The following is a 288,358-nucleotide window of genomic DNA, read 5'->3' as shown; positions in this document are numbered from 1 at the left end:
ACCTTGGATACGAAGACTAGGGTCATTCTGGGAGCTGTTGAATAAAAGGGAGACTGAGTCATGTGACTAAGAGGGAAGCTGGTTGCACAGAGCAGAAAAAAGAATCCTAGAGAGCTTGAGGGCATAGCAGAACCCAGGTCAGACAACTTTGCTGCCCTCCATCTCTCTCTCTCTCTCTCTCTCTCTCTCTCTCTTTCTCTCTTTCTCTCTCTCTCTTTCTCTGTACTCATTGTACTCATTGTGACCTTGGGCAAAGACACTCACCCATTCCGCCCTGTTCCATTTCCTCATTAGAAAGCCTGAGAAAATAGCAATTATCTGTTCATTTTTCAGGAAGCCTTTAAATAATTAACATTTATGAGGAAGCTTTGAACTCCTCAGATATGAGTTACTGTGAAAATATTATTATTGTTTTTAAAAATAATATGTGCCATCTCAAGCTGCGGCTGAAGTCTGTTATCTTATCCTTGGGGGTAGCTGTTTGTAAGCCAATTAATTAGAACTCAGTTTCTCTGGGTTTTTAATTTAGATGTTAATAAATTCAATAATTTTTATCCATTTGTTGTTCTAGATAAGAACCTTTGGGAATAACTTCTCATTTATGATAGTGACCTGGGCAAGAAGGCTCATAAACTACACAATAAAGGCCTTAGATATGAAATGATGAACATTACACTATGAATGTAGTGATCTCTTAGGCTTCCAGATTAACAGGCCCACACTCCACCCAAACATCACTGATGAGTTGAACTAATGTTCTTATAAGAAATGTAATCCTTGTGTAGTCTGATTTCTTTTGTTTTATTTTCCTTACCCAATTATACTGATCTTTTGCATTTAGCTGACTTGCCTCAATCTTTATCCAAAGGAAAGAAGGTAGAGACTTACAGGAAAATGGCTCCCATTGTGTCCTCCTCCCCTTGCTCTTTGTTTTATCCCCCTCCTAAGCTAAGAGTTAGGTCCTCTGGAAGGAGAAGGCTTCTGCCGTATCCAGGGGCACTATCTGTAACCTCTCAGAGGCTGTCTTAGTCTTTGGACCTACCAGTAACATAGATCCTCACTCAGCCTTTTACTAATATCCCTCAAAACCCCCATTTCAGACCTCTTTATGGATCTAGGACCCTTCAGAGAGGATGCCACAATCCCTCTAGATATCACTGTTGCTCTAGTTTGGATCTTGAATTCTTCCCGTAGTCTTGTGTGTTAAAGGCTTGGGCCCCCAGTTAAAGGCTATTGGGAGATGACAGAAACGTTAAGAAGCAGGGCCTAGTGAGAGGTCATTAGGTTATTAGGCAGATGCCCATGAAGGGGATTGTGAAAGACACCTTGGTCTCTTTATCCTTTCTTTTAGCTCCTGGCCATGAAATGAGTGGCTTTGCTCCTACCATACTCCTACCATGTTGTGTTACCTCACCACAGGCCCAAAAGCAACAGAGCCGATTGATTATGGGCTAAAACTTCCACTATCATGAGGAGAAATAAACCATTTCTCTTTATAAGTTGACTGTTTCAGATACTCACTATAATGAGAGAAAGCTGACTACTACAAACATCTAGCTTTAAAGCCTCTGCAGGAAGGCAGGGTCCGACCTTCCTCCTCTTCTCCAGCCTTCTCCTTTTCTTTTACCTGGCTTAAGCTTCCCTCTCCTCCCCTAGCTTTCATTAACTTGCAGGCTCTTGGCCATTCCTAGTAGACCACAATTATCTAATCAACAAAAAAGATTTGCCACTAACTCTGTTACTTGTGCAGAGACTCCAGACACAGGTGTTACAATTGGCATGTGTGTGGGAGATGGCTTTCTAATCAACCTTTCTGTCATGACTTTGTAAGGGCACTATACAACAAGTATCATTCTACAAGCACAGACTGCTGGCATGAGGTAGGTATACTGTGGGACTGAAGCTGGGAGAAACACATACACCCGGTCCTCATGGCAAGTAGGTCATGGTTTCAGTTCTTCCTTGGCTCCAGTTTTAGTGCGCAGATACAAACAGCACCTACAGACCCAGAATCAAACTGAATGGAGAGGGAGGGATTTGCCTTTGAAAGTGAGCAGCATAATCAGACCATCTGCCAAGCAAAGAGGTGAGAAAATAAATCCCCGTGGGATTGGACACAGAAAGCACAGTGAGACAGCTCAAAACCTCAGTCATATGGCGGCTTCCTTCTGGCTGTGTGTGCAGAGCCTGCTTCTTGGTGACATAACATGACCCTGATAACACTTGCATGCTTAGACCACCACCTCCGGCCCATGATTATTATCAGGCACATTTTAGATGGGGGAGAGTGGAGGAGAAAACTGAGCTAGGAGAGCAGGCTTTGGAGGAACCTCCCCGCACTGCGTGGGGACTCCCCCCTCCAATGTCAACCTGTCTCCCATCTTGACAGACCTAACCATGCTACTCTTGAAGGTTCTAGTTTCTTGTAATAGAAATTGAACTCCATTGTCTGGGAAGTGTCAGGCCTGTCCTTCTCCCACCTCTCCAGTTCGTTCTTACCATGGACCTCTAGGAGACTCCCAAGTATGTCACCTAAGCACTCTCCTTAACCTGCCCCTCTTCAGACAGCTCCTTCCTTGCCTCTTGTCCCTGGCTACTTGCCACCTATTCTTCTACATGCCCCAGCTAATCTCTCTTCTCCCCTGTCCCAGGCTCCTGGGACTTCACCCCAAACCCTCATAAGCCACTTCCATAGCTTTAAGCTCCCCGTATCTGTCTCCCTCTCTCCAGGGTGAGCTCTGAGAGGCAGGGCTGTGACTCGTCCATTGTATCTCTAAGATCTGATCCAGTTAGGAATCCTCAAGGAGCAACCTAGTTCACTTACTTTTCTTTACTTCATACCCAAACAGGGAGAGATATGATTTGGCTAAGGTGTGTGTGTGTGAGTGTGTGTTTGTGTGTGTGTGTGTGTGTGTGTGTGTGTGTGTAAATTGTTTAGAACAGGATCTGACATGTAGGAAGTGTTATACAAGCCTTTGATGTCATTCTTAAGAGACTATTTAACCCCTTGAAGATATGGACTCTACATTCCCAGATCTCTACACAGTTTCTGGCACACAAGAGCAAAACAATCTCATGGAAAGACTCAGGAGTGATACAAAGCTGATCTCAAATCCTGGCTGTGTGATTTTGAATGAGTTACATGTTAACCATGAAGCTCAATCTCATTATCTGACAAGCTTACAAGTTGGATGTGAGATTTGGAATCCCTTATTAGGGATAAAGGATTTGTTTGTAAAGCCCTTATTAGAATTGTGTCTGGTCCCTGGTGGACACTGGATAAATGCAAACTCCAGTATTATTGCAGAATGAATGAGGTGACAGGGAGTGGTAGACTCTTCAGGGCTGGAATTACATTAGTAAATCTTCAGGCACCCCATATCCCTAAGGCCAGGTCCAGTTATGTAAACTACAGAGCCTAAGGAAAGATGAAAATGTGATTCCTTGTCTAAAAATTACCTAGAATTTCAGGACAGAGCCAGTGGGATGTTAATCTTAGTCCAGACCTTCCTCCTGCCTTTGGGTTTGAACCATCTAGATTCCCAGCACAGTAGAAGAGTTACTGGGTCTGGTGTTGGAGACTGGCTGTCACAAGAACAAACTTGGCATGAGGGTTTCTGAGTTCTTGGCCTACTCTGAGGAGTGATTTTTAACAAAAAGTGACATTAGGCACCAAAACTCTCTGGGCAGGGGCTCTTGTTTGAAACCAACACATCTCATATCCATGGCAAAAGTTTTGAGAGGTCTTCTAATGAAATTTTGGAATCTGCTGGACAAAGTGCCTGACACCTGTAATCCTAGCTACTCAGCAGGCTGAGATATGAGGACTGCAGTTCAAAGCCAGCTTAGGCAGCAAAGACCCTAAGACTCTTATCTCCAATTAGGCAGCAAAAAGGTAGAAGTGGAATTGTGACTCCAGTTGTAGAGTGCTAGCCCAAGGACAAAACTCAGGCCATGTGTTCAAGCCCTAGATCCTGCACAGGGAAGAGAGAGAGAGAGAGAGAGAGAGAGAGAGAGAGAGAGAGAGAGTGAGAGAGAGAGAGAGGAAGGAAGGAAGGAAGGAAGGAAGGAGGTAGGGAGTGAGAAAGGAAGGAAAGGAAAGAGAGGAAGGAAGAGAGAGAGAGGAAGGAAGGGAGACAGAGAAAGAATTAGATGCTGAATAAATTTTTGGAAGACCCACAGAACATAGACTCAGGCCTGCCACCCCCTGACCCACCCCAGCGCCTCAGGTTTATCCCTGTGGTACTGGTTCCAAAAAGCCTGGCATTCCTGTTGTTGCCCAAAGACTGAAATCTGAAGAAACCCCAGGAGGCTTTACAGCTGCCCAGCAGCCCTGAGGCAGGAAACTAGCTTCAAAATAGAGAATCCTCTGAAAACATTGGCTAGAGCTCAAGATCCTGCCACTATGCAAAGGACAAAGAACAGCTCCCATCTCCATGAAGGCTTCCAAATCAAACACCAGGACATCTCATTGGCAGATTTGATCTATTCCCTAATGCTCTACAGGCAAGGGAGTTCAGGAACAAGCTGCCAAACAAATTCCTGAACAAAAGAGCCAATCAGTGAACCAGTCAGGCTCATCAGAAACTCTCCCTAAAATCTTCTAATGTTTAACTCCCAAGTCTTTAATGTCCTCACTAAAGGTCAGATCTCACATGACTGGATTTCAGAAAACTCCATGGCAAATTTTTCAGGTAGTCTTCTTCCTTTGAATGATGCAAGCATGCTCTAGGAATCCCAGCCACAAGCACCATTTTAACATGCCAACATATCTACAACAACCAAGGCTACCTGGAATAATGAGGAGGCAATTAAATTCCACACTGTCCTCCACCCTTGTCTTTGGGAATACTAGATAGATCAAAGAGCCTGAGACTCAGGTATGAGGGATCTTGCTTCACGATGCTTATTTCCAAAATCTAAATGACTGGAAATAAAGGATAAATATTCACTTGGTTAAAAAAAAAAAAACCTTGTCTACAAAATAACATTGTAATGATAGGAATTTCTAGACATTTACCACTTGTCAAAACAAAAAAAACTCCAATGGGTTAGGACCTATTTTTAGCTGAGCTGTGAAAGCCAAGAAAGAATCTCAGGAATATTTGTGAAATTACTGGAGAATTCATTTTCACCACACACTGTTTTTAGGCAAGCATTTTTTTAAAATAAATGACTCATATGGCATGGGATGATAAATTCCCTCCAGGAACCTGACAGGTACATTTTCTGTCTCTCTGGATGATAATCTTGTAAGGAAGATAATTCTGGGGGGTTTTATCAATTAGAATACTTTTAGCTATATTTACAGACCATTATAACTGAAAAGACTTAGACAATAAAGACATTACCTCTTACATCAAGAAGTCTGGAGACAGCAAGTTCCCTGCTTTGTTAATTCCATGCAATCAAGCCAATGAGGACCTATTCTTCCTATTGTCCCACTCTTCTATCTCCATGTCACCTGATCTTCTCAAGGTGACAAGATGGCTACTCATCACCAGTCTTCACTCACTGGCATCAGAAAGAAAGACAACCCCTCTTCTTATTTCTCTTTTTCTCAGAGGGAAAATCTTTCCCAGAAGTTCCCTAGAAGACTTTCTTTACTAGATCTTTCATCAAGACCAGGCCACATAAGCACTCCTAGCCATGAGGAAGCCTAATGGCATTTTCTACCCCCATTGTGTATGATGTGCTCAACTAGAGACGAAACAGGTTGGGTAAGGCTTCTGGCTGAGCAAAGAAGCATTACTCCTGTACTTCATACCTCTCTCCTGTAGTCACAAGTCAATGCTATGCATGCAAAAGTTGCTCAGCAGATACAAAGCGAAGAAATAAAGTATCCAAGAGCCAGTAAGGGCCAGTGCTCATTCAGCTCACTCTGTTTCCTTTGGTGGCAATACAGCAACCTCCTTTGAAGGCACCATGAACCAGTTGCTATTCTCCTTTCATGGCCAGGAAACAGCTAGTGAGGCTAACATGGAAAACAAGTAGGGGAACATTTCAGGTCTATCATCCTCTTGTTCATGGGAACATGAGGACAGACTTGCCCAGGCAGTGGAAGCTTGGAGAAACCTGCAGAAGAAAAGCTACCAACAAGCCAAAGCTGTCCCTACAGAGATGTGAGCCTTTCCTGTGCTTGACCTCAGATATGGAAATAGGAGAGCTTTGATCATGTTGCTGAGGAAATCAAAGAGAACACTCTTAGTTAAAACAAGCACTTCAGGGGCTGAGAAGGTGGCTCAGTGGTAGAGCACTTGCCTTGCATGCATGAGGCCCTAGGTTTGATTCCTCAACACCACATAAGCAAGAAGAAAAAAGCTGGAAGTGGCGCTGTGGCTCAAGTGGTAGAATGCTAGCCTTGAGCTGAAGAGCTGAGGGACAGCGCCCAGGCCCAGAGTTCAGGCCCCACAACAGACAAAAAATCACCAAAAAAACCAGGCACTTCACAGAGGTCCTTTCAGGGAGCTAAAGCAAATGACTTTCAAGAGAAGAGAGCAATAGTTCAGAGCCACCAGGAGTCACCCTAAGAGCTCCATCCCCAGCATGGACTTATGCTTATAATGTGGATAAGGAAGGACTCACTAAAATGTCACAGTTTCTTCAACTAGCAGTAAGGACAGATCCCTTCAAGGGTCCCAGTGGCCTGGTGGCCCCTGACTAGCATCCTTTCTGTATACCCCTTGCTTCTTCCAAGAAACCAGAGTGAAGTTGGAGACTTCACCAGAGAACAGTCCACACAAGGAGACCAGAAATGGGCTTTACCACAGGTAGTTTTGAGGTGAATGCTGGGTGCTTCCATGAGGGCTTTCAGACCATTTGAGTTAGAAGGAATTCAAAGACTGTCTAAGTGAAACTGTGGCCCCTGAGAGAAACACACAGGTACTTTGGCTCATTGGAGAGGCTAATGAACCCATGCTCTGTTCCTAATTAGTTGTATAATGTTGGACAAGTTAATAACCTCCTGGAATGTTGGTTTCTTCATTGGTTCTCCTTCACTCAATAGAGTTAATAGCATTTACCACAGTGCTATGGAGGAGGGCATCAGCCAAGATGAGCGATGTGGGGGCGGGGCTTCCTAGTCCTGTGACCACACCCCTGTCCTACCTCCTCCCTCGGCCTGAGGAAAGCTGTGGTCTGGGCACTAGCACTGCATGGACACTCCTCCCCAATTCTGAGGCTGCTGGCTCAAAGCGAATAGGGGAACACCCTTAGGAGTGCCCATCTTGGCAGTGTGGCATCAGCCAAGAGCTGGATAATATGGGCTGGTGGTGAGTTAGAGTCCTTGAGGAACTCACTCCTATTCAGATGCACACATGTTTGGGGCTATCTCTTCTTTGTCCCCATTATAAATGGCAGACCCAGCGCCTTGGGAAAGATGACAGTCAGTGCTGCAAAACCTATGGTTTGCTTCTCCTGCCTCTTCCAATCCCACCCTGAGCCTGCCTTTCTAAAGGATCTGTACCTTCTTCCAGATTCTATCACTCTGGAGCAGTTCTGGCCCTCAGGGATGAGGGAAACCATCCTCATCTGTCTCTTGCCTACTTCTAAAAGGTTCTAAACAAGGTATACCTGTATTCCAATTATGATGCCTAACTTCTTTTTTAGGGGGGGGGAGGGGTCCAGTCGTGAGGCCTGAACTCTGGGCCTGGGTGCTGTCCCTCAGCTCTTCAGCTCAAGGCTAGCACTCTACCACTTGAGCCACAGCACCACTTCCGGCTTTTTTCTTTTTGTTTATATGGTGCTGAGGAATCAAACCCAGGGCCTCACACATGCAAGGCAAGCGCTCTACTATTGAGCCACCTTCCCAGCCCCATGATGCCTAACTTCTATGAAGTTCATAATATTCAAATAGATAATAGAGCTGGAGGCATAACCCAGGAGTGGAGCACATTTTTAGCATGCACAAGACCCTGAGTTCAGTCCCAGCACTATTGACTGTAGAAAGAGAGAAGAAAGAAAGAAAGAAAGAAATAAAGAAAGAAAGAAAGAAAGAGAGAGAGAAAGAGAGAGAGAGAGAAAGAAAGAAAGAAAGAAAGAAAGAAAGAAAGAAAGAAAGAAAGAAAGAAAGAAAGAAAGAAAGAAAGAAAGAAAGAAAGAAAGAAAGAAAGAAAGAAAGAAAGAAAGAGAAGAGAAAGAGGAAGGAAGGAAGGAAGGAAGGAAGGAAGGAAGGAAGGAAGGAAGGAAGGAGGGAAGGAAGGAAAGGAAGGTCAGTCATGTGGGGAAGGACAAATAGCCCACATGGCCCTTCTGGAAGAGCATCCTAATGCAAATTATTGTTCATAGGGATGAGCTTTTCTGCCCTATAGCTTCTACAGCAATGCGGAGGGTTCTTACGTGTCCTAAGCATGGTACACTAATCAATACTAGCTACCCTACTTCTAGTTATCTGTTCCCTGCACATTTCTCATTTGAATTGGAAATAACTCCTGCAGAAGAAGCTTCCAGAACAAATAGAGATATGCAGAGCCTGTGGGGGAGCCTTGGGGTGGCAGCCAGGATTCCTGTTTATGCCTCCTCATGGGACCTCAGTGGCAGCATGATGCCTCCAGACCCTCCCGAGCTGGGTATGCAGACTGGATCTTCTCACAAGGGACTTGTGAAAAAATTACTTGAACCGCAGATGTAAATTCAAAGCCCTTTGTAAAGGGCCACATAAATAACTCCTCACTTAGGTGATCGTCATACGTATATGAAATGCTATAGATGGCAGAAAAGAAATGTTCACTTCAAGCAGACACCCATCTCCATGGCAGAAGCAGGTCACAAGGTGAGGCACCTGCCATGTACTGAGAATGAGTCAGTAGAGACCCTCTCTTTGTTCTTCATTTCCCTGTCATCTCAGATGAGACAGCAGGGGATACGAGCATTCCTGGAGTACTAAGAATCTCCAGCAGCAAATCCCTTTAAAATATTTAAAATAGCATTGATACGGGATGTTTAGGTGGCTCTGATCTACTGATTACTGTCTTCAATTCTTTGAAAAGTGCAAGAATATAAGACATATGCATTATTTTGTGTTGTCAGTTTTTTTTAACTCCTTTCATTGAGCACCTCTAGAGACTTCTGAAGAGGGAGTCATCTTCCACTAATAAGCATGGTGTGTTAGTGAGATACCATTTAGTGGAATGGCTCAAGGCCAAATTCCCTCTTCCTACCCCTTCCTACCCCTCCCCCCTCTCTAAGATACAATATAAGATACACTTGGCACTGGTGGTTCATGCCTGTAATCCTAGCTACTCAGGAGGCTGAGATCTGAGGATCAGGGTTCAAAGCTAAACCAGGCAGGAAAGTCCATGAGACTATCATCTCCAATAAACTATTCAGAAAAAGCCAGAAGTGGTGCTGTGGCTGAAGTGGTAGAGTGTCAGCCTTGAGCACAAAGGAGTTCAGGGACAGTACTCATGCCCTAAGTTCAAGGCCCAGGACTAGAAAAAAATAAGATTATGTATCTTTCCTCCATTTTGATAGAGCAGTATAGCTAGCTTTTATCCTTATTGTTAGCAATGTATAGATAGCTTTTATTCTTATTGCTATTAGAAATAGCTGGGGATGTTGGAGCATCACAATGGAAAGGAACATTTTCAAAGGGTATGCTGTCAGCCAAAAATCTGGCAGGCAAGCACACAGAGCAGGCAGGCTACTCCCTTTTTTCCCTAACCCAGCAGGCCATACCCCTCTACTCACACTGGCTGAGCCATTCACAACCTATAGAACGATGAAGTGTAATTAACAGGATGTAACTAAAATTCAAGGAGCTTCTAACAAGATGTCTGCATTAAAGTCCTCAGAAAAAAAGGATATATGTAACCAAAATGTAATTAACAAGGGCCCAGCCACCTGACCAAAGCAGGAATCTGACAGAAAAACCATTCTCTAAAGATTATCAGAAAGGAAACAAACTACTTTGATAGAAAAGACACTTTATCTCACATGGTGAAAATATTTTTTTTTCACAAGTGCAATATGATTGTATAAAAGCACGCCGTCCTTAGGAATGAATTCTGGCTCTAAGCTGAAAGCAAACACTAAGTGCCATCTTGGTGACCTGCCAACTCTATTCCAAAGTGAGACAAACAATTCAGTCAGACCAAAGCTTTGACACAGTGATGACAAAATACACAAGAACCTAACAACATTTGATCCAAAGGTAAGTATTATGGGAATGAAACACAGCATAACTGCAAATACAGGAGAGATTTAAATCTGGTAAGAAAATATATGAACAAATTTTGTGCCAACAAAGCTAGAAATTTAGATAAGCTGAACTACTTCCTAAACAACTCACTTCACTGATTTAGAAAGAAATAGAAGGCAGACTTTCAGGTTTGAATAGTATATTGAACACAGGCATCTAATTTTCTTTTCCTCCCTAAGCCCAGCTAAACCTATCATAAAGGATTATTTTTTTGAAGTTAAAAAGAAAACATTGGAAATCAGGTGTCTACATGGTGACTAAGTTAGCAGTCCTATAAAGAATGAGTGTGACTAAATACTAGTGGCTCGTGCCCGCAATCTTAACTACTCAGGAGGCTGAGATCTGAGGCTAGCAGTTTAAAGTCAGCCAGGGCAGAAAAGTCTGTATTTTGATTTTGACGAATATTTCATTTTCATCAGGTTTCAGAAACATAAACTTTGGCTCAAATTGAGAAAGAATTTGCTACCTCTTCAAATGCCCACTTGTCTACTGAGTTAAATGTAGAATTAGAATTCAGAATAAGGCCTCTGCCAAGGTGAGACATGATCCCAAGGACTCAGGGCTGTTTGTCAAAAGGCATCAGAACTAAAGAACTATAGCAGTTTAACATTTATAGTCAAGAATGATATAGACAAGAACTCTCTTAAACTAGATTAAGCTGATCTCTGGACTCTGTCCACAGGAAGTCCTTCATTGACCTACAGGGTGTAAGTGATCCATCCAGACTCAGATACTCTAAGATACCCTTTTCTCCTCCTTTCTGGGCCCATATATACTTCTTAGATGTCTGTGTACCAAATGGAATCACAGTTGACATCTTTGAAGCACCCATATCCCCCATTAAAAGCCACCATAGTGGTCAGCACTTTGGCTCAAAACCTAGAGCAGCCGGTGCTGCTTTAGCCACATCCACCCACCTATCACCAGTTCCCCTAAACACCCCAGCTCTCCACTTTGGATGGACTCTGCTTTTTTAGCTGACCCCACAGTGATGGAGTTCCAGAACCACCTGCTCAAGTCGAGTCTTTGGCCTCCTCAAACCCAGTTTTCCTTGTTTTTTCCTCATTGGCTCTCCTTCACTCCTAACACTTTCCCCCCTGAAGCTATACAGCCCTCCATGCGGCCCTCCCCCACTAAGAATGGGAAGCAGTCAGAGGGAGGGAGCAGCCTTGAAGGGAGACTGTCTCTGCCGTTGTCATTTAGTCCTCACAACTTGTAACTTATTTATCTTCCACTTTATTCCAGAAATGGGTTAAGAAGCCCTGGGAGACTACATAAAAGACCAAATAGCTTGAATGAGGCGCAGAAGTGAAAGAAGAAAGAGAAGTAACGGGGCACATAAACCAAGATTAAAGTGCAAAAATGTGCTACGTAAATTCCTCCTTCTGTGTTGGGCTATAACTAGGTCTCTAAAATCTCTGCAGCCTGGCGGTTCTTGGAGGCCGCCCTTACCATGTCTGGTTCACAGGGTAGGGGAAGTAGATCAGAAGGGGAATAGTTCGTCCAGTGCTAAACAGCTGGGTGGTGGAGGGTATGATTTGAAGCTCGGTTTGCCCGTATGGAAGATCAACCCCAAATCTTATATTTAGAGCAACCCCAGTGTCTCCAGTGTTGTCTAGGACCAGAGTTTCTTCCTGCCAGACTTATCCATCAGCTTACCAGGGCCCTCCTCCAGTAACAGTGATGTCACCTAGATGAGGAAGAAAGAGAACCCTTGGCTATTTTGACCTTGTCTCTCCCGGGAATGGAGGGAGAGGTCATGGCAGCAAGGGAAGCAAGTTTCTCTCCTAGCTCTGTCCTTAGTGAGAAGCAGAAACCAATCAACGTCTGGGATCAGGGGAGAAAAGGGGAAACCCTTCAAGATGTCATACTCTTCTATGAGACTGCCTTGTTCCCTGTTTCACCCTGAAGGCAGCATGCAACTAATAGGCTTGTCATCTGGGGAGATAACATTAGCCTCATCATTACGTTTTCCTAAATAAGTCATTTTGAATTAATTACACTGCACTCTGAAAGAATTAGCTCTGGTTGACTTTTCCGTTCCTGCTGATTATTGACTTGGCAGAATTCATTAGGCCTGTAGATACACCGGAGTGTTTGTGTGTGCACTGGGTAGAGACGAACTTGTCTTTCCTGACATGTTGGTGCTGGAGGTCCACATGCATCCTGGAAGGCTCTATTCTACAGTTGAGCAGCATGACCTTGGGGCCATCTGTGGCTGCTCATGGGGCATGGCCTCTTAATACTAGACACTGGCCTTGATAATTACACGCCAGGTTATTAAGAGCCTGATCACTGGTTGGTTTTGTACTTTGCTTCCCTCTTGAGGTCTGTTGGGAAATCGTGAATTAGCATGTCAACTGCTTTCCTCTAGATTTGAAAGTGGTGCTGGTGGCTCACACCTATAACCCTAGCTACTCAAGAAGCTGAGATCTGAGCATCAAGGTTCAAAGCCAGTTTGGTCAGGAAAGTCCATAAGACTCTAATCTCCAATTAATCACAGAAAAAGCCAGAAGTGAAGCTATAGCTCAAGTGATAGAGCTCTAGCCTTGAGTAAAAGGAGTTCAGTGATAGCACCCAGGCCCTGAGTTCATGTCACAGGACTGGCAGGGAAAGAAAGAAAAATAAAAATAAAGAAATAATGAAAGAAAGAGAGGAAGGAAGGAACGAAGGAAGGAAGGAAGGAAAGAAAGAAAGAAGGAGAGAAGAAAGGAAGGAAGCAAGTAAGGAAAGAGAAGTGGGGAGTCATGTTTTGAGGAGAGGGCAGAAGAATCAAATTTTTGGGCCTGGCAGGAATGTGAAGTAAGAGAATCACATGGACAGTTACAAGCCTGGGGTCCACCCCATCCACCTCTCCAAACTTCAGGGTTTTTCTGTGGCAAATGGGAATGCTGATACTTCTTTCTAGGGTCCATAGATAAATTTTAATGGAGTATTCACCACATGTCAGGACAGTGTTCTAGACACATGAGCCCATTCATTTAACCATGAGCTCTATGAGCAACATACAATAATTATTATCTTTCTCAGATACAACATCTTACGGACCGAAAGGTCAAATAACCAATTGTCCCCAAACCATACACTCAAAGAACCACACAGCTAGGAGGAGGCAGAGATAGATTCCAAAGCCACGTGGTCACCTCCACAATCTTAGCTCTTCCTTTCCTTTTTTATTAAATGAGATAGCACATCAAACACATGTAGACAATTCTGACACTTAGAAAAACATTCAACAGTCATTAGCTCATATTGTCATGAAGTATGCACTTTGCGGGGATGGAAAGGCCAAATTTGATTGGATGGGACTCTGTTACCCAAGATCCTCGCCCAAGATCATGGTCATGAACACTACTTCAGAGCCACACCTGGCATCAACATGAATAATCTTCCCATTGAATATGAGGTCTAGTGTACTGGAAAGGAAATCAGATATGATTTTCTAACTCAAATCCCTCCCGTTACAGCTGAGGAAACGAAGTCTTGCCAAAGTCATTGAACCAGAGAGAACAGAGCCTGTCGGTTTATGATTGTTCCTTCTAAGTAAACTCAATGACCCACATATTTTTTAGAGATGAGAAATTCAGCCTGGGGCCCTCATGTAGGCTTGGCAGGTGCTCTCCCCCGGAGCCACACACACATCCCAGTGTCTTATGCTCTTACTGCATATTGCTTTCCATACATTTGTATGTTGGTCTCCAAGGGTTCTGAATGAACAACAAAACAAAAGCATTTGTGGATGATAGATTGAACTTAGTAATCAGCATTCTTTAAGTGTAGAAAAGAGCTCTGGGATGCAAAAAATAATAAGGTCACTGAGGACCTGGGGAAGGAGGGTAGGAGGATAGGAGAGTACTGAGACCTCTCAATTCACAGTCAGGTGAATCTCTGTGATTAAGGAAATAAGTCAACCTGTGTTCAGCATGGCCCAGTAGCTGCTACAAGGGGTCACTGGAAGAACCCTCCATGCAAGACCCACAACAGAAGTTCTCCTTCATGGGCACTGAGGTCCAGAGAATGTAAGAAACTTCCCTGACAATCCTGGACAGTCAATGGCAGAGCCAGGATGAGGTCCCATCATGACTCCAGCCCCTACAATTATGGTCATCTTTCCAGCCACTAAAGTGTAGTCTCTACCAGCCTTAGGACAGCCACTAAGCTGGCTCAGAAACTATCCCATGAAAAACCCAGAGACTATAAGGCCAAGAGTCTATAGGCTGCTGGTCTCAAAGACACTAAGTTCAGGGGCATGAACACATCTTGAGTAGTTCCTGGAACATCTTTCAAGCCCCATTCAGCTTGGTCCCACCATATGGTTAGAAGTAGAACATAGAGAAGGATAACAAATTAAAGTTCTGCAGAATTCCAAATGGAGAATAGAAGTCAATAGAGCATCCTTACCCTGTCTAAGGGAAGAAGATCAGGCCTAAGATCCTGGGGATAGCTGTGCTCTCTCTCTTCCAGAGTTCAAGGAAGGCCAAGGATAAGTGAAAGATAAGCACAAGGCCAGTGGAGTTCAGACTCTGCTGGTGGAAGAAACCTGGGGAAATGGGTCCATTAAAGAGAGACTGGCTTGACGACTCTGGGTACCAGGAACTCAGTGAAGGATTTCTCCCTCTGGAGAGTAACTACTGATGTTCGAGACAGCCTGCAAGACATGCCTTCCATGTGTGATTCCACACAAAGGTCTGCCCCATTCCAGAGTTTAAGGAAGTACCACCTTCTCCAGACACAGTAAGAAACAGGGTAGAAAACCATCCTCTGCCTTGGACTGGAATGTGCCTAAGATAAACAGATGCGTTTAGTGGCTAAAGTCCAGCCCTTCAGACCTTTCTCTCTGGTCAGTCCTGGCCTTCTCTCTCTGCCAGACTAGAGGTTTTTGTTGTATAGGATATATGCACATTAGCATGTTGAGTTAATGGCTCAAGTGGTAGAGTACTTGCCTAGCAAGTGCATGGCCCTGAGTTCAATCTCCCCAAATATAATAACTTCTATATCCCAGGTCATCATGACTTTGCATTCCTCAGATTAATCCTCTTAATGAATTAGAATGAAATCCTTTCATCGTTATATAATCATAGATGATGGAAATATTAACTACAATAAGCAAACAAATGTCAGCTCCAGCCAAAAACATTGTCATCCTCCAGGATTCCTCCCTTCTGCTTGTATAGATCCTATGAACTCTCTTTTCAAAACATATCCAGAATCCAACCACTTCTTACTTTATTGCCTCCACAAATTTGTACTGGTCCACACTGGTCTATACTTGTCTTCCCAGGTTGTGCTGCTTCTCAATTCCATTCTCAACAGCCAGGCCTGTCCTTGAGAAAGTCCAGGCAAGTGCTTGTCACTCTAGCTTGATTTCCTCCAAAGACTTCTGTCCTACTCTATGCTGTTATAACAAAATATATGAAACTGAGTGATTTATAAATAATAGGTGCTAGTGGCTCACACCTATAATCCTAGCTACTCAAGAAGCTGAGATCTGAGGATTTTGGATGGAAGCCAGCCTGGGCAGGAAAGTCTGTGAGAGTCTTTTCTCCAATTAGCCACCAAAAAGCTAGAAGTAGAGCTATGGCTCAAGTGGTAGAGTACTAACCTTGAGCAAAACAAGCTCAGAGACAATGCCCAGACCCTGAATTCATGCCCCAGCACCAAGCACAGAAACACACACACTAATAATAATTAATAATAATAATAGTAATTTCAACTTATCCTTTTGCTGATAGGTGGTAGATTCCTGGATTGCTACCCCCATGATACTCTGAAGTACTCTACCCACTCATCTCCTAGTTATAACTTTGTATCTAGTTAAGTCTGTTACATTGAATTCTTTCTGCTTGAATAACTAGTACAGTTTATGTCTACCCATAGATATGGCAAACATCCACATTCAGGATGACCACGTACAGCCACCCTTACCTAAGTAATCTGCCTGTAACCCAAGTACTGAGGAGTGGTCAGGGCTCTCAACCTTCACAGCCTGGGTCAGTAACTCCTATTTCATACTCTTCTGCCTCACCTTACCTCAATGTCAAGACAAGATTGAGCACATGACTCCTGTGTCCTGACAGCTCTCTACCTGGCTCTGTCACTGCTCCGGTCACCTTCCAGTGATACCACACATTTTCCCACTTATCTCCCTCTTCAGATTGTGCTGATAGAGACAAGGCTCTTATTTTACTCTTCTTTGTTGCCCTACTACCTTGCATACCTCCCAGCACATAGTAGGTGCTTGATAAGGTTCAATGGGCCTAATAAGCATTTGATAACTCGGATATTCCAACATGCTTATGAAAGCCCTCATTTTATTTTTTTTTTATTTTTTGGTCTTGGGACTTGAACTCTGGCCCTGGGTGCAGTCCCTGAGCTTTTCAGACCAAGGTGAGCACTCTACTACTTGAGCCATAGCACCACTTCCAGTTTTCTGGTGGTTAATTGGAAATAAGAGTCTTACAGATTTTCCTGCCCAGGCTGGCTATGAACCATGATTCTCAGATCTCAGCCTCCTAAGTAGCTAAGATTACAGGTGTGAGTCACCAATGCCCAGCTCATTTTCTTTTTTTAATTTAACTTAATTTTATTGTAAGGGTGATGTACAGAAAAAGCCCTTATTTTAACATGCTACCCAACCTGTTATAATTTTAATAGCTCTTTAATCATATGCACATACGGGGAATGAAGAGTAACACCAGGCTGACTGGGCAAAAGGAGCCAAGTATTCTCCATTTGCCCCAGTGTCTGCTTGGCACAGTTCTGCGATCACACACACAAGTGGGGTAGGTTGGGAAGTAGCGTACGGGGTAGGACTGAAGAGACAAAGGCAAGGGGGAGAGGCAGGGCTTGCAGTGGTCTCAATCAGTGGACTCCAACACAGATTCACTAAGTGCGAGGTCCCAGTAGTGTTCAGCCCCATGCTTTTTGAAATGCTCTCGAGCCATGTTCTCTGTGGGGCACTGTTAAACTTCATCTCTGGTCCAAAGCTCTGGTCCTTAGCTGTACTCTCCCAAACCAGTAGACATTTGTTGGTTTTCTTCACAGCTTTCGGTATCCAGCTCTTCCTCATCACCTCCCTTTGTGTTAGATGTCGGTTCTTCCTGCTTTATCTGATGCGGCATGAGATGTTTAAATGTCTTCTGGGCAATTGGGTCCCCTTCCACGACTACCACGTTGACATCCTTGTGCAGTACCACCACCCCTGTCAGGTACAGTTGCCCAGCATTGGCCTCAATCTTGAACTTCTTGGATAGATTGCTCAGATTTTGAACTCTCTATACAAATATGTGTACCTTCTGTGAAATGTCTTCTTTTAAGCTTTTGAATTTTCTCAGCCTTCCTTTGTTGTGCAATAGGTTTTCAGACAGTATTGGCCTCTTCGTGAGCTTTCTGTCTTTTTGACATCTGAGCTCTAACATGGGTTTCTACCTCTATGAGATCTTGAACAGTTTCTATTCTTAAGACTTGCATCAAATTAGAAATTCTCACATCAGGCCCAGCCTGATTCTCTCCTATAGTTCCTTCTGTGCTTCCCTCCCCTCCTTGTTTGTCTCTGAAGTTTCTTCTGTTTCTTCTTGGTAAGATACTGGTGTATCATTGTCAACTGGAAGATTGAATTGGACAAGATGTTCAACAAGATTTGTGATTCCAAACTGATCCTCTCTCTTGGGATTTTCTTCTGTAAGGTCAAAGCCACTGGGGATTATGTAAAAGTCCCACCACTCAATTTCAGGAATCTCTCCTTCCTTTAATTCTTTCTTAGGAGCAATGAAGTTAAGTCTAGTTGAAGTAGTTGAAGTATACATTTTTTTAATCCAGGTGGCAGTAAGACAGAGAGAGAGAGAGAGAGAGTCAGAGAGAGTCTGCTTTAATCACTACCATGCAAATTGGAACTTGCAGATGTGCAGATGAGCTGGTCCCCGTGTGTCTCCCTCCCCATAATGTTGGGCTATAATTACGTTTGCAGGAAGTGTGCATGTTCTTATTTACATTTCGAAGTCAGTGTTGGCACAGTTGGCACAGTTCCCAAGGAAGCTTTCCTAGCTGAACCCAGTGGAGACTGTGGTCCCCAGAAAGCAACTTTGCTCTGACACAAGGATCTTGTCAGCTGAGCTTGCTTTCTCCATCTCAACCTGTCCATTGCTTTTTCCCCTCTTCCTTCCTCTGCTCTCTCCTTTACCCTTCCCTCCCTCACTGCTAGTAGGGCATCCATTAGAATCGCCTGTGCAATAGATAACAACCCCATTATGGCTGCTGCTAGAGCTTCCCCTGTGTAATTAGGAAGTGCATTGTTGTGTAATTCAGAAATTAATTAGCAGTAAATGCTTCAGGAATGCAGGTGGAAGTGGGAACCTACTGTGCTCCATCAGCCATGCAGCTGGATTGCTTTCCCGAGCCTAGGGAGCATTTCTGGGCTCACAAAGAACACAGTCTGGACCTCTGAGATGCTAGGAGGCTGGTACTCTTCTTCACTGTTCATGATGACAATTCAGCTGCAAAGACCACACATGGGCCACATGTGAAAACTCATTAGTGCTGGACAGCAGTCACAAGAAATATCTCTCAGCTCCCCAAAGAGCTCTTTGGCTTCCAGCCCACAGAATGGGTAGGATCTGTGTTTCTAAGCGTGGAGTTGCAGGATCTCACCTTTGTGGAAAGAAGCCTGAAATTACTACCCATTAAAGTACCATTTTATTTAACCTAGACAGAATCATGGATTGAAGGTAAGAATAAGCAAGGAAGCAGGCTGATCCCTGGGCCAAGCTGCTCTGAAACGTCCAGAAAGCTCAGGCCTGCCCTTCCCAGTCCTCTTGCCTTCTCTCATGCTGTTCTCTCCCTCTCTCTCATTTACCAGGGCTCACACAGTATCTACACTATGCTTGATAACGAATATTTCCTGAACAAAACAAATGGATGAATATGCTTCCATCTGTCACAAGTAATGGGAGAAGTGAATTGAATAAAAATCCATTATATTCATGTATCAAAATACCACAACAAGACACCTTTGTTCACGTCATATACACTAATCAAAAAGAGAGATTCCACCCGTCAAATTCCTCCCTACCCTACTTGAAACTTGTGTTTCCTGAGGTGACATTAACTTCTCTCTCTCCTCTTGGCTGGCCCTTTTTGTGCCTCTCTTACTTCACTTCTGTGATTGCTGGTTTACTATTGGTACTCCAGTATGAATCTGTCTCTCCCACTGGATGGCAAAGACTTACTTATTAGTGCCTCTTGCAACTCTCTGGGCAAGTGCTGAGCCTGACCTGTGGGGGGGGGGGGGGCATTAAGAAATGGTTATTGGTTGAATTATTGAGCAGAATTGAGAGGATAAGTTCATGCCTTGAGAGCCCAACCCACTCTTCCCTCCCTGTCCCCCCCACACACATTGGTGAGGAGCTTCTACTCACAGTGGCTAGGAGGAGCCTAGGGATCAGGGTGGAGTGTCCTGTGACCACTGGGCAAGACTACTATGCAAATCGATGCAGGAGCATCTGTAGTGTTCTGGAACAGACTCCCTAGTAATCCCTTGCAGAGCATAAGCAGGATTATTTCAGCTACAGGATGGTTTTGGCTTGAATTTCATTACCAGATCATTGCTCTCATCTCATTCCATTCAACAAGCCTAAATTGAAGGCTTACAATATGCACAGAACCATGTACAATCCTGGAGTGTTCCCCATCTGCCTTGCTCGGCTTTTGCTAATGGAGCCATTCTCTCCAGCTGAAACTCAGAAGGAGAATCACTTTAGCTGGGCCCCTCCCCTGGGCCTGGGCCTTTAGGGCACAACCCCACCCACACTGGGAAAAAGGAACATTTGGTGGGAAGGTTCTGAGAATGATAGTGAAACTAGGCTCCTCTGTCTTGAAACTGACCAGGATGGAAAGGAAGCCCAGAGGCAAACTTCAATCTACAAAAGAGACACAAACTCTGCCTCTAACAATAACTACAAAAAAGCCCAATAATAACAACTGATACTTATGGGACATGCGACACTGTTCTGTGTACTTTTTGGCATCTGCTGATCTTCACAACAATTCTGTAAGGTGTGAATTTGTTATTATCCATTTTACCAATAAGGAAGCTGAGGCAGGGAAACCGGCAGACCTGGTCTATGACGTGTATAAGAAATCTGTTTTAAAGTGGAGACAGTGAGTACGTATGAGCGAGGGAGTGAGTGAATGAGTGAGTGAATTAATGATGTGACATTCCAGCCCAGAGAGTCTAGACTGCAACCTTTGTCTTCTCTTCACTGTTTAGCTTTCTTTTGATGTGTAAGATAATTTACTAAAGGTCTGGAGAGTAGTCTAGTATTCTCTCTTGTGATTTTTCCATCGCAGTTAGCAGGTGTCTAAGTGTGTGCTGTCTGGCCTCCGGGGATGGCTATGACAGAGGCAGTCCTAGGGGAGTGGTCCTTGGGTTTCTCCTTTAAAGTGGTGCTGGGGCTGGAACCCAAGGCCTGATATACGATAGACAAACACTCTACCAATGAACTACATCCGAAGCTGGAACTACAGGAGGGAACAAGAAGTAGTTGAGGAAGAAGGTTCAGGAGGGATTTCTGGAGCCAGGAAGGACATGCTTTCACCTAGAGAAAGGCTCAAGGAAAGAAAAGACCTAGTGTGGGGGCTAGGTCAGGGGTTTTTCAATCCAGACAATCCTGAGCCAATAGGTCCATCTAAGGATGGGCAGGCTTGGGCAGCAACTGAAGCAGAGTGAAAATTAGACACCCTTTTCTCATTTTCCAGTGTCCTGTAAACCATTCTGCATGGCCCTGGAGACAAGGGAGTAAGCTGAATAGAATGGGAACTCTGCGTGACATTTAATTAGACTGAGAAACAAGTAGAACAAATTCACAGTCAGTGTTCTTTTGAAAAAGTGCAAGTATTAATTATTTGATGGCATGGAAAAAGAGGAAGATTATTGTAGATTATGAAGTGCAAGGTGTTTTGATCTCCATTCTAATAAACCAACTGTAAGAAAAATAGATGTTTAAGTCAATCAATGAAGTTTGAATAAAGACTGGCTATTAGATGTGATTAAAGAATTACTGTTAACTAGGTTCTATAACAGTGCTGTAGCTATGTAACAAAATGTCCTTTCATAGGGAAGCATAAAATAAATAGATATCTGTGATTCACGTTAGCAAAAACTTCTTTAACATTAAAAAATAAGGCAAAATAAAAAACATTGCTCAATCTATAGTAATATATAGAGTCCAGCATACTGTTGTTTTACTTATATCAGACTTAAATAAATATGAAATATATAAATTTATACAAAATTTAATTTCTTCATCCAAACATGGTGGCATGCACCTGTAATCCCATCCCTTGGGAGATCGTGACTGGAGGATCATGAGTTCAAGACCAACTTAGGCTATATAGAAAGTTCCAGGCCATTCTGGAATATACTGCAAGCCCCTTTCTAAAACAAATTAAGCAAAATGATGATAATGATGATAATAATAATACTCTCTATAGAAATGAATATGTATAGAATTTTGGGAATCTCAACATTAGGGAAGCTGAGGCAGGAAGATCAGCAGTTCAGCCTTAGCTACTTAGGCAGACCTTATCTCAAAAGAGAGAGAGTGAGTGAGAGAGAAGAAAGAGAGAGAGAGAGAGACTGGGATTATTGTTCAGTGATAGAACACTTCCCTAGCCTGTGCAAGGTCCTGGCTTCAATTCCCAGCACTTAAAAAAGTGACATTAAATTATAGGTGCTGCTGGATGGTAAAAGACAAAAAAAATATACTTGGATATGAAAAATTATACAGGACTCGTGACATTCACACAGTGAGACCAGAGGAGGATATTCTTAGGAGAAGATCACAAGGGCTTAGTAGCTAAGTGCATATGATCATATAAAATGGTATTTATTGAACTGCACTCCAAGAAATGGAAACAAGAGGGTTGTTTGTTGTTGTTATTTTGCTTTACTTTCTCCTTTGTCACTCTTTTTTATTTCTGTACCTTTTGTGTTCTATGTAAGTTTGTCTGCTTGGAGGAGGGTAAAGGGGAACACAGAAGTGGTGGGACAAGGGGTGAACAAATGCAGCGGTGATACTCACTAGGTACTATATTGAAAATGAACTAGACAACTTGTCGGGGAGGAGGGTTGAGAGGGAAAACCTGGGAGAAAATGAGCAAAGAGGTGCCACTGTTCAAAAAGAAATGTAATCATTACCTGACTTAGGTAACGGTAACTCCTCTATACACCAATAAAAGTAACAATGGAAAACAAATGAAAGTTTAAAAAAATAGGTGTGGAAAGACCCTCACTCAGCATGCAAGAGGCTCTGTGTTTGATTCCCAGCATCATAAAATAACTGAATTTATAATATGCAAGCATAAAAATAAGAAAAAGTGTCCGTGTAATCCGGGCTCTCTCCTGCTCTGCTCCAGAGTATAAAGGCAGGGAGACACCATCAGCTTTCAGGATGGCTTAAGTAACTCTGTGGCTGGGACAACTTCACCTTATTTCCATCCCCCAGAGGGCCCTCTATACTTAGTCAACTAGTGAACTACACGCAGACATCGTGCAGACTGCAGTCTGCATCTTGCAGACTCCCAATGGTCACCCTGCCTCCCTTTCCCCCCACTGGTAAGCTCTTCATCTTGGTGGTTACCATGATCCTTCCCCAAGACTAGAGGCTCTGAGATGGGACACAGGCACGGCATGCTGCCTATCAGACACGACTGATGTGCAGAGTCTAGGATGTGTTCTGCCTTCCTGCTTTGTGTTCATGAGATGATGCTGTAGATGGGGTTGCTTACTAAGAACAGACATTCTTCCCTACAAGTTTTGCAACCTGGAAAAGTCCAAGATCAAACAGATTTGGTGTATGGTGAGGGCCCATCTCCTAGCTCCCAGACATCTGTTTTTTTCTCTGTGCCCTCACGTGGTAGAAAGGAAGCAGGGGCTTTCTGGGGCACTAGCCCTATTGCTGAGTTTCCACTCTCATGACCTAATCACTTCCCAAGATTGCATCCCAAGGTTGCAGCATCACATTTAATAAATTAACTTGGAGAAGAGGACACAGACTTCATCTACAACACCTACTTTGCCTACTTTGTGACTTCACAGTCACAAAAAAAAACTAAGACTAGAGGAAAGGTAGCAGGTAAGTCCCCTTAAGTGGGTCCTTCTAATACTACCTTTTCTGAGGTTCAAAAGGAAGTAGGTGGTAATTCCCCTGCTATTATGTGAACTCTTGAGCCATACCTGTGACTTAAATGACATGGTTCATGCACAAAAGGGAGGGTGTGTAATGACTGGGGGTTTCCAGGGGGAGAAGAGCATTAAAGAAGTGGGGAATTGGAGGGACAGCCATGTCCTGGGGCCAGAGCTCAGAGTAGCTGAGGCTCACCTGAAACAGATATCTAAAGCTAGAAAGAAAGAAAGCAAGGAAAGAGGAAGGAAGGAAGGAAGGAAGAAGGAAAGAAAGAAAGAAAGAAAGAAAGAAAGAAAGAAAGAAAGAAAGAAAGAAAGAAAGAAAGAAAGAAAGAAAGAAAGAAAGAAAGAAAGAGAAAGAGAGAAAGGAAGGAAGAAGGAAGGAAGGAAGGAAGGAAGAAGGAAGGAAGGAAGAAGGAAGGAAGGAAGGAAGGAAGGAAGGAAGGAAGGAAGGAAGGAAGGAAGGAAGGAAGGAAGGAAGGAAGGAAGGCAAGCCATGCAGGACATCTAAGAAGCTAGGCCAGTTGGGCTCAAAGCACAAAGTCTGAGTGATTAAGTCTAGTGAAGCAAGGAAAGCCTGGCTGATGAAGGAGAAAGCCTCTGTTCCTGAGGCCTGCTGCTCCAACTCACAAGAGCAGCTGGCATGGAGAGGAGCCAGGAGCCAGAGCAAGACTGCCCAGGTGGGGCGGGGGAGCCTCACTGCCAATTGACAGGGTGTGATGCATGCACAACCCTGCAGAGCCAGCCTGGTATATCCTCCTTCCAGAGCCTGTGGATGGGCTGTCTGCCTGATCCTCCCAGCCCAGTTCCAAGCTGCTTCTGTGATTGTGCATAATTACAAAAAGCTCTGCCTGGGCAGGTGGATGTGAGGAGAAAACGAATCCACAATTCTCAGCAGGCAAGGGAAACTCACCAAAATGGTTCTGATGCTGTGGAAGTACACAGAATAGTAGATACACACTCCAACTGTTTCTCATCTAAAGCAGATAGGTGCTTCTCTGTTACACATCTCAAAGGAGTCTAGGAGTTGCCTGGTGACCTGTGTTTCTTCACATTCTCTGATGAAGAAACAACGGATGCCTCCAGGAGTGAATTGCCCCTCTCCCCCCACGCTAGGGAGGACCAGAGTACAAGAGAAAGAATAACCCAGCCCTCGGGGATGTCTCTCCGTGCTGACCTAAGCTCCCCGCTGAGCTGCTTCATTCTCCTCACAAAAGTAGGGGAAATCTAGGGAGTTCCCAAGACTGTGCACAAATCAAACCTACTGACAGGGGGTCAGCACACTGGGCCTTTGCTTCCTCTGCCCCTAGCATTGTGGAGTCCTGGCTTCAATGTGTCTACATAACAACAATGTCCCCACTGGATTCCTTACTTTCATACACTGCTGTGTTATCTGTGAGGAAACAGTGTAAACCATCCTCTACTGGAAAAACAAAGTGAAGCACCTGCTGTACAGAGCCTCTTGAGAGAAAACAGTGCTTACGGGTGTTATTGTTTGAATGTGAGTGTGACTCCCAAAGGCACATCCATTAAAGGCTTGGTGCCAGGGTGGTGTTATTAGGAGGTTGGGTGAGGCCTCATGGGAGATCTTTAAGTTATTGAGTTTGTGCCTCAGAAAGGATTGTGGCATAGTGGTACAAGCCTGTAGTCACAGTACCCAAGAGGCTGAGGCAAAAGGATCATAAACCAGCCTGGGCTACATAAAAAGACCAATGTAAAAAAAGTATGGGAGGGGCTGGGAAGGTGGCTCAGTGGTAGAGCGCTTGCCTTGCATGCCTGAGGCCCTGGGTTCGATTCCTCAACACTACATAAACAAAAAGAAAAAAGCCAGAAGTGGTGCTGTGGTTCAAGTGGTAGAGTGCTAGCCTTGAGCTGATGAGCTGAGGGACAGCGCCCAGGCCCAGAGTTCAGGCCTCATGACCGGACCCCCCCAAAAACAGTATGGGAATATCCCAAAGAAACCCTTTACATTGTACAGTTAATATATGCTTAAAATAGAAATGGAAATTCTTTTTTTATTAGTATATATATTATATACATTATGGTTAGCTCATGACTATAATCCTAGCTACTCAGGATGCTGAGATCTGAGGATCACTGTTTGAAGCTAGTCCGGGCAGGAAAGTCTGTAAGCCTCTTAAAAAAAATTTTATTGGTGATCTACAGAGGGGTTACAGTTACATGTTTCAGGTAATGAATACATTTCCTTTTGAACAGTGTCACCTCCTCCCTCATTAAGACTTTTATCTCTAATGAATCACCAAGAAGCCAAAAGTAGCACTAAAGTGACAAAGCACTAGACTTGAGCAAAAATGCTCAGATACAGTGCCCACGGCCTGAGTTCACACCCCAGGATTGGCACACACACACACACACACACACACACTTATAAAGAAAAGGATTGTGGGCTTCGCCTCTCCCATACACACATGCATCCTCTCTGTGTCCTGGCTCAGATGTAATTGGTTTGCTCTATCATGTACCTCCACCATGGTGTTCCATTCTCACCAGGGGCCCAAAGATAATGGGAGACTCTCTGGTCTTTACAACCTCTAGACTCATGATCTAAATGAACTTCTCATCTTTCTAAATGTATTGTCTCATGCATTTCATTGTAGTGACAGGAAGTTGACAATACAAGGGGTAAGGAATAAACTGTGCCTAAAAGCACCATCTCTTAATGTGGGAAAAGAGCAGGAAAAGGAAGTAAAAGCAAACTAGGATTGTTTAAGGGAAACCCTGTAGTTCTGGGGTCTTCAGCCTACTCTATGGCTCTATTGGAAAGGAGTGTGCAGAACAATTTTCCCCTGGATTCTAAGACATCCCCTCTCCCCCCCCACACAAAGCAATGCCATTTATGTAATAAGATATTTTATCATTAAATTATTATCTAAAGTAGATTTAAAATAACACAAAACTACGGGTTGTATATTGATTCTAATACAGGGGGCTCGCCTGTTAGGATGGTTCCTTTTACGTTTTTGACTTACTAATATTGTGAAAGCAACACATGCAATAGGAAGCATACCTCGTCTTGGATTTGGATCTTTTCCTCAGCTAGCCACTGAGCAACAGGGATAAGCCTCAACTTCTTCCCAGTCACCCAATCATAGCCAAGACTCCAAAATACACTGTGTTGCCTGTGGTTCTTGGACACAAACATTCAATAAGTTCCATGAGATATTCACTGCCGCTCTCAAACAGGTTTGTATCCAGTGACTTTGCCTGACTGTATGCTAATGTAAGCACTCTGAACACATTTAAGATATGCTGGAGAGACTGCACTGTTTCCTGAGTTAGGTCTCCTCGATGCATTTTTCTCTCTCGCTTTTCAAAAGTTACTTTATTGTTATTAAGGTGATGAACAGAGGAATTACAATTACATGAGTCAGGCTTCCTAGCCTGCTTGCACAGACCAGGCCAGTGTCTCTGGGAACACTGATAGGCTGGAACCATATGAATAACCAGTCGTTGCCAATTGAGGATCATTGCTCATAAGACTATAAAGAAAGGGGGGAAAGAGTCAAGCAAGGTGGTAGAGATTGTTGTCGATGTCCAAAACATTGGTCAGACCAACACGCAGCACAGCCACTGGAAAAGAGAGACAAGCGAGTTAGTGGTAGCTTCTAGACCCGCAGGGATGCTGTCCCCATACACAGCCTCCTGTCCTGTGGTATCACTTTTCATATTTCCACCCTCCAGTAAGTGCCTTGCTTCACCATAGCAAGTCACATGCATGACTGAAGTCACTAGTTCCTAAGCCAGAGCAGCACTGAAATGTGACTTAGAAAAAAATCAAGACCCAAAAGGGGTTTCCAAAATTAGATGCGTGTATACAGTTGACCCCAAACACCCACAAGTCCCTCATCTGTGCGTGTAGACTGTCACAGGTTGAAAACATTCCGTGAAATAATTGCATCTGTACTGAATTGGAACAGGTCTTTTTTCTTGTCATTTATTCACCAAACAATACAGTGTAACAACTATTTGCATAGCATTAACATTGTATTAGGTATTATAAATAAGCCACAGGAGGATGTATGTAGGTTATATGCAAATACTATGTCATTTTATATAAGGGACTTGAGTATCTGTGGATTTTGATGTCTGAGGAAAGTCTTGGAAACCATTCTATGTAGATACTGAAGGACAATTGTATTCATATACATATATATTCATATCTATATGCATATGTAGTCTTATATTCTAATATATCTTTGCCTGTATTCTCATATATATTTCTTATATGTGTATATATTCTTATAGACAGTCAACATTTCATGTAGATGCATATATATATTCCTAGATATGTATATATTCTACATATACACTAATTTTAGGTTCCACACTATTGTTGAGATGTCTGCAGTAGCTCACAGATAGGATCCTAGAAAAGTATTTCCTAGATCACAGAAAGGGGATCTATAACACCACCACTCAAGAGAAAGAAAGAAAATGGTTGAGTTCAGACAACCTGGTAGGGCCAGCAATAATCTGGTCCTCTAGCTCCCTGGCTTCAGAAGTAAATCAAAGGCCAATGCCTCTTCCCTGAGCTGGACCCATGGGACATGTCCCTGCCTCCTGCTGCCCCCTCCAGTCACTGTGGCCTCTACTGTCTAGAGCTACAGCCCTCCACAGAGAAATGACTGTGTATGTACAGCATTATGTGACTGTACACAGTCAAAACACTCCTTCCCTTCGTATCTTCATTCTACTTGTTGTGATTTCATTATTTTGTTTCCTACATTCATCTATATGTCAACCCAAGACACCTGCTCCTAGAAGTCAGACATTTCAAATCACACTGACTCCCTGCAGTTCCATCCAAATGAACAGAGGCTTGCATCTTTGAAATTATTTCAAACATAGCTATAGCTTAGCTTACGATGGTAATAAATAAAATGTTCAACAGGCTGCCTGAAAGACAATCACCTAATCCCTTCGCACCCCAGCCTACCTACAAGCATGGTATTTACACTAAAATAAGATAGTTAATAGGAAGAAACAAGGCTTAGCACCTATAAATTCCAAGAATCTTGAAGCAATTTATCAAACTTCTGGTCATTTACCTCAGCTAGAGAGAGCTGAACAATGCCATCCTGGTCCTTGTCCAAAAGCTTGAACAGTTCTGAAACACCAGAGAAGGAAAGAAATTAATCAGATAAGTTCCTGGACTTTGGAACAATCCGGAAGCTACCTCTGCCCACCCATCCCCACCTGGGACCCTCCCATTTCTCCTAATGTGCCCTTCCTCACTCCAGCTCTTTCTTGGCCCCAGGGGCCTAAGACAGCAAGATCTAGATCTAGCAGCCAGGGTGAGGTTTTGTGGCAGCTGACATTACCTCCCTGAACTCCTACCCCCTACAACATACACTTAAATGGAACAATCCAGTTGTCAGCACATATGGTCCCTTTGGCCTCTCCACCTCCACCGGTTTCCTGGGCAAAACTTGCAACTATTTTGATGGAGGATGGAGTAAGGATAATCCAGTCCCTAGCTCTGTCTCTTCCTACCTGATCTTTTCCCTCCCATGAAATGAAACTTCTTCCCTCAATAAGCTATTGTTGATTCATTTCACTAATAAAAATAAGGAATAGGTGAATAAAGATGAGCAGATTTAAAGAAGGAAATGAAACCCCTTCCCTCAATAAGCTATTGTTGATTCTAAGCATCCTAAGATGGAAGGTAAACACCTATTGCTTTCCAGACAATGTCCTAGCCCTTCCCTAAGCATGGATAAGTTCTAAATAGAGCTTCATGGCAGCACCGATGCAAATAGACACTAACAGCATGCAAGGACAGCATGGCGCTCATTCACCCTGGCCTAGTAACTGCACACAGCAAGTGCTCTGTAATCTGCTCGGCTGTGTTCCAAATCTCGAACACAAAGCAGCCTCAGTTTTCCTCAGCCTCCCACTGCCCCAACTTGCCCCCCAGAATCCCATCTATTGTTCTTTGGACTCTGGGCCTCCCAAAGGCAATGTCTGGTCCAGGCTGCTGGCCCTACCCCCGACCACTCCGACATTTTGCAGGGTGAGGATAAAGAAAACATTGGCTTACTGAAGAGGGTCTCCAGACGGATCATGCAAGCAATGAAGCCATCAAAGTCGATGAGGAGCTTGCTGCATGCATAGCGCATGGCAATGGTCTGCTGCACCTCGTTGTTGAGGGTGAAACCTGAGGCAAAGAGGACCAGGGTCACAGGCAGTGTAGAGGACTCAGCACTGTCCCCAATGACACCTCAAGAGACTCACATAGCAAGGGACTTCTGTGACTCTATATAAATCTATAAACAGGGCCTAGCTATGGGGTTCGCAGAAGGTGTCCTATCTTCTGGTCCCTCTTCTTATCTATGCCCCACCAGCCCTGATTCAGCCCTGGCCACAGTGGCCACAGCAAGTAAAAGTAGAGAAGGCAAAGGCCTATGTGTTCATTGGGCCTTGCTTGGCCCCTTCAGAGCCCCACCTCTGTAAATGCTGTCACCTTCTCAGTAAGACAGAGTGCTTATCCTAAAATACTATGTTACAGAGGATCCAGTAGCTTCCTATCTTCCCTGAGTAGATACAGAGCTCAATAAAGCTCGCCCTTCTTTCCTTCCTTTCTTCCCTCTTTCCTTCCCTCCCTTCTTCCTTCCTTTCCTCCTTCCTTCCTTCCTTCCCTTCCTCCTTCCATCCTTCCATCTTTCTTTCCTTTTCCTTCTTTCCATCTGCTCATCTTTACTCACCTTCTCCTTATTTTTATTAGTGCTAACTTGCAGAAACAATAGGTTTTATTGTGACATTTTTATGCATGTACATAATGTACTTTGATCATCGTCACCTTCTTATCACCCTCTCTTATTCATCTTCTTCCTGCAAGTCATTTCCTTCTTTTTCCCTTATAGACCCCCTTCCATTTTCATGTATTTAAAAAAAAAACCTTGTTTCTGCATATAGGAGAAAGAACACATTTGTCTTTCTGTGTCTGGCTTACTTCCCTTAATATAATGATCTTCTCCAATTCCATCCATTTTCCTGTAATGACATAATGTTGCTGCTGTTTATAGCTGAATAATACTCTATTATGTATACATGGACAATTGAGTATAAATGTGTATAATATGGATACACACACACACACACACACACACACACACACACACACACACACACACACACACACATATATATACAATTGAGTGTGTGTGTATGTGTGTCACAACTTTTTATCCACTCATCTTCTCAATAAAATGTTGTTGCTAACTCACTGGTATCCAATATGAGGGAACTCCCACTGACAATCATTAGCAGTCATCATCATGAGAAGAACTATGTTAATTGGGCACTTCTGGGTCCTGACACTTTGACAACAGGACATGTCCTCACCTGACATCTTGAGGGCTGTCCTCATCTCATGGGCATTGATGGTCCCTAAGTGGTTGTAATCCATTTCCTTGTAGATCTCCTAAAGCCAGAGAGAAATTCTAGATGAGAAACAGTAGCTTGTAGCCCCCAGACACTATTTCTCTCCACTTTGCTTCCCTCAGAAGTCCAGGGATAAACTCAAAGTAGACTTCACTGACACTTTCCAGATATATTCCATAATAAAGAAGAGAGCTTGGGCTGAGATTTTCTGTGATTCCTTTGCCCTCTGAATGGGGCTTTCAGTGCAGGAGCTGGCAACAGTATCTCTCATTACCTTCTTGTTCCTTCCTGAGCAATGTATACAGGTTTTGATGGGGTTGACTATAATTAAAGGTCTGATTAGATTAGTGACTGAAATAGGCCATGAATGAGTGTCATAGAGAATTAGAATGGAGGAGAGGGGCCAAGGCTTGAAGGATGCACATGGGGGAAAATACAATTACCAGATACTTCTGAATCTTCAGCCAGAGTGTCTTGAATTCCACAGGTCCCAAGGTACCTGTCCCATTGCTCTAAGTACGTTAAGGATCAGTATGATGGAGCCCAAAATCTACACAAATTTCATGGACGTCTTTTTCTTGTGAGTTTTCATGAGTCCCTTAAGGTCTTAGTAAACATTCCATGCCTGCAGCAAGCAGGGTAATAGGAGTGGATGGTGGGAAACAAATTCAAATAAAGGTAAAAAGTCAAATGCTCAATAAGACTCTCCTTTGGAGGCCAAGCACAGGAGTAGGGACTAAAAGACAAGTTACCAGCCTAAAGACTGAGCAATACCATTAATTCATATTGAATGTCTTCATCGTCTTGGGTGATAGAATGGCTGGAGCTACATGACCTGTAAATTCATTTTTGTTTCTGTGACTGACTATTCAATAATGACACTTTGATGGAAGGTCCACTGTTACCAGGAAAATCAACAGGAGGAAGCAAGAGAGATTCTCAGCCACATGGCCTACTCATAGGACATAATAAAACCAAAACTTATGGAAAGTTCATGTTGAATTTTCCATGTCCTGCTTGTTTTCTGCATGAATATTTATTCTTCTCTGGGATAACTGTAGGGATTTGGTTTTGAACTATCCTTACCCTCATAAAGCTAAGTCACTTTGAAATGCTACCCTTTTCTCAGCCATCAACTAATCAATAAAGGCAAGCATGATACAGCACATTAAATAATTCTATGTCAAATTCCAGCATCTCATTTTCATGAAAGTCACACAGGGTAGATATTGTTATTCCATTCCAGGAGAAGAAGTATATTCGAAGCATTGATTAGCTTCCCCTAATTTATACACTTAATAAGTAATGGAGTCACTATTTGGACCTCTGTGTGTTCCAAAGTCCTCATGTCAGAATACCTGTGGTCTTCATTTCCAGATAATATTGCCCACAGAGAACAGACCTGTTGGATCAGAGTCTTTAGGACAGAAATATAGGCAAATGTACTTTCAGTCTCCATGGGGGAGGAATAATTGATGCATGCCATAGGACTTGCAACATCATTCATGAAAGAATCCAGTCATAAAGGACCACTTGTAATAGGAGTCTACTTCTATGGTATTCACAATAGAAAAGTATATAGAGGCCAGGCACTGGTGGCTCATACCTGTAATCCTAGCTATTCAAAAAGCTGAGATCTGAGGATTGAGGTTCAAAACCAGCCCAGGGAGTAAAGTCTATGAGAGTCTTATCTTCATTAATCTACCAAAAAAGCCAGAAATAGAGTTGTGGTAGTATGCTAGACTTGAGCAAAGGAATCTCAGGAATAGCACCCAGGCCCTGAATTCAAGACCTAGAACCTGCAAAAAAGAAAATAAAAGAAAAATATAGAGAGATAGAAAGTAGTTTCCAAGGGATGGGGAAGATGAAGGAAGACTGGTAATATAAATACAGGGTTTCTTTCTGGGATGATGAAAATGTCCTTACCAAGAAAAGCAATGAATTGTACACTTTCAGGTGGGTACATTACTTGGTATAGGAATTATATCTTAAGGAAATTTGTTCTGCTGCATGTTATGACTCTGAGCCACTGTCCCTTACTATCTCCACTGTGAAACAAAATCTCCTTAGAGGTATCATCACAACCCTCTTGGAGCCATGAGAGACACAAATTCCTCCAGGTCCTCACTCATGAGTAGGGTGATAGCAAGGTTCTTCATTCCTCTCAAAAACTCTTACCCATTGCTACAGACTGTTTCTATCTTCCTACTTTCATATGCTGACCCCTAATCACAATGTGAGAAGTTAGGGGTTGGACCCCTTGAGAAGTAATTGAGTCAAGAGTGAAATCTTTGTGGATGGAATTGTGTCCTTATAAAAGGGACCCCAGAGAACTCCCTTGACCCTTTCACCTTGGGAAGTTGTAGCCATGAACGAGGAAGCTGGTACAAAATATGCCCATGCCTTGATCCTAGACATCCTAGCCTCTAAAACTGTAAGGAATAAATATTTTTCTACATGCAAGCCATGTATTTAATGGTACTCTGTTATAGAAAGCAGAGCAAACTAAATGGCCATGTTTCAACAGGAAAGAAGAATTAAATTAGATCAGAAAGAATGGACATGTTTTATCACATGTGATCATTCTAAACTATTCATGATAGTTGTCCAAGGTCCATGCTAAGATTCTGAAACAAAGGCCAGACAGCAGAGGAGAGTCAGAAGGGGCTGAGGGAAAAGGGTAGATGGTGAGGGTGGTTCTTAGCAGGAGGATCACTGGGACTAACAGTGTAGAGGAGAAGGAAGAATACAAAGGCTGCATGCTTGCTCTCTCAAAATGATCTGACTTTAGACAAGCCACTTAAACATGGCAGGCCTCATTTTCTCTCCTGTAAAATAAGGGTATGATTCCTGATGTATGCTCAATAATTGTTTCTTTCCCTTCTCACATTCTCCCCCTTTTCTCGGGTACCAGAGGCTCATGCCTGAAATCCTAGCTACTCAGGAGGCTGAGATCTGAGGATCACAGTTCAAAGCCAGCCCAGGCAGGAAAGTCCGTGAGACTCTTATCACCAATTAACCACCAGAAAATGTAAGTAGTACTGTGGCTCAAGTAGTAGAGCACTTGCCTAGAGCTGAAGAGCTCAGGGACAGCACCCAGGCCCAGAATTCAAACCCCATGACTCACACACACACACACACACACACACACACACACACACATTTAAAGGATACATCCAACAGACTGATCATTTCCCAGCAAGTGTTGATACTGAATCCATCAAATTTTATGTCTGTTCCTGGACATTCAAGTACAAAAGAACATGTGAATCAGAATTGTTTGAAGATAGAGGAAATAGATGATTTCTACAATAGGAAAGCATCTAAGAGAACATGACTCTACTCAAAAGGAAGAGCACCATGGCAAGCTCAGGGCAGACATTACCAGTTTCCTGGTGCCCCAGATATGGTATGGACAAGTACCAGCATAGCAGTTCAACCTCTGAGCCTTCACTTTGCTGCTTAGGAACACAGCCTTGGAGAATTAATATTTCTGAGCCTTAGTTTCCATTTCTATTTAAATGAGAATAAAAATAACAACAGTGTCAATATTTTCCCTGAGGACTGACTAGCTGGGATTTAATTGAGACAATACACATGAAGTCTTAGCCCAGTACATGATAAAGTCTTTATAAAACAGCCAACTTGTATTGAACAAAGTAATGTTCTAAGCCTTGTATATCTACTTTTCAGAATAACCTCATTTGACAGATGCTACTAGTGTCCCCATTTTAAAGATAGAGAAATCAAGATCCAAGGAGGTCACCTTATTAGCTCAAGGTCACATCACCAGCAATGGACAAAGCTGGGATTCACACATAAGCCATGAGCTTCCACATCTGTGCTGTTCACAACACACAATAGCTCTATGACAGCTGTCATCCTTATTTGCTAAATTTCAGGTATCTCCCTGGAATTCTAGTCAGCCCTGGCCTCAACCCTTACCTTCTGTACACCTAGGAACCAAGGTAGGTACCAAAGATACTGCGGCCCTCTCCCATTTGCTCTGTTCTTCTTGTCAACAAGGACCAAGAGAAAAGCAGAAGATGGAAGAGTGGTCCGGGGTCAGGCCCAAGACTCAGAACTCCCGAGGGCTACCCAACCATGTGTCCAGCTTCAAAGGGGGGAAATTAGGCCATGCCCATTTCCCATATTGTCACTCCAGGACCTGCTGCAGTAGGTGAATGATAGTCTGGGGAACTGGAGGACTGAACCTGGCCCATCCCTGTACCAGAAGCAAAAGCAGCTTGGCACTAAGGCTTGAAGAGGAAGTATAAAGCCTTCCTCAGGGGGCAGTTTGACCCCCAGGTAGCCCCTGAGGGGCTAGGAATTGAACCCCAGGTCATGTGCACACTAGGCAAACACTTTACCCCTTGAGTCATACCCCCAGACCAAGATGTCACATGCTTTTAAAGTCACAGGGCCTCCCTAACTACAGACCTGCGACCTGCAGAGGTTCCTTCACAACTGACACTAGTCCTTTTGTATGAAAGCCTTACACAAGTCATCTTTAGCCTAGCTTCATTACTCCCCTAAGAGGGCTACATTTTAAATCATGGTTTCTTGGTAGTGGGCAGTCTGGCTTGTCTCCAGTGCCACCCTAACTTCTGCCCAGCACCCCCTTCATGGCCTCTCCTGCTTTGCAGGCCAGAACGAGGACTCTAGGTGTCAGAGGCCAAAGCTACTTCTCACCTGAGTGCTTTTGACAACTCAGTTGCCCCCCTGTTCAGCTTCACCCCATCATCTCTCAAAGATGCCCGTCAGCTTTCTGAGAGGCCCTCGGGGGACTTACGTTTGGATAACACATCATTCAGAACTCTCTTGAGCTGATTGGCACCGATTTCAGACTCCTAGAAAAAGGAACCCAAATGCAAACATGTCAGGACTTAACCTTGCCTGTCCCTGGCCACACAGCTACTTCAAGACATTAATAGAGTACTTCCTCCACTCTCAGATACCATGCTCACTGGCCCTGTGACTTTAAAAGCATGTGACATCTTGGGCTGGGGGTATGACTCAAGGGGTAAAGTGTTTGCCTAGTGTGCACATGACCCTGGGTTCAATTCCTAGTATCATGGGAAGGGAAAGAGAGAAAGCAGAAAGAGAGAAAGGGAAGGAAGGAGGGAGAGGGAGGAAGAGAGGGAGAGAGGAAAGGAAAGGAAAATAAAGGAAAGGAAAGGAAAGGAAAGAAGGCAGAAAAAAGGAGTAAAAAGAAAAGAGAGTGGAAGGGAAGGAGATGGAGAGGGGGTAGGGAAAAGGAAGGAAGGAAAAGGCATATGGCACCTTGAAAAATTCAAATTCTCTGTTTCTTCTGAGGTCCGTAGTGCCCTGATACCATGAATGCAGTGCCCAGCAGCACAGGAGCCTGCCCCGGGCTTTCTCTGATGGGATTTTGCTCAGAGAACAAATTTCAACAAATAGCAATAATTGGAGCCATCCAGGTATGCCACACATTCAGTGTAAATCCTTCATACACCTCTGCATGCGAGCTACTGCAGATGAAGGATGACGGGCAAACTGGGAAACGCTTCATACCTTTGCCGTGTCACCTGCCATTTCCCTGATATGATGACTCGGGTTCCTAGCTACCAAGTGCAGAGTTGTGACGATCTCACTCCAGAATGCCAGATTTTTCCCACTGCACCTGTGGGGGTTGCTATTCCATACAGGAGCCTACTCCGGACTGGGGTGGAGACTCGGAGAGGGGTAGGAGAGCCCATATGTATTGGGGATAAACACCCGCCCCAACCCTGAGAGAACATCCATGCCCTGCCCCTAAACAGAAGATGGTCTTCAGGCCAAATGGTGAATGAGGTGCAGAGAAGGAGCACTGGATTGAGCTGGCTCCAATCTGCACTCCACCCCTTACTCACCCTTGGTCTAGTCGCTCCCCATTCTCTCATCCTGCCAGGGCCCAGCACTGATAGAGGAGACCAGAGCTGCACCCAGACCCATCTCTTACAAGGACCCCTGGCCTCATTCGGGCACAGGTTGGTCATAACACCTATCATAACACCCGAGGTCCCTCTGGGAAACCTCTGGTACAGGGTATTTGTGTCTTCCAGGAAAGAAGTTGAGATAGTAAGGGGACATCTGTACCTTAGCCCTGACCCTCTCAAGGCTGGGTGCCCTTGGCCAGCTCTTCAACTTCTCTGTGCCCTGTCACTTCAAGAGCAGAGCTCCAAGGTGACCGGTGCTGTCTTCTCCGCAGTAAGGAGCAATAGAAAAGCAAGGTGAGCTTCAGCCACAGGCCACCAATAGGAACTTTACTTTTCTATCGTAGGGGAGTGCTAAATAAAATACAGTCCCTTGTTCAGCTGAGGAGACAAGGCTTTATTAGCAAAAGCACTGGCCTGCGCCTTTACCTAAAACACACTGACTCGTGTTTTCGGGTGCTCTCTCAACTGACTGGTAGTGCAGAAGAATTGTTCAAGGGCTCTTTTTTCTGCAAAGGTTTCTGATAGATCTGCTTCTACTGCTCTCCTTTTATTTTTCTTTTTGATCAAGGTCTTATATTAGCTAGGCTGGCCTTGAGGTTCAAGTAAGCTTTCTGCCTCAATCTCTCCAGTAGTGGGAACTATAGATATACACCACTATACCCGTTTCTATGTCAGCCTTAAGTCTAGAAAGTTCCCCAGAGCTTCTCTGGGGAGTAGACCCTCTTCAGGGTCCTTTTTGGCTCTTTATCAACCTCTATCTCCCCGGCCCAAAAGCAACACCAGTCAATATTTCTGGGGCCAGAAGAGATACATTGAGTCCTGGGTGAACTCACCCATGGCTACCAAAATGAAACGCAATCAGCAGGCCAGGGGATGGAGGAGCAACAGGCAGCTCCCAGTACCCAGGTTGTGGGCTTATACCCAGGCCTAGGATTCCTCAGGGTGAGCTACACAGGCGCGTATCCAGCCCATGTGCCTTTCCAATCCCTTGCCAGGTTAACTGAGCTGCCGTCCGCTAACGCTGGGCAATTCCACCTCTGAAGGATATCGATTTAGAGAGCTTTCGCTGCCCTGGCTTTCTAGTCAGAGGCTCCATCTATCAGGGCCAATTTACAAACAGAAAGGTTTCTGGCAGGATCCAGAAATTCGGCTTTTCTATTTTCTCAAGTCAGTCAACGCAGCAAGAAAAGTGGCTTCAGGGTGATGATTACTGTCTCCCAGAGGGGCAGGAAAGGCCCGCTATCTTCAGACAGGATGCAGTGACAAATGGCAGGCACCGACGTGGGGAAGGTAGAGAAAGCCTCCCCCTCGGTAGTCCATGAGATGGAAGGGAACACAGGCGGCCACGGCCTGAGTGTGCTCTGGCCCAGTATGGAAGCTGCAGCTGTCCACCCTCCGCTCACCTTCCCTGCCAACTCCTCCAACAGGCTCCAGAGCTGCTTATCTCCTTGATCCACCTCACTGGCATGTGGCTAGGAGAAAGGGCAGGGACAAAGTTAAAATAGGAATTGTTAAATGAAAGACTCACACTTCATCCAACCATCCATTAGTATCTATTGGGCCTTGTACTAGAGGCTACATGGAGGCTTAGGCAAGAAGGCAAGAGCTACCCAAGCCTAGAGTCTTATAATCCAGCAAGGATGCAGTTCCAGGGCTAGGTTCCTCTATGAATGTGAGGAGAAGTGAGCCCTACCACCTCTATGTTTCTAATTTCAACCCTGAATCACTTTCAGAGAGCAACAGAAACACCAACACAAAGGTGTCTCAAGTCTGGCTCCGTAGACTTCCTACCAATGACCTTCACAAAGTCCATGAGCTCCAGAAATTGCATGAAAATCTGGGGTCATGTTTATATGTGATCCCCTAGCTTGTATCAAATTCTCAAAGAACCACATGATTTTAAAAAGTAGCTAAGAATACAGATGCATAACTAGAATCAGGGCTGATATAGCAGAGTAGCCACTCATTGGATTCCCAAGGACTCTGAATATCCATTGCCTTAAATCTAATATTAAAATTAACTAGACCTATTTCGTTGGGTCATTTTGAACATCAAATGAGAGCAAATCTGTGTCAAAGTCTTTAGACAATTACAAACCGTTACACAGGTGCTTTTAGCCAGAGGCTTGTTGATATAACAAGGGACTTCAGCCAAAATAAAGCCATTTCTCCCCCTACCCCTGCAACTGCCACCACCAGAGAAGACAGAAAAGTCACAGCTTCCCAGATGGCTCAAAGAGTTTCCAGAAACCTGGGTCAAGTTCTTCCAAAATCATCCCTAAGAGAAATCTGAAAGGCACAAGATTGCCTGAGGCTGCTTACTAACATAAGCAACTATTTAATGTAACTGTAAGCTCAGCCACTGGGGTGCTTTGTGTAGCATCTTCATCCAGAGATACACCAGTCTATTTGGGTGGACAGTAGAGGGATCTCAGGCCTGAACTCCATAAAAAGATAGTCCTTCCATATTCCTGAGTCCTGTGCCACAGCCTGCTGTCTGGACACAGTGTGGCAACAATATGCAGAAGCTTCACACATCACCAGAAGAAAAAGACAACACTCCTAGAACTACACACACACACAGGCTTAGGAAATGTGTGGCTTTCCTCTTTTTTTCTCATATGCTCTTATTGTTTGTTCTCCAAAAGACTGGAGATCAATCCAAATACTGTATCTATTTCCCCCACTGATTATCCTGCCCTGGACACTCAAGCACACAGTGAGTGCTTTCTATGTGGGTTTCCTGACTAGCAGTGGGAGATGCTAAGTTCTCTTCTCCTCCAGGGGTGAGGATGCATTACACAAGTTGCATTCCAGTACTGATTCTAGCTCATCTTCATCAGGAAGAGCCAAGGCCTAGAAAATAATGTGGTCTGACAGATAAAATGTTACCATCCCTTAATATATAAAGACCTCAAATACATTAAAAAAGAAACCCAAAAGAGCTACCATCCAACAGTGTCAGAGCTGGACATACTAAAAGACTGCATACCTCATGTGGGTTTCCAGCTACAACATTTCCAATTTCCCTGAAATGTGAAGAAAGAAATAAACCAGACATGAGGCAATAAAAAGTTCAGCCAATGGCATAGTGTTTCTGGAAGTTTTTGACCATACTAGGAACTGACCTGCTCACCCAAGATGTTCAGTTCCTAAAACCTGCATGAACGGACTCCCTCCCTTCACTCCTCAGTTCTCACCTCGATCTGAATTTTTCATCAGAGACAAAAGCTTCAAGGTCAATAGAGTTCCAGTGAGTTCTAGAATGTTCAGCTTGCCAAACTCTGGGGAATCTTCTCACCACTTACCTCAGTTGCCACTTCTCTTTCCCTGAGAACCTTACTACAAGAACCCCTGTGGAAATGGCCTTCTAGAGAATAAGCCAGCACACAACTTAGCTCTTAAACACGTGTATGTATAGTGTGTGCTGCTGCGCATATGCAGTATGCAGTGTGTGTAGAATGGGAGATAGGATATATGGTGAGGTAGATGATATTCTAGAACCTACATGGCAACTGGGTAGTGTGTGATGTGTCTGGTGTATGTGTTTGTATGGTATGGAGGTATATAAAACATTTATGAGTATGTATAGGTATACTATGTAAGGTATGTGGTGTGTATTACAGTATGTTTGTGGTATATATGTATATATATGTATGGAGTGTAGTATGTGGTATGTGTGGTATGTGGTAGTGTGTGGGACATGTAATATCTGTGCATGATGTACATTGGATATGTATATTGTGTGGTGTGTGTATATTGCTTATATGTGGTTACACAGTATATATTGTATATGAGTTTGTTGCATGTGGTGTGTGTTGTATGTGTAGTGTGTTCCACGGGTGGTATGCATGATGTGTGTGGTGTGGTGTGTTCCTGGTGTGCAGTGTATGTGACAGTACTAGTGGGGTGTGTGTGTGAGGGAAGGTGGTCAGTACCTCCCCCAGACCCTGTTTTCTGGCTCTTGTGTCCCCTGCTGGATGGTGGAACCCTTCTAACCAAGTGGATCTCCATGCCTTTTCTCCCAGCCTTGGCTTTTTATGTAAGGAACTTCCTTAATGAACTACACAACAAAGTGCAGGGGGTAGCAGGGAAGGGACGGGGGACCTGTGGTGTTTCATAAGCTTCCCCTGGACAAATCAGCTACAAGCCAGGGGCCAGTCACTCAGGGACAGGGCCTAGTACCTCCATCTGGCCATTTCCCTCTGCTCTCTCTGAACTCAACAACCATCCCTAATAACAGAGTGAAAGTTGACGCACAGGGCCTTGGCCTTCTTCTCCGAGAAGACCCTCAAGCAGAAATCACCATCCTTGAAGGGTTCAAAAGTAGATGGCACCACCAGATACTGCCCAGGTGGCAGCTGGGCCCTGCCCGATACCTCCCGCAGGTTGATGTAGGTGCTGGAACGGGTAGAGGGCTGGTGGCCCAGGAAGAAGTCCCAGCCCAGGTGAACATCTGTGTGACTCTCCAGCTGCACAAAGGAAAAGGCAGATCAATTTCTCCCCACACCCCAAATGGTAAAAGCCAATCATTCCTATTTTTTCCTGTTTAGTTAGGGATCATTCATTGTTACCACCCCATGCCGACAATCAAGAGGCCTTGGCTTCTCCTATGAAATCACTGTGTCAGTCATCAAGTGTCTTTTGAGCATTTTTGAGGCACTGACCTTGACATGTAACTTCGGCCAGACCCTTTGCCTTCCCTGTTAAATGAAGGGTTGAGTCCCGGGCTCTAATATGGGTTGTTTCTCTTCGGACATTTTCCCCATGATTCCAACAGACTCTTAAGCTGCAGCTGTCCCTACAGTTGTGACATTGACCCTCTCAGTACAGACCTAAGCCTGGTAAAATGACTGTCAATCTCCTGTAAAAGTCTCAGAAAGGTAACTTGCTCCGAAAGGTAACCAAAGTGGTTAGGCTGCTCTGAAGGAAGCAGGCAGCAGCTCAGAAGGAGATAAGCAAAGGAGGAAATCAGGTCCAGATCAAGGCCTCTCTCAGGGCCCTGATCCCCCTCTGAAAAAGGGGGAAGATAGCCCTTCACTCATCTACTTGTGGGAAAAGAGGAAGCTATTGGTGTGGGACACAGGCTAATTAGTGATTGCAGCAGGCTCTGAAAACACAGGTGCCCACATTTTATGGCTATAATGAGGCCTCCCTGTAGTACAATATCCCTACCATCCATCTCCATCACGATGCCTTTGACAGGTGCTGCCAAGCTGTCAAGCCGTGACTTCTGTGTGGCCTGGAGATAGAATTCCCATCCTAAAGTATTCACTGTCCACAAGTGGTCACCAGACCCTCTTTGGCTCATAGTTCTACTGATGAGAGAAGGAAAGCAAGACCATCTTTCTCCTCCCACTCCTCCCAGCCCTGATGATAGCAAAACAGAACCTATAGGGACACACTGAGGGCACCATGAAGTGCTTTTTGGAGTTCCACTGTGTGTGCATACAACCCCTCATATAAATGGAGTCTTTGTAATGGAAGTCACCATGAACTGTATTGAATCCAGGTTTGGCTTAAAATACTTTCTTATAGTCTCTCAATAATAACATGCACTTGAGAGACAAGGGAAAAGTAGACCAGTTGCCTACAGCCTTGGCATACTGTATAGACTTAAGTCTGTAAATGGGTTGATTAATACCACTGACCAAGCCCAGAAACCTGGAAAAGTAGGGAAAGGACAGATGCATGACTAAATGTTTAGTGCAATTGATTCCAGTTGCTGGAAGCCCCACAGAGTACAATGTTCTCAACCCTGGCCACAACTACAGTCATCTGGGTTGTTTATAGACCTATGATACCTGGGTCCTCCTACTCTGATGGTTCTGTTACAGTGGAGCTGGGATACAGACTGGACTTGATATTCATTTTAAATACCCCCCAAGTTGCAGCCAAGAAGATAGCCACAGGGCTGGCATACACTGGGGCTTTACTTTATGCTGGCTGTGCACTTACGGCCAGCCATGCAGCTCCCTACTCAGGAGAGCCAGAGAGGCTCCATTTTTAGTCAACTGAGATACAGGTAAGTGTGACCATGTAAGTGGGATGGTGACCCTATGACTCCCTAACCCAGTCATACATTACTGAGGAGCACAAGAAAAATCAGGAGCCAAGAAGAGAAAACTGGTACTTCCTTTTCTAATCAGAACATCTTCTCTGTTGGCCTACACTGTTTTAATTACCTTGTTCAGATCAGACCACTAGGAATATAGGTAGGGGAAAGGATGGAACATGCTCCTCTCCTTTGGGGCCTGATAGATGAAACTTGGGCTGGTCTTCATCAATTGTCAGAGCTTCCAGCTCACCAGACTATGCAGCGTCCACAGGAAAACCAGCTTCCATCACAGGAAGCAGGTGCAGAGAGCCTGTCCCAAAGACCATCAACTTCTTTCTTACCAAGGGAAGACATCTTTCAGTGCAGGACTCACATACCTCTTTGGGAACCTGCAGGTAAGAAGGCAAAAGCAGGTTACCCAAGAGCTTTAGGTCCCCCGTTTGTGCTTGTGCATCCCTCCATGTCTAGCAGACAGATTGCAATCAAGTGTGAAGAGAAAGTTCATGCTAAGGAGAGAAAATAACATTTGTGAAACTAGGAGGTCACTGATAAGTTACAAGGCCATCTAAAGGCCTGCTGAGTCCCCGTGATCCAGGAGTAGAAGACTCTACTTTTTTTCTTTATTTTCTAATTGTATAATCTTCCAAAATCCAAAATCCCTTCAGAGTGGGAGTTTAATTAAGAGCTAATGTCTTCTTATAAATCAATAAACTCCCAGATGGAGGACTTAGCAGAGGGAGGGATTTCACTTAACATGAGCCAATAATTGATTCTACCTTTGACCATGGTAAGTGATCAGAAAACAGGCATGTGACCCAAGCTGGGCCTATTAGGTGCTTCTCTAACACTGAAAAAAAATTGAAACTCAGGAAAAGAGGCCCATCTTTCATGCTAGTGATATTAGGAGGTCAATCAATTTAGACTAGCAGAACAGCATTGACAATTGTGATGAAATGTGGGAGAAAGTCCAAGTAGCAAGTGAGACCTCTGTCCCAATCATCCCACTCCTGCCCTTAAATTTGGTTACCTAAGATAGTTCTTCTTCACTAGCTTAGCTTGAGTAAGGCTCTCTTATTATAAGTAGAGATGTTGACTCCTGTAAGAGGTGAGCTCATACATGCAGAGTGGCAGCGCTACCATACCCACTACATCCTTCTCCCTCCTCTGACCTGTCACAGAGCCTGTTTGAACCCGAAAAACAGGAAAGGCAAGCTGGTAGTTTAAGTCAGTGGAAAACTGCCTATAACCCTGAGAAACAACTAAATTCAGGGAAGTTAAGATCCGCTGGAATCCTTGTAGCAGAGACAGAACAGTCCAGGATCACTGTCACTCCTCTAAATTTTGAGTTTAAATCAAATTTACCCATGCAGAGGACCTGGCTGGCTGGGTAAGCAAAGACTTGGCAGGAACCTTCCTCTCTGTGCAGGCCTAAAAGCCTTCCCTAGCCCAGCAGCTACTTACCTAACTACCTCGGCTGTCTTTCCATCAACAACACAACCACCATCCTGTGGTCACTACGTTCTGAGTCCACCCTTACCAAGAGTCGCCAAGGAACTAGACAAGAGCAGAGCGGCAGGAAAGCAGGCCTTAGCGACTGCCCATGGAGAGCTGGGAAGGGCAGTCAAGTACGAAATGCAGGATCCTAAGTGCAAATGACAGGCTGCCTGCCGGACAGAAGTCTGCTGTCACTACAGGAAGATAAAGGGGAGAGAAGGGAGGCCAGACAAGGAGAGCACTTGAGCTTTCCGAGGTCATGGCTGCTTCTCAGTCAGTGACAGATTTTCAGTTTCCAACTGGACTCCAAGTCCAGACAGGTAGCGCTGAGGAGGGAGACATAGGGATATGAGTGTGATAACCCTACTTCTTAGCTTCTTTCTATACCCTAGCTGTCCCCTATAACTTGTTACACCCTGGCTGCTCTCTGTATCCCACCTGTTTCCTACAGCTCAGATGTTCTCTGTAGTCCTGTTGACTACAATCCCAGCTACTCCTCACATCCCAACTTCTCCACCACTGGTCCAGCTACTCCCTACACCCCAGCTTCTCCCTAAAATTCCTGCTCTTCCATAGACTCCAGTTCTAGCTATTCCCTACACTCCCACGTCTCCTTACTACCCTAGCTACTCCCTATACCCAAGCTGCTCCTCATACCTTCAACTACTCTTGACAGCCCCAGCTACTGGCTACATTCATTTCCTCAACTTAACTTTAAAACAGCTAGTATTCACAGATGTCATGTTCTGAATTATAGGCTCCTGGCCATCAGAAGACGGACCACAGATCACACACACACACACTGGAGTATTTTATAAGTAACTACAGTTTGATGCCTGTAAATCTGATACATTTTAGATATTATTTATGAACTCAAATACCATGCCACACAAAAGCCATCTCAAAAGAATGCTTTGTTGATCTGTCTGTATAAGGTAGAACTCATGAATGAAGAACTGGTGCACCGTCCCTGAGCCAGCTGCACAGCTACCATGCCAGCCCACTGCCCCACTCCAAAACTGTCGCCTACTCTCAAGTGTCAAGAAACACATGGAACCCCCTTGGGATGGACTGCTTCCTTCCTCCACTTTTGAAATCTTCGTCATCTTCTGAATCTCCAGTCAAAGTCTCTCCCACATGGATCTGAGATACCCAGCCCTTATATCTGTCTCATCATGGCCTTCCCTGTGGTCAGCTGAGTGTGTCTAATGTCCCCATCTTGATCATGAGCACCCTGCGAACTGTAACTGTAGGACATTTATCTGTCCCCCTAACTCCCAGAGCCACACCTAGCACATAGTAGGTGCTCAGTAAAATTGATTAGAGTAATATCTATACACAAAAGTCTACCTCAGGTTTTTATGCCTGTAAGCTATGAGTCTATGTTGGACTAGATAGAATTGGAATTGCTAAGCTGGACAATTGGGCCTTATTTATTTTGTTATTTTTTTCCTACCATAGAGTAGAAATTCCTTACCAATTTCTATTCTTGTTTATTTTTGTGCCAGTCTTGAGACTTGAACACAGGGCCTGGGCACTGTCCTTGAGTTTTTTTTACTCAAGGCTAGTGCTCTCCCACTTGAGCCACAGCTCCATTTCCAGCTTTTATTGGTAGTTAGAGAGAAGAATCTCATAGATTTTTCTGACTCTGAACCATGATTCTCAGATATCAGCCTCCTGAGTAACTATGATTACAGGTGTGAGCTACGAGCTACCAGTGCCTGGCCCCCAACTCCTATTCTTTAACATAACACACACACTCACACACACGTGCACGTGTGCAGATGCACACACACTCACTTACTCTTTCCTCTCAAGCCCTGAGTTCAAGTCTATGATAAGTAAAGGAGCAGAAGGAAGATGGCAGGAGCTTGTCTTGATTTCTTATTACAATGCTTCCTTTTCAGGGATTAATTTACACTGAAATGTTAAACCTCCAGCCAGCTTCCTGATTAAAACTGTATTTTTGCCTCAAGAAATTCATTCTTAATAAACTTAAAAAAAAACCTCACCATGAAACCCTCTGTTATGAGTATTTGCCTATAGAAAGAATATTCCTGGCTAGGCTGTAAAGACCTGAAGGTCTCACTTTAACTCATAACTTACCTGTGAGACAAGTCATTGGGTGGGAACTTACTAGGAACAACTACCATATTGAGCCAGGGGCTTAAACCTGAGAGCAGAATTACTTGTGTTCCCCAATCCAGAGACACCAGGACCAAAAATAACAATGTGGCTTCCCATCTGATGCCTTGTGTATGCCAAGGGCTTCAAGGTTGTTCATGGAGACATGTATATTGGGCTCCCATATCCAGTCCCAGTCCTCTTGCCCACTCTGTATTGTCACAAATCACTCAAAGCTCCTGTCCCCCTGAGACACCTCTGTTTGAAAAGTCATCTATTCCATGCATTTGCATGGAGCTCTTGATGACAGGTAAAATGCAATGAATTGTACATATCTCACTGTTAACAGCAGAGACTCACATCAAAGGAATGACTCTCTAATTGTGGAATTCAGATCTCAGGATGACCATTAGGAGAAGAATTTAGAGGAGCAAGGCTAATGCTTGATCAGGAGTATTCAAGCAACAGGAAAGATGCACCCCAATAACTGGCCAAAGCCTTCAGACATGAGTACACACTAGAGGAGGAACACAGCTCAGCAGTACCTGATAGACAGCATAGCCGATGCTGAGCATGCCCTGCCCCAGCCTCTTCTGTCGCCTGCGGTTCTTCTGCATCAGACCAAGTACCACTGTGCAGCAGGGTTCACCGATGCCCTCTTCTTGGTCCTCATCCACCTCATCCAAATGGATTTTGAACTGAGGATTGGTCCAGTATGTGGCTGGAAGTCCCCCGGTGATGCATTTCCCCATAGGGGAAAGAGAGGATGGGGAAGAACAAAAATAGAAGGGAAGAACCTCAATCATCCTAATAGAAGCATCTCTGGCTAGACTGTGCCTGCTGAGCAGACCTTGGAAAATGATCTACCTGTCTCCCTGTCACTCATACACACACACACACACACACACACACACACACACACACACACACACAGCCCATAGCACTTGGAAAGTTAGCACTTGCCCACTTAATGACCAATCAGGAGCCCAGACGTGCTCGACTGGAGCTTTTCAAGATCCCATGAGCCCAGGGATACCCTGAGCTGTGATAAGGAGTAACCTCTGAGACCTCCCAGACAAATGGGGCATTTGTTCCTGTTCTCAGCTGGACAGCACCAAGTAGGAAGAGGGCAACTGCATGTCCTGGGGACCCAATCTCAAGAGAGTCTAGCTACCAAGGAAACCTCTGGTTGACAGGCTAGAAAGCTACATGATTGGCATATGTTCTCTTTCAGAGAGTTTTCAGCTGGGATCCCAACCCCAGCATCCCTGAGAACAAATCCTCTGTCCACTGCCCCAGGGCCTCACACGAGCATGTCAGTGTTTGACACTCAGGAGGAGACGCATTTCCTTTAAGACAAGTTATTTCATAATGCATGAGAAATCAGAATGATCGTGAAGCAGCATTCCTGCTGCACCACCTTTGGAAAGGCTCCTTTATTTCATGCTATCCTTTGAAAGACAATCTCTCCAAAGAACAGAAGCACATAGATGTCAGAAGGAACAGCTGATGGCACACAGCAATTCTGACAGAGTTGAGGAGCAAAGCCTGATAGAAGAAGATAGGCCTAACAGGTTGTTCCCTTCCAGGGCCTCAACAATTTCAATAATGATGTGCCCGGGTGGGGAGTGGGGGGGGGGGGGCTGGGGATGGGGGGAAGGTGGGTAGAAAAGGTTGGGAAAGGGAATGGAAATTTTCGTTTTGGGAGGGAGGAGAGTTGTTTTTGTTATTTTATTTTGTTATTTTTTTTACATCTTCTAAATAAGGGTTTCACTCTATGCAATAACCATCGCATTTACAGGTGACCAAGGGCAGTTGGTGGTTAACAATAAGATTGCTTATTCAATTTTACCTTCCCAGCATCTTCACTTCCAGATTTCTTTTTTTAAGTGTAAGGCTCAAGTATAGGATATTAAAGCCAAATGTCTGCCGATTCCAGGAGAGACAAGAGAATGTAGTAATCTTCTGTACTTACATCGTTACCCAAAGGCAAGAGCATTCCATTTCTTCCTGACAGCTACTTGGCAGCACAGATGGGATTATGATTTGGTACATACAGGTACCTTGGCCTCCTCCCCCTACCGTTTTGAGCTCCCAGAATGATCCATGCAAATTTCCTCTGCATTTTCCAAGAGCTTGCTAATGATGAGCATATTTTAATTTCTCCCAAATGCCGCATTACAGCAATCCCTACATTTTTTTTGTTTATTTCTTAACAGTACCAGAGGAAGAGAATGGGCCATAAAGATAATACAACCCATTTGTATAACTCTGCACAGTTTACAAAGTGCTTCCCTATGTGCTTCATATTACAATGCTCACTGAGACCCCATGAGCTGTAAGGTAGGAATTAAGTACCTTGTGTTGAGGACTGGGAAACTGAAGCTTGGGCAAGGGAAATGTCTCTTGGGTCTCACAGCCTGCTAAACTAAGTATCAGGGCAGGACACAGGCTCCCCGTTTCTGTCTGTCACAATCTGCTCCCTGCTCCTAGATAGGGTTGGAGAGGGACCTCATCCTGCACCCACACAGGATTTCAGGATGATTCAACTTCTGCAGTGCTGAGCACAGCCCTGCCATGAACGAGCGCTAAGAAGAGCATGGTAGGCCCTGCCCTTTGCCTATACACAAGTCTGAAACACAAATCTATAACAGAAATCAGCATAGCCCACAGCTGGGAGTGTGGAGATGGGGAGGTGGAAAGTGGAGAGAGCAGAGTTTACTTCCTCCTGAGAGACATGGGGTCGCGGAACTGCTTCTTCAGATGCTGTCTCAGTAGAGTCAACCTAGGAGGAGCCTATTGGGGTACACATTAGTGACTTTTCATGACCTCTACTCGCCTTTGATAAGGTGATGAGCTAAGGTTAGCACAGAGGCCAAGGCTTGCACCAAAATAGACTTCCCAGGACTGAGCCCTGTGTGTGCCATCCCAACCCCCTCCCTCCTTGACTCAGGTATGCACACAACGTAAAAGGGCTGCCATGCTGGGTGCAGTCTGTAGAAATAGCCAACCTTGTCCTCTAGCCCTCGATTTGCCCGCCACTCTGTCCCCAAGCTCAGCAGGATGATGTCAGCCAGGTGGGTCAGACAGGTCAAGGGAAGAACAGGAGCCGTTAGCCGGGTTAGTAAGACGCGTGCCTCTTGGGAGTAGGGATGAAGTAGGTGGGTGAAGAAGGGGAGATTTGAACACAGGAGCTGAGATCAGGACTTAAGCCGTTAACTGCAATGCCACCGTCCTCCTTGTCCTTCCTCCTAGCCAGAGGAGGGAGGGAAAGCGGGGCCTCAAGTACAAAGGCATAATCCAAAGAGTAGCATACAATGTCCTTCAGATCAAAAACGACGTGCCAGACAGCCCTTCACTCACCTGGGTAGTTCTGGCAGCCCCCAGCAGTGGAGCCCCTAGTCCAGCGGCCATTGAAAAGCACCAGGTTCCATTTGTGCACTTCCTCGCTGCTCAGAGAGTCTGGAGACAGGTTGCAGATCTCCAGGCGAGAGAATTGCTTCAAGAAGTCTGAAAATGACATCCTGGGGGGTGAAAGGAAAGGGGCAGAGGAACCAGAAGCTGTCAGTCAGGGAACTGGGCTAGAAGGATGACTCAAGGCACACCCGTGAGACTCGGGAACAAACCCTGTGAGTAGCCTCAAAGCTGACTTGAATGAATCTTTTCTCACCCAATGACGCAAGCAGGCAGAAACTATCATCCAAATCCCCCTCTGTGATTAGCTTCTCAGATCCTCCAGAAACCTCCTCACATCTCTGAACTGTAACCTGAAGAAGACTCCAGGAGGTAATGTGCATACAGCCCCTTCCTCTAGGCGGGGTTAAATCTAAGCCTAAAGATCCTGGTCCTGGGCTTCTCAAACATGTCCAGCTTAGAGAGGTCTAAGCTTTCCTATGTTCAAGATGTACCATGAATCTTCTTCCTGAGCACCTCTAGTACAAGAAGGTAACCTGGGTAGATGGTAAGGTAAGTTTCAGGCCTAAAGTAATGGAAGTAGTATTCTGGGCTCATTAGAAAGGCATGTAGGTAGATGATCAGGCCACCATAAGTGCCCAGAAACTTGGTTTTCAGTATTGTAGACATGAATAGAAGGGTAGAATTATACCAGGGCAAGAAAAGATGTAAGAGATCCTGTCACAAGAAGGGCAAAGAGAGAGAGAGAGAGAGAACAGGGGAGAGAAGAATGGAAGTCCTCATGCCTGGGACTTGTTACATTTTTGGATGTCCTAGAGTCTGGCCACACACACACACACACACACACACACACACACACACACACACACACACACATACCCAGCACCCAGACCAGTCTTGGCATGAAGCAGCATTAGCATCTCACCAGAACTCGCCATCCTCAGCCTTCTTGTCCAGCTCTTCCTTTCTCCTGGGATCTATGTAATTCCACTCAGGGGCACTGGGAAAATGAAGTTGAAGGTGGTCATTCCTGAGGAGCAAGCTAAATGTCCTCCCTATACCCACAAAAAAAAGCCAGAAATAAGATGCCTCCAAACCAGCAGTGGAAAGCAGGCTAGGCTGGGCATGTGGAACTTCCCAGGGGGATGAAGGGATGGGGCTGAGAACATGGGCACTGCAGGGTAACCCTGGATACGCAACAGAGACATCAGGGACAGATCTCATTTTCACTTTGGGGGCAAGTTTTCCATTTCCAATTAAGATTCCCTGGCCCCTGACCACAGGAATGAAGAAGTTGAAAAGAGAAGACATAAGAGATCCTGTCACAAGAAGGGCAGGTACTCCAGCGCCAATTAGTAAGTTGTCATTTCCATTGGTTTGTTGGTGTGGGGAATATATTATGAGAGATTCTGACAAGCACTAGGTACTTGGACACAGTCCACCTCCTGAGCCTGCAAGAAAAACCACGAGGTTCAGTTTGATGGCAATTTCCTTGTGATAATGCCACCTGTAAGGCCTCCTGCTAGTAGCCTTTCCGTTGCAGTAGCCATGTCCATTGTTTAAATGCCATCTTGAGCTACCTGACCTTTGCGACGTTAGCGTTTCCTGAAATACATGTACAGTGTCTAAATAATGGAGCTGTATTAAGCTTCCATCTTTAGAAAACTAAAAAGGCAAACCTTTCTCTGAACACTTTCAGCAAAGCCAAACCCTCCTTCCTCATCATAGAAGCTGGCACACCCAAATCCAGATTACCCAGTTAGAGCTGGCTTCTAAGAGCCCAAGGTTTAATGAAAGTCTTCTTTGGGCTTTTTTTTAATTCATTGAAACATTGGTTTAATCAGAACTGAATCAGCATAAGCTTGTTCTAAACAAGGATTAGGGGACATTAGAGAATTTGAGCTCTAACCTAATCTTGAGTTTGAGTGTTTTCAAAATAAATACCCTCCCTACCCCACCACAAACACACCACATAATAGCTACTTGGGAAGAGGATCATGGTTCAAGGTTAGCCCAGGCAAAAGTTAGTGAGATCCTAGCCTCAAAAAACAACCTGGGTATGGTGGTTCATGTATACAATCCCAGATCATACAAAGGCAGAGGTAGCTGACAAAGGTAAAAGGGCAAGACACTATCTGAATAATAAATAAAAGTAAAAGGACTAGGAACATAGCTAAAATGACAAAGCACCTTGTCTGGCATGTGTGAGGAGTGTGTGGACCTGAGTTTAATTCCCAATAGTTAAAAAAAACAATCTAGCCAGACATTAGCTGAACTTCCAGATTTGCACCTCAGACATTAAACACATTGCTTCTTCAGTATCCAGGATGTAAAAATCCTAGACTTCACTCTGTCTCCCCCACCAGGCTTTGTTTCCACACCTAAATTCTTCCCAGTCTATGAGGACCCTGCGTGGTCTCATCACAGAGAGGAGATAAAGCCCAACAAATCCTTTTGACAGTTGCACACATTGCTATCAGTGAAAAATAATGGCCAAAACCTGGGGTTTAAACTTTATTTGGCCATTTTATCCTTTTAGGAATGTTTGCTGAATTGAGGTTTGGGGTTTTGCTTAATCTTAGGCAGTGGACTGAAAAGTCTTTCATACAGGTTCCATATCCACAGGTTCCAATGGCACAGCTTTTTTCTGACACAGACCAGAAGGTTTATGCAGGAGTTCTAGGCAGTAACAAGCAGTAATGATGCCATCACTCAATGTGATCAAGTTCTCTTCTGAGGCCTTGGTGATGTCACGGGATATGGATGGACAGAGCTTAAGCTTTTGACTGTTGAAAGCTAAAAGACTGGGAGAGAAGCAGTATTCCGGCCATTCTCATTAGGTGCCTGTTGGCCAATAAAGCTAGTGCATTGCAACTTCAACCATGGTACCATGAACCTCCCCTGGGCCAGCTGTAGTAATTGGATGGAAACTACTTCATGCCCTCTCCATCCTCCCACATCTGGGCCCATCATTTCCAAGGTATAGGAGTCTTAGAACATCACCTCTGATTGAGTTAACCTCACCAGTACAGAAGGTATCCAATAATTTCCTCGATAGCAAATGATCAATAACCACCAGTCACGAGCTCGTGGAGTGAGCTCCCATTCATGGCTGCCTACTGGAGCCCCAACCCATGATCTCAGTATCATGGAGAAGTTTGGTTTTTGTCAGAGGAAGCAGTTTTGTCCAATGGGAGGAGAAGAGCCTGCATAATGGGTTTGACCTTTGGACTACCACTGTGTGATTGATGGAAGAACAGGTGAACCCTCTGTGCTAAACAAAATTCAAAGAAACTGTCACATTTTCAAAGGCCAAAGAAAGCCAAAATTAAAGAGTATAACTAAATGGTTTTATTTTGCTTTGGAAGCATTTAATAACCTTTCCGGAATAGGCTGTGTAACCTGTGAACAGAAAGTACTGCAGAACTCACTGGATTGTAGTCCTCATCACCTCTCAGGAGCAGGGAGAACTGGGAAGGTAAAGAAAAACTTACTCATCACTCCAGGCTCCTGACCACTCCACTTCACCCCATGGGTTCCTGAGTCTGATCAGCTTCTCCAGACGGCCATGGAAATCCACCTGCAAGTTCCACACACACATACACAAAGCATCTGCCTTACATTCATGTCTCACCTGACAATATATGCACTCTATGTGTCTATAGAATTCTAGGAATTCTAGGTCCCTAAATGATGATACTTCTACTTTCTTTTTCCTTTTTTGCTTTTTTTGCTTGAACTCAGGGCCTGGGCACTATCCCTGTGTTCTGCTAAAGACTAGTGCTCTACCACTTTGAACCAGAGTTCTACTTCTGGTTTTTGAGTGGTTAATTAGAGATAAGAGTCAAGCACCAGTGGCTCATGCCTGTAATCCTAGTTACTCAAGAGGCTGAGATCTGAGGATCATAATTCAAAGCCAGCCTGGGCACAAAAGTCCATGACACTCTTATCTCCAATAAACCACTCAGAAAACTGGAAGCGGAGCTGTGGCTCAAGTGGTAGAGGGCTTGCCTTGAGCTGAAGAGCTGAGGGACAGCGCCCAGGCCCAGAGTTCAAGCCCCATGACCGACCAAAACAAACAAACAAAAAAAACGGGGTCTCACAGGGACTTTTCTGCCTGGGCTGGCTTCAAACCTCAGATCTCAGCCTCTTGAATTATAGGCATGAGCAACTGGTGCCCAGCTCCCTTTTATTTTCTTTTAACCTATTTTTTCAGACTTTTATCCAGTGCTCTATTTTTCATAATTAGTTTGATTAACTGAAGAGTAAATCTAGTACAAATACAAGTTTGTCAGCTTTAACTAGTATTTAGACTTCATACCCAATCATGTTTGACTTAATATTTTCCCCTGCTTAAGGCTTGTGCTTTACCATCTGAGCTACAACTCCACTTTCCAGCTTCTGGCTGATTAATTGAAGATGAGTGTCTTGCAAATTTTTCTTCCTGGGCTGGCTTTGAACCACAATTCTCAGATTTTAGCTTCCTGAGTAGCTACAATTACAGGCATGAGCCACTGGTGTTCAGCAAGACTCAATTCTTAATGTCTGAGACAGTATAATAAAAAACAAATGCCGATATCCCAGCAAAAAGCATGTATTGAGGATAGACTGAAGCCCAAGCATGTGCTAAGCACTTTGAATGCATTATTGCCTCGTTTAAACTTCCTCATGCGGGGCGTTATTATTGTCTTTATTTTACAGATCAAAAGTCAAGAGACTCTGGAACTTTCCTGATCATTCCACAATTACCTAGTGAGTACATGGTGAGTGCAGGATGGGAATCCAGACAGCTTAAACCTCCAAAGCTTAGACCTGTGAGTACTGACACTGACTGCGACAGCTTAAATACAGCTTGTCCCTTCCCGGACTCATGTTGACATTTGCTCCCCACTGTGGCAGTGTTTGGAGGCAGAGCCTTCAAGAGATCATTAGATTATAATGAAGAAATGAGGCCTTTCTAAGGGACTGGGTTAATTCTCATGGTAGTGAGTTCTCACTCTCTCAGAACTTGTTTCTCTTCCGAATGTGCCCACCTATCCTTCCAATTTTTGCCACATTATAAAATAGCATAAATCTTTCACAACCACTTAGTCTTGGACTTCCCAGCCTCCATACCCATGTGTTCAATAACCCTCTTTTCTTTTTAAACTACCCAGTCTTAGGTATTCTGTTATAGAAACAGAAAACAGGCTAGGATTTTTACCTTACCCTACAATTTATTGAACACCCAAGTATGAGCTGCCATCTACCTCTGTACACCTCTATACACATGCTTGCATTTCTATACACACCCAAACACAATGGTCTATTAGGACATGATCATCTTAATTTCCTTTATATAGTTCCCTAGGACCTAGCTCAATGTTTTCACATGTATATTCGAGTTATATTTCTGGAACTGAATTGATTTTAAAACCACATTCATGAAACAGAGGTACATGAAATGAGTATTTCTGTCATTACAATAAACAGTAAGAGCTGGAATATCCATTGCATGTGTCTTCTCATTGGCCATTGGGAAACTCAAAGTAAAATCAATTTCCCAGTTGTAGCACTGCCTTTATCCCACTTGGATAAATTTTATCTTAGTTGTATGCTTTGATTGTATCTGTGCTTTTGATTGTAAACAACCTTAAATCCATTTGACTGAATATAGGAGATTAAAAATAATGAAAATATAGGGCATGCTTTTACTTGGGCTAAATAATTATCTACATACTTCTCATTATTGTATCTTATCCTGAAATTTGGGGAAGGAATTTACCATTCATTTTTGGGAGACTCCTATTAGTTTCTACTGCTTTCTCTGTAGAGCATAATTTTACTGGGATATGTATAAAATGTAACCAACAAACTTTCCTGGCCATACCGTGGAAGAGACCTTGCACTTTATTAGACTCAGAGAGCTAGAGCTCAGAGGGGTTAGGTAACCCATCTCTGAGAAGCTGAGAATGAGCCCCATATCTGTCCATGGCTCTGTGCATTCAGAGACTGAACTCTGAACCTCTTAGTGATGATCTCCTCAGGAGTGCCCTGAATTTGTGGCATTAGCCCTTCCCCCTTCTCCTGCTTAATTTTACCTCTTCAATTCCAGTGACAGAGTATGCATGACTTTTAACCAGCTTCTGGCTGGTGATAGCTTCTGCTTCCACTGCACTGGAGACCTGGGTCAAAAAGGAAGTTCACTTAGCACAGCTGAACCTGACCTCGTTGGAACCAGCTCTATGATGCTTTACAAAGACACATCACATGGGGCACCGGTGGCTCACACCTGTAATCCTAGCTACTCAAGAGGCTGAGATCTGAGGATCTCAGTTCAAAGCCAGTCAAGGCAGGAAAGCTAGTGAGACTCTTATCTTCAATTAATCACCAGAAAACCGGAAGTGGCACTGTGGCTCAAGTGGTAGAGCGCTCACCTTGAGCTGAAGCATTTAGGCCGAATTCAAGCCCAGGGCCAGCAGCAACAACAACAAAAAGACACATCACACAAGGTGGAGGGAGGGCTTTGCAAAGACACACTACAGAGGTAAAGCAATAAACTACAAACAAACAGAGCCTTCTCCATTCAACCCTCTTTAATAGACCAGACAGGTGCTGAGTGGTTGCCAAGCCTGGAACATGGCTCAACCAACCAACCTTTAAAAAGGCCACCAGACATTTATTCTCTGAGCTTGGCCCCTGATACCTACTCAATGGAAGGAGATTATCTGAAATGACAGTAAGAGAAGAAAAGAGAGCAGTCAGAGGGTCAGATAACAATAGACCTGTGGAGATGGTGGCCTCTGGCCTCTGGTCTCCACAACCACATTAGAGGTCCATATAGCTATCCCTTCCTATCAGGCCATGACTCTGCCTGGTTTCAGAACCTCTTCCTTTTCTTTCAGGAAACTCTATATCCACTGAATATTGTCAAACATCATGTTGGGTTTCCAAAAATCTCAAGATTATTTAGCAAAAAGAGGTATATTCTCAGAGCTGTATTCTCAGGGCAATTCTAGCTATACATTAGGGACTCTAACAGAAGGAAATTGGGATTCCTACAATGCAACTATTCCCAATCCCTAGCCACTTGTGAGATCTTCACCAGCTCCCACATGCTGTAGACCATTATGTCACCCGATTTGCCTATCAAGTCTTAGACTTACCAAAAGCCTTCTCAGGCCTGTTAATTCTGTCCCATCCCTCCCCTATCACACCTGAAAAGAGGGGACAAAGAATAATGTCCTGGCTCACATCGATGGAGCAGCCGAGCAGAGATCCTGCATGAAGGGCTTTGCGGATGATATGGTACAGATTGCCCGGTGCCTTCTTCAGATCATAAAACTCAGAGATGCCACCTGTGAAATCTTCGAACCCTTCTATTGTGGATCCTCCAGCAAGCGCTTCATAAGAACCATTGAGCCTGTTGGAAAAGAAAGAAATATGCACCACGCTCTGCCATTAGCAACCAAGGAACAATCCTACAATATTATGGTCCAGAAGGTTGAGGAGAGCTTTTTGCTGATTTTGACTCCAAGCCTGGAACATGCTCAGGCTACTATTTCACATGTCCAGCTCAGTATCTTACTAGATCAATTGCAGACACCCTTACACAACTGGCTTGGATTTCTAGGGGGTTACAGGCACAAGCAGGGATGAAGGGGACCTTCCCTCAAGGCTGAGAGACCTTGGCTGAGGCTTGCTTTAGAAACAGGACTAGAAAGGACCTGAATTACAGGAAAGAGGATTCATAAACAACACTAATTCAAAGAACCAGAAAGTGCATCTTTGGTTATTAAATGTCAAAACGAAGAGACTTTGTTAAGTTTGGGATCGAAGCACATTTATTTTCTTCTTCATCATCACGTTTTAAGAATTCACAATGTCCTAAGAATTGAGGCTGGGCTTTGAAAGGGGAAAAAGCTATGGCCTAGCGAGGCAGGTGAACTGCCTGCCGTCCACATATTCATTCACATAGCTAAGATCTTAAACTCCCAGCGCGGATTTTGCTATCTCTTCCTTCTTGAAGGATGCTTTCTCTCTAACTTGTCCAGTAGTGAAAAATCTTGGTTATACCACCCTGAGTAGGAGTAGGGAGCCAGGTGTGGAAAGGGGCCAGGGAAAGCTTTCGGGGGGACCCTCAGCCACATAGCTCCCATCTTGCCCCCACTTACTTGGCATAGGCTTTCTCCAGCAGAGCGCTCCAAAATTCATTGCCCTCTTCAGAGTGGAGGAAGAGCAGCTGTCCATTCTTGGTGGGCAACCTGTCATCAATGACCACCTCCACCCACTCTCCAAACTGCCAGAACTAGGGATGAGAAAGCACAAGGCTGTTCGCCTGAGGAAAGATGGGCAAGCTCTTCACTGGCCCTCAGTGGGGTCTGTGTTGTCAGTGGCCACGTATTGGGTCTTTCGCAAACTTCAGGCTCCTTAGGGAAAGGATCTATGTCTCCTCATCTGTAAACACAGAGCTGCCACATGTCCCAAGAAACAACTGATCCACTCTTTTTAGTTTATAGGTAAGAGAATATTCTCCCACATCACCCCCAAGGCAACACTGGGTGACTCAGACTCCCTCTTCCGATCCTAAAGTACAAAGTGCTTTCCTCACGGCCGTGTAGCCTGGAGGATACAGGAACGGTATAGACACAAGGATGATGGGATGGATGTACTCCAGTGTGCAACAGAATCTCCTGGAGGGGTTGTTGAACACGGATTACTAGCCTCACCCCCTGAAGTTTCAGATTCAGTAGACCTTAGGGTGGGACTTAAGATAGGGAATGTAGTAACAAAGACCATAAACCAAGCCCAATACCTGGAAATGAAAGATGCCTGCATAGTTCTTTTGGAAGCTCTGGTCCTTGGGGACTACTCGATAAAGCAGCTTCTCGTTCAGGGTGAGGGAGGCAATGGCTGCCAGAAGCCAACAGTCACCTGCAGAGCAGCACAGGGGACACACATTGGTCAGATCGGGCCTTCACTGTCTTGGTTCCTCCATGTCTGACTTCATCTTTTCTTGTTGCTATAACAAAATTCCTGAGGCTGAGTTAGTTACTTATAAAGAACGCAAATTTACTTCTCACATCTCTAGAAGTCAAGGTCAAGGCAACAACAGATTCGGTGTCGGGTGAAAACGTCTCTCTCTTTCCAAAGACTTCCCTATCTTTTGAAGCCTCTTTATAAGGGCACTAATCCCATTCAGGAAGGTATGACTTACTCAGACCCTAAGGCCTCATCTCTTAATGCTATTGTATTGCATCTTGGTTTCTAACATATGGATCCAATACATACATTCACACTATAGCAACACTGTTAATCAAGTGGGCAGATTCTCTTTCTCTTATGTATGAAATGCACAGGTAGCAATCATCTCCTGAGGACTCACATTTTTGCTGGGTTATTTGTGGGGGAGGGTCGTTGTTGGTTGTTATTGTTGTTTATTTAATTAAGAAGTACAAATTCTCTACTCCTCCACTCCTTCCTGGCATGTCTGCTAGGCACTCAATCAATGGGGTCAAAAATGGAGAAATTAGTCTTTTGGTCTCTGCATTGGCAACTAATAAATTTGATTGAAGGAGCATGTGTGTGTGTGTTCCTTGCTCCTATGGCCTTAGATAAAAGTCATGGACTCAGTGTGATTTTCTTAGTGTATGGCTCCTTTGTGTTTCAGAGTTCACTGTGAGATCACAGTACGAGTCTCTATGCTTTGTTGCTTATAATGCCCTGGAGGTACTCATTAACATCAAATCATCATAATATGAAGTGGAAGAAATAAAAGTCAAGAGAGGTTAAAACTCCTCAGTGTTGATCACTTTGAATATTCAACTAAATTCAGAAACAAACAGAAGATCTTCATCTGTGTGAATCAGACCTCACAGACCACTGCCACTGGATGCTGTTTCCTGGGATGTCATCGTCACGTGTTAGTGTCCATATGAATGAGTGACACAGGCACCAGGCACCACTGGCTTTAACCTCTGCTTAGGGGGTGCCATCTTGGACATGATATGACTTTGCTCACATTCAGGTCAGTGTTCTTGGCACAACATCATCAAGGACCCAATGTCCTTGAGTGACCTTTACATCACATGAAGGAATATTTCCTCTTCCTGCCTAACATTGTCTCTTTCCAGTTTCACTGCAGATCTCTCACCCTGAGTCTACTAGGGTGTGGTGAAATCCCTGTTTCTCTTATTCATTTGCTTTGTATAACTCCAGAATCATGCCTGTGCATCCCAGCCTTCATCTTTCCCATTAAGAAGTCTGAACATTTTCCATGTGTCTTCAGACGGAAAGTCCTTTCAACATTTTACAGGCCACCCAAGGTCCTTATCTAACTCTATTTTCTTTTTGCCTTCTGGACAAAGTTGCATATATAATCCAGGTGTGAGCATACTATACTTTTCATTGGTCCAGTTGTTTGAGCAAATAGCAAACTAAGACCCAGGACCAACCTCTGAGGATCACCTCCAATAGCTCTATCACCTTATCTTTCTCAACAAAGAGGCCCATGCTTTGGTCTCAAACTAATTTCTTTCTCCAACCATCACTGCCTCTCAAACACACACACACACACACAATACAAATTTACTTTTTGAAAAATTTTTCTGATCCAGAAAGCATCTTGTTCAAGCTTAGCGGTGTGGCCCATGCCTGTCATCCTAGCTATTTAAGAGGCTGAGGTCAGGAGGATCATCATCCAAGGCCAGCCTCGATCCATTAATTCATATTTGTCATCCCAGCTCTGTAGGAAGAGTGTCCAAGATCATGATCCAGGTTGGCTTGGGCAAAACAAAAAAAATCATTTTTCAAATGATGAAAGCAAAAAGAGCTGGGGGATTGGGAATGATTCAAGTGATAGAGTACCTTCCCAGAAAGGGGTAGGCCCTGAGATTAAACCTCAGGACCAATTACTCAATCAAGAAAAAGGAAAAGAAAGCAGACTATTCCTCACCTCCCTGGTCACCAGGCCCACATCACCAGCAAACACCATCCTTGGGTCACGTCAGGTCTTCAACATGAGGTTCAAGATGACACAGAGCTAGGTGGTACGGATGGCAAGCATAGACTAAGCTATTCCCAAAGAATGGGTGAAATAAGAGCTCCTCCTTCCTATTTGGCTTCTCTCACCCCAGTTTTCCTATGAACACCTGTAATGACATTATTCCTTGGTTCACCTGTCCTGCGTTGCTTAGAAATGAAATAAAAACCCTTTGCAGGCAGGGCATCAAGATCCTTCATAATATGGCACCAACCTACATCTATCTCTTTCTCCTGCAATACCCCCAACATGAGTCTAATCTTCCAGTCAAGACTGAGTATGCCCAACATGAGCCCTCACCTTGTTTACTGCCACTCCTCAGGTGTTTGCAGAATCCTTGCTTCAGTATTGCCACCAACCTTCCCCTCCTCCATGAAGCTATCCTGACAATCACCCTTCCATCAGAAGTCACCTCTTATTTTGTGTGTGTGTCCTAAAGACCCCCTTTAGCCTCTCTTACATACTTTTCACAAGCTTCCACAGACCACAGTCAGCACACAGCCTAGACTCTAAACTCCATTCACACTTCCACTCCTCCGTAGTACCTTCCTGGAGCCTCTCCCGGCCTGCCTCCCAGCCTCAAGACTTCCCTTCCCTGAGGGGAGGGGGACAGTACTTCTCCAGGCCATTTGATAGAATCTGTCTCTCCTCTCCATTTCTCTGATTGATTCCTGCAGAGCAGAGATATGGAGTCCCTCATTCCAGTATCCTCAGTAGATGGCAGATAAATGTCTAGGGCAGTACATTTTTTTAATAAATAGAAACAAATAAGCCAATGATGAAACAAATTAATGAGTCATTTTGTTCTTTCTCAAAACTCCAATACCACATTATCTATATTTTATGCCTAAATTTTCCAGGTCTAGGCCAAAGTAGGGTCTCATGAGGGCATGCAGTGGACCTGCTAGAGTCCTCCTCTGCCAGAATCAGGGTCTTTGCGGTCTAAAGCTCTGTAGTGGGAGAGATCAACAGGCAGGATGGACTCAGATACACAGCCCTTTGGGAGTGGACAGGGTGACCACTCTGCCATGTCTCTGAATCAGGTGGCTTCTCAAGGGGACCAGAGTGTCTGCATATCCCTCATTACAGGTCCCTTCTGATGTGAATTTCTTGCTCCCAATCTAAGCTCCTTCACAGCTCACTCAGAGCAAACCCTACATTATAATGAGGCCCGTCAACAAAATATCCATCAATTGCTGACATCAAATAGGCCTGACCAGCCAGGGAAGGGTTTAATTTTCTCTTCATCCTGCTTTACTCCTGACTTTTCACAGAGTCTATTCAGTCACTGCCACAAACCCAGAGGCTCTGAGGAGATGCCATGGGTGTGGAGACATTTGGATTCCTGCCAGAGAGCATGTCTGTTGAAATCCTATGACAAGTATGCTTTTTCTAGAGGACATGGACAAATGAATGTGATCCCTTTCTAAAAGCCCTCTTGAAAGGAGAGACATGGATTCTATTGCACAAAAATATTTTAGAAACTGCTACCTCAAAGCCTATGATGCAGTTATGTGGGCTTTTCTCAATAAGGACATATAGCCTTGATCCTTGAGCACAGTTTTAGTTTACAAAAGCAGTCAAGAGGCTGTTGGGCCCATATAAAATGGCAAGTAAAAATGAGTACAAAGATGCTGGCTGCTGGTGGCATGTACCTGTAATCCTAGTTAGATGGGAAGTTGAAGTCTGGATGATCAGAGTTCAAAGCCAACCCAAGCAGAAAAGTCTGTGAGACTCTATCTCTAAATAATCATCAAAAAGCTAGACAAAGAGGAGGGGAGAGGAGGGACTTTTACAACCTTTTCAGATAAATTGCAGTGAAATATGCTCCCCTTACTGGAAAAAAAATCAAGTAAGATATAGGTTAGAAACTTGCTTCTGGCATTTACTAGCTGTGTGAACTTGAGAAAAACACAGCCTCTGCACCTTGACTGAGTACCTATATGAAAGGTGTAATAACAATATCTACTGAACAGGTATTGTTCAATCAAATGAGATCAATAAGAGCTAGAACACAATGGATAATAATTAAATTACAGTTCCTACTGCCAAAAAAAAAGTCTGGGAAGTGGTAACCACTAGAGTAAGGAGCAAGCCTAACTGAGGAAGATAATACACAGATCTAAGAAAATGAGGACTGAAAGCTGACTATTGGATTTAGCGGTGTGGAGATCCTTAAGTATTGTAGCAGAGATACTCACTAACTGCCAAATTCAAGTGTTCCTCATCTATCTCAGCCCTGTTGCAGAGCTATGTGTCTCCTCCTGGCCTTATTGGCAATGAAGAATGAATTTGGCTCTTGGGACAAAGCGTTTAGGATCCAGTACACACGCCTTTAGCTCTCTAGTCTCTGAAGCTATGATCCAGATGTCTAGTGCAGAAATGGTGTGCACCCAATGTGTGCACTGATGTGTCATCTCAGCGGCACTCCCAGCACTCAACTGAGACTGAGTCAGCCCAGGAAGTTCCAGTGTACCCTGATGGGTCAGGAAAAGAGACCACACAATACCTAAGTCGTAAGTCCAGAAGGTCAGTAAGGACCCAAAAAAGACAGTGCCCAGTGCCCAGACTAGCTGGCCCTTCCCCTCACTGCCAGGTTATTTTGGCCTTCCTTATATCCAGGCACCATCTTGGGGAAGTGGAAGAGTAATTGTTTAAGAGGTGAGGCGCCATCTGCCTTAGTCTGTTAGGGCTGGTATAACAAAACAGTATCCACTTGGTGCCTTTCTCATAGCTCCAGAGGCTGGAAGTCCAAAGTTAGGATGTGGGTAAATGCAGCGTCTGTTGAGCTCTCTTTCTGGTTTGTAGAGGAGGATTTCTCACTGTAACTTCATAGGGTGGAAAGCACAAGAGAGCTCTCCAGAACGTCTTTCATAAGGGCGCTAATCTCATTGGCGAGGGCTCCATCCTCATGACCTAATTGCCTTCCCAAATCTTTACCTCCTAATCTTTACCATCACATTGGACTTCAACTGGACAGTCTAGAGCATTCTTCACATGGAGTAACTGAATAAGGAATTTTATCTGAAAGAAATGAGAGCCTGAAACAGACAGAGACAGGATGCCTTTGATAGGCTAGTTTACAGTTCCCTCCCCTTCATGAGTATGGAAATTGGGTCTCCCTAGCAAGCTGAAAATAGTTGCAAAAAATGAAGAATGTTTCACTGATTGTACATCTAAACATAATGTAAAGATTTTTGACCTTGTTAATAAATGGTTGTACTTTTTAAAACCCATTCTCAGTATTTTAGCACAGCTGAGGCATCCTGCGCCTGCTTTTCCTTATAATAAGATTCAAGAAGCTTTTATGCACAGGGCATTTATTTAGCTCTGTGCTTACCGCTAAGCAATCACAGAAGCCTCCTTCTCACCCTCCTGTGGATGAACAGGCCTTCTCAAGCCCTTAGCATGTAATTTATACCATTTGGATGACATCGAAGCTTAGTTGGAAATCACCTTCTCTGGCTAGACTAGAAGCTGACTGGAGACAGATTGTGGGCTTCAGGCTTCTCACAAAGTACAAAGTGTTTACTGGATAAGTTCACTTCAAAGTAAATTTGTCAGACATGATTTGCAAACTTATACTTTGACTACCAGCATGAAAGTGTTATGATCCTGCCCATCTAGTCGCTGGTATTTCAAACAGGGAAAGAGAAGGCTGCTTATATTATGTAAGTCCAGAGTAAGACCTTGAACTTAAAGCTACTCTCTTGGTTGAATCAAACTCTTACAGTATAGAGGTAACTCAAACCCAGCTCTGTTGATATTTAGAAAAGCAAATACTTTTCTTGTGCAGGCTGTCTTCTGTGATGTGGATGTTGAGCAGTGTCCCTGGCCTCTAGATATCAGTAGAAAACATCTTCGCCCATATAACGGAAAATGTGTCACTGCCTAATATCCCATGTGTAAGGGAAGGGAAAGCACACACACCTGTGTGTCTCTGTGTGTGTGCCCGCGTGCATGTGCACGGACACACACACACACACACACACACACACAAGAAATACGAATGGCCAAAAAAGCCATGAAGAAATTTTCAACATCCTTAACCATAAAACAACATGCAAAAAGAAAAATATTGACACTGAGACTCCATCTATTAAACAAACAACAAATGCTGGTGAAGATTAGGGAAAAGAAAACATTATCTTCTGTTGTTGGAAATATAAATCACTGTGACCAATAGAGAAATCCGTACTAGGATTCCTCAAGAAGGTAAAAACAGAGTTACTATATGATATCTTGGCTGTATATCAGAAGGAATACAAGTTAGCATACTCTAGAGGCAGCTGCACACTAGTTTATAGCAGCGCTGTTCACAATAGCCAACTTGTGAAATGAGCCTAGGTGCCCAACAATCACTTGATAGATAAAGAAAATGTGCTTCATGTACACAATAGAATGTTATTCAATAATAGGTAAGAATGAAATAATGTCATTTGAAAGAAAATGGATAGAACGTGGGATCATTATGTTAAGCAAGATAAGCCAAACTCAGAAAGACAAATTTTGATGTTTTCACCCAAGAATCCAGACAGAAGGAGGAGGAGGGGAGGAGGAGGAGGAGGAGCATGAGGAGGAGGAGGGGGGGGAGGAGGAGCAGGAGGGGGAGGAGGAGCAGGAGGGGGAGGAGGAGGAGGAGGAGGGGGAGGAGGAGGAGGAGGAGGGGGAGGAGGAGCGCAAGAAGGAGGAGGAGAGGTGGAGGAGGGGGAGGGGAGGAGGAGGGGGAGGGGAGGAGGAGGAGGATGAGGAGGAGAAGGAGGAGAGCGAGGAGGAGGTGGAGGAGGAGGATGAAGAGAAGGCAGAGAAGGAGAGAAGGAGGAGGAGGGGGAAGAAAGAGAGGCCATGATTATAAAATGGGGACTTCTAGGGCTGGGAAGGTGGCTCAGTGGTAGAGCGCTTGCCTTGCATGCATGAGGCCCTGGGTTCGATTCCTCAGCACCACATAAGAAAAAAGAAAAAAGCCAGAAGTGGCACTGTGGCTCAAGTGGTAGAGCGCTAGCCTTGAGCTGAAGAGCTGAGAGACAGCGCCCAGGAGTTCAGGCCCCAGGACCAGACCCCCCCCCCAAAAAAAAAGGGGGACTTGGATAAATTTGATCAAAGTACATTATATGCATACATGTAAGTATCATAATGAAACCCCTTTGTACAACTAATTTACACTAATAAAATTTAAAAATTGTGAGTCTATGACACCAGAGTATTGCTTTGCACTATAAATGTCACTGATTTTAGTGATCTTGGAATTTGTCTATCATACAGGCCCTTCAAGCCATATAATTATACCATTCCCTGTTCCTTCCCAATCACACTGATGGTGGCCCTCATTCCTGTAAACATAGACAAAGCTAGGCATTACTAAGCCTAGGTGACAGTAACTCAATTAGGTCCTTTATGTCCCCAGCCTGCAGGTCAGCCCCTCCTCTGTGGCCATCTTTCACCCAAGGTCCAGAGGGCCCTGACATCTTGTTTCAGCTCTCTACAGCCTTTTATAATCCCTAGGGCTCCTGTTGACTCTGAGATCATTCTAACCTGGCCCTCCAAGGACTGTAGACACCTGTTATTGGTGCTTGTACAAGAGTTCCCAAGTTCCTACCCATGAACATCATAAGCATTTGCCTCCATTTAAATTCCAGTCCTCCCAAGATCATTTGCTAAGTCACCCTCATCTCGTACCATCCTCCAACCATCTGCAGAAGACATGTGATGTGGATTTCTCTCCCTTCAGACTTATGAAGTCACTTGGGATGTCTTCAACACTCATTAGCACTTAACCAGTGTCCTTGTGAGCTGGACAGTAAGGACACTGCAACAAGAGAGCTCATGAAAAACATGGTCCCTACCCTTGAGAAACCTACAAGCTTGGATGCATAGAAATAGCACATACTTTGGGCTCAAGAGCCTGTGTTCACATCTTGCTTCCTCTAGAACCTACAGAAGTCACTGAGCTCCTGGTCTTCAGCTTTTCCAACTGTAAAGTGGGAAGTGGGTCTGCACCTCACAGCTTGATGTACAAGATCAATTGATATGGAACACAAAAAAGGGTTGTTTCAAAAGAAATTCTTAGATATATTGATTTATAATCAAGTACTATATCATGATATTCCATTTGATATGGAACAAGATGATTCAGTATAGAGCAAAAGAACAATCTGTAGCAAGAGAAATGTTTAGATACATAGGTTTATAATCAAGTACTGTATAATGACATTCTGGCTGACCATGGGCATATATAATAGGGTCTCATACAATTACAGTGGAACTGGAAAATTCCCATCACTTAGTAACACTGTAGGCACTGTAAGTGCTCATTTACCCATTACTCATGTGTTTGTGATAAGGCTGGTGCAAACAAACCTACTACCTTTCCAGGTCTATAAAAACACAACACATGCAATCATGTGTAATACCTAACAGTTGGTAATGACAACATATGACTATGCTGCCAGTTGATATGTTCATTCTATTATCATTTGATCCTTGGAGTGTACTCCTTCTATTTATTAAAAGCATGTATCATAAAACAGCAGCACATGTTAAAGCAGCAGCAGCCCCATACATCTTGTGTTTACCTCATCTTTTGATGGCATCATGAGGCCCAGCCAAAGAACTGGCTTATAGCATTTGTTTTGTGTAACTTTAAGAGGCTGATATATCAACACCTTTTCCAGAAATTCTCTCTATTGCTAAGTGATGCATGACAGTCTGTATAGGTTCCAGTTGAATAGTGGGGCATAAAAGATATAAAAGATACAGAGGAGTGTAAATGTAACTGCAGGTGTGGTATTTTTTCAATACTTCTTGAATATCTTGATTAATATTCCCCTGTGGGTGGCCAGCCTTTCTGTCCCAAGCCTCATCTGCTAGTACAACTTCAGGGAAGTGAGACACTGAAGAAGAGTGACCTGTGGGCTTCAAAACCCCACGCAAGGGTGAGTTGACCAAATAGACTGAGGTGTGCACAGAGGACTGAGGGCCTCTTGGCCTCCGCCCCAGCTGAGACTCAGAGAAAAATCCATATGGAAAGAAGCTCTACCTGAATCCAGGCAGCTCCATAGGGTTAAAAATTGGGAAGTATTGGAAAGACTGAGGAAAGGGATGACATTGTCCAAAAAGAAAACATATGCTTCACCTGACTTATTTAATTGCAACCACCCTGTATATCACCTTTATAATAGTGGCAAGACACAACTGGACAGAGATGCCTTGCTGTCTCTTCAAAACCCCACTCAGTTCCTCTGTGGCCTGAACAGAAAAAGGATAGGACAACTCCAGTGAGATGCCAGCAGGGAACACAAGAAGAAGGACCATGGTAAGAACCTTGCCAACATTACCTTGGCAGACAGGGCCCGTCTACAGGTAACTACAGACCCACCCAGTGCCATCTTGGAATGAGAGCGAATGGAAGGATGTGAGAAGCCTGACAGTTATCCCAAAGGGACTGAGTTATGCTGGAAACTGTTTCAACCATTGAATTGGGCACCGTTATAAGCTGGGTTGGACTAAATTTAGTTCCCCACTTCCTTGGCCAGGGCTTCTGAGGAAGATCAAAGCAGTTTTAGATCTAAGACTGGCTCAGTACCAAAGAAGGGGCGGGTGGAGCTCAGCAGAGTTGTACTTAAGTAGCTTTAGTGAAGTCTCTCCAATGAGGGACCACATCTCTGTTCACTATGGGAAATTCCATGGTCTCCCTGTGTCCAGGACAAAGCAGGACCTTCATGGAATTGCAGGTGGAGCTTCTGCCAGAGCCTCTGGCTATCTACAGAGGTCTCCTACATCAAGGGGGCCAAAGGAAATGCTTCTGAGAGCCACAGCTCATAGCAGCAAACCTACCCCTATATGGGGATTGCTCTGTACTAAGTCATCATCCTGTCACCACTCTCCCAGTAAGTCAGGTTTAAATTTCCCTTTCTTTGCACTCCCTTTGAGCCTGCATCTGTCCTTGAGGTTAATAAGCCCTGTACATCTGAAAGCTGCCTTCCCATGATAGATCCCTTGAAAGTAGAATTTAAGTAGGTTAGGCCAATGGTTTCTGGACAAGGTGAGTTCCTACAAAATGAAGAAGAGAGAGAGATAAAAATCAGTTCTAGGTTCAGCCCTTCACCCACAAGGTTTTCTCTGGAATCACATAAATGACATCCTCATTAATATAATGCACAAAGCGAATGTCTTCCCCTGACTGAAACTTCCAGTGCTTGGCTGAGGTAAAGTGTATATGTAATAGCCATTTGCCAGGTAGATAAAGTGGAAGCTCTGAGCAATATAATGATCTCCTAAGGTCAGACAGTCAGTGCCAGAGTTAGTCCAGCCCGATGATGAGTTTGCTGCCTCTCCCACACCCTGCAGTGGGCATTCAGAAGCTAAGACAAACATGATAATACTATTTAAAATAGATAGCCAACAGTTGGGCACTGGTAGCTAATGCCTGTAATTCTAGCTACTCAAAAGGCTGAGATCTGAGGATCCTGGTTCAAAGCCAGCTTGGGGAAAGAAAGTCCGTGAGACTCTTATCTCCAACAGAAAACCAGAAGTGGAGCTGTGGTTCAAAGAGGTAGAGTGCTAGCCTTGAGCAAAAGAGCTCAGGGACAACACCCAAGACTGAGTTCAAGCCCTATGACCTACTACGTGTGTGTGTGTGTGTGTGTGTGTGTGTGTGTGTGTATGTGTGTTGTATGATAGATATAGATATAGACATGGATATAGATATAGATATATCACCATCAGAAATCCATGTCCCCCTTCCAAGGGGAGAGGAAAATTTCAGGAATGATGTCTCCTCCTTCAGTCCCTGCATAACTTCTCAGCTCCCCTCTTCCTCACTACCCACCTGCTTCCAAACACACCTTCTCCACATTCGCTTGTTAACACTGAATTCGCCCTCTCATCTACCTCAACTAATAGCACCTAATTACAGGTCAATCACTAGAATAGTCACTACTTCTTAGAGGTACGAAGATAAAAATTAGATGTGTTGTACTTAGCTCAGTGGCTGCCACATAACCTTCGACAAACTTCTTTATTATTAGCTATTATCACCCAACACACAATTGACTAAAAATGCAGGGGGATCTAAGCAGACATTCATTGAGTGTCTACTACCTATAGGAAAGCAAAACCTGTACTAGCAGTAGGAAGTTATCCGTGTGTCCTCCATGCCACCATGGCTCTCTCTCCCAGCCACCTGCCCCTACTCCAGGTTTCCCCCTTTCACATAGACAACCACTGGTTTCTCCATTGTAAAAATCGGAGAATCATTCTTTTCCCTTATCCTACCAATATCCAACCAAGTCCCAAATGCTTTAGAGTTTATTCCTAACTAGCCCTAGAATCCCACTGGTTTCTCCAACACCACTGCCATTGCCTCCTCTCCCACTGAGATTATAAGTGACCCTTCTTTCTTCAAATATTCATTGTCCAGGGGCTAACATTAAAAGATTGCAGAAAGAAGCACAATTATGACACAAAAATATTGATGAGTTTGCACTCAAACATCCATTCCTATTTAACATTGGTAAATCTCATAACTACCAGCCTCACTAGCCAAATACACCATGGGCATTGGTTATGAAGGGATTGCTACAACTTTTTTTTTCTTTTTTCTTGTATGACAATCCAGACATGTGGTAGAGAAGGAAATTCATGTACTTCTGGAATATAAATTGATAATATGTTTAAAGACTAAAAAGAAGTGTTATTTAATTTTTATTGACAGTGATTAGTTGTACAAGGGTGTTTAATTTTAACAAAGTCCATTCATGCCTACAATGTTCTTGAACATAATTACCCCTCTACCTTTCTCCCTCCTCCTCCCACCTTCAAAACCAATCTCATCAAATTGCCTTATTCCATATTCATACATGTAAATAAAATATTTTGTTTATATTCATAATCTCTCTTCCTTTACCATTTGTCTGCTCCCTCCCACTAATGTCTACATCCCAAATAATAAGTGTTTCAACTTCCTAATATTTGTTTTGTTAAAGTGCATGTTAGTTGTTCAGAGGTTTTCTTCACAGTTTCTCACACATGCATGCAATATATTTTTGTCAGATTGATTATATAAATGTATGTGTGTATACATATACACACATATGTGATATCATATATATACTCAAATGAATATATTTATATCATAGGTCTATCATCCACATATGAAAAAGAAAAATATGCATTCTTTGTCTTTCTGCACTTGATTATATCATTTAAGATGATGGTTTCCATGTCCATCCATTTCCCTACAAATGACATAGCTTCACTCTTCCTATGGCAGAATAATATTGTGTATATATGCCACTTTTCTTGATCCATTCCTCATTTATAAGACATCTGATTTGTTTCCATAGGAGGCTATTGTGAATAGTGCTGCATCGAACATGAGTAGCTTATGTTCCTTTAGATAAATGGTATTGGTGGAGCAGATGGTGGTTCTATTTTTAGCATTTGTGAAGAAGCACCAAACTGATTTCCATAATGTTTGCATGAGCTAACAATCCTATCAACAGTGTGTTAGTATGATCTTTTCCACATCCTCACCAACATTTGTTTTTCTTAGTGTTATTGATGATGGCCATTCTGACTGGAGTGAGGAAGAATCTCACTGACTCTTTGATTTTAATTTTCCTTATGATCAGGAATGTTGAGCATGTCTTCATATTTGTTGGCCATTTATACTTCTTTCAAGAGGTATCTGTTCAGTTTATTTGCCTATTTATTAATTGGGTAGCTGATTCTTTAGGGTTTTAGATTTTTTTTGGGGGGGGGTCCAGTCATGGGGCCTGAACTCTGGGCCTGGGCACTGTCCCTCAGCTCTTCAGCTCAAGGCTAGCGCTCTACCACTTGAGCCAAAGCACCACTTCTGGCTTTTTTCTCTTTGCTTATGTGGTGCTGAGGAATCGAACCCAGGGCCTCAGGCATGCAAAGCAAGCACTCTACCACTGAGCCACCTTCCCAGCCCGGTTTTAGATTTTTTAAGCTCTCTGTATATCCTGGTTATTAGATCCTTGTCAGATATAATGTTGGCAACAATCTTTTTCCATTTTTTAGGCTACTTTTTCAGCTTAGTGACTATTCCTTCACTGTGCAGAAGCTTTTTAGCTTGATGCAATCCCATTTGTCAATCCTTTCTTATTTGCTGAGCCACTGTAGTTCTAGTCAGGAAGTATCTGCCTATGCCAATTATGTTCTAGTCTTCCCTACTCTTTCATGTAGTAGTTACAAAGTTTCAAGTCTTACATTGGCATCATTAATCCACTTTGAATTGATAATAATACAGGAGGAGGAACAGATCCACCTTGAGCCTTCTGAATGTGAATATCCTGTTTTTCCAACAAATTTGTTGAAGAAGCTATTTTTTCCCAAGATATCTTTAGTTCCCGTGTCAAAGGACAGATGATTGTAGGTATATGGGTTCCTTTCTGGTTCTTCTAGTCTGTTCCATTGCCCTTCAGGTCTGTTTTAGTGCTAGTATCAAACTATTTTTGTTGCTATGGCTCTATAGTATAGCTTGAAGTCTGGGATTATGATACCTCCAGCATTATCCCCTGTCAGGATTGCTTTGGCTATTCAGGTTCTTTTGTACTTCCTGTATAAATTTTAAAATTGATTTCTCTGTCTATGTGAAGTATAACATTGGTATCTTGATGGGTATTGCGTTGAATTTATAAATTAATTTTCGCTGTATCGCTACATAAAGCGCTTTCCATCTTTTTTTAGTATCATCTTCAATTTATTTCACCAAGGATTTATAGTTTTCATTGTAGACATCCTTTCACCTTGGTTAGTTTTATTTTTAGGTTTGGGGTTTTTTTGAGGCTAGAAAAAGTAAAGTTATTCTCCTAATAGTTCTCTCATCATGTTCAGTACAGTATTGGTATACAGAAAAGTTTCTAATTTTTGTATGTTTGTTTTATAAACTGCTACATTGCCAAAAGTGTTTATCAGCTCTAAGAGCTTGGAGTGGACTTGTGGTCCTCTACAAATAAGGATAGTTTGACTTCTTCCTTCCTTTTTGGATCTTTTATTTTTCGCTCTTTCTTATTGCTCTAGCTATAAATTCCAGTATTGTATTGAATAAGAGTAGAGAGCATAGGCATATCTTTATTATTTCTGATTTTGGAGGAAATGATCCTGGGTTTTCACCATTTATCTTTGATGTTGGCTAGAAGTTTGTCACATACATAGCCTTTATTAGATTGAAGTACATTCCTTCTATTCCTACTTATTCAGTGATTTTTACCATAAAATGATGCTGAATTTTGTCAAAGGCATCTTCAGCATCAAATGAGATGGTCATATGATTCCTGTCCTGGATTCTGTTTGTAAGTGCTGTACTATATTTATTGAGTTATACATGCTGGCCTTATCTTGCATGCCTGCAATGAAACTTACTTGACTGTGGTATAAAATCTTTTTTTGTTAGTTGATGGACTTTGTTAGCAAGTATTTTATTGAAGATATTTTCATCTATTTTCATTAAAGAGATTGGTCTGTAGTTCTCTTTTTTTCTGTTGTGTCCCTATGTGGTTTGGGCATGAGTAATTCTGGCTTCATAGAACAAGTTTGGTAGGGACACCTCCTTTTCTATTTCATGGAAAAGTTTGAGGCGTATTGATGGTAGTTCTTTTTTAAAGGTCCGATAGAATTCAACTGTGAAACTGTTGGGCCTTGGGCTTTTCTTTGTTGGGAAATTCTTTATTATTGTCTTAATTTCATTGATTGTTACAGATCACTTTAAGTGTCTTATTTTCTTTTGGTTCAATATTGGTACGTTGAAGCTATTTAGAAATGCATCCATTTCTAATATATTTTCCAGCTTATTTGAATAAAGGAATATAAAGTATTTCCTCATAAGTGTCTCAATTTAGCTCTTAATTATTATAATACCCCATTTTAACCCTAATTTTATTTACTTGCATGATTTATCTTCTTTTGATCAGACTTGAGTTCATCAATTTTTAGTATCTTTTCAAAAAACCAATTTTTCATTTCATTGATTTATTTCCTAATCTTTGTTATTTCTTTCCATCTGCTGGTTTAGGGTTTAATTTTTTCTTGTTTGTTTTTAAGTGCTTAAGGTGTGTCTTTAGAGTAATAATTTGAGATCTCTCTGTTTTATTGGTATAGGTGCTCGTAACTATAAACTTTCTTCTTAGAACTGCCTTTCTGTATCCCAAAGATTCAGGTGGGTTGTGTTTTCATTGGATTCTAGAACCTTTGGATTTCCCTTTGTCTCTTCAATGACCCACTCATCAGTCAGCAATGACTGTTATTCAATCTCTATGAGTTTGAATATTTTCTTTAATTTATTTTGATGTTAATCTTTAATTTTATTCCATTATAGTTTAACAGAATACAGGGGCTGTGTCTATTTTCTTATATTTTCTGAGACTTGCTTTATGTCCTAGAATATGATCTGTTTGGAGAAAGTTCCATGGGCTGCTAAGAAGAATGTTCTGTAGATGTGTATTAGGTCCAATTGGTCTATGGTGACATTTAAATCTGAGGATGCTTTGTTTTTTGCCTAGATGACCTAGCTTTTGGGGAGATTAGGGCATTGATGTCTCCCACTATTATTGTGTTATGCATCTAAGTGTGTTTTTAAGTCCAATAATAGTGTTTGTTTAACAACAAACACTATCAAACAAAAACTTTGATATTGTTTTACTGTTAGTAACCCCTCCAAACATTGTGTGGAAATTCAAGCCCTAATACAAAGTATTAGGAGGAGACTGAGTGATCATACATACACACACACACACACACACACACACACACAAAACCCACACACACTCAAGATTATCTGACCTTTTAAATGTGTCTGACAGAAGGAATCCTCCCTCCCCTTTATTTCCTCCCATCTTCCACCAGAACTCGTTTGTCCCCTCCAGAGGACACAACAGCCAGGTACTACTTTTGAGATGAGACAGCAAACCTGAAATACCTTGATTCTGGACTTCCCAGCCTTCAGAGCTTTGTTATAGCAGCATAAAATGGACTGAGACGATAACATTGAACATTTTGCTATAATCTCAAGATTTCATGAAGTTGATGAAAATGATATTAGAGATGTGCTTCAATGTTACTAATGAAGGAGAACTTGACAAAGTTAAAGCAGTATGGATGAGGAAGAGAGTATGACACAGCTCTAGCAAGATTAATATTCGAAAAGGAAATGGTCTAAGCACCCACCACCATTTGAGAAAACCCTTAAGAAAACTCAAAGAGCCTTTGCACATTTTCATGATTCTGCATGATAGTCAAGCAAGAAGTAGAGGAAGCTTTGTCCCTCTGTCTTGTAATATTTTCAGACAAAGCACCTCTCAGAAAGTAATCAACTGATTTATCCTTGTTCTAAAAGCTACCTCATAGCTACAATTATCACATGTGTGGTAGAATATAAGACATTTTCCATCATTTTTGTATCAGGTAATATAGCGTATGCCTTGCAAATGTAAAGCTCTGAGTTCAATCCCAAGTACTATTAATTAATTCATTCATTCATTCATTAATTTTCTCGTATCATTTTTCAAAGTAATATACTAAATCTTTTGAAAAATAGGTAACTGGATATGTAGGTAGTTTCAAAATATCCTCTACAACTTGCTTTCTAGTTACAAAGGAGTAGATGGCTGAAACTGTGAAGAACTGATCAACACCACCTTGATCCAGTAGTCAGAGCAAACACATGATATTATCAATATTGAGAAGAAGAGATACCATGTGCTTCCAGTCATGGTGCATTGAAAAGGTCAAATGCTACCTAATTGCTATTTTTAGATGAAGTCCATACTAACTAAATCTTTTTAAAGAAACATTTACTAAGAAATAAGGAAGAAGAAGGAGGAGGAGGAGAAGAAGAAGGAGAAGAAGAAGAAGAGGGAGAAGAAGAAGAGGAAGAAGGAGGAGGAGGAGAAGAGGAAGAAGGAGGAGGAGGAGGAGGAGGAGGAGGAGGAAGTGAGAGAAGGAAAGAAAGAAGCAAGGAAAAAAAGAAAGTCTTCTATTTTGCTTTGTTGTCCTGGTTATCCTCAAATAATGAGAGCTCTGCCTGAGGTTCCTATATTCCACACACCCTGGATTAAAATGATCTTTCATGTATGTCCTGAGGCATAGAGTCCAGGATTCAAGGTGCTATGGAATCTAGTCACTACTCCACACCTATTGCCTCCTTGCTTGGCCCCTTCTTTCTGGGGGTTGGGCAAGACCTTTATTCAGATCCCCATTGCCTGGTGCCCTCTCTCTCATTTCTACAAGGAAAGGAGAGACAGTGCCTACCTGTTTACCACTGTCTCTTGTCACAAGAAGAGCCTTTATAAATATGTAAATAAATGCAGAGTTATAATAGTTCTTCCTGATTCTGTCAAATAGATTCTGTCAGATAAGCCACATGTTTCTTTCCTTTTAGAAGCATCTCAACACCAGCCTGAATCTACCACTGTTCGATGCCTTCTACTGTGACTGTCAATGAAGAATCTAGAGGCCCTTTCTGAATACCATCGGGTTTTATGGTTGCATTATAGCAAACTATCATTGTTCTAGAAGCAAGATTTCAGAGTACATCAGTTTTATGCATTACATGTCTAGGAAGTCTTGAGAGCCTAAGGTGCCATGTTCTAGGTCAGGTGCAAAGACTTGGAATCACCTTTAGAAGAAAGATACAATATCAAAGATTAGACCTAAGTCTTACTGCTAGTTTTCTGAGCAATGGCAGTGTGACTCACTTACTTAAAGCAACTATAATTTTATGTCCTCAAAATAATGGTGACGGTACTACATGTAATAATAAAGTACACTAAATGATCCACTTCTGTTGCCCCCCACAGGTCGCCTCGCACCTCCAACTCCTGGTTCCCATGGTGACCCAGGAGGGGCCTCGCAGATGTGACAGAGATCCCACAGCAGTGCGGGGCAGCTCCGCCAGGAGAGCAGCTATAACACATCATGACATTTGCCCAGGGACAATTTTGAACTGGGGGGGTCTGCTTTGTCCAGGAACTACAGAGCACCCCCAGGGAGTTAATGAACTTAAAATGAAAAGGAGAAAAAAAAGAACATGAATAAAAGTTTGGCCGGCCATCTCTGAATCAGAACCATCTTGCTTTACATGTTTTGAATGGAGAAGAAAAGAAAAAGAAAGGAAGAAAGAGGAGAGGAGGATAAGACAGAACAAGGGGAGGGGAGGGAAGGGAAGGGAAGGAAAAAAGGAGAGAAGAGGGGGGAGGGGAGGAGAGGAAAGAACAGGAGAGTTGAGTTCACAGCCAAGAGAACTTGTTCTAATTATGTCATGATTTCCTAATTATGTTAGTATTTCCTCAGGTTGTGTAGGTAGCCCTCCACATCAATGCTAACCTGATTCCTGTTATTGTTTAAGAAACTAAGAAAGTAGACTCAATGGCATAAAGCTAGGGGATTTCTATCTTTCCCTGCCCCTATTCCCAGGTTCAGATCAAACTTTTAATGAGGTTTTGAGGGGAAGAACTATCTGTTAGATTATAAAAATGGAATTGATTCACCAGAGAGAGAGAAATCACTATGTAAACACATCCAGGCTTTATGTAAATATAACTCAGAGCCAAGTTCAAGGGAAAGGGGTTGGCTTGCTTACTGGGTTTAATTATAATACTCTTTGGATTAAAAAAAAAAAGACAAAATGTCAGAAGCCAGGTGTAATGGAGGAAAAAAATGAAAAGAAAAGTGGTAAGATTCAATGATCAGATCCAGGCATAACTGAAATCCATATAGTGAGACACAAAAATGGAGCATTGCCATGTGTGTTGGGTATGGTGCTAAAATGGCTAGAAAGTTCATAATACCCTTAAGTGCTAGGAATATTTAGTGCTAGGAATGTCCATCTGAGTTCTTGAAGTATGTATAAATATTAAACACAGGGTAATGGAAATTCCCCACAGCAAGCTAAGGAGACTTTTTAACCCCAAACATGCTGGGATGAAAGGAAGTCAACTAAGATATAAGAATGCAAGAAAACCTTTTAAAGTATTGTGAATAGAAAACATGGTGGTTTTAGGCTGGGAAAATATCCTGATTGTGGTTTGTAAGAGCAGAAAGAATGCAAGGAGAGAGGAAAGAATGTTTTTGAGGGATCAGTGGAGGCAACTCTAATTAGCAGGGAAACTACAGAGAAAATCATATCAGCCAGCAGCCCATGCAGGTATGCTGAAGGTGCATCCACTAACAATTTTCATTATGAGCTGAGCAGACATAATGGTGTAGACCTGTAATCCTAGCAATCAGGAAACTGGGTAGACACATCTCAAGTCTGAGGTCAGCCTGAGCTTTGTAGTGAGACTCTACCTCCAAAAGATTTTTTTTCCTCTATAAATTCATGCTCATGTTGAACATATACCAAATATGATTGTAGGCCCCAAGGATCCAACAACAGAAAGAAAATCTTTGAAGTGATGGAGTGCACATTTTAGTGAAAAAAGGCAATAAATAAATGTATGTGCCAAATGAGGATAAATGTCATGAAGAAAATAAAGTAGAAGCCAGGCACTGGTGGCTCACTCCTATAGTCCTAGCTGCTCAGGAGGCTAAGATCTGAGGATTGTGGTTCAAACCAGCCCAAGCAGGAAAGCCCATTAGACTCTTACCATCAATTAACCACCAAAAATCTGGTAGGGACAAGGCCTAGGCCCTGAGTTTAAGCCCCAGCCCCCCTCCTCCCACCATACACACATACACAAAACCAGCCTCCCTATGGAATTCAATTTGTAGACCCAAACCTAGGATTGCTAAGTGAGACAGAAGTCAAACAGTCCCCTGGCCTAGGGCTACCACCTTTTCCAGAGGTTCACAGGATGGCTCCTAGAGAGCCAGAGACTCACCTCTACCTTCTCCTACAAACTAAGAAGTTGCTGGGATCTTCTACAATTTGAACAGGTAAAATTGAATAGGAGCCCACTGACAAAATCCCCTTCTGTGAAAGAAATGTCTGCCCAGTAGACAAACAACTGCTTGACATTCTTACAGGATGGAACTCTTAACTTGTCCTGTGATGGCTCCCTGTGGCAAGTCAGGATACGCTCTCAAAAATAGTGCTTCTGAGTGCATAAGATTTTAACACATGACTATAGAAAAATAATATAACTGTTTCACTGCTTATATCTGTACCAGAAGGAAATGAGGGGCTGGGAAGGTGGCTCAGTGGTAGAGTGCTTGCCTTGCATGCCTGAGGCCCTGGGTTCCATTCCTCAGCACCACATAAGCAGAAAAAAAAGCCGGAAGTGGCGCTGTGGTTCAAGTGGTAGAGCGCTAGCGTTGAGCTGAAGAGCTGAGGAACAGCACCCAGGCCCAGAGTTCAGAGTTCAGGCCCCACGACCGGACCCAAAAAACAAAACAAAACAGAAGGAAGTGAGCTAGTGAGGGTTAGTGGAACAGACAATGAAGAATTCTTTCATGCTCTTAACATACTGCTCAATATGCAAGTCCTCTTGTGACACACCGTCTTCAACTCACACTAAAGTATAAAGGTTGTCCGGAGTGCCTTGGTTCTGAGTAGAAAGGACAAAGGTAATTTTGGAACAGAATTTGAGCATACCAAATCCTCTCAAAAGAGAAGAGAGAGACAAGAGATGGGGGCGGGGAAGAAGGGGAGCGCTGAAGGAAGGAAAACATCCCATTAGCAAGCAAACTTTCCCCACATCACAATTAAGCCCACTGGGTCACACAGAGCTGCATGTACAGAGTTCCCTGCCTCCCAGAAGTCTGACCCCATACTCTCTGGAATCGATGAGCAGATTTGGGCCTTTACGTTCTCTGAGGCTTCCCTGATTGCTTATTAAAAGTAAGCATCCTGTTCTAGTGAATTGATTTACTTCGCTCCAGTCCTTGAAGGATGCTACAGATCAAAAGGTGTCTGGAAAAGCACTCTTAAGGATGCTGACACTACTCCCAATTACTGACAAGCATGTGTGCCAGGCCCTGTTCCAGGAGTCCAGGCCCTGCTCCGTAGGGGAGCGCCGGCTTATAGAGGAAAATCAATGTGAAGGATGCATACAAGAAGGCAATGAATTTAGGTCAGTGCTATTGGTTCTTTGTCTTTAGGGATATGTGAAATAGTCTAGTCACTCTCCTTTCAAAACAGGAATAGACAGAGTCTAAAACGCTACTCGATAAATATAACAAAAGATGGAAAAGCATCAGTTCCACAGAGGTGAAGAGAAAAATGAGGTCAATAGAAAATAAGTGAGTCAGAAGAGATAAGATAAGCACACGTAAGCACAAACACACTGAGCATAAGACTCAGAGGGAAAAGTAAAGAAGGCAGGATAGAGGGGGAAATCTCCATACTTACCAAGCCTTTCAAAGTGGAGCACAGCTCCCTTAAGGAAAATAAACCACTCAAAGGGCTGGCCTGGGGATTTAACTCAGTGATAGAGCACTTGCCTATCATGCAAGAGGTCCAAGATTTGATACCCTAATGAGAAGAGGGGGAAAAAAGAACTATGGGGGGAAGGCGAGAGAAAGAGAGAGAGGAGAGAAGGAATGAAGGCAGGCAAGCCAACTAATACATAAAAAGCTTGGATAAACATTGCAGTGTGTTATTCTGAAAATAATCTAATTTCTATCTGCATTCATCAAACTTCACTTACCAGAGACTAAGATCTTCTACTTTTGTAGAAGACATGTAGCCTTGGGACCCACTGACACCTAAAGGCATTTCAAGTTCTGTTGCATTTTTACATCCAGAGATACAAATGCGACTACATCGTAGCATTTCCCTGCCTGCAGATAAGCAAAGGTAAGAACTGGAGCCCAGCTGGCAGGTAGACTTAGCAGTTACTGCTGCGCTTCAAGATATAGGCCAGCTCTGAGAAACCAGTAAGGACCATAGGATCTAGTGAACAACAAGCAAAGGCTTCTGTCTGTGCCTTTCTCCACAGCCACCATCAAGGGTCCATTTGGGGTCTGTTTCTAGAACATTATTGAGGTGCTGCTGACTGCACCTTTAAACACCTTTGTATTCCTACGCAGCAGTGTCAGCGAGCTGTGAACTGAGCAATGCAGATGAGTGGTTTGCATGAAACTTAGTTTTTCAGGATACATTTACTCCAGACGCCTAATCCAGCCTGATTATCAAGAGAAGAACTCATAGGCAAGAAAGAAAAACACAAGCAGCCTCAGATTTAGGCTATACTCAAGCATCTTAATAACGATGTAAGGCAGAGAGTGTAGGCCCACAGATCAAAAGTGTACCAGGGGCCTGCTAAGGCCTGGCTCACCGAGTAGCAGAATTTCCCATCAAGTGGGAAGCTCTCAGTTCAAACTCTGGTACAAACACCAAAAAATAAGTGTAAAAAACCTGGTATGGTAATGCGTGACTATAATCCCAGAACTCAGGAAGCTAAGGCAGGAGGATCTTAAATTCCAGATTAGTTTGGCCAACCCAGTCCTTTTTTTTTGGGGGGGGGGTCCGGTCGTGGGGCCTGAACTCTGGGCCTGGGCGCTGTCCCTCAGCTCTTCAGCTCAAGGCTAGCGCTCTACCACTTGAGCCACAGTGCCACTTCTGGCTTTTTTCTTTTTGCTTCTGTGGTGCTGAGGAATCGAACCCAGGGCCTCAGGCATGCAAGGCAAGCGCTCTACCACTGAGCCACCTTCCCAGCCCCCCAGTCCTTTTTTTTTTCTCTCATCCAAACAAAACAAAGCAAAAAGAACAAAGGTCTTTATAGAGCAATATGGAAAGATATTTGATAAAGTGAAACAACAGCAAATCGTGGTGCAAGCATTATGTATAGTATGCTGCTTCGATGTAAGAAAGGGATAGAACTTAGAATATATGTGCAGATTTACATGAATTTGCATAAAGCAGCACTGAAGGAATGTTTGAAAAGTAGTTACAAGGCAGCACACAATGAAGCAGATGGAAACTAGGAGGAGACAGGTGAGAAGTATACTTTTCACTAGGTACGTTTTGGTTGTTTTATTTTTTCATACTCTAAATAATAAAATAATAATACAGAACTCTGTGGAGAAAAAAAGACACCTTTACCTTTTTCATTATATAGCTCATTGCTAAAAATAATGCTAAAATTAAAAACCTGGAGTCGTCATCATGGAGCCGAGTTGAACTCTGAAAAGCCAACAAAGCGTGAACCAACCATTAAACCAATCCCTGCCCTGACTCAATAATTGCTGCTAGTTGAGGCCCCTTGTTCTTCCAGAACCCACCTTGTGTCCAGTGGAGTCCCCCCCACTTAATTGTAATCCACGCATTGTTCAGGGCCAGACTTAGCTCAGATCTCACAGGCCACACAAGTGGCTGCCACTCAGCCATGTCTTTGGAATGAGTTGTGAGCTTCCTATTCTCTGCCTGCTGACATTTGATCTGCTGAGCTTGGTGCAGACTCTGTCCAAGCTCCAGGTCCTTCTCAGGTGCTCAAACAGCCCATTTCTGCTCCACTCATTAAAAACTACCACAATGGTGGCTGCTTCACTGGTTTAGATGTGAGCTGGATTCTGAGAATTAGGCTCATTTCCTGCTCTTCTGGCCTTGGTCTCCATCGATCATGCGTACTCTCCATGGTAACACACTTCCCCCGCCCCTTCTGAAGAACCCTCAAATCTCTTCACTTAAAACTATTCAAAGGACAATCCCTCCACATCAATGAATGAAAAGGCACTCATTAAAAAACCTTTCCTGAAGTTAGAACATCTCTCACAAGGAGATATTAAAGGCAAACATTCAAAGTTGTGTTTCCCTGGGATGCGTGCTAAATGAGGTGAACTGTTTAGCTTGAAGTAAAAGGGCACTACACACTCACCCAGAACATGAAAGGTCAGATTGCTACCCTTCTGTGAGCCCTTAGAGTGTGAGAGATGAAGGGTGTGGTTTATCAGGGCAGGTCACACACCCCAAATTGTTCTCTGTGATTTGCAGCCATACTCTGTGAGCTCTGACTAGGGGAACATTTGCTATACTAGTTAGAAGACTAGAACATTGGAAGTACTTAAAATAAAATACAATTTTCAAAGTCATCATGGTTTTCAATAGGCTGAAGAGAGAAGGTTTTTCTCGGCTGAAAAAGGAGGAAAGAAAAGGAAGGGATGCTTCCTAAGAAATAAAAGATTATGGGGTGAGCATGAATGCTTAGGTTTCAATTTGTTGGCTGATTTTTGCCAGCTAAATTCCATTTATTCCTTTCCTTCATCTCCAGCCCTATTTTTTTGTTTCTATTAGTATCTATTAATTGTTCAAGAGAGGGTTCATTGTGACAACTCCATGGGTGCATACAAAGTACCATGATCAAACTCACCCCTCTGTCACTCTCCCGCATCTCTCCTCTCCCCTTCTTAAAACAATTTCAACAGGTTTCATTGTTCTAATTACATACATGCATATTAAGTACTTCAACCATGCAGTGGTAAGTAATCAGCGATGGGAGCCCAGCAAAGCCAATTCAGGGTCATGTTGTACCATACAATGTAAAGCATTGCCCAACTCAATGCAGAAACTCCCATTTGTGAGAGAGTTAAGGGATCAGCAAAGTCAATCTGACATCAAGGATGTCACACTTGTGACCACTGAGTCTTAGACTTATAAAAATGAAATTATTTCCTAAGCTCAATTCCACTTGACTTGAAAAAGAATATGATAGCTTAAGAAATGAAGGCAAGCTGGGCACTGGTGGCTCATGCCTGTAATCCTAGCTACTCAGGAGGCTGAGAGCTGAGGATCACGGCTCAAAGCCAGCCCAGGCAGAAAAGACCTTGAGACTTTTATCTCCAATAAACCACTAGAAAACCGGAAGTGGCGCTGTGGCTCAAGCAGTAGAGCGCTCGCCTTGAGCTAAAGAGTGCAGGGATAGCTCTCAGGCCCAGAGTTCAAGCCCCATCACTGACAAAAAGAAAAAAGAAAAAGAAAAAAATGATGAAGGCTTTTGTTTTCTCCTTTGTTTGTTAAATTCAGGGCCTCATACCACTCTACCACTGAGCTATATCCCCAACCCCCTTAAACGAAGGTTCTTGATTCCAGGATCCCAGTTTTATGAAAGAATGTTTGACTAGAAAGATAATATTTTTATTGTCTTACTAATTATAAAGCTGTCTGCTCTGACCATGAACAATTATATAGACACAGTCAATTCATAGGGACCTGTGTCTGCTTAAGGGCAAAAAACACCATACACCATAGTCTATAGTTATCTGCTCTGTGTATCTAGTCCTGGCTCCTCTCTCCAGCATGAAGGGGTCTGAATGAGCTGGCAGGAAGGAGAACCAAAAGTTAGTTGTAGTATTCAGATCTGTAGTACCCAATGCAGCCTCAAAACCACAAGCTTACCTGGGCAAACCACCTTTGGAATTTAGGTTAGTCAAGTCTAACATCATAATCTGATGTTGCTCATTACACATTCTCACCTGCCCTCTCCCAAAACAAATAGGACTCAACCCAGTTACTCACCGAGACCACCCTGACGGATGTCTGTACGTGTGGCTCCACCAATGATAAACTGAGGGTTTGGACACAATTCCTGAAAGTAATTTAAGACAAAACACAAGTCATGAGATGCCCCAGTGATGACAGAGGCTGTCTGGGTGAAGGAATATCAGAGTTACAGAATTCAGAGCTGGAAAAAAAAAAAAAACCCTAGGAGGTAAGCTTATCACAAAAGCATTTTATTACAGAGTCACTAATGTGGGTCTCTTAAGCCTAGAGACCTGGCCAGAATCACACAACTAGGACTTCCCAGAGCCCAGAGCCCCTTCTTGACTAATATTTTTATTACTCTGTGGGTGTGAAAAAGTGGTAGGGTGTGGGGGAGGTAGGAGAAAGGCAAAAGCTGAGATAATAATCCAATGAAATATGATTCAGACAACACCCCTATTTACACAGAGAGATGATTAGAGTAATGTTTGGCAAAATGCTATGCACCCTGTGGACACTCATTAAATACTTGATTAAGGGATAATGACCCCAAGGCTGATGGGATCATGGAGGTGTCAGGAAGCAGAGAACTCAACTCTGAGAGGCACATGTCTGACCTGCACTTCCTCCACTCACCCGCCTCCAACTGGGCATCTACCCACAGGTAAGGTCACACCCCAGACTCTGTGCTGGAAGAAGAAGATGCTTGAGAGAGAGTTACTGGGATTTGAACTCAGGGATTTATACTTGCTAGGCAAGTGCTTTACCAGTTGAGCCATGCCCCAGCCCTTACCTCTTTTTTTCTTTGTCTAGCCAATAAGGATTTATTGAGTCTCCATTCCACACCTGGTACTGCTTACACCTTAGCAGTCAGGGAAGAGAGGGACACAACAACAACAACAACAAAAAAAAAAAAAAAACAGAAAGAAAGGTGGGAAAGAGGGAAAAAGGAGAAGAGGTGGGAAAGGATGGAGGGAAGGAAGGAGAGGGGGAGAGAGGGAGGAAAGAGAAAAAGAAGAAAGGTAGGAAGGAAGGAAGGAAGGGAAGGAAGAGGAGGGAGGGAGGGAGGGAAGGAGGGGAGTAAGGGAGCAAGGGAAGGAAGGAAAGGAGCAAGGGAAGGAAGGAAGGAGAGAGAGAGAAAGAGAGAGGGGGAAGGGAGAGAAATTCTCTGGAATTTCCAGTTCAGCTACCGTTTACCATCACCAGCAGGTGCTGGTAAGGGATATTTATGGAGCTTCAGCTACTCAGGGAGAAACAAGTGAACAGACACAGAGAAGTTTAGAGCTCCTGTTCTTTCTTCATCCTTTCCTTAACTTCCCAATAATTCAACCCTTCCATGTGCCTCTCATCTTGAGTCTTTATTATGCATCGGGCATGGCCTCACTCCTATCTCTCTGTATTCCTCCTGAGGATCCATACCCTACTTAATTGGGGGGAAAAAAAGAAAAGTACACTCTAAACAGAGAAGCATATCACTGAGGAGGCTGCATCAGGCCCTCTAGCATGTTCCTCACATCTTCAGAACTGGGCGAGGTATTGACCCAGCATAATGGGGGCAGGGGATAGGGGGGAGCAAGGAAAGCTGAGTTGCAGGTGCTAAGAGCACTCCCAGATCTACACCGGAATGCAGCTCTTGGGCAACACAAGTGGACAAAACCTGTCCTGTGATTTCAAATCACAAATAAAACTCATCTTGAGAACCCAGATTTGACCCCAAGACCTTCACTGGGAAAACTTGTCTTCCAAATGTTAGCACAGGTTAACCCTTTTGTTTAGCAGCTTGAAGAATAAGTAGTTACAGTTGTACCACTCCTGGGTTAAATATCCAAGAGGATGAAAGCCAGTTTTAATTGAGATACTGTGCACTCATGGTTAGCAGGCACTATTTATAATAGCAAAGTTATGGAATCAGCCTAAATGCCAATCAATGGATGGATGAAGAAAAATGTGGCGTATATGCACAGTGGCGTCCTACTCAGCCATAAAGAATGAAATTCTGTCTTTTGCAAGAAAATGTATGATTAAATAAGCCAGATTCAGAACAATGATAGCATGTTTTCTCTCTTATATGGAATCTGGCACGGGCGGGGAGGGGGGGGGGGGGATCGGAGAACCATTAGAATACAGAAGAGGAAAAGGAGATGGGGGAAATAAGAAAGAACAGTATTATGAATGTATAGAAATTTCAATAGTTAATATAGACTAATGAGCTGGACACTGGTGGCTCACACCTGTCATCCTAGCTACTCAGGAGGCTGAGATCTGAGGATCACAGTTCAAAGCCATCCTGGGCGGGAAAGTCTGTGAGTTTCTTATCTCCAATAAAACACTAGAAAACGGAAATGGCACTGTGGCTCAAGTGGTAGAGCGCTCGCCTTGAGCTGAAGAGCTGAGGGAGAGCACCCACATCCAGAGTTCAAGCCCCATAACCAACAACAACAGAGAGAGAAAGAGAGAGAGAGAGAGAGAGAGAGACTATTGAAAAATAATCGGAGTGGCAGGTGCCCATGGCTAATACCTGAAATCATAGTTACTCAGGAGGCTAAGATCTGAGGATCACAGTTTGAAGCCAGCCTCAGGCAGAAAAGTCCATGAGACTCTTGTCTCCAATTAACCACCAAAAAGCTGGAAGTAGAGCTGTGGTTCAAGTGGTAGAGTACCAGTCTTAAGTGAAAAAGCTAAGGACAGTATTTAGGCTCTAAGTTTAAATCCCAAGATATATTCTCTCTCTCTCTCTCTCTCTCTCTCTCTCTCTCTCTCTCTCTTTCTCTCTGTCTCACACATACACACACACACATAGTTAAGTCAAAATGGTAAATTTCTTGTTTTCTATATTTTACCATAATTTTTGTAAATACATACATACAAACCATGAGAGAACTTGTAGTGCCCTGCCCTCCCCCATCTGTTTACAGGGCCTTTAGAGGCTTCTTGGTGAGAAAAGTCAAATCTAGGAATAGGCTCATTTTCTCAGGATCTGAGGCACCTTCTCCAGTAGAGATAGAACCAGAATGCTTACTGACTCAGGAGTCTATTTAACGATCTACAAGACTGCAGGGGACAAGGCTGTGTCCTCTGGTGAATCTTTGTGAAACGCCAGTGTGAGTGTGGCTGGAAGCAACCCTGAGATCACAGGGCATGGAGAGGTTACGTTTTGACACAGATTTATTTAACAGGCATTCGAAAACTCCAACAAGGAGTCTTTCAGCTTTCATGCCTTAACCTCTGAATTTTATCACCCCTGTTGACAGGCACAAATCAGCCCATACTCTAAAATTACCTGTGTAGGCAGTAAGACCATGTAAAGGCAGGGGTGAGGGAGAAGAAGCAATGTGGTTGAGGTTATAAGCTCTACAAATGTCAAAGGAAGTAGAGAAACTAGCCAAACGTTAACTGATACCTAAATTAGATCATGCAATGACCCACCAGCCTTGATGAAACATGGACGTTCCATGACCTTAGGAAATTGTGTACCTTTCAGCAAAGATGTTAGCATAGCTTACCCAGGGCTGACACTGCCTAGCATTGATTTGTTGCCACATATAATTGCCAGGCCCTATGCAATGATAACTACCATGTATTCTGTGCCCCTGCCATGCTGGCCATTATACCCTGGGATTTATCTCTAGTTCTCATGCTAACTGAAAAATACTAGCAGTACCACTTTCCAGATGAGAAAATTGAGGCTCACTGAGATTAAGCTATCACCTAAAGCCACTGCATCAGAACCAGTGTTCATGTTAAACTTGCCCCATTCCAAAGCTTTGCATGCTCTTTGTCTAAAAATAGAAAAACAGTCTGAAATATAGGATCCAAAAATATAATCTACCACCAAGATTACTTCAACTTCTTCCTTCACTTGATAACTCTCCATCCTGTGTGACACCCAGCCATAAACCCACCTCCTTACCGTGGGTCGCTTCCAGACGATGCCTTGAGTTTGGGGGGAGCCTGGGCCAAGATCCTTGTAGCCCAAGGCTGATGGACACGCAGGGAATTCTGGGTCTTTAAATAGGACCCCTGAGTCCAAGCACTGTTTCTTCAATGCTTCAAAATCCTGGCTCAAATATTTCACAGCTTTCTGGTGGGTGCCAAGGCCTTCAGCAGCTGCCCGCTGCTTCAATGCTCTAGCTGCCAGGGCTGCCATAGTAGCTGTGGGCTCTGTGGGGTGGCTAGGAAGGCAGGACCGCTCTGAACTTTGACACTTGTCCCACTGGGAGGGGAGCTAAGAAGTAGCATGAGGCAGGTGGAACTGGTAAACATTTCACCGGAGGCCTTCTTCCAGAGGAAAGTGAGTCATCGCCAGGACCACATATGTACTCAAGGAGCAAATGAGTTTGCCACACCTTCTCCTGCTGCTTTTCACACTCTGGATCCTGGGAACCTTAGCCTAAGAAATCCATTAGGACCTAGGTCATGTCCTGGCTCTTCAAGGCCTGCTCAGGCTGCATTGGCTGAGTTGAGATAGTTTGTTGAGGCTAAAATTCACCAAGGAACTAGAGAAATAGTCATGAGCAAAAGGAGGACCAGTAGCTAGAGAAGTCTCTTTTCCTGCTAGAAAACTTGAGCTCCATATTTTCTAGAAGGGCAAAAAACATCAGAGAAGAGTGATTCATGAAGTTGATTCTTAGTAAGCTCAATTAGAGCTTGTTCCACTCATGAATGGAGATTAGGCCTCTGACTGAGTTTCTATCCTGGCTCCACCAATAATTAGCTCTGCCACCTTGAACAAGTTCTTTAACCTCTTTTCTCTCCTCTTAATTTCCTCATCTGTAAAATGGCAGATAATCAGAGAACTGACCTCATGTGGTCATTTGGAAGAATGATGAGGTCGTAGATGGAATTTGCATAGAACAGTCCAACAAAAGTTTTCAGTAGATGTCAGACAGCATTATTCCTCAGAGCCAAGGGGCAAAAAACAAAACAAAACAATAATAGCCTGGGAGTCAGGAGTCTTGGTTCTTGTTTCAGAAGTGAATTTCAGGCTATGTGATCTTAGATGAGAGACATGTCTCTGGGTTCCAGTTTCCTATGCTTGTCTACCCTAAGAATGTGGGTGGGGTTAATGATTTGAACATTGGTAGGTGTGGTCTCTGGAAAATGAATCCCCAAAGATACCAAGTGCTAATCTTTAGAACTTATAAATATTACCTTATTTGAAAAAAAAGACTATTTGCTGATATAATTAAATGAAGGATCTTTTTTTAAATATGTTTTTATTGTAGAAATACTGTACAGAGGGGTTACAGTTACATGAATAAGGTAATGAGTACATTTCCCATCAAGCATTGTTGCCTCTTCCTTTGTTTTTCCCCTACGGTCCCTAACCTCCCCACCTCCCCAACTCCTCCTGCCCCCCTCCACCAAGTTGTAAAGTTCGTTTTCAACATAGTGTCTTGTACATCTCATTGTTACAATGAGTCAACCTGTATCCTTATTTCAGCATTTTGTTACTTCCCTTCCCTTCCCCAAATTAGAAAAATGTATATACAAGATGCAGGACACCAGAAGCAAATACAGTGAAAACAGGGGTTATACCGTGGGGGGAAGAACATACAGAAGAAACAAAAAAATCACATAGTACATTTTTAAATACATTAAAAACAGTAGCAAGAAAGAAAAAAAAAGTTGTGTCCTTATCTTGGGGTTCATTTCACTTAACATCATCTTATATGGTCATATGTACATAGCTTTTGACCTTTTCTGCTTGTCCTAGGCTTTTCTAGTTATTGCAAATAAGGGAAACCATGGAAGTGAAGGACCTCTATGATGAAAACTTTAAAAACCTAAAAAAAAAGAAATTAAAGCAGAACCGTGAAAATGGCAATATTTCCAAAGGCTATCTACAAATTCAGTGTGATACCTATCAATATTCCAACCTCATTCTTCAAAGAAATAGAAGAAGCAATCCAAAAATTCATATGGAACAATAAAAGACCCAGAATAGCAAAAACAATCCTTAGCAGAAAGAACAATTCTGGAGAAATATCAATACCAAATTTCAAACTATACTACAAAGCCATAGTAATCAAAACACCTCGGTACTGGCACAAGAACAGATCTGAGGACCAATGGAATAGAACTGAAGACCCAGAAATGAACCCACCTAAAAAGCCACCTAATCTTCAATAAAGGAGCTAAAGGAGCTAAAAAAAAAAAAAAATAGAATGGAAGAAAGACAGCCTCTTCAGTAAATGGTGCTGGCAAAATTGGTTAAACACCTGTAGAAAGCTAAAGCTAGATCCTTATATATCACCCTGTACCAGAATCAACTCTAAATGGATCAAAGACTTCAAAGTCAAAGCAGACACCCTGAAAACATTACAGGAAGAACTAAGAGAAACTATAGGGCTCCTTGGAAAGGCCAAAATTTTCTTAATAAAGACCCAGAAACACAACAAATCAAAGAAAGTTTGGACAAGTGGGATTGCATGAAACTGAAGAGTTTCTACATGGCAAAGGACATAGCTAGCAAGATCAATAGAAAGCCCACAGACTGGTAGATCTTCACTAACCATACAACAGACAGGGCTCTCATATCTAAAATATACTTAGAACTCAAAAAACTAAATCCCCCTACAACAAATTCTCAAAGAAACAACTGCCCAATAAATAAGTGGGCTAAAGACTTAAAGAGAAACTTCTCTGAAGAGGAAATAAGAATGGCCAATAGACACATGAAGAAATGCTTAACTTCTCTAGCCATAAAAGAAATGCAAATCAAAACAACATTGAGATTCCACCTCACCCCAGTTAGAATGGCTATAATTAAGAAACAGCAGATGTTGGAGGGGATGTGGACAGAAGGGAACCCTACTGCATTGTTGGTGAGAGTGCAAACTTGTTCAACCACTTTGGAAAGCAGTTTGGAGGTTCCTCAAAAGACTCTGCATAGAGCTCCCCTATGACCCAGCAATCCCACTTTTAAGCATTTACCCAAACAATCACAAACAAGGCCATATTAAAGCTACCAGCACAACTATGTTTATCGCAGCATTCTTTACCATAGCTGATGTCCCTCAGGAGATGAATGGATCAAGAAAATGTGTATATATACAAGGGAATTCTATGCCTCCATCAGAAAGAATGCTATCACCCTATTTGTTAGGAAATGGAAAGACTTGGAAAAAATTATATAAAGTGAAGTAAGCCAGGCTCAAAGAAACATAGGTCCCATGGTTCCCCTTATTTGTAAATGAAGGATCTTGACATGGGAAGATTATCCTGGCCCTAAGAAGAAGGCGGAAGAGACCTGGTACTAGTGGGTCACACCTGTAAATCCCAGCTGAGATCTGAGAATCTCATTTCAGAGTCAGCCCAGGCAGACAAATCCAAGAAACTCTTCTTTCCAATTGACCAAAAGAAAGCTAGAACTAGAAGTGTGGCTCAAGTGATTGAGCTCTAGCCAGGAGATTAAAAACCTAAATGAGAGCACGAGGCCTAGAGATCAAACCCCACACAAGCACGAGGTCATTCCTCCATAGTGAGAGGAATGCCTGCAGCCACCAAGAGCTGAAGGGACAAGGCCTCTATTCTTCCTCTTGTATCTCTGAAGGAAGAGAAGCCCTGCCCGTGCCTTCATGTCAGCCCAACAGAACTGATTTGGGACTTCAAGCTCCTAGAATAGGAAGAGCATATATTTCTTTTCTTTTCTAGGTCCTAGACTGGGACTCAAACTCGGTACCTGTGACTTTATTCATTGGCCAGCATTCTATCCACTGAACCACACCTCCAATCCCTATTTCTGCTGTTTTAAGCCACCGTATTTGTTACAGCAACCACACAGTTTGCATAAAGCAGTTTACATAGTCCCCTCCCCCAAGCACTTGCTTAAAATGTTGACTCCTTACTAGATCCAACTACTGCTCTCATCCCCAAAATACAGATTTCCAGTCCTATAGATCTGAGATGAAAGCCTGGAGCCTCGTAGATGATTCTTTAAAAAGACCACACACTAGAGGTCATAGACCAGCTGACTTCCAAGGCCTAAACCAGTAGTAATCTGTGTGCTCCGTACTTAGCTCAGTGGTGGGTCTGGGCCAGCAGAAAACAGGGTCTTCTCCCCAGGTACAAGAGAGGGAAATGTAGTTACCTAAATTTCATCAAAAAGAAAAGGTCAGAATGACCTTCCGAGGCTCAAGCTAGTATCTGAAGGGCTTGGTCTAGCCCCTACCCCCTTGGAGATTTCTCTTTATTCCCTCAATGTCCCTTTTCCCTCACTAAGTCCCTTCCCTTTGTGTACCCTCCCATAGCAGCCCTCAGCACCCTCCCTGCACTGACCCCTGAGATCAGTGAACTAACACCCCTCTATTACATCAGGCTCTGAATTCTGTAAGTTCACATTTGTTCTGCTCATCATCTGGATCCTAGAAAGCTCCTAGAACACAGTAGGGCCTCAGTAAATGTGAAAAGGAAGGAACACCTATCCATCAAAGATGTCCAGTGGCTGGACATAATTCAATCAGATATCATTTCCTTATACCCCTACGGAGTCATTACTTCATCACTAAGGACCTTATGGGATTGTTGTCCCTGACTGTTTCTTCAAGATGCCTCCCCAAAACATTCCCTCTAGGCTCAAAAAAGAAAAACAAACAAACAAAAAAAAACAACAACAACAAGAATGAGTCCTTCCTCCTCCAATTGCAGCCTGAGTGCAGCTGATAATTTTCCCTTCTCCACCAGGGAATTCCTCTGGGATTAGCAATCTCCTTTCTTCCAAACCCCACCTTCCTAAATTGTCTACCTTCTGCATCCAGATGCTTTGCAAACCAGCCCTTCCTCATCTAGCAGGCAGGTCTGAGCTGCTGCAAATAGAGACCTCATTTGCCCAGTCATGGAAGAACAGTGAATGGAGGAGGGAGGCCTCTGCTCACCGGCCCCTTATGAGCAGCCAGCCAGCATCTACCTGTTATAAGCCGGCCATCTGGGAGGAAGCAGGCTGACACCCCCGCCGCCCCCCACTGTCTCTCCACCTGGCCAGATTTCTCTCCTGCCTCATGCTGTAGACACCTACAAGAGCCAGCAGCAGCTCCCTGCCAGGAAGCCTCGGGATCCATTACAGAGGTGACAGGGCCATGCAGACACATGCCTGGCAGCACCTATACAATAAAAACAACTCCTGGCAAACAGCCCAGTGAATAGCGTTCCTTTCTCAGCACCCATCCACTGAGCCAGAATGCTGAACTTTCCTCACAGACAATCCCTCCCTGGCTAGAAGGAGCCAGGCCTAAGCAGCCCCTCAGCAAGAAAGAGAAATTGCCCTGATATTATCCAAAGGTCCAAAGAGGATTCTCAGGCAATTAAAGTTTGCAAAGCTGGGTGCTGGTGGCTCACACCAGTAATCTTACCTACTCAGGAGGCTGAGATCTGAGGATGGTGGTCCAAAGCCAGCCCAGGCAGGAAAGTCTGTGAGATTCTTATCTCAAGTTAACCCTAGACATCTGGAAGTGGCACTGTGGCTCAAAGTGGTAGAACAATAGCCTTGAGCAGAAGAGTTCAGGGACAGCTCCTATGCCCTGAGTTCAAGCCTCACAATCAACAAAAAGTACATAGGTAGGTAGGTAGGTAGGTAGGTAGGTAGGTAGGTAGATAGATAGATAGATAGATAGATAGATAGATAGATAGATAGATAGATAGATAGATAGATAGATAGATAGATAGATAGATAGAAAGAACTTTTGCAAAGCTTTAGAAAAGGGATGGGTGAACGCTGGCAGAGAGTTCTGCCTCCTGAACCTTCTGTGTTCCGAATGCTGAGGCAAACAGGGTTGGCACCAAGTGTCAAGGGTATTACAGAGTCTCAGACATTGCTGGTAGGAATGTAATCTGGTTTGGCTGTTTTGGAAAACAGTCTGGTCAAGATGCTAAACAGAGCAACTCCCAGCAGCAACTCCCACATTCCACAGGGCATTGAAACAAAATTAAAAACACAGGACCACACAAAAACCTGTATGCATGCATGCATAGCAGCATTACTTATGGAAGTTAAAAAGCTGAAACAGCCCAATGTACACCACCAACAAATGAATGAATAAACAAAAATGTGGTATACACATGCAATGGAATAGAATTTAGCTATTAAAAAGAGTGAAATAGCTGGGCATGATGGTGCCCAGCTATCCTAGCATTTGGCAGGATGATCTTAAGTTCAAGGCAAGAGCCTGGGCTACATATGTGGAGAGATCCTTTCAAAAACTCAATGGCTAAGGATGTGGCTCATGGTAGAGTGCTTGCCTACCATTCATTGCACAAGGTCCCAGGTTCAATCTTAGCAAACCACAACCTCTCCTTTCTCTCTCTGTCTCTCTCTGTCTCTGTCTCTCTGTCTCTGTCTCTCTCTCCCTCTCTCTCTCTCTCCCCCTCTCTCTCTCTCTCTCTCTGTGTCTATCACTCTCTCTCTCTCTGACTTATATAGATGAAGTTTGGAAATGTTTTACAAATTAAATGAAGCTAATCACAAAATGCCATTGTATGGTTCCACTATGTTAGTCACTTTTGTATTTCTGTGACAAAATGTCTGACATAAATGGCTTAAAGAAGGAGTTATTGTCTTTCTGTGATGTCAGAATCCAGCGTGCTATACAGCAGAGGCAAGGGTCACAGTTCCTGCCACTCCTTGCTCAGACCAGCTGCTGGTGCTGGTTCTGATGCTGTCTTGCCTCTATCTCAGCCACTGGCACTGGCTCCACCACGGTGGCGATCTGCTGCTCCTGCCACTGCTGGCTCCATCAGCCATCAATGCTGACTTCATGCAGCTGCCAGCGGCTTCCAGCTCCACTGTCACTGCTGCCACCTCCATGGCCATCTCTTTTTTTCCTCACATTGCCAATTCAACTCCTCTACTAACAATGAAGGTCAAAAATAGGCAAGAAAGCCTGGCACCAGTGGCTCACACCTATAATCCTAGCTACTCAGGAGGCTGAGATTGGAGAATTACAGTTCAAAGCCAGCCTGGGCAGGAGTGTTTGTGAGACTCTTGTCTCTAATTAACCAGCCACAAGTTGGAAGTGGACAGCATCCAGGCCCTAAGTTCAACCTCCAGTACTGGCACATAAAAAAAGTAGGCAAGGAAAGCCCACTCCAAGAAGCTTTTACTGGGCCATGCCAGAGAGTGTTTACTGGCTAACTCCTGTGAGCTGAGCAGCATGTTTATATGCCTAGAAAAGAAGGAACAGGATGACCAAGAATGCACCAATCATACCTTCACAGAATTGAAGGGTTAGGTTTGAACCAGTCACAGGTCTTGTGCTCAAAACCAGGGTTGGGCTCCCCCTCTGTCCCGGGTGGAAATGGCTGTAGGGTCTCCTATAAAACTGAGGCTTGTACAGGTTGTAAGTTCAATGCAAACTGTTTGCTGAGGCAGTGCCATGGGAGACAGAGTCATGCTTTAGCAGTAAGCTGTGGTCATGGTGTAGCCTCCTGGAGATGTCTGTGGGGCTGGGTGGGTGCTGGTGGTTCACGCCTGTAATCCTAACTACACAGGAGGCTGAGATCTGAGCACTGCAGTTCAAACCCAGCCTAAGCAGGAAAGTCTGTGAGACTCTTAACTCCAATTAATCACCAAGAAAACCAGAAGTGGTACTGTGGCTCAGAATGGTAGAACACTAACCTTAAGCAAAAGAGGTCAGGGACAGTGCCCAGGTCCTGAGTACAAGCCCTATAACCAACAACAATAACAACAACAACAAGGTATCTATAGGGTGTTCAATGTGTGTGCTTAGCGTGGAATTAGTCCATTGCTTGTCCTGTGCCCAAGGCGGCTAAGAGATGGGAGAAGGTCTAGCAACTGTCAAGTAGAGAGTTAAACCTCCACAGTCCCGAACACTTCAACACATTTAGAGGAAAAATGAACCATTAAAAGGGGAGCTTGCAAGAAAGGCTTTTCATTGGCAGTGTTTTAACAATATTTAGCAGTGCTCAAGCGATACTTAACTCCTGCCCCAGTGCCCAGGGAAAGGTGGATGCCTACCATCTGTCTTACCTTGGGTTGGAGAGAGATTGAACGATTAAGCCCAGAATGGGAATAGTTGTAGAAATTTACATGCACATAGATATCAAGGATGCTTATTTCATGCATAATTTCCTAAAAACGTTTTCAAATCTGGTTTTAACCAAGACAACCTAAGAAAGATAGACAAAAGTACTAAGAACATAATCAGAGATATAGCCAGGGTTGGGAAGGTGGCTCAGTGGTAGAGTGCTTGCCTTGCATGCATGAGGTCCTGGGTTCGATTTCTCAGCACCACATAACCAGAAAAAGCCAGGCATAGTGCTGTGGCTCAAGTGGTAGAGTGCTAGCCTTGAGCTGAAGAGCTGAGGGACCACGACCAGGACCAATGAGAGAGAGAGAGAGAGAGAGAGAGAGAGAGAGAATAGAGCCAGTAAGAGCCCAAAACTGAGAGTCCAGAGGTCCTAGACCCTAGCCTCTGCTCTACCCCTTTCTCAGGTCAAATGGAGGAGTCACTTGTACTCCCTTGATCATCTGCACAGAGGATGGGAAGCTCAGAGCATGCTCCAGCTATGCCCTGCTATGCATTCAATCGCGTTAACACTTCTCTTGGAGCAGTGGGCTGAGCCCAGCCATTCACCCAGAACTGACCAGCCCTCATCCAGGGACATAAGGGACACCTTGCTTGGTGGCATGCGCACATCACCTTTCCAGCTGAGACTTTTACGCACACCACCTCCTGTTTCCTGCACAAGGGTCACTATTATCACTCATGCTTCCATAGATGAGAACCCCAGCCTGAGCACACCATTCATGAGAAGTGGATGCATCTCCCTCACCTTCCAGCTGCAGGACCAGAAACACTAGGGACAGCCCCTGCTTCCCATGACAGCCATTACAGAGATACGGCATGCAGATCAGCTGAAATTCTGACTAGCTAAAATGAGACCACAAGCAGCAACAGTCAGCCCTAACACACATAAAAGGTATCAAAGCCAAGGTGCCTTGCTCCAGCAGCCAGTGGTCTCTGCTGCCCCCTAGGACCCAGTTTCCAGCCAACAGGCCAGTATATGCAATTCAAACCAAGTGCCTTAGTAACATTACTTTTGTAGCAATCCCCTTTTCCTGTTTCAGTCTTCAGAGAGCAGAGTGCTAGCTGCTTTTATTCTGAAAACATCTACAAAGCATCCTTTAATAAACACATATGTAGAAGACTAGGGGTTCTGAAAACTGACAAAGAGGGGCTGGGAATGTGGCTTAGTAGTAGAGTGCTTGCCTAGCATACATGAAGTTCTGGGTTCGATTCCTCAATACCACACATACAGAAAAGGCCTGAAGTGGTACTGTGGCTCAAGTGGTAGAGTGCTAGCCTTGAGCAAAAAAAGCTCGGGGACAGTGCCCAGGCGCTGAGTTCAAGCCCCAGGACCGGCAAAAAACAAAACAAATTTTAAAAAACTGACAAATGGAAAGCCTGATGCATTTCTGTCTTTTCTGTCCTAGAGCACATTTCAATTAAATAGTTGATAAACTAAGGAATGTTCTTCTTTACTGAGGAATTGCAGCTAGCAGGAGAATGAGTGAGAGGAGTTAACATTTTATGATGTTTAGTGAAAGAATGGATCTAGGTAGCTGCCCCCTGGTGGATGGTCTCACAATGAGATGAACAGCCATGATCAAGGCTGTACCATCTAAGTCCAGTTCCCAGTCTGTGTATCTGTACCCAGGATGCTATTGCCTCGCCATATGATATAATAGCATGCACAACACAGGCCACCTCTGGGGAAAGCTGTCCTCTTTTCAAAAGCAAATTGAATTTAATCAAAGCTCCAGACCTTACTGCCAGCTTAGAGAAAATAGGAGGTTACACAGGGTTTCTCAAATCACAAAGCATTGCAGCTATTCTCACCTAGATAACCAGGAAAAGAACAGCACGTAATAGATACCTAGTTAACTTACTGGGGAAAGAGGATAATAAAATAAAAATAGCTCATCCAAAAGGAAACACAAAATAATGAAGAGGAAAAAGAACACAGAACCAGAAGAACAAATAAAAACAAGAAGAAGGCAGATTTAAATAGTAATATATCAATATTTCCATTCAGGCTAAATGAGGACATTCTAGAAACAAAAAAATATATCCTGGGAGCATGGCTTAGCAGCACAGCACCTACCTAGCAAGTGTGAAGCCTTGAGTTCAAGCCCCAGTATCACCAGACAAATTATAGGAATAGAATAATAAATTTTCAGACAACAACAAAGTGATGTGCGTTTATTATAAAGAAAGGGAAAAGTTGCTGGGCACTGGTGGCTCATGCCTATAATCCTAGCTACTCAAGAGGTTGACAATTGAGGATCATGATTCAAAGCCAGCCCAGGCAAGAAAATCCATGAGACTTCTATCTCCAATTAACTACCAAAATTCCGGAACCATTGCTAAGGTTCAAAGTAGTACACCATTAGCCTTGAATAAAAACTGAGGAATGGTACTCAGGCCCCGAGTTCAAGCCCCAGGATGAATGGAACCCTAAAAAAAAAGGTAATAGAAGAAGAAAAGAAATGGAAAAGATCAAATCAAAAGACAAGGGAAAATTGCTCACAAACACTTACCAAACTAGCTGTATCAATAATGTTACATAAAAACCCTACTTTGAGACAACAAATAAATAAGGAAATACTACTAGAAATAAGGAGCGATATTTCAGAATAATAAAAGATTAATTCATTGGTAGAATATGGTAATTAGCTTCAAACTGTATACTCACAACCACATAACTTCAAATACATAAAGCAAATCTTGGCAGGACAAAGGAAAAATATGAAGCCTTAGTGTGAGATTGTAATGCAATATACTTACTCTAACTGATAGAACAAGCAGACAAAAGTATCAGCAAGGACACTGAGGATTTGAACACTGTACCTAAAAGTTTCATTCACATGTGTAGCATACTGGGACTAAGAGCAACAAACTGCAGCTCTAGGATTAGGTTCAGTATGGAGGAAAGATAATTAGAGAAAGAAGCAAGGCGGTGACCCATACTGTGAAGGTTTTGAGCCTGGGCCTTCCATCCACAGTCTCCATGGTAGTCACAGAACTGCCCAATTCTTTCCTATCAAGCAGTTGATGTTGGGGCCATTTTCATTCTATAGATCCACAGGTAAGTACACAGCTCACCCACTGGCACCACTTACTACCCCCAGTGGGGCCATTCATGGTGAACACGCTGTTTTGGTGGTAGTAGAGTTTAAACTCAGGGCCTTGAGCTTGCCAGGTTTGAGTCTTAAACCATGATTTCCCTGATCTCTGCCTCCCAAGCAGCTAGTACTACAGGGATGAGCCACGACATTCAGCTTCATAGCACTTTTCTCCTGGGATCTGAGCAAGGTAGTCACATTTTCATTTTGTACTGAGTCCTGTAAAATATGCAGATTGCATAGCCAGCCCTCAGGGCGCCCTCCTGCCAACTTCATTAACCCATGAGGAAAGCGTGGCCCCTACCTGTTACTTGTAGTTTGGTATGAATGAGTATCAGATACTTCCACACAAGAAAATGTGTTTTAAGTTTAATGTTTTTAAAGTTTAAATGTTTTTTTATTAAAAAAAAGATTTGCTATGAGACTGGGTTCCAGTGTGTCATGCCTGTAATCCTAGTTACTCAGAGGCTAAGATCTGAGATCACAGTTCAAAGCCATCCTGGGCAGAAAACTCCCCATGAGACTCATATCTCCAATTAACCACTCAAAAAGTGGCAGTGTGGCACAAGTGATAGGACACTAACGAGGCTCAGGGACTGCACCCAGGCCATGAGTTCAAGCCCCTCAACCAACAACAACAACAAAAAAAGAATTTACTAGGAGCACTGGAAAAGTTAGAAACAAAAGTAATAAAATCAGGGGCAGAGTCCTGCAGACTAATTACAAATTTTGCTAAGAGTTACGCTTTGCTAAAATTCTGATCCTGATAGGATGCAAATCACGCAGTCAGCTATTAAAAAATGAGAGCAAAGCCCACAGTCCAACAATCAAAAATTAAGATGTCATGTATATGTCATAAAAATCTTATCACCAGCAGTGTGCTAAAACCATTATATAAAATTGAATATTCAGTGACATCATGTAACCTCTTGTTTAAAACCGGCTTTGAATAAGGCAGCTCTAGAAAATTGGAATTTCTTCTTCTTACCAGGGATCCTCTAGAGAAGTCTCCATTTCTTAGAATTCTAAATAAAGAAAAACCTATCTGGAGTTAATTAAAGTGTGTTGATCTGGCCACTGTCATTTTCTATGGGGGAAGGAAATAACTAATGTGTAGTAATGACAGAATCAAAAAAAAAAAGGTCAGTCAAAATGCAAGTCATTAGAAACTTGAAAGTATAACTCTTAGGAGATGAGTAAAACACAACTTAAAAAAAAAAGTTCTGGTGCCTGATGCTGGTGGCTCACACCTGTAATCCTAGCTACTCAGGAGGCTCATATCTGAGGATCACAGTTTGAAACCAGCCTTGGCTTTTACTTCCAACTAGCCACCAAAGGGCCAGAAGCAGAGCTGTGAGTCAAGTGGTAGAGCACCAACTTTAAGCAAAAAAGCACAGAGACAGCACCTAGGCCTTGAGTTCAAGCCTCAGGATGAGCACACACACACACACACACACACACTCACTCACACACACACACATGTTTACATGCTGGCAGTGTAGCTCCATGATAGAGTACCTGCCTAGCAAGCACAAGTCCTGTAGTTCGAACTCTAGTAGCACCACCAACACACACACACACACACACACACACACACACACACACACACACACATGTTTACATGCTGGCAGTGTGGCTCCATGATAGAGTACCTGCCTAGCAAGCACAAGTCCTGTAGTTCGAGCTCTAGTAGCACCACCAACACACACACACACACACAGATCTGTTACATGTTTATTTGTTATTTCTCTGTGCAGGACTGTTGTGTGTAAAAAGTACCAACTCATTCCCGTATGACAAGAACCTCCACTGTTAACAAATGCAGAGAGAATCTATTACACACAGGAGGAGAAACAAATCTAAGAGACTCCACCTTTCACAGCCTTTTGTCCAGGTACCCTCAAAGACAGAAGGAACTGTCAGCCAGGGGCTGCAGGGGGGTGGGGGAGCGGGTGGAGAAGGGACTCAGCATCAGAGCACTTATGTGTCATGTGCAAGACCCTGCGTTTGCATGCCAGCACTGCCAAATATTCAGCCCTAGATAGTAATTCTTATTTTTATGGTGAGGCAGGTTATCAATTCCGGAGCTACTTTCTATGTGCTCTAGGATTAGGAAAATTGATAATAATATCAAAAATGGAAGCCCTATTTCTCATTGTTGGAGAAAAGAGTTACAAAAATAAAAAGAGAAAAAGTTATCCATGTTTATTTGGAATCACAGGTCAGCTTAAACTCATGTAGCAGCAGGATATAATTTTTAGAAGTTTATCTTGATTTTTATCTATTCACTACCATAAGCATAAAGCGAGTCAGAGTGTATTATACTTAATTCATTTATCGAATTAATCTAAGAACTAGAAGAATAGCAAAGCTGGTAAAAGAGAATTTGGGATGAAATATTATAGACACTAAAGAATATTAAAATTAAATTTCAGGGTTCTGAACAAAACTGGTTGGTGTCATAAGAAAACTAGTGCCTTGGGTATTTGGGAATTTTTTTTCCTTTGTTTTGTTGTTGAGTTTCATTTTATTTTTGTTCATTTGCCTTTTACTTGAAATTATTTGTATTTGTACTAGATTAAAAGTGCATATTAATGTATACCTTTATAGTATCTTGGCCCTACTCAATAGTGGATAACAAACAAACCAAAGAATTCCAGTATTCAACTGGAAAGTAAGAAACCCAAAGTGAGCCTGTCAGCTAGAGATGGGACTGCATCCTCTTTACATAGAGGACAGATTTCTCTGGCTCAGGGGCTATAAACATGACAACTTCTACTACCTATTTTTGAATCCAAGTCAGAAAAATATATACTAAATCCCTAAGTTCAACACAACAAATATGCTACAGTAAACTTAGGGCCACTAACCAACCTTGGTCCTTGCATCTGGAAAGGGAGAAATTAACCATAATAAAGGCAATAACAAAGCTTATTGGAAAAAGAAATATGACAGAGTAAAAGACCACACGGCATAAACATGCCACAAGAAAGACAACACTTCAGCCCATCTCTGCCATCTTTCAAGCTCAGCCTTGAGTTAAAGAGGAAGAATTGGAGTCCTTGAAGATGGGTTTCTGATTAGTGGATATCCTTTCTGTTACCTGTAAAGTTGAGGTGCCAAAATTTTACTGCCCTGCCTTTCTTTCCTCCTTCTTACTTCCTTATTCTTTGGTAGCCCCCACACCCTTTTCATGTTGGAGTTTATCAGCGTATCAAGCTATCTACAAGCTGTATTAAATGGTCATGATGACCTGACTGCTTGCTTTTCTAACACAGGACACACCGGGTGAAAAAGAGGTAGCAGCTCTCTTTGGTGGATGGCTTCCGGGAGAGAATTTATACCATTTTACAATAACACCACTTAGATCTTTGGTTTCCAGAAGCCATTTACAACTAAAATTAACCAAAGATCCTTGAAGAGTTTGCACTGAAAATATTATAAGAGGAATTTGGAATATCTTTATTCCAAGAATGATGAGAACATGTCCCCAGGGCAGAGGGTCTGGCTTGTGAGGACTTTCCCCTGGCAAAGCCTGAAGCAAGGTAGCCATCAAAACGGATAATGATGGTTAATTCATTATTATCCACTGAATGAACTAAAGCTCTCTGTTCCTTTATCTAGATAAATGACTGAGAGAGAAGGGAGCAGCTCTTCACAGTAATTGTCAATAAAGGAAGAAGATATAAGATTTTAAGAAGCACTGTTTTGTGATTATCATAGTAAGGGTACAGACAAGAAATATCAATGAAGGCTAAAACTGGTAGGAGAAAAGTTTGATGAGGAAAAGTATATCCACAGAGTCTCAAAATGTTTCCCAATAAATTATTGATTAATTGCAGAGGAAAAGATGTCCTAATCCTATTAATGGGGAAACTGGAAGGCGCCGGTCTCCCTTAGTCATCAGAATTAACCTCCGTAGAAACGAAACAAGTCAATTGCATGAGCCCCTGACGTAATGTCTTGCGAAGGGTACATCAAGTCTATGATGTTGTTGCCGAAATTGCGTACTCTGATTCTAATCGTTGAAAACAGCAGACAAGCCCAAATTGAGGGGATTAGAGCAAACTAACTACATTGTGTCCTCCCAAAGTGACAAAGTCATGAATTATAGAAAAAGGTTGAGAAAGTGCTGTGAGCTAAAGAAATCTAAGAAAGGTGTCATGTCTAAATGTATTTAACGACCCTGCAGCACATCATTGCCCAGGGAAACTGTTCTGGCAGCTGTATAAGACGTTTCTGAACAATTAACACAATTAAAATGTAAGCTGTGAATTAGATACTGAAATAGAAATATGTCAACGTTGAATCTTCTGTCTATAATATATCCTTAACTAAGGATAAATAGGCACAAATGTTTGCAACTGATTTTCAGGTGGTTCCAAATAATATGTTGTTCATGTACTCATATAAACATATATGTGCATATGCAGTGATGTATGTATATATCATATACATGAAATATATGCTATGTGGACAGATGACAGATAATAGTAGATAAGTAGATGAAACATACATATGTAGATACATAGATAGGTGCATAGACATATAGATACATACACACATAGGTAGATACATAATACATAGATTGATATGCATAGATGCATGATAGATGCATACAAACATAATAGATTGATAGATAAAAGGGAGGAGAAGAAAAATGAAGCAAAAGTTAACAATTGGTGAATCTGTACAAATTATATATTATATAATATATAATTTATAAATTCTAATTTATATAATTTATAAAATATAAATATACAAATATATTTTGTTATTCCTCTTATAAGTTTTCCATAATTTAGGTATTTATTCTATTAGTCTGTTTTCATTACTATTATAAATACTTGAGCTGAATAAATTTAAAAGAAGTTTGTTTTCTCTCGCAGTTCTGAAGTGTAAGTCTAGCTAGGGGTCTCTTCCTGTGATGGCTTTCTTTCCAGTAGAGTACAAATACGGCACAGACCCAGGTATCATATAGCATGAGTCAGAGAAATTGTGTGAATCTGCATCAGTCTTTCCTCTAAAGGAGCAGTGCTGAATTTGACCACATGATGGAGCCAACGCAACATGAAAGAATTCTTCCAAGCTGCCATTTTGTCCTCAGCACGGGACTGGTTGTGACATGGCCCCCTATTGTTCACCGTGGACGCCACGGTTTTGTGTGAAGACTTCCCTATAGGCTTGTGCTTATTCAGGAAATGCTGGTGAGCTGTACAATTCTCTATATTCAAAGAAATCACCCCAGCTTCACAACAGGGGTAGCCATTGCCTGTTGGTGCAGAAGTGAATGTGACCATGTGAGGATAGGCCGAGAGAAGCCACAGGGCACCGTTATCTATCAATTAATTAAATAAATAAATAAACTAAAGCAAAATCCTTTTCCAGGGCCTGTCTTGGATGAGACAGGTGCTGAGCACTGAGGGGAGCAGGAAGCCTGCAGCCTGAGCTCAGTTCAGCCGCTAGGAAGGAGTCTCTGCCTCTGTTATGCATGCTACAGGCTAGGTGCCCTCTTCAGCAGAGCTGCCTGGATCCCAGCCCCTTCGCTGCCCAACCTGACCACACTCACTTCGTTAACCCTGTAGTGTACTGCTACACCTCCCCCTACCCATTACCCTCATAGGGCCCTACACCAACAGGTCCCCCTACACCAACAGGTCCCTCTATACCTCTCAAGATCCACTCTGGTCTCTGTCAAAGATTCATTGATTAGCTATTTCTTAGTCAGGCCTTTGAGCTTTCTACACACTTTCTTATAAAACCTACTTTTAGCAAAGAACCCTGATGAATCTGATTACCCTTGCAATCTAAAGGTATTCATCCTCCACCACCATCCCCCATGTGATATCTTTGCACCTTGGCTTGTCTTCAACAAGAATGCTGTTATGTTTCCTCCTAATAATTTCCATTTACCAATCCCAACTCTGCTTCTTGGCTATCAATTTCTATTTAACTATGTTATAGCCACTTGACCTAACTTCTCACTCCCATTGGAAAAAAAAAACAAACTATCTCATTGCTATAGTCTGTACTTATCATGATGGTCCGGAATAGTCTGCCTTATCATACTTTAACAATGATCACTGAATACTTTTCTCCTTAAACCCTTCCCTCATCACATTACAAGCACAACCCTTAGCACCTCACTCAACTCCATGCCCCTTACAAGAGTCTCAAAAAACCAAGAGAATGCCCACGTTTTCCCTGATTGCCAAGACTTTATAGTCAAATACCCATCAGTGTCAGCAGGGGTAGCAATATGGTCGAGAAACTGTTCTGATTGTGATGGCCAGTCTAGACCCATGTGGACTTCCTAAAGATTTCCTCAATCTCTCTCCTCATCCCTCTGTACCAGTACAGCCACACACCTCAGAGAGTGAGAGGAAGGAGACAATAGGAAATGCTTATATTTTTTTTAATTGCCTAGTCTCACCTTCCTCCTATAAATACAAGTGCCCCAGCCCACGGGAGCAATGCTCTGGTTCTTTATAAGGAGAAGAATGTGTCCCACCCACTCTAAACACAGATTCTGGAATAATCATGTAAAGAATATTAAATCTGGTTTTATCTAATCTCTCAATCCAGAAGCCCTTGAAGTATCCAAGAAGCATTCCCCTACACATACACACACACACACACACACACACACACACACACACACACACACACACACACACACACCCCACCCTGACAACAGTGATACAGACATTAAAAATGCCAATAAGCTTGATATGACAAGCTTTATCACAATTATCCTTTATCCAATAAACCCTTATAAAGTAACTGACAGATGGCAATTTGTCAAAATCACAAAGGTAAATAAGTACATAGTATCATATAGTATCATATTTTATCACATCATATCAGAATAAAACTATAAATTAATCACAAAAGAGACTACAGAAGCCAGGCATTGGTGTCTCACACCTATAATCCTAGCTACTCAAGAAGTGAGATTTGAGGATCAAGGTTCAAACCCAGCCCAGGCAGACAAATTTTCAAGACTTTTATTCCCAGTTGACTTGCAAAAAGCCAGTACTGGAGGTATAACTCAAGTGGTAAAGCAAAAAAGCCAAGAAAGAGTTCAAGACCCTGAATTCAAATCAGTGCCAACACAAAATGAGAATCAAAGAGAGAGAGAGAGAAAGGTGGGTAGAGACTAAATGAACCACAAACACAAATTAAACAATCTATATTAATCAGTGAATAATTGAAGAAATCCAGAAGGAGAAGGTATACATTTTTCTAGAACCAAATGAAAATTGAAGCACAACTTACCAGAACCTTTGAGATAGAGAAAAATCAATTCTAAGAGAGAACTGTATAGCTATGAGTGCCTACATTAAAAAATCAGAAAGATAGCTGGGCGCTGGTGGCTCACGCCTATAATCCCAGCTCCTCAGGAGGCTGAGATCTGAGGATTACGGTTCAAAGCCAGCCTGGGCAGGAAAGTCTGTGAGACTCTTACCTCCAATAAACCACTCAGAAAACCAGAAGTGGTGCTGTGGCTAAAGCGGTAGAGCACTTACCTTGAGCTGAAGCCCAAGCCCAGAATTCAAGCCCCATGACCGATAAAAAAAATCAGAAGGATAAGGAGAGTTATAAAGGGGTTATGCTGATCAGGATACATTGTGTGCATGTGTGGAAACATTACAATGGACCTCCCCCATGCATAACTAATACATGCTAATAAAAATATTTTTTAAAAAATCAGAACCACCTAAGATAAATAATCTAGACTCATCTAAGATAATCATTCTAATCTTACCTAAATATCTTAGAAAACAAGAACAAATTAAACCTAAAATTAGTAGAAAGAAATAATGAAAAGATGGAAATTAATAAAATGGGGAATAAAATAAACATTTCAAAAGCTCAGTGAAACAGGGGTCTTGTTCTTTGAAGAGATAGACAAGATTGATATGCCCTGGGAAAGTTAAGTAAAAGGCAAAGAAGACCCTCATCAATAAAATTACAGATGAAAACTGGGATATTACAACAGATATCACTTAAATCCAGAGGATCATTAGGGATCATTTTTAAAAACATTTTAGAAAACCTAGAAGAAATGGGTAAATTTCTAGACACATACGATCTACCAAAATTGAACCAAAAGGACATAAGAAAAATAATAAGATTAAATAATAACATTAAAGCAGTTGGGAAAAGTTTGCAAACAAAGAAAAGCTCTGAATTGGATAGATTCACTGATGAATTCTACCAAGAGAAGAACTAACATTAATATTCTCAAACTAGTCCATGAAATAGAAAGGAAAGGAACATCACCAAACTTATTCTATAAAGATATTACTCTGACAACCAAGACTATAAAAACACAACAAGAAAAAAGAAAACACAGGATTGGGAAGGTGGCTGAGTGGTAGATTGCTTGCATTGCATGCATGAGGCCCTGGGTTTGATTCCTCAGCACCACATAAAGCAGAAAAAGCCAGAAGTGGTGCTGTGGCTCAAGTGGTAGAGTGCTAGCCTTGAGCTGAAGAACTGAGGTACAGTGCCAGGCCCAGAATTCAGGCCCAAGACAGACAAAAAAAAAAAAGAAAAGAAAAGAAAAGAAAAAAGAAAACACAGCTGGACACCAGTGGTGCATGCCTGTAAAACTAGCTATTCAGGAGGTTGATATCTGAGGACTGAGGTTCAAAGCCAGCCCAGGTAGGAAAGACTGTGAGACTCTTATCTCCAATTAACCACCAGAAAACCAGAAGTGACACTACGCTCAAAGTGGCAGAGCTCTAGCCTTGAATGAAAAAGCTCAGGGACAGCCCCCAGGCCCTGAGTTTAAGCCCCATGACCAAAAGAAAGAAAGAAAGAAAAGAAAACAGAAAAAGAAAAACATGATGCCAACTTTCTTGATGAATAGAAATGCAAAAAAAAAAAAAAAAAAAGTTCAGTAAAGTACATACAAACCAAATTTAATAACCCATGAAAAAGTTCATATAGCTGGGTGCTGGAGACTCATACCTGTAATCCTAGCTGCTCAGGGGGCTGACATCTGGCGGATTTTGGTTTGAGCTGGCCTGGGCAGAAAGTTTGAGAGATTCTATCTCATTTAACCAGTGAAATGCTGGAACTGGAGACTGGCTCAAATGATAACATCATTAGCTATTAGCAAAAAAGCCAAGTAAGAATATGAGGCCCTGAGTTCAAGCCAAAATATCAGCACACACATGTACACACACAAAACACACATACACACACACATCATATACCATGATCAAAATGAGCAAATTGGTTTCATTCCAGGGACTCAAGGATGGTTCAACATGTGGGAGTCAGTATGTATAACATAGTAACTAAATAGAATCAAGGACAAAAATCGTATGATCATCTGAATAGATGCCAAAAAGAAAGCATTTGACAAAATTCAACATCTCTTAATAAAAGCTTTGAAGAAATGAAGAATAGTAGAATTATGCCTCAACATAATAAAAGTTACATATGGCAAACTAATCACTAACGTTATCCTTAATGAAGAAAAACAAAGCATGTCTTCTAAAACCAAGAAGGAGACTAGTGTATCTTCTTTCTCCCCTCTATTAAATGTAGTATTTGGTTTCTTATGCAGAGAAGTAAGGCAAGAGAAAAAATAAAAAGAATAATAAACCAGAAAATAAGTCAAATCCTATACTTAAAAGACGCTCAAGATTCCATCAGAAAACTACTTGATGAGCACGCCAACAGGATACAAACTCAACATCTAAAACCAGTAGTGTTTTTTATATGGCAATAATAAACATGCTAAACAAGAAGTCAGGAAAAAAAATTCCTTCACATGGAGGCTGCAATGCTTGATAAGAAATGTACGCATTATCCTGCGCATGTAATTGTAACCCCTCTGTACAGTGTGTTCACAAAAAAAATAAAATAAAATAAAATAAAATTCCTTCACAATAGCTAAAAAAAGAGGAAAAAACCTAAGCAAGGAGGTAAAAGACATTTTCAATGAAAACTATAAAACAAAATGCTGAAGAAAGAAATTAAAGAAGATACTTAAAGATGGAAAGATCTCCCAGGTTCAAAGATTGGCCAAATTAATGTTATAAAAAAAAAAAAAATGACTGAGCTGGGCGCCGGCTGGTGGCTCATGCCTGTAATCCTAGCTACTCAGGAGGCTGAGATCTGAGGATCATGGTTCAAAGCCAGCCCGGGCAGGAAAAGCTCTTATCTCCAATAAAAACAACCAGAAAAACTGGAAGTGGTGCTGTGGCTCAAGTGGTAGAGTGCTCGCCTTGAGCTGAAGAGCTGAGGGATAGCACTCAAGCCCAGAGTTCAAGCTCCATGACCACCACCACCAACAACAAAAGGACTGTATTGCTGAAAGCAATCTACAGATTCAATAAAATGTCCATCAAATGTCCAACGTCATCCTTCACAGAACTAGATGAAATAATCGTAAATTTTGTATAAAAGCACAACACGGAGTAGTCAAAGAAATCTGAGCAACAAGCCACATTCATAGTATACTGACGGTTGATTTAAAGTTCTGCGACAGAGCCATAGCAACAAAACAGCACGGTACTAGCAAAAAACTAGATGCATAGACCACAAAGAAACCCACACAACTACAGCCATCTGATTCACATTAAAGTCCATGCATGTCTTAACATAACTTGAATTTTTGACCAGTCAGTCCCTAGATTGCTAGAGGGGGGTGGGGAGCAGCTGCTGTGAGTATGATTTAGGAAGTTGTGTCTCCCGCACCCCACCCTCAGCATTAACGGGTCATGGCAGACAACTGGGCCTCTGACACTCCCATCATCCAGGCAGACTGGGCAGAGCCTGTGGGCCTGTAGCAGGAGTCTAGAAGCCCCAGCTAGCACCAGCACCTGCTGGACCCTAGCCCTTCCTTGTCTGGCCCCAGCTTCTCAGCTGCAGGGACTGAACTAGATGGAAGGGGAAGGCTCTGCCCTCCATTTCCATTTGGTTCCTCTGCTTTTGTGATTCTTGCCGTTAAGTGTAGCGCAATCTCTGTGCTCTGAGTCAGTGGTGGCCACATTGCTAAGTTGTGACTCACATCTAGAGTCTTGATCTGAGCCCTTCTTGGAATATTCCCTTTTTTGGCACCCAGTAAGGTTTACATCATGTCTTTTAAGAGCCTCTCTCTGAGCTGAGGAAGAGCTTGGTTTCAGGCTGCCTTGGGTGAGCTCTGTACCTGACCAGCCAGCCTATCTCCTGGAAAGGCTGATGTGAAGATTGGTCTCTCCAGGATTTTAAATGATGTGGATATCATCACACTTCCATTAGCTGCGCCTGAAAACCCAAACTAATATTCTAAGAAGTGAGTGTATCCCAGTCTAGATAGAAAACTCTCCCAGGTGTTTTAAGGAGAAGAGAGGGAAGGGAATGAAAAGAAGGAAAGGGGGAGAAGGGAAGGGAAGAAAGGTCAAAGGAGAGAGAGAAATGGGAGGCCCACTTCCCAGTGGCTTCTTCTCAGCTAGTGGAAGCCTGCTGGTTATTTTCCCTCCTGTCCTGGTTACATTTACAAGTGGCCCCTGTTATTGGAAGTTAGGCACATAGGAGATGTTGGCTTAGGCAGATTTTGAGACAGGAAAAGCAACCGTATCTACACAAACATCTGGGTGGAGGACATGAGGCTAGTGAAGGAGGTAGAGAAAAAGCAACTGGGAAGCTGGGAGAAAAAGTAGGCGAGGCCGTATCCCTGGAAGAGAATGAGGAGAGGAGTAAAAAGGAAACAGTGTCAGAGGGCCACGGGACCCGGATGATCCTCTTCCACATGAAGCAGAGAAGTCATCAGGGACTGTGAGCCTGCAGTTTCTAGCGTGCTGACTAATGAGGGTCAGAATGGCCATATTCACCCTGCAAGGGCTTTGCCCCTTGTCCAAGGCAGAGGTGGCAGCAGCAGCTTTGCAGTCAAATTCCAATTCCACTACTCACTGACTGAATGGCCCTGGGAAGTCACCAAATCTCTTGGTGTCTCAGTTTCATCTTTTGTAAATGTAGAAATTATGGCAAGACTTATCTCACTGGGTTGTAAGGATTAAGTAAATGAATGTGTGCAAAGCATTTAAGATCAGAATGTGTTAGACAAGTGTTCTACCGCTTAAGCCCCCGACCCTATGTTGCTATTTTTTTTCCAGTAGGCTCTCTCTCCCCCTCCCGCTCTCCCTTCCTCTCTCCCACTCTCTCTTTCTTTCTCTCTCTCTCTTTCATGTAGTATGTGTGTGCCAGACCCTGGACACTGTCCCTGAGATTTCCTGCTCAAGCCTCTACCACTTGAGCCAGAGCTCCATTTCCAACTACTTTTTAGTTAGATAAAGTGTCTCACAGACTTTCCTGCAGGCCTTAGCTCTCAGCCTCCTGGGTAGTTAGGATTATGGGTATGAATCACTGGCACTCAGTGTTTTCTCTTGCCTAGGCTGGCCTTGGATCATGACCCTTCTAAGTAGCTAGGTTTATAGGCATGAACTATCAGAGCTGGCTTATTTGTGGAGATAGTGATCTCAATAAACTTTTACCCAGGCTGGCCTTTAACTACAATCCTCTGATCTTTGCCTCCCAAGTTGTTACCCCCCAAGTAATCTCTCTCTCTCTCTCCCTCTCTCTCTCTCTCTCTCTCTCTCTCTCTCTCTCTCTCTCCCCCCCCCCCCTTCCCACAGCTGTAAGAAAGATTTTCATCATGGTCTTGCTGGCTTTCCCCACCTCTTGCCCACTTTGTTCTCATGGAAATTACTCCCAGGTTAGTGTTTTAAAGATGACAAGGAACTTCACACATGCAAATATAACTTATCATTAGCTAAGTGGTCACTAGGAGGAACCCCAATGCAATAAGAACTCCTCCTAGAGAGCTGGGGAAGGTGTGTCAGCTGCAGCTCTAGCCCCTGGTGGTGGGGGGGGGGGGGGGGGTGTCAATGTCCTAAACTCCAGAAGACTAGAATCATATATAAAGGACTCAGGAAATGTCTAGACTAAAGATGTGTCTCAGGAGTTTTCCTCTCTCCTATACCCAGTACCTCCCCACTTTTGCAGCACAGGGAGAAGACAATCAATCCATCTCTTCAACCCCTACAAATCATTCTCTTTAGAAACCCCTTTCTCCTTAGTGGTATCTGAGGCCAGTACCATACATTGTAGTCACTCAAAATGAAAGCTGGGTGCCAGTGGCTCATGCCTGTATTCCAAGCTACTCAGGAGGCTGAGGTCTGAGAATTGTGTCTCAAAGTCAGCCCGGGCAGGAAAGCTCATGAGACTCTTATCTCCAATTAACCACCAGACAACCAGAAGTGGCACTGTGGCTCAAGTGGTAAAGCAGAAATGCTGAGGGACAGCGCCCAGGCCCAGAGTTCAAACCCAAGACCGAACAAAAAAAGAAAAAAAGCAATCTCCTTGAGTATTAGTTACTTTCCCATAGCTGTGACCAAAAGACCTTGGAGAATGATTCAAGGGAGGAATTCTTTCTTCTGGCTTGTGGTTTCAGAGATTTTAGGCCATGGTTGACTGGCTTCATTACTTTGTGCCTTAGGTGAGACTGAACACTATGGAGTGGGTAGAGGACCTCATCGTGGTCAAGAAGAGGGGGTGGGGAGGGTGGGGGAGGAGAGAAGGATGGGGGGGAGAAATGGAGGAGGAGGAATCAGATATAACCTTTTTTTTTTTTAATTGTGAAAATACTGTACAGAGGGGTTACAATTACACGGGCAAGGTAATGAGTACATTTCCTATCAAGCATTGTTGCCTCCTCCTTTGTTTCCCCTTTCCATCCCTTCCCATCTCCCACTCCCCCCACTCTCCCCCCCCTCACCCCAACCTTTAAAAGTGCACCTTGCTTCTACCACCAAATGACCTTCTCCAACTAGGCCCTATCTAGTAAGTTTCCACTGCCTTCCAAATTAGCACCACAGCTGGAGACGGACTGTTCAACACATGATGTGGGAGATTATTTCATATTCAAGCTGCAACATATTGCAAACAAAACTGAGTGTTTTTTCCTCCCCGCTCCCCAATGCTGCAGATGAAACACAGGGTTTTCTGAATGTCAGGCAAGTGGTCTACCACTGAGCTACACTGCAATCCCAATCTTTTTTTATATCACTGTGGAATTCTCTCTGACATTCAGATTCAGATCGCAGGCCCAAAACAGAGGGGAAGAAAGCACATGCTTTCCTCATCCTCCCCCACCATTCCCTCCTAAGCCAGGAATGAGGCCCTGGGACTGTGCTCTGGGTCTCAGAGCCAGACTTAGACTTGCTCTGCCTCCTGTACTATCCCTGGCCCCCACTGTTTCATCCCTAAAACAAGGAACAGTTCCCTAGGCCAGCTTCAAAGGCTGGCCCTGCAGAGAAAGAGGAGAAAGTAATCAAAGAAAGAGGAGACTTTGCTGGCTCTGGAGAGATAACATTGTGAGAGGAGCTTTGGGAAGTGTGGATAGTGCTTACTCAGGCTCAAAACTGATCCAGCTGGTGAGGGCAGTCAGCGCTCTGCATATTCACAGATCAATTAAAGTGGTTTTGGACAGGCTTAGGCCTTTGGGGATCAGAGTTCTATGTGCACAGTCGCTTGAGAAGCTGGCTAGGGCTGCAACCAGGGCTGTACCACAGAGAAAGAGTGCTGGTCTAGCCAGAAGAGGAAGTTCTGGGTGAGCTAGGATGCTCTGCTGCTCCAGAGCCAGGCAAAGCCTCTGTTGTGACTTCAATGATAGTCTAGAGATAGCCCAGGCATTTGTTGCTGAAAGGACTTGGGAAATGGACCATCTCTGGCTGCTAAGGAAGAGGTTCCTCCAGTGTGGAGCTGTGCATCAAGAGATGGGCAGAAGTTAGCTCTGCCACACAGGGCAGCGCACAGCTTTCCTCCAAGATCCCAGAGCCCAGAAAAAAATCAGGGTGGGGTCAATGGAAACTAGACCGTGGACTGTGGAACAAATTAGCAACCTCTCAGAAAGGGCTTCGTAGTGATGTTTTCATAAACATTCACACCAGAGATCCATGAGCTAGAAATGATAGGCTGTTTCCTCATCTTGTCGGGGAGTACAGAAAACAACCCTGTGGCAGGCAGAATGCCTGTGTCAGCCCCAGTGTTGCAATCTGAAGAAGAAAGTCAAATAGAAACAACTTCAGGTTTACACAGGGAGAGGTTTTAATCGGAAAGAGTCTCGTAAAGGGTAAGCCTACTCAAAATACATTGGACGCATCTGTGAAATTTCTCTCATGAAATTGTAAGAAGTGTGAGGCTAGTGACTGATATGGGCTCAAGCTTTATTGGAGGACAGACCTGGCAGGCTGCTCCTAGCAGGAATGGAGGGAGCAGCAGTGGACAGGTGTGGGTGGAATTCAAACAAAATTTTAGGGGGCTGCCACATGAGTCAATCAACTAGGTCATATTAGGTGGACTGTGGGAACGGGAGGGAGGTGTTCAATGGGCTATGGGATTGGGGGCAGAGTCACACTCTGAGGAGAAAAATGAGTCCGTTGCAACTGGGGTGGGAATCTGTACATCGCGTGAAGAAAACAGCACAACATCAGGAAAATAAAAACAGATTTTTGTTAAACAGGTAGGGACACAGGACAGGGACTTAATCAGCAAGTTAACTCCAAGTCCTCAGAGAAATCCCGCCCCCTCCTATTAATAATTTTCTAAAGTAGAGAGAGCTAGACACGACTGCAGTAGGGATAAAGCTCCCCTTTTAGGAATCTACAAAAAACTCAAAATGAACCAGAAAACGACTTTCTTCTTTATGCAAATAAAGCTAACAGCACGTATGGAGGAGAAAACTAGGCAAAACACAGGAAAATGGCCTCTGGTGCCAGACAAGAAAAGGCCTGAATGTGTTACCAATTCTCAGGAGAAGGGGTGATGATGGACAGAGGCACACATACACCTTGTGCATGCTTGGACTTAAGCCAAGCAGAGTTCAGGGATCAATAGGAAAGAAAGAAACCTGAATAAGATTTGGTCAAACCCAACTGAGGAAAGAATAGATAATGGCTGGAGATTAACACTAGTGAAGGTAATAACCATAATTCATAAAAATATCAAAACCCAAGGTAACCTGGAAGGTTTTATTTTTTTATTTTATTTTTTTTGGGGGGGTCCAGTTGTGGGGCCTGAACTCTGGGCCTGGGTGCTGTCCCTCAGCATTTCAGCTCAAGGCTAGCACTCTACCACTTGAGCCACAGCACCACTTCTGGCTTTTTTCTTTTTGCTTATGTGGTGCTGAGGAATCGAACCCAGGGCCCCATGCATGCAAGGCAAGCACTCTACCACTGAGCCACCTTCCCAGCCCCAACTGGAAGGTTTTATAAACCAAGATTGTTTCTTTTCTTTTTTTGTCGGTCATGGGCTTAAACTCTGGGCCTGGACCCTGTCCCTCAGCTCTTCAGCTCAAAGCTAGTGCTCTACCACCTGAGCCACAGCGCCACTTCCAGTTTTCTAAGTGGTTTATTGGAGATAAGAGTCTCATGGCCTTTCCTGCCCGGGCTAGCTTTGAATTGCCATCGTTGGTCTCAGTCTCCTGGAGTAGCTAGTCCTGAGTAGCTAGGATTACAGGCGTGAGCCACCATGCCCGGCTAAATCAAGATTTTTCACATCAGCATATCTGCATTATTGATTCTTTGTTGCTGCTGTTGTGGTGTGTGGAGACAGAGTCTTCCTATGTAGTCCAGAATGGCCTCAGGCTTTCAATCCTCCTACTTTAGCCTCATGAGTGTGGAGATTACAGGCATGTATTACCATGCCCAGCTCACCTTTCTTTTTGTAGAAAGCTGTCCTGGAGTTTGTAAGATGTTTAGTAGCATTTCTTGCTTCTGTTTAATAGTAACTGTAGCACCCATCCACTACTGTGACGGTAAGACAAAAGTCTGTATAGGTAGTTAAATTTCCTTCCTCTGGTTGGGGGACAATTTGCCCCTTGTTGAGGATTGCTGCTCTAAACATGCACAGTTTTTCTAGAAACTCCAAGTGTCCATTATTAGCATAAGGAAGGAAGGGAAGCGGTCTCTTCCAGTTGGTGCTCGGGACACACCCAATTCCTCTTTGTGTAAGCTGTCAATCAGATGCTAACTCCACACACCAGATTGCTCGAGTTAGCCCCAAACACAGGCACTATTTTAAAGGCTTTCCAACAGGAACTTAATCCTGCGTGTTAAAATTGAGTTCCAGACACCCAACGCGTCTCTGTGCTCCCCAGGCAATGCTGCATATGAGAACTACAAATGTTGCAAACGTATTTCTTTGTGAGCGTGAAAATCCACGTTGACTGAGATCCCTGGGCCTGTGATCAGGAGCTGGCTGGTAAGCGGGAGGCCTTTCTGGCTTGGAATCCCTGATCTGCCTACGGTTCGCTGTGCCCCAGTGGATCGAGCCATTTAGCCTCTCTGAGGCTCAGCTTTCTCATCTGAAAGATGGTGACAATGAACAGCCCCCTCTTCACCGACTTGATGGGAGGATTAAAGACGTGCGTTCCCGGTGGGCAGAGCTCGCAGGGCGATCGGGACAACTAGTCCAAATCCACGGTAGCCGCTTTAATGTCCGACCTCTCTGCCCGGCCGATCGCCCACTGACTCACCCCCCAACTGCTCCCTTTAGTCACGGCTGGGTTCGGCCCAGCCTGTCTCCCCATGCGCCCCAAGGGAGCAGTCCGGTTTTGGGGTCTTTGAGCCCCAACTTTTGCACCCCGACGCCGGAACGTGGCGCCATCCCGGGATCGGTCCGCAGGGGGCAGCACGGTCCCCGCCCCCGCCCCGCTGCGGCCCAGCGTGAGCTCGGTGCCGGCTGGCGGCGTCCCGGGGGCCGGGCGCCGAGCAGGCCGGGAGCGGCCGAGGCGGCGGAGGTAGCGTAGCGGCGGCAGCGGAGGCCACACCCCGCGGCCCGGCGCTCCCCTCGGGGTGAATCACCGCCCGCCCGCCCGCACTCTGCCGCAGCGCCCCGGGCCCGGCCGCGCCCCAGCGCAGCGCCGCGCACCGGGTCTCCGCCGCCTCGCGTCTCCGCCCGCGCCCGGCCCGCACCATGGCGGGCATCGCAGCCAAGCTGGTGAAGGACCGCGAGGCGGCCGAGGGGCTGGGGTCGCACGAGCGAGCCATCAAGTACCTCAACCAGGACTACGAGGCGCTGCGGAACGAGTGCCTGGAGGCCGGGGCGCTCTTCCAGGACCCCTCCTTCCCCGCCCTCCCGTCCTCCCTCGGCTTCAAGGAGTTGGGACCTTACTCGAGCAAAACTCGGGGCATCGAGTGGAAGCGCCCTACGGTAGGCGGCGGGGCGGCGGGTGCCGGGTGGGTGGGGTGCAGGCCCCGAGGCGCTGGGCCGGGGTCGCCAGCCAGGACCATGCAGGCCCCAGGGCCCCCTCCAAGCTGGGTGACCCCCCCCCCCCCGCATCCGCGCAAAGCAGGTTCCCGGGGTGCAGCCTGCGGCCGGCCCAGAGGTCCCCTCCTCCACCCACTGCGCTTCACAAGGGACCCCAGGGGTTCACTGGGGCCCCCACGCCCTACCCATGTGCGGGCCAGGGGAGCTGCCTTCGGGCTTAGCCAAAACGTAGGCCGATTCGGGAGTCTGGGGTGGAAGTTTGGAAGAACTTTAGTCGGGGTGAGGGTGGGAGGTGACCGGATTCTTCTGGAAGGGGAGGGGGAGGCCACATCTCACGAGTGTGGGAGTCTAACTGGAATCCCTCTTCACCAGGGACTGGAAGGTAAAGGGCCCCAGGGGCTCCAGGGGCCCAGTGCTGTCTGAGAAAGGCTGGGCTGCAGCAGCCATCCTAGTTAGGTTTTCCCACTCGAGTTTCTTGTTTATCTTTGCAAAGGGCAACCAGCAAAAACCTCCCCTGATGTGTAGGCTGCTAGCTAATGAAGTACAGGAAGTGCTTTTCCAGCTGGTTCTAGTCACTCCGCAGGCCCACCTAGGAACCTCAGCACTCCTCCGAAGCCTCAGGCTTCCCCCGCCCCCCCCCCCATCCTCCCTGCCCTGGGACACCTTCTTTACCCGTCCACTAAGTCTTCAGGGAAGTGGAAACGTCCATAACTCACGCACGCTCTCCCCTCTGAGAAACTTCACCCTGCTTGTCCACAACACCCAGAGAAGTCTCCTGGGTAATCTCACTTCTAGATTTTTTGTTTAGGAGAATAAGTCTTCTTGCCTGCTTTGGGTAGCCCTGAGCCTCCCAAAATGCAGCTGGTCAGAGCTGGACAAACACCGTATACCGGGTTGCTGTATAAACACCTGGGTTTTCATCCCTGCGAACCTTCTATGTGTCCTTAGACCAATCACGTACCCTCTGTGGGCCTCATCTCTTCATTTAAGCTGTGGCGTCTGTTTTCTGACTTTTCTAGCTCGCCAGGCCCAGTTCTTTCCTGTTCAGGGCCTTTTCACCTGCCAGCCATGCACACTCAAATTCTTTGGGGTTTTGTCAGAAGGCTCCTCCGCTCCCCAAAAGAGTCTTTCCTGCCCATTCTCAGCAGCTGCCCCACCCCACCCCCACCCGGTGCTCTATCACTGCAGAGTTCACAGCATTCTCACCATGTAGAAACACAACTGCCTGTGTTTATTTGTCCTGCTGCTGAACTCCGGGGACCTTGGGTACATTATCTACCTATAGCTTAGGTATAAGTAGATAGGGACTCTCCAGAGCAGCCATCGGTTCATTCATCAGTATTGAGTGCTTATTCTACATCAGGCCCTGTCCTACAGTGACTAGAAAGAATGAACTAATGAGTTAAAATTGTAAGGAGCTTTGAATGAAATTCAGATTGTGAGAAATGATATACAAGCAAGAGAAGGTGTTCACCTTATATTTGCATGGCTCTCTGGAGTGTACCTAGTGAATTCACACACTCCTTCCCTTATACTTTCATTCAGTCAGTAAGCATTTATTGAACAACTACTATATTGTAGGTACACTATATTATATTTGTCTTTAGAGACCTTAGGGGAATCGGAGAGACAGAGTGTCCCCCATTCTTACAGGTAGAAATACCTGTGGGACTTGTGGGAGGAGAACTGGAGATCTAGAGCCAGTTGAAGGTCACTGCCTAACGGCAGGAGGGCTGTGGCTTGCACACCCAAAAAAAGTGTGATCGTTACTCTACCCACTCAGTAGTTGAAGAAATTGAGGCTTGGGAAGGCCATTTGTCCAGAATGAAACAGGTATGCAGGGTGGAGCCAGAGCTAGGCATTGGCCTTCGTATGGTTAGATCCCTTACTTACTTTATCTGCTCAGAGTACTGAGCACCTGCTCAGTACTCTGGGAACAGACAAGGAGAATCAGCAGGTTTCCACTGGAGGTGGACATGAGCTGGTCAGAGTGACTTAGCAGACCACTGCAGTAGAAAGTGGAGGGAGAAGCTAGATTGCTGCAGACTCCAGAACAAGAGAACAAGAAATGAAGACTGTGGTCCACTAATTTAAGAAGGGTGTCTATGAAGGGATGTGAGGGAGAGAGAGTGAGATTGGGCAGGTATCATGACACCTGAGTTTTGAGAAGCTGTTCAGATGAGAGCAACTCAGTCATTAGAGTTTGAGCCAACCGAGAGGAAAGGATTAAAGATGAAGGTGTGAGAAGAGGAGAGGATGAACCAGGACCCCTTAGGAAGAGAAAGTGGGGCATACCTGAGCCAGGAGAGGGCACAGGATCTGGTTAGCCTTGCAGAGAGGAGCCACTGTGGTCTCTTATCCTGAGAAGGGATTTCATAGCACTGCTAAGAGGGTTGGGGGTGAAGTAGAAAATGGCTCCCGTAAAGAAAAAGCCAACACCATGCGAGGTTGGCATGTCAGATCTCCCAGCAGGCAGGCAGGAAGGAAGGCAGGAGGGAGCATGGGCAGGTGTCAGGCCCCATATTTCCCCTAGACATTTATACTCACTTATGTCCAACTGACTGAACTCAACTTCAAACCTGCATGTAACATCTCCGTGTTCAGTGATACTATTGTTGTAAGGGAATTCAGGCCCAAGAAATAGAGAAGCCACATTTTGAGAGGTCAAATTGGGAGTCTTTGTTAGACAGCTGGTGTCTGCAGGAGGACCCCTGTCCCAAAGACCTGCAGCCCTTGAATACACTTAACACTGTTAGAAAACTGAGCCATGGGGGCTGGGAAGGTGGCTCAGTGGTAGAGTGCTTGCCTCGCATGCCTGAGGGCCTGGGTTCAATTCCTCAGAACCACATAAGCAAAAAAGAAAAAAGCCGGAAGTGGCGCTGTGGCTCAAGTGGTAGAGCGCTAGCTTTGAGCTGAAGAGCTGAGGGACAGCGCCCAGGCCCAGAGTTCAGGCCCCACGACTGGACCCAAAAAAAAAAGAAAACTGAGCCATGACAGTAGTAAAGCAAAGAAAGAGCAGACAAACAATACCAACAAACCAGAACAATCTCAATGGAGAGCTGAAATAGGATGCCATGGTGACTGGAGGAGAGCCAGGAGATGGGAGACAGGGGGACACAAGGCATGGCCTGATGGTGCCTGAGCTAGTTCAGACCTAAATAGGGTCAGGTCAGGGAGCAGGATCACAGGGGGCTTGAGAATTCATGACCCAAGACTGGCAGGTCCAGTAACCTTGTCCAAGTCCCCACCCCTGCCTCTAGGAATTCAGGCATGCCCATCACCTGGGAGGTGGGACTTCCCTGCCTCTGCCATGAAGACAAGATGGTACCAGTTAGACCCAATACGGTATCACTCACCATGTAGCCAAGATGATGTGGTTTAGATCCAGTATCATTATTTCATTATCAACTTCATCTTCAGTAATAATAGTCAATGATTATGGGATGTTTTGCAAGACACATTGGAAGTTACCTCAGTTCACCCTCAGAACAATCCTCTGTGGTAGGTATATTTGTTATCATCAAATCCATTTACAGATAAGGAAACTGAAAGATTCAAGAGCTTAAGTAACTTGTCCTGTATAATAAGCAGAGGGATGAGATTAACCCATACACTATCAGAATCCCAGGCACAAGTCCTTTTCTGCTGTTACATTCATTATTATTTAGCTTTCTTCCCCTGCCCCTTCCTTCCCTGAACCTTTGCACAGGATTCACTTTTCTGAATCCTCTCTAGACTCCAAAGTGTGAAGTTTGGCTTCTCTAGAGAGGCTGCCAATGACATGGGGGCAGTTTCTAGAACATAATGGAAAAGTCCTTCTGGCATATGAGCCTGGTCCCTCAGGGTGCTCAGTATGATTCTCTGTGATAAAGAAGCTTCCAATACCAGCAGTTCTGTCTGCTGGATAAGAGCTTGGCTGGCAGGCTTCGTGCAAAGTTCGGTTTATTTTCCTGGGCAGAAGAGCTTTCTCCTTGTCCCTGCATTCCCCAGACACATTGAAGGGAGGCGTGAAAGGAAATGTGCCCTGGATGTAGGCAAGGTGTCAAGATGGGTCTCTGAGTCTGAGCCAGGATGACTTGAGGCTGAGCTAGGATCACCTGGGCAAAACTTACACTTGACAGAGAGGGGTGCCAAGGGGTATGCAGTGAGGCTCATTCTAGCAGATGTGGCACTCCTACAAACCAACGCCACCTGAGCCAAGAGAAGCCCAGATTTGGGCCCTGACTTCTGTTGTGGTTTGGGGTGGAGCTTTTCACAACCAGGCAGTGCCCTAGGAGAGGACTGCTGGAGGGCAGGATTGTTCAGCCTAGCTTCCAGAAGGCTGCTGTGTAAGTTACCCCGAGATTTTGATGCCAGTCCATTAGAGGCAGTCGAGTGTGGAGTGTTTGCTCTTGAGACCCACGAGTTCAAATCCCAGGGCTCCCTACGGCTAAGGCACTGTGCATCTTTGAGCACACCACTTTTCTTCTCTGAGATCTTCCTTTACCTGTGAGATGGGAATTTTACCCAGGATGGCTACATGAGATAAAGCTGCAAGTGCCGTGTCAGGTATAAAGCAGGTAACAGAATATGGGGATATTCCACGTAGCATCCTTGTGAAAGAATTCTCAGGGGCAGATCCAGTCCCTGCCTTCACAAGCGCCACCAGACTGTACCAAATTAAGTAACCAGTTGCAGTGCAAAGACCCTGGGGATGATACTTGAAGGAATGAAGGGGGATGGAATATGAAGGAGGACTTCATGGAAGAGGTGACTAGGACTTTCCAAATATCGCCCATTGTGGAAAACATGATGGGAAAAGGAGGAATTCCATGCAGACCAAAAAACTTGCATGCAGAAGAGTGAAAGAGGAGGGGTGTCATCATAGAGGGTAGAGGGGCTGTGGAGTGTAGAGGGTCTCAAGGCCTGATGGACCAAGCTGACTTGGGCACTGCCATAGGCCCTGGGAAACAGCATAGTGATGTAGACTGTTGGGATGTGTGGAGTTCGAAGATATCTTGTCTCATCAGGGTGGGTCACTGACCCTCAACCTCCTAACAGGATGTATTCAGCAAGGTCAGCAGGACCCCACTGTACAGGCTCTGACTCTGACTACAAAACTTCCCCCAGAGGAAGGGGAAGGGGAGGAAGGGAAAAGGGTTTGCAAAGCCCTCTGAGGCTTGCACTGCCTGGTAAGCTGACGGCACTCTGTGGGTCTTGTTCCCAGGAGATCTGCGCCGATCCCCAGTTTATTGTTGGAGGAGCTACCCGCACAGACATCTGCCAAGGAGCCCTGGGTAAGTGGTGGAACTGGGGCAAATCGTAGTGGAACATCTACACGCTTGTGGCCACTGGGTGGGGGACACTGGGGTGGCTTCTTTCCAAGCTGTATGGTGATTTCTGTATGTGTTGGGGCCTTTCTGGGGCTTCAATGTCTCAGCTCCATGCCCAGACATATAAATGGGGTCTTCTGCACTCCCTACTCTGGAAGAGACACTGAGGTTACAAAATTCTACCACTAAAGAAACCAAGGTGTTTCTGGACTTTGCCCCTTGGTCTCTGTACCTTTTTGAGGACCAGTATAACTAGTGATGGCAGGAAACTGGCTCTAGGCTGAGGGTGGACTAGAAACTCCCCTAAGCCAGTGACAGTACTAAGCCTTCAGTCCTGTGAGGTCAGGACGTGATGGTGACTCAGTGTGAAGGAAGAGGAAACTCAGAAGCTGGTTGCTGGAGGAAGTAGGGGCGTTTGGTAGAGTAGCTTGCTCCTCATGGTAGCACAGGAGACAATGCAGTGATAAATATGCTGGAATGCTGGAGACTGTTCTGTCTGGACAAGTTGTGACAGGCTTCTGGACATGTGTTTGTTCAAGACTGGACCCCTGCGATCCTCTAGCATTTCTGCCAGCTCTGGAGGCAGCTATAAAGTCTCAGCTATGATGTAAGGTCCTCAGAGAATCTACCCTTAATTTTTTTTTTTCTTATCCATGATCAATGTGAGCCTGTAACTAATCAGAGCAGATGATTTGCTCTGATAAGCCAAAAATCTGTTCCTTGTCATCAGCCTCAACCAGGCAAGGCCTGAGTGAATCCTTAAGACACCTTAAGGTGTGGCCTCTGAGAAAGGTCAGGTATGACCCAGGCCTGGAGGAATAAATGCAGGTTAATCTAATATTGACTTTGCATGCAGATTCCTGAGATGCTGTAAGAGAGAGGACCAAGGGGCCTTGGGTCCATAAGTGCTACTCTATAGAAATCCATTGGTTAGAAAAAATGAAATTAACAGGACTGGAAGTTGATAGACTGACCATCCCCAGCTGGAAGTTGTCAGACTGACCATCCCCGGGGCTTTGGAAAATCCAGAGACAAACACAGCAGTAAATACCACTCCTAGGCTAAACATCTACTTCAAAAGTTTAACAGCACTGTAAGGATTAAACTTCAGGTAACAAGTACATGATTTTTAGTTCCATTTAAATTCTACCAGGTCATATGGGCGGGGACAGGCAAAGCTGAAAACCCTCAAAATATCTTCTGTATGCATAGAACTGAATAAACCAAGCTAAATGTAAACCTTTCAAAGATGTCTCAGTAACTGACATAACTTCTCAGATTTTTTTGGGGGGGTGGGGGAGAAGGGTTATATTAGCTTTTTTTGTTTCTTGGCCTTTTATTTTGGAAGATCCTAGTTAGATTATAGGCGGTGAAATGTGGTTTACTGAACTCTCACCCTGATTATGGCATCTGGGTGCAGGGCAGTAAAGGGGTGGAGACATCACCAAGTCCCAACAGGCTCAAAAACAACGGAACAGGGGCTGTGGCAGCAATATGAGGCCCAACAATGACAGCTTTTGGGGGGCTGGGGCCAAGTCATCATTGGAAACCTCAATCTCCCACAACTGCCAAGGGAAGGTATGTCAACCAGGTGACCCCAAGACCCTTATCAAGATGGCACTCAGCTATTGCTTCTTACTCCTGACTAGCTGATTCTTATTCCTTGAGCAAGAAGCTTACAATGTGCTGAAGGTATGATTCCAGAGGCCTGCCTGGCAAGCTTGAGGCTTGTATTCAGCACCACCGGTACAGCTTTGACTTCGTTGTGTTATCTCATGCATTCAGCCCAAGTATGAAGTAAATATTTTCATCCCAACCATGCAGATAAGAAACTCAAGCACAAAGCAGGGAGGGTATATGCAAAGCTGAACCCTAGTAACTGCTGGAGGAACAAGCCCTGATCTGATTTTAAAGACTGTGTTCATACCCTGGCCCCATGTTGCCTCTGAATCACCAGGATGCTGAGCTGAGCAAAGATGTTTTGTTTTCTCTATGTGGGCTTTCTACTCTGCAAAGCACTCAGTTGGTGTACTGAGCTTAGCTGGATGACACTCTTAAAAGCTGGTATATCTCCCAGAGCCCTATTGCCTTTACTATGCTGCCCAGAAGTGGTTCCCCACTAACCCCTACCCTCTTTCCCAGAAGGCTCAGTTTCTAGGCCTCCCACATGATTCCAGCCATGTTTGCAGAGCTTTCTTGACAATAAGCCACCTGCAGTACACAACACAATTATGCCAGGAATGGAGTCAGCAAAGAAAAACAAGCCCTTCTGGATAAAAGGCTGGAAATGCAGGCTAAGCCTCAGCCAGGCTGGACCTGCAGCCAGATGTGGCTCTGTAATTGTTAGTAGTGACTGACTGTGCCCCTGGGGATGAATATGAGGTGGCCAACTCTGTCACAGCTGTTGAAGCAGCACAGCCCGTGTTCTCTGGGCCCTTTAGAGGTGGCCCACCCCAACTCACCCTCAAGAACATCCACTGGGTACCCCTCCCAGCAACCTCCCTCCACCCTCATCAGGGAGACTAGGGGACCAGGCTAATGGAGAAAACACTCAAAAGAGTAGAGTTTCAATATCTGTACTTGGCACTGCTGATGAGCTAGTAGAATTTTGGACAGGTTACTTGACCTTACTGAGGCCCAGTTTACTCTTCTGTAAAATTGCAATACATAAAGCCCTTAACTTACCTTGGTTTGATGTATAACTTTTCAACTTTACAATAGTATGCAAGGCAAGCAAAAATAAATAAATAAACACCGTACTTTGAATTTTGATCTTTTCCCTTGCTAAGAATATGCAGTCTGATAGCCTCACAAATGTTGGGCAGCTACAGTGAGACACAGCTCCCAATCAAGCCCATCACCATGAGGAGAAACAACTGAAACACCATTCTACAGGGTACTGTGCTGAACACAATAAACATGAGATAATGCAACACTCTGTACAATAGGCTGTATGTTCTGGGCTGTTACCCAACTGTATGCAAATATAAGTGTAGGCTTTACGTGTATGTTTATGGCAGGGTAGACTAAGCTGGGGTCTCTGGTAGGCTGGGAGTATTAGGTGCATCTTTGACTTTGGGTATGTTCAACTTACAATGTCTTCATTATGATGTGACCCCATAGAAAGTCAAGAAGCATTTATGATGGTAACAATTCCCTTCCTAGGGCTGGAGAAAAGTGAGATTATATAGTAGTAGTCAGGATGCTGTGGAATCTTGAATGAGTTGAAGTCCATTTGTATGAAAGTCCTGTCACCAAGTTACAGAAGAGAGAGAATGAGGAGGAAAAGAAAGTAAGTTGGGTAGGAAACCAGATCCTTGTCCTTTGAGAAGCTCTAAGGGTAAGGGTGTTAAAATGGGGAGGGGTGCCCTGAGCCTGTGCCCGACTAGCACACAGGAAGTACAACCCAGAAGATGAAATTTGCAGGTGCTTCTTTAAAAGATAATACATGTAGTTTAAAAAGAAAATGATGATGAGAAGAAAATAGGCCTTAGCAGGTTTGGTAGAGAAAGTGAGTCTATTCATTTTTCTCTTCAAAAAAAAGAGATTGCTTTACTCCAGCCCCAGCCTCACCCCTAGCAGAGGCCCTTCCCAGAGTCAGAGTAGTTGCCAGAGTCAGTATTGCCTCTGCTTCCAGTGGAGTCTGTTACCAATGCTCTGCTCAGCCTTCCTCCCTTGGGGCTGCTGTCAGCACTCACAGAACTTCCCTGCTACTCTCCATCAGCTTGAGAAGCAGGCCAGGGGTGAACTGCTAACCAGAGGGCCCTGTTTGGCCTGACTGACCCCAGGCTATCCCATCCACTCTTGGCTCTCAGACAGCAGGGTTCCAGCTTCAAGTAGCGCCTAAGGGAAAAGCTGCCTCTGGCTATAGAGCTAAGGTGGTGGGAACTTCCTCCAGAGCTCCTCTGCTCCCACAGGTACCTGGTGAATGGCAGGGGTACTACAAGGTCCCCACTTGCTACCTGCCAACTTGAGGGATAGGATGGGACTTTTCACTTATCTGTGCACACCCTCAGCTTTACCACCAGTTTCCTGTGGCCAGGAGCCATGCCACACCCTGTATGGCTCAGTGTTCTCATCTCTGAGATGAGAGGGTAGGGCCAGATTTTCCTACAGCCCACACTTCCGACATTCTCTCTGACTCAAAAATCTGTTCCCTTCCTCTACAACTCCTTGCAATTCCTTCAACCTTCAACTCTACTCATACTTCTGAGTAATGCCTTTGTGCCATTGCTTAGCATCAGTGCCCAGCAATATCAGCCACAGAAAGGTCTTTAGCAAGGGGTTAGAAATGAAGAATTGCTGCGTGCTGATGACTCATGCCTATAATCTTAACTACTCAGGATCAGAGTATTAAAGTCAGCCCTGGCTGGAAAGTCCAAGAGACTCGTCTGTACGATTAACTACAAAAAAAGCTGGAAGTGGAGCTGTGGCTCAAGTGGTAGAGTGCTTCAAACTCCAGGGAAAAAGAAAAACAATAGAAAGAGAGGGAGGGAGGGAAGGAAGGAAAGAAAAAGAGAGAAAGAAAGAAAAAGAAGGAAAGAAAGAAAAAGAAGGAAAGAAAGGAAGGAAGGAAGGAAGAAAGAAAGTTTAATATTAGCACAAATTTTGATACCACATGGGGCTGGGAATGGGGATGGGGGTAATGGAATGGGCAGGAAAGGAATTTTCTAGTCAGCAGACTCCAGAGTGAGAGTCAGGAATCGGTTCCAGCAAACTGGTCTCCCTCTCCATCCCCTTTTAGGGCCTCCCCTTCTGCATGTCCGGAGGGGCGGGAAGCCGTGGGCAGGGGCAAGTTTGGATTTTTTGTCGCTGGGTGCTCAAGACCTCCCTAGTAATAAGGAGGGGTCATGAATAAAACAGGGTTCTTTACCCTCTCCACTCTGGTCCTGATGGAAATGATAAGGGACTGTGCATGTGTGGGGAACCTCCGTTTGGCTTTGGGTTTCTTTTCTTGGCTGCTAGCCAGGCTGTGAAATGAGTAATGCAGAGAAAGCCCTGGGTGACTCATCAGTCAGTGACAGGCCTAACACATGGCTGGGTGTGTAGTTCCTGTGGAAAGCCACACCCAGCCCTCCAGAGGGGCCCTAGGAGCCTCCGACTTCCTCTCATCCTTCCAAGGCTGAGACCCACAGCTTTCTGAATGTGGGCCCTTCCCTCCCCGTAGAGCTGTGTCTCTTCCAGGTGTCAGGTCTGCTGGAGCCTTTAAATGCATTGTTTCAAGGTGGGCACCTGTGGCTCATGCTTATAATCCTACCTGTCCAGAAGGCTGAGATCTGAGGATTGCTGTTCATAGTCAGCTGAGGTATGAAAGTTCCATGAGCACTTATCTCCAGTTAACTAGCAAAACTCTGGAAGTAGACATAGGACTCAATTGGTAGAGAACCAGCCTTGAGTGAAAAAACCTAAGCACTCAGCACTCAGACCTTGAGTTCAAGCTATAACACTAGCACAAAAAGAAGGACGAAGAGGAAGAAATAGAGCTGGGAAGAGCCTTCAGTGGCTTGGTCTCTTAGCATTTATCTATCTGTCCAGGGGAAATCGAAAACAGAGCACACAGGACTTAGACATGGGACAGACAAGACTGGAGCTAGAGCAGGACTTCTCCACTGTGGCCTTCTTCATACTTGGGACCTATAACCCTTCATTGTGGGGGTTGACATGTGCATTGTAAGAAGTTTGACAACATCCTTGGCCTCTGTCCACTAGATGCAAGCTGCACTCCCTTCTTCCAGTGTAGTGATGATAAATGTCTCTGGGCACTGACAGATGTCCCCAGTGGACAGAGGATAGGAATGTCCTCAGATGGAACCACTGGTAGAGTGGGAATGAAGGGACAGCTAGGGAACTGTTATGTACCTTGGAGGTCCCTGAGCACCAGGGCACAGAATGCCATATTGGGAGCCTGGAGTGCTGGGGTTGCCAGGGAAGATGAACACATCCTGGGAGATGGGAAGAGTAGTAGCAGTCAGGTGTAAGTGCGGAAGACAAAAATCTGCCTACCAGCCAGCACGGCTACAACCTAGCCCAGACACGTTGTTATGAGTATGTATCTGCAGGAAAGAATCTAGACAGCATGCAGGGAAGAACAGCATTGCTGGGATATTTGAGCTTACAGGGGAGAAGCACCAAGCTTCCCACTCATCATGGAAGGAGCCTTAGCAAAAGAGGAGATGGGCAAGGATATTCCCTGCTTTTTGGTAGACCCTTGCTTTCTCTGCAAGTCTGTGGTCTCCAGCTTCCTGGCCCAGGCTCCTTTCCAAACCACACATTAAGAAAGTATGGAGCACATCCCAGGTCCAGGGTGCCCTGTGGCCTGCAGACCGGCTGGGTGTCCTGGGTAGTCTGACATTGGCATGTCTTTGGGATGTTGGATCCACTTTTTTTCCCCAGTACCTTCAGATGGGGGAGACTGGGTGAGCAAGTGCAATTTACCTTCCCTAGCAGGCACTGAGTTTCAGACTCTGAGGTACTGAGTTCAGGAAGGTCCCGGCATCGCTACAACCTGTACCTAGTATGAGATGGCTCACCCCAGAATGAATAGTTTGAAATGACAGCCATTTGATGGTTCTCTCTTATGGTTCTGAAGGATGACTAGATGGGGCTAGGTGACTCTCAGGGTCCTTCAGGTCAGACAAGGCTGGGGTGGAGCCCTTACCCACCTGTCTGGTGTGGGTGCTGGAGATTGTAGTAGTTGGGGCTTCAGAGCTCCCTCTCTCTCTCTCTCTCCCTCCCTCTCTCTCTCTCTCTCTCTCTCTCTGTCTCCCTCCCCCCTCCCCTCCCCCCAGTCCTGGAGCTTGAACTCAGGACCCAGGTACTGTCCCTAAACCTCTTTGTGCTCAAGGCTAACATTCTACCACTTGAGCCACAATACTACTTCCGGCTTTTTCTGAGTAGTTGGTTGGAGATAAGAGTCTCATGGACTTTTCTGCCGAGCTGGCTTTAAACCACAATCTTCAGATCTCAGCCTCTTGCGTAGCTAGGGTTGCAGGAATGAGCCACTGTCAACCGGCATCTTTTTCTCTTAAATTAACACAGAGTTTGAAATAAAGCTGAACACTTTACACCCTGGCACATGTCTCGAGAGAGTCTGGGAAGTACCATCTTCACAAAGAATCACTTCTGCTTTCTCCCATTCACGTATATAGTTTATCCAGATTCAAGGGGAGAAGACCTTCCTACCTGTTGTTGAGGAGAAGAAGGTTCTAAAAGAATATGTGAGGCCAGTACACTGTTGCTGCCATTTTAGAAGATACTACAGTTCTCCTCTTTGAATGGTGGCTTTCTTCCTTTACCAGGGTAGACCCAAGGCTGCTGAGACACTAGCCATTCATGGTTTTGAGAGATGTTTTGGGGGTCTTCTCCATATGTACAGTAGTGGGGGACTCTGTGGTGGGGCTGACTGCCAGATCCTGGACTCCATTCATCCATTTCTGAGCTACCCTGAATACACAGGCCTCTGTGCTTCTGGTCAGGGAGCCTTATCAAGTGTCTGCCTTAGGAAGAGCCCTGGGCTGGGGCTGAGGCCCATGAAATATGAAAACACGGTCCTTTCTCTACACAGAACTCTTGCCTCAGCCTCTCCTCCCCACATCCAACCAGACCATTCTGTGGTAAATTCTCCATTTGTCACCCCAGCCTCCTTTTGTTCCTATTACCCCAATCCAATGACCTGTAGGACAAGCTTTAATTTTCAGTTGGATTCCTACTCTGGTGTGTGCCCATCTCTAATTCTCTTTGGACATTGCTTCCTCAGAGAGCCAATGGAAGTTGTGCAAGTAAACTACTAAATGAATTAAGTATGCTGTGATCATGCTCTGATTGAGGCCAGCTGGGATGTAGTGGTCCTTGCCATAAAGGAAGCAAACATTATGAACTTAAGAGGGGTCCCCCCAAAAGGATGAGTTCCCAAGGAAGATTGAGGATAGCCAGATGGAGAGAAGGTATAAAGTGTCTCCATTGAGGGAGCAGAATAGACATTTGGCTAGCAGTGATTGCATGTGTATGCTTTACTGTGCCTGGAGGGTCTGGTGTCAAAGGAAAAAAGAGAAAGAACTGAGCTTGTTTCCTCAGGGGCCAGACACCAGTGGCACATGTAAGTCATCCTAGCTACTTAGGAGGCTGAGAGCTGAAAATTGTGCTATGAAGCCAGCCAGGGCAGGAACGTCTATGAGATTCTTATTTGCAATTAGCTAGAAAAAAAGCTGGAAGTGGAACTGTGGCTCAAGTAGTAGAGCTCCAGCCTTGAATGAAAAAGCGAAGGGACAGCGCCCTGGCCCTGAGTTCAACACCACCTGTCTGTCCTGGATTGTGCCCCATCCCCACACCCTGAGTGTTTCCACCTTGACCATCTTTCTCCCCTGAAAGTGCTCCCTCCCACTCATCTCACCCAGTCCTACCTCCTTTTCTAAGCCAACCCCTCACCTCTGTGCCAGTCTTCCTTGATCAGACTAATGCTCACTGCCATCCACCCTGTTTCCTTGTCTGTCTCCGCTGCCCATCAGTGCTGGCTGTTTTTAGGCCTTGGTGTGAACCTGCCACAGAAGAATGAATGAACAGCCCAGAAGCTTGAGGCTGGATTAGAGGGGGAAGGGATACCTGACTGCTTTAGGAGGACAGAGGTGCTGCAGGGATTGGACCTGGGATGAGAGAAATAACAGAGAGGTGCAGAAGCAGGAGAAGGTCTCCTGGGAGTGGCCTAGCTGACACCGGCCTTGGTGTCCCAAGATGAAGAAGCTCCCTAGCCTGCTAGAAGTGTATGGTTGGTGGTGTCTTCTGTGCCCAAGCACTGAGTTTCTGGGGCTGTAACTTACTCCTCCCCGCAGCTGGGTGGGGCTGAAGCAGTTGGTGGCCAGTCACTCTCCCGGCCCTTACAGAACCTCCATCCTTCTGGGACTGTCAACAGGCCATGGCCTGTTGTCACACTGGAGAGTGTGACAAGCCAGGGCTGAGACCTTTGTCAGAAGTTCAGCACGTCTTGCATTCCCTGGGGGGGCAACGGGGGGTGGGGTGCTGCCCAAGTCTACTTCGCTTTCCTGTTTATGAAGGAAAGATGGTGATTATTGAAAGACGAGAAAAACACACAACAAATACTATGTCTCCCCTTGGAAAGCCCTCCAGCAGCCGAAAACATGAGTAACCCAGCCACAGGCCGCTCCCTGCAGAGGTCCAGGTGGCTGTGGCCTGTGCCCAGAGCTGACCCTCAGGATTGCAGAAATGGGAAGCGTGGCTCTGGAAATTCACTGACATGGCCCTGAATGAATTTACCTTTAGAAGAGGGCCTGAGAGCTTAAAGAAGTTATTCATAAGAACTGTCTGAGGGCTCCAGCTCCTCAGGGGGAGGATCTAGACATAGTCTGTGCTGCCAGGGTCCTGTGGGCATAGAAGACAGGCTATGCATACCAGGTGCCCATGGCTGGGCCCTGGGAGAGCCCGCCCAGCTGCAGACAGCCAGACCAGTCTTTCCATCCAGGTAGCCTGAGAGAGTGGTAAGGGTGAGTCCACCATGCCTAACAGCTAAAACTCCTGCTTCTGCCAAATAAATTGTGAGGGCTGAAGAAGTTTAGATTTGGAGGGCCCCTGGAGCCCATGTGCAACACTCTAAGTGATCTCAGGGGGCACTCCAGGGTGGGCCAGAGGGGGTATTTCTAAACAATTGTTGGATAAATGGATAAGTGAAGACTCAAATGCTGGTCTGTCTCGGACAAGAAATCCACCCTGTGTAGTAAATCCAGAGAACCCACAGCCAGGGCCTACAGGGGAGTGATGACCAAACTCAAGATTCCAGAGGAGGGAGGGAAAAAGAGGAGGGGTGGTTGCTAAAGGCCCCTCTTGCCTAGTGATCCAGGAGGAGACAAAGCAGAGAAGGGCTTACCAAGGGCCCGACAGTTCTCAGGCCAAGGTTTCAGCACCTCGAGGAATATGAAGGGGGATCTCAAGCTTCTGGGTTAGAGATTTGGTTGGGTGGAGGGAGGGTTGAGATCCTTCTCCCCCTCCCCCAGTGATCACTTGGCTTTGAGCAGATACATTTGTAGCCTGAATCTTATCAGAGCTCAGTTTTTACCTTTATTTCTTCATTTGGACATTTTCCCAACACATCATTGTTAGAGGATAATGAAATTCGCACTCAGCAGATCCAAAGGTGGCCAAAGTTTACACATGAAAAGAACTCTAATCAGTTAGGTTCATACCACAGTAAGTGTCTGGATCAGGGCCAAATCTAGGAGTTCAAAAGACAATCGGGTATTCCCAACACGGTGCAAGTCCAAGGTCTTTCCACTTGAGGAAAGGCTTGAGGGTCATGTGAAGGACCAGCTTGGAAATGGATGACGGTGGAGCTAATTATCCTGTGCCTATCAAAGGCACAGCTCGCAAAGGTACAGGGAGCTGGCATATCAGCCCACTTTCTTGGGTTACTCTTCACCCAGATTGTTCAAGGTTTTCAGCCTATGGAGTCAGCCTGTCCATCTGGTTTTATGGCCTCTTGCTAGCACAGTGCAACAGAGAGGTGCCTGAGACAATGCACATAGGGTAGGGACTCCGGGGAGGAAGGTACACAGGAAGGGAGATCCCAAGGGGCTGGGCCAAGGAACAAAGCCAGCCACAGTGGAGTGAGAGGGCAGCCAAGAGCCTCTTAGTGCCTCAGGAACCCCAAGAGGGTGGAGTTGGGGCAGATACCTCCTGACATCCTTAGGCAAACAGGTGTGTGAGAAAGTGCCAGATGGAATGCAAAGCAAGAGATAGAACCAGCAAGGTCAGATCTTTGAGAGACCAGACATGAACTCAGCCTTAGCAGGCTCTTTCCAGATATCCTGGAAGTAGGCCCCCAGTGGAGAAAGGCAGAAACTCTCAGCACCAACCGACCCAAGCAAAGTATCAAAGGGCAAGTCTAGTTTTGAGACCCTTGACCACTTCCCCTGGATGGTTTCCTTCCAAGTCAGCCTACAGACTTCTAGAAACTTGCCTTTCCCATCCCCAGTCCTCCCCCTGTCCCCAACTTGTTTTCAGACATTTTTACATCAGAGCTTTGAAAGCCAAGGCTTGCTTTGCCGGGGATGTTTGCAGCCTATAACTGGAATCTCTACATAGGAGAGACAGGATTAGAAAGCAGGACTGGACAAAGCCGAGGTCTGTGGTAGAAGCAGGCAGGAGGGCCCTGAAGCCTCATCTAGCGGCAGTCTCTGTAATAGGAGGCATGGGATTAGTGAAGCAGCAAGTGGGCCTCTTCCAGAGAGCTAGCGAGGTTGGAAGTTGTTCTCCCTCCTTAGGCTGCACAGATGGAGTATCTTCTAGAAAAGAAGCTGCCTGTATAGAGTCCGTTATCTAGACCTTCACTGGGTGGTCAGAAACCTCTGGGCTAAGAGTGGACATATCCAGCATATCAGCTAAAGGACATGTTACTGGCACTTAGGTCCCACCTCCAGGGACCCACAGTGTGTGTCCAGCAGGTGATAAATGCCTGCCATGACTCTACTTTGACCTTTGTCCCTGCACACGTCCAGAGCACTGACAGAGGCCAGTGTCCAGCTCCTAGGACGGAAAAAGACAGACAACAGATGGTGAGTCACAGCTATACAATAGCCAAGCTAGAATTTGCTATTTACCTGCACCTCACCTCGTTCCCAGGGAACATAGGCTTAACTAAGCAACCCAAGGAAAACAACGCAGCCTATAAAGGAAAGCAGCCAGTTCTAAAGAAAAGGAAGATTTCCAAATCTGGAGAGAGACTGACGATCGAGGTCGTATAAGAAGCACTGAGGCTGTGGCTGGTGGGCCTGCCCTAAGTAGTTGCTGCCCAAGAGCAACCTCCACCGCTACCTCCACCCCCACTGCTTCTCCAGGAAGCAGTTTAGCTTCTTAGAGAACTTGCCAAGCTGAGTTTATAGCACAGCTGTAAATGTACCCCTCAGTAAGTAATCTGGCTTGTCCCATGGGCTTCATGGGACATTGGCCACAAAAGTCATCAGTAAGAGAGTTCAGGGTCAAAGAAGTCTGAGATATCTGCATTTTATGTCCCCTCTTCTTCCCCCTGGGAAAATAAACATGTGAATTCCTTGAACAAAATGCTTGTGCCTAACCTGGTCAGTTTCACCTTTCCCAAACTTATCTAACTGTAAAACTTTCCCCTCCCCTAAAGAATATGTGTTCAGTTCTTGAGAAATTTTAGAGAACACAGTGGGTCATCCCAATTCATTTGGTTGTTCCTTCAATGTAGATCAATTATTATGGTTTACATTTTCAAACACCTGACATTAGCTGATTACTTCAGTCTACCGAGGGCTGGGATTACAGGTGTGTCCTACCATGCCTGGTCCCTTATTTATTTATTTTTAATCTGGACTTCATATTTCATTTTTCTTATAAACTTGGTAATCTATTGGTATTTCTACCATGATCACATGTTTTACTGACTACTTTAAGAGGAAAAGGCATTTTTATGATAATGAGTCTTTGTAGACAGGAAAATAGGTGAATTTTAAAGTAGGGTAGATGATTGTCTAAACCCTTGCAGGTAGGCAGCCTGGGAGCTGTTAATAAAGGTCAACCACTTACCAGGGTTAGTCAGAAGAGTCTAGAACACTGTTGGAAATGAGCAGATTGTGCCTAGAAGCTTCAGGAACCAAAGAAGGAAGCATAACTGAGCTCCTCCCACAAGAAGGTGTAGATCTGTGAGCTGGGGACAGGTGTCAGGATCCTAGAACCAAGAATACATCCTATACAGCGCCATCTTGAGTTGCTGTGCCCTGATGTCTAGGCATAGAGAAGGAGGCAGGGAAGACATGTCCTAGTCTGTCCTCCTTTGCTCTGGTCTCTAGGACTGCCATTGGCTTAACTCTACTAGTAGTCAGGACCCTTAGAACCCAGTGAGGTCCACTGAGAGCGCTTTTCAGCAGAAAGCTGGGTGGAGGGTATAGAGCAGCTGTAAAAGGGCAAACAGAAGGTATCAACTGAGCAATCAATTCCAGCTGACCAATATCCAGAACTCCGGCCTCTGAGGCCATTGTTTCAGAGATAAATGCAGTAATCAGAGGTTTTCCATGGTTTTATGAGAGGATCCTGTAAGAAATATAGATACATATGTCTCTTTCTACAATGTCAGAATTTAGTGACAGTGAATTCACCTGTACAATTAATATTCATCAATAAAATTTTTAACAAATTCAAAATTACTTCAATGATGTTGGTTTAATTCTCCAAATACTACTGATTTTACTTGAAAGCCAAAGCCACTGTTCCATACAATAGGGAATACCTTTGGAGCACAAATGGTCAACCAAACATAGCATAACCATTGGTACTCACAGTTTCTTTTATTCCAATCCTAATAACTAATACTAAACTCTTAGATCACACAAATACACTTCACATGATATATACATTACAGAATGGCTAAGAAAGAATAATGTAAAGGAGTGTTAAGGATCAGCAAAAGCAGAGCACTGCTACAGATAAAAAAAATAAGAAAAGCAAACAGTTACTGCTGATGGCTAGATAAGATATTAACATCAGGAGCCAGTCACACAGATGTTGTGACCCTGGGGTATCAAGGAGCAGAGCTGATTCAAAGTGCTTACTGGGTCTAAATGAACCACATTTTAGTGGGCCACAATTCAAGTAAATCATGTCAAGAAGGAAGAATGTACTGGGCTGGAGCCCTGTGGTCAGAGTTGGGAGGAAGTTTGCCACCTTTCAGTTCATGATACATACACTGAGAGGTATGATGGGTGGGTGCCACTGAACCCCAGTGTTTAGGTAACCCTACTTTTCTATGATTCAAGTCAGGAGGTTACATTATGTTCAAATAAACTCCTAGGCCTAGTTTTTCTATTACAGTTTTTTTTTATAGACCAATGGGTCCATATGTTCCTGATTTAATTTGATAAAGTCAAAGATGATAATCTTTCATTTCCAAAAGTAAATTATTTATCATGGTTTATACTGGACAGAGCATAATTGGTTACTTACAAGAACAAGAGGTAGAGTCACTCTGCCTTCAGCATTTGCACTCAAAATGGAACAAACGGCTATGGAGTGTGTGTGTGTGTGTGTGTGTGTGTGTGTGTATGTGCTGGTTTTGGGGCTTGAACTCAGGGCTATGGAGTGTGTGTGTGTGTGTGTGTGTGTGTGTGTGTGTGTGTATGTGCTGGTTTTGGGGCTTGAACTCAGGGCTTAGGCACTGTCCCTGAGCTTCTTTTCTCAACCTTAGTGCTCTACCACTTGAGCCACAGCTTCATTTCTGGCTTTTTGATGGTTAGTTGGAGATAAGAGTCTCACGGACTTTGCTGCCCCTGCTGGCTTTGAACTCAATACACAGATCTCAGCCTCCTGAGTAGCTAGGATTATAGGTATGAGCCATAATCTGCAAAACTGCTGTTCTATAAAAGGAGACCACTCAATGCAAGGCACTGCCTCAGTGCGTGGAGCAGAGCACAGCCTGATCTTCACACAGGCAACCAAATATAACCAAACACAAACAAACATTGTACCTGTATGACCACTGGAAAACTCACCCGGAGAGGAAGGCAGGACTTGGGTTGTGCTTAGAGCCACTCCCCTGTCCTTCCTGCCAGTTTCTTCCCATATAATTGGAGAATAAAGCCAATATAGATGTACAGAAGGGAGATAGCATTTGCTAAAGTCCAGAGTGCCTTGCCGATTCATAACATTAAAAATATACAGATCTTTCTTTTTCAAGCCCCAGTCATATGACAACATTCCACCAAGTCTCAGTCACCAAAAGCGCCCTCTGGTGTTTTCTTGCTAAAGCTAGTGAGCACCACAAACTCTGTCATTTTGGACTTGTTCTGGTTGTCAGACCCCTCCCAAACTAGTGGCTGGTTTTATTCAGACCTGACTGCCACTGCCCCAAACAGGCTCCACTAGGACTTCAACTACGGCACCTGCCCTGTGGTATTGTCCAGAAGATAAATGATTCTATACATTTATTCTAGGAAAGGTAGATTCTGACCTTGGTGGAGAAACCAAGGACTTAGCAGGGAAGGGTGGGACTGAAAAAGGCTACTACCGAGAGGTTGTCCAACAGATGTTGTGGGAAGACATCTACTTGAAGCAAGGCCTGTGCACATTCCCAGACATAATTGGATAAAGGACAGAAGTCCTACCATAGCATCATTTCAATCACGTAAATTGATAATCAGCCTGTTTACAAAGCCAACCATGTAGGTTGTTATACATTAAAAGCTACTAATGTACAAGCAGAAGTAATGGTCACTCGCCAGCTAGGGTCTTGGGGGCAAGCCACTTAAACCTCTGTGCTCACCTATGAAATAGGATGATAGCCTGAACTGTTTCATGACATTGAAATGAGCTAAAATTTTGAGAGTGTGTATGAAACATTTATCATGAGGCCTGAACTACAACAAGCCTTTGTGAATGTGAACTGTTTTAACTACCATGTCCGTGTTACCAGAAAACTTATGTAAGCAGATATTAAAAGGAAGAAAAGAAATCAAGTATGAAATAGGGTTTCAGATACTCCAATCTTAGTGGAAATCAAGATGTGTGTGTGTGTGTGTGTGTGTGTGTGTGTGTGTGTGTGTGTGTGTGTGTGTGTGTGCCTGTAGTTGTAGTGAGGCTTGAACTCGGGGCCTCCTACTCTTGTTTAGTTTTTTTCACTCAAGGCTTATGCTCTACCACTTAAGCCACACCTTACTTCCAGCTTTCTGCTGGTTAATTGGAGATAAGGTCTCTTGGATTTGTCTGCCCAGGCTGCTTTTGAATCTTGATCTCAAATCTTAGTCTCCTAAGTAGCTAGGATTACAGGTGTGAGCTACTAGTGTCTATCTAAATGCCTTTCTTAGAGCCTTTCTGAGTGCCTCATTCAGCTCCAGAATTTGGAAAATGGATAGGAATCTTTTTAAATCTTTAACTATAAAATGCACATAACTTGAGCCAGACATGAGGGTGTACATCTGTAATCCTAGTACTAGGGAGTTTGAGGTCACCCTGGGCTATATAGTGAGATTCTATCATCTCAATAAAACAAAGCAAAAATGCATATAACTTGTTTTCTCTTGCCTTTACTATGGTCTTAGTGTCATTGTCTTCACTGTGCAGTGACACACCTGCCTGTTGTCTTGGTGACTTGCATTGCATTGAGTTGTTGCTGTGTTTTAATACTTCTTATGCTAACAGGTACTTGGTTATTAAAGGTGCCAGTGGCCTGTAATCCAAGCTATTCAAGAGGCTAAGATCTGAGTACCTTGGATTGAAGCCAGCTGGGGCAGAAAAGTCCCCATGAGATGTTTATCTCCAATTAACCACTCAAAAAACCAGAAGTAGTGCTGTGGCTCAAGTGGTAGAGTGCTAGCCTTGAACACAAAGAGGCTCAAAGGACAGAGGCCAGGCCCTGAGTTCAAGACCCACAACTGACAAAAAAAAAAAAGGATAAAATATAGGACATAAGGGAGTTACTAGTGAGTTCCTCTTTCATTTCAATTTTGAATTTTCCTACCAGGTGTCTCATTAATCATTATCAAGTAAGTTATAATGCTTAAATGAAACTAAGGACTTAGATTCAGAAGATTTGTTGCCATATCTATAAATTATTTTCTCTATAGATTTCTTGGGTTTCAATTTCTTCATCCTGAAAAGGTGATAATAACAATGATCATCTCTTACAGACTCAGTGAAGGTCAAGTGAAATGTTCTTTGTCATATAAATGTCAGCAGCTTATTAGTTTTGTTTTTTGTTTTTTGTCAGTCGTGGGGCTTGAACTCTGGGCTTGGGTGCTGTCCTTGCGCTCTTCAGCTCAGGGCAAGCGCTCTACCGCTTGAGACACAGCACCTCTTCCGGTTTTCTAGTGGTTTATTGGAGATAAGAGTCTCACAGAGTTTCTGGTTTATTGGAGATAAGAGTCTCACAGAGTTTCCTGCCCGGGCTGGCTTTGAACCGTGATCCTCAGATCTCAGCCTCCTGTGTAGCTAGGATTACAGGCGTGAGCCACCAGCACCCAGCTCTGCTTATTAGTTTTTTAAGTCCTGCTGGTAGGAAGAAGGCAGGGTGGAAGCCAAGAGGTCCAGGCCTTGCCCTTTCCAAGGTATGTGACCTCAATGTGGTAACTTAGTCTAGAGGAGAGCATTTGAGAATTGTTTGTCCTTTCAGAGGAAGCAAGTTAGCAAAGCATGAAGAAAGCGGGCCAGATGAGACCTGCCTTCTCTGCAAGGTAGGCAGGAGATGCACTTCAGAGACAAAGGGAGGAAAGCAGGAAGCCATGAAGCAGAACCACTGACTTCTGGGATATAGAAAGACACCCAGTTCTGGTGGTGAGCTGTAACTGGAGATAGATGCCCAGATCTAATCTGAACATCGACATACAAAAAGAAAAAATATAGAGCCACAACTAAAGCCAATGCTCATGCATTCGGTCAGAGTCACTATCCCCTGAATAGCAGCATGATTGGCAGTGACCTCCAGGATTACCACAGCAGTGGACAGGTCCCAAAGATCATGTGCTTGTGTGCTGCTGTATACATGGCTGATAGAAAAGCATGGATTTGGGGAACCAAGGGACCAAACAGGATCGGATAGACGTGGGCAGGATGCTCTAGGATTTGATGAGAGTTGGTAGAGGAATGGAGGGAGACACGGCCTCAAGACTCCTGTCACCAGAATCCCTATATTGAAATCACTGTAACCCAAAGGGTATGGGGTGGACAGACCCAAATCTAAGCAGTTTGTAGGATTCCAAGAAAATTTCAAAGAAAATATGTATCAATGAAAATGAAGACTCACAGGCATTGCCAGATTCCCCAAAGAACTCACGTCATAAAAAATAGAGACCCAATGTGGATGAGGAATGCATTGCACAATAGTCTCTCGTGATCCCAGGAACAACTGATGCAGGGTGAACTGGGTCTCAGGATGGACAACAGGATACAGTTGGAAGTGGAGGGGATCGCTGCTCAGGAAAGGCCGGAGGGTTGTCTTTTTGATTATGAGGTCCATTCGAGGCATCATATGGAAGTTAGATTTCTATATCCTTCAGACAGATTTCCATTCCTACCAATCAGAGACTCCGCAGCTTCCTCCCAAAACCAAAGCTAAACATGGCCACTGCTGAATTTCCCCTGTAATTCTATGTCTTCAACATGTCAGAGGGTTTCTAGTTTGGTTTATCTAATGGTGTAACTAACCCAAAACATTACTTCTGTGATCTATGGCCAGTAAAATCCTACCTGTTAAGCTCCACCAGTAGCTGTTGGAGTGTTAGCAATGTCTACAAGTTCTCTAAACCTTGGTACGCTCAGCTTTCACATGGAGATAGTAATGGCACTGTGCTCACAGCGCTGTGGTGGGCAATACATGAAATAATGATCTGGAAGCCCCTTAGATAGATCAGTAGTGGGAACTTATATCCCTGCATAATGGGTAAAGAAACAAAGTTATCAGTTCATGTAACTGAAAAGTCCAAGGCAGATCTGGAGCTTCAGGTACAGCTTGATTCAGGGTCACAAGTGACATTTCCAGGACTTGGTTTCTCTCTCTCCATCTCTCAGCAATGCTTCTCAGACAGACAACACCTCCAAAGAAGCAAGATCACTTTAGCTCAACAGACCATGCATCTTTTATAGACTCCGTGCAGAAGAGGGCACCCAACCAATCTCCAAGAAGTCCCAGTTAAACACCATGGCACCTTATCAGCATAGATTACCCCATAGGTTACTGGAACCGGGGCAGAGTCAGACTGAGACTGCAGGGCCAGCCTCAGTGTTAGTAGGAGGGCAGTTTCAGGAGCAAAAGAATTGCACTTCCTGTGATTACCTACTGACTAATTAGGGAGAACTCAATTCCACCCACCACAGCTTCAAATAGCATATCCAGACGTGGAAGGGCTGTGTGCAGTCACATCTGTATATCAACAGGATCATCTATTTCAGGAACTAGAGGACTCAGTGACCCTCAATATTTATTTCATCTTTTTTCCTTTCTCTTCTATTTTTTTCCTTTCTTCTTTCTCTTTCTGTGCCATTACGAGGACTTGAACTCAGGACCTGGGCACTGTCCCTGAGCTTGTTTTGCTCAAGACTAACACTCCACCACTTGAGCCACAGCTCCCTTTCCTCTTCTAGCATCCTTCACACTGACTTGTGGTTATTCCCTCTATAGTGCCCATACTCCTGCGGTCTCCTTTCCACTGCCCTCCTTCCCTTGTTTCTGAATCCTTCTCCCAGGCTGTGTCTGATTTTCTATACTTCCCATCTTTCACTGCATTGTTTTCTCCCCCCACACTACTCAAATTCCTCCTTAAGAGCCTGTTTTCACAGAAGCTGCTTCTGCCACTTGGGTTTATTCCCTCCACAGACATGTGTGAGGCACAGAGCAGGGCTCTGAGGACACAGTTCAGTGTGGATCTTTCAGAGAATGAACTTCCCCTCTCTACTCAGCCACCAGTTCAACGTAATAACCTTCCTTCAGCATTTCCCTTCAGATATCTCCCACACCCCTCCAACCTAACCATCGGATGAGGTACCTGGAGAGGTAACATGTCTGCCTCCAGGTACCCAGACCTGATCAGAGCTGCTTGTACTGTGTTCTCAGGTGACTGCTGGCTGCTGGCAGCCATTGCCTCCCTCACTTTGAATGAAGAAATCCTGGCCCGAGTTGTCCCCTTAGACCAGAGTTTCCAGGAAAACTATGCTGGGATCTTCCGCTTCCAGGTAATATAAGGGTTTTCTCAAGCTTTCCAATGGGTCCCAGGGACTCGGCCCCCCACACTTGAGTAGGTCCCTTGGCCCTTGCTCTTCTGCTAAGGAAGCTCCCAAGCTTGCCAGGATGACTATGGAAGGCCTCTAGGGACTTGCAAGGAGGGGAGTAGAGCTGGGTGTTCAAGAAGTCATTCCCAGGTTTTTAAAAAGTTGATTATTTGAGACTTGAGATCCAATGTTAAAAATGACCCCCTTTTTGTGCTGGCGAATGAGAAATACTGTTTATTTATTTATCTATTTTAATGCCAGTACTGAGACTTGAACTCAGGGCCTTGTGCTCTTGCTTATCTTTTTCTGCACAAGGTTTATATCCTTCCACTTGAATCATACCTCTACTTCTGGCATTTTTTGGGGGGGGAGAAGTGGAGGTAGTTAACTTGGAAATAAGTGTCTTATGGACTTGTCTGCCCCGGCTGGCTTCAAACTACAAGTCTCAGATCTCAGCCTCCTGAGTAGCTAGGATTACAGGCATGAGTCACCTGCGCCTGGTGAAATACTGTTTTTTTAGAGACACAGACAAGAACCTCATGTGCATGTGCATCGTGAGGACTTCCCTTATAAGAGACAAAGGAAAGTATCTCCTCCCAGCATGGGCTCATGGCCCCACAGCAAGGGTCCAGTAGGAGGGAGCCAGGTGCCACTGAGGCTCAGAACCCTAGTGCATTCTCCTTGCATGCCCCTCCCTCCTTTTCCTGCAGTTCTGGCAGTATGGTGAGTGGGTGGAGGTGGTGGTGGATGACCGGCTGCCCACCAAAGACGGGGAGCTGCTCTTCGTGCATTCAGCCGAGGGGAGTGAATTCTGGAGTGCCCTGCTGGAGAAAGCCTATGCCAAGTAAGTGACCTCGCCCTCCCCCAAGGGCCATGGCTTGTCCCTGCTACCCTGGGCTCAAAACAACAGGAGCTATTCAAGGACTATTTTGAGCAGAAGCCTTGTTCTATAAAAGGACTACTTGGGCCCAAATTGGGCTCTGTCTCTGAGGAGCTGATGCAGGCCACAAGCCTGGCCACGTGATGTGTTGATCAATGATTGCCCACTGGCATTCTGAACCAAGTGCACAGGGAAGGGTTATGAGGTTGATTTTCTGTTGACCTTAAGAAGGAACTTGGCTTCCTTGGCAGGACTTATTATATTGCTAATCAATTAAAAGCAGCAGAATTTATGCCAATGGGCCAATGACCCATGGCAGAGATAAGAAAGTTGTGAAAGTGTTTGCCCAGGATATATGGCATGGCTGTTGGCAAATGTTTTTGTTTTTTGTTCTTTTCCCATACTTCCTACCCACTGCTTCCCACAGTTTGCCCAGGCCCAGCATGTCAGCCTGCTCCAGAAGGGCCTCAGCTGGCTGTGATGCATGGACTGCCTTCATGAAGACCCAGCTCTAAGGCAACTAGTGGATTTTCGCACCTTAAAGCCCCATGATCAGATCCCCAGTGGAGAGAACCTGTGTGCAAAGCTCAAGTTGTGGAGTTAGAGAAGCCTCAAACCCCAGCATTGATAGCATGGAGTCAAATGCCCATGAGAACACATGGCTTGTTTCTCAGAGAAGCTGCTTTTATTATTGAATTGTTGTCTTTGTTTTAAAGCTGTGACTGCCAAACGGCCTGTTAGCAAGTCTGCTTCTGTCAGGATGCAGAAAGAATCAATAGTGGAAGGTGGATCAACTCATCAATAAGGTCCTTCTAACTGAAAGGTTCTGTAGGCACTTCCCAAAGTTCCCAGAAAATAGTAACTGTAGAGATACAGGACTTTGCCTCTCCTGGGTATCCCAAGGAGAGACAAAACCAAAGAGAATGAGAGCAGAGCTGTCATGAGGTCAAGCAAACTAGAGTGGCTATGGGGTGCTACATGCAGGGCTGATGTCTCCCAGGCATTAGCAGCATCAGCGGTAGTAGCAGCACCTCTTCCTCTCTTGTAGGATCAATGGGTGCTATGAAGCCCTCTCAGGGGGCGCCACCACCGAGGGTTTCGAGGACTTCACAGGTGGCATTGCGGAGTGGTACGAGCTGAAGAACCCTCCTCCCAACCTGTTCAAGATCATCCAGAAGGCGCTGCAGAAAGGCTCTCTCCTTGGCTGCTCTATCGATGTAAGTCCACATTGCTCTCAGGAAATTTCTGTCTGCTCTAGCTGTCCTCAACAATGGATCTGCCCCAGGAAACAATGGCCCTGCCCCAGGAAACCTACTGCCCAGAAATAGCATTAACACACTCATTTAACACATTTCTCATTTGTTAGGAACTAGGGATTGCTAGGCAACAGCCACGCTGTCTGGGGTATAACTGCTGGGGTGATGGGCCTCCAGCCTTTCCTTACCTCCCAGGCTCATTTCCTGTTCTGGATCACCCCTCTGCTCCTAGACCCAAGGTTCCCTGAGAAAGCCTGCCCTCTGCTGGACTCCCCATCTCCAGGGCGCCACCATGAGCTCAGCAGCCTTCCCCTTGGGTCTTAGGGTTGATGGATTTAGGGGAGGATTTCAGAGAAAATTGGAAGGAATTCCTTCCCTTAATGGCTATTCCAGGCAAAACTCACCAGGGGATGGGAGGTAGAAGGTGGGTTGTGTCCAGTCCCATACAAAAGTTACACGTAACAGACAGGAAAAGAGTGGCTTTGCGGAGTTTCTAATGCAGCCAATTCTGAACTCAGACGTTGCAAAAAAAAATTACCATTGCAAAAAATCACCATTGCATAAAACCATGTAGCTGTGCTGGGTCAGACAAGGGTGCTTGGAGAAATCAATCCATCTGGGTTATTGATGATGCCTGGCTGTCTGTCCTGCATCCTGAGGCCACCTGGGGGACCCTCCCTCTAGGGTGCACCCCTGCACACTTACCCCAAAGAGGGTGAATACACTGTATGTTCCCTCTGTGTGTATCTTATTTCACCTTACCTGAGAATTAGCACTTAAAAGCAGGTAACAGAAAGCACAGCGCTGCAGCCCCCTCCTCCGGCTTGGCCTCTGTGTTGTTGCCTGTGGTCCCCTTGCAGTAGGACATGGGTGATGGGGTGCAGCAACTGCTGACTTGCTGTATTTGCAGATCACCAGTGCTGCAGACTCGGAGGCTGTCACGTACCAGAAGCTGGTGAAGGGACATGCATACTCGGTCACCGGAGCTGAGGAGGTAATGGAGGAGAGGGAGTTCTACTCCCCTAACTGGAATAACTCAAAATCCTTGTTCTCAACAGCCAAGCAATCCTGGGGCTCAAGCCAGAGCCTAGGCTGAATCGATACTGCACTGCCCTTTGCTAGCCGCACAAGTGCCTTCAGGCATTCTTTAGTCTGGTTCAACTTTAAAAAGACAAAAACCAAACCAAACCAAACAAAACAAAAACAGCACTTAGCAGCTGTACAGTGGGGCTTGGGGTGTTTTTTTTTTTGTTTTTTTGTTTGTTTTTGTCCTTTGTTTTTGTTTTGCCAGTCCTGGGGCTTGTGAACTCAGGGCCTGGGTGCTGTTGCTGAGCCTCTTTTACTCAAGATTAGCACTCTTACCATTTGAGCCACAGTACCACTTCTGGCTTTTTCTATGTATCCGTGGTACTGAAGAATCGAACCCTGGGCTTCATGCATGCTGGGCAAGCACTCTACCACTGAGCCATCTTCTCAGCCCAGCTGTACAGTGTTTTTCAGTTTTTAAAATCCCTCTACATTTGACCTCACACAAACATTCATGGCTCTGCCTCTTGCTAGCAGTGTCACTTGAGAAATGTGCTTGGATTCCGTTCATTTGCTCATACTTACAATGAAAATAACAATAAGTTCATAGTGAGGTGGTTGTTTTAGGTGATGAGGACCTACCGCACATCACATTGTAAGTAGTAGCTGGTGTTGCAATTGGGATCATTGTTACTACAAATAGTATCAAGCAGCCCAGGTTCAGTGTTAATTGTCATCCTAGACCTGACCTCTTTCATTTAACTTTGGTTTTATTTTTCCTTATATTCTTTGTTATTATTATCATGGTAATATTTGGAAGGGTTACACAAAACGTACATTTCTTTTTGGACAATGTCACCCTTCCCTTGCTTTCTCCCAGTTTTTCCCTTCCACCCCTCTCCCCCCTCAAGTTGTATACTTCATTTTCAACATAGTGTCTAGTGAGTACTATTGCTGCATTTGTTCTCACTTTGTTCCTCCATTTCTGGGCCTCCTGTTCTTTCTCTTTTGATTCCAGCCTGGGCAACACAAAGAGACTCTGTCTCAAAATGAAACAAAACTTTTGCATACTGCGTCTGCTTGTTCTCATCCATGTTCTTTTAGCAAGTGGTAAGGCTTCCCTGAGAGCCTGTGACTAACGTATATCCTCTTCTAGTTAGTTAAATTGACATTTAGGGACAAACACACCAATCACAGACACCAGCACAAAGGTGGTTGAATCTCAAGCTAATCTCAGTCCTCTTAAGAGCCAAGTCCTAGGAGCTTAAATTCCCACTTCTCCAAGCAGGGCAGCAGTGAAGGGTCTAGACCCCTAGAGGTATCACAAACCCTTTATATCTATCTATCATGCTTCTCCCTCATCTGTGTATTCAACACCAAGTGGGAGTCCCTCCAGGCCTGGCAGGCCCTCAGCTTCTCAGCTTCTCCCTCCTCTTTTTCATCCGATCCTTCAGGTTGAAAGTGGAGGGAGCCTGCAGAAACTGATCCGCATCCGAAATCCCTGGGGAGAAGTCGAGTGGACGGGGAAGTGGAATGACAAGTAAGGAGCGTGGAGGCTGGGGCTGGAGGAGGGATAGTCCACAAAGAGGCCCTGATGAACCAAGCTTGGAAAATGCTCCCACACTGTAAAGCACCACACACTGTGCTTAGAAACAAGGCCCTGGCCCACACTGAGTGGCCCGTGGGGTGTGAGCTCAAAACACTACTCCGGCACTCTGGAAGCTTGCTCCAGACTCAGGGATCTTGTGCAATATATTCCTTCCCTACCTGGTGATCCATCCCTTCACCAGTTCAAATCCACCCTGCTATTATTGGGCCTTCAGAGGGGGAAAAATGTATTCCTCATCTCCTAACACCTCTATTTCAAGGACATGAACTTGGCACCAAAACAGAGACATCTGTCTGTTGCTCTCCGGGGCTTCCTGGTAGCTGTTAGGCATTCTGCTATTTGGGGTAAATGCTCAGTTGGGCCTCTCCCCCAGTGCCCATCCCCATACCTCCATTTTTTGCACCTGTTTCTGGCTTGTCCAAAGTAGCCTCAGCCTTGGCAGAAGGATGCCTGTTGAGACTTCGTTCCAGGTGTGGTAATAGGGGCTTCATGTCAGGTGTTTGGTCGTTCCTAAAAGAGCTGCCAGACTGCTCTCAGTTTGAGCAAGTGGACCTCTTTCATTCTCACTCATGGGCTGTGCTCATTTTTCCAGATACTTCCTTGCTGCCATCATCCAGGAGGAAGCATCCGCTCACCCTGCTCGCTTGTTTGCCCCTCCCTGGTGTTTTTCCTCTTTCAAATGCTTTGTGAGCAGTTTGTTGTGGCTCTGAGCCAACTGTGAGGCGATCCCTCCTTTGGGGAGGGGGGTCTGGGTCCTCAGAAGTCAGAATGGGTCCTGCTCCTAGACTTGGAGGAATCACCTGGACAAGTCACCCGCATACACTCACTCCTGAAGCCTCTCACATTGCTCTGCTTTGCAGCTGCCCAAACTGGAACACTGTTGACCCGGAGGTGAGGGAAAGGCTGACCCGACGACATGAAGATGGAGAGTTCTGGTAAGATGAGTGGAGCCCCCAGGAAATGATTTGTCTTCCCTGATGTCACTTACTGGAAAACTACTAACAAGAATGTGAGCCAGAAGGGCACAAGAGCATAAGTTCCTGGCTTTGTTGTTTTATTTTGTGTGTATGGGTTCTGAGGATTGAGCTAAGCACTATTCCTTAGCTTTCTTGGCTCAAGGCTAACACTCTTCCATTTGAACCACACCTCTACTTCAGCTTTTTGGTGGTTAAGTGGAGATGAGACTCTCATGGACTTTCCTGCCTTGTCTGGCTTTGAACGACAATCCTTAATTTCAGCCTCCTGAGTAACTCTTCAATGATTCCATTGCAACAGTTGAGTTAACAAGCTGAGAGAAAAATTCCTTCAGTAATGTCCAGACCCCAAGAGAAAACAGCGACGAGTCCACGCCTCCTAAGAAACCAGTTCCTTAGTGAGAAGCGCATGCATCCCTCTGAGGATCCTCCGCAGTTAGACACAGCTTGTAGCTTACCCAGATACTATTTGATATCCAAGATGCCCATTTTTGAAAACTCTGGGCTTCCGAGGCCCATTAATTTGATCAGAGTTACCCAGTTGGACAGTGGCATTGCCCGGACTAGAATCAAGAATTCAAATTCTAGACCTGATACCCACCATTGGGCCACATTCTGCTGCTCTGCCTGGCCTTGACTGACCTCGTTGGAAGGTCAAGCCTCACTTTTACCCAGCGATTCCCTGTCTCTGCTTTTGCCAGGATGTCTTTTGGTGACTTCCTTCGACACTATTCCCGCCTGGAAATCTGCAACCTGACTCCCGACACCCTCACCAGTGACAGCTACAAGAAATGGAAGCTCACCAAGATGGATGGGAACTGGAGGCGAGGCTCCACTGCCGGGGGCTGCAGGAACTACCCCAGTAAGTGCTGTGGCCGCCAGAGGCCACGCCACCCTCACCTTACCCTGATAAACATGCCATACCCAGCCTGGCATCCCTGAAGAGGCGGTGGCTACTCAATGGGGCTCTTGCTGTCTTCCTTCTTCCCAAGCCTGTGTCTCAACACCTTTCTCCCTTAAAAATTGTCTTATTCTGATGACACCTGCCCATTATGGAATATATACTGGGCACGAGGAACTGTCCTAAAATGCATATGTGTGTGTGTGTGTGTGTGTGTGTGTGTGTGTGTGTGTGTGTGTGTGTGTGTGTAGACACACACATGTATATGTTATGTCCTCTAATCTTCACCAGAAAACATCTTGATTATCATCTCCATCTTTAAGACAAACGAAGAGAGGCAAGCCCAAGGTCACACAGCTTGCTGGGATTTGAACCCAGGTAGTCTGATGGGACCTGAGTGGCAGGCCACAGTCATATTTTGAGTCTCTGTTGCAGATAAGGAAACTGAGGCTCTAAGTATATTCCTGGCCCACAGAGCAAGAAAACAGACTGAGACTAGCTGAGTGGTCTCTGCAGCTCAAGTCTTCAGACTCCCAGTGGAAGTTCTAGAGGCCACCCACAAATTACCCTTCTGACACATTAGATCAGCGGTCAGCATATTCCTTCTCATGAACTGTTCATAAATGCTTTTGGCCCGATGGGCCATGCAGTCTCTATAGTGTCTACTTAGCTCATGCAGAAATGAATGGCCATGGCTGTATGTCAATAAAACGTAATTTACAAAAGCAGGTGGCAGCCTGTGTGGCCATGCCAGCCAATCCCCACAGAAAATGGTATCTTTAATTCCACCATTAAGAGGATATCCCATTAGATATAGGAAGGCATTAGCTTAATTACTTTCAAGCATGAGTAACTCTCAGATCCTTCCTGAAAATAGGTTTTGGAAGTGAAAGGTTAGACCCACCATGAATGTGGGTAAGGCCTGAGAGGATAAGAGGCACAGAATCCGAAATTGTACACATGGTGTCCCTGGCCTTTAAGTCTACTGGAGGGTTGAATACTAAGGAAAAGACCCCAGAGCCCTCTCAATCAGGCCATCTGGCCCATCTCTGTCCTGTGTGAAGATACCACTAGATGGCGTCAAGACAAGTCAGCAAGAGAGTACTACACAGGAAGTTCCTCAGTTATTGTCCTTTTGGGACTTAGACCACTCAAGGAGCCCATCGCCCTTCCCCTTCATGTTCCAAGGGCTGGTATGCTCTTATGGGAGACCTCAGAAAGCACTCAAACAACACTTTCATCATAGTAAGTGCAGGCTACCTTGTCTCAAAAACCCACCTCCATCAGTGTCCACCCTGCCTGCTCACCCTGGTTCTTTTGCTCCTTCCACCATCTCCTGCCATCTTCTCTCCTCTTCATCCCTGTCTTAGAGGCCTCCAGCCTCCAGACCAAGGCCCACCCCAGAGCTCTTCCCATGCATGGCTACTTAAGGCTGGGTCCCTCTATCCCTCTCTACCACAGACACCTTCTGGATGAACCCTCAGTATGTGATCAAGCTGGAGGAGGAGGATGAGGACCAGGAGGATGGGGAGAGCGGCTGCACCTTCCTGGTGGGCCTCATCCAGAAGCACCGGCGGCGGCAGAGAAAGATGGGCGAGGACATGCACACCATTGGCTTTGGCATCTATGAGGTATGTATGGGCAGAGCAAAGGTGGAGCTCCACCTCCCTTCCCTTCTCCTTTGGCCCAGCGTGGAGACAGATTCCAGAAGCAGAACTAGGGATGAAGTGGACAGGGAAGTTAGCCAGGCCAAAGCAAAGCCACTGTCTTGGCCTGGCTAAGAGCTGCTGTCACAGGGAAGTCCTTGCCACTGGTCTGTATCTCCAGAACCTTCCCATGCCTTCCTCATTACCTCATGGCCAGCTTCTTGAGAGTTCCACATTTTCACATGGCCTCTGTGTCCTTTTTCATGTCCCCCATGCCTAGCATTCTAAAGAACAGAAGAGATGTGATCTAGAACACAATATTCTGGCCCACGCCAAGAAATATAGTGAGGGCTGGACTGAGCCACCAGCAGGTCAGAGCCCAGCAAAGTCATTGGCCTGGACTGTGGCAAGCTCCAGACAGGAGAACAAAGAGTTATTATGTTCCTCTCAAGGATCTGTTGGCTGGAGCCCTGCTCCCCCAGACACCCTGGCTTCTTACAGGTTCCTGCTCTCATTCCATGCCAAGTTAAGGCAGAGTTCAGCTGAGTGGACACTAGAGGGCAGCCTTGTTATTGCTGCCTCCCCCTTTAGGCTGAGGGCCGGACTAGGGCTAGGAGACTTGTTCTAATGTATGAGGACCCTGTCCCTATCCTTCTCTATCCACATTACAGTGTTCTGTGGCCTTGATTGGCAGTGAGAGGCCTGAGATGCAAGGAAGATCTTATGAGAAGCTGACAGGGTGCATTTTGGTTGGATGGGTGGAACCCAGTGATGAACTGAAGCCAGGGCCTTGCTGCTCCATGCTCCTCAAGAACCTCATTCAATGAAGTCACACAGGCAGCCTGAAAATGGCTACCCGTTGGGGAGACAGGATTATTTACACCATGGGAACTTGCATACACTGCCAGGCAGGTAGTTTATGATGCCTAGCACACTCTGATGCACCCAGACAAGGTGTCAGGGGAGAAAACTCCTTGGATTTGCTCTCATTGGCCATGTGGTTGCCACCAATGGGTCACAGAACTTAGTCCAGTCCACTCACCTGAGCAATGGAGATGGATGAACACCATAAGTTGTAAAAAAAAAAAAAAAAAAATGAACATAGTCCATGACTCCTCACAGTCTCTGAAATAGGAGCCAAGGACTTTGGAACAAAATACAAACTGAATTGTGTTGCTTCAAGCACTTGAAACTCCAGTCATGGACTTTCAGAGTTAGGAGGGACTTTGGTGAGAAACTGAGCTAAGAAGCAGAAATGGCTTGCTGAAAGAAATACAGACTGGATGTGAGTAAGAGAGCCCTCGCCCTGCTTGTTGATTCCCTCAACTGAGCAGGCCCTGCTTTGCCCACCTGCGAGGTGGGATGCGCCTTTGCCACAGCTGGCTAGTAACTGTAGGCAAGTCCTTATATATCCCCACTTCTCCATTTCAAGATGGTGGTGGTACCATCCATGACATCACTGGGGTTTGCTTTCCAATATGGTAGACGTACCATATTAAGTTCCTTAGGCACCATTTATTATGGTGATTTAGTGATAGTGCTAAAACTGCAGAGAAAAGAGGCAGCAGATGAGTTGGTGGTGGTGCTGTTGTTTTCATACCCTGTCTGCTTCCCAAAATCTGAATTGGGTTTCCTTTATTTTGCAGGTTCCAGAGGAGGTACGTTGGACCAGTCCTTGTCCGTGGGGGCTTGGGTCACCAACACTTGTGAAGCTTAAACTGGCAGAGCTTGGAAAGGACTGACGGTTATGAGAGATACATCTTGCCCCATCTTGGATCCTTTTGAGCTCACTCTGGTCCTGGATCCTATTGGCCTAAGCTCCTGGGAAATCCCTGGGGGGCCGGCTGCCTCTCTCAGGCCAGAAGAGCCTGTGCAGGGTTGGGTTCTGAGCTGGAAACCCATAGTCCTTAAACTGCATGAGGCCTGGCCCAGAGTCCAGTATGACTCTGAGAACAAGCAGGAAGGGGGAGATGAACCTGTGGCCTGGACCAGAAGACAAGGTGTGAGCCTAGACAAGGAGACCAAAGCTCTGCTCCCAGACTGTGACCTTCAACAAGTGACTTCCTTTCTGTACTTCAGTTTCTTGTCTAGCCAACTGGTTAGCCATCCACCTCACTGGTGTGTTGTGAATATGAATTAAATTGTGCCAAAGCACCGAGAAGGCCACAGGTAGTACTACCTGATAGGATGACAGCAGCTGAGTAATTCTCAAAGCCATTTGTTTAAGTGGACATAAAGGACACTGTGACCCACCCACAGCATGCTTCTTTCACAGGAAGTCAGTGAAGCCCATGGTGTCAGGCTTCCTTGGATGCTATGTGTGGAGTTGTAGCTTCAGACATAGAATATATCCAGTTTAGCAGCTGATCCCCTTCTGCACCCCTGGGTTTGTGTGTGTGTGTGTGTGTGTGTGTGTGTGTGTGTGTGTGTGTGTGCATGCACACACATATGCACATGTGCATGTGTATGCATGTGATCCTGGAGTTTGAATTCCGGGCTTCATTCATGTTGCTAAGCAAGTGCTCTGCCACTTGAGCCACATCCCTGGCTTTTTCATTTTGTTTATGAAACATCTCTTACTAATTTTACCCAGACTAGCCTTGGATCGTGAGCCTCCTGTTTACCTGTCCCAAGTAGCAGGAGTGAGCCAACATACCTGATATTGCCTTTGTGTGTCATACATCATATAGAACTCCCAGATTCCTGCCATGGGGACTCTAGGCCCTGTTGACAGTCACTTAAGGGAAGAGTGCAGGGGGAAAGATGGCATTCTATAGAGGCCGAAGACAAGGGCTTTTGTTTCTCATGCCTCTGAGTTCTCCTGTGGCCATTGGTTACTTTTGGTAGAAAGCTTGCTTTTTACTGAAAATGATCCAGACATCCTTATTGTAATTCCTTTATTTTGGAGAGTACAAAAATGATACTTATTTGGAGCTCCTTCCCTCATTTCTCTGCTTATTCATCAGCTGATTGGACAGACCAACATCCACCTGGGCAAAAACTTTTTCCTCACCACTCGAGCGAGGGAGCGGTCTGACACATTCATCAACCTCCGAGAGGTTCTCAATCGCTTCAAGCTGCCCCCAGGAGAGTACATCCTCGTGCCTTCTACTTTTGAGCCCCACAAAGACGGGGACTTCTGCATCCGTGTCTTCTCAGAGAAGAAGGCTGACTACCAGTAAGTGCTTAGTTCCTCTCTATACTCCCCACCTTCTCCCCAGATGCTGGTCTGTTCTTCACGCCTGAGTACCACTCTCTTTCTCTGAAATACCTGTCTCCCTTGTGGGGGTCAGTGGAAGACTGGTGTATTGGATGAAGAATTGTTCATATTCTACTCAGGGAAACAAAGACAAAGCCACCCAAGAGACTTGGGAGTGAAAGAGGGAGTAGAGAATGACCTGAAGAATCCCATTTCACAGTTGTAACTTTGAACTTGCATTTGAATGACTTACCCTAGACAATCTATAAGCTGTGTAGGGTCGCTATCTAGGGAGAATGCTGGGCAGTACTGGTACAAGCCTTGTTTCCCCAGGCCATGCCACTAAGGCTCTCCAGGAAGAAACCATGATAACTTCGGTGGTCCCAGAACCTCCCCCGTTGCAGTCATGGAGGCTCCAGTCCCCTGCCCACTATGCCCTTTGGGTCCCAGCTATTTAAGAATAGTCTTGATTGATCCCACCCTTTCCTGCCACTGTCCATGTGGCCTCAATTCACTGTGGCCGCTGCCACTTTGGTCATTGGTACATTCGGTTGGAGGACACTTGATTGGCAGAGGCAAAATCAGCCTTGGCAATGTAAGCAGAAGGATGTTCACTGGAAGGCCATGAGGACTCCTGCTGGAGTCCTCCTCCAGAGGGAGGCAGGGCACAGACAGGCAGAGCAGGAGGAAGGCTGTGCTGGATCTTGTGTTGATATTCCAAAGATCCCCTCTTAAATCATGTCCGGTGGGCCAACTTCATGTCCATCCTTGGCCTGTCAGCTCCTGCAGTGAGTGGGAAGAGAGGACTAGGAGGGACCAGGTCTCCTATTTCCAAGAGTGTACATGACAGAGAAATCATTTCAATTCCAGGCAGCTGCGGGCCAGTGACTACCATTCGAGCATCACTGGAGCCAGCCCCTGCCACCGTCAGGCTCTCTCTCTCTTTTTTTTTTTTTTTTGTTGATCGTTGGGCCTGAACTCAGGGCCTGGGGGCTGTCCCTCAGCTCTTCAGCTCAAGGCTAGCGCTCTACCACTTGAGCCACGGCACCACTTCCAGCTTTTTCTGCTTATGTGGCGCTGAGGAATCAAACCCAGGGCCTCATGCATGCAAGGCAAGCACTCTACCACTGAGCCACCTTCCCAGCCCCAGGCTCTCTTCTTTTGCTGATGCTTGCCATGGGGCAGGAGCCTTTCCTCTAAGCTCCCTGGAGGACTGTTCCCAGCTTGGTTTCCTCTGACCAGGAAATGGAGACATGATCCAATATCATTGGAATGACACTGTTGTCAACCCTTGTCCGCCCTGCTAACCACAAACCACTGTCCCAGGAAAGCTCGGTCCCCTCAGCTCTCTCCAGGGTGAGCTCTTAAACCTCAAAGCTGTCTGACTTCCCCATCACAGGATATTAATCATGTGCCAGATTCCAGTCCCGAGCACCAGGAAGTCTTCTTATTGCTCCTTTTGTGATACACCAGGAAGTCTTCTTATTCCTCCTCCTGTGGTGCATCAACCCCACAGACAGGACTTGTAGTAGCCTAGTTTAAGATCCTAAGCACCCAAGGAAGATCTCTTACTCTCAGTGTAGAGCTGAAGAAATCTATCCTAGGACAAGGGACTATATACATGATCAACTAGCCACTGCCTGAGTGCAGCTGAAATTACACACTGCCCCTCTCCAACCTGAAGCAGTACAAGTAGGTAATGGACAGGTCTCAGCATGAAGGCTTTACAATGACAGAGTGTATTTTAAATGTAATTTCAAAGTTGTTCCTAGGGCCAGGAGCTAAATGAGTTACCTAGAGTTCCAGTTCCACCCTACATAGAAAGACTATGAAACTTGATAAGGACCCCAAACTGACAGACCATTTCAGCCTCAATTTCTGCTTGCTGAGGGGGGATACCGAAGCACAAACCTGGGATTGGCAAGATCCTCGCTGCTAACCTCCTGCTGGGTTTCAACACAGCCCTTCTGTTTTATCAACATTGCTGATTTACCCTTCCCTGCCTTCTAGTAACTTGTATTTCCTTTCTGTTTCCAGAGCTGTTGATGATGAAATTGAGGCCAACGTTGAAGAGGTACTTGTAACTCCTTAACTCCACTCACTCTGCCCTGGATACCTAGAGAGCCGAGGAGCTGCAAAGGCCCACAAGGACTCTGGAGGCTCCCTGGGACTTCCTGGCCCCAGACTGAAACAGAGCATACAACCCAAACTGGGAATCTGAGCGTCTGTTTCTTATGCTGGGGCCAAGGCTTGTTAATCAGTTTACCCATGTGGAGAACCAGAGAACACCAGTGCTACATTAAGCAGGGCCAGCTTCTTGTCATTCCTCCTATCAGATCTCAATTTTCTCATCTATAAAATGGAAACACAGTAGGACAGGATTTCTCATAGAGTTCTAAGAATGTGATTCAGTGGTAAATCCTCAAAGGGATTTCAAACAAGGCTCTATCTCAGCAAATCTAAGTAGAAGATTTCCCCAAGCAGGGACAGGGGTCCAGGGCTCTCCTGCCTCTCCCCAGGAGCCTGAGATGACTCCACAATTGACTCATCAGTTGCTGAAGCTTGGCGCGTGTCATATGTCCCCAGTGGGAGATTGCACAGTCTCTAAGGGCCTCACTGGCCACTGCTGAAATCTCTCCAGAATGTTCTACTGAGCCCTTACACTTCCAAGTCCCTGTGAGAGTAGATCACAGAAGTCCATTGGGATGGCTGTTAAAGGTATCTTGTGTATGACAAATGAAATTGTAACTCCTTCCCACGTAGTTTACATTCCCTCTCATGCATATGCCTTCTACTAGTTCTTCACATGGGCCTTTATTCCAAGCCCAATACCCTTAGAACTCGGCCCAAGGAATTGGACAGTTTCCTGTGTCCCAGTAGTGGACACAGGAAATTCTGAAGGAAGAAGGAAGGCTGCCTCAGACTGGAGGGGTGTCGCCTCTTCCCTCTGATTCATTGTTTCCTGTTTCTGCACCTTCCAGATTGATGTCAACGAGGAGGACATTGATGATGGCTTCAGGAGGCTGTTTGCTCAGCTGGCAGGGGAGGTAGGTGTTCCTCATACTCAGTGCTGACATCAAGGAAAGACAGCATTTGTCCTAGAGGAGACTGGTTTAAGGGAAGTAGGAAACCAACTGAGTAAGAGCAAAGAGGCTCCAATCTCAGCTTGCTCCTCCGTGCCTGATCCTCTCAGCCCTCTGCATGCTGCCAGGGCCTCCAAGCTCCGGCTCAGCTCTAGCTCGGTTCTTCCTTCCTCACGATTCTTAGGCTCACTTTGAGGCTATTTTTGTTCCTTTTGTTCCATGACAACTGAGGCACAAAATTCAACCCCCTCTCTTTGATTCCCACAAAAATACTCAGGGAAGAGGGAAGGGTTTCAAGACTTTAAAAATACAAGTGACTTACAACAGGATATTGAGATCTTTTGTTCTTAAAATAATCCTTCAGACCTAAAAGGATGATGATGAGAATAATAGGACATGAATGTAAAAGAGAGATAATAGGAGGGATAAGAGGATGAGGAGAGAAAGGAAGGGATACTGAAGATTTCAAATTATGTTTCGTGTGTGTGTGTGTGTGTGTGTGTGTGTGTGTGTGTGTGTGTGTGTGTGTGTGTGTATCATAATAAAACTCCATCAGGCACTTTGAAAAGGGGGATGAGAGATTAACATGGTAATAACATGGGGGTAAATTGTTCACAGTCAATCATCTATAGAAACAGCACAGTGAAACCCCCTTATGTGATTAATATATGCTAATGCAGAAATAAAATTAAAAGATCATAATGATAATCCATCAGCCGTCTAGGCCCACTACAAACTTACTTAGCTCTCTTTCTTCCCAAAACGTCAAAAGAAAAGTCATCCTTCTTCACTATGTGGAGAAATTCAGCTCTCTCCAACATTGCCACCAAGCTCATTTTTGTGCTTAGCCAAAGACTCATATCAAGGGTTTTTTTTGTTTTTGTTTTTTGTCGGTCATGGGGCTTGAACTCTGGGCCTGAACACTGTCCCTCAGCTGTTCAGCTCAAGGTAAGCACTCTATCACTTGAGCCATCTTGCCACTTCTGGTTTTCTGAGTGGTTTATTAGAGATAAGAGCTTCACAGCCTTTCCTGCCCATGATAGCTTTCAACCTCGATCCTTAGATCTCCGCCTTCTGAGTAGCTAGGATTACAGGTGTGAGCCACTGGTACCCAGCTTCTATCAAAGTTTTAAAGGAAGTGCCAGCTGACCCATATCCCTCCCTGCCGCTATCTTCCCAGTTTACCAAGGGTAGGGGCCTTAGAGAAACGTAGTTTCCACTGAGTCACACACCCCACTCCAGGAAGACAAGGATGAACACAAAGCAACCTTGCTTTTAAACCCTGGGACTTGTTCCTCACTTACACAAATATGCCTGAGTAAACCACTTCTGGAACCCCCTGCCATAATGGCCATAGAGAAGGATTGGGCAAGCTTGGAGACACCTATGTTTTTTGTTTTTTGTGGGTTTTTTGGGGGGGGGTGTTGGCTGTTGGGTTTTGTTGGGGCTTTGAACTCAGAGACTCATGATGGCTAGGCTGGCACTCTACCACTGAGCCACACCTCTAGCCTTTTTTCAGCACTGCTTATTTTCAGCACTGCTTTCTTCGGGTCTCAGGGCATGTATCTGTTTCACAATCCACCTATTTAACCCTTCCCATGAAGTTAAGATGACAGGCACACACCAGTTATTGGTCCTAGAGTCTCACCAACTTTTTCTTTCTGAGGATGGTCTTGAATCTGAGGTCCTTTCCATTTCAGCCTCCTAAGTAGCTAGGCTTATAAACATGAGCTACCAGTACCCAGCAGAGATACCTAGTTTTAAGCAGTGTTAAAGGATGCCTGGGATCTGAATTACAAAAGATTAGGAAGGCATCCCACATAGGAGGACAGGTCTGAGTGTATTAGGTCCAGAAAGATCATGAACAGCAGAGATGTGGTGATTGAATCAGTATAGATTGCTGTACATAGAAACACTCTCTGAAGTGTGAGCCAGGACAGAACTACCCAGAGTGGGCTGGGAGCAACAGCACCCACTTTACCTGGAGAATGAGAAATACAAATAAGACCCATCTTGGGTATCTACTACATGTTTGTTGTGCTGAGCTTTACTCAGGAACTAAGACTGATGCTCTGATCATATGTCCACAGGATGCAGAGATCTCTGCCTTTGAGCTGCAGACCATCCTTAGAAGAGTTCTAGCAAAGCGTAAGTGTCCCTTCCTTGCAAATCCCCCCTTCTGCTCCTTTCCTTATGGACAAGGGAACATGGGAATCCTTTCATGTATTGGCTAAACCATTAGTCTCTACTCCTGTATAGAGCACTGTCAGGTGCCACTCCCCACTACCAGATTACAATGTTATCCTTCCATTTGTATTTAAATGAGCTTCATGTAACCATTTGTTTCCTGGGAGAAAGATCATTGCTCTTGAACCAATGGGCCAAGCCAATGATTTCAAGACTGGAAATGTCTGCTCTCAGTCCAGGCTGGAAGGTCCCATAAAATAAGGGTAAAACTGGATCAAGCCTTAGAGTTGTGACTCTCACAAATCTTTTCTCCTCCTTTCCTTCTTTTTTTTTGGACGGGGTCCATTATATAGCCGGAGCTAGCCCCAACCTCATGATCATCCTCTCAGCCTCCTGAGTACTAGTAGAATTACAGACATGTGCAACTATGCCTGGCTTGTAACGATTTCTTTTTCCCCCTTTTTATTTATTAGTTTACATAGGGAAGATTCCATTGGTACTTTTTTTTAAATGCCAGACTGGAGCTTGAACTTGAAGCCTCATGCTCTCACTTTTTCTCATCCAAGGCTGATACTCTTCCACTTGAGCCATGCTTCCAGTCCAGCTTTTTTTTGCTGGTCAGTTGGAGATAGAATCTCAGATTCTTCTTCTTCTTCTTCTTCTGAGGCTGGTTTTAAACTATGATCCTCAGATCTTAGCCTCCTCAGTAGTTAGAATTATAGAATTATAGGCATGAGCCACCAGTACCTGGCTATAACTATTTCTTAAGCTAAAATAACAAATTGATTGTTCAGTACCCTACTGTTGTTCACCACTAGGAAGAGAGAGAAATACTTTTCCCCTTCAAGTTATTACAAGTCATTCTACTTTTGTTAAGATATTATAAGATCAGGGGGCTAGGAAGGTGGCATAGTGGTAGAGCACTTGCCTTGCATGCATGAGGCCCTGGGTTTGATTCCTCAGCACGACATAAGCAAAAAGAAAAAAGCTGGAAGTGGCGCTGTGGCTCAAGTGGTAGAGTGCTAGCCTTGAGCTGAAGAGCTGAGGGACAGCGCCCAGGCCCGGAGTTCAGGCCCCACGAATGGACCCCCCCCCAAAAAAAAAGATATTATAAGATCAGAGGTTATAAATCTGGGTCTGAAACAAATCCCATGGACTTCAAGGGTTACCATGGTCTCTAACAATGCACCATATGGCCTCTCACATAAGCCTTCAATAAAAAAGCAATTCCTCCTTTGAGAGCCAACAAAAAGTTTAGGGCCAGCTGGACCTTCCATCCTAGTGTGTGTATGTGAACCTCATAGAGGGCAGAGACAGCTGCTCTCTACCTGGTGGCCCCTGAACAAATGGCTATAGTACAGCATCTGTGATTCACAGAGCACTCAATAAGGAGAAGCAGGATGGTCAGATGCAGCCCATCCAATTAGTCCACTGCAAAGCTCCCTCCTCCAGCTTTGGAGGACAAAAAGATGGTATTTACCCTTGTCCACGAGTGAGGTCATGGGGTTCTTCAGATGTGTGGCTGTCATGTGCCCAGGAGACTGAGGGCTCATTGTTCCACACAGCTGGAGGGTAGGAATAAATCAAGCCATGCTTGGTTCAGCCTGCTCCTTCCTGCTCTTAGGGAGTGGGGTGGGAGGGAGAGAGGAGGAGAAAGTGTTTGTTTCACATGAGCCTTTGAGCTCAGGCCTCTCCACTGCTTGTCTGGTGACTCCAGCCTTCTGCCCAAGGGCTAAGCTCACAGCCTCAGGTTCTGCACCCAAGAAGGGGTTGGTACCAAAAAGCATAGCTTAGTGATAGGTTAGGTTCTAATCTTTTGCAAGAACATCACAGAAAGGATTCCTCCTCTTGAGTCTAGTGAGGCACCAGATTCCCGTGTGTGACAAACATCTCACCCCCAGCCAGTTGGGGGCACAGACAGGACATATAGGCCTGCAGGTAGACAGCTGGAGCAGTTTTCTTCCTCTCATGGGTTACAGCCAACAGCAAACACACGTCATCTGGATTTCCCCCCTCTTCCCAGCAACCACAGGCAACTTTACACCCAATAAGCATTTACCTGTAATTCTAGCCCCAGGGATGCTGAAACTGGAAGACCACAAATTTGAGACCAAACTGGGATATACAACCAGATTTTGTGTACAAGAAAAAAAATGTCCTTAGCAAATTCACAGAGAACACATCTTTTCTGCCATACCAATATTGGACACCTGTAGCTGTTTAAGGAAATTTAAACCTTGATTTTAAACCTATTGTAATTTAAACCTTAATTTAAATGTGACTATTGTAGTGGAGGACACAGAGAAAGGACATCTTTGTGGAAAGTTCCACCCTTCTGGAAAATCCTGCTGGACAGCCCTGCTTGGGAAGATTTTTCTGTCATGCTTATTTTGTCTTTTAGGCCAAGATATCAAGTCAGATGGCTTCAGTATTGAGACCTGCAAAATCATGGTGGACATGCTAGATGTATCCTTTTATGTGCTACGGAGAACAGCTACCGAGGAGTTTAGAAACTCACTCTAGAAAGTTCCAGTACATTACCTTTTCGCGCTTTAGAATGGCCAGTTGCGCTTGACTCGCCCTCCACATGACCTTCCTTCCTAAGGAAATAGAAAACCCCAGATAAAGGAAAGCATGCTGCCACATCCCCACCCACATGCATAGGCTCAGTGTGAGGGGCAGCCAGCCCGTGCCAGCCCAGGCCAGCTGATGCACAAAATCCCTGATATTATACCCACAGTCCCTGCCCAAGTCAGCCTGGGTTGTTCCCTGAGCGGTAGTGCTTCCATTACTTCTAGGAAACTTTTTCTGGTGTGAATCTTTCTCTGGTTAGGATTTTACTCTACATCTGTAAATAAGGGCCTCTCTCCATGGGCATTCTTCCTTCTCTGGGTTCTAGTTACTTTGAGAGCCACTTACCTGCCCTGAAAGCAATGTAGCTTTGGTCTCCTCTTGTTTCTGATGCTCAGTGAGAAAGGATGGGAAGGGACAGTTGGGGGACCCATCAGTGGAGCTCCATCACACATCTTCTTAGAAATACTCTAAATAATACTGAATACAAGTGGTAGAGGCTCAGTTATGAGCTAGCTCATTTGGATCAGGATCTAGGGGCTCCATGGCACCCCACAGTAATCAGGGTTAGCAGTAAGGAAGCTTACCTTTTATCCTATTCTTTATAGAGGAGGTATGGCAACAAAAAGGAGAAGGATCCTTTTGCCAAACTTCCTCATACACAGGGTGTGATGACCAAGAGACCCTCTGAGAGGACAAACTGGCTGACGTTATAATTGAATGACTGTGGATTCCAGGAGTTTTCCTTGATTGAAGGCAGGAGGATGGGAGTGGCAAGCTGGGGCTGAAAGAGTTCTACATTCTCTGGACAAAGATTCAGAAATACCAAGTAAGATCTCCGGAGGGCTTGGCAGGGCGGTGGGCTGAATCATCTGTGTCTGGGAATATTCTAGGCATGTAGTTTAAGATGCAACAGGGTGGATGAACATTTTCAAGAGGATTGAGACTTACCCATGATGGAGCTCAGAACGAGCAAAGACCTGACTGGGCAAATGCAAAATTAAAAAAAAACAAAGACTTTGCAAAATAAGTCACTTATTGTCTGCCTTCACCTGATCGGTGACTAGAAAAAGAGCCGCCATTAAGGATTTCCTTAAAAGGCTGGGTGTCTCCATGGAGCCGTGAATTTGAAATTCAAGTATATAAATTACAAAGGATGATCACATAGGCCCATGGCAGTTGGCTCAAGCCTGTAATCCTAGCTACTTGGTGTGTGGAGATCAGAGAGTCATTTTCTAAGGCCAGTCTGGGCAGAAAATTTCATGGGACTTCATCTTCACCAATGTCCTGGGAGTAGTGATTCATGCCTGTCATCCCTGCTACAGGGGAAATAACAGTGGTTGGGTGCATTGACTGAGAAGTACGTGGCCTATGCCTGTCATTCCTAGGCCTGGGAAGGTCCAAGTAGGAGGATCACAATATAAACTGAGCAGAAAGGGAGAATTCCTCAACCTCCAAAATAACCAAGCAAAAAGGGGCTGGATGTGTGGCTCAAGCTGTAGAACACCTGTCCAGCAAGTGTATGCCCCTGAGTTCAATTCCCAGTACTCCCAAAGGGGAAAAATGACAAAATATCATTAGCCATTTAAGGTTTTTTTTTTTAAAAAGTGATTCTGGTAAAGCCAAATGAGAGGCACAGAGCTGGAAAAACTTTACCTCCGCTCAACACAGAGGTCACTTGCCACTTGTTTTTTTTAGGGTCATGGTTTTTAATAACAATTTTTCATGTTCTAGAAAATTTACCGGGATATCGACGTTGACAGGTCTGGCACCATGAATTCCTATGAGATGAGGAAAGCGTTAGAAGAAGCAGGTAAGACTTCAAAGCTTTTCTCCTCTCCTTTGCTTCCTCCAGTTGTATAACACCTGTTCTAGTTGATACAACGCACTGCTTGTTGATAAGCTATCATATATAGCAGGTGATGATCTAATAAAGCATGCCCTTCTGGTTCTCCTGTTAAACACTAACTAGTCAAATGAAATGCAGTGCCAGAAGCTCTGCCCTCAAAACCTGCGGGCTCCCAGGTTTCATCCGGAACAGCCTGAAAGAACACACAGGCAAAGCCACCTCTCAGCAGCCCTCTTTCCCCCACCCCTCCTTTCTATTGCAGAAGGCAGTAGACACAAAATATCTTAGACCAACCCTCCTTTATCATAGGACACAGGCTTGGGGAAGACTGACTGAATGAGAGACAGTGGTGCTTGTGGACAAATATGCCAACATGAGGTTGTTCATTCAGTTAGTTGGGATATAATGCCACAGCAGAGACCCTCCCTCCCCCAAATAATAGTTGTTTAAATGAGATACATCTTTCTCACAAATAATCCAGGCTGGGATGGGACTACTGTCAGCTTTCCAAAGCTATGGCATTGCATTACCCCTAAGGGGCCTGGGGACAACTTGCCATCACAATCACAATATTGCCAACAGGTTGACAGGAAAAGGACTCCTTTCTTTTTAAGAGAATGCAACTTCTGGGTTCTGGTAGCTCACACCTGTAGTCCTAGCTACTCAGGAGGCTGAGATCAGAAGACTGAGGTTTGAAGCCAGCTCGGGCAGGAAAGTCTATGCAACTCTAATCTCTAATTAACCAGTAAAAAGCTGGAAGTTGAGCTGTGGCTCAAGTGGTAGAGCATTGGCCTTGAGTAAAAAAAAGCTAAGGGACAGTGCCCTGGCCCTGAATTCAAGCCCCAGTATGGAAAAGGAAAAAACAAAACAAAACAAGCAAAGCATACCCATCACTTCTGCTCACACATCTTATTGGCCAGAATCTGGTCACTAGGTTTCAGTGACTGCAAGGGAAGCTGGGAAATGTAGTCTTTATGCTAGAGAGCCTCTGGCTCATTAAAAATACCTTTACTGTATACAAGGGGAGAATTAACAGTAGTTTATCACACACAGTTTCTGTTGCCTATATCCAGGAATAAACTGATTTCCAAGATGGTTCAGCACTAACTACACAAAACCTGGAAGCATGGTTAACAATTTAAGGAGACATGACCATGGACACAGAGCTGACAAGAAGTGGTGGGTGTTAGGACACAGAGAGGATATCTGTAGGATGACAGTTTGGAAACAAAAGAAATAGCTGGAGGTACTGGCTTTACAAAGTGAAATCAGTCAAGCAACCGGGGAACAAAAGCAATTACAACTGTAACGTAAAGTGAATGTCACATCAGCTCTATAACTGGTGAGTGGAGCTAACTAGTGCATTCTGATACTTAACCATCAATTCATGTGCTCACTTACCTCCAGGTTTCAAGCTGCCTTGTCAGCTCCACCAAGTCATTGTGGCTCGCTTTGCAGATGACCAGCTCATCATTGATTTTGATAATTTTGTTCGGTGTTTGGTTCGACTGGAAATACTATTCAGTAAGTGGGTATTTGGGGAAGGCCCTATTCTGTTTTCTTCCTATTGAAGCAGCCCATCTTAAGCCAACATCAGTTGTTTATGTCCCTAATCCTAGTACTTGGCAGGTTGAGATCTGAGGCTCTCTATTTGAAGCCATGCTGAACAGGAAAGTCTGTGAGAGTCTTATCTCTAAGGAGCCACCAAATAGCTGGAAGTAGAGCTGTGGCTCAAGTGGTAGAGTGCCAGCCTTATATGAAAAAGCTAAGGTACACACTCAAACCCTCAGTTCAAGCCAGAGTTCCTACACACACACACACACACACACACACACACACACACACACACACACACACACACACACACACACACACACACACACACACACACACACACACACACACACACACACACACACACACACACACACACACACACACACACTGTAGCCTGTGTTTCACCAGGGAGTGGTCACCTGGCCAGAAACATGTCTGTTGAAGAGCTGAAAATGAAATTCCCTCCTTAGTAATTTGGAGCAAAAGGGAAGAAATAACATCTCATGGCATTCAATAGTTAGTGACCCAAATGGGGGAGAAACAATGTGTTCTCTGTTTCAGCTCACTCACTTACAACATCCCTATTTTTCTTCCTCCACAGAGATATTTAAGCAGCTGGATCCTGAGGACACAGGAACAATAGAGCTCGACCTTATCTCTGTAAGTCAGCTCATACCAGCCTCCTTTCTCCAAGGGGACTTGGGGAAAGATGGGGCTGAATGGGCTGTTACTTGGCTGACCTGCTCTTTCAAGTTTTAAATATTTCCTAGTCTTTTGGGAACAAGCCTGTATATAAAATCCCACAATCTTTACTTGCCATCGCTCCCCAACTATCTACTGAATCTCAAGTCCAAGAAGGTCAGGTATGCTTTGACTTGAGCATAAAACAAGGCTAAAGTTAGAAGATTAGGTGAATAAGAATCATTTAGGAGACTGATTTTGGAATACCCATCAATATTTTGGCAGAACTGAAAACACCTTCAGAGAAAATTACTTTTCTCTATTTCTTTTTTGGGTCCAGTCGTGAACTCTGGGCCTGGGCGCTGTCTCTCAGCTCTTCAGCTCAAGGCTAGCGCTCTACCACTTGAGCCATAGAGCCACTTCCAGCTTTTTTTCTTTTTTGCTTATGTGATGCTGAGAAATCGAACCCAGGGCCTCATGCATGCAAGGCAAGTGCTCTACCACTGAGCCACCTTCCCAGCCCAACTTTTCTCTTATTTCCTACACATGCACACCTTCAAAATTCTAAACAAGTTTGTCATTTTACCCACTTCTGAAATTGTCACTATCCAAATCACATCGATAGGCCAGTTTCATTAAAAACAAAATGTAGTATGTCCTCTTGTCATTCTGATGATGAAGAGCTGTCTCAGTGGAAGATGCAGAACAGGCAGACTGCACATCTCTCATCACCTGGCTGCAGTAGGAAATAGAGCCTGGCACAGCACCGGCCACAGAGGGGTGTGGCGACATTCCCAATGCTGGCTGGGAATGACCGTCACCAGTTCTATCCCCTGTGACACACAGAAGAGCAAATGTGAAAAGGATGTCAGACAGGGCAAAGGACCAGCAACTCTTTTCTTTGAATTTTGAACTCTAAAGGAAGCTGGTGATAAACCAGCTTTGTGACTCTACTGTTACGCATTATAAAGTGCCTTTATCCAACTACAGATCGTTTTGCTGGTTACAGATAACACTAAACTTGTTTTAAAATTCTTAGGCAATCTAACCAAGTCAATACAATGTGATCTTAAACATAGGTTCTGGAAACTCTAGTCTCCATCATTCCTGCTGGGGATCCTATTCCCCATTTCCCCAGCTCCCACCCACCCACACTGGCCCACCCTCACAGCCCACTTCCTGCCTGTTACATCTGAGAAACTTCTTACCAATGATTCCCACTGGCCTTACATAAGCTTCAGTGTGTGGTGACTTTACAGCTCTGCCTGTGGAATAAGTACACCTGGGACTTGCACAAGTCCAGATAGGTTCAGTCCAAATCCGAGTTAAAGTTCCCGTATCATATTGGGTCCAGGTGGCTCACACCTGTAATCCTAACTACGTAGGAGGCTGAGATCTCAGGAACTTGGTTAGAAACCAGCCTGGGCAGGTAAACATGAACCTCATCTCTAACCAGCAAAAAAGCCAGAAGTGGCATTGTGGTTTAAGTAGTAGAGTAGGGGACAATACCCAGGCCTTGAGTTAAAACCCCAGTACTGGCCCAAGCAAACAAAAAAGTTCCCATACCATACCAATATAGAGCCAAAGCCAATATAGACCCCCAAACACCGGCAATCTTTTGATAGCCACAACCCAAACTAACTTCTGCTGTGACACTCTGAGGCAAAATGTAAAAATGCTGGTTTATGTGTGGTTTGAATTTCACCCTTCATGAGTTCAGTTAACCCAGCAGTGACAATCTGATGCCAGCCACATAGACCACCAATCTGGAAAATGTGAGGCTCTAGAAGTTCGGTAGAGAAATGTTCGTGCACTAGTATCTTAGCGCTTGGTAAGCTTTCAGAATAATCCAAAGGTGCTTGAATAAAACTTTCATTGGCCCCCTGAAATGACTTTCTTTTTTCTTTCCCACAGTGGCTCTGTTTTTCAGTACTTTGAAGTTGTTAACTAATCTGCCAGAAAACTTCTTGTGAAAGAAAATTGGCCACGGACTAAACAACACTTTGTATCCAGACCTTGAAGTTATGGGAACATTCACCTAAACTGATTATTATAGCTGAAAAGAATACTATTTGAGATAGCAAGACTTTCACATATCAAAGTAAAGGAGTTGCCTATTATTATACTAAACATAAATGAAATGTATAACCCTGGTAAGCTCAAAGAAAGCTTTAAGTCTGTAAATAGTATACACTTTCTACTTTTACACACTTTCCTGTTCATAGCAATATTAAACCAGGATGAAATGCAGGGAAGTATTTAACAGCTGAGCAGGAATTAAGTCAATCTCAAAGACCACAAGGTCCTTTCTGGGAATATTTAAAGCAATTTTAACTTTAAAAATGTACTGTGCCACCTACCACACAGCAATCCAGGGACTGCCATTTCCCTTGAGCAAACTGGGAAATAGGATCCACTGTGTAGTAGTCTTATCAAGACATTTTCAGAGTCCAGGAACTAGAATGGTGGTGTACACCTGTAATCCCAGAACCCAGGAAGGTAAGACAGGAGGAGTATGAGTTCAAGTTCAGCCTCGGCTATCTAGCCAATTCAGTGGCAGCATGGACTACCTAGGAAGATCCTGTCTGAAAAAGAAAGGAAGAGGAATTAGAGGTGGCTCAAGTGGGAGAACACCAACTGGAGTGAAAAAGCCAAGTTCAAACCCCAGTACCCTTCCCCACAGACAAACGCAAAGAAAATTTGCTAGGTACCAGTGGCTTAGACCCTGTAATCCTAGCTCTTCAGAAGGCTGAGATCTGAGGATGGCAATTTGAAGCCAGCCTAGGTAGTAAAGTCCATGAGACTTATCTCCAATTAATCACAAAAAAACAGAAGTGGAGCAGAAGAGTGCCAACTTTGCGTGAAAAAGCCAAGTGAGAGTACAAAGCCCTATGTTCAAACCCTAGTACTGGCATGCGCACACACAATATATATGAAAGAAAAGGAATCCAGATAGAAGACAAGCCTCTGTCATTTGGGTTTAACACTTGATAGGTTTTATGCAGTTGATTGTAGTAAATCCTTAAACTCAAGTTCTTAAACATATCTGGCCTTAAACATTTAGTCTTATTAAATACAGAAGGGATGCTACTTGTCATTAACTGAAGCAGTATGCACCAATCAGGCATCCAATTTGCAAACAGATCATAATGGACAAAACATGGTGTCAGCTGCCTCAAAAATCTATGCACTTCAGAACCTCCACCAGTATTTGTGCAGTTAGCTAGAAATTCCCTTGAAATGACATGAGCCGGCTTCCTGACTTGACCTTGGGAACATGCTAGCAACATTATGAAAATCCTGCCTTGTTGCCTTATCTCCTTCCAATGTACTGTTCAATAAAGTGGCCCCATGCAATCACACCATGCTGCATTTGTCTTCCTGGATGATAGTACCAGTGCCATCATTTATGAGCACATAGTACTACAGCCGACTTGAACTTACATGAAGGATGCTGCCTGTATAATATTGAGAAAACATATTACCTCTCATTTAGATGGGGAACTAGCCAATTTGAAACTGATTATTTGACCCCAAAAAAGGGAGGGGGCAGCTATAATTTCTACTACCTGTTGATCTCTTTTAAGGAGGTATAAGAGATTTGTGTACCTCTCCAGAAGTTTCCTGCATTCCCTGCCAGCTTCATGGCACTCTGGTCAGCTCTTACTACTAGAAAAATTTCAAAACAAAACAAAAAACAGCGAGAGAGCTGAGAAAACACAGATTGAATCACTGGTCTGCTGCTGGTGATCAGCAAGGTATCGTACAAAACTGGAAAGATGAAGGTAACTTGATAGACGAATTCTATGTATTATTTCCTAAAAAGATTTTAAGGTAGACTTCAATTCCTACTTCTTCAGTGGGCTTTGTGGGCATAGAGAAGGTGTGAAGAGAAAGCAGTTTGAATTCACTGGAGGGATGTGGGGAGGGGTAGTGTTGGAACAGTGGGAGTTGGGGTGATTGGGTCTGCAAGTGAGCAAGGGATGAGGACCAGGAATGAGAGAACTGAGTGAACTGACTAACATAGTTGAAATATGGGACTCCTACAATGCCCAGTTAGGAGGCTTGGAGTAAGGCAGAAGGGCAGGAACTATTCTAGTCCAGACAGCTGTCCCTGGCCACACCCCTCCTACTTAACTGAAAGAGCTGGTCCAGCCAATCACCTACTAGATGCCTGGTTTGTACCAACTGCTTCAGTTGATGACAAGTAGCATCCCTTCTATACTTAATAAGACTAAGTGTTTAAGGCCAGATATGCTCAAGGACTTGAGTTTAAGGATTTACTATTATCAAATTGTATAAAGCCTGTCAAGTCTCAAACCCAAATGGTAGAAGAGATGGGGCTTTTTTAAAAAGAAAAAAAAAGGCAAATGTTTATCACAGCAAATTTAGAAAAGATGAAAAGGAAGCATCCCAAGCTTTACCACATAAAATTTGTCACTGTCCATTTTACAGGGAGAATAAAGTAAACCTTCTCACCTGTCTTACCTCTCAGGGCTCACAGCCTATACCCTCACACACCTCACCCTCAACCTGTGCCCTGAATTGCGATCTCGAGTCTGTCTTGGCCACTCCTCAAGGCCTTCTTTCCTACAAGGTGCTTTGATAGTGAAATAAAAGCCCAACAAGGAGAATCAAAACAAATGGGGTTCTAAGTTTCAGACTAAGGAACATAAAAACTTAGATCATCCTGGTTTATTAATTTTCATGTCTTCTCTTTCCACACAAATGTTAGAACAAGTCTCAAGGAGGTCAAATTCTCCACATGTGTGTCATATGACACACAGTCTCTCTTTAGAATCTGTGTTGTGCTTGTTCCTGCCAGTGCTGTAAGATTTAATATAAACTTAGTGGCTTGAAAACATCCCTTCTCTCAGGGTTCTTTTGAAGTGAGATCTAACATCGTTTCATAAATGCTTTCCTCCTGGAAACACAGAGTCATCATCTCCAGTAAATTGGTAGTACTATATCCCATGTGGATATAGGACTGGACGAAGATCCCCATTTCCCTGCTGGCTTTCAGCCAAAGGCTTTTTTTGAGTTTCCACATTCCTTGGCTTATAGCCCTTTGTGCTTCAAAGCCAGGAAGGGTAGGTAGATCCTGCAAAGTCTACCCTATGTCTTGCTGGCTATCCTTTCTGCCTCGTGTTCTGGTTTTCCTAATGCTTTTGAAGGGCTCCTGTGAGCATACTGGGCCCACCTGGATAATCCAAGTTGATCATCTTATTTTAAGGTTAGCTGATTAGAGAACTTAATCTGAGAAATCCCTCACAACAGTACCCAGATTAGTGCTGAAGAACCCAGAAGAGGGATTGTGGGAGGATTTAGAACTTTGCTTGTCAAGTGTATCTTTAGACGTGTAACTTATGCTGTTATTCTTTCTCCATTACTTGAAAAGGCTTACTTTGTCATTCACTTACCTTCCTTGTTATGCATAAAAGTGCATAAGTAAAAACTGACCACTAGTTTTTTACATTTTCTATAATAGTTGCATTAAGCAGAATGAGTTCATTGACAATACAAATCAATGTAGGTAACTCTATTAAGACACTGAAATAAGTGATGGTGCTGAAAACAGCGACAGAAGGCGGTGGTGGCTCACGCCTGTTATCCCAGCTACTCAGGAGGCTGAGATCTAAGGATCATGGTTCAAAAGCCAGCCCAGCAGGAAAGTCCATGAGACTCTATCTCCAATTAACCACCAGAAAAACAGAAGTGGCACTGTGGCTCAAGTGGTAGAAATGCTAGCCTGAGCTGAAGAGCTAAGGGACAGTGCCCAGGCCAAGTTCAAGCACCATGACAGACAAAAAAAGGAAGAAAAAAAAAGTTATACCATGGAATGGAAACTAGTTCAACCACTCTGCCAGATGGTTGGTTTGGAGGTTCTTCCAAAAACTAAATAGAGGGGCTGGAAAGGTGGCTCAGTGGTAGAGTGCTTGCCTTGCATGCATGAGGCCCTGGGTTCAATTCCTCAGCACCACATAAGCAAAAAGAAAAAAGCCAGAAGTGGCGCTGTGGCTCAAGTGGTAGAGCACTAGCCTTGAGCTGAAGAGCTGAGGGACAGTGCCCAGGACCAGAGTTCAGGCCCCATGACCGGACCCAAAAAAAAAACAAAACAAAACCAAAACTAAATAGAGAATGTCCCCCTGACCAAGCCATGCCATTCTTGGACATCTACCCAGAAGATTACAAGTCAGGATATTCTAAATAGACACTTGAACATGACCTGGTTCATTGCTGCACTACTCACAACAGCCAAATTATAGACACAGCCCAGATGCCCCACAACAGATGAGTAGATTCAAAAATGTAGTATAAACAATAGAATTTTACTTATCCATTAGAAAGACTAGGATGTCATTTGCAAGAAAATGGGTGGATCTAGAACAAATCATGTTAAGTGAATAAGCAAGCTCAGAGAGAAATGTGCATGTTTTCTTTCTCATATGTGGAAGCCAGATGTAAAATATACACATGACTCCAGGCATTCACACATGGTCAGGCCAAAGGAGGATACCTAGGGGAGAAAGCCAAAGGTCTAACTCTTGAACATGTAAAATACTATTTATCAAATTCCAGGGAACTGAAACATGGGTTATTTATGTTGCTATTGGTACTTTGTGTGAACTTTTTTTTTAAAATTCTTGTGGGAGGAGGAAGTACAGGAAAGGAGGGAAGAAGAGTAAACAAATGCAATCATGGTGTTCAGTATATACTATGTGGTAAATGAACTATGGAACTTGTGGGCAGGCACAAAAGAGAGAAACTGGGAGAAAGCAAAATGGGTGACATGGTACAAGAGAAATGTACACATTACCTAAATTATGAAATTGTAACCCCATAAAAATTATGTATTATAATTTTTTTAAAATGTTGTATGCCAACCAGGCACAGGTGGCACATACCTATAATCTTGGCTACTCCAAAGGCTGAGACCTAAGGATCTCAATTCAAAGCCAGCCAGGCATGAAAGTCTATGAAACTCATCTCCACCAGAAAACTGCAAGTGAAACTGTGGCTCAAAGTGGTAGAACACTAGCCTTGAGCACAAAAGCTCAAGGACCATGCCCAGGCCCTGAGTTCAAGCCACAAGAATGACCCCCACCAAAAAAAATTGTATGCTAAAGATCACCCACCCAAAGTTATTTGATATAAGCAAAGAAATAATCATATATCATAATACACACATTTGCACTAGGCAGTTAATTATTTTTCATCTGTACGAAATATCCCAATAGCCTGTGACCTTAAATAAGACTGTGACATCAAAAATGAAAACTAGTAAGTGGCTTAGTCATAAGGTTTATTTTATTACAACTGTTTTTAAAGTCAGTTATGATCTTGACAAATATTATGGGTAAATCTAAAGCACGTCTCTAATTTCCAAGATACGAAAGACAATAAATATAGATTCCAATTCAGCCAAAAAACAAGACACTAAATCTAATGAGATTAGGTAGTGGAACTTAGTTTCAGTATTTCAAATATAAGTCTTATATAAGCGTGAATCTTCAGCTGCTACAAGAACTCATACAATAAAGTTATTGCTTCATTGGCAATCGGCTAACAGTCCTTTGCTGACAACACATGAGGGTTGAGCACCGATGAGCCTCACTAGAGCCAGAAAGTCTGCTGGTGATGGGGGCCAGTGGAGAAGTCTCCTGATGGCACTGGTCCTTCTGGTAGGAGGACTGGTGTGGGAACGGTGCTGAAAACACCCAGGGTGGAAAGGAAGCCCATTTCCCAACAACCCAACAAATGACCCTGTTTCTTGTAGAAGCGGGGCTGTCACTGTACCGCGGAGGCCTACTTGTGGCAGGTGGCTTTCCCAGCAGTGTGGTCTGCTTCTTGAGGAACTCCTTCCATGCTGCTCAGTGTCTCCTAGGAGCAGTGAATTCTCCAATCCTTCATTACACCCAGAACACATTCTTCACTGCTTTCTGTCTTTATATTAAAGTGAGTCTTGTGAAATTTTTGCCCAAACAATCATTATTTCTTCTTAGTCATAACGGAGATTAAATGTTCATCAACTAAAATTCTACAGAACTTCAAGCCAAGCTCCTTTGTCTTGGTTTAATTCTTGGGTAGAGCTGTAAAAAAAAGTTGAAACAATATTTACGTACTCCACAAATCTGGGAGTATTAGAATATTTCAGGAGCTACGGGGAGGAGGGAAAGGAATGTGACAGGGAAGAAATTAAACAAAGAAAAACAAGAAAGGCATTCTATGATGACAAGCCACAGAGCTGCCCAAGTACACAGAGGCCCACAGTAGCTCTGTGCTCATCAGCTACTCTGTAAAGGCATTTGAAGGTCACACAGACCCGTCAGCTGTGACAAGACCACAGAGCAGAGGTATGAAAACCTGACAGCTCTGACCGCTTGTTGAACTGCAAATCCAGCCTAAAGCACGCAGAGTGCTGACAATGGTCTGCGACATTCGTGCAATACACATGCCAGTATTGGGAACATTCACTGCCATGGAAGAAAGAGATGAGCTGATTACTTTGTGTGTGTGTGGGGGGGGGGGGGGGGGTTGGATGTGTGTGCACGTGGTCACACACACTGTACTAGGGCTTGAACTCAGGGCCTTGTGCTCTTGGGTTAATTTTTTCATTGAAGGCTGTAGCTCTATCATTTGAGCCATAGTTTCATTTCCAGTTTTGCTGCTGTTGCTATTGTTATTGTTGTTTTCAATGATCTCTCAGGATGTCTCTGCCATGGCTGACTTCAAACCATGATCTTCAGATCTTAGCCTCCCAAGCAGCTAAAATTATCACATGTGAGCTACTAGCACCCAGTCATGGTCAAGGCAGGCCTTGAATTCTCAATATTCCTACCTCAGGCTCCAGAATACTAGCCTGTGCTGCCATACTGGCTTACAGCAACATTTTACTTATTCATAGTGAAGGTAACATTATGCGATGGGACTATCGAGAACAAAAAGCCACAGACAAAAATCAGCAGATTTAATTAAGGAAGCACAGGGAGTGTGTTGCCTTCGAATTCTGTGGTTTTGTGTTTTCTATAACAAGGGCTGAGAGGAGAAGGCTTATGAAGGCTATAAAGTCCTGTCCTGAAGCCCACAGTGAGTCAAACTGGTAATTCAACTGACAAACTAAACAAAAAGCCCTCCCCTTTCCGTCTCCAGACAATTGTGAAAAAAGGGCTATTTAAAGAGGTCAGGCTTCACCCAAACTGAAAAACTAACTGGTTGATCCATGTTGCATAAAGAATTATTTTCCTTATCTGAGAAAAAAGTACTAGCCAATACATTTTCTAGATTCATGGCCGAGCCTCTGTCTGAAAATTTGACATTAATGTACTTTGTTTTCTTTTTAACTTCAAAAGATACAAGAAAAAGTTATATAGAGGACATTTGTAACTAGAAAAGAATTCCAAAGAACTAAGAATGTCTACTCTTTGCACTAAAATGAAAACATTCATTCTGCTAATATAGAAACCTTTGTGAACACAGTCTTTTACCAGCTGCTTCCATGCTTGGGAATAATTCTCCCCATTTCATTAACCATAGCACCTCTATGCCAGCAAATGAATATAAAGGGTTCTGTTGTACAACATGGGGCCACATTACAAATGATGGTGGCACTTGAAAACTGCCAGGGGCATTTGCTCCATGCACACATGAGTTAGCTCCATGAGGTGCATGTATTAGCTTGGCTCATCACTGTGTGTACTATGTTATAGTCACAATGTCCAAGTATTTATTAACCTAAAGAATGAAAAGATTCTGGTTCTAAGAGGTAGTACTTTTTCCAGGTAAGACACTATAAGATCTAAATGTGCTTACTGTTGATATTGATTAGAAAAGCAAGTGTTTCTCTGGTGCTAGTTGGTGTCCCTTTGGTGGTTTGAATTTTTTTTAATAGGACACCACGGTTTTTTGTTTTGTTTTGGGTTTTGTTTTTGGTGAGAATGGGTCTGAATTCACATTTATTAAGCAGAGGCTCTACAACCTGAGTCATGCACACAGCCCTTTTACTTTATTCTTTACATAAGGTCTCAGTTTTTTGGCCCAAGGCTGGCTTGGACAGTGATCCCCTAAGTATGCTTCCCAAATTACTAAGACCACAGATAAGTACCAAGGTATCTGGTTTCTGCGTTATGATAGGGTCTTGAGAACTTTTTCCCCAGGCTGGCCTCAAACCAAAATCCTCCTCATCTCAGCCTCTCAAGCATCTGGGATTACAGAATTATACCCAACTAGGTCTCTCATTCTTTAAGATCATATAAATGACTTGTCTCTCTCTTTTTTTTTGGGGGGGGGGGGTCTGGTCGTGGGGCCTTAACTCTGGGCCTGGGCGCTGTCCCTCAGCTCTTCAGCTCAAGGCTAGCGCTCTACCACTTGAGCCACAGCAGCACTTCCGGCTTTTTTTTCCTGCTTATGTGGTGCTGAGGAATGGAACCCAGGGCCTCAGGCATGCAAGGCAAGCGCGCTCTATCACTGAGCCACCTTCCCAGCGCCCCCCCCCCACCCTTTTTTTTTAAAGCAATACTGCTGTTTGAACAGCAGGTTCTGATTTCATTAAGGAGATGCTCCACCACTGAACTGTGCCTCCAGCCCTTTAGTATATATGTACCATGCTAAAGTGAGCACTGTGAGTGACTACTGTTGAAACTTCCAAACAACAATAAATATTGCTCTTAGGAAGGCAGTGGTCAAGGTGTTTGAAGTAATTTATGCTGCACACAAGACAGGCAATCACCGGGGAGGGAGTCAGAATCCAGACTGCAGATCTCAGCACTGGAGTCACTTAAAGAAACTCCCCAGTAGAGGAACAGGAATAGACAGGACCCTGCTGGTGACCCAGATGCCTAAGTAGACATTTCATGCAGGTAGGGACCATGTCTACCCGACACTTGATGGAAAAAGCTATAGTATCCACCACTGTTTTCTACTAGACTGTTGTACTAACTATCCTAAAGACAATTTCAGGAGGCAGGCTTCTCTGCCCTCCTACCTTCCTTCCACCTGTGCATCTCAAGGGATGTGGAATCCTGAGCTTGTGACCTACATGCCACATGCTGTCTATCACTACTGGCTTTCCTTTCCCCAAGACTTTCCTACTTTCTGAACAGATTTTGCCCTTTAAACTTTACTCAATTTTCCTTATCACTTTTCTCTTTTATACACTCAACACACACACACACACACACACAGAGGAATGCATGCACACATGCACGCAGGTCCGCATGCACACACCTATACACCTAGAACCACACAACAAAATTCTGAATCTACAACAGAACTTAATGCAAAGTCTTAAAACATGCTACTCTCACTTTCTCTGGCAAACATATTAATATGCTCTTGCACACAATAGGAATCACTGAAAACGTACCTTAAGTCTAAATATAAGACCATTAAAACTGTAAAGTTCCCTGGGCACTGGTGGCTCCTACCTATAATCTTAGGAACTCAGAAAGCTAAGATCTGAGAATTACAGTCTAAAGATGGCCCAGGCAGAAAAGATCCCAGAGACTGACCATCTCCACTTAACCAGCAAAAAGCTGGAAGTGGAGGTATGACACAAATGGTAAAGTACCAGCTTTAAACAAAAAAGATAAGGGAACAGCATTCAAGCCATGAGTTCAAGCCTGAGAACCAGCAGAAAACAAAAGTTCTGAGTTGCTTAAGAATGGGCATTAAGGGCTGGGAAAGTGGTTCAGTGGTAGAGCACTTGCCTTGCATGCATGAGGCCCTGGGTTCCATTCCTCAGCACCACATAAGCAAAAAGAAAAGAAAAGCCGGAAGTGGTGCTGTGGTTCAAGTGGTAGAGCGCTAGCCTTGCGCTGAAGAGCTGAGGGACAGCGCCCAGGCCCAGAGTTCAGGCCTCACGACCGGACCCCCCCCAAAAAATAAATAAATAAAAGAAAGGGCATTAAGCTACACTGTCTTCACAATACGCAGCAGCGTCTGCAAAGCCCTTCTCTGGAACACCAAGGACAGAATAAGCACTGGGGTCACTCACGCCCAGCAAGTTGCGAGGCACGTATCCCTCCTTGTCGTTGAGGCGAGCCCACCACCACTCAATCTCATCTTCATCTTCCCTGCGGACAATGGTCATGCAGTCTCCCTCTTTCAGAAGAAGCTCATCATCGTTCTGAGGCTCATAATCCCACAGTGCATAAATGACTCCTTTATTCATTATGCCCATCTTCTCCTGAACTCCTACAATCAGGACAGAAAGACACAGCTTGAGACATTCCACTTGGACATTAACATACTTAAGAACGTTTAACTACATGAAACTAAGTGGGAAAACTCAATGACTCCATTTTCAGAGGAGGAGGGAAAGGTAGAAGGCAAGCAGCATATATGTTACTCTAAAAGCAGTTCTAACAACTAGCACCTCATACCTATCTCTCAAAACTGGCCTTATTCAGAGAACAGAAACTTTTGCCAGTCCAGGAACTTAAATAAAAAAATTAAAAGAACTTAATGTGTCTAGAATATTAACAGAGTAAATGATATGCTTGTCAACTTTCAGCATACTTCCAAGTATAATGACCAAGGAATTCTGAAAGTATCACTTCCTTTTTTACCTGACACTCAGGACAGACAGGAAAAGAAGAAATAATAAAATCGCAACTATTAAAATGTTCTCCATTGCAGGGCGCCAGTGGCTCATACCTATAGTTCTAGTTACTCAGGAGGCTGAGTAACTGGATCACAGCTGAGTAACTGGGGATCACAGTTTGAAGCCAGCCCAGGCAGGAAAATCTGTAGACTCTTATCTCCAATTAACCACCAGAAAACTAGAAGTGGAACTGTGGCTCCAAGTGGTATAGCTTTGAGCAAGAAGAGTTTAGAGATAGCACCTAGGCCCTGAGTTCAAGCCCCACAACCAACTAAGAAAACGCAAAGGTCTCCATCAACTCCCAAATGGAGAAAGAAAGGAAATTCATATAAAATATGTGAGGATATAGAATATAGCATCTCTGACATAAAAGTCCATATAGCCACTCTAAAAAATAATGAAAAGCAGAATCCTGAATGACTTTGAAAACCAAAAATTGGGGAAAGAAAAAGATCTCAAAAAGCTTACTTTTCACACGAGAATTAACCAAGTTTCAAATTAACTTTTTTGGGGGGGGCAGAGGGGTGCCAGTACTGAGATCCAGGGCACTTTCCCTTAGCCTTTGTACTTAAGGCGGGTACACTACTGCTGATACACACCTACACTTCTGGCTTTTTGCTGGTTAACTGAAGAGCCTGACTTTTTTGCCTGAGCTGGCTTTGAATCACAATATGAAGATCTCAGGTCTCAGCCTCCTAAGGATCTGGGATTAGACATGAGCCACCAGTGTCTAGTCCAAATTAACTTTGAAGCTGCACTTTTCTCCACATATACCTTGCAATCCTACAGGCAGAGGGCAATGAGATGATAACCAGAAACAACAGTCAACTTGCAGGTGATAGGAAGAAAGGAAAGGGAAAGGAAGGGAATTAGACAATAAGGTTTTCAACAATTCCAAGTTAACTTCCATGAAAAGATACATATTAGTCACCATTAAGGCTAAAACGTCACTTAGTGGGGTTGATTATCCAAAGATTTAAAATCAGCCTACTATGTCAATAGCAGCATTAGCATTTCTCAGCTGAAATAGCAACAGCCATTTCAAGACACACACAAAGAGCTGTGACTAGGCTGTCCTACGTTTAGCACCTGGAACCAAGCAAAGCAAAGAGATTTTTCCAAATAAGTAACACACTTATTAAATCATACCACAGAAGGAGGAAGGGGGAGAGGTAAACAAATGCAGACATCAACACGCTGAGCCTTGTGGGTTACGCACCATAGAGAAACTGAGAGCACTGCGTGTAGCCTTCCTCCATTTCCTCACACTTATCTGCAGCAGTCTGCATGTCACTGTAGGTCATAGCGAACACCGCCGCTCCAGATTCCACCAAGAACTTACACACCTGGACATTGTTACACGAGGCAGCACAGTGCAAAGGCGTCCTGTGAAGGAAGCACAGCAAGAGTTAAAAATGCTCTCCAAAGTGATTGCCACCTGTTTGGTAAGTTGTATATAAGGAAGTTTTTCCTTATATTTTAACTTCCTTGGGGGCATGTTGTTCTGGGTTTTTCTTCTTTCTCTTTCCTATTGCAAAGTATTATTCCTAGCTCAGGAAACAATAGCAATTTTTTATTTTTTATTGCATGGTTTCTAAGAGTAAAAGAACTGTATACCATCTAAGCTTCCAATATTAGGGAAACAAGGACAGTTCAATGTAATAAGGATTTGACTTGGGGCTGGGAAAGTGGCTCAGTGGTAGAGTGCATGCCTTGCATGCATGAGGCCCTGGGTTTGACTCGTCAGCACCACATAAGCAGAAAAAACTGGAAGTGGCACTGTGGCTCAAGTGGTAGAGTGCTCGCCTTGAGCTGAAGAGCTGAGGGACAGCGCGCAGGCCCAGAGTCCAAGCCCCACGACCGACAAAAAAAAAAAAAAAACATTTCAAACAAACAGACAAAAAAAAGGATTTGACTTATTTATAATGCCAAACCAAAAGTTAGGCTACAGTATCACAAAATCTATTATTAACAACATTAAGAGCTTGAAGGCTGAAGGAGCAAGTAGAGCATGTGTGTAATATGCACAAAGCCCTGGGTTCAATCCTACCACCAACGTCTGGAGATGGAGGGGGATGGGAGTGTTAGAGCAGCTTAAAGCAAATACATTCAAATCTATCAATGGTTAGATTATTGGAGGTGCAGATAGCTTGCTTTTCTCTTCTTATTTCTCTATTTTACACATTTTCCAGAATGGATACATGTTACTTCTACAATTACTTTTAAATGCAAGAAAGTGTCTCCAAGCATTATTGACAACAATGAAAAACTGGAATGATAAAAAGCTAATTCAAATTTACTTTTATGTCTTATATGCAACTTACATGAATCTGAAATAATTATTTGTACATAGAAAGGGAAAACAAGCTATAAAAAACTAAATACTAATATAACTTTTAAAGTTTTTTACTAGTCCACAAAAAGAACTTTCAGCTGTCACCCCTTATCCACAGTTTTGCTTTCTAGTTTCAGTTGCATGAAGTTAATCAAGATCTAATACTACTAAAAGGAAAATTCTAAAAATAAGCCAAAAGTTTTCAATCGAGCCCGGTTCTCAGAAGTGCGGTGAAATCCTGCACCGCCAGCCCTGGGATGTGACCATGCCTTGTCCAGTGCGTCCACAGTCAAGCCACCTGTGCTTCATCACCAAGTAACCAATTCTATACCCAAATCACTTTCATTGTATTCCAGTGCCTGTGTCCAAGAAACCTCCATTTTACTCAATCGCCTCAAGGGACAAGAGCAGGGATGCTTTATTACAGTATATTATTGTGACTATTTACTGTTGTTAAATCACAGGTATGTATGCACAGATTCAAAACACTAGTGTATATACAGGGCTCAGTGATATCCTCAACTTCAAGCCTTCCCAGAGGGTCTTGGAATATAACCCCATATAATAAAGTTTAACTACTGTATTATAATTTAAAGCTTAAATCTTCCTTCTTTTTTAAAAACAAGAGGCAAAATTTACTATCCAGTCTATTGTAGTTATTGGGAATAACAGTACCTCATCAGGACCATTATTATTATCATTATCATTATTATTGTTATATGCCAAGTAACATTTTTGTTATCCTGCAACAATATCAGTGTTTTACTAACATACTAGGTGCCACAAAATGTCCCATGAAAAATGGATTCAATGGTTAAATATATTTGTGGAATATTATAAAATTATAATACCCTCTTAGAGACATGAAATTCATATCAGTATATTAAACACTCAAAAGTTTCAAGGATTTAGACCATGCTTAACTCAGCATTTCTCAAATTTAAGCATGCTTATTTATATATTACTTGGTAACACTTATCTTTACTGTAACTTAATTATTAAACTTTTTTTAAAAGTCCATCTACTACTTCCAGAAATGGACAGAAATAACTGCCCTATGAGACATGCTAACTCCTCAAAAACACATAGCATGTCTGTCTACTAACAACAAGAATGGGAGGGTATACACTCACATACTTCATCTTCTGCAACACTGCTCATACAGCACACTTTCACAACTGAAGCTAATCTATGTTAAAGGAGACTTACCATCCATCGCTATCTGCAGCATTCACATTCACACCAAACTGTACCAGGAACTTCACGATTTCTGTGTGGCCTGCGCACACAGCATTGTGTAGGGCTGTGATGCCTTCATCATTGGGCAGACTTGGGTCATCAACCTGTAGCATCAATCAGAAGGGTAAGTGAGCTTCACTCCAAGTATTGTCACCTAGCTCCTTGGGGTTAAGATGACTGTAAGAGACTTTTGGGGCAGTTTTAAAAATCATAAGTAAAACTTATAGAACTAAGAAAACTTTATTAAGAGCAGTTCTAAAAATAGAGCAGAGAAAAGCCAAATTGAAGTAGTTGTTCACTATAAAAATATTTTTAATTAAAAAAATAAATTACACCCTTATAGTGATTTTTATTTATCCTCTGAACTTGGCATCATAAATAAGTCACATTTGCTATGGAAAGGAAAAACAAAGATCACATAAAAATGTTTTAAACGGTAGGCTTCTGAAAAGTAAGTACCATATCAGTAATTCAATACTGTACAAGAAAAATCCATATATGAGCAATGTTTATAGCAGAGAATATTGTCCCAAAGAAAGAAAAGCACTTTAAGGTTCTAAGTGAAAACTGAACTTCTATGTATCCGTATTTCTATTACATTTTTAGAATAGCACAGCCTATTTTAGAGCATAATTAAAAGTTCCTCTCCACATCCCAAAAAAAGAAAATTTAAAAACAGAATTTCTCTATGGTTTAAGTTTTTAAAGGGTCTATTCTGACCCTTAAAAAAATGAAACACAAAATCCTATTTATAGCCATACCTCATAAATAATTCTCTGTACTAGGTCAAATTCCCCCTCCAAAGATGAATCGAGGAGTAGAGCAAGAGGGTTGAATTTCACTCTCATCCCGTGGGCTATGCGCTCAGAGCCGGCTTTACGTAAGTTTGTCCTTTTCCCCTGCAATGGAAATGCACAAAAAAATTAAGCCAAAGAAAACAACAAAGAATGAACCAATGCAACAGCGATACTCACAAGACACTATTTTAGAAATGAACTTTACAACTTGGGGGAGGGGAGTCGGGAAGAGGGAAAGTAGGAGAACACGAGGAAGGAGGTAACACTGTTCAACAAGAACCGTACTCATTACCTTACTTAATGTAACTGTAACTCTTATCACCTTTACAATAAAATAAAGTTAAAATTTTTTAAAAGGGCAGAAAAAAGATCATAAAAATATTCAAAAGAAAGTAACAAAAAGCTAAAGTAGTAAAAGGAACTTTAGAAAAAGAGAAAGCTTACATATTATAGTACACTGCTTAATAAATTTTCATGAAGTGACTATCCACATAGCCAAGTGGGAGGAGCTTAGCCTTACAAAGCCTGATGGAAGTCCCGGTGAGGACATGAGAATACAAATGGAGCTCAGTATAATCTGAAGTGACAACTAGTCTGGCTATCCATCAAGCAGCACAATCAGCCAATAGTGGTCTTTAAATCGCCCATCTGAATACAGTACAGCAAGCCTCACACTCAAGCTGGGTAACAGCCAAGCTCAGGACTATAATACCTAAGATATACAAATGACCGTTCACTTACTCTTCACAAAAACCCCACTGTCCCTTATTTTACACAAAAGAAAACCAAGACACACAGCTGGTAAGCAGCAGAGCTGGATTGTAAATGCAGGTAAAGCTGGCTTCCTCGAAGCCCTTCTCAACCCATTTCATACCTCAGTGCTTCCTCTGGTAAATGTAGGCAATTAAGCTAAATAATAAAGTTATTACTAGGTATACCCAGGAGGAGTCTTACTCATCTCAGTATGTTTTTTCAGGCTGAAAAAAAAAGGCATTAAGATCTAGCTCTAATACTATAAAAGGTTCCTTAAACACATTCAACAAAATAGAAACACTTTCTAAAGTATGATATATACACTTAATATGCATATGATACATACATGATACTGTGTTTTTATTATATGCTTTTATTTCAAATTGGAAAGCCACAGGCGAATGAAGAACACAAAGTGACGAGCAACACCTCGCAACTGCACCTACAACCCTCAGGCTGGGAATGCTGCTAACAGCTGTCCTAAGTGACCAACTTCGGGGGAAAGGACAAGACAGTGCTTCAGACAAGAAGGAAAAACAGTAAATCACTCTCCGAGAAGAAAGGCACAGTATCTTCCAAACAAAGTATGATCCTTTGACAAATTCCAGTTTCTTTTCTCCTTCCGTTAAAGTAAAATTTATTTTGACGTAACAACAAAAAAAGAGGAGAAACAACAAATAGTTATGGTGAGGGGTGGTCTTGGTCAGTATGGTTTAAACTCTTCTCACATTTAAGACTAAAATGAGGAGAATCAAGCCTTAGAACTTAAAAGACAAAATGGTTTAAAAAAATGATAACTTCTATTTTAAAACTTTTTCTTCTCATTTCAAATGTTTTCTGTTTCGTAAGAGTTTTAAATAAATGTCTACTGTAACCAGTAAAGTAACTTCGGATAGCCAGAAGATATATTAAGGGATCCAACATATAAAGTATAATTTTTAAACAATCATTTAAAAGTGCTATTTTGCTTTTAACACATTTTAAATTCATGACTCAACTACCTATGTGAGTATGTGTGTATGTACCTATCTATGTCTGTAGCTAGATATTCTATGCTTAAAGAATCCAAATGACTTCTAATCAAAATATAGAGAAGCAGACTTTACTCAGACATTATGGAGTTACCTAGCTCTCATCTATTTCAAAGTGACTCGACAAATTTCTAAATAAAAGCCTAATTCTTAGAAGCAGTATAGAAGGCACCCCAAAGCCCAAAAAACATATAGTTTTAAATAACAACGTTAGAGTACAAAGGAACTTAGGAATCATGTAGTTGCTAGAGTTCCAAGCTCCATAGGGGAAGGAAGACCTAGAGATGCCCACCACCTTCTGCCCAGTTACCTCCCTGCTACCTCTTCACCCAACTCTTCCAATTTTATACTATTGTAAGATTTCACCTAATACTTCATTAAAAACAAATTTCATTGATAGCAAAAAGAAATGTTTGAGAATGGGACACTGCCTAGAAGAGATTTATGCTATCTGCCAGGCTTCACAGGGCTAAGCTAGGAATCAAGTTCCAATCCGGGTCTTTTCATTCCAGTGTTGCTCCCCTAATGTGGATCAGCTAGATGGAGAGGGAAACAGCAAATGAAGCATTTATAAAGATAAGAACAGTAATTGTTTCAGGTTCTTTTTAAAATACAGAAAGTCTTTATACTGAATATACTACATTTTACGGCATCTATTAAAAGCCACTCTGTGCAAGGGAAAGACTTGGAAAAAAATTATATTAAGTGAAGTAAGCCAGGCACAAAGAAACATAGGTCCCATGGTTTCCCTTATTTGCAATAACTAGTATATGTCTGAGACAAGCAGAAACAGTCAGATAAGTTGATGTTAGGTGAAATGAACCCCAAGATAAGGATTCAAATGTTTTTTTCTTTCTTGCTGTTTTCTTTGTTGCTTTGTATGTCCCTCCCCCACGGTATAACCCCCGTTTTCACTGTATTTGATGTAGCTATAATTTGTGGAGGGGAAGGTGAACCCATTGCAACAGTGAGATGTACAAGACGTTATGTTGAAAAACGAACTTTACAACTTTGGGGCAGTGGCGGGGGTGGGGAGGGGATGGAAAGGGATGGGAAGGGGAAACAAAGGAGGAGGCAACAATGCTTGCTAAGAAATGTACTCATTACCTTGCCCATGTAATTGTAACCCCCTCTGTATGGCATTTTCACAATAAAAAATAAAAAAAATAAAAAGGCAAGCTGGAGAAGAATATGACCGTCTAGTAGGGCATGACAAAGTAACACCTTCCCTAAATGGCCATGAGGCATGACGTTACTTACAGGAGGTAGAGAGACCTGTCCAGTGATCTCAGGTGGGCGCATGCGCACAGAGTCTTCTTCAGGCACTTCAGGCTCCCCGGATGGGTAAGGTGGGGGTGGGTAAGGAGGGTACTCTTCCAGGTACACTTCAAGCAGATGAGGAGCCTCTGGGTTTGCTTCTTCTGCATTATTCTGAAGATTTGAACTGATCTCTGGGACTCCTTCAGGCACATAATCAAGGCCTGGAGAAGCAGTTGGCATGTCATTGTTCTCTGTACTGGTGCTTCCCACCTCCTCTGGGGGCAATGATTCAGCAGCCAGGGATACAACCTCCTTTTCTGGCTCTCCATGTAAATAGGGATTCACAATATCGACCGGGCTTTCTGGGCTGACAGTCACTGAGGTGGATGACTTAGACGGAACTGAGATGGTCTCCATGGCAGCGATGGTTGTCCGCTGGTACAAAAGTTTCTGAATATTTGGTCCATTGGGACCCTCTGGCTCTGTAATAGAGCTACGCTTCTTTAGAGGCCTTGGTGCATTAGATAGTTTCTTTCGTAGGGCTTCCAAGTCAGCATCACTCTGGTTTCGATAAGGATTAGATAAGAAAGGCAGCAATTTGGTTGGGCTGAGTGGTCGAGGAATTCTTTCGTTTTCATGGTTCTCGTGGACTGAAGAAACAGGCTCTGTTTCAGGTTCTGGACTGCCAGGCTTGCCCTGGCTGTTGGAATAAATGTTCTCTGGGTGCTGCTGTGGATTTTGGACAGCAGCAATCACAGGCTTACCATACACTAGTCAGGAAAAGGAAGAGAAAAGCTCTCATTAGCACTAAACAAAACTAGACAGGAACAGGAACAGTTAACAACTAAAGCCCCTCTTAATTTCAGTCACCACACAACTGCCCCTCAAGCAGAACTGACTTCTTAAAATAACAAAAGACAAAGCAAAGATGAAATCTTTGCATATTAAGCATATTATAGAATCAAAATCCCCTCTGATTTTAAAGGGCACCATTATTTTATGAAATAGTAAGAAAATCTGGCCAACTATAAGCAATCACTGACTGTGGTATCCTAATTTAAAATGACAACATGAAAAAGGCTTAGAACCAATAAAAATTTTAATCCATTACATGCTCAAACCAAATGCAAATAGGCACTATCTCAATTTTATACTGTTCAAAGTGAATCACTGAGAAATTATATTTGGCTTACAAATTAAGAACCACTGTCTTTTTAACATTCAATTCTATCAAAATCATCTAGTTCCAAATTATTAGTGGTGTTTTCACCAAGGATTCATGATAGAACATGAAGGAGCACTACAATGATTCTTAGATAAGCTAGTTACAGTTTCCTATTTAGCATTGTGTCCTCATTAGAATAACTTAAAAATATGGCTGTATCGCTTCTGAAAGTACAAGACACAGAGCACTACTGCCCCAGCCCCATTCTCTGAGCACCAACAGTGCCTGGGCACAGGAGCAGAGCAGATTCGGCCACCTTACCCCACCCCCACCGTGTCAGAACTGCCCCTGCACAGTGCAGTACAGTTTCAGCTCTCAGCAATCGCATCAGCCAACCAAATAGAGAGCAGTTATTTTGCCGTCTGCTGGCAGCTCTGGGGTAGGATGTCAGCATGCCATCTATTTAGGTAGAGGAGACCAAGAACGTTACCGCTTGCAAAGTGTGGGCCTCTGCTCTGCGTCTTGGTCAATGCACTCTGCACGGCCTGTTGGAAATTCTTTCCTGGAGCCTGATGCTGTGTATACATAGAGTATATGGAACTTGCTGCCACGGTCTGTGGTTTTCGGAAGGCTGGAAGGAGGGCGTCTTTAGAAGGCTGAGGAGTAAAGGGCCGGACTGCAGCAGCAGGTGGACTCTCCTGCTTAGACCCTGGAGAAAGGGTTTGGTCCTGACCTGCAGGTGTGTTGGGAGACAGTAGCACCCTCGGCTGCTGCCCTGCAGCTGGCTTGGATTTATTCCCCATGGATGTAAGCACTGTTGGCAACTGCTGAGGATTTCCATCGAGCTTAATGTCTAAAGGTGGCTGATTTGTTTGTCCAAAATAAGGCAAATTAATCTGTTTTGGTTTTGTAGGAACGGGAGGTGGTACTTTAGCCACATTTTTATTTGCAGCCTATAAAACACACAGACACACAAGAGGAGAGTGGGGATAAGTTAAAACACTGTATAACTGAGTATATAGGACATCTTAGACAACCTAATTTACAAATATAAGTGTACCATACGGGCATATTAACTCTTTAAAGATATAACAACTTAAATCCTTTAAAAAGCCTCAAATCTCTGTATTTAAACGTATTTCTTAGGAGATCTCAGTGAAGTAAACCATTCTCCCCCTACATGACTTCCTTCTTGTTCCTGCTCACTTAAAAACTTTTAATAGCTGTCTTTCAAATTCTCAGGTAGCACCAAGAAATAAAAGCCATTCTTGTTCACTAGAACCTCATAATCTAGCCAGGTGTTGCTGTGCATGCCTGTAACCCCAAAATCTGGGGGGCTTACACATAAGAATCATGAATTAGAGGCCAACCTGAACGACAAAGAGACCCTGTCTCAAAAATAAATAAACAAACTCGGGAAATATTTCTCTACTTCTATTCATCCCTACTTTAACCCCATTACACTAAAATAAATCGTTGTTAACAATTAGAAAGAAGAAACCCACAAGCCAGGTACCGGTGGCTCACGCCTATAACCTTAGCTACTCAGGACACTGAGCTCCAGAGGATCACAGTTTGAGGTCAGCCCAAACAAAAATCTTCACTAGACACTATCTCCAAATTAACCAACAAAACACAGGGATGGAGGTGTGGTTCAAGTGGTACAGCAGCTTAGTAAGTATAAGGCCCTGAGTTCAAATTCCAGTACCATCAAACAACACACACACACACATGCACGCGCACACACACACACACACACACACACACACACACACACACACACACACACACACACACACACACACACACACACACACACACAACCAAATAATCCCAAAGAAAATTTAAAATTCACCTCACTTGTAGCGTTCACCCTAACCTGCTTATCCAAAGTTTAGATCCTGATGGTTATAACAATGATTTGTTATGAAGTTGTTTGACCTAACTTCAGCTCCAAATTTCAAATGATTCTCATAAAGCACACTTTGTTCTTCAATGTGCTTACATTCTTACAAAAATCATGACATATGACTAGGAAGCAAAAACATCATTCATTCTACAATACAGTGCGAAAGCAAATATATTCAGGCAAAAATGTGAAAGTAACAGAATGCTATTACATTTTCTTTTCTTTTTTTTGGGGGGGGGGTCTGGTCGTGGGGCCTGAACTCTGGGCCTGGGCGCTGTCCCTCAGCTCTTCAGCTCAAGGCTAGCGCTCTACCACTTGAGCTACAGCGCCACTTCCAGCTTTTTTCTTTTTGCTTATGTGGTGCTAAGGAATGGAACCCAGGGCCTCAGGCATGCAAGGCAAGCGCTCTACCACTGAGCCACCTTCCCAGCCCTGCTATTACATTTTCTAATGTTCCAGATACACTTTATTTCATCTGGTCTCTTTCACCAATTTTATTTCTTCTAAAACATATGCTACAGAACTACCACTGCATTTTAACAACTGGAATACTCCTAAGTACCTGCGCATCCCGCAAGATATCCTCACTGCTCTGGTTCTTCCGCAGTGTACCAAAGGAGGAGGGGGCAGCACATTGGTCCACAGTGTCGAACATTGAAAAGGGACGCACTTTCTTCTCTTTCTCCCTCAGTGGAACCTCCCCATCATCCACTGGAGATAGAAAACACACTTTGATATTCAAACCATTTGGACTGAAATTACTTATTCGTTCCTAAGTTTCTCTCTCCTCAATCTCTATTGAAATTCTGTACTCATCAACTCCCTTTCTATTTTGAGCTAAACTGAGAAAAGGATAACCCAAATGCTACAATGCTAGCCCCTTACTTCCTCAGCTAAATGAAGGAGTCATGGACATAAACTACAGTTTATACTTAAAACTATCCCTAACTTTATGACATCAGAATATAAACTATGTAGGAAACAATATCCAATACCTTTTCAATGGCAAAAACAGTAACTATCTGGATGGTGCAGATGAACCTCACCTTGGTCCAGGGCATTCCCAGCACTCTGAGGTACAGGGGCAGCTTGGCTTGGGAAAAGATCTGCATTTGAAGGGCTCCAATCAGGACCACCTGGATGGATTTTAGAGCCTAGAATGCAGAAAAACAGCTACAAATGACAGAATTCTAAAAGCACTTTTATTTATTCTTTCTGTTCAGACTTTGCACCTCTAAAATCAGCTTTAAATTCCAGACTCAACGACCTAGTAAAATTTATTTTAAAAAGACATTTTTTTTCTAATTCCAGGTTTTTCCCACATTTCTCAGTGTAACATTAGTTACAGCAGACAGAGTCTGGAGCAGCAAAGACCCACGCTAGGCATGCCTGTCTAGCAAGCTGCTCAAGGACCTGAGTTCAAATTCCAGTACGGAAAAAAAAACCCCATGTCTTATTCTTTATTTTCTTCATTGTGGAAAAAATAGTGTATCACCTAGAAAATAATTTATAAGCCCCGCAGACATACCTTACACACAATACCTTAAGTGACATGTGTACAACACAAAGACAAAGAGAAGACTTTTAACCCATGGCCTTTCACAAATCAATGTGTTCAGGACTTTTACACACTGATATTTAAATTTCAAATGCCAGCCTTCTTTTAAACTTGGCCTTACAAAAACAAAACTGTAACTCTCTAAAATAAAATTCAACGTAGGTGGCACTACTGCTTCACAGCACTTACCGTGGCAAAATAAAAAAATACAATGAGCTATTTTTTGCATGTTAATAACAGGTTGAAGAAAAAAAAATAACACTGGCTACTACCTTTTCCTTCTGGAGGTCTGAACAGGGTAAAGAATGTTTATGGCTTTTGCCTCCCACAACTCTCCCTTCATTTTTTTTCTTTCTGTTACAAAGTCCTGGCCTGCACCCTAGGACTACATAGAATGTAAAGTTTACTAATGCCAGGACCCTGTTATGTTCACTTTTCAATGCTCAAATTGTTTACTTTTATTCTAAAAATCATCAGTATATAAATTTCCATGCATAAACAAATGAATATGCAACATTATTCATTTAGAAAATGAATTTAGCACTTAACTTTCTTTAACGATAACACTATTTATATATATACATATATGTATATATGATCTGTGTACAAAAAAAAGAAATGTTCTCGACAAGAGACATAAATTTTCTTTGTAAAGAAGGAACTTGTTTTGTTGTCTTGTTCTGCTGACATAGTCTCTATGTACCCCAGGGGAGCTTTGAACTTGAAATCCTTCTGCCTCTGCTTCCAAAGTGCTGAGATTACAAGTGTGCACCCACCATGCCTGGTAGAAAGGAACTCCTAAAAATAACTTTCTGATTTTATCTTATTTCATTTCCTAAGTGGAATTTTTTACTCAGGGAAAATGTAAGAAAAAAACAAAGACAAAAACAAAAAAAAAAAAAACCTTTTAACTCAGGCATGGGAAAAATAAGTGTATCTAGGAAAACAAACTGTGTAAAGACTTTGTTTTTACCTTTACTTTGCAAAGCAGCCCCAGACCTCATATTGGGTAGTGTCTGTATCTTCATTGGGCCCTCTGAAGCCTGTAAGACCAAGGAGCCATCAGGCAGGGCTGGTTTCACCAGTAGTTCGGGCCTTGAGGGCATCCGTGGCATGGTAGATGACTGGATATAGGGACCCACAGCAGCCACGCGACTTGGGGCTGACATCACTTGCTGGGGAAGATTTCCATCAGATGAAACCTCAGGCAAGAAGACAGGTCTTTTTGTATTACAAGCTGTACTGGATGATCACACTCAGAAAAGCCTGTGACATTTTCATAATGATTGCTTTCAGAATCTAACCATAGATACCTACTCAAAACATCCCTTTACAAAAGCACTCCACAATGTGCTCTCTCTCACCCATCCTTAATAAAAGTATAAGCAGGACTACGTAAGTAAAACTTTTTAAAAAGTAAAAAAGCAGTGAGTTATCTTCCAAAGATCTAAGACTACTCTTTTTTTTTTTTTTTTTGGAGGACACGCTTACATGAGAATTCTCTCAATTAGCTGCTTAAGAAAATCTGAACTCATTGGGCAGGTCATCCTTCTCTCCCCTTCTCCCCTCCCTCAGCCTGCTCCCTCCTCCCTGGCTCACTGCCCTCCCCCAAACCAGGTTCAGGAAGCCCACTCACTGGGAGATTCTCCCTCTGCTGTAGTGCTGCCTTCTTCTTCCACAGCCGGTCCCTCAGCTCATTAACACGCTTATCCATGATGGCCACTTCTGAATTGCGCTTATTCAAACACTCCCTCTGTTGTTGCAGCTTGGCATTCTGCTCTTGATTCAATTTGTTTCTTAGCTGAATAAAATAGGAAGGAAACAAAAAGAAAGCCAAAAAAATAAAATTTCTCCAACAGGTGATCACATGGTTAACTATGACATAACTTCTAAAAATGCAAGGTCCTTCTCCACATGCCTCACCTCCTGCTTTAAAATTAAGTGACATGTGTGCGAGTCCATTGGCTGTGGTTGTGCCTCAAGTTTCCTGGGTAAGGTAACATCAAGTTTATTCTGGATTCTCTGGGGTTTAGGGCTCTCCTCTCCTTCTACCCGAAGGAAGGCAGCTGTAATCTAGCACTTCCTGCCACTTCTGAGGACAGAAAGCTCTGTGTTTCCTCCCAGGACTCTGCATCAGGAATCAGCAGCTGTGGCCTACCTGCAGTTCCTTGTAGAGGCGATCGAGCTCAGCCACAGCGGACTGGTTGTCATGGTGGCCGTCGATCCTGCCGTTCTTGAGCATCTCTAGCTGCCGGGTAAGTTCTTCTACTTTTGACACAGCCAGAACGAGCTCCCTCTGTTTTTGTTGGAACAAGCTATTCATCTGTTCAATTTCCTCCACTACAATGAGAGGGTTGAAAAGAAAAGTGAGAATGGATTACTTCCCTGGCAACCAAGCTTTACAAGAAACTTTCCAATTAAAAGTAGAAAACTCTCAGAATGTCCTAAAACCAGCCTCACTTCTTTTAGAAGCAAATGAAATCAACACAGACATCTCTAAACGTCTACCATCTGGATGCAGATAGTTGAAGGATTTGGAGAATTTATATATTGACTACTATTAAACATTCAACTCCAAATTTTGAAAACAATGAAATTTGTTCAGTGTTTTTTTTCCCAATCTTATAATGACAGTAGCTGGAACTACGGAATCACTATAATTGTCATTAAAATGGTATTATTATAAGTGGAGCTATCATATGAACAAAAATCCTTACCTTCAACAAATTCTTAATTTGAAAAAAAAAGTTAAAGAAACCTTACATCTTCAGAAGCAATTTTAAAACCATGTCTAAAACACTTAATGATGCATTCCACTGGGAGAAACTTGTAGTATCAAAATTACATGTAGTAAATTACACTTTTTCAACAAAATCTCTCCCTAAAGTTTTGAGACTCAGCCGGGCGCCGGTGGCTCACACCTGTAATCCTAGCTATTCAGGAGGCTGAGATCTGAGGATCGTGATTCAAAGCCAGCCTGGGCAAGAAAGTCCCTGAGACTCTTATCTCCAATAAACCACTAGAAAACTGGAAGTGGTGCTGTAGTTCAAGCGGTAGAGCGCTGGCCTTGAGCTGAAGAGCTCAGGGACAGGGCCCAAGCCCAGAGTTCAAGCCCCACGACTGACCAAATAAATAAATAAATAAATAAATAAAGTTTAGAGACTCACCTTTATTCTTACTATAATTCAATATATATTTCCTATACCATTCTGCTTTTTAATGCCAAAATGGCTTTCCCCAAAGTCTCCTGGGAACAACTTACCAAGTTTCCCATTGCTCAGCCTCTTCTGTTCCACATGCCCTTTAAGTGCTCTCACTTTTTTGAGCTTGGCTTCCTGATTCTCAGCTATTTCTCTGAGCCTCTTAAGTTTCTCCTGCTCAGCAGCTTGTTGTTGTTGACGCTGATCTTGTTGTTTCAAAAACTTCAAGCGTTGTTCCTAGACATGAAACAAATCAACCATCAGGCACAGGTAAACTACTGATCTCAAAACCATCCCACAACCGAGGGTTCAGAGACAGGCGCAGGCTGGGTGTTCCGCTCCCCTACCTATCCCACACGCTGCCATCCCCAATTCCCTGTTAGGATCTTCAAAACAGACCCTCCTGAGACCACACTGGAAGCTCTGCGAGACAGGATCCAGGAATGGTTATTTTTAATTATAATGGTTTCTTTACAGCAAATAGTGATCGTTAAACTAACTTTCATAAAGAAGGAGCTGATGAAGAGTTGGGAGGCAGTGTAAGAACATAAATTCAAAAGATGTGGATTCAAATTCAGATCCAAACCCAAGTTCTGACATGTATTCCCTATGGATAAACTATACAGCATCTCCAAGTACAGATTGTTTCTTCATCTACAAAGTGGAAAGACTTGGTGATACTTGTTACTATGGTGAAGATTAAATGATCTAAGAAATGCAAATCTCTTATACTACATAAAAGGTAACTGGGAAGAGCCACAGAAAAAACACCTTTAGAAAACTGCTATTATAGCCAGGTATTGTGACTCAGACCTGTAATCCTCGATATTTAAAAGACTCATATTTTGGCAAACCATAGTTCAAGGTCAGTCCAGGAAAAACATTTGCAAGATCCTAGCTCAATTGATAAAAAGCTGGGTGCCATGGTACATACCTGTCATTCCCGCTATGTGGGAAGCTTAAATAGGAAGATAACTGACCACACTGGACCAGGCAAAAAGTGAGACCCTATTCAAATACTAACAAATGCAAAGGGTTGGAGACATGGCTCAAATGACAGTGCTAGGCCCCTTGTTCAAACCCCAGCACTACTAAAAAAGCCTACAGCTAGCAAAGAAGCAGCAGTGAGACTGGTTTTGACAGTATAAGAGAGGTTTTGTATAATTTTTCTTGTCAAGGCCAAAACTAGGAGAAGTCTATTCATAGCCCCAAATTAAGAAAGATGTCTACTATTCTTATCAAGCAGCAAAACGAGACAACACTAGCACTGGTGAACTTTAAAGCTGCTCCTGCTGTAGCTCAAAGTGGGTCTTGGCAGTAAAGCAAAGGGCTCCTTATAACCTTCCTAGTTCACTGCCTCTCAATGAGACATAATTCATTTTAATTAAAATTAGGGGTCAGGTCAGGCACAGTGGCATGTACCAATAGTCAACTATTCAGGAGGCTGAGGCAGGAGGATCATTAAAGCCCAAAGGTTGACTCCAGCCTAGGTAGCATAGATACTATGTCAGAAAAGGGAGGGGTGGGGGGAAGTCATCATCAAGGGTCAGGAAATTTTCAACATTGGAATAAAGCAAAGATTTCTACAAAGTGTTGAAGCAAAGGAAGAAAGAGCCATATAGCTTATGACTTTGGATTGACAATATCACGTTCAACGTGGGAAGCTGCCAACTTAATAAGGAATGTGGACTGGAAATGGCTCTACGCTTATGTTAACAATGATGGACTGGTAGGTCTTTGAAAAGAAGATCTTACCTTAGTAGCCAGCATTTGTTGCTGGGCCTCAATCTGTTGCTGCTGGCGAGACGCCATTTCCTGGAGTTCCGCAAGAGTCATATCCATCCTAGGACTACTAACCTATAGATAAAATCACAAATCCAACTTACTATAAAATGATCACAGAGATTTTCTCAATGGTCTACTTGGTAGCTTCCTGGGGCTTGAACTCAGCCTTCTGAGTAGTTAGGGTTACAGGTCTAAGCCACCAGTGCCTGGCTCATAACGTTAATTTTTACATTAACATTCATTATGTTTACTTATTAAGAAATAAAACATACTAATATTTAAACACTGTTTTGTTGTCAATTTAAATTGAGTTGTTTCAATGAATAGGGATATAAACAATGATTTAGAATTATTCTGTTCTATAGGTAATTTATAGAAAGATTTAATTTATATAATATCGGATCATATTAAACACAGTACTAGGGTATTAGCAGCAAACTAGAAATCGAGTCATCGAAACATTATTTAAAAATATTTAAGTAGTAAAAAATTCAAGACATGGTGGATCATCAGGAGCAGAATGAGAAAGTATACTCTTTTAACATTTACTCAATATTGTTCTAGAGAGACAGTGCAGCAAAACAATACATAAGCAGAATTCTGAATGGCAAGGAAGAAACCAAGCTGTCTTTACTCAGAAACAACATACTCACCTATGAAAAAAAAATTCTATGAAATCTACAAGAAAAGCTATCCAAACTACTAAGTTACTTAACAAGATTGCTAGATTTTGTGTGTGTGTGTGTGTGTGTGTAAGTTACTTAACAAGATTGCTAGATTTTGTGTGTGTGTGTGTATCCAAACTACTAAGTTACTTAACAAGATTGCTAGATGTGTGTGTGTGTGTGTGTGTGTGTGTGTATGTGTGTGTGTGTGTGTGTGTGTTCCATATGCCTACAGAAATGGAACATTTTTAACCTCGTAATCTTTTTTTTGTCATTCATGGGGCTTGAACTCTGGGCTTGGGCACTGACCCTCAGCTTGTCAGCTCAAGGCAAGTGCTCTACCACTTGAGCCACAGTGCCACTTCCAAAAATGGAACATTTTTAAATAGAATTAAAATATGAAAGGCTTAGGGATAAATTTAATGTCTATGCAAGACCTGTGCACTGAAAATTTCAAAATACTGCTGAGAGAAAAAAACACCTAAATAAATGGAACAATAAAGCATGTTCTGAATGGAAAGTTCAAATTATCAAGGTGTAAATTCAACAGAATTCCAATTAGAATCCTAGCAAGCTTTCTTGTAAAAACTGATAAACCAAAATTCATAGAGAATGCAAAGCATCTAAAACAGCTAAAACCAAAGTATACAAACAGGAAAAATAGGAAAGTCTCCTGCCAGAATAGGAGCAAATGCTAATAATCTGGATTCTACCATAAAGTACAGACAGGAGAAATATGACTTAGCTAATCTCTAATGGTATTAGAAATTCTGAATTATGAAAGGAAACATTTTGATGGTTGCCAATGGCTCACACCTGTAATCTTAGCTACTCAGAAAACTAAAATATGAGGGTTGTGGTTCAAAGCTAGCCCAAACAAGAAAGCTTATGAGACTTATCTCCATAATCCCCCGAAAGTCAGAAATGTAGCTACGGCTCAAGTAGTAGTAGAATGTTAGCCTAAGGGAAAACAGCTCAACAGCAGTGCCCAGGCCCTGATTTCAAGCCCCACAACTGGCAAAAAAGAAAGAAAGGAAGACAAAAAAAGGAAAAGGTATGCTGAGAAACTTGCTTACCCAAACACCAAAAGCCCACATCTATAATCCTAGGTTCTCAGGAGGCTAACATTTGTGGATCAAGATTTGAAACCAGCTTAGCTAAGAAAGTCATGAGATTCTTATCTCCAATTAACCAGCAAAAAAACAGAAGTGGAGGTGTGACTCAAGTGGAGGTGTAACTTAGTCATGTGTGAAAAAGCCAGGCAAGAGCACAAAGTCCTGATTTCAAGCCCCAGTACCAACACGCGTGAGCTTACACACACAAAACTTAAGTTGATAATGCGACAGCAACAACTATTGATATGTTTCCATTTTTCTAAAAGTAATGATAGCAATAAATAAAATCACAAAAAAAAACTTACTTCCTCTAACTTGCTCAACACTTACAAAATTTAAAGGTTAAGAAGCAGGTTAAAGGACATGGATTTACAACGCCCACTTACGCCATTTTCCTTTCTTCGATGTTCACCAGTAACTTTTACTCCATTCCTCTTTAGATTTGGATCCTGAGATCTTGGTCCACTCACTATATACAAAGTTTAAAAACTATGTGTTAACATTTGAGTTGACAGATAACAGTATCAGTTCCTTTCAGAGTTCTGTTATTATAACTGTTTGATACTTAAAGTTGAATGAATAGTAGCCAGGCACAGTGAGTGGTGAGTGACTCACACCTTTATTCTTAGCTACACAGAAGAAGATCAGGAGGACTGTGATTCAAGGCCAGTCCAGGCAAAAAGTCTGAAATTCTACTTCAACCAATAAATAACTATGTGGTGGTACCTTCCTGTCATCACATATAGAGGGAAGCATAAATGGGAAGACTGCAATTCAGACTGAAGTGGGTTTTTTTTTTTTTCTAAAGTGTGGCTTAGTGGTAGAGTGCTTGCATAGTGCTCATAAAGCCCTGGATTTGATTCTTCAGTACTACATAAATAGAAAGAGCCGAAAGTGGCACTGTGGCTCAAGTAGAATGCTAACCTTGAGCAAAAGAAGCTCAAGGACAGTGCCCAGGCCCTGAGTCAAAGCCCTAGGACTGGCAAAAAAAAAAAAAAAAAAAAAAAAGTAATAAATAAATAAATAAAGCAAAAAGAGCTGGGGACATGGCTCAAGGGGTAGACAGGCCGCCTAGCCAACCAAGCTCAAAGCCTGAATTCAAACCATGGTTACTGCCAAAATACTAAAAATAATTAATTTTTTAAAAATTAAAAAAAATTATTGGCAGGCACTGGTGGCTCATGCCTGTAATCCTAGCTTACAAGAAGGCTGGGATCTGAGGATTGCAGTTCAAAGTCAGCTTGGACAAGAGTGTCCATAAAACTCTAATCTCCAATTAACCACAGAAAAACTGGAAGTGGCCACGCTGTGGCTCAAGTGGTAGAGTGCTAGCCCTGAGCTGAAGAGCACAGGGACAGTGCCCAGGCCCAGAGTTCAAGACCCATAACCAACAAAATAAATAAATTTTTAAAATAACATATACTTAAAATGCTAATAACTACCAAATTTAGGTCTCATAATTCAGTCCATTTTGGAAAATCAATTACATGAAACAGTGACTATTAGTAATAAGTGTGTGCCATCTTGCCAACTATTCAACTAGAAAAGCTTCCTAATTCACATAATGAAGGTGGGAAAATAAATGAAAATAATATACTTCTGACTATCGGTACCTTACAGCATCTACAGTTCTTGCTCCTAGTTCTTAGTAGTGAAACCAAAAATAGCATCATTGAAAGCATAGAAAATCACATCTGTACTCTGTGTTCATTGTCAGTGTACTACATAGGAATGAAGCAGTTGAAAATAGGACATTTATGTTTGGAATATTTTGTTTACTGGGGACAGTCTGTGGTAGTGTATTAGTATGCTGTGAAGTTCTTTCAACATAGTATTCTGCTTTTTTGGTTAAAAAGAACTTTCAAGTGAAAACTCAAGTGAATCTCTGTACCACCTAACACATCATAAAATGAAAAGTTTGCTGAGCACTAGTGGCTCATACCTGTAATCCTAGCAACTCAGGAGGCTGAGATCTGAGGATCATGGTTCAAAAGCCAGCCCAAGCAGGAAAGCCTGAGAGAATCTTATCTCTAATCAACTGTCAAAAAGCCAGAAGTGGACCTATGGCTCAAGTAGTAGAGTGTTAACCTTGAGCACAAAAGCTCAGGGACAGCACCCAGGCCCTGAGTTTAAGTCCCAGGACCAGCACAAAAGAAAAGATTCAAGTAATCTACACAACACTTCTGTAAACAAGAAAAAAGAGGAGGGGGAGGGGAGAACCTGTTCAACTTTAAGACTAATTATTTTCTTTGCTGCCCCCACAGAGCACTTTACTAGTTTCTCCTTAATGTATCAATTACAGAATGAGGGTAAAAGCAAGTACTTTAAAAAATAATTTCATACACATTGTGGGTCACAAGTCCTAGTTAGAAAAAGGACATGGTCAGAGTCTCCCAATCCAAAGCTGGTAAATTAACACCTTCCCAGAGCAGACTGAAGCAATCCTGCTGTATACCAATCTAAACACCATGTGGCACTGGTGCTTTGCAACAATGTGCAAACAGCTCTGTTATCTGAACATTATATTTCTCACATTACAGATACATTGAAACTGCCTATTGCACTTCAAGAGACTATTCAATAATTTACCCAGTACTGCACAGCAAGATCTTTGAATTACTAGATTATTACTTAGAAAAGGATATATGTAGTAATATAAACAAAGAATATAACAAAAATAAGATACAAATGCCAACAACTTAAACATAAAAGAGCTTAGGAAAAAATACATGCCTAGCAAGTAAGAGGACAGATACCAGATACTAAAAGTCAGGTAAGCCAGCCTGGCAGAGGTGATTCAGGTTCCACTCCTGGCTCTGCCTCTAGGTACGGCCTCTGACAAGTCACTTAACCCTAGCTATCAGGTCTGCTCTCCTTACAGAGGAAAAAAAAAAAAAAGGCCGGACTGAATTCTGGCTCCCTATTCTAAATTTCATCATTTCTAGTTGCCAGGTTAATATATATGGACCCTTGAGTTAGTATTAAAACTAAGATTTTATAATTTCTACTAATTAACATGTTTTACTAACAAGAAAAATGCAGTATGTTCCATTTTTATTTTAGCAATTCTAGCACTTTTAGAATTACATGGTAATCCTTCTAGCCATGGCTTTCCATGAGAAGGGCACGTCTTCATGGATCTCCAGGTGAAATTACTCTTTCCCTCACACTTTTGAGACCTCCAAGGTCACAGGATGGCCATGCCTTCAAGTCTAGTGCTTCTTCTAGCCCACAACTCTCTATTCTATGTATGACTCTACCCCTTCCTTACATCCAAAAACTCGGGTCATAACCATCAGTCATTAGTTGTGATTGCATGATTCCATTACTCTCTCAAGGTACAAGTCCTGTCTTCTTCTGGATGACTTTGCCACCAAAAGCTAGCCTCTCAGTTCCATAGCTGAGTGGTCTCCATGCTGAGGCAGGCTCATTTTTAAGGTGACCTAGAAACACCTGGCCTCTGAAAGTTCAAATTCCAAATGTTCTGCTTTTCACCACAATTTATTTTCCAGCTACTTACCTCATTCATTTCTTCTCTTGCTATACCTGTTTATTAATCCGAGTGATGCTTGTGGTCTCTGAACTGTCCTCTTGGCCCTCAGCCCCCTCAGGAGGAGATTCATGACTCTGGTCTTCATGTTTCCCACTCAGATTAGATGTTCCCTTGCTAGTGCTTTCTCCCCTGCACCAACTTCCCAGTGGGTTTGTTGGGCAAGACAGTCTAACTATTATCTCTCACAATCTCCCTGGACAAGCAGAGCACTAGTGCAGAAAAACTACACATGGCTCAAATCTCTCATCTCAGCTGGCCCCGAAGCTTGCAGCAACCTGGCTTCCCCAGTAAGCACACTCTCTTCTCAACAGCAACTGTCTCAACCTGCCAGCCTATCTCTATTACCACCACCCCATATGACCACCTCTACTAATGTACCTGTTCCACTGGTTCAACTTCCTAACCTCTCCATCTTAAAGCTCTAGGCTCTTCCCCAGGCATCACATGTCCGTGTCCCCCTCCCCACCCACCCCCTCCCCTGGCAACTTCTAATGTACAAAGCTCAACTATGAATCATTCAGAGAATATTACGTACCAGTGTCCCTAATAGGAGGGCACTCGTGACGAAGGAAGAAACGAACTTCATTTCTCTGACTTCCAAGTCGCTGAAGAACATCAAACATTCTCTCATTATCATCAACTGGACGTTCTGAAAGAATTGATTGAGAAATCATATTATCAGTAGGTAAAAGGAAGAGAACATATTTGCCACCTATCCTTGATGTAAATTATGGATGCATGAGGTATTTGGCATCATAGAAAATCGTTTTTTCCATTAAAAGAACTCAGAAGAAGCAGAAGGGTCACAGATTTCCCACACTTAACAATCACTGTCATGCCAAAGTGGAGTACTAGAAAGAGATTCAGATCTAGGCCAGCAGTCAAGAGCTCAAGAGTCTAATCTGGAAGGCTGCTCACTCACTGTAAGCAAGCTGTTTAACTTTTGCAATGTATTAGATCACAGGGTCTCCTTGTGAAAGCAACTTTCTAACTAGACTATTATTTTTTAATTATAGTCTTTGATATAGGCTATTTCTAAACTATAATTTTGTAGATATTACAAGTTTAAACTTTCCATTTCCTAACAAAAGGCTGTTTATTGCAATGAAAATATATATATGGCTCTCCTGCAGCAAGATTACCAGTTTTTTCAGTACTTATCTAGAGACAAAAAGAAGGGCACAAGTAAATGCTCCACACTAAAAGGGAGTTTTAGGAGAAACAATGTACACTGAGTTCTCAGAAAAGAACACAGAAAAAATCTTTCACCCTCAGGAAAGGAAGCTGGGTGTAAAACCAAACATCCTCATTGAGAAAGCAAGTGCTTAAAGAAACTACAAACTACCAAAGAAACTACAACATGTCGATTGAATTACACTTAATCAGCCATCAAAGACATGATTTCAGTACCTCAAATAAACAAGGGCACAGAGAATGTGGCAGCCAAGCCTTTGGCAGATAATTCTGAGAATTAACTCTGAGCTTAATCTGGTTGTTTGGAATAAACAACTTGTAGTTCTAGTTCTGGCTCTGCTTCCAGTACGTAAAGTACTGGAAAGTACGTAAAGTACTTTTTAGAGAGGTTTTTCTGCTCTAAAAAGCATACAAATGTAAGATTCTCTCCAAAAGGAGAACACTCATATCTGAGGAAATTCTCTTAGTAGGAATGCCCCAAACACAAACACTGTACTCAAAACACAAGAAGTAGATACGTCCTTCCTGATAGCTCAAGCCTATACTGCAAACTACTCAGGAGGCTGTTATGTGAGGACGAAGGTTGAAAGCCAGCCCCGGCAGGAAAAGCCATTTATTTCCAAGTAAGCATCAAAAAAGATAAAAATGCACAAGTGGTAGAGCACTAGTCTTGAGCAAAAAAACCTCAGGGGGCTAGGAAGGTTTCTCAGTGGTAGAATGCTTGCCTTGCATGCATGAGGCCCTGGGTTTGATTCCTCAGTACCACATAAGCAGAAAAAGCCGGAAGTGACGCTGTGGTTCAAGTGGTAGAGGGCTAGCCTTGAGCTGAAGAGCTGAGGGACAGCGCCCAGGCCCAGAGTTCAGGCTCCACAACTGACCAAAAAAAAAAACAAAAACCTCAGGGACAGAGCCCAAGTCCTAAGCCCCAGAACTGCACACACACACACAAAAGACAAGAAGTAAAGTAGGCCAGGGGTTAGGGATGGAGAACTGAAATCTCCAGGACTCTTAAGAATTTACAATCTAAGGCAGAGTTTTAGACTTCCCTATATATGGAAGCGAAGCGGCTGAAGAGTTTTAATAGCAGGAACTGTATTATCCAGTTCTCATTGTAAGAGATGACTGGGCTTCATTACACACCAATAGTCTATTTGACTCTTACATAAAGGGAAAAAATAATTCAGAGAGTGCAGAAGACCTTCTAGAACATCCAACTGTGGGAAAGTCAACTAAAGACAAATAAAACTTCCTACCCTGCCTGGTAAGAAGTGAGGGTTCAGCTAAAATTAGATGCCATGAATGGAGCAATCTCATTAACACAGTGTATACCTTGCTCTGCAGACATTCTGGCACCTTCAGAGAAGGAAAAGGAAACAGTGGCAGTTGACCCAGCTGTGCAGGAATAAGGCAGAAATGATGGAAACTGCTCCCACCTCTACAAACCCCACTGGGGCCCAAAGGAAGCAGGCCACCCCATTTTAGAGCTCCAAAGAGCTATTGTAAAGAATCTCTTCAAGGCTTCTGATACTGCCTGTGACAGCACCACCACCTCTGCCCCTCTCCCACCTCTGTTCCTCAACAATGACAGCTGTCCCTAAAAAACTATAAATAAATTAAAAAAAAAATGAGAGGCCAAGATGATCAGGATCCCTCAAACTTCTAAGAACACCTAAATATACAAAAACTACTTTGAAGCACTATACATTTGACTGTAAGACACACGGGGTACACCGGCCACCTATCCTGACCTTCTGTTAACTTAATAGTGCTCGGCTTCATTTCACTGCAGAAAAAGGAATCAGCAAAGAGAGAGCCCTGTCACGAAAGTTGGGTGAAAGCATTGTCTCCTGATGGGCACGTTTCTCTGTGGGTCACCAGGAGTACCCACTGCCACTCCTAGAACCCCAAAATAACAGTCAATAGAAGTGAAGTACAAAGCCAGGTAGCATACCGGAGCCACACCATACTTCAGCCAAATGACAGTCACTCTCGCCGGGCTCTTTGCACAGGTCTACCACATCTCTGCAGATTGTCTCAGGAGTCACGGGAACTTCTGTGAAGTGCTGCTCATTGTTACTGAGGTACACAGTCAGAAACATCTGGAAACAACAAGAGACATGTTAGTCACTAGTCCTGTCTGTTGGGCAGTACTCCCCCCTCCCCTCAACCCCTTTTTTTAAGTCACCTCACTTGGAAGTTCAAAAGTACAACACAACAGCCTGGCTGCCTCAGGCTGAAGTGGAGTGGGGATCCTTGTTTATCCATAGGCACTGCCTGTGGAAACTCTGAGAATCCTATAGTTCAGTCAAAACAGTTCATGCAGAAGGTCAAATCTTTTTCTGCCAGTTTTATTTTTATGCTATTTATCTACCAAGTAGCAAAAATGTCAGAACCATACCTCAAACCAGTCAATCCCTCAGGGTTGAATAGATAAAAGATACCTAAAAATATGGTATGTACTGCTTATATGCAGGGATGGGAAACTGGAGACCTATCTTAGAGAAAAATTTAATTTTAGTTATATATATATATATATATATATAAACCTACCTTACTAGCATGAATTAAATAATAAGCATAAATAATAGCTAATATACTAAAACTTACCTAACCTTGCATATAAACATTTAAGCTAATAGATATAATAGATAATTAACCAAAAATCTTTCTCCTAGTGAAATTAGATTGTGTGTGTGTGTTACTCCTAGTGAAATTTGTGTGTGTGTGTGTGTGTGAGAGAGAGAGAGAGAGAGAGAGAGAGAAATTAGACTGGTTCTAATTAGACTGGTTCTAACTAAAGAATTCCTTTTTTTTCAAAATCTATTAAATTACAAAAAATGGGTTTTGTTAAATCCCAATGCTGAAGAAACTAAGTGAAATAGCAAACCAATTTCTGACAGTGATTCATCAAGTCAGTAAATTCCTGTGTTCATTTACAAGTACCTACTCCAGGCAAATCAATGATACCAGTATAGGATATTTTAAAAAGAGCTATCCTACTATGAGAATTTATCATGTAAAAACAATTCTAAAAGAAAGAGCATAGGCTACAACAGGCCCGAACACGGTATTAAGGAATAATGTAGCTCATAACTACCCAGGAGGCTGAAATCTGAGAACCATGGTTCAGAAGGACTCTTAGCTCCAATTAACCAGAAAAAAAGCCAGAACCAGAAGATGTGACTCAAGTGGTAGAATGTCAATGGCTGAGTGAAAAAGCCAAGTGAGAGCCTAAGTTCCTGAGTTCGAGCCTCAGTACTGGCCACATACATATACAAAAATAAACTCAATTGTAACCTTCTGTGCATCACCTTTTATAATAACAATTTTTAAAAATTTAAAGAAACTATTAAGACTATTCTAAAAGTTTGGGGTTTAGAACCACAAAAAAGCCAAGTGAGCAGGACACAATGTGGCAGCAGTCACGAGTTATGCCAATAATCACTCAACGTTTTCTGCCAGCTTCAACTTCCTCTACTACTCTAGAACGGAGAAAACTGCAACAGGCTCTTCTTTGTGAAACAGCAGTATAGTACCTCAGTAGAGATGATGGTGAAAACTGGGGGCGGGGGGGAGCCCCCCAGGTCATAAGATTTGGCCAGAGTCAAAGGAGACATGCCAACACAGAGAGCAGCAGTGTGGGCTCCAGGGTTCCTCCACATATAATCATGTTTCCTTAAGGTAGTTCAAGCCTCCACTTTCTGCCAACAACTCTCCTAACTCAAGTAAACATCTACACATATATACATACAAGGTAACCAGAAAAATTAAGAGGAAATACTGTAAAAACCATAAGGCATATAAAAGGGGGGAAAGCTGTAGAATTTCCCAGTATAAGCAAAGAAACCTTCCCACAAATGATCTCAGGTTTTTCACATTCTGATAAGTGGTACAGCATAAAGATCTACAGTTCTAAAGCTTCAAATTTAGCCAACAGGGAAGCACTTAAACTGACAATGGAAAAATCACAAAACCTTGACAACATCACTTGAAAAAAATAAAGATTAACCAAGGTTGCAGAATTCCACCCAGTTGCTGCCGTGGCCAAAATACATAGTACAGTTAATGATGGAAACAAATTCTTTACACTTTTGTATTAAGAAGTACTTTGCCAGACTCCCCACTAGCACCAAAACTTTCTCTGAAGTTTATCACTTCAAAAATAGTAATTTCCTTGTCAATGAGATTGAAGGTATTTATTAAGTTACAGAAATACTGGCTATCCAGTATATACACTAACCTGTGCTATATCACAAATACAAAGCTATTATGTAACCTAGCAGCACTGTACCTTAGCATACATCATTTTGCAGTGTACTTTCACCCTCTCTCAAACTTACATCAACTCTCAGACAAACAGAGCAGGCATTCTTTGATCATTATAAACAAAAAAAAAAAAAAAAGACTTGAGAAGTGATCTACCTGGCTGCTGAAGTGAGAAGGTCAGGGTACAATTTTGTTTTTCTTATCTGTCATCTCCTCATGAAACTGTCCCTTCTAGCAAGAAAAATCTTAGGAAGTATCCTACTTAACCACAGTCACCCAAGTTTGTTGGTTTGTTTTAATACAGACCTAGTCTTTTACATTCTGAAAAACTAACAGCTTTATTTACTTAAAAGCCTAGCTACAAGTCAGAATGATGAGCTGTGGTCCTACCAAGGAATCCCTTCCCAAGGGGAAGGCACTGGTCTGTGCCAGGCAAGGGTGTGAGCGGACTCCATTTCTTCTTCTACGTATGAAGATCAGTTCTGAAGTGGTTTTAGTCATTATTCTCAAACCTTTGGTGCCCAGCCAGCAATGTGACATTTCCCAGGCAGATCTGATTTGAATGCTAGATCCACTTTTTTTTTTTTTTTTGGTCGGTTGTAGGGCCTGAACTCTGGGCCTGGGCACCATCCCTGAGCTCTTCAGCTCAAGGTTAGCACTCTACCACTTGAGTCACAGCGCCACTTCAGGCTTTTTCTGCTTATGTGATGCTGAGGAATCAAACCCAGGGCCTCATGCATGCAAGGCAAGTACTCTACCACTGAACCACCTTCCCAGCCCAGATCCATGCATATTTAAGACTGCCCTAGGGAAACAAGGACACCTCTCTAAAACTCAGCCTCCTCATCTTCAAATGAAAGTCTGCAAATTCCCTAAATGTTTAATAGGTGTCCACGTAGGACACTGACAAGGTCCCAGGTATCTGCCGGGACACACACTTGGCCCATTCCCTTTACCATCCCTCACACTGCTTCCCCCACATCCTCGGCTATACTAGTATTCCCCTCACTACCAGCAAACATACCAGGCAGGGTCCCACATCAGGCTTTGCACTTGTCATTCCTGTTTGGAATGCTCTTCCCCATAGGGCAGCAGAGCTGACTGCATTTCCTCATGTTTTCATGCAATTGTCACCCTCTCATTTAGGTCTTCCAGCCCCACCCCTACACACTACTCCCAGCTTTGTTTCCACTACTTGAGATATAACAGACATAGGGGAGAATTATTTGGACTCTGCTCCCAGAATATGAATGTCATAGTCTTTGTCTCTACACAAAGGTGTTTGTCTTAGTTTAGGGTTTTATCAGCCCAAAGGGAAATAAGCACGTGTGTTATACATCCTGTGCATGCTACTGCATTTTACAGATGGAAACACTGAAGTGCAGAGAGATGAAAGTGACTTGCCCAGTCACACAGATAATTAAATGGCAAAATGAAAGAAGTCTGAAACCCAAGCCAGGTTTCCTCCATAGCCCGAGCTTTCAACCCCTGTTATCTTCCAGCGCCTTCATTAGCAGCACATGAGGATGGGGCTCTCCTGAATGTGGACCACCTTCTGTCACTGCCTCTAGGTCTGCCTTTTACAGTGATGTCTTTGCCCACATCTTAACTCTGATTGTTTCATGGTAAATTTTCATTTAGGTTTTGCTAGATGGTCTTGCCCGGAGCATACAAACTCGATATATTCTGATCCAAGTGGATTCTCTCATTTCTTCAGTTCACTGAGTCATGTTACTTTTGTCTCAATATTCTTTCTATTCGGTCAACAGTTAGACACTATCTGCAATATGGCCTGAGTTTGTGTGTACAAATAATCTTTCCTCAATAGCTAACACTGAATGCACACAGTGCAAAATTCAGAGAGAGAGGAGAGGGGCACAGGAATTCCATAGGAAGCACCTAGGAACCAATAGCCCAGGCTGGTTCCTTCTTCCATTCTCCTACTCTCTACCTCCTGCCCCACTGGAGAAGCCAAGTATCAAGAGAGCCTATAGAAGTTGTCCTCCTGGCCACGAGGCAAGGCACAGGAAAGGAGAGGGGGAACCCAAGTTCCTAGCACAGGAGCCTTCTGTCTGTACTATGCAGAAGGCTCCAGTGCAACAAGCAACCACCTACACAAAGTAGACACATAAGCCTAGCTCTGGGAAATAAACACACCAAACTGAAGGAACAAATAGAAAAGCTGCCACGCAAGAATAAGGTGTCACTGCAGAGGGAACAAGAGGGAAGACTATGGAAAATTAGTTCAATGAGGCAAGTAAGAAGCCACATCTTTATGGGCCAGAGATTCTAAAACTTTGACAAGGACAGAGGGTTGTTGAGATGATTGCTGGCCCCATCCTGGGAGTTTCTGATTCAATGGATCTGGGAAGGGGACTGGGGATTCTCCTTATCTAATAAGCTCTCAGACGGAGTGGACACAGTCCAGAAACCACACAGAGAACCACTATCTAAGACCATTAACAAGGAATTCAGATGATATGTTATGACACACTGGAGGCAAATCATTTAGAGACAATGTAGATTAGTAGAAACCATGGGCTTGGAGAAAGGAGGAGCTTGAGGAGTGACTGCCAGTGAACATAAGGCTGCTCTGTAGAGTGACAAATACTGAATCAGGGATGGTTGCACAAACCTGTGAATACACTAAAAGCACTGCACACTTCAGACTGGTCAATTTTAGTTATGGTATGTGAATTCTCAATTTAGAAAAGAAATCATGGGGAGGTTTGAATTGTAAAGTGATTTATGTCATTACACACACACACACACACACACACACACACACACACACACACACACACACAGGCTGTTTTACATGAAGAGACTACAGGAGAAGTAAGGAAGACCAGTCAAGAAATACATACAGCACATATGAGCTAATGTAGTAACACAGACTGTAGGCAGAATGAAGATGGTGAAAAATGGCTAGATCTGAGTCATACTCTGCAAGCAGAGCCAAGAAGGCTCAATGAAGAGGTAGGATGTAAGATATGAAAGTGGACAGATATTAGAAATGAATCTTGATTTGTTGCCAATTTACTGAGATGAAGGAGGAGGAACAGGCTGGAAAAGGGCCCAAATACAAGGACATGTCACATTTGAGATACCTCCCAGACATTACGTAGAGGTCCTAAGACTGGATGAGAGCAGCTAGTGGCAGAAAAGAAAGCTCATTTTTATGCCTTGAGCAAGTCAAACACCCAGAAGAAGTCCCGTAGAGACAAAGATTCATCACTATCACAAGGAAGAAAGGGGGGAAAAAAGAAAGAAAGAAAGGAAAGGAAGGCAGGTGCATGGGGAGGGGGCAGGGAAGAGGAAGAAAAAGAGAGAGTAAAGCCAGCCAGCCTTGGGAAGTGTAATACACCAGAAACCAAGCAAAGAAAGAGTTTCAGGAAGGAAGATAGGATCAACTGAGTCAATGAGACTTAGAGTTCTAAGAAATGAGGGCTGAGTCATAGCATCTGAAAAGATGCTGTTGACTGCCTTACACAGGGCCTGGCTGGAACAAGCTAGAGAACCTGAGGAAAGAAAGGAGCATAGATAATCAGTACCGATAACTCTTCTGAGGTGTTGTGCTTTAACACAGGTAGACAACTTGGAGCTATACGTGAAGGAGATGTTTAGTGAAGGCGGGGCTTTGTTATCATAAAATGGAATAAGCCCCTGTTCTCATCCATAGGTGAAAGGATAAAGAAAATGTGCTCTGTACACAATGGGATTTTATTCAGGCATGAAAAAGAATGGAAAGTACATCATCTGCAGGAAAATGGATCATGCTAAGTGAAACAAGCCAGATTCAATAAATCATTGTGTATTTTCCCTTATATGTAGACTCTAGATTAAAGAGAGAGTATTGGGGGAGAATAATGGACGAGGGGCCACTGATCAAGATGCATTGTGCTCATAAACTGACATGATGAACTGAAACCCCTTTGTACAACTACAGATAATTTTTTTAAAGTCAGGAAAGTATAGGGGGGACTATTTGAGAAGATTAGCAGAGAAGGGGAGAAGAACAAAAGAGTAATGAGGGGTAAATATGATCAAGGTATATAATATATGTATGAAAATGGCATAGTGAAACATTACTTTTTACAATTCATATATGCTAATAAAAAATTTTAAAAATGCTTTCAAGAAAAACATAGGTATCTTAAAAGTCTACTACATTAAAATGGAATAAAAGTTACTTCCAAGAACAAGATAATGGCAGAAGCTACAGCATGGCTAAACCTTGAAAACATTACAAGTGGAGCCAAGTGCCAGTGGCTCACGGCTGTAATCCTAGCTACTCACGAGGCTGAGATATGAGGATTATGGTTCAAAGCCAGCCCGGTCAGGAAAAGGTCCCTGAGACTCTTATCTCCAATAAACCACCAGAAAATCAGAAGTGGCGCTGTGGCTCAAGTGGTAGAGCGCTCACCTTGAGCTGAAGAGCTGAGGGACAGTGCCCAGGCCCAGAGTTCAAGCCCCATGACCAACCACAAAAAAAAAAAATTACAAGTGGTAGAAGTTAGACACAAAACCATATAGCTCATGACTCATCCATATAAAATGTTCAAATTATGTAAATCTATGGAGAAAAATAAATAAACTAATGGTTTTTAGGAGCTAGGGACAGAGGGAGGGAGGGATGGGGAGTGATTAACCTTTAGGAATTAATGGTAATGGTTTACACAGCCCTGTGAATATATTAGAAACCAATTAATTGTAATTTTTTGTTTGGGGAGGGAGGGTTGGCACCAGGACATGATCTCAAGGGCTATCACTTGAGACACACTAACAGCCGTGCTTTTTGCTAGTTAACTGGACAAGGCAGACTTTTCTGCCCAGGCTGGCATTGAATTGAGATCCTCGAGATCTCAAGCTCCTGATTTGTAAGGATTACAGTCCTGAAGTACCAGTACCCAACTGAACTGTACACTGTCTCTAACACAATTTTCTTAAATGGAGCTCACTGCATGCTGTTTATGCAAAATATAAAAATATCCTGAGGAAAAAATTTACTCACAGAACAGCTGGAGAATAGTTTAGTATTAAAGTATATGAAATTGCACATATAATAAAAATTTGAACAAGAAAAAGATTAATGTGACCAGAAGTAGATTGAGGTTTTGGTAATGAGGCATAAACTAATGGAAAACATAAGGAAACAATTCTTTAAACTACGTAGTACTTCCAAAATACCATCTTCATAATTTTTTCAAACCATCTATTAGTTGTACGAGGGGGCAAGGATGGTAGTGCATTGTGACATTTCCATATATACAATGTACGTATGGCTTCTTTCCCGCATGGAAGCAAGCAAAATGGTGTTTCCTAGAGCTAAATCCTCTGGGAACCTGTGGCGAGAAACTGACTTTCACTGACTCAAGCCATAGATGGGTTTCTGAGAATCTTTGATGTAAATTATTTCCATCAAGAGTCTACATCAGCATTTTCAGGCACACTCATGTCTTAGAACAATACACCACTGGGCTCTGGGAAATGTTCTCAATGTGTATAGGTCAGGTAGCAACAAGAAAGATGCTTCTGTTCCCTTGCTGGCAGATGTGGATGACAGATAGCTAAGCTCCTCTGTGTGGCCACGTAACACTGTTAGCTTCTTTTCAAATCATAAGCAACACTTTTTACAGTGTGAGCTGCATGGAAAAGAGATTAAACAAGCAAGCATTTTTAAGAGATAAAAGAGCACTCAAGACAACACAAATAAATGCACTGGAAAATATAAATTAAAATGAAGTACCATGTATAGCTATAAAAAAGTCTTCAATTAAAAATAGAACCCCACACAGGTGAAGTAGAAGTGAAGTGATTCACTCAAAGACACAATGATGGTATTATCAACTGTTAAAATCACATTTGGAAAAGTAAAGTCTTTGTGACCTTATTCCCGGAATTTATCCCCAAGAACTGAAAGAAAAGCATTTCATGCTTGGAGATTTATTGTTTCATCTGTAAACAATAAAATGGAAAACTAAATATCCACCATCATGAAATTGTTTAAATTAAAATACATATGTTAGAAAAACTATGTCAAGATACTAATTACCATTTAAGTTAACAGAGTGTTAGAAAAATGTTAAGCTAATGTTATAAAATAGAACTTTAAGTCATAGAGCATAGCCCTTTAAAATAGATGTGCATGTACAAATGAAATTACTTGTATAGAAAACACAGAATTGGCTGGGTGCCAGTGGCTCATGCCTGTAATCCTAGCTACTCAGGAGGCTGAGATCTGAGGATCGCAGTTCAAAGCCAGACCAGGCAGGAGAGTCTATGAGACTCTTATCTCCAATAAACTACCAGAAAACCAGAAGTGGCACAGTGGCTCAAGAGGCAGAGGGCTTGCCTTGAACTGAAGAACTGATGGACAGCACCCAGGCCCAGAGTTCAAGCCCCATAACTGACAAAAAAGAAAAAGAAAACACTGAGTTGAAATCAGTGGCATTAGGAGAGCAGATACAGATGTCAAATTAAGTCAGGAGGGAAAGATTGGGAGGATCATAGTTTGAAGCCAGGTAGGGGGGAAAACTTCACAAGAACTTATCTCAACCAACAGCTGAGCACTGTACATACCCGTCATCTTTCTTATGTGGGATCTGGAAGTTCATGGTTCCAGACCAACTAGAGACAAACAATTAAAAATCTGTAAGATACCCATCTCAACAGAAAGAGCTAGGTGTGGTGATGAATGCCTGTCATCTCAGCCACAACAGAAACAATAAAACAGAAGGAGCACAGTCTAGGCAGGCCTGAGTGAAAACCAAGAACCTACCTCAAAAATCCCAGAGACAGGAACTGGGAAGATGGATCAGAGGTAGAGTGCTTACCTTGCACGCATGAGGCCCTGGGTTTGATTCCTTAGCACCAAATAAGCAGAAGAAGCAGGAAATGGCACTGTGGCTCAAGTGGTAGAGCACTAGCCTTGAGCTGAAGAGCTGAGGGACCGTGCCCAGACCCAAAGTTCAGGCCCCACGACTGACCAAAAAAAAAAAAAATCCCAGAAACTAAAGATCTGGGGGCATGGCCTAAGCAGTAGAGCACCTGTCTAACAAATAATTTTCAAAGTTGAAATATTCATAAAATAATTTGCACCTTAAAAGTTACACTTAATGATTAATACTTGTTTCTACCTTTTTTTTGGCCAATCCTGGGATTTGAACTCAGGCCCTGGGCACTGTCCCTGAGCTTCTTTTGCTCAAGGCTAGCACTTGAGGAATCGAATCCAGGGCTTCATGTATGCTGGGCAAGCACTCTACCACTGAGCCACATTGCAGTCCATTTCTACCTCTTATTGCAATCAATCTCAAAAAAAAAAAAAAAAAAAAAGCTCAGAAGAAGATAAAGCACCCCTCACATATTCTGCACGGTACTTCATGCCAAAGGTAGGCTTCATGCCAAAGACGTAGACTTCCAGAAGGCCAAGAACACAAATCTGATGTCGAATTTTAAGAATCCAAGGGCACAGATAATTTTCATTTAAAAAGCATAGGTCAAGCCAGCGGCCAGTGGCTCACACCTGTAATCCTATCTCAGGAGGCTAAGATCTGAGGATCGCAGTTCAAAGCCAGCCTGGGCAGGAAAGTCTTTGAAACTCTTATCCAATAACCCACTAGAAAACCAGAAGTGGCGCTGTGACTCATGCAGTAGGAGCACTTGCCTAGAACTGAAGGGCGAAGGGACAGCGCCCAGGCCCAGAGTTCAAGCCTCACAACCCGGGGGGGGGGGGGGGGGGGGGGGGGGGACATTTTATAGCTCCATTGTTATAGACTAGGACGTACTCATGGTAACTATTATGTCACTGATGGAAGAAGTAATTCAAGAGACATTATTAAAGATTAAAATTTAAATGACCTCTCCAAGAGCAAATACCAAAAAAAAAAAAAAAATGGCTAGAGCATTTCCAAGAAATTTACTTTCAGTCAGAGACTTGTTTATTCATTTGATTATAAAAGTCACATGAAACTCTACAGAAAGAAAAAAGGAACTCGAGGTGAAGATGCTGTGATACAGACAGGAAATAAAGCTTGCAGAGTTGTCACCGATGAAAACTGGAATTTACCCAAGGTTTACTTAGGAGAAAAACATATATATATATATATATGAAAAAACTGTCCTTTAAAGAAAAAAATGAACCATCTATGAAAAGAATACCACAAATCCTCCTCAACTTCCACAAGAGGAAACTCCCCTAACACCTCAAAATATGCTAGTAGTGAGATTAGAACAAAGCCCGAGGGGGGTGGGTTCTGAGTCTGGTAGATCCTCAGTGGAAAAATTCATGGGAGCTAGCCCTTTGTTTTTGTATTTTGTTTTATCCTCATGAAGGTTGAAGGAAGGTTCCAGAGTGCTTTCTGGAGGAGAATGCTACCGAGTCTCCTTTACGTTCGCAGAGCATAACTCAACTGCTGTCTTAACACTGACAGAAAAGGGACTGAACTAAGAAACAGCTACATCAGAGGAGAGTGGTTAAAGTTCTTGTCTAGCACATGCCTGGGTTCCACCCCCAGCATCAAGTACACGTACGTGTACACACACACACACACACACACACAGAAACAGGGACATCAAACAGCACACACACACACAAACAGCGACATCAAACAGCTTCTATCTCAAACTCACACACCAACATTCATCCCAACCAAAGAGATCTAGAAACTAGATCCAAACCATCCTAGTCTTCTGGGACATTCTGCCTCCTGCTCCTCAGGGATGAGCTGGCTGGCCACTCTGCTCCTGTGGCCACTCTGCCTTCAGGAAATGTACACGGGGTGGGGTGCTCAGGCTCCCTACCTTGAGCATGCTCTGCCCTGGTTACTGATGAGGCTGCCCTTTCTATGCAGCTCAGGATCTCAGCCCAAACTGTTCCTTTTGTCCCCAGATTCTGAGTGGACAAGCCCTCAACACATTCCATCTATGAGCCTTTCTCTTGGAGACACTCTCCAACTTTCCCCATGATGGGTTCCAGCTTCAACATGGTTACTGGACACCACTGCTCACAAAGGCTTGGCTTGCCCTACACAACTATTTTATAAGATTAATGTAGTCCTTTGTCCCACCTCCTTTACTCTTCAGGCCACTGAACTGCTTTTGAAAATCCCCGTCTATTTCCACGAGTGACATCCCTGAGTGGCCTGGTTTCTTTCATGGCATACTTTCTGCATACATGCATCAGTTTCTACCAGCCAGATCTGCGTTAAAAGCAAAATCATAGATTCACACCCAGTGGATTTTTTAATATCATACACTATTCCTTTGGGAACCAATTGGGGAACCAAAAAAAGTATGTAATCTTTAGTATTAATTGGATCCATATTCCATAAAAAAAATTACATGTGGAAGAAATGTCCTGACTTTCCATTCACTAACATGTAGAACGCATAATCATTTTCTAAGATAATTAACATTTGGGTGAGGGAGAATACAGCAAGTTTGGTTAATTGAAGCAAAATGTCAGTGTATATTGAAAAACACAAGCTACCTGTTGATCATAGCCACTGGTTAACATAACCACTGCATATACGTAGACAGGCTAACAGTCACCTCTGTACTGAGACTTCCAGGCATGTTAGTTTATCCACGCCAGCCACTCTCTCTCTCCTGATTCTGCAGCTTTCTCAATCACAACTCCTGACTTTAAGGTCTTTGATTCACTTGTCCATTTGTTTATTGAGCACTGCACATATGTACAGTTTAGGTGATGGGAATACAGTGATGAGAAAGCTTGCCTTCTTTGGGGCAGAAAGAAAAGAGAGTGCTCTATAAAGTAATGTGATGGGAATCAGAAAAGAGAAGTGAGAAGAACAACAAATTGTGATAAGAAAAAGCCAGACAGTCTGGGGGAAGACATTCCATGAAAAGGCCCTGCAGCAAAAAGAACAGATAGAACCACAAAGAAAAATCTAAATAACCCATACTTTCCATTGCTTCTCTCCCCAGAGTAGCTTAATCTGTTACCTAGATAGGCACTGTCCCTTAGTGCCTAGGATGACTCAGAGGTTATAAAACTTCTTCTGCTACAAAACATCCAGCTCCAGAAGTAAATGTTCTCTTTGCCTCTGTGACCACCACACACTCCTCCCCTATTCCATCCACTCCCCCCAATATACTCAGACTTACCCACAACAAATCTGCAACATGTATCTACTCAAGTACTCTAAAGATACTCTGAGTCAAAAGTCTTTGGAAGATGGGGACCTTAACAGAATACTAGAACAAGACTGTCAGTACATTTAACCAAGACACATTTATCCATAAATGGTATGTGGTATTGGTTCACAGTGAGCTTTTCTGAAGCCATACACTGTCTCAAGTGACAACATGTTCCAGACTATTTGGACATAAACCAAGAAATTTTTTTTTCTTTCTTTTTACTTATTTATATTTTTGGTGGCACTGAAGTTTGAACTCCAGACTTCTATCACTTGAGTCACACCCCAGATGAATTTAGAGAGAGATCTAATTCCAAAGCAGAACACCTAGAAGAAGCTACACGGCTTTCACTGGCTATCAGAAACAATCTACAAACAAAGACCCAAAAATATGAATTTAATAATGAATTCTTGCCCTGCACAACTATTTTATAAGATTAATGTAGGTATGCTTTCTCCTAACCTAAGCCATGCTGCTTATGTGTCTTACATTACATACAAGTGTTGTTATATATTGCATTCTGGTTTTCACATTTATTCACTAAGAACTCTAAGATGCTATGAGTTAGCTAATCCATTACTTCTAATTCTTTCCTTTCTACCCACCACTTCACAATGGATGTGAAGGCAAGAACTGCCAGCACCAAAGAAAATAAAGAAACAACAATACATATCCATTCATAGCTTAATAAACAATACTGATTATATCCTTACAACATGGCAAACACTGTGCTAAATGCTGAGAACACCGGGATGAAAAGGCATGAGGCACCCACACCCTGAAAGAGCTTACAGAGCCATGCCATATGAGAACTTCCTCATGGTATACCTAAGGTCCAATGAAAACAGAAAGACACAGAATCAAAGTGATTCTGGAAATACTACTGAACCAGGCATGGTGGTGCTCACCACTAATCCCAGTACTCAGGAGCAAAATGAAAGAAAGAAGTGTAACTTCCCAAGTTAGCCCATGGAATCCTCAGAGACACAAAGGGGGCACTACACAGATCTCCCTACGTGGTGAGACACAGCTCCAAGAAAGGCTGAGGGAAATAGTGACCACGTGCCCTTCTGTATGGGCAAGGCAGGAAGGCTACTCCTCTGGCATCACAGCCCAGCATAACTACCAACTCTAATACTGAGTTTTCTGACCATTCCATAATATGGCTGAAGCTTCTGGAATGGAAATGTATCCTTGAGACAAAAAGGCTGAAATCCACTGGGCTAGATAACAAGGAAGCATGGTATCTAAGTTAAGAAATTTCCTTTTATGCCCTTCAAAGTCTGTCTTCAAAGAAATCTGGAGAGGGAATAAAAAACGAAGTAGCTGGAAAGACCACCAGGGCAGCACAACACTGAATGGGTTGAAGAAGCAGTAAACAACAGTTGGAGAAAAAAGGTATAAGGTATATGTATGTACGAAAGAAGGTATAAAACAGATTTGATCAGAAGCACCAGGACTGAAGACAGGGATTAAGGGCATGAGTACCCAACAACTACAGGAGAAAACAGGAAAAAGGGCTAGGGTAACACTCTGGCTAATGAAAAACTACAAGATCCTAGCTACTTAAACAAATGTTATCCAAAACAGCCCCCTTCTTTCAAGCAATCAACCCATTTTTTAAAAATGACCTACATCTAACAATTACCATCTAGATCTTTTTGTGATTCAGAAAAACATGTACATGAAGAGACCATTAAATTAAAGTAGGCTCTGGTCTGATTTTCTTCAATATGGAGGGGTGAGGGGAAGGGGGAGGAAAAGTCAAAGAACATTTAGGTGGAAGTAGCCAGAGTATCACAGAGTGGTCTTGAGTCAAGAGTAAATTGTTCTAAAGCGTAAGGCTCCTTTAAGAAACCTGATATGCCTTCTGTAGCTTGAAAGAACACAGTGACAAGCTTAAATTTAAACTGCTCTGTGTAGCTCTCCAGGGCTCTCAGATGAGTTTTCCCTTCCATCCACAGGACGGGATCTTCTACTATTCCTGGGGCTCACCAGTCACTTAGAGCAAATCAGTAAAGCATTATAAAAAGTAACAGTTTAAGTCCACAACCAATTTCTCCCAACAGTTGGGCATAAATATCTATTTCCAACAGCTTTCCATAGACTTTCTATGGTGGAATTCTAAGCCTTTCCCACTCTTGCCCTTCCTTTCCTATGTCTTTCACATTGGTGCCTCTAGGTCACATTAATCTTAGAACAAAGAAAGCTTTCCCTATCAGATTATGGACTCTCCAACATAAAACAACTCCAATGTCTACCCTACTCTTTCCCTAGTCACAGCCAGAGAAAATCTGCTGCCAACTCTCTTACTTCAGTTCCTCCCACTTCTCCCCTACCAACTGGCCTCCCCTAGCCTCCAGTCCAGTGCTGCTTCTACCAGGATCCCTAGGAATTCTTCCCTACTGAAATGCTCTCCCTGCACATCTCTTAAGGACTGGCTGCTTCTTAGCAGTCAAGTCCAGCTGAAATGTCACCTTCCTGACCACCTAAAGTAGCCATACCAGTCACCTGAGCCCAACTCAGTTAGGTAGGACTCATCCTTTCACAGTTTTCATTAATGGTTATTTCCTGTCTCCCTCACCCAAACTCCTCATAAACTCTATGAAAGTTAAGCTCTTCCGTGTTGTGCTCTTTTCTGTACTTAGGACATTTAGAAAAGGAACAGAAATACAGTGGACACCACTAAACATTTGTTCTACAGGTGATACTCGAAATAGTCATCAGAAAACAATCAATAAGAAAGAATGAAGAGATATGATTTGACATGATTTCCTCTAAATTCCTAGCATAATCCCATAGAATTTGTGACACAAACAATCCTGAGGCTGCAGGCAAAATGTCACCCATCGCCATCTTCAGGTCCTCTGGCACCATCCAAACAACCGGAAATGGCTGGGGAATGGGGGCAGCAATGATTTCCCAGCAGACACTCTGTTTCTCCAATCTCTCAGCACCCTTTTGCACCTCTGCGCTTTTCCTTCCTACCTTCCATCATTGCCCTCAAGCCCTACTTAAACATACCACAGCAAAAAAAAAAAAGAGTATTGTTTAATACCCCTCCTACAAAAGCTAATTCCCAAACCCTTTTCACTTTCCCTGCAGCTGGGGAAGATTTGAGATCTCCCCAGTAGTATGAGTTAGGAGAAAAAACATCACCACACAAAGTTTCTTTGCCCACGGGCAGGTACCATCACATCATTACATGAAACTCCTAAGGGACTGACCAATGTTAATGAAGATGTCTGTCTTCCTTTTTCTACTTCAACAATAATTACAGTTATAGTCTGAAGTGCAATATTTGGAGCTACCATAGCCAAAAGATGATATCAAGACTACTGATTGCTCTGCAAATATATCTAAAAACACTGTAACCCAGGTATTTGTGATCTTGAACAGGGTATGGGTTTCTATCTGGACCCGGCTCAAACCTCATTTCAGAAAGACCAAGAACAAATTACTTAAACCCTCTAAGCTTCAAATTCTTTATCTGTTAAGTGAGAATGGGAAGCTCTACTTCACAGTATGTAAAGGGGATCAGATAAGACAACCAAGAGAGAGCTCCAGTAGAAGCCCTTGGCCTAATCTGGGAATGAAGTTAGAGAGCAGGGCTTCCACAGCCCACCTGGGGCTGGAAGTTTCTTGCACAAAGGAAGATCCATAAATTGCTGTAACCATATTTCTTTCACTATTAGTAACTCAAATTGGTATAATCATGACTTATCTACTATTTTTCTATGCCTGTGCCCTAAGAGATATTGAAAACTACATAAATCGAAATAAAAGTAGTACTGTTATAAAGCTGATTCTAGCAAAATAAATGGTGTATGTGTTCAAAAGTTCACTAGTTACTGACAAGAAAACAGGCATTTTCATTGAGAATTCGGTTCTATTATCATTCAAATTAATCACTATTTTAATACATTTTATGCAGAAGACAAGATAAAAATAATTACAGTCACTAAGTCTATGAAACTTTCTTCCTTCTCATTGTCTGTTTAGAATTTGCCTTTCAGAAGTGGAGCTGTAGCTCAAATGGTAGAGTACCATTCTTGAGCAAAAAAGCTGAGGGAGAGCTCCCTGGCCCTAAATTCAAGTCCCAGTACCAGCACATAAATAAATAAAATATGGCTTTCTTCCATAAGACAAATTTCCTCTGACAAGTCAGTATGTTCAGTGTTTTACTCTGTCTCCTAAGTACTTCCTGCTCATCTACAGATCTCTTTAAGGACCAGAACTTCTTGGCTTACCCCAAAGAGATGTACAATTTTCAAGTTTCACCCACCACTCCAACCTAAGAATACATTTCATACATAGCCATACTATCTATGTTTTCTTTTCTCAATTCCAACTGATTAAAGAAAAATGTTCTGTGCAGTACCTAGCACGCTATCAAAACATAAGTGTTAAATAGTGTTTGGCAGCATTAAACGGTATGAGCTGAGAGCTCCCTGAATTCCTAAGCTCTTACATTACATTCCTATTCTTTGAGATACCTGCTGGTTTACAATACACGATGAGAAATCCCAGCAGCATGTATTGCTAGTTCCTCCAATTAAGCTAGAGAACCTGTACAACTGAGCTTCAAGACCTGTTCAGAGTTAATGTTAAATCAGCTTTAGAAAGACATTTTAAGGAGTGGCACACACTTGGTAGATTACCAAAGGTGATAAAGTCACAGTATTCCTTAAAAGCTTCACAACAGAAAGTTTTGTCTTACTGTTTCTACTGTCTGTTTGGGGGGAGAAAAAGGGGAAAGAGTTATTTCTAGGAGCAGTATATGAAGAAATGACTGGGCGACACTGTCCAAAAAGAAATGTCCTCACCACCTAAATTATAAAACAGTAACCCCTCTGTATAGCACCTTTATAGTAACAATTTTTTTAATTTAATAAAAAAAGAGTAAGAGACCATTCCAGATAAGGAAATTCTCTTTAATTCTGAAATCAAAAGTAAATGCACTTTAAGTTTCTTTGCACAATCTAAATTTAATTTCTCTGAGACAAGCAAAATTACAAAAAATTTAAAATGTGTTCCATATTTAATATAATCAAAGCCATAAGGCAACAAGGCTACAGCACATGAACTGTGAGATATTTTTGCATATTTTAAAAACAGATGACTTAGCAACCCTTGACAATTACAATTATATAAAAATAGGAACTTGACAACCTAATCTATATTTTATTCTGAAATAAAACCTGGTCTAAGCTAACTTTCTACATTATTATTCAACAGCAAATAATTCTTTCAGAAGACCTCATAATTATATAAATGCAGTGTTCTGAATCTGTAACTTGAAAGATTTTGGTTTTCACACAATTTCCTTTTGGAAAATATGTACAAAGCTTTGTTGTTCCCAAGATCCATCTTAACCAACAAAAACCTGTCATTTCCACCATCCCACCTATACAGGAGACATAAGTAAGAAGATCAATGTCTAGAACCAGCTAGGACATAAACACAAGACTCTGAAAATTCAAACTCCAATACCACAGGAAAACACACCAAAAAGATGGAATTTTGAAATTAACCAGTGTTTAAAGAAAAATTACCAGCTATAGTTGTACAAGTTACACAAAGTCAATCCATAGAAATAAAAATTCTACTGATTAAGTATCAAATTGCTAAGAACAAAAAATATACAATATCCCAGTCAGATTTTAAAACATATTAAAAAAATCACATCTCTGTATGCTGAAAGGTAAAATGCCATAAATTTTTAAAATAAGCCATGATCAGTTCAATTGGGCTTTTTAAAACAAACTAGTATAGCTGAGTGCCATTGGCTCACACCTATAATTCTGACGACTCAGAAGATAAGAGACTGGAGAATCATGGTTCCAAGTTAGTCCAGGCCAACAAATACAAGAGACTCATCTCCAATTAAGCAGCAAAAAGCTAGTAATGAAGGTGAGGCTCAAGTGGTAGAGTAGAAAAAGCTTCCAGCCTTCGGGGAAAAAAAAAATATCTAATAAGCAACAGTTCAAGGACCTGAGTTCAAGCCCCAGTACCAGCAAATAAGTAAATAAGGTATTATTTTCTGGAAACTATTGTCTTTGTAGTTTGTGTAATGTCATTGCGTTTTATTGCGTGTTCTAAGTCACCACCGAGCACATGAGACTAACAGAATTCAAATTAATTTCTTCAAGTTTGGTCCCTTGGTGTACTTAGCCACATTTGCAGGGCAGTAGCCACATGAGGTTGGTGACTATTGTACTGGACAATACATACACAGAACATTTCTAGTATAGGTATACATATACCAAGTACATGTCATTTCTTACCAGTAAATGACACACACAAATTCAAGCACTCTGGCAGTCTACTGTATTTGGCCTAAATACAGTGTGTCGTTTGTGAAATTTAAGATTTTGGGTTTGTTTTTTTTTTAATTTATCATTTCAGCAGCAGGAACAGTAGGAATTTTCATACAATTATTATCTGAAAAGAGCAACGGATGCTTTGAAAGTTAGTCATGCTCTAACATCAAAACATACTTTGATTCGAATCTAACACTTCACAAAATGAAAGTAATAAAAAAAAAAAAAGATACCTAACATAATTCAAATGGCTGAAAAAAACTTTGGATAAATGTCTCCATCTGAAAACTCAAATGCAAAGACTTAGAATACTCCAGAGCACACTCTCAATGTACAAATAGTTCCCTTTTTCTGAAGAAAAATAAGGTGTGAAATTTGAAAGATTAATCAGTTTCTCCTAACTCAGCTATAGAAACATCACAGAATCAGAGATACTAAACATGGCAGGTATCTGAAAATGAGAGTAATTATCATTCCCTCTGCAGTACCCTATCATTATCTCTATTGTGGTTAGCAGAGCTTGCCTATTTATTTTTAGTTACCCTACTGAAATGTATCTTCTGCTTCTGGTTTGGGGTCCAATTATCGCTTCTTGTCCCACTTACACCACTTGACTCTGTGCTCTTTGGTGAGAAAACACACGAACACCATTTATTTGCACATTCTTAATATATAATGCTTTTCAAAACAAATCAGAGAATGCACTGAATTCTACAGAACTGTATGTTTAAAATGGTTAGAATGGGCTGGGTACATGGTCCAAGTGGTCCTAGGAAGTGTAGGCCCTGAGTTGAAACCCCAATACAATCCCCACCCCCAAAAAAGGGTTAGACAAAACCTTATTCACTGTAGAATAAGAATCCAATCATATTAAAAGCTAAAGATACCAACAAAACACCTTTATTTTTAATTTTTTGAATTATCTTTAGTTTACAAAGAATTTTTTTGGTCCAAGACCAGAACTCAAACTGAGTACCAGATGCTTTCACTCATTTCAGTCATTAATGCTCTACCAACTGAGTAATGCCTCCAACCCACAGAGTATTTCAATTCAACATGCATCTTAATCAACATTACTCCCCCCGCCCCCATCATTCTCCCTCCATCTCTCCTAACCTCATCCATATTCTAGTCACCTGGTTTCATTTTCACATGACTAGTTTTCTCCCACCCTTTCTTTCTCCAGTCATCTTGTCTCTCCTTCCCCTACACCTCCCTCCTTGACAAAATGTGTTTCAGTTTCCAGGTATTTATTTTGTTAAACTGTTACTTAGTTGTTCAAAGGAGTTACACCACTGGAATACTTCCCACCCCTTAGTCAGCATGGGGGGGAGGGGGTGTTTACCGGGCTGGAACTTAAGGCCTTGCACTCTCATTTGTTTTATTTTTGTTCAAGGCTGGTGCTTTACCAACTGAGCCATATCTCCACTCCCAGCTCTAACTTAAAGTGTTAGAAGAGCACTTGCATGGTGCAAAGACCCTGCTTCCCACCAATGAAAAATAATTTCTTTCCAAGCATCCCAAATACCACAGTACAAAAGCACATATAGCATGAATAGAATAACATGAACATAAATAAAATTTTTTCCCATATGTATGTATCACAGCATAAGAATTTCCAGTTTAACCAAGCTAGTCATTCAGGCAGTTTTTATCTAAAACACTCTAAGCTGGGCTGTAACAGTACCTCTAATCAGAAAAAACCACCTAACTGGAATTAGCATCCCATCCTCATTTGGGAAAAGAAAATAAAAAATAAAAATAAAAACCTTTGGTCACTGAAGTTAGTAGGAGCTGTTCAATCTTAAAGGGGTTAGTCTGACTTCAAAGTTGGTGAGCTTGCCACCACATCAAGTCTGTTAAGATTTTAGCCTAACATCAGAAAAGCAGTCTGAAAAACCTATTCGTGAACTGAATTTTGTCTGGAATCCAATTTTTTAAGAAGTCTGATGATATGATATGAAAGAATATGTAGTTGGGGGAAGGAAAATGTCCCCACATTTTAAAAGAAACCCCAAGAGATACCTTGACATAGAACTAATCCCTAAAGAAGCTATACCACAACAAACACCTGTTCTCTCTTCCTTGTTTTTCACACACACACACACACACACACACACACACACACACACACACACACACACCCTGCTAAAGCAATTTCATGTGGAAGAAAAGTAAATTCAAGGGACAAAAAGCCCTTACAAAACCCTTCAGCCTTACTCATGGCACAGATATTGAGCATTCACACCATAAACCTAACTTCATAACCCGAAGAGGCAAAACGCTTTTAACAATTCCAAATTCCTTGATTCCTAGCCGGACAATCCATCCCAAACCAATCCAAACCACTTAGGGTTTAATCAAGCTATGCTTGTCCAGTACGTTCAAGTTTTGGGTTGTCCTCCATGACACAAGTTAAGGGGGGGCCAAGACGTGGCTGGGGGTGCGGGGGGGGAACGTCCATTGCACAGGTTCTGCAAAAGCAAAATGAAGGTCGGTCTGTTCCTTTGTTTTGGACAAATGGAGCCATAAAAACCTGGGCTTGCTGCCCCGGCTTCCGTGGGAACGGAGCGAACGTAATTTCCACGAGGCTTCGCACTCCCAAACCCCTGCAGAAAGCCACCGCGACCCGCCAGATTTTTCTGAGCTCGCTTAAGAAAAAAAAGAGAGACATTTACTGGAGTAGCGTCTCAAACGCACAGTTCACCTGTGAGCGGGAGGCCACACGCCAAGTGCCGGCGGGGCACCTACAGAACGCGCTCATCCCCGGCCGATCTGGGGGGGCGGGGGGGCCCCGCGGGGAACCGGGCCCCGACGTTTCTGCCGAGAACTCAAACTTCAGAGGTTGCCTCGGCTAAAACTCGTCTCCACCGAGAGGCGAGAGAGACCGGGCTGCGCGGTCTCAGATCGAAAGCCAAGGGAAACGCCAGGCGCCCTCTTCCAAGGTGCTGTTCCGTCCGGTACCAAAGTTTAGACAATAGGAGTCATCCAGGACCGCGTCCACGCCGCCCGGCTCCGCTCCCCTTGACCTTCAAGACTCGGGGCTCAATCCAGAGCCGAGAAGTTTCGAGGGGCGACCCCACCCGCGCGCGGCTCAACTAACTCCTGGGCAATGTTTGGTTTGAGGGTGGGGGGGAGACCTTCCCAGGGTAGCGCCGAACCCCCCACGCCAGGAGTCCCGAGAACTGGAGTTGGCGCCTCAACCTCTGCTCAAACTCCGGGGGTTCGGAACCCCTGACCCCGGGGACTGCACTCCAGGCTCGCCCGCGACGCGGACCGCCTTCGCCCACGGCCCCCCCACCTCGCGCACTTCCGGGCCCGACGCCGCGGTCCCCTCCGCACGCCAGCCCGCTTACCGGCATCATTGTGGATCCGAACCGCATGGAAGCCGGTGGCCGACCCGCCGCCCGGACGAGCGGAGGCGCCCCGGGGGGCGGGGGGCGCGGGGGAGGGGAGCGAGGGCGAGGCCACGCGCGACGCGGCGGACCTGTTGCGAGGCAGCGACGTGCGGGTCCCCTGGCGGGCTGGGACGTCACCGAACCGGGATCCCACCCTCGGGCGAGCCCTTCTTCCCCCCGCGACGAACGCGGCTTTTGTCTCCGCACGGCTCTCGACAGCCCAGGGGTTCTCTCCGTCCCTCCGAAACAACTAATCCCAGCCAGGCCCCCGCGGAGCTGCCCTGACCCCGCCCCCTGCCGGCCCCGCCCCTCGCGCCGGCCCCGCCCGCGGATCGCCGCAGGCGCATGCGCGCACCTGCCGGTGGGCGGGACACGAGGGTTCGCCATTGGCTGTGAATGCCGTCGGGAGCGCGCGGTGGAGAGGCTCGGGGACGCGCTTTCTGGCGGAACCTGAATGCTGGTAGGCGGAGCCCGGAGAACCACAAACACCGAAGACAACAAATGAGCCCGTGGATGCGTGCGGCCATCATCAGCTTGGGCTCCTCCTTTGAGCACGGTAGTTGCACCCCTTACCTTCGGATCCTTGGGCTAGGTGGAAGCGACTGCCGGAGGCGGCGGGGACCCGAGTCGTCCCGACAAAATGGAGATTGGCGAGTGTCTGGATGCTTCCTCTCCATTGCCATCGTCCAGATCCTAACTTAAAAGTTCCATGGTAGCAGATATGTCAAAAAAATGTCATTTTTAAAGTACTTCAGTTAAAGTGATGGGGTTTTTGTTGTAGTCGGGTTTTTGTTGTTGTTGTTAGGTATATGTTGACACAAAGTAAATAATAGATATAAAGCAGCTTTCTGAGGAGCTTTTCACCTTCTAAGGCCGTGGGAACACACTCCCACATGGGAGATCCTGGCCTTTTGTAGGATGGAAAGCGAAGGCCTGGGAAAATGGCAATGACTTCCTTTAAAGGAGTAGCCAAAGTACTTACAGAACCCTCTTCCATCAGATGCGGACAGATGTCATGCACCTTGTCTCCTGGAAGCTTAGTTCTGGTTAAGTCATCCACTCAGAATCACTTTTCTTTGTTATACATGATTCTAGAAAATTAAGGTGAGTCGAACACCAGAATGTATGTAGTTTCAAGAATGGACAACACAGGTAAGGTGCCACTGCTCATGCTTTTGGAGATCAGGAACATCAAGTTTGGAGGCCAGCCCAGACCAAAAGTTCCCCGAGACCTCATGTTAATGAAAAAAACTAGGCATAGTGGTGCACAGTTGTCATCCAATGGAGTTGGGAGCATAAGTAGGATCCAATAATATACCTCTCAGGGCAAGAAAAGTGAGAGCCTACATGAAAAGTAACTAAAGCAAAAAGGAATGGGAATATGGATAGTGAGTGGTGGAGAATCTGTCTAACAAGTAAGAGGTCCTGAGTTCAATATTCAGTATCTAAAGATACAAATGACAGCTTTTTAACCCTACATATCCCTCACCAAAATCCTCATCAATCACCCTGTTGTGCCATTCCAACTACTATCTCTGGAAATACAACTTTTGGCAGATTCAATAGAATATAGCATTCTCAAAAAAAAAAAAAATAGCTGAAGTCTAAATATTTTAGGAGGATTATACCTAGTTAAGTAAGAGAAAATTGTCCCTGCATTCATTATTTAACAGAATCCCAACCTAAGTACTGGAGATAAAACAATGAAGAAAACAAAATCCAATGGATAATAAAGTCAATGATTAAGAACATTAATAGCTAAAAAACCTCTTATAGCTTAGGATAAAAGTAAAAAAGAGGGCTGGGAAGGTGGCTCACTGGTAGAATGCTTGCCTTGCATGCATGAGGCCCTGGGTTCGATTCCTCAGTACCACATAAGCAAAAAAGCCGGAAGTGGCACTGTGGCTCAAGTGTAGAGTGCTAGCCTTGAGCTAAAGAGCTGAGGGACAGCGAACAGGCCCAGAGTTCAGGTCCTACGACTGACCAAAAAAAAAAAAAAGTAGAAAAGAGTAGGAGGTTAAAGAAAGTAAGAATCAAAAGAGGCAATTTTAAATAGTTAAGGCAACCTTACAGAAAAGGTGCTGTGGGGGCACAGACCTAGGAGATGGCAAAATGAAGAACATGATTACATGAGAAAAGACCTCCAGGCAAAGGGAGGAACCCACACACCCTGAGAGAGGAGCCTACCTGGTGTATTCCTGGACCATTTGGGAGACCAGACTAGCTAGCACAGACTGGATAAGAAGGGGAGTTGTAGAGATGAGGAAAGGTGATACAAAGGATCAGATAATGTAGAGACTACTGAGCTATTATAAGGAACTTGGCTTTCACTCTGAGTGAAATGAGGAGCCCTGGGAAGGTTTTCAGCACAGAAGTGCTGTAAGCTGACTTGTATTTTGATAGGATCATTCCAGCTGTTGTAAAACACAGACTGAAAGAGAACCTGTTAGAAATTTTTACAATAATCTAGGTAGAAAATGATGGTTTGGACAAAGGTCATATTAGTGGCTGTGAGGAAAAAAATCAACAGATTTGGGGTATATTTTAAAAGCTTGAGACCACAGAATTTCCAGACAGATTAAATATGGGATATAGGAAAAGTCCAAGATTTTTTTTTTTTTTTTTCTAAAAGGTGAAGCTTACCACTAGTTGCTCAGGACCGTGTTTTATGCTTAGATAATCCCAGCTTCTTAGGAGGCAGAGATAGGAGGACCATAAACACATTTGGAGAGAGCAAGTATTCTTTTGTTGTTAACCTGCAAGTTGATAGGATCTTCCTTGCACCAAAAAAGCGAATTCTTACCCATCACTAAGCCTTCAGTTCTGAATGAAAAAATCGTATCTCATTACCACCTCAAAACTGGTCACACACAATATCAAATCGTATTTACTATGAACATTAAAAACCTTGGCTTAGCAATAAAAGTATTCCAATGAAAGCAGAAGTAAGGAGGAAAGACTTGGAATAAAATTCTTTACTGTAATAAAATTCTTTACTGTTTGTTTTTACAAATGTCCTGCCCAAGGGAAGGGAGGAAGGACAGGATAGCAGCTGGCAATTCCTCCTGAAACTCATTTCCAGCCAACTGAGAATTCCCCGCTGCCACGGAGCAAGGTATGCTTCTTGTTTTTTTGTGGTTTTCATCATAGACTGCATAAAGCCAAGGAAACATTGTCTATTCTTTGGTCCCATTCCCTTAGATTCTATAGCACCCTCGGATGAGTTAGCTGTACCTCTCAGGTTTCACTTTCTCTGCACCCCTCACCTTCACCTTATTCTTCCTAGGGCCTTTACTTGGTTCTCCTCACCCTGTAATTCTTATGTGACTCCAAGAAAGATAAATCAAATTACCATGAACGGTGTGGGGAGAACTCCTTCTCTGTCAGACCTCACCCCTCCCATGGACACAGTATGCTTAATCTAGCTTGAGTTCGAATGTCTCTCTTCCCCTGTCACTCTTTGCCATTTCCCTTAGATAGTTCAAACGTGAATCCCTCCCCTCTCTCCATCTTACTCAATAAAATAGAGACTCTAAGGCTTGCATTCCTGCCATTTCATTCCCTTAGCTCCTGACCGCTGCCCCCCTCCCCACCCACTTTTGTTGATTTGTTTTATTAATACACTCTTGCCTCTATATCCAGGAGAACAACCTCCAGGACTCCCCTTGACACCCAAATCTACACATGTTCCAAGCTTCTTACATTATGAAGAGCTAGGAGTTGGTTCACACCTGTAATCTCCTTGTGATCCCAGTACTAGGGAAAAGCTAAAGTTTAAGGCTAGGCCAGGCTATGTAGTAATAAATACAGCTTTTTGCATCTAACCTGGCACACATTCTCAAGTATATTTTAAAGAATACCTGATGCAATATAAATTCATCAGAAATACTTGTCATACTGAATTATTCAGAAACTAATGCAAGACCAAAAAAAAAAAAAGTTCCTTTGTGTTTCAGTTTTGGTACAATTTGTTTTCTGGGTGTTTCCCACCCCCCTCCCTGGAATATTCTCACTTTGAGGTTGATGGAACCTGCCTGTTCTAAGCATGTGGACGTGGAGTGTACTCATGTGAGCCAAGTTCTGTTCCAGACACTAAGGAAACAAAGACTCTTCTTTATCGGAGCTTATAGTCCTAGTTGGGAAGCTAGCTGATAAGCAAATGAATGAGGTAATAATAAATGCTATGCGGGGGGTGGGTAATCAAACAAACATGAGAACGAACGGAGTCTGTTTTTGACAGGGTAGCCAGAACAGGCTTCCAGGGAGTAAAGCAAAGGTGAAGCCGACTCTGGCCAGTGGGAACTGCAGGACAATGGTCCTGAGACAGTCTTGTCTTTGGTACCTTAAGGGAATAGTGAAAAGGGCAGTGAATAGGAGGGGAGGGGTAAGAGAAATAAGAGAGATGCAGGATGTAGCCCCGGTCTGGAGCAGGAGGGCATTTAATGTTCCAATTATTCTCACCAGGCACTCCACCTTGACACTTTATGTATGTGTGTGATACATATTTTTGTTGGCTTGTATTATTAGTTATCCAAAAGGGGATTTCATCATTATATTTCCATATTCGATAGACTGGCACTCTAGCACTTGATCCATAGCTTCACTTCTTCGGTATTATATTTTTCAATTCATTTTTTTTCTTTGAATTTCTTTGTGGTACTGGGGATTACACTCAGAGTTTCGTGCTTGCTAAACAGAGTCTCCTGTGCTTCTAGTCCATTTTCACAAGTTGAGGTAGGGTCTCCCTTTATGCGCAGGTGAGGCTGAGCTGCAGGCCTCCTACTTGGGCTTTCCCAAGGAAGGCACCAGCCTTTGCAACCCAGCCATTGTGTGTCCCTCATAACTCAGATAAATGTCCTGTCATTGTTTGGGAGGGAATCTCAAAAACATTGATGCCTAGGCTGACTGACCTCAAACCCAGATTCCCCAGTCTCCACCACCAAGGTAGCTAGGGCTACATCTTGATCCACTATTTGACCTGTTATTATTTTTAATTGACACATAATAATAGTAGACATTTACAGGTTAGAATGTAGTATTTCAATCCATGTATAAAATGTGTAAAGATCAGGTCAGGGTACTTGTTATACCATCGCCTCAGACACTTAGCATTTCAGAACATTGGAAATCCTCTCTGCTGGCTATTTTGAAATATATAATCAATTATTGTCAACCACAGTTATTTGACAGGTTTCTTGGCCTACAGATTTGTTCAGTTCCCTCTTACATACCCCTCAATAAGAAAGAAAGATGGAGCTGAAGTTTATATCTTTGCCTTAAATATATACTCCCCACTTACTCTATATGGCCATTTCTACTCCGGTTTTAAGTTCTTATCTAAATGTCGCTGTTGAAAGTCCTGTATGACATTTCTCTAAAGGAACCAGTCAGTAAATCTGAGCTACATTCCATACTACCTTGTTGTAGTTCTTACCACATGACATAGCAAAGTCTACATCTGTCTCTCTAACTGGACTCAATGGCAAAAACTACTTGTTCATGTGTATATCTGCAGCCCTACCATTGGGCTTAGGGCACAGAAAGTGCTTGATAAAAGCACTTTAAATATATTTCCTATACTCTCTTCTCCCTTGGCTACACATGCTGTGATTTGATTCCTGACTCCTGCAGTAGCCTCAAGCAGGTCTTCCTACCCTACCACTACAGTGCATTCTCTACCCACATCTGGCCTCTGCCTGTTTCTGTATGGCCAAAAATGGTGGTTTCCATTTTTAAATCAGGAGGGGAATCAAAAGCAGATTGTATGGCACATAAAATTATGTGAATTTCAAATTTCAGAGTCGGTAAATAAGATTTAGTTGGAACACGGCCACATTTGCATTTGCTTTTGTCTGGGACTGCTTTCTAGCCATAACAACAAAGTTGAGCAGTTGTGACAGAGACTGTATGGCTTAAAAAACCTAAAATACTTATTTTCTGGTTGGGCAAGGTAGTGTACATGTGTAGTTTCAGCTGTTCTGCTAGCTGATGTGAGAGTATTGCTTGATCCCAAAAGTTCAGGGCCATTCTTGGCAACACAGAAAGACCTTGTCTCAAACAAACAGAAAATCTATGTTATCTAGATGTATGATCTTTTCAACACACATATAATCATGTCACTCCCGTGCATTAAACCCTTCAGTTAAAGGAGTTAGAGGTATGGGAGGGTAGGACAAAGGGTAAAAGTGTTGAAGCCTGGTGAGTGATATCTGGAGTTTTATTCTTTCCTGTCTCCTTGTGTATGCTCTAGATTCTGTAAAAAAGTCTCTCTTAAAAAAAAAAGGGGGGGGGGCTGGGAAGGTGGCTCAGTGGTAGAGCACTTGCCTTGCATGCATGAGGCCCTGGGTTTGATTCCTCAGCACCACATAAGCAGAAAGAAAAAAAAAAGGAAATCAGAAGAAAAAAATAATTCTTAGATTTCTGTCTGTTGTGGTAAGGATAAAAGGACTATTTCTTAAGCCGATACTGGTACTGGTGGCTCACACTTGTAATCCTAACTATTCAGGAGGCTGAGAACTGAGAATCACAATTCAATGCCAGTTCAGGCAGAAAAGTCTTTGAGACTGTAGATCCAACAAATAGCCAGAAGTGGACATGTGGCTCAAATGGTAGAGCACCCACTTTGAGTGAAAAGACCAAGTGAGAGCATGAGGCCCTGAGTTCAAGCCACAGGACCAGTGTCAAAAAATAAATGCTCCTTAACATGGCCTCCAAGACCTGCTTTGGTCTAGCTCTTACTACTGCCCTCTGAGAGAGTCAGGGTAGGGAGGAAGCCTCTTCATATTGATGACAAAACATTCAAAATTGATAACATGGTAAGAAATTCAGTGCTTCGAAGGATAGTCTACAAAACTGACTTCAGTTTGATGTACCTTGATTGGATTGTGAGTTGCTTTGCTTTGTTTGGTAACCAGTGGGGCAGGGATCCATGACTTCTCTTCCATTGTCAGTTCTCTCTCCAGGACCTCACCTCCCCTTACTCACCACCTCTGCTTCTCAGCTCATTCCTCCTCTGACGCAGGTCTGGCTGAAGTCACCAGTGGCCTTAACTCACTGACCCAGTAACTGTGTTTTGTCTTCGTCTTTCATGACCCTCCTGCCAGGGGCAGGAAGCTGTTACTCATTCCTCTTCCCAGCACATGATTTTCCTTTGACTTGAATGACAACATCTTGTGGTTTTCCTTCTACCTGTCTGATAACCTTTGAAGATTCTTTGTTCTTCACCAGCTTTTATGTGTTAAAGGTCTTTGACTCTCAGTCCTAGCCACTTCTTGTTTTAATAGACTGCTCTCTTCCTAAATAAGTCATTTTTTTCCTTTTTTGAGATAGGATCTTACTATGTAGACCAGGCTTGCCTGAACTCAGGATCCTCCTGAACTGCCTTTCAACTGCTGGAATTACAGGTGTGTGCCATCACAGTTGGGTTTTATCTACATTCTTAAACTTCATCTATACATGTATCCAGTTTTTAAATTTCCAACTTCAGACTGTTTCTCTGGGCTCTAGAACTGTGCTATTCATTAGGTACATTTACCTCCTTTTTTATTTGGAGAGATCATACCCAGCGTATGCTTTCTGACTAAGCAGTACTCAGTATGTGTCACTACTGAGTACTTAAAATGTGACAAGTACAACTTAGGAACCAAATGTTTTATTTTAATGGCCACTAATAGCTAAAACATTAGTGTAGACATAGAATACTTACCTCATCACAAATCAGGATCCAGACACTACCTACTTGACTACTTCCTCTTGCAAAGACATTGTAAAACCAACACACATAAATCCAAACACATCATCTCCCAAGAGCCATTGGTCACCAGCAGAGTTGGCTGCCATCCGTGTTCTCTCTGATCAAAAGGGTTTTCTTAGCTGGCACCAGTGGCTCATGCCTGTAATCCTAGCTATTCATGAGGCTGAGATCTAAAGATTGTGATTCAATGCCAGCCCAGGCAGGAAAGTCTTTGAGACTCATCTCTAATTACCCACTAGAAAACCAGAAGTGGCACTATGACTCAAAGTGGTAGCATGCTAGCCTTGAGTGAAAAAGCTCAGGGACAGCACCCAGGCTCTGAGTTCAAGCCCCACAACCAACAACAACAACAACAAAGTTTTACTCTAAGGAATGTAACTCTATTTCTTACTAGTCTATATTGAAACACACTATGTTAAATCAGAATGAACTTTTTTTTTTCTGTCCTCAGATCTCAGCCTCCTGCGTAGCTAAGATGACAGGCGTGAACCACCAGCCCCCAACAAGAATGAACTTTTCTCCAATAATTTTGAAACCATTTTTCAAGTGGATTATTTATTCCTAAATATCCTCTAAAGGTCTGTGTATTGAACACATGATCCCCAGCCTGTGGCACTGTTAAGAGATGGCAGAAACTTCAGGGGGTGAGATCATTGGGTTGTGCCCTGAAAAGCATATTGGTACCCTAGCTCTTCTTTCTTCTCTCTCTTCCTGGTTACCATATGGTGAGCAGCTGCCCCTACAACATGCTTCCACTATGATGTGATGCCTCAACACCGGACCAAAAACAATGAGGCCAATTAACCATGGAGTGAAGCCTGAAAAATAACCTTTCTTTCCTTTAAGTTGCTTGTCTCAGGTATTTTGTCACAGTAGCTGAAAACTGACTAACACAAATACCTATGGGAAGCATACTGTGTTTACAAGTAGGCAACACTCCTTTTGGAGAAAGCCAATTGGTAAAGTTCCTGATACTCCCTTTTACCTGATACCCCATGTTTCACTAACGATTTTTTTTTTTTGGTCGGTTGTAGGGCCTGAACTGTGGGCTTGGGCATTGTCCCTCAGCTCTTCATTTCAAGGCTAGCACTCTACCACTTAAGCCACAGTGCCCCTTCTGGCTTTTTCTGCTTATGTGGTACTAAGGAATCAAACCCAGGGCCTCATGCATGCAGGGGAAGCACTCTACCACTGAGCCACCTTCCCAGCCCTAACAATTAATTATTGAATGATTGTAATATGTTCTACTGTAAGTTTTTCTCCAAATAAAGATAAAACAATTAGAAAAGAAAGAACTAATGAGATTGTTTTCTATCTGGCTATTCAAACCCTATTTAGGTAGAGTCCAGAACTCACTTCTATGAACTGTTATTTGTAACATTTAAGTTAGTTATTAATGGATAGTTGAGAATACTACCTCCTACCCCCTATTATTGTAGAATGTATATTGGTTGAGGACGAATAGCATTTCGAAGTCTATGATAAACTCAGACTTTGTTGCTTTTGTTAAAGATCAGAGAGAGGGTTTTAAAGTAACCCACATGAAACAAAAAGGCAAGTAGAAGACTATATATCCAAAAGAGGGAGCAAGTAGCATCTCTATGGAGTAAATTTGCACTTCTAACTTGCGAGTTCCCAAGCTGTAACCACTGAAGCATTTGTTTTCTTATTTGTAGTCTGGAAGAGTTTATAAACTGATTTGGAAAAAATATAACTCTGTTCTTATACATACTTACATTTGAATAGAATGGAAAAGACATTTTTTAAAAAAATGAAACATGTTTTGTTAAAAATAATTATGGGTGTATATTACAAAGAATTAGCTGTACCAAGTTCTCCTGGTACCAGGGCTTGAACTCAGATCCTCATACTCTCACCACTGGCACTCTACCACTTAAGCCACACCTCCATTCCAACATTTTGCTTGTGAATTGGAAATGGAGTATCACAGCCTTTTCTGCTCAGGCTGTCTTTGAATTATGATCCTCCAGATCTCAACCCCCAGAGTAGCTAGGGTTCCACACATGAGCCACCAGCACCCAGCTTAAAGGCACTTAAAAAAAAAAAAGAATCCATGGGTAGAGAATCAGTAATCCTAGTTACTCAGCAAACTAAAATCTGAGGATCACAGTTCAAAGTCAGCCAGAGGAGAAAAGTCCATGAAACTCTTACCTCCAATTAACCAGCAAAAAGCTGGCAGAAGATGGAGGAGTGGCTCAAATGGAAAAGTTCTAGTCGAGCAAAAAAGGCAAGTGGTAGTGCAAGGCTTTGAGTTCAAGCCCTAGCACTGGCACCATAAATAAATGAAGGAAGGAAGGAAGGAAGAAGGAAGGAAGTCTTGCAAGCAAAAAGATTTCCTCTAAGACAAGCGATGCACAAACAAGGCCTATTATCCCACGGGTGCTATCAAATCTAGCTTCACCTAATTCCACCTATCTTAACCTCCACCCATCTTATCTGAGACTGCAATCCTCTGCAGCTGTGATACTTCAGATTAGAAAGTATCACAAAAATTCTTACAGCTTCTCACACGTATCAGCAGAGATCTATTCAGTCTGAAGGGCCCACACTTCTTGTAGCTCCAAGGGAAGCATGGCCAGTAGGCAGGAGCCATCTACAGGAGACACTGCAGAGTGGCTAGTCAGGCTGTGATTCAACTGGTGTATGGATGAGAGGGGGTGTAAATTCAAACCAGAGTCCTTACTGAGATAGTAATCAGAAAGTAAGTGGCAGATGACCAAATTGTGGGTCGAACAAGCTCAAGTTGCCAGACAAGTTATCATAAACAAGAGAGAGCAAAAAACCCCAGTGAAATATAACACCACAGATGAAGCCAAGGGAGAGGTGTTCTGACACCTAGCTGTGTTAAATGAACCCACTGTAACTCAAGTCATCTGGGATGCAACTGCAGGGTCTTGCCCCAGAGAAGTTGTATTTTGTCTTAAAGGGCCAGACCTCTCCCTCAATCCATCGGCAGAGTATTTTACTCTGGCTCATTGAAGATTAGTCATGTTCACAAAGGGGATTGTGGGATGTTGACTTCTTCTCTCTACTTTCTGGTTACCATAAAATGACCTTTGGTTCACCACCACACTGTCACCATTTTGTCCTGCCTGCCACAGGCCCAAATCAACAGATCAAGCAACTATGGATGGAAAATCCAAAACTGGGAGCAAAATAAACCTCCTTGCTTTTTAAGTTCATTATCTCTAGTTATTTGTTATACTAATGGAAAGCCAAGAATACAATTTCTATGTTTTCATGAGTTATCTCTGGGTAGTAAGTCAAGGTACACACCCACCTTGAAATCTGTAGCAGTAGCTCTCCCAAAAAATTCTGATAAATTCCCTGCTATGATCTTTCACTATATGATTAGGAAAAATCTATGAATATTAATAACACTGCCTTTTATTGTTCCATGCCAGCCCCTAAAGTTATACAACATGCAATACTTTATTAAATCACCACACCAAACCTACAAAGTAGATACTATTAATAGTATCAATTTAAAGATAAATTTTGACTTAGATTAGTAACTTGTGCAAGGTCACATATTACTGAGACATAGTGACTGGTAACCTTAATTCAAAAACCTCAGTCTTTAGCTTTTAAGTCAAAGTTACACACCATGTAAAGTATACATGTTTTGGTTTGGTTTGGTTTTTTTTTTTTTGCTAGTCCTGAGGCTTGAACTCAGGGCCTAGATGCTGTCCCTGAGCTTCTTTTGCTCAAGGGTAGCACTTTACCACTTGAGCCATAGTATCACTTCTGGCTCTTTCTGTTTCTGTGGAATCGAACCCAGGGCTTCATGCATAGTAGGCAAGCACTCTATTAATAAGCCATATTCCCAGTCCTAAAGTGTGTATGTTAAGGGCATAATTACTGAGTTGTGGAGAATATGTAACCCTTGCAAACCAAATCAGCCTGTTACCTTTCTACTCCTTCATACATAGTAATCTTCTTTCTGACACTAGAGACTAGTTTTGCTTATTCTAGAATGTCATATAAGTAAAATTAAACAGTATGTACTCTTGTGTTTGATTTCTTTTGTGTTTTAGTCCAATGAAAGTTTATTTTTTGTAAATATTTCATTGTTACAAATTGACTCAATTACTTTGTTCATTTGGTGCTAGTCCTGAAGCTTGAACTCAGAGCCTGGAAGCTGTTCCTGAGCTTCTTTTGCTCAAGGCTAGCACTCTATTACTTGAGCCACAGCTCTACTTCTGGCTTTTTTTCGGGGGGAGAGGATAGCTTTTAGTGGAAATTAGAGTCTCACAGACGTTCCTTCCCAGGCTGGCTTTAAACTGTGATCCTTAGATCTCAGCCTTCTGAGTAACTAGGATACAGGAGTGTACCACCAATGTCCAGCTCAATAATTCAAATGTTACAACCTTGCAAATTGTAAAACAATAAAAGTCTCTTATCCCCTGGGGCCACCTTGCAAACCTATTTTGGTGTTTTATTGTTATATTCTTAGATGTCATAATTCGACATACTTTTACTCTGAACAGATAAATGAGTTAAAAGTTAAGCATCTCTTGCCTTAAAGAGATATTTCAAATTTCAAACTCGTTTTACATGCAGTTTTAAAAAGCAACATTAATGAGATGAATCCTCACTTGTACAAAGCACAAGTTATATCTGTTTACTTCTTACATTATCTGTTTTTAAAATTTCACCCATCCTCAGCTTTATTGAGGTATAACTGACAAAACTATATGTGTCTGTGTATTCAAAGAGAGAAGGATAATGCTTTGATGTAAATATGCATAGTGAAATGATTATTATGATCTACGTGGGAAGTGTAAATTGGAGGATTGTGGTCCAGGTCCCCAGGTATACTTATAAGACCTTATCCAAAACATGGTAAGAACAAAAAGGACTGAAGGCATGCCTCAAATGGTAGAGAAGCTGCCTAGAAAGTGCAGCGTTCTAAGTTCAACCCCCAGTATAAATGAAAGAAAGAAAAAGAAAGAAATCCAAATTTGATAGTGGTGACAGTCTTAAATGTAATAGTATTCATAGTAGGTGTAAATGGTAAAATAGCATTTAAAAGATAGACTGAGCTGGGTGCCAGTGGCACACACCTGACCCCCTAGCTACTCTGGAGGCTGAGATCTGAGGATTATGGTTCAAAGCCAGCTTGGGCAGACAAATCTGTGAGACTCTTTTCTCCAATAAACTACATAGAAAAAATGGGAAATGGTGTAGTGGTTCAAGTGGTAGAGTGCTAGCCTTGAACACAAAAGAGGCTCAGGAACAGCACGCAGTCCTGAGTTCAAGCCCCAGGAATGGAAAATAAATAAAATAAAAAATATAAAAGACAGGCTCAGTTGGCTATGGTGGGGGGGAAAAGGGAAAGACTCCGGTTAGATTTTTAAAATCCAATTAAATGTTCTTCATTAAATAGACACTTTATCACCTATTAAAATTTTAAATAAAATTTAAGAGAAGAGAATTATTTCACACTTAACTCACTAAGAAATGCCAAGGAAAAATGCCTGTAAAAATTATATTGACACATCGCTTCTCAGCCTTTTGGCTAAGATCAAGTGTAGTATCTGTTCTTATCAGTTTAATATCTGATACGTCCTCTATCCAAGGACAATATATTAAATGGATTTTTGGAAATAGGAGTCGGAATAGGAGCTTGCTCCGTCTGCTCCACGCATCGACCTGGTATTGCAGTACTTCCAGGAACGGTGCACACACACACAAAAAAATTATATTGACACATCTCTAGTACCAGCTGAAGCAGAAAGATAACTTGATCCCAGGACATTGAGATTAGCTTAGCTAACATAGCAAGAGCCTCTTAAGAGAGAGGTATAGATAGATAGATAGATAGATAGATAATTGATAGTAGGTAGATGACTGATAAATGATCAATAGATGTTGTGTGTATATGTATAATATGTTTTTCAAAGGCTTCTTTATGACCATTTATTACTCTGTACATTTAAGTTTTAGATTTTACCTTTTATGTGTTTTTTTTTTATTTAAATAGGGTACAGTCATAATACAAGGACTTTAAGGAGCCAAAACTAAGAAAGACAAATAAAAAGTAAGCAAACCAATGACCTCTTACCGTGTGGAGAGAGAAAAGCAGATGGCCACAGTTCCCACGCACGCACGCACGCACAATGAGCTCATTATAGTGAGTGCTGCCTGGTGCAGAGGAAGAAGCCTGCGCCCATCAAAGGGGTCAGAACAAGCTTTCTGGAAAAGGTGGAACAGTAGACAGAATTCTAAAAGGGACCTTAAAGTGAATTTGTTTAAAATGCTTTATATACATGAATGGAAATATCACAACGAAGTTTTGTCGGTTTTTTTTTTTTTTATAATGAATACACATGTGAAAACATCCTCTCACCCTTGCATATTGTTTCCTCCTTTGGTATTGAAGGAACCTGGGAAAATGAAGAGGTCATAACCAGGTGCTATTGACTCATACCTGCAATCCTAGCTACTTAGGAGGCTGAGGTTTGAGGGTTGCAGCTTAAAGCCAGCCTTAGCAGGAAAGTCTGTGAAACTCTTATCTCCAATTGTCTTCCACTGAAAAGCAGGCATTGGAGTTGTGGCTTTGAGCTAGCGCTTTGAGAAAAGAACAACAACAAAAGAAAAACAAAAACGCTCAGACAGTGCCAAGACCTGAGTTCAAGCCCTAGTACAAGGCTTGAACACACAAAAATACACATGCTCACATAACACACATCATTCCCATTGTGTTGTTGCCTCATATTTAAGTGAGTCCAATTTCATCACAGCTGGTGATAGAAGTGGAGGAAACTCGCAGTATGAGATGGACCTGACTGGAAGGGGCTCTCCATTGCTGAGATGGAAGGGGCTTCTAAAAGACCTTAGCGCAGCCTCTAGCCAACAGCCAGGAAGAAACACAGGCCTCTTCCTAAGACCACTCAGGCCTGAATTTGGCTAAAACTATGAATGAGCCTAGAGATTTCTCCACAGAGTCTCCAGATGCCATCCATTCCTGCAGACACCTTGACTTCTGCCTGGTTGACCCTACACAGAGAACTCAGTTGAGCCTGCTCGGACCTATGATTTTCATAACTTCTAGGTAATATGTGGCTATTGGTTAGAACCAGTATATTTAGTTCATTTGTGTTGCTATAACCAAATACTTGAAACTGAGTAATTTATAACAAGTTTGTTGACATTTGTTGACTCACAATTCTGGAAACTGGGAAATGGTAAGTCAAAATACTGGCAAGTTCTGTACTCAATGAGGTTATACTCTTGTTCCAAGATAACACCTTGAATACTGCATCTTCCATAGAGGGGTAGGCTGGATGCTCACATGGCTGACAACAGAAAGGGGAAAACACTCTCCCAATAGAACTGTTAAACTCTTCAGACATAAATTCACTTGTGGAAGCAGAGGTCTCATGGCCTGTGTGTGTGTGTGTGTGTGTGTGTGTGTGTGTGTGTGTGTGTGTGTGTGTGTGTGTGTCTGTCTGTCTGTCTGTCTGTCTTTCTGTCTATACTGAGGCTTAAACTTAGGGGCTGGGACAGAGTCCCTGAGTTTCTTTGCTCAAGGCTGGCACTCTATCACTTGAGTCACAGCATCACTTCTAGACTTGGGGGGCTAATTGGAGATAGGAGTCTCAATGGATTGTCAACCTTGACTGGTTTTGAACTGGGATCCTCAGATCTCAGCCTCCTCAGTAGGGAGGACTACAGGCATGAGCCATCAGCATCTGGCTAAGTCTCTGCCTCTTAACACCCCACCTTACCATACCATTACACTGGCAGTTTAATTTCAATGTGAGTTTTGGAGGTACCATACATTTGTTTGTTTATTCATTTACTACTAGCTTACATCAGTTGTATGTAATATAACTAATAGCATTAAGGGGGAGATGGTTACATTTATACATATGTACAATACATTTCCATCTCGCTGCCTCTGCCACTCTCCCTTCCCCATCTCTCCCTTCTCAAAACAAGTTCAACCGTTTTCATTCTATTTTCATAGACTATAGTATGCAAACAAGTATGCAAGTCGAGCAAGCAGCCTATGTTAACCATATGCATCCTCTTTCATCCTCTTTTTTGAGCCCAAACCTCTCCCACTAGTACCCACTTCCCAACAGAGCCTAGGTCTCTTCCTTGTCTTCCAACTTCCTATTGATCAACAGCTTTCATTGAGATTCTTTATGCTGTTTCATATAAATCTGCAATCGATTGCAAAAGTCTTCATCCTCTTTCTTTCCCCTTAGTTAGACTTACGTACCTTACATTTAAAACATAACAGCAGCTGTGTATTAATTTGCTGTGTAGCAACAGAAAGCTAATACAAGGGACATTTAAACTATCCCTTGAGAGATGGATAGGACTTCAAAATATAGAGAAGAGAAAGAAGCTCTTCAGGCAGAGGGAAAGCATGACTGAAAGTAGAATTGGGAGTATTCAGAGAGAGCAGTCCATAATGCTGGCTAACTGCTCTCAGTTTTCCTGTAAAGTTTCCCAGTTTCAAATACGCTCACAAAGACCTGGAGCGCCAGCTCAAGGAGTCTGGCTTTTCTCCAGAGTATTATGAAGAGATATTGAAGACTTTCAAGCAGAGGGATCCATGATAAGAGCTATTTATTAGGAAGATTAACCTGACATTAGATGCAAAGTAGTTGGAGCCAGAGATACAGAGACAGGAAGACTAATTAAGGGGCAATCACAGTTATCCAGTTACGAGGCACTGGGGACCCGGTGCCTCCTCACATTCTCCCAGCCTACCTGAGACTTCAAGAGGTACACAGCGAGCTTTCTGCTGACTGCCCCAGGCTTTCTCTGGGAATTAGACAGCTCACAATTCGTCTATTTGACATAGACAAATAAAGCCCATAAATAAAGGGTTCCCCTCAACCAATGAGAAGCAAAAGTATTTATCTTCCATCCTTCAAGTGGACTATTCTAGAAGGTGTTCCTACCCTTTCTGCAAAGTCCCAGTGGAATCTCTGCTCCATGGCCCAAAGTAATTTGTACCTGCAATAATGCGTCCTGTTATTAGCCTTTTCTCCTTCCTTATCTCATTTGCTCTTCTCACTTCTACTCCTTGCATCCCCGTCATTGAATCAGGCTCTGCTTTGGGGATCATCTGCACTGCTCCATCGGGGCAAGAGGGCCCGCCTGGGGCCCGCTGGTAATATGAGTGTGAAACCGACCTAAACACTGAAAGATGGACCCAGCAGGAATGGGATAAGTAAGAGCCCAAGCTTTCAAGCCAAGTGTCATTCACAGAACAAAGCAAGTATGGGGGAAGTGTACAATTTTTATATACCAACATTATAACATGTTTCAGTACACTAATAGGTATACAACTAATCGTGTGTACATTATGTATGCATGTGCTATCATGTATGGTCAATGTGTATGATTAACTCCATGCACTGTAATTGTTCATTCACATTCTATAGCCTATAGCTCCTTGTGATTTGTCATAAAATACTATTTCTCTAACCAAAGTCATTTCTGCAGTGAGCACAGAAAACAAAAGTCCCAGATAGTAACTCGCAGCTCTTAAAATACCATGATTCCATGGACCCATGGCTCTGTGTCACATCATCTCTCAGGCCTTTGCCCACAGCCACGTGTCCAGCGAGACTGTGCCACTCATGTGTCCAGACCCAATCTACTAGGACCAATAAAGAGCTGCGTTTCTAGGGAGATGAACGCAAGACTTCTTATACCTACCTCCAAACAAGCAAATGCAACAAGAAGAAAACTCATGAAAACCATGTGACCTCAAAAATATAGAAATAAAAACAATCTTGGAGCCTAAGTTCTAACAGCTAGAACTAAAGATGAGACTTTAAGGCTTATCAAATGTCTTTTCTTCTGGCTGATTCAAAAACTAAAATGACATTATTTGGAATTGCATACAATGAGGGATCTATTTCTGACTGCTTGACACTTACTGAGCATATCCACAAATGCCAGTTTATTAAATTCCCACAACTCAATGTAGTAGTTGTTATATTTTTTTCTATTCTACAAAGAAAAGATCTTGAAGTTGAAAAAAGTAAAGTAATCTGAGTCAGGTAATTAGAGGAGCTGTAATTAAAAAAAAAACAAGTCTTAATTCCAAATCCCACCCTCTTTTTACTATGTAATCTTGGCCTACTTGGGGGCTTAGTAGCCACGGAATGATGATCACATTTCCCTTTTGGTTAACAGTCCTAATATCTTATCTCATCCTTGTGATTACATGGACTTTTTCATGATTATTTTCTAGAACACCAAAGCCAAACGGTTTGCTTAAATCATTGTGGATCAATACCAAGTGAACCCTAAAACAAGTGCTCACAATACCTCCCCATCTCCACCCATGTATTATGTTTCTGAAGGTGACTCCTTCTATCTGGTCATCACCCCTGTATCCACCTGCCAACAACTCTGAAGGTATTCATTCACTCTGAGCTCTTAGCTGTATCTGCTTCCATCCACTGGGATTTCCACAAAGACCTTTTGCCTTAGTATCCTAATGTTACAGGCTTATTCTGGTGCTTATGAGGAACTGAAAGGGGATTTCCACTGTGTGATTCTAAAAGTTTTCTCATGAAATTCTCTCTCTCTCTCTCTCTCTCTCTCTCTCTCTCTCTCTCTCTCTCTCACACACACACACACACACACACACACACACACACACACACACCAGGGTGCAATTCTGGAAGTTATCTCACCAGTTAGGAGTTAATGATTCACATAAAAAGCAATGGTCAAAGGAAACAGCTCTTTGTAGCAAAGCTTACCTGCTCCTTCGGTGGAAGAGAAATTGGAAATCAACATGGGAGTACATGCTGTGTTGTCTGAGTGCATAGACTAAAATTTGCCCCTGGTGTGTCTTTATTACTGTAGCTGCAGAGACTAATCAAGGCTGCTGTGAAATGGGGTCATGCTGATTTCTGTTTTTCTTTTTTTTCACTTACAGCTGGTGCTCTACCACTGTAGCCATATCTCCACTTCCAGCTTTTTACTGGTTAGCTAGAGATAAACCTCTCATGGACTTTCCTTGACCTTTCTTTCACTCATATCTCAGCTTCCTGAGTACCTGGGATTATAGGCATGAGCCACCATCGCCTAGCATGGTTTCTTGATCTAAATACCAGACTAGTCAACTTGAAAGAAATTCAAAGCTGAAATCTCCCAAACTCAGCCCAGACAGTAATCCACCCCTCGGAACTCTGGAAAATTTGACTCTGTGTCATCTACCAGGCCAACAGAACGATCCCTTGGTGTGGTATTAATCGGTGATACTAAAGCTATCTAAGGGAATAAGGTGACAGAGGAACTGCTCTAAGGGAAAATACAGACAGGGAGGCAAAAGCAGCCTTCTTCACCAACATCCCCCCGCCCCCCCAGTCCAAGTCCTTGCATCTGAAATCACTGAACAAACAACCATCACTGAAGAAGCATCTGCTGATGAGAAGAGAATTTTTCAGGCATTAAAGGAATACAGCTGGCATATATTCATGGTCATAATGGTCTCCTTGTTCAGGTTTCACATGTAGGAAGGAGTCCTTTGTTTTTAGTAATGGTCCTGGGGCTTGAGTTCAGAGCCTGGGTGCTGTCTCAGAGCTTTTATGCTCAAAGCTAGCATTCTAACACTTGTGCTACAGTTCCACTTCCAGCTTTCTTGGTGGTTAATTGGACATAAGAGTCTTACAGACTTTCCTGCCAGGGTTGGCTTTGAGCTATGATCCTCAGCTTCCTGAGTAGCTAGGATTACAGATGTGAATCACAGGTGCCCAACTGGGCCTTCTGGTTAATAGCAGTCACATAAAAGTCCTTGCCATACAAATGATAATAGCACTCTCTCTCTCTCTCTGAAAACAAACAAGAAATGGAAAGAAAGCCCTGGATTCTAATGATGCGTCCATCTAATGTCAGCTTGGCAGGCCTGACTCTATTACCAAAAGAACGTAGAAAATCCAAGTGCGAAACCTAAATATTCAAGGACTGAGCTGAGCTTAGAGCTCTAGGCCCCGTGAGGTGCCAGTGGAGTCCTGTACATACCCACTGTGTTCCCAGCAGTGATGACCCCTTCAAAAAGAGGAAAAACAACAAAACAAAACAAAACAAAACCTCTATATACCAGGACACTTAGAATTCAGACGTGTGTTAAATGATAATTTTTGTCAAGGCCTTACTCAGAATTTTTTTTTTTTTGTCAATCATGGGGCCTGAATTCTGGGCCTAGGTGCTGTCCCTGAGCTCTTCAGCTCAAGGCGAGCGCTCTACCACTTGAGCCACAGCGCCACTTCCAGCTTTTTCTGCTCATGTGATGCTGAGGAATCAAATCCAGGGCCTCATGTATGGGAGGCAAGCACTTTACCACTGAGCTACCTTCCCAGCCCCATCAGAAATAGTTTTTAAGTGTACCCACAAAAGTGTTTTCCCTTCCTCCTATAATGAGCCTAGTACATTGTACATATAAGTAAATACCTATTTTTCCAGTCTTCAGCCTGCTTTATCCCTCCTTTACTCATCTCTTTGTATGTGGACCCAAACTTGGGTCCCCAAGGTAACACTCACAGTCTTTGCCACAATTCATCTATACAGACATTAGGAAAAGTTGCCAAGAAAGATGCAGGCTATTAAGACTCAAGGCTGTAAGCACCTGATGTGTACAGCCAGGACCTGTGCCATCCTCTGCTCACCTTTTGGAGTCATGTATCTCTTAGCTCCTGGGCCTGTTTTTGCTTCCTCTATGACTGCTACCTGCCCATCTCAGCAACTCATGCTGTTGCCTTCTGGTTCAACCAGAATAGGGCTCAATCCATACCTAGCTTGAGTCCTCCGCCTGCCCAGGAAATCTCCCACCCATTCCTCCTCCTCACAGTGACACTCGGGACATGTAAAACCCAGACTCTGTCTTTCCTAAGAGAGTGATGATAATAAGCACTGTCTACACTGAATATTTTTGGCTTCAAGTACCTAAAGTAGCAAAAATACATGAGACATGGCTTAGTATTGCATAGCTGTTAGAATTACCTTGGCACAGATCAGACATGTAGTTAAAGGAATCTTATTGCCTTTAGGAAAGAAAAAAAAACTGACCTTACCTCTAATCCTAGCCATTCAGACACTGAGATCTGGGAATGCATGGTTCAAAGCCAGGCTGAGCAGTAAAGTTTATCATACTGTTCTCTACAATGAATCGGCAGAAAACAGAAGTGGAGGTATTGTGCCAGTGGTAAGGCATGGCCTTGAGCAAAAAGGCTGAACAAGAATGTGAGGCCCTGAGTTCAAGTCCTGGCACCAAAAAAGCAGAAGCAGAAGCAGAGAAGAGAAGAAGCAGAGGAGGAGAAGGGAGGGGAGGAGAGGGCAGGGGAGGGGAGGGAAAGGGAGGGGAGGGACGGGGAGAGGAGGGGAAAGGAGAATTACCTGACCTGACTGGTCAAGGTCCTGCATGATCATCCACATGGGATGTCTCCTGGGTTCCCATTGCTAAACTGGAGCTACTACTCTCTGATCTCTACCCAGATCCCAGGTAGCACCTTCTTATATCTTTGTTCACATGCTCCCTTCTCTTGGGTTAGCCAGGCACAAGTGTGCATGTGAAGCTAGTCCCTGTAAGACACCTACTATGCACCAAAAGGCAACAGAAGCTTGAGCAGCCAGTAACAGCCCCCAACAAGAGTCATACCTAGGATCATTTTCTCAGAAGCCCTTTCTTTTTTCTTTTCTTTTCTTTCTTTCTTTCTTTTTTTTTTTTGAAGCAGGTTCTTACTATGTAGCCAAGCTAGTCTCAAATGCATGCATGATCATCCTGTCTTGGCCTTCTGTGTGCTGGGATTGCAGGAGTGAGCCACCATTCCTGGCTCTTGAGTACTCTTTAATAGCACACACCCAACTCTCTCCCAGCTCCTACCAGTAAGTATCTCCTTGTTTTCTCTCTTCTGGAGTTTTAATTCCTAAAGAGTTTTCTAGTCATGGCTTGAACTCCATTTTTTATTATTCTCTTCTGTTCTGCCCATCTGTCTTCAGTTTGGGGCACTGTTAGCACTCATTAGCAGGGGAAAACCATGGCTAGAATTCCACCATTAGCCCTTCCCACTCCTCCAGGCCCTGCTAGGATGCTACCTCCCCCACAAATTCTTTCCACATTCTTCAAGCTAGAGGAAGCTCCCCCTTATCTGTACCCCTAACACACGTGAAGTATTCCTCTCCTACCATTTTTTTATAACTTTTTATGAACTTATCTTAACGCTTTTTATTATGAGAGTTGGTAAAACCTTTTTTTTGCGGGGGGGGGGGGGGGGGAAGGGTTGTCAGTTGTGGGGCTTCAAGTCAGGGCCCAGGTGCTGTCCCTTTTGCTTAAGGCCAAGTGCTCTACCATTTTGAGCCACAAAACACCACTTCTGGTTTTCTGGTGGTTAATTGAATATACGAGTCTCACAGACTTTCCTGACCAGGCTGGCTTTGAACATAGATCCTTAGATCTCAGCCTCCTGAGTAGCTAGGATTACAGGCATGAGCCAATAGACCCTGACTTCAAGTTTGGTAAAATTTAAATTAAGTTTTGTTTCCCTCCCATCCTAGAAGCACAGAGCATTGGCTACAAGAAATCCTAAATAGTTTGCTGAATTGATGGATGCATAAATGATGCATTCACTTTGAAACCAATTTCCAAGGTCTTGATGTAAAAATTTCACAAGTCAGAACAGGATATCTCAATGTTTTAGGAGATAAGTCCATGAACAGTTATGGAAACCCATAATCACCAAAAAAAAAAAAAAAAAAAGAGGCCAGCAGATTGGTGGGTTGTAAGCTTTCTTTTTCTTTCTTTCTTTTTTTTTTTTGTCGGTCATGGCCTGAACTCTGGGCCTAGGTACTGTCCCTTAGCTCTTCAGCTCAAGGCTAGCACTCTACTACTTGAGCCACAGTGCCATTTCCGGCTTTTTTCTGCTTATGTGGTACTGAGGAATCGAACCCATGGCCTCATGCGTGCAAGGCAAGCACTCTACCACTGAGCTACCTTCCCAGCCCCTGTGAGCTTTTTTGTAAGCAAGAAAGGTAAACTAGAAGCTTCTTGTTAGCAGATACATTCTACATACCAAGTGAAATGTAATGTTCACATAATGAGATATATTTTATACTCACTTGAATGAAGAGTCCTATATCCTAAAAATGCAGTCTAATGAGTAAGTAGGCAGAGCCCTTTCAGAAGCTGCCTTCTAGAACCCTGAACTCGATAGCTAATCTTCAAGATCAAGTCTAGTATGAGGAGAACAAGGAAGTACAGATACCTAGGCCAGTTTCCCACCAATTCCAGCATTTCTCTGTGGCCTGGAGACCAACACTGGCTTCTTAAAGACCATGTAAGGGTAACAAGAAGATGGAATTAATAAACTCCTTAACTCCCCACATCTGGGGACCTAACCATTGCTTGATAGCATGGCTTCCTGTTATAGGAAATAATCATTTAGTTGACAATGCTAATCTTGTTGTTGTTGTAACTGGCTGGTTAGGATTGCATGTGAGGTGTCCGTCAAACCTATGAAAACGTTGTAATTTTGGTAGTGAGGAAGCAAAGAGGTTCAATTCTAAGCCTAAGTTTAACTTCCTAATAGCTGGACATGAATGAGTAGAAGCAAAGTATAATATTAAAGGGAGACTACTCTAGTGGCCAAAACCAATTTAACCACTCATGAACAAATGAGCAAGAACCTTACGTTTTGTTTTTGTGTTGGTCCTGGGGCTTGAACTTGAGGCTTGAAATCAGGGCTTGAGCCCTGAGTTTTGTTCAAGGCTAGCACTTTACCACTTGAACCACAGCTCCACTACTGGCTTTTTTTTTCTTTTTTCTTTTTCTTTTTGGTGGTTAATTGGAGCTAAACGTCTCACAGACTTTCCTGACAGGCTGGCTTTGACCAAAATCTTCAGATCTCAACCTTCTTAGTAGTTAGGATTACAGGCATGAGCCACTGGCACCCAGCTAAAGTAATCTTTTAAATTTCCTGCACAGCATTTAGTCTTGAGCAACGTAGTTTTCACTGCACCTATTTTCATGAAGCAGAAGAAAAATCTATGTCTGTTGATATAATGACCTTGGAAAACCTTTTGCAATTTCTTTCAAATCTGAGCACATGCATACCCAATGACTAAGGTACATATGCAGTAGAAATGCAAATGTGTATTCACAAGAGACTTTTACAAGAATATTCATAGAAGTACTATTTATAGTCAAAAACTGGAAAGAACCCAAAATCCCAGCAAAGGGAGATTGGGAGAGAAGCATCATGTAGCTTGCGAGAATGAGCAAAGCCTACTATTGCCACATGCCACAACACAGTGTTGCACAGAAGCCAGGAAACAGCAGTATACCCAGCATGATTTCATTCATATAAAGTTCAAAGGGGGCAAAGCTAATCCAAGCTGATGGAAGTAAGGGCAGATCTGGGAAGTAACACAGAAGCAGTAATAAGCAAGACCTCACAACCAGCAATGCTCTCGTCTTGATCCACATGGAGATAAACTTTTTTTTCTTCATTTCAATAAATATTTTATATGATGAGAGGCACAAGAAAATAACTTTATTTGTATGATTTGGGGCATGTATGTTGTACTTTAATGAAAGTTTTATTATAAAGATACCCTTACACTTGGACCAAAGTAATGACAGGATGAGCTACATGGCCATCACCACAATTACATTTCTAAAAGGAGCCACATAAGTAATTGAAAATATAAAGTGCTTGATCCTAAATCCTTTTATCTGACAATAATTGTACATCAGAACAAGCCATGTATAAGATCAGGTCTGGCTGATCCAGGAAGCTCCTAGAGGAGGAGAATGGAAGCTAATACTTGGAGCATCTGAATTCATTAGAATTCGTTGGTTTGTTTGTTTGGTTGGCTAAAATGACATTCATTAAAAGCAGAAATCCAAATTACAGACAAATACTTGCTAAAATTATATACAATCTATGCAGACACATTATGAAAGATAGAAAATGCATTTGAAAGAATTAAAACAGAATGAAGTGTTCATTAGGTTTTGTGTGAATGGTTGGTTCATTTCCCAGAGGAGAGTCTGTCCATCTGGTAGGCATTCCAACACAACAAGGAGGACCAGATGGGCACTGAAATAGGTCAGTCCTGTCAGGGGAACAAATACTCGGGATAGGACTGATTATCAATGCTCAAGGCTGGGTGCTTAGCTTAGGTCGGGCTGGGCTTGCTTTGCGTACACCACAATGAATTAAAGGCCCTCTGGTGGTGAGTGAGAATATTACAACTCAGATGATACCTAGCAATAAAAAACAGCAGAAATTAAAACTAACAGGCTCTAGACTGAGCATCATTTATTGGTCAGCTTCACAGGCATACTTACATGTCCTCTTCTTCTCCATCTTTGCCATGTTCCTTGGTCATGTTTTATCTCTTTTGGTCTGCATAATGTCTCTATCATCTGTCCTTGGAAAGGCTATGTACAGAATACATGACTAGTGGATACCAGTGATCAGGATTTGACACTTAAATTGGCAAAACTAACCCTTTGCTACAGTACATTATCTAATTATCCTCTAGAAATACGACAAAATGTTGTATTATTAATACTACAGGTCTGTCTGATTTACAAAAACATTATATTTCAGTATCATTTTATAGGTGGCATAGTATGACAGAACACTATTCTTGACACAATCATCTTTAGTAATTAAATAGCCACATTTAATTTCAAATCTTTCTGTTGTTGTTGTTGTTGAATTATCATTAGTAACCCCCAAGAGAGAGACCTATCTGCCTGCAAGGACAGCTTCCCAGGTGACAAGTCCCAGTGGGAAAGGATCAGGCACTAAAAATGTGAAGCATTTCTCTTTGGGAAGGAAATTTTGAGTGTGGATGTCTCATTCTCTGTGCATCTCTCCCTTGTGCTTCGCTTTCTTGTGCCTCATTCCTTTTGTTTTTTTTAAACACCTACTTCTGTAGATCTTTAGTTCCTGATCACACAGTAAATCATTCACCATCTCTTTGTCATGAAAACAGATGAATTAAAGCAGGAGCTGGGTACACCTCATTCTCTTTCTTTCTCAACCATTTGGACCGCTTTGGGTAAGCAAAGGCTAGAAGTATGAAGCAGCATACAGGAACCACTTGTTAGTAAAGATGTTAGTAAAGTTGTTGGTAAAGATGCAGGATGTGAAGTAGGAAAAGGTGATCAGGGAGGTCAGGCCCCTCCGATCTTCTGGTCTACCTCTGACTTTGAGAAGTCCCTGGATTCTGTGAACCCTAATAACTTGCCTACTCAAAGGTAAGGTATGCATTAGCTTTCCCATATGCTTCTCCCAAACTAGCCTGTCAGGGCCTATTCAGGAAATGTTGCAAATCATCTTCCTTTAAATACATCTCATCACAGCAATGAAAATGCTTATATTTCCTAAAAGTAGTTAAAAATTAGAAGATATACAAAATATCTTCAGATAATGTATAGCATTGGTCTAAGAAATCCTTCCCTTTAACTGGGTTCTAGCATTTTGGTTTTTCTTTCCTTTCTCATCCTTTCTTCTAGTCTTGCAGCTTGAATTCAGGGCCTGGGTTGTGTCCCTGAACTTTTTCCCTCAAAGTTAGTGCTCTACCACTTTGAGCCACAGCTCCACTTCTAGTTTTTTGGTGGTTAATTGGAGATGAGTCTCTTGAGCTGGGCTCCAGTGGCTCATATCTGTAATCCTAGTTACTTAAAATGGCTGGGTGTTGGTGGCTTATGTTTATTTTCCTATTTAGGAGGCTGAGATCTGAAGATCATGGCTCAAAGGCAGCCCAGGCATGGGACTCTTACCTCTAATTAACCACCAGAAAACCAGAGTGGCTGAAAGTAGTAGAGTGCTAGCCTTAAGTGAAAAGTCTCAAGGACATTAGTCAGGCCCTGAGTTCAAGCCTAATGACCGACTTTAAAAAAAAAAAGTCTCATGGACTTCCTGTTTGGGCTAGGTTCAAACTATGATCCTCAGATCTCAGCCTCCTAAGTAGGATAATAAACATAAGCCATCAACACCCAGCCATTTTGATTAGCTTTGTTCTCCCAGTTCCTACTCTGCTTTTAAAACAATGTTTAAAACATCAGATAATAGTTAATATCACCCATAGTGGTGACAAACTGATTGTTAGTATGAGTTTCCCCTGGAGGTAATGTACCAGAAAGTGGAATATAATTTCTGGGCTATTCTCACTAAAATATGTATGATACAAGCTGGACATTGGTGGTGCATACCTGTAATCTCAAGACACTACGTGAAAAATAACTAAGGCAAAGAACTGAGGGCATGGCCCAAGTGGTAGAATGTTCATTGAGCAAACATGAGGCCCTGAGTTGAAACACCAGTACTCCACCTGCCCCCTAAAAACGTTCAATATGAAACAAACCCATACTAAGAAACATTCTACAAGACTACACTTGAGCTCTTCCAACGGCTCCCCCTCTCCCCCAGCCCTGCGATCACTCCGAGCTCGCGCTGAAGCCAGCGCCGCTATCATGATCATCTACCCGGACCTCATCAGCCACGATGAGCTGTTCTCCGACATCCACAAGATCCCGGAGATCGCGGGCGGGCTGTGCCTGGAGGTGGAGGGCAAGACGGTCAGTAGGACAGAGGCTAACATTGATGACTCACTCATTGGTGGAAATGCCTCCAGCGAAGGCCCCGAGGGCGAAGGTACCAAACGCACAGTAGTCACTGGTGTGGACTTCATCATGAACCATCACTTGCAGGAGACCAGTTTCACAAAGGAAGCCTACCAAAAGCACATCAAAGATTACATGAAATCACTTAAAGGCAAACTTGAAGAACAGAAACCTGGAAGAGTAAAGCCTTTTATGACAGGAGCTGCAGAGCAAATCAAGCACATCCTTGCTAATTTCAATAACTACCAGTTTTTTATTGGTGAAAACATGAATCCAGATGGCATGGTTGCTCTCCTGGACTACCCTGAGGATTGGTGTGACCCTATTTATGATTTTCTTTAAGGATGGTTTAGAAATGGAAAAACGTTAACAAATTGGGCAGTTATTTTGGATCTATCACCTGTTACCATAACTGGCTGCTGCTTGTCATCCACACAACACCAGGACGTAAGACAAATGGGACTGGTGTCATCTGGAACTCTTCATTTCTTTTGACCATGGTTTATTTGGAGTGGAGACATTGTTTTTTAAGAAAAAAATGTCATGTAGGTTGTCTAAAAATAAAGTGCATTTGAACTCAAAAAAAAAAGAAAAAGACTACACTTGAAAATCAAGATTATTAAAGACTTCTAAGCTGAAGAAGTAAGAATGGTCAATATGAAGTAAGGAGGCCTGGTCTGGCCGGTGCCATATTGGCCACATGGTGGATGGTAGGGTCTGGCATCTTGTCCTCATGCTGGGAGAAGGAAACCACCCCCCACCCCCCATCACCTGCCTCCCAGGTAATGGGCATGCCTGGACCCCTGGAGGCAGGGGCAGGCACTTGGCTGATTAGTTACTGAAAATGTCAGTCCCATAGCTGGGACTGGGAATTTCCTGAGGATCTGTCCCCTGCGCCGACCTATTTAGGCCCTGACCAGCCTAGCCGCTGAGGGCCATTCCACGTGTGTCTCCATGGTTGTGCATTGTATCCTGGCTCCTCTCTAGTCATCATGGCTTCCCAGTTCAGCTCTCCATTGGAGCTGAACTGGCTTGTTGGTATTGTTTTTGTTATTCCTTTCCTCTTTAGCATGTTTCCTAGCTGTGTTATGTGTATTTGCGTGCTGCAGGCCTTTGTAACAACTGGCGGCCTACAGCCTGTTAACTGTATAATAAAGACTCCAATGTTGTATATTTTAAAATGTGGCTTCTGGGATGATTTACCTTACAACAAATAGACAAATGAAGAAATGTTCAACATCTCTGGCCATAAAAGAAAGGCAAATCAAAACAACACTGAGATTTCACCTCACCCAAGGCAAAATGGCTATTATCAAGAAAACAAACAATTACAGATGCTGCCAGGGTTGTGGCCAAAAGGGAATGCTACTACACTATTAGTGGGAATGTAAACTTGTTCAACTATGCTGGAGTGCAGTATGGACTAAACATAGACTAAGCATAGAGCTTCCCTTTGACCCAACAATTCCACTCCTGGGCATTTATCCTATAGAACACAAACAAAGCCACACTAAAGCTACCAGCACAAATATGTTCATTGCAGCATTGTTTACCATAGCCAAGATATGCAATCAACCCAGATGCCCCTCAGCAGATGAATGGATCAAGAAAATGTGAGATATTTTTACATACATATATATATATATATATATATATATATACAGTGTCATTCTATGCTTCCATAAGAAAAAAATGATATTGTACAATTCATAAGGAAATGGAAAGACTTGGAAAAAATTACATTAAGCAAAGTAAGCCAGCCCCAAAGAAACATACAGTTCATGGTTTCCTTATTTGTTGTAACTAGAAAGTGCCTATAAATCTACAAGTAAACACACTGGATGGTAAAAGACAGAAAAAATGAACTTGGACATGATCATTTATACAGGACTCTAGACATTCACACAGTGAGAGTAAAGGAGCATATTCTTAGGAGAGGACCACAAAGGTTCAATAGCTACAGGCATATGATCATATAAAATAATGTTTATCAAAATAAACTCCAAGAAATGGAAACGAAGTTTTACCTTATTTTGAAATTCTTTTTCCTCTCCTTTGTCATTGTGTTTTATTTCTGTATCTTGTCTTGAATGTATGTAAGTTTATCTGTTTTGGGGATGGTAAGGAGGAGCACAGAAATGGTGGGACAAAGGGTGAACAAATGCAGCGGTGACACTCTCTAGACATTGTTGAAAAGGAACTGTACAGCCTGTGGGGGAGGGGAGCTGGGAGGGAAAACCTGGAAGAAAATGAGAGAAAAGGTGATACTGTTTAAAAACAAACGTACTCGGGGCTGGGAAAGTGGCTCAGTGGTAGAGCGCTTGCCTTGCATGCATGAGGCCCTGGGTTCGATTCCTCAGCACCACATAAGCAGAAAAAGCCGGAAGTGGCACTGTGGCTCAAGTGGTAGAGCACTCGCCTTGAACTGAAGAGCTGAGGGACAGCGCCCAGGCCCAGAGTTCAAGCCCCATGACCAACAAAAGAAAAAAACAAAAAGAAAAAAGAAACGTACTCATTACCTGACTTATATAACTCTAACCTCTCTGTACATCACCTTTACAATAAAAATTAAAAAAACAATAAAAAAGAAACATTAAATGAGGGAAAAAAAACAAAATCAAAAGCTAAGTTGTCCCCAATTAAAGAAGTTACAGTTATCTTGATGGCATTATTGAGGCAAATGGGAAAAATATGGATTGGATATTAGATAATGGTATCTAGCAAGTCAAACTTCCTGAAGTTTTATTTTTGTTTGGAATTAAGGAAGAGTATTTGTTGTTGTTGTTTTGAATTGAGGAAAGGTATTTTATATTCTTCTGGGGGCAGGGAAAGTGAATCACATAAGGAAGGTCCAAGCGGATTTCAGTGTCAGACGGAAAGTTGGGAGCCTGTAACACTTTGGCATACATCATTTAAAATCCACTCTGGATTTGGAGATCTGTAGGCACAATATAGATCAGGTATGGGATGGAAGGGAGAAGAAACAGGGTCCCTCAACTTGTAAGAGGAGGAAAAATTCTAGTGACTTGGAAATAAGAAAAACATTGGAAGCATGTGAAATTAGCCTTATAGAATGTTCACTGTCATTTAAAACATAGTCCTGCATGACCTGCCATGATACAGAACCCCCAATCACTCACCTATGTACAGTTTAGACTTATTGCTGCCCTTCTGGTAATATTGAGTCCCATTCACTTGGGTCAGGCTGTGGCATGTTCATGCTCCTCTCCCCCTCTTCTTGAGTTTTGAGGATTGGGCATGGTAACAGGAAGAGCAGATCGAACTAGAAGGTGTTTGAGGAATGACCAACAGTAGGTGGTAGGTCAGAATCTGTTCTCAGAGCATTGTTTAGAAAGAGCAGAGCAATGACGCAGGTGGTCCACAAAATCCCAGTAAGTCTCCAGGACTGACACGTTGTCTCAGGAAACCCTGTGAAGGCAGGTGAAGACTTACCTGTAACACTTAGAAGTTCAGATAGTTAGCATGAGGTAATTGTTTAGCTGAGTGTGAGGCACCAATCACTAGGCCATAGCTCTTCGGCAGACTGTAGTCCTTGAATTAAGTTTTGAATTAAGAAAGAGTTTTTGTTGTGGTGGTCCTTTTCAGTAGATAGGAAGAAAGGCAAATGCCCAGGTTTCAATGCAAACTAAAGCACATGAGAAACCACATGGACCAGTCATTAGAGGCAGCTCACAGGCACCTATAGGTTTTTATTTTTAAAAATTGTAAGAACAAGGGCTGGGAAGGTGGCTCAGTGGTAGAGTGCTTGCCTTGCATGCAAGAGGCCCTGGGTTTGATTCCTTAGCACCACATAAGCAGAAAAAGCCAGAAGTGGCTCTAAGGCTCAAGTGGTAGAGTGCTAGCCTTGAGCTAAAGAGCTGAGGGACAGCGCCCAGGCCCAGAGTTCAGGCCCCACGACCAACAACAACAACAAAAAACTGTTAAAACAAAAAAATGGAGGTATGGCCCAAGTGATAGAGCACTAGGCTTGAGAGGGGAAAAAAAAAAAAGCCAAGCCAGGAGAGCAAAGCCTTCAGTTCAAGCTCCACTTCTGGGGAAAACAATTGTAAAAACAATATGGGTGCCCTTTTTTTTTTTTTAGTCATTTGAGATATTTCCAGTTTGTGGCTTTATGAATAAAGCTTAAAGCTATTGTAATATTTATGTATAAAATATTTGTGGCTATATATTTCCTTTCCTTCTCCCTCTCTTTTTTCCTTCCTTCCTTCCTTCCTTCCTTCCTTCCTTTTGTAATACTGGGAATTGAACCCAGATCAAGAAAAGGACCTTTTATCACTTTCCAATGTTCTTGACATGTACAAATATAGCATTCATTAGCCATCTAAATAATTCACCTGTAGAATAATTATCAAAATGACACAGGGTAAGTTGCCTGATCATTAACACCATCATTTTTTATGTTGACTATAATCTCTGTGTGTGTGTGTGTGTGCATGCGTGTGTGTGTGCACGCGCGTGCGCATATCCATACTGGGGCTTAAACTTAGGGCTGGGGCAGAGTCTCTGAGTTTTTTTACTCAAGGCTGGCACTCTACCACTTGATCCACAGCATCACTTCTGGATTTTGATGGTTAACTGGAGTCTTATGGACTTTCCTGCCTCCACTGGCTTTAAATTGAGATCCTAAGATCTCAGCCTCCTAAGTAGCGAGGATTACAGATGTGGGCCACTGACAACCAGTTGTGACAATAGTCATTTTATTCTACAGTTGAACTAATAAAACATTGTCAGTGATTAAGCTTTGGGTTTTAAATATGTCATGTGATTTTTTTGTTTTTGAACATTTTTATTGGCTTCCCCCATGATGTAATTGTGCTTAATTTCCTGTGAATATAGCACCAACTGAACACCAAGACTCTACCAGTTGTCTATATCTTCCCCCAAAACATGCAGAGGTGATAAAATACACATTTCATTTTCTTAGTCAGATTTCCCTTGGAGCCTTCCAATTGGCTCAAATAAGGATAGACTTTTACTTTGAACATGTTGCATACTACCTTCCTGGGAATCTCTTCCCAATCATCTCAGATTGATTTCAGTTTTGCCTTGGATCTTGTATTTTCTCTCCTCTCCTCTCCTCTCTTCTCCCTCTCCTTCTCCCTCTCCCTCTATCTCCCTCTCCCCATCCCTCCCCCTCTCTCCTTCTCTCCCACCCTCCCTCTCTTTGTTTTGGTGGAACACATCCTTTAGTAGCTTTCTGATAAAGGGTACAGGGCAGTAAATGTTTTGATACTTTAATTATCTGAAAATGCCTTCGTTTTCTTTTCACACTTAACTGAGAGGTTAGCTGGACGTCACTTTTCTTCCAAATTTGGAAAGCAGTACTCAACTACATTTTAGCACTCACCATTGGTACTAAGAAATCCAAAGTCACTCCATTTCCTGATTATTTTTTGTCATCTGATTTGCTGCTTCTTCTTTCTAGAAACTTGCAAGCAAGCTCTTTTCTTTGCTGTATTTATGGAAGTCCCACCAGTATTCTTTGCTGTGGAGTCTCTTACTGTGTGTGGTCTCTTCCATCGGGAAATTCAAGTCCTTCACTTCTGGGATCATTTTCTCTTCTATGTTTCTGTAACTACTGTTTTTTATCTTTCCTATATTTTTCTTCTTCTCTTAGTTCTTTCTGGAAAATTTTTTCAACTTTACCTTCCAACTTTCAAATGGGTCTTTTCAATCCTGCTTTGATTTTAATTTCTAAGAACTCATATTGGTTCTCTGAATTTTTCCTTTAAAAAGAGTATCCTGCTCCTTTTCCTGGATATAACATCTCCCATTTTTCCTTTAAGGTGCTTTTTCCACTTGCTGCTTTGGGTCCTTGACTTTCACATCCAAGACCTTCCTTGGCTAGGTAGTAACTGTGTGCTCAGAATTAAGAATTGGGGATAATTGCCAAAAAGCCCAAAGCCCTGTGTATTGTTTCCCAACCGAGAGTTACTAGAAGACAACCCAATGGGGTCATATTTTAGGGTCCCCTAGAAATTCCAGAGGTCATGTTCTGTATGCTAGCCTCCTAGAGCTAAATCCAGAAAGAGGGAAGGAGGGGGCTGAGGTCAGCAACTGTTGCTTTCTTCAATCCCCAGTCCTAGGATGTGTCTACTGTCCCCAGTGCAGCAAGGTATTATTGTACTCTCCCCAGAGGAACACCCTTCCTATCTTCAGTCAGGTTAGGCCAGTCAGACCTTCAGCATGGAGTGGGGAAGGCTCTAGAACTTTGGCTGCTTTGCAGTGCCTACCATCAGCCCTCCTGTGAGCCAATCTTTATTTCCAGAGTGTCCAGTTCCAGAGCCTCGCATCCAGGAGCATCCTTTGTCATCTGACTTTGGTCATCACAGAGAAAACACTATGGGTGAGAGATGTTTTTGTGGAGAATGTCTGGTGTAAAGAGGTACTTGCTCCTGGTTCTCACCTGTAAGAAGTTATCACGTATTACTGGTAAGTTGTTCACTGAGTCAGTCTTGAGCCCTACAGGCCTCTCTCTTCTTGAATGTTTAAGAATCAACTTATTCCCAACTTATTCACGGCTATCACCTTACTGCACTTCCCATGGGTAGGCAGACTTTGTTCCTCTAAGAAGCATAGGAGTGAAGGCAGGATGATCAGCCACGTGAGATCATCCGAGGTATCCTGTGGGATCATCCGAGGTGTCCTGTGGGATCATCCGAGGTGTCCTGTGGGATCATCCGAGGTGTCCTGTGGGATCATCCGAGGTGTCCTGTGGGATCATCCGAGGTGTCCTGTGGGATCATCGGAGGTGTCCTGTGGGATCATCCGAGGTGTCCTGTGGGATCATCCGAGGTGTCCTGTGGGATCATCCGAGGTGTCCTGTGGGATCATCCGAGGTGTCCTGTGGGATCATCCGAGGTGTCCTGTGGGACCTATCTCATGTGATTTTTCTAAAACTACTGATAAAGCTCTTGCTTTCTGACATTTATAGGTATAACATTTAGTTTCTAAAAAGAAACAAACAAAAATTAAGTGGACCAGCCTGTGAATCTTCTAAATGCACATTACCTACTCTGCTCCATCTGTCAGGTTAGAGGTATTGATAGCAATAAACTCATGTTATTCCAATTTTCTGACTTAATTCTCAGTGGAATTTGAATAGATGATAGCAAAACAGCTGTTACTTGGCAGTGCTGTGGAAAAGGCCAGTGAAATATGAGAAAGGAAATGGTAAATTTGTGTTTAAGGTGCAGTGAGAATTGGAACTAAAGAATCCAAGAAGAGATTTAGTCTAAATGCAATTATATAAAAACAAAAGCACAGAAATCTTACTAGGACAGGGAGTTTATAAGCATAAATGGACAACCCTAGAAAAGATCTGAATAAGGAAATAAAGTTAAGGCAATGAAAAGAAGAGCTCATTATGTAACTGTTGGGAACTGTTGCCAGAAGCAAGATGAAAAAGAGAATGAAAATCTGGGGTTCCCGCCTCTCTGAGTAAACCTGACAATATGTCCTGGTTGGATTCAAAGAGGAAAAAGAGTGTTTTCTTGAGACTTTGTATGTGTTATCTGAGGCCTTGCTTTTTCTAAGCAATCTAATGTATTGAGTATCTGATTCAAGACACAAATCCACTGATTCATGGTTAATTTATGGGCTCCTGTCTACTAAGTCTACTTAGCTGTTATATAACTTTATCTACAGCTCATGAATGTATCTGAAGTAAGCAAGATGGATTTAAATCTGTTCTTTTTTTAAAGGGCAGGTTTATTTTTTGTTGTTGTTTGTTGAGTTCAATTTTTGCAAGAAGTACTGTTAAAATAGAAATGAATGGTAATCCTGAAAGATTTCAAACCCAGCTATCACTTAGTATTGTCTTATACCAATTAATTTAGGGAAAAGACTTTGGGGGAAGAAAATGACCTGTAAAGTCAGGTATGATATAGGGTTTAAATGATGAATAGCAAAAGTTGACATCTTCATTCCAACTGCTTAGCAGATAATTAAATATACTGAGGCAGCATGTTTTACATTTTATTTATAAGAGTATACCATATACATCTTAGAACAATGCCTGGAAAGTCTGTCTGATACCCGATAGTTATTGTTTTCCTATTAAATATGGAAAACCAAAAGACACTGAAGATTACCACTGGATCTAATCATTCATAGAAGCAAGAGAAACCTGAAGCCCAATTCTTAAGTGATATACAATTAGTCTAGATTAGCTTTAAATTCTTTATAAAATCAAGGAAAGAGCTGGACTCCAGTGGCTCACACCTGTAATCCTAGCTACTCAGGAGGCAAAGATATGAGGATCAAGGTCCAAAGCCAGCCAGGACAAGAAAGTCAGTGAGACTCTTATCACCAATTAATCACCAGAAAACTGGAAATGGTGCTGTGGCTCGAAGTTTTAGAGCACTAGCCTTATGCTGAAGAGCTCAGAGACAGTGCTCAGGGCAAGAGTTCAAGCCCCACAACCGACAAAAATGAAAAAAAAAAAGAACCAAGGAAAGAAAGAAAGGAGAGGAAGGGAGGGAGGGAGGGTGGGAGGGAAGGAGGAAATAAGGAAAGAAGGAAAGAAGGAGGGAAGAAGGAAACAGAAAAGAGAATGAGAGAGAAAGAGAGAAGAAGGAAGGTAAAAAGTAAAGAGAAAGAAAGAGAGAGAGAGAGAGAAAGGAAGGAAGAGAAAGAAAAGAGGCAGAGTACTTGCTTAGAATGTACAAAGGGCTAGAGTCAATATACATCACTATGGGGAAGGAGAGAGGCGAGAGAAAGGGAAAGGAGGAGTTCAGTTTTCTAAGTATTTAGGTCCTTCAAGTGAGGTTGTAACTCAAAAAGAGTTAAATACCCTCTAATAGCTTTTCCAACCATGCTCTTTTTTAAAAAAATTGGCTTATACTCTTTCTTCTCTCTCATTTCAAAGATAATCAGGAAGTCTCTTAGGATAAGGTTATTATATTCAAGTCTTGCCAAAAAAAAAAAATGTGAGAAAAGAAACTCCTACTTGATTGGATCAAGAAGAATAATTATACTTCCTAAAAATAAGTTGAGTCTGAGCTGTGAAAATGAGAAGGTTGATGAAGAAGAAGGTCAGAGCTTCCTTTTTGGACTCGTGTCATCACTGTGTGATTTACTTTAATAGTAGCCTGTCATTTCACGCCAGATGACTCAGGGACCTGGTCATCACTTAGGGAGCATTTTATCTGTGGTCACTCCTGCCTATGAAGAAATTGTTCATCCCATAACCTCCTGACCTGCGCCCAGTCAAAAAGATGGATGCTATTCTGCTTTTAACTCCACAGAAAGACCAATTTTAAAAAGAGACCTTGACGTTGGAAAATTAGGGCTCAGTTCTGATGGTCAAATGAGAAAATCTGTTTCGAATTTTACTCTTATCAGTTCCTAAAACTGCAATATGGTAAAGGATCGTACTAACTGCCCTTTTCCCACTGAAATTGTCTTCCCCCAATACAAGTTTAAGGGGAAAGAATTAATTGATGCTTTGGGCAGGAAATTTATGAGATCACCAATATAGCGTTTTCCTTATCAACACAGTATGCCATTCTTAGAGCTATTTTCAGACGGTATCAGCAGACTTTACCAAGAGTCAGAGCTCTTCTCTCAGTAGGAGCTCACAGTGACAACTGACTGGCAAGCTCATGTTCATATGCTCCTAGATTTCTGATACGCCCCTCAAAGTACTTCCCATCCCAGTGCTCTGATTGGAAACCCCTGTCCTGGCTGCTTTATCAGCTTGAATTGGGAACTTTTTGTCTGTCCTTTAACTACTGACTTCCTTCCCTGGATATCTGACCCACTTTTGACCTCTTACAACAGTGTACTCCTCAAAACTACTCTGCATGCATAGAGCTTTACCTTCCACTTGATTCTTTATTCTTTTTTTTTTTTCTTTTCTTTTCTTTTTGCCAGTCCTGGGGCTTAAACTCTGGACCTGGGCACTGTCCCTGAGCTTCTTTTTGCTCAAGGCTAGTGCTCTACCACTTGAGCCACAGCACCACTTCTGGCTTTTTCTGTGTATGTGATACTGAGGAATTGAACCCAGGGCTTCATGCATGCAAGGCAAGCACTCTACCACTAAGCCACGTTCCCAGCCCTCCACTTGATTCTTATTTGGTATGTCTGGGGAGTACTGAGGCTTGAACTTAGGGCTTCATGCTCTTTTGAACTTGGGGCCTCATGTGTTCATTTAGCTTTTTTTTTTTTTTCCTCAAGGCTAGCCTCTACCACTTGAGCTACATACCTCTACTTCTGGTTCTTCTCTGGTTAACTGGAATAAAAGTCTCTCAGATTTGTTTGCCTGGGCTAGCTTCAAACTGGTATCCTCACTTCTTGAGTTGCTAGAATTACAGGCATGAGCCACTGGCACCCAGTGCCATCTATTTAGTTATTAATTTTGATTTAGGAACCCCTGGACCATACCAATACTTACAGTCTGGGGAGAATGGCAGCATTGTTGGATCGAAGTAGAGTTAATGGGAACAGACAGTTCCCATATGGTATTCCATATAACTGTTTACATGGAAATGTGACTTGTGGTGTGGCCTTAGATTTCATGAATGACTAGCTTGAAAATTTTAAAGAGTAGCAAACTTTTCAAACTCAGGTCACAGAACACAGAAGCCTTTCAACTGTATGTTTGCTCACAGGGCAAAAATATGTAGTCATTGTTGCTAGACCAGTGATATTTGTCATTCATGCCCCAGGACAAGTTCAAGACCTGGGCATTGAGAAGCTACCAGAATTCTAAGGTCTTTGTCAGTTACAAACACAAATGCATAATACCAAAAAATACACACATTTCCATTTGGGAAACTCTTCCTGTAGGTGTCTATATGTATTAAGATATTTAAAATAACAAAAGTAGTTTACAACAAAAGACTAAAGTTGCAAGGGTGAGCAGAATTTCTCTATAATGGATAAAGAGCCATGGTACAGGCCAGGGGCATAATATACTCAGGAGCAATTAGAAGGCTTGGTTAGAGAACTTCCTAGACTGATCAATCAGTTGGCTCTGAATTTCTGTGTTAAAAAATGAGGAGGACATGTATATATTATATGTTAGCTCTTCCAATTCCAAATAACTCTTTGACTTGAAATGGAATAATAGGGGTGGAAAAGCCCTTGGAAGTTACTTAGTTTAATCATTAATCCTTCAATGGCACAGAAACTGTGCATTAGCTTGTGCCATTTCCAAACAACTTTTAACAGGAAAAAGATCTTTACCTTAACCTGTTACTATCCTCTTTATACTGTCTACTATTCATACCAATACAAGCCTACTGGACCACAGCCCTTTTTGAAATTTGTTTCTGGTAGGTTCTTGCAGTTTCGTTCAGGCTTTGGACCACAGTCTTCTTTACAGATGTGTAGCTGGGATCACAGCATGTGACACCACTACCTCTTTTTTTTTTTTTTTTTTCATTTTTTTTTTTTTATTGTAAAGCTACTATACAGAGGGTTACAGTTACATGAGTGAGGTTATGAGTACACTTCCTCTTGAACATTGTTACCCCCTCCATTGTTTTCCCCCTACCATCCCCTCCCTCCCTCCCTTCCCCGAGGTTCTTTTTTTTTTTTTTTTTTTTTGATTGTGATTAAATGATTACATAATTTCAAAGTCACAAGTTCATTCTAACTTCCCTGGAGCAAATTGTCTACCACAGTCTGTAATATATAACAGTGTTCACATGTTATATACCATATTTGTGATCAGCAGCATGAGGATATTTAGTAGTGGTTCAACCAGATGAGCGGGAGTTCTTTGTTTCTTAAGTCCTGTTAGTTTTGTCGTATCACCTAACCTTTTGGATTTAGCATCCACTTATGAGGGAGACCATGTACCGTTTGTCTCTTCGTTCTTGGCTTACCTCGCTCAACATGATTCCTTCTAGCTCCATCCATTTCCCTGCAAATGCCATTATTTTGTCATTTCTAATGGCTGCATAATATTCCATTGTGTATAGATACCACAATTTTTGGATCCATTCATCTGTGGTGGGGCACCTAGGTTGTTTCCATATCCTAGCTATTGCGAACAGTGCTGCAATAAACATGGAGGTGCACGTGTCCTTGTATATTGGTTCCTGTTGTTCAGGGTAGATGCCTAGAAGTGGTATGACTGGGTCGTAAGGGAGGTCAATCTTTAGCTTTCTAAGGACCCTCCAGACTGCTTTCCAAAGTGGTTGTATAAGTGTACATTCCCACCAGCAGTGTAATAGGGTTCCTCTTTCTCCACATCCCCTCCAGCATTTGTCGTTGGCTGATTTGTGGATGTGGGACATTCTGACTGGGGTAAGGTGGTATCTCAGGGTTGTCTTTATTTGCATTTCCTTCACCACCAGGGATGATGAACATTTCCTCATGTGTTTCTTTGCCATTTTTATTTCTTCATTTGAGAAGTCCCTCTTTAGTTCCCTTGCCCATTTAGTAATTGGTTTGTTAGGTTTGGGAGGGATTAGTTTCTTGAGTTCCCTGTATATACAGGATGTTAACCCCTTGTCTGATATATTGCTGGTAAATATTTTTTCCCAATTAGTTGGTTGTCTTTCTAGCTTAGTTGCGATAGATTTAGCTGTGCAGAAGCCTTTTATTTTAAGGTAGTCCCATTTGTCGAGTCTCTCTCCAACTTGTTGTGACCCTGGGACTCTGTTCAGGAAGTTCCTTCCTGTGCCTATTAGTTCAAGTGTCTCTCCTACTCTGTCCTGCAGTAGTTTCAGAGATTCAGGTTTAATGTTAAGGTCTTTAATCCATTTTGAGTTGATGTTGGTGCATGGTGATAGGCTGGGGTCCACTTTTAGTTTTCTGCATGTGGCTGCCCAGTTTTCCCAGCACCAGGGGTTGAAGAGGCTGTGTTTCTTCCATTGTATGTCTTTGGCTCCTTTGTCGAATATCAGCTGGCTGTAGGCCTGTGGATTTATATCTGGATCTTCTATTCTGTTCCATTGGTCTTCGGGTCTGTTTTTGTGCCAGTACCATGCTGTCTTTGTGATTATAGCTCTGTAGTAGAGTTTGAAGTTCGGCATGGATAGCCCTCTCATATTGTCTTTATCCCCTAGAATTGTTTTGGCTATTCTAGGTCTTTTGTTGTTCCATATAAATTTTTGGACTGTTTTCTGTATTTCAGTGATGTACGTCATTGGGATTTTAATAGGAATTGCATTGAATTTGTATATTAGTTTTGGAAGTATCACCATCTTTACTATATTAAGTCGGCCTATCCAGGAGCATGGGAGGTCTTTCCATTTCCTAGTGTCTTCTGCAATTTCTTTCTTTAACTTTTTATAGTTCTCATTAAATAGTTCTTTTACATCTTTGGTTAGGTTAATTCCTAAATATTTTATTTTTTGGGAGGTTATTGTGAATGGGGTTGCTCCCTTTATTTCCCTCTCTTCCTGTGCGTTATCAGTGTATAGGAAGGCAACTGATTTTTGTGGGTTTATTTTGTATCCTGCTATTTTGCCGAAGTGACTTATGATTTCTAAAAGTTTGGGGATGGAGTTTTTGGGATCGTGGAGGTATAGTATCATGTCGTCTGCAAAAAGGGATAGTTTCACTTCTTCTTTCCCTATGCGGATCCCTTTAATGTCTTTTTCTTGCCTTATTGCCCTGGCTAAGGGTTCTAGGACTATGTTGAAGAGGAGTGGAGACAGTGGACATCCTTGCCTTGTTCCTGTTTTTAGGAGGATTGGTTGTAGCTTTTCCCCATTAAGTATAATATTGGCTATTGGTCTGTCATAAATGGCTTTTATTGTTTTTAGAAATGTTCCTTCTATTCCTATTTTCTCCAGAGCTTTTAGCATGAATGAATGTTGAATTTTATCAAAGGCCTTTTCTGCATCTGTGGCGATAATCATGTGATTCTTGACCTTGGCTCTGTTGATATGCTGGATTACATTTATTGACTTACGTATGTTAAACCATCCCTGTGTCTCTGGGATGAAGCCTACCTGATCATAGTGTATTATTTTTTTTATGTGTTTCTGGATTCTGTTAGCTAGAATCTTGTTAAGGATCTTTGCATCTGTGTTCATCAAGGAGATTGGCCTGTAATTCTCCTTTTTGGTTGGGTCTTTGCCTGGTTTGGGGATGAGTGTGATATTGGCTTCGTAGAATGAGTTTGGGATAGCTCCCTCCTTCTCTGTTTCTCTGAAGAGCTTGAGGAGTATGGGTATTAGTTCTTCTTTAAAGGTCTTATAGAATTCTGCTGTGAATCCATCTGGTCCTGGGCTTTTTTTTGTTGGAAGACTTTTGATAGCTTCCTGTATCTCATTATAGGATATTGGCTTATTTAATTGGTTAACTTCTTCTTTGCTCAGTTTGGGTAACTTGTATTTCTCTAAAAATGCATCCATTTCCGCCAGATTTTCTTCCTTTAGAGAGTATAGCTTTTGAAAGTAGTCTGTTAGAATTGTTTGGATATCTTGGGTACGTGTTGTGATGTTTCCCATGGCATCCCTAATCCTATTAATATGGGTTTCCTCTCTTCTTTTTTTAATTAATCTTGCCAACGGGCCATCAATTTTGTTTATTTTTTCAAAGAACCAGCTTTTTGTTTGGTTTATTTTGGTTATGGGTTTCTGATTTTCTAATTGGTTAATCTCTGCTCTCAATTTGGTTATCTGGCTTCGTCTAGTAGCTTTAGGTCCCATTTTTTCTTGTTTTTCTAGCTGTTTTAGTTGCAACATGAGATTATTTACTTGGTCTGTCTCCATTCTCTTGATGTGGGCACTGAGGGCAATAAATTTGCCCCTCAGGACTGCTTTTGCTGTGTCCCACAAGTTTCTTTGTGAGGTGTTTTCATTTTCATTGAGTTCTAGGAAATGCTTTATTTCTTCTCTGATCTCTTCTGTTACCCAGGCCTTGTTAAGGAGTGTGCTGTTCAATTTCCATGTATTAGAGAAATTTCTGCGGTATGCTTTGTTATTGAGAGCTAGCTTGATTCCACTGTGGTTAGATAGGATACAGGGGATTATGTCGATCCCTTTGTATTTGCTTAAGTTCCTTGAATGAACTATGATATGGTCTATTTTGGAGAAAGTTCCATGAGCTGCTGAGAAGAATGTGTACTGTGTTGTTTTAGGGTGAAATACTCGGTAGATGTCAGTTAATTCCGCTTGAAGTATGGCCTCACTTAATTCGGTAGCTTCTTTGCCAATCCTCTGGTTGGTAGACCTGTCCTTTGGTGAGAGTGGCGTGTTAAAGTCTCCTAGTATTATCGTATTGGGATCTATTTTATTCTGTAAGTTTGAGAGCATTTGTTTAACATATCTGGGTGCACCGATATTTGGGGCATATAAGTTGATGATGGTTATATCCTCCTCTTGGATTGTTCCCTTTATTAATATGTAGTGTCCGTCCTTGTCTTTCTGTACTGATTTTAATGAAAAGTTTATTTTGTCAGATATCAGGATAGCTACACCTGCTTTCTTATTGGGGGAATTTGATTGGTAGATCCTTTTCCACCCCTTCACTCTGAGTTTGTTTGTATGTTTGGCTGAGAGGTGGGTCTCCTGAAGGCAACAGATGGATGGGTCTTGTTTTCTGATCCAGTCCTCAGTTCGTTTTCTTTTAATTGGCGAATTCAGCCCATTTATATTAAGAGAAAGTATAGAGAGATGCATTGTTGTCCCTGCCATTCCGTTTTCCTAAGTTTTTCTTCTTTCCTTTCCTCCTGTGCTTGCTCAGTTAGACTTTGAGTAATGCCTGTTTGGGGCAGGTCCCAGTTCCTGGTTGCTTTCTTCAGGTTGTGTCCCTCCTCTTAGAATTCTTTGTAATGCTGGCTTAATGTTTATGTATTCATTTAGTTTTTCTTTGCTATTAAAAGTTTTCAGTTCTCCATCGAATGTGAATGCTAGCTTTGCCGGGTATATCAGTCTGGGTTGGCAGTTATTGGCTCTCAGGGCTCGTATGGTGCTTTCCCAGGCTTTTCTTGCATTCATTGTTTGTGTGGAGAGATCTGCAGTGATTCTAATTTTTTTCCCGTTGTAGTATAGCTCCTTCTTCATTTTTGCTGCATGCAGGATTGTTTCCTTATTATTCAGATCCATCATTTTTACTATTATGTGCCTAGAAGTGTTTCTCCTGGGATCTTGCTTGTTGGGTGTTTGATAAGCTTTTGTGATGTAGTTAAGATGGTCGTTTTTGAGGTGGGGAAAATTTTCATTGACTATCTTGTTAAATAGGTGTTGCATTCCCTTGCTCTGGAATTCCTCACCTTCGTCCACTCCGATTATGCGAAGGTTAAATTTTTTAGCATTATCTGCTTGCTCTTGAATTTCCCTTTGGTTTAATTTGAGTGATTTTTCCATATCTGTCACTTTTTGGTCCAGTTGGTGTATTCTGTCTTCTGTATCTGACACTCTACCTTCCATTTCATTCACTCTGTTGACCGTGGCTTCTATTGTGGTTTGCATGGTGGAAATGGATCCCTTTATGGATTCAATGTTGGTTCTCAGAGTACTGATCTCACCTCTCAATGAGGTGAGATCAGTATGCATTACCTCTAATTTGGCGTTTATCTCACTTCTTACTGAGGTTTGTGCAGCTTCTATTTTTGCATCCAACTTTTGTTTGATATCCTGTATATCTTTTGATAGTTCATCCTTGTGCTCTTTCAATTTCTGATCCATTTCTTGCTTTATTTCTTGAGTCATTGCCTCCAGCAACCCTTGGATGTAGTTCTTGCCTTCCATTCCTGCTTTGCTCCCCCTGGGGCTCTCCCCTGCGTGGCTGCTGGCTTTTGAGGTGAGCTTGCTGTAGTGGTAAACCTTGTGATTTTTCTCTGTGATTTTTGCATGGGGGTTCAGGAGACTGCTCTTCAATCTTGTTTTGGTGTGTCTGTCTTTGCTTGGTTGCTGATTCTGTATTGGTAGAGAGAGTCTGTGCCTGATCTGGATTCTGTTGGGAGCCTATTTCCAGCTGCTATTCTGACTTACTTAGGATTCTCAGCTCTCTGCTGTAGCAATTCCCGCCTTTGGAAGGGTTGAGCAGCCTAGACTGCTTGTGTTTGCTCCTGCGGGTGCTCTTGGGAAGATCAGATGCTCTGGATGCACTCTCCCAAATACTGGAGTCTGCTATGGGCTCCTGATGTGTTTTTGTTTGTTTGTTTTGGGCTGGTTGTGGGCTTGAACTCTAGGTTTGGGTGCTGTCCCTCAGCTCTTCAGCTCAGGGCTGGCACCCTACCATTTGAGCCACAGCCCCACTTCTGACCCTTTTTGCTTTCTTCAGGCGCCGGTCCCCTGGCCTGGTTCCGGCCCCAGCCTGGAGCGCGCTCGTTAGGCCTGTGCTAATGTGTATACCACCTAGGTTATGCAGCCTGGAGGACACAGTTCAAATTTCTTCTACTGTTGGTAGTCTTGACCCAGGGGCACTGTTCCTGGCTTGGGCATTTAAGCTCCCTTCCAGGGGCGCTCTTGCTCTGGCCTGGCCAGCAGAGTGTGCTCCACCGGCTGGTGGAGCTCTCGAACAGTTCCCAGTTTTAGTGGGTCCTGTGGTCCGGGTGTTGGGGTAGGGAGTCTAAGTCAGGGTCTGGGGATTCCCTCCGGCTCTGGTCTCCCTTGATGGATTCCCTGTCCCCTGATGGGTACTCACCCTGTAGGTCGTCAGTTGTTGTTGCAGTCTGTCAGTTGTTGTTGCAGTCCGAGTTCAGTTGGGGTGGTTGCGGGCTGTCACCACTACCTCTTACTGAATGAGGTGAGGGTCTTTCCTAGTAAGTGGCTGGTACTGAGATGTTCAGAGATCATTTGTTGAACAGACTTGTATACACTCTGAGTGTCTGATACTATGTCTGTGCTGTTTGCTGAGAGAAATTCAGCCAAAGCATGGGATTTGCCAATGGATGGAAAGCTCAAGGCCATCCTGGGCATGTTAGTGAGATTCTAACTCAAAATTATATATATATATATATATATATATATATATATATATATATATATATATATATGTAGGTCTTGAACTCTGGGCCTGGGCGCTATCCTTCAGCTCTTCAGCTCAAGGTAAGCATTCTACCACTTGAGCCACAGCACCACATTTTCTGGTGGTTTGTTTGACATAAGAGTCTCATGGACTTTCCTGCCCAGGCTGGCTTTGAACCACAATCCTCAGATCTCAACCTTCTGAGTAGCTAGGATTACAGGTGTGATGAGCCACCAACACCCGGCTCAAAATAATTTTTATAAAAGGCTGGAAATATTAGCTCAGTGTGTAGTATGCATGAGACCTTGGGTCTAAATTTTAGTACTACATACACACAAGAAGGATGGGATTGCTATAGTCTATTAGAAGAAAATAGCAAATGCTTACATGACTTCTGGCATAGTAGGACATAGAGGCAGGAGTAGTAGATAACTATTGACACCAAGACTAGGGCTCACTAGAGAAATGGACAGTCCTTATCTGAAGTTGCTTCAGGACTCTTTAATAGCTGGAGTCCCCTGCAAAGATTCCAAAGGGATGATAACATTAAGATCATGAACATGTCACACCACATGCCTAACCAGAACTAGGTTCCTATCACATAGCCAAGCCCCTGTGAAGAACAAGTGTTTGTTATTGCACCCTTACTCTTTTTGTCTTTTTTATTAGAATGTATTAATTGACCAAAGCTGCTTCATTATGGTATTTCTTTACATTCATACAATATATTTTGATCAAATTTATCCCACTACCCTTTGTATCTCTCTATCCCCCCTTATTAGGCCTTTTAAACAGGTTTCATGATTTTATTTTCATAAATGTATACAGAATACTTTGATGGTATTTAACCTATCCTTTTGCCTCTCTCCCTCACCATTTATCACCCCTGAGCACTCTCTCTCCTTATCTTCTGTTTTACACCTATATTTATTTTCTTTTCTTTTATTGTTTTGGTGCTAGTCCTGGGGTTCAACTCAGGGCTGGGTACTATCCTTAAACTTTTGTGTTCAAGGCTAGTGCTCTACCACTGAGCCTCAGCTCCACTTCTGGCTTTTTTGGTAGTTAATTGTAGATAAGAGTCTAACAGACTTTCTTTTTGATTTTTTATTTTTTGGGGGTCTGGTCATGAGGCCTGAACTCTGGACCTGAGCACTGTTCCTCAGCTCTTCAGCTCAAGGCTAGTGCTCTACCACTTGAGCCAAAGCTCCACTTCCGGCTTTTTTCTTTTTGCTTATGTGGTGCTGAGGAATCGAACCCAGGGCCTCATGCATGCAAGGCAAGCGCTCTACCACTGAGCCACCTTCCCAGCCCCCTAACAGACTTTCTTGCCCAGGTTGGCATTTAATCATAATCCTCAGCCCCAAGATCATATAGTTTCTGAGGAAACTTCATACCAATTATATATTTTCAGAAATATATGATAATCTCTATGGTTTTCTTTACCCCATAAAGAAGAATTGTTAGTTACTGGAGGAAGATTGTCCAAGTTACAAAGCAGTATAATATGTTAATATGCTAAAATACTGTTATTAATTCTCTGTCAAAAGAATAACATACAAAATAGGCAAATTGAAGCCAGTGTTTTTCAGTGGAAAGAATTCTGTGCACTCTGAATACTTCGGGAAGTTTTTTCAAACTACAATCATGATGTTGCTATCATCAAAGATACTGCTGTGATCTAAAGGTATGTGACAGAAGTGGTTTACTGTAAGAGTTTAGAATGTGTTCATAAAATAACTGTTATAATGTACTCTTGACCAACAACTGATTCTTTTGCACTCTACCACTTGAGCCACCCAACAACTGACCCTAATGTGTTATTAAACACATTATTTTTCACTAAAAAAAAGAAAGAAAGATGGTCTTTGTTGGCTGGTTAAGTATATTAATGGCTTTTCAACAAAACTTTGATCTTAGGAATTCCTTTCACTTGAAAAAGTTGTTTTTGACTCTTTAGGGCGATCATTACATGGCTGGAGTTTTATGCTTGTAACATAGGAAATGGAAGTTTAAGAGGATAAAGCCATTTTTCTTTGGTTATTACTATGGGGACAGGCTAGTCTCTATGTCTTTGGATGACAGCAGATTTCTGCTGCTGCTCCAAATCTCAATATTTCAGAGGCCCTGGGAAGTAGTTAAATGGGAATGGGAAGAAAGTAACAAGTTTTACTTAAGCTTCCAGTCGGTCATTCTGGATTCGAATAGAAATCCAATTTTCAAGAAAGGGAAGGGGAGGGGAGGGAACGGGGAGGAGGAAGAGGAAGAGGGGAAGGAAAGGAGGAAAGGAGGAAAAGAAGGGGAAGGGGAAGGGGACAGGAAAAGAGAACTCAGAACTCCTGTAGGAAAACTGATGTTTTTCCACTATGAAGAGATATTCCAGTTTCATGACCTTGGTAATTCTGAGGTTTTATCCTTTGAAAGACTTCCGTTTGTATGAAGCAAACTGGACCTTCTGTGTTTCTGTAGTCTTGGAAAGTCAATTTTGTCTTTTGTAGATATTCTGTCTCTGAATCTTCCTTGGACAGTAATAATAATACCTACCTCCTAAATCTATTGGAAAGATGATCTATAAATGCTTAGAAGGCACTTAGCACACTGAGAAACTTTCATTATGTAATGCAATGTGCTGATAGCTCATACCTGTAATTCTAGCTACTCAGAAAGCTGAGATCAGAGGAGGTTTTAAGCCAGCCCAGGCAGCAGAAATGTTGGTAGAGCTCTAGCCTTAAGCAAAAACAAAACAAAAAGACAGCACTCAGGCCCTGAGTTCAAGCCCCAGTACAGTACCAGCATACACATACAAAAAGTAAGAAAATGGAGAAGTATAAGAAGACTTCCCAGAGAAGGGCAAAGTTTACCTGGTGTGGAAAAATGGTGAAGAGAGACTAAGGGAAGAGTGTGAGGAGCATGATGTGAGGAAGTAAATGAAGAATACCAAGCTGGCATGGAGCACAGGACTGGGGGAGGGGGGCGGGGAAGGGGGAGGAAAAGAGGGGAGAGAACACGGAAGAACTGTCTACCCTTGAACCTCACTGAGGCCCTGCTCTTCATGAAGACAACAGAGAGCCTGTGCCAACGTTTGCACTCAATGACATGATGCAGCTGTAATTCTTCTGTAAGGCTTTTTTCCAAAAATGCATTCGAAGCCAGGGTCACTGTATATCCCGAATCACTGTTAGACATTTTGCTCTATTTTGCAAGCTGCTTGCTGTCATTGCTGAAGATGGAGCACAGCACTGCTTCCTGCCCACATTCACCAGCCTCCCTAACGGTGGGTGGCTGCTGTTTCCCGGCAGTCTGCTTGGCGACCACAATGGAAGTCATTTTGTAAGCCAATTAGAGAGGCCACAATTCTTAGTATCTCCTAATAGGTTTTTGTTTCTGCCCATCTTATTTGAGGTCAGACCACTTGAACTCATCATATAATTGCTGCTTAGCAAATTGTGTGCTATGAAGCATTCATTCAGAACTAGTTTTAGATCGCTACTATCTTTGGACATAACAATCATCAGGAAGTAGAATTTTCAATTGAAGTAAAAAGAACAAAAGCTTGTTATGGTTTGGAGAAATGTCCCCAAAAGATTCATGTACTAAAAGACTGAATCCCCAGTCTTTGGTATTATTGAGCTGTAGTAGATCCTTTAGGAAGTGGGGTTTAGTGGAAGAAAGTAAAATCCTGGGGGCAAGGGTATTCTTGAAAGGTCCTTCCTCTTCCTTCTTCTCTCTTCTTTCTTCTCTCTTCTCTCCCTCCCTCTCCCGCTCTCTCTCATACTAGGGCTTGAATTCAAGGCCTAAAATCTATCCCTTAGCTCTTTTATTCAAGAGTGGCCCTCTACCACTTGAGTGGCAGAGCACTAGCCTTGAGTAAAAGAGCTCAGGGACAGTGTGCAGGCCCTGAGTTCAAGCCTACAACTCAAAAAGAAAAAAAGACAAAGCCTAGCAATGTGTATTTACACACAATTTTCAAAAAAGGTATCAAGATGATACAAGTGAGAAAGGGAAGTCTCTCCCATAAATGGTACAGGGAAAACTGGATAACCACATGTATAGAACAATTAAACTAGGTATTAATCTTATTCCACATAAAGATCAATTCAAAATGGATTAAAGGTTAGATGTAAAACCTTAAACTGTAAGCTACTAGAAGAAAACATTAAGAAAAGTTCCGTAGGTCCAGGCAATGGTTGTTTGGATATGTTAAAAAAAAAAAAAATACAGAGGCCAGCGAGGTGCTGGTGGTTCATGCAGGAGGCTGAGATCTGAGGATCATGGTTCAAAGCCAGCCCGGGGCAGAAAACTCCGTAAGACTCTTATCTCTAATAAATCACTTGAAAACTGGAAGTGGCACTGTGGCTCAAGTGGTACAGTGCTTACCTTGAGCTGAAGAGCTGAGGGACAGCGCCCAGGCCCAGAGTTCAAGGCCCATGACAGACAAAAAATAAAAAATAAAAAATACAGAGGCAATCATAGGCACATGTGGAAATGTCACAATGAAATTCTCCTGTACAACTAATGTACTCTAATAGAAAGGTAATAGTAGGATGACATTGTCCAAAAAGAAATGTACTTTTTTTAACAAAAAAAAAAGAAATGTACTCTTTACCTGACTCATGTAATTGTAACACCTTTGTATGTCACCTTTATAATAACAATTAAAAATTTTAAAGCAATAATACACAAATGAGATTATATCACATTAAAAACTTTTGCATAGCAAAGGAAATAATCAGCATTGTGAAGAGACAGTGTACAAAATGGGATAATATATTTTCAAATCATTCATCTTACAAACAACCAATATACAAAATACATAAGAAATTCAAATGACTCATTAGCAGGAAAACATTTTTTTAAAAAAGAAAAGGGGGGAGCAAAATGTGAGTAGGTATTTCTCAAAAAATATATATATAAATAGTTAATAGTATACCTCACCAGTTATCAGGCAAACACAAATTAAAACCACACAGGATGGTTTTAATCTACCTATTATGTAGGTATCCTAAAGAAGAAGAAAAAAATGTCTAAATGCCTTGGGCATGTAATAAATTTTGTGTGTTCTTTCTCCTATAATAAAAGAGGAGAGTGAGGCACTGGTGGCTCACACTTGTAATCCTCGCTACTCAGGTGGCTGAGATCTAAGGATTGAGGTTCAAAGCCAATCCATGCAGGAAAGTCTGTGCAACTCTATGTCCAATTAACCACCAAAAAACTGGAAGTAGAGCTGTGGCTTAAACTTGCTAGAGCACTAGCACTAGCCTTGAGCAAAAGAGCTCATGGAAAGCACTCAAGACCTGCATTCAAGCCCCATGACTGACAAAAAACAAAAAAGGAGAAAAAAATAGCAAGTATTAATAAGGGTGTGAACAAAGAGGAACTGTTGATGGAACTGCAAATTAGTTCAACCAATATAGAAAATAGTTCTAGAGCCGGGCGCTGGTGGCTCATACCTGTAATCCTAGCTACTCAGGAGGCTGAGATCTGAGGTTTGCAGTTCAAAGCCAGCCCTGGAAGGAATGTCCGTGAGACTCTTTACCTCTGAATTAACCACAAGAAAACTGGAAGTGACACTGTGGCTCAAGTGGTAGAGCTGAAGAGCTGAAGCACAGCACCCAGGCCCAGAGTTCAAGCCCCACAACCGACAATTTTTTTTTTAAGTTAAAAGTGAATCACAATATGATCCAGAGGACTACTGAGCATCCAAAGAAAATTAAATGAGTGTGAAGGAAATGAAATGAGTGTGAGGAAGACATAGCTGTACTGCCACGGCCCTTGTAGCACTCCTCATAATATAGTCAAGAGGAGGAATCAGTGCAAGTGTTCAGCAGTGGATGAACCTGGAAGACATTATGGTAAATGAAATAGGCCAGGCACAGAAAGACAGACACTTCATGATGTCACTTATATTTGTAATCAAATCAAGTTGGTTTTTTAGAGCATAGAATGGTGGTTTCAGGGATTAGTTATCTGGGGGCTGCAGAGATGTTGGTCAAGGGATACCAAATTTCATTTAGATAGGAGCAATAAGTTCACGAGATCTATTGCACAACATTGTTATTACAGTTAAAAAGAAAAGTGCTGTATTCTGAAAACTGCTGAGAGTAGATTCTAATTGCTCTTAACCACAAAAGTACTAATTCACTCAATCGGTCTGTTCCATTTCCAAAATTCATGCTGTACACTATATACGTGTACAATTTTTGTCAATTAAGAATGAAATAGCCAGTTACTGGTGGCTCGTGCTTGTAATCCTAACTACTCAAGAAGCTGAGGTCTAAGAATCCAGGTTCAAAAGCCAGCCCAGGCAGAAAAGCCCATAGAACTCTTACCCCTAATTAACCAGCATAAAAAGGCCAAAAAGTAGAGGTGCTGTTGAAATAGTAGTAGTCTTGAGCAAAAAAGCCAAATAAGAGTATGAGACCCTGAGTTCAAGATCCAAGCAAGCCTGGTACACGCACGCGCACACACACATGCACACACATACAAATAAAAGAAAAAACTGAAGAACTAGAATTGATTTATGCATATATCTAGAGAGCGTCACTTTTACTCTGTAAATTATTAGTCTGAACCTTGATTCTCTTTTGCAGCTGTGCTTTGTTTTGTAGCCTCTGGACTTTCTGTTTCCTTCTAATTAAAAATATAAATGCACATAAAGTTTTTCTGCCAGCTAAACCACTTGCCTGCCAAAATTTTTGATCCTGTCTGAATCTCTTTATCTTAGAATTTTTCTCTCAGCCAAGGCGTCCATAGCTTTGTAGGTGTGCTTTAGGGACTACCACTGTTCATGACAGTTAAAATTTATTTAGTAGCTAAATTAAATCATTCAGTCACGGCAAGTGTGGTATTGGGAAAAGAAATTGGGCTCTTATTCTGACTTAGACACTAATTCACTGCATGTTTTCAAATAAGACATTTATACTCTGTGAATATATTTCTCATCTACAAAACAAGAGGATTAAGTTGATCTAGACAATACCTAAGGTTCTTTCTACCATTAAAATTTCATAATCTAGCCAGGTACTGGTGTCTCACCCTTGTAATCCTAGCTACTCGGAGACTTAGATCTGAGGATCATTGTTTGAAGAGAGCCTGAGCAGGCAAGTCTATGATACGCCTATCTCCTGTTAGCCACCAAAAAGCCAAAAGTGGAGCTATGGCTCAAGTGGTAGAGTGCTAACTTTAGGTACAGAAGCTCTGAGACAGCACCCAAGACCCTGTGTTCAGTCCTAGGATCAGTAACACACACATACACACAAAATTCATAACCTGTGATCTCATGTACATCAATGAAGATGCTATGCCTTGATTGACTTGCCTTGCCAAGTCACCAAACTCTGAGAGGTACACTGATTGTGACAGAAAGCTTCTGACATGGTTCCCATAATCCACCTTCTGGTGTCTATGCCTTCCCATAGTCCTTTTCTTCTCAGTGTGGGCTGGACTTATCACCTTGTTTCTAGCTGACAGAATACAGCAAAGGTAATAAGGTGTTTCTGAAGATTAGGTGCAATTCTAGAGTGTTAACTGATGCTAATCCTATAATAATCACATGGAATTAGAGCAGAGTCTACATATTTAAGGGCACAGACTCCAACAAGTCTGACTGTACTTCAAAAGTCAGCCCAAGTGGGAGTCTCCAAGCCATTAGCAATTCTGAGTAATTGTCTACAAGTTTGGGGAGTTTTTACTGTCTCCTTAAATTTAATTACTCACTAGAAAGATCACAGAACTCAGAAAAATATTACTATAATTTTATTGTGAAGGCTATAAATCGGTACCAGTCAAATGAAGACATACAAGTGCAAAGATGGAAAGGACACTACGTGCAGAGTTTCCATAGTCTCTCACAGTTGAATCAAGACATATCTTGTTGATATATCAGTGTGTCCATCAACCAGGAAGTATACCCAAAATTCAGTGTCCTCCTATTTTATTTGCATTTCATTGTATAGACATGACTGACTGAATCACTGAGCATGTGATGTAACTGAATTCAATTTTCAGCTTTATCTACTCCCTGAAGATCAAGTTGAAAGTTCTAACACTTTTCTTGCATAGATGGTCTTTCTAGCATAGCAACCCCCATCCTAAAACTACAGAGACCCCATATTGAGTCACCTTGTTAGGTAACTTAGGTGCAGTTGAAGGGCTCACTCTTATAATTCAGGAAATGCCTCGAATTTGGAGGCTATCTCTCAGGAGATACAAGAAAAGACCAGATGAATTATTTATAACACACAAGTGACTCAGGATTATGACTTGTCTAACAAATAGGATGCCCCTTTTACTTGCTCTGATGAACAAACAGCAAGATACTGAAGGAAGCTTCCATTAACATCACTAGAGAGATTAAAACACATCAACAGCATGTGAGTAAGTTAAAGCAGATGGGTTCTTAGGTGAGCCTTTAGATGAGACCTTTGATTCTTGCAGATGACATACCTAAGTCCTCTCCAAGTTCCTGACTGAATAACAATATAATAATACCTATATGCTGTTCTAATCTGTTACATATGAAAGTGATTTGTTAAATAGTAATATATGTAACTAATACATGTTGTGACCAAAATCCAGTGACATCTTAAACACACAGGACTAGAACTTAACAAATATAGTAGTAGATTTCTGTTATAACAGAAAACTATCAAGAATATGAGCCTCTTGTTGGAAAATCTTGGCCATAATCCTAATAGCTAACAATGTTTGTTCATCTTAACTATATGCCAAGAGTGGTTCTAAATCCCTGACATGTATTATTTCACTTAAATTTTTGTAATTTTTAAAAAGTTATTTATTTCATTAGTTATCTATAGTGCTAGTTCTGGACCTTGAACTCAGGGCCTTATACTTGTTCTAACTTGGCTCTTTCTCTTAAAGCTGATGCTCTATCACTTGAGCCACACTTCCATTTCTGGCTTTTTAGTGTTTAATTGGAGATAAGAATCTCATGGCCTTTTTTTTTGTCTGGGCTGGCTTCAAACTAGGATCCTCAGATCTTAGTGTCCTGAGTAGCTAATATTACAAACCTGAGCCACCAGCTCTGGGGAAGAGAATGATTCTTTATTGTTCCTGTGCAGATAAGAAAACTGGTACACAACCTTACTTTATACTAAACAAGAAACAAGATTTGAATTCCCAGTGGCTAGAGTTTAGAATGAATGTGTTAAAATATTAGACTGCAATGTCTCCAATAAATACACATTACAAATAGGTTAACTGCCTTATTAGTTCTACAGATTAATGGTTCAAATATTCCTATCCAAACAAGTTTTTCACCATCAAGTTTTTAATTTCTATACTTACATGTATTGTTTGCAAAGAAGGTATAACGTGTTAAAAATTATTCTATAATAACCCATAACCAGGGCTGGGATGTAGCTCAGTGGCACAGTGCTTGCCTAGCAAGTGTAACATCCTGGGTTTGATCCCAAGTACATAAAAGAGAAGACAAAAAAAATTCAGTTAAAAGAAATAAATCACCTATAACCAAAATAAAAGCAAGTGAGTAAGTGAAAACCACACCAAGAGAACACAAAGACATTAAAAAGCTAGAAAAGGTTATACATCAGTCATAAAAGCCACAAATCCCACATTTTTAATATATATATTTTTATTGTAAAGATACTGTACAGAAGGGTTACAGTCACATGAATAAGGTAATGAGTCCATTTCCTATTGAGCATTGTTACCCCTGCTTTGTTTTGCCCCTACCATCCTTTTCCTCCCCACCTCCCCAAAATCCAACATTTTAAATGTTAAAAATTCCCAGACAAATTCAAAGTACATATGATCAGTATTGCATGGCCCACAGTACTCTCAAAAGATTAAAGCCATTATTTTCACAGGAAAAGAATAATTATCATGGTTTGAAAACAGAAAAGAAAGTCCTGTTGACTCTAACAAAGGAAATACTGTGCAATATAGTAACCAGTCACTACAAAAACATCTACAGAAGGTGGAAACAATGCCATCCCGCTTCCTGCAGGTGGCTGGACACAGGCACCGCTTTTAGGATGACCAGAGAAACTGGAGGAAATGCCTAGACGTCCCTCATCTTCCTTTTCTTTCTTAATATTAAGAAAAACAACAACAAACAAACATCCTCCTGCTTTTGATACCTGTTCTTTGGTAGTTTGGGTGTATGTGCAAAGGCTGTGAAGTTTGTAGCTGGAAGAGAAGGCTAAATACAAAGTCATTATTGTAATATGGGTCTTAAAAGGAGGAAGACAAGAGGGAAGAAAAAATTCCCTAAATAAATAAAATGGCTTTCTTCCCCTCAAATAGAAGGAGGGAAGGGGGAAAGGGCAAAGGAGGAGGAGGAGGAGAAGATAGAAGCATTCTGCTATCCAGTCAAAATTTAAACATTTCTGTTGACACACTAGATTCCTACACTTACATCTGTTCTTTTTGCTATTTCTTTGTGATTTTTAAAATCTTTGCTCTGAAATGTAAACTCCTATACTAACCTCAATAGCCCTGCTGAGGAATGTCCTACCCCACACAACTATTTGAAGTTTGGTGAGCCTATTTGAATGTTCATCCTTTCCTGGATCCCTATAACCTTATAAAAGAAGCCATTATATGATTGTGGAAGAACTATTAAAAATAATATCAAGAAGCCAAGAGATAGAAAACAAAGACATGAGTAATTACTTTGAGCTACGATGATTAAATTGTTTGGTATCCATAAAATATCAAACACATAGAGTGGAACACAATGAGCCAAAACACTGCTCAATTTCTTCCCAGATGGTTAGCCCTCTTATCTGCCATGATTTTTAGAATAGACAAGTGATTCTTAAGAGTAAGGACTCCCCTCCCCCTCCCCAAGTAAGGGAGATAGGTAACTGTCAGAACAGAACCTGAAATTCCTATCATTCTCCAAAGAAGGTCAAGGCATAACAGTTTAAAACCATGAGCTCCACCAAGGAAAAGGGGAGGAGGAGGAGTTGGAGGTCAGCCTTGGCCACATAGCAATTTCAAGGTGAGCTTGTACTACATATCAAGACTCTATCTCAAACAACAAGAAATATAAATGTAGCTTAGTGATAGAATGCTTGCCTAGCACACTCAAAGCCCTGAGTTAGAATCCCAGCACTGAGGGGAAAAAAGTGAAAAACATTGTACCAGACAATGGACCATGTCTAATTCTTGTTTATGTCTCCTGTGTTTATGATTCTATTTGTACAAAAAAGTTCTAAGACAAACAAAGCTAATTTATGTAATGGAAAGAATATTTGGTTGATTGAGACAAGGGAGTGGAGATGGAGAACAACTTTCCACAAGGGAACTTTTGGACTGGTGGAAATGCTCTTCATCTTGATTGTGGGACTCTTGTCAAGCTATACAATTAAAATGGGTGTATTTCATTACATGTGAATTATACCACTCTGATTCCTCTTCTTTATCTAATTTTCTGTGGATTTGTTTTCATCTGTTTGAAGGATATCCAGTATCTGATGTCTTCTTACTACCTTTTCCTCTCTTACACTGGTTCAAGCCTCCTTCTCTATCAACTCTTGGCTGATATGAGAACTTTCTCACTGGCCTCCCTTCCTCCATTTGCTGCTAGCTCCTCTGCTGCTGTTCTTCTCACTATAGCCAGAATAAAATTCTTAACAGTTTGATTTCCCCAAGTGTTTCGATGGCCTACAAGGATGCACAACTAATCTATCTCCTACCTTATCACCACATACACATGCATACATTTGCATTTCTTACAATTACCTCCCTCACTCAGTAAGGTCCACAAATACTCTCATCCACGCTGGTTTCTTTTTTGGTTGTTTGTTTTCTCTTTGAGACCCAGTCTTGTTTCATAGCCTAGGCTGTCCTAGAATTTACAATCCTCCTGCCTTGATCTCCTGAGTCCTGCTGGGATTACAGGTGTGTGTCACCATGCCTAGATACTTCCATTACATTTTACAGAAGCACCAATCCTATTTCTGCCTCAGGACTTGTACTTTTATTTCGCCTTCAATAGTATTGACATTCCCACAGATAGCCTAGCACCTCATCAGAAAGGCTGTCACTGACTACCCAATAGAAATTGCTTTTTTAAAATCATTTCATTGCCTGCCCCTGCTTTATTTCTCTTTATAGTGCTTCTCATCCTCTTAAATATTATATTTAGTTTTACATTTCCCCCAGCTAGAATGTATTTTGTTCACCAAGGTATGCTAAGAGCCTATAAGAAGGCTTGGCTCATTAAAGATGATCAATGTATTAATAAATCCTATTTCCAGATGTGAGTTACTCTTACAATTGACATGGCAAAAACACAACAATTGATTTCTTTTTTTTTTTTTTGTCGGCCATGGGGCTTGAACTCTGGGCCTAGGCGCTGTCCCTCAGCTCTTCAGCTCAAGGCGAGCACTCTACCACTTGAGCTACAGCGTCACTTCTGGTTTTCTGGTGGTTTATTGGAGATAGGAGTCTCACGGTCTCTCCTGCCCGGGCTGGCTTTGAACCACGATCCTCAGATCTCAGCCTCCTGAGTAGCTAGGATTACAGGCGTGAGCCACCAGCGCCCGGCAACAATTGATTTCTTATACTCTGCTGAAACCTGTCTCTCCTTTAGTCAGTATTTCCCATTAATTGGCTCATCTTTTATCTTATTGCTTACAAATCTAGGCATCAGTCATCTTTGATTCCTTTTTTTTTACCTTATCTACCTCATTCAATCCATCAGCAATCCTCTGTCTCTTTCCAAAATATATCCATAATATGTTTCTTTACATCTTCACTGTCATCAATTCAGTCCAACTCAACATTATCTCTGCCCTAGATTATTAAAATAGCCATTGACCAGTCCACCCATCTCATTTAATATTTTCCAATTTAATATCCACAGAAAAACTGACTTTTTTTTTTCAAATCAAGACCTTTTATTTCTTGCTTTAAAAAACTACAATTACTTTCTGGAGTCCTTAGAATAAAATATAATCTTCTTGTGACCTAGTAGATCCTATATGATTAACTCTTGCCTATTATGCTACTTTTCACTATTATCCAGCTTTCTTTGAGAAGCACCAAGTTCATTCTGCTCCAATGGCTTTGCATTTGCAGTTCCCTCTGCCTAGGATTCTCTTGCTTGGGACCCATGATGATTAATCTTATGTGTCTGTTTGACACATATGTGTCTTTGGAACACTTACAATGACCTAAAAGCCCATGGTTCCCACTTCTGTTCTACTGCCTGTGCTCTCTGGCCTGCGCCTACAAACTCATGGGAAGTATTCTGAGATCAATTGGCAGAGAAAGGTAAGATTCAGGCCTGTTTATAAATTGTAAATTGTTCTGCATAAGTAAGTATATGAAGCATTGTAGTCTCTTTCTGTGATGTCCCTAAAATACAGTAAGATCTCACTCCATAGACAGAACTTCTAAGTGAATACACGACAGCTTCCTTGGCTAGACATACAATTCTATACTGATTGTTTATGACTTATGGTTTGGCTGAATGATGAGGAACTTGGCATCAATTGGAAAACTGATGACAAGGAAATCTGGGAAAGAAGTATATTGATAGATTTTCTTAAAGAAGAAAATGGAAATACAGATTCCATGGTCTCCCTCATTTGCAATCATTAGTATACGTCTAGGATAATCTTATCAGATGAGCAGAACAGCTCAAGAGCTATGTACATATGACCATATAAGATGATGCTAAGTGGAATGAACCCCAAGTTGGACAGGAGGTTTTACTTTGTTGTTGTTTTTAATATATTATGTGATTTTTTTGTTTCTTTTGTATGTTCTTCTTCTTTTTTTTTTTTTTTTGGGGGGTCCGGTCGTGGGGCCTGAACTCTGGGCCTGGGTGCTGTCCCTCAGCTCTTCAGCTCAAGGCTAGCGCTCTACCACTTGAGCCACAGCGCCACTTCCGGCTTTTTTCTTTTTGCTTATGTGGTGCTGAGGAATCGAACCCAGGGCGTCAGGCATGCAAGGCAAGCGCTCTACCACTGAGCCACCTTCCCAGCCCTGTATGTTCTTCTTCTTATGGTATATCCCTGTTGTAACTGTATTTGATTTTGGTACCTTGCATCTTGTATATACGTTTATCTAATTTGGAGAGGGGAAGGGGAATAACAAAATGCTGAAACAAGACAATGACCCATTGCAACAATGATACTCACAAGACACTATGTTGGAAATGAACTTTACAACTTTGGGGAGGAGGAGGAGGAAGGGAAGGGATAGTAGAAGAAAAACAAAGGTGGGGGTAACAATGCTGAACAAGAAATGTACTCATTACCTTACACATGTAACTGTAACGCCTCTGTACAGCATCTTTACAAGAAAATGTTTTTAAAAAGGAAGAAGAAGATGGATGTAATTAATACACACTAAAAGAAATGGCAAAAAGTATGCCAGGAAAGTGGGGCAGACTGCATTGGAGGGGGAGCTACTACTGAGGGAAAGACTAATGGGAGGGGTGCAAGAAAAGAAATAAATATGGCTGATGTCATTTGCATGTATGAAAACAGAATGCTGAAATCGGTTGAAATTGTTTTGGGAAAGGGAAAGTGGGATAAAGTAATGAGAGGATGTGATTGATGTATGCATGTGATAAATGTCATAGTGGAACTCCACTTGTATAATTAGCATATGCTAATAAAAAAGAGGAAAAAAAAGTGAAGATAATTGCATCCCATGTGAATGCTCACCAAAAGTTAACCTCAACAGAAGAAGATTTCCTTTTTTTCTTTTCTTTTCATTTTGCTATCAAGTCTCAAACTTGGTATCTGACACTTTTGCTCATGGGCTGGTGCTCTACTAGCTGAGCTATGCCTCCAACCCTTGGAATATTTTTAATAATCAAATTGATAGGTTGAACCATTCTATGGCTACCTGTCTTTCTTCAGTCACCTCTTTCATTGCCTGGTGATTTATGAACAAAATGGTAGTAGGAGGTTATACATGGTTCATGCAACATGGGCTTCCATTCACTATGGCTCTTCTGGCTGTAGCCACTGCTGAGTGCTTACTATTTGTCAGCAGTAAAGACCTGCCCCAAGTCCTTGGCATGGCATTGTTCTCTGAGATAATTAGCCAATCTGTGGCAAGTTAGTTATATTGGGTCACTTTCATCATGGAAGGGGCAGTGTTTTGTTCCTACTGGAAGAGACACTAATTATCAATATGAATTTGCCTTTCCTTCATGCAATGATTCCTGCTAAAATTACTATCTATGGACTTAGAGGATAGCTTATCCATTGTCATGACATTCCACACAGCCTTCTTCTGATAAAGGAACTCACTACATAGCAAAGGAAGTGTGACATGTTTCCCCCATCCTGAAGCTGGTAATTTTCTTTTATCTTTTTTTTGTCTGTCGGTCATGGGGCTTGATCTGTGGGCTTGGGTGCTGTCCCTGCACTCTTCAGCTCAAGGCAAGCGCTCTATCGCATGAGCCACAGAGCCACTTCTGGTTTTCTATTGGTTTATTGGAGATAAGAGTCTTATGGACTTTCCTGCCTGGGCTGGCTTTGAACCATGATCCTCAGATCTCAACCTTCTGAGTAGCTAGGATTACAGGTATGAGCCACCAATGCCCAGCACTGAAGCTGGTAATTTGATGAGAGTAAAATGGCCTACTGAAGATTCTTTTTTGTTGTTTTTGGTTGTGGGGCTTGAACTCTGTGCGTAGGTGCTGTCTGTCCCTCAGCTCTTCAGCTCAAGGCTAGTGCTCTTCCACTTGTGCTATAGTGCCACTTCTGGTTTTCTGAGTGGTTTATTGGAGATAAGAGTCTCGCAGACTTTTATGCCCAGGCTGGCTTTTAACCGCAATTCTCAGATCTCAGCCTCCTGAGTAGCTTGGATTATAGCAGGCATGAGCCACCGGTGCCCAGCTCCTTCTGAAGATTCTGTTACAGCAACAATTAGTGACAATATCTTGCAGATATGGAGCCAGATTCTTTAGAAAATTGTGCATGCTCTTAATCAACATCCAATATACAGTGCTGTTTTTCCTGTAGCCCAGATACATGAGTTCAGGAATCAATGGTCAGAAATGACAGTGGTGTCACTCACTTTTACCCAGATTATTTCTTAGTAAGACCACTTTTCTAGCAAATTCCTCCTCCTTCCTGTGCTCATGACGTTCTGCTCTGCTGGCCTAGAAGTCTTAGTTCCAAAGGGAAGAGTTCTTCCAGCAGGAAACATAACTTCCATAGGACTGGAGTTACTACATCCTTCTGATCACATTGGATAACTCAGACTTCTAAATTAATGGGAAAAGAAAGGAGTTAGTGTGCTAGAGAGGTGACCTATCCTAACCATCAAAGAGAAATATTGAACTACAGTACTACTTCATAATGGAGGCAGGAAGAGAACATATGAAATATAAGAGATTTCCTAGAGCATCTTTTAGTATTACCACAGTAAGGGCAATGAAAACCTATAGTAACACAACCTACTGATGACTAGTCTGTCAGGTAAGGAACTCTGACCAGTTGAGGTGCTTCATCAAGGCAAAGGATATGCAGACAGGGTCATGGGAAAGGACAGATATAAATTTCAGCCACAGTTATAAGATCAGTTGCAGAAAAGGGGACTGAAATGATCACAAGTATTTTCTCTTTATTATTAATATATCATGTGTATACTAAAGAAATGTTTATTTTCCCTCTACTTCTCATCATAGGATTTTTTAATTTTAGTAGTTAAATGTTGTTAATTTTATAGT

The 288,358-nt window shown here is 43.0% G+C and overlaps 3 protein-coding genes, 1 non-coding gene and 2 pseudogenes across 4 annotated transcripts; 3 read left to right on the top strand and 3 right to left on the bottom strand.

Annotated features, from left to right (window-relative positions):
- Window positions 1-16,858: 16,858 nt before the first annotated feature.
- On the bottom strand, window positions 16,859-18,003 carry LOC122109277 (annotated as a pseudogene).
- Window positions 18,004-26,773: 8,770 nt separating this feature from the next.
- Capn8 (calpain 8) lies at window positions 26,774-88,355 on the bottom strand. The gene is made up of 21 exons (XM_042681979.1): window positions 88,119-88,355; window positions 84,245-84,314; window positions 58,606-58,724; window positions 57,965-58,098; window positions 57,045-57,213; window positions 55,892-55,975; window positions 53,306-53,391; window positions 50,737-50,811; window positions 49,761-49,921; window positions 46,943-47,118; window positions 43,157-43,168; window positions 40,982-41,193; window positions 39,714-39,750; window positions 38,125-38,193; window positions 35,575-35,632; window positions 33,957-34,021; window positions 31,226-31,294; window positions 30,744-30,822; window positions 29,440-29,556; window positions 28,448-28,506; window positions 26,774-26,969 (listed from the first exon to the last, which is right to left on the bottom strand). The coding sequence occupies exons 1-21, from the start codon at window positions 88,353-88,355 to the stop codon at window positions 26,946-26,948; spliced, it is 2,112 nt and encodes a 703-aa protein (XP_042537913.1). The 3' UTR covers window positions 26,774-26,945.
- Window positions 88,356-117,177: 28,822 nt separating this feature from the next.
- On the top strand, window positions 117,178-168,846 carry Capn2 (calpain 2). Its single transcript, XM_042681690.1, has 21 exons — window positions 117,178-117,563; window positions 122,827-122,896; window positions 142,494-142,612; window positions 143,359-143,492; window positions 144,577-144,745; window positions 145,695-145,778; window positions 147,265-147,350; window positions 148,280-148,354; window positions 149,095-149,255; window positions 150,756-150,925; window positions 152,587-152,598; window positions 153,907-154,118; window positions 156,177-156,213; window positions 157,121-157,186; window positions 159,313-159,370; window positions 161,811-161,875; window positions 162,741-162,809; window positions 163,715-163,793; window positions 165,237-165,353; window positions 165,988-166,046; window positions 167,982-168,846. Exons 1-21 carry the CDS (start codon window positions 117,327-117,329, stop codon window positions 168,003-168,005), a joined length of 2,103 nt encoding a protein of 700 aa, XP_042537624.1. The 5' UTR covers window positions 117,178-117,326; the 3' UTR covers window positions 168,006-168,846.
- Window positions 168,847-173,353: 4,507 nt separating this feature from the next.
- On the bottom strand, window positions 173,354-226,628 carry Tp53bp2 (tumor protein p53 binding protein 2). The gene is made up of 18 exons (XM_042681847.1): window positions 226,334-226,628; window positions 204,179-204,326; window positions 201,569-201,682; window positions 197,867-197,949; window positions 195,671-195,772; window positions 193,978-194,152; window positions 192,874-193,055; window positions 192,352-192,516; window positions 191,689-191,917; window positions 190,204-190,311; window positions 189,720-189,868; window positions 187,739-188,201; window positions 186,084-186,853; window positions 183,004-183,141; window positions 182,213-182,346; window positions 179,888-180,054; window positions 178,060-178,259; window positions 173,354-174,157 (listed from the first exon to the last, which is right to left on the bottom strand). The coding sequence occupies exons 1-18, from the start codon at window positions 226,358-226,360 to the stop codon at window positions 174,116-174,118; spliced, it is 3,396 nt and encodes a 1,131-aa protein (XP_042537781.1). The 5' UTR covers window positions 226,361-226,628; the 3' UTR covers window positions 173,354-174,115.
- Window positions 226,629-239,650: 13,022 nt separating this feature from the next.
- Window positions 239,651-239,841, top strand: LOC122109770. Its single transcript, XR_006147744.1, has one exon. It is a non-coding gene; the product is annotated as a U2 spliceosomal RNA (small nuclear RNA).
- Window positions 239,842-253,595: 13,754 nt separating this feature from the next.
- LOC122109424 lies at window positions 253,596-254,359 on the top strand (annotated as a pseudogene).
- Window positions 254,360-288,358: the final 33,999 nt, after the last annotated feature.

This window comes from Dipodomys spectabilis, unplaced genomic scaffold (assembly GCF_019054845.1).
Source record: "Dipodomys spectabilis isolate Male_0828 unplaced genomic scaffold, ASM1905484v1 ptg000069l, whole genome shotgun sequence".
Classification (NCBI taxonomy): Eukaryota; Metazoa; Chordata; class Mammalia; order Rodentia; family Heteromyidae; genus Dipodomys; species Dipodomys spectabilis.
This window is presented reverse-complemented; position numbering and strand designations above follow the sequence as displayed.

Excerpts from the sequence above, each read along its gene's own strand:
- Capn8 (XM_042681979.1), bottom strand. The coding sequence starts at position 88,355 with ATGGCAGCCCTGGCAGCTAGAGCATTGAAGCAGCGGGCAGCTGCTGAA. Across the intron at positions 55,976-57,044 it reads TGCTCGGCTGCTCCATCGAT|GTCTCCAGTGCAGTGGAAGC; the intron begins GTGAGCCAGGAC and ends TTTTTGACCCAG. Across the intron at positions 30,823-31,225 it reads TGAAGATTCAGAAGTATCTG|GAGATCTACAAGGAAATGGA; the intron begins GTAATTGTATTT and ends CTCTGGCTTTAG.
- Capn2 (XM_042681690.1), top strand. The coding sequence starts at position 117,327 with ATGGCGGGCATCGCAGCCAAGCTGGTGAAGGACCGCGAGGCGGCCGAG. Across the intron at positions 144,746-145,694 it reads TCCTTGGCTGCTCTATCGAT|ATCACCAGTGCTGCAGACTC; the intron begins GTAAGTCCACAT and ends CTGTATTTGCAG. Across the intron at positions 156,214-157,120 it reads TTGAGGCCAACGTTGAAGAG|ATTGATGTCAACGAGGAGGA; the intron begins GTACTTGTAACT and ends TGCACCTTCCAG.
- Tp53bp2 (XM_042681847.1), bottom strand. The coding sequence starts at position 226,360 with ATGCGGTTCGGATCCACAATGATGCCG. Across the intron at positions 197,950-201,568 it reads CCCTCCTATTAGGGACACTG|TGAGTGGACCAAGATCTCAG; the intron begins GTACGTAATATT and ends CTTTGTATATAG. Across the intron at positions 190,312-191,688 it reads GGCTGCTTTGCAAAGTAAAG|GCTCTAAAATCCATCCAGGT; the intron begins GTAAAAACAAAG and ends TCTGCATTCTAG.